General features: G+C 36.5%; 5 protein-coding genes, 1 long non-coding RNA gene and 1 other non-coding gene across 14 annotated transcripts; 6 read left to right on the forward strand and 1 right to left on the reverse strand.

Annotated features, from left to right (window-relative positions):
• The first annotated feature begins 1,391 nt into the window (after positions 1-1,391).
• Positions 1,392-141,391, forward strand: LOC132789183 (cyclin-dependent kinase 14). Of its 3 annotated transcripts, XM_060796995.1 has the most exons (12): positions 50,506-50,633; positions 53,633-53,982; positions 68,181-68,258; positions 104,887-105,078; positions 119,963-120,001; positions 128,633-128,850; positions 130,070-130,161; positions 134,696-134,870; positions 134,936-135,197; positions 136,801-137,013; positions 137,094-137,273; positions 140,203-141,391. In XM_060796995.1, exons 3-12 carry the CDS (start codon positions 68,189-68,191, stop codon positions 140,265-140,267), a joined length of 1,506 nt encoding a protein of 501 aa, XP_060652978.1. In that variant the 5' UTR covers positions 50,506-50,633; positions 53,633-53,982; positions 68,181-68,188; the 3' UTR covers positions 140,268-141,391. The 3 variants fall into 3 exon arrangements, with proteins under 3 accessions (XP_060652977.1, XP_060652976.1, XP_060652978.1); XM_060796993.1 differs by lacking the exons at positions 50,506-50,633; positions 53,633-53,982 and adding an exon at positions 1,393-2,722; XM_060796994.1 differs by lacking the exons at positions 50,506-50,633; positions 53,633-53,982; positions 119,963-120,001 and adding an exon at positions 1,392-2,722.
• On the reverse strand, positions 18,665-19,918 carry LOC132790961 (uncharacterized). The gene is made up of 3 exons (XR_009632844.1): positions 19,635-19,918; positions 19,514-19,575; positions 18,665-19,451 (listed from the first exon to the last, which is right to left on the reverse strand). It is a non-coding gene; the product is annotated as an uncharacterized LOC132790961 (long non-coding RNA).
• Positions 129,149-129,213, forward strand: LOC132794570 (U7 small nuclear RNA). The gene has a single exon (XR_009633243.1). It is a non-coding gene; the product is annotated as a U7 small nuclear RNA (small nuclear RNA).
• Positions 141,392-147,095: 5,704 nt separating the features above from the next.
• Positions 147,096-152,613, forward strand: LOC132792625 (angiopoietin-4). 2 transcript variants are annotated; one of them, XM_060802057.1, is made up of 5 exons: positions 147,096-147,367; positions 147,499-147,659; positions 149,592-149,803; positions 149,972-150,239; positions 151,535-152,613. In XM_060802057.1, the coding sequence occupies exons 1-5, from the start codon at positions 147,206-147,208 to the stop codon at positions 152,283-152,285; spliced, it is 1,554 nt and encodes a 517-aa protein (XP_060658040.1). In that variant the 5' UTR covers positions 147,096-147,205; the 3' UTR covers positions 152,286-152,613. The 2 variants fall into 2 exon arrangements, with proteins under 2 accessions (XP_060658040.1, XP_060658042.1); XM_060802059.1 differs by having other exon boundaries at positions 149,592-149,725; positions 151,535-152,610.
• A 74-nt stretch (positions 152,614-152,687) lies between these two features.
• LOC132793196 (lipase member H) lies at positions 152,688-154,049 on the forward strand. The gene is made up of 4 exons (XM_060802901.1): positions 152,688-152,922; positions 152,984-153,448; positions 153,501-153,720; positions 153,779-154,049. The coding sequence occupies exons 1-4, from the start codon at positions 152,694-152,696 to the stop codon at positions 153,852-153,854; spliced, it is 990 nt and encodes a 329-aa protein (XP_060658884.1). The 5' UTR covers positions 152,688-152,693; the 3' UTR covers positions 153,855-154,049.
• A 13,556-nt stretch (positions 154,050-167,605) lies between these two features.
• LOC132791902 (dendritic arbor reduction protein 1) lies at positions 167,606-206,447 on the forward strand. The gene is made up of 6 exons (XM_060801027.1): positions 167,606-168,373; positions 193,312-193,879; positions 194,950-195,767; positions 195,868-196,612; positions 199,815-199,874; positions 204,896-206,447. The coding sequence occupies exons 1-6, from the start codon at positions 168,311-168,313 to the stop codon at positions 205,081-205,083; spliced, it is 2,442 nt and encodes an 813-aa protein (XP_060657010.1). The 5' UTR covers positions 167,606-168,310; the 3' UTR covers positions 205,084-206,447.
• Positions 206,448-213,330: 6,883 nt separating this feature from the next.
• LOC132790152 (uncharacterized) lies at positions 213,331-214,360 on the forward strand. 5 transcript variants are annotated; one of them, XM_060798598.1, is made up of 4 exons: positions 213,331-213,438; positions 213,496-213,612; positions 213,672-213,996; positions 214,040-214,360. In XM_060798598.1, coding segments are annotated over exons 1-4 (477 nt in total). In that variant the 5' UTR covers positions 213,331-213,437; the 3' UTR covers positions 214,074-214,360. The 5 variants fall into 5 exon arrangements, with proteins under 5 accessions (XP_060654581.1, XP_060654579.1, XP_060654583.1 ...); XM_060798596.1 differs by having other exon boundaries at positions 214,051-214,360; XM_060798600.1 differs by having other exon boundaries at positions 213,672-213,989.
• The last annotated feature ends 73,998 nt before the right edge of the window (positions 214,361-288,358 follow it).

Genomic DNA, 288,358 nt, shown 5'->3' on the forward strand with positions numbered 1-288,358 from the left:
AGCAACAACAACAATACTGCGAGCAAACGGTGGCAACTTTCACTTAACGGAATCGTGCGGAATCGGAATAATAAACAACAACAACGAAAACAACAACGAAAAAAAAGTAAAGTGGGTATTACTCAAAGTAAGTAATAAGAGGAGAAGGCGTTGACAGCGATCTCGCCACAAATTACCGCACTTTAGTTTGCAATATACTTATATTTATTGTTGTTGCCGCAATATTTGTGTCATATTTTTTGTGCGTCAAGGTCAGAATGCGACACACAAAATACCAAGCAAAAAAAAAAAAAGAAATAGAAAAAATTAACAGCAAATTGAGCACAATTTGCGTGGATTGTTGTGTATTAATGGCAAACACACAAGAAATTGCTGGCAATCTCGCACCTCTCTTTCTTATTTTTGTTGTTGTTGTTGTTGTGCTTCTTAATACCTTAAATATTTGCACACAAAATTGTCGACTACTTTTTGTTTTCTTGTAATTTGAAATTCAAATTCAACTGGCCGTCGGTCATTGTATAGCATTTAGCTTTGCGCAATCCAATGTGCTCGCTGACAAAAGCTGGTAACTTTTTGCTTAATTCAAATTACATTGCTTTTCGTATTGTTTGACTAGCAACGTTTAAACATTCTTAACTCTCTATTTAAAGGGAGTTTGCTTAGGTTTTTGTAACAAACAATAAATTCCTCAGCAAATTACTATATTGGCTGGAAATCTATCCAATTGGATAACACTAGGGTGACCATGCATTTAATTTTACGCACCCTTAACAGACCATGAATAATTAACAGTAACGTACATTGCTTCACTCAAATTGGCGCTGTTATTAAGTTGGTAATGTTAAAGTTGCATTTATATAAGCTATGTACATAATTATATAATTGTGCAAATTTCTATATTAAAAAAACTGATTTATTATGTAAGTTATTAAAAGAAATCAAGAAACCTGATTCGCTGCCAGCATTTTTGAGTCGTGCAATGTTCATATAAAAACAAAGCGTATGGTCATCCATAACATTTCTATCGATATATAGCTAAACAGCACGTGTCACGATGTTAGCATACATAAGTATGACCGCTTATGTAAGTTTTGGTATGGATATACTAAAAAGTATATTAATGTTATTTTTAAATTTGACATACAAAGAGAAAAAGTGATTGGAACTTTAGCAATTCAGTTACATTTAAAAAAGATTTAATGTTGAAATTAATAGTTGATATGTGGTGCTTTCTTTATTTTCAGAAAATAATTAAAACATGTTTCAAACTGTCGCGCAATTTTTTTACCTCTCATGCATAAATTTGTTAGAAGTATATTTTTAACTGAGCGTCAGTATATTTTCGCATTGCGGTCACGCTGGGTACCATAACCAGCTGGCTCCATCCCGTTCTCTCTAGTGTATTTCATATCGATGGTAAAAACGCCGCGCGTTCGCGTTAATATTATTGTTAAATAAACAAAATTGTTCGTAAAAAAAACGTGTGCAATGTGTGAAAAAAATGTGCACGATAGGTGCATGTGCTTTATTAAAACACAAGCGTGATGCGCGCTGACGACAGCAGTAGCAGCAACAACAACAAATATCTCTAGCGCTGTTTGCGCCCACACCAACAACAACAACAACAACGGCAGCAGCAGTAACAACAACAACAGCTACAAGCAGACCAATTGAGTGTGAGGAGAAGAGCCAAGCAACAGAAGCAGCAGCAGCAGCAGCAAGCAACAAAGTGCCAATATAATAACAATGTTTAATTAGGCGCCACGGATACGCTTACAAGACACATATATAAATATATATATAAAAATATATTTTTGTGCTCTTACTCCTCATATATATTCCTTTAATAAGCGCAAACATAAAACAACAACAAACTAGCGTGCAAGTAGTTGTCTTCGTATGTGTATGTTCGTTCGTGTGTGTGTACGCGTGTATGTGTGACAGCAGCAGCAACGACAACAACAACAATCGGATCGTTTCGGTAACGGGAGCCGCGCAAAGAGGGAACACGTTACAAGTATGATAAAAAGAAATCAAGAAGAAGAAATACAAATAATCAATTAAATGCAACAGCGAGAGAGCGGGAGAAAAAAGAAAATATATATATAATCAAGAGTTGGCCTAATTGATGTGTGCGGAGCTCATTTTTCGGTTTTCGGTTTTTGTTCATTTCTTTTATGCAGCGAATGAACCGTGAAAATGAATATGAAAATAAATGTAAAATAATTTAACGAAAAAAAAAGAAACGTGAGGCAAAAAGAAATTATTATCTGTGTTGTGGTTGCCTTCTTCTTGCGTTTCGTTTAGCGTTGCGTTTGCGTTTTGCGTTACGTTGCCTTTGTTTGCGTTTTTTGTGTGTGGTGATTTGCTTACGTCGTCGTCGTTGTCGTCGTGCATTTATTTCCTGTTCTCCTCGTACTTGCATGTGTGCGAGTGTGTGTGTGTGCTTTCGCGACGTTTTCTTATCAGCAACAACAGTTACGGGTTCAAGTTCGTCGCCGTCAGCAACAACAACAACAACAACAACATCAACTGCTACTTCAGTTTGGACAACAATAACAACAATTAGAAACGTGACTAATGCACTGCTCGCGTAGCCTCTCAGCTGCTGCGGATACAACAACATTTTTTAGCGCAGCGGCAGCGGCATCATCGTCCTCTGCCAGCACAACGCCAACAATGGCTACAACAGCAACAACAACAACAACTTCAGCTAAAGATGGTAAGTCTGATCCAAAAATAATATATATATTACGTATTTATAGTACCGTCTGACCCATAAAACTAAATTGAGTCAAAGACAAGCACAAAATAAAACAACATACACAACGTCGTAATAAATAAAGACAAATGTAATTGTCGTTGACGCTGTTGCCTGAAAGTTCAAGGCAAGTGGTCGACAGTTTGGCAGTCATTTGTTACGGGCAGTGGTTGCTAAACTGTCAGGCAGCTTGAAGTAGAAATGTGTTGAAAGGGTTAAAAGAGCATTTAGGAAATAATTTAAGGAAATGATGATAATGAATATTTAGATGTATACCCTGTACTGTATTTAAATGCTTAAACTATAGTTACATATACCCTGTGCTTTAGTTAATGCCTACACTATATTTTCATGTACAGTTTTAAGTTTGCTAATTCCAATTAATAGTCAAGTGCGCTCCAGTTTGACAGCCTTAGTTTACAGGCAGTGGCTCATAAACTGTAAGGCAGATTGCAGTTGATATCTGTTGAGAGAGGGTTGTGAAAGCACTTTTAATTAGAGCTAAAGGTCTAATTAGGTGGTTCTCTTCTCTCAATCTCTGTTGTATTTTATTATTCTATTATGTCTTGGTTAATAATATAAATAAATACATTAATAAAATTTGTATTCCCTTTAATAACTTTGAGTAGAAGATGATGCTGGATAAAGTTGTTTTTATACTTTTTAGTTTAATGCTTAGCCTCTAATACAAACACTACAATTAGCACAATATTAACTTTGATGTTTTGCTAATTCCAATTATTAGCGAACTTAATGCGTTCCAAATGAACAGCGCGAAAATCAGGCAGCTTACGTAACTCTGATGGTCGGCTCGTAAAAATGTTAACTGAAACATTGTGTTTGGAAGTCGAAAGAATTCGCCAGAGAGAAGTAAGAAATTGGCTATGGAATTAATGATTAACAATGCCGGCCAGGGAAACACAAATACAAACATACATACATACATACATACATACATACATCACATGTGTGCGTTAAAGTTAAACAGAAATCGCACAAATCAAACCCCAAAAATCCGGCAGCATAAAAGCCACGCCAAAAGTAGCAAAAAAGAAGAAACAACAACAATAATTAAGCATTTTTGGCGTGCAAAATACGTTAAGAAATACACACACACATACGTTTAATTGACCGCAGTCTGCAAACTTGTCCAGAAGGCACTGAAAGAGCTTGAGGGCGAGAGGGGAGGGCAAAGCAGGGGCTAAAAGCGGGAGCTGCAGAAGGTCGCTAAAGTGCTCAACGACGCTGATGAAGGTCAGAGGCATTTCGACGTTGTCGTCACCTCTGAACCCGCTCGAATTTATTGATTTTACACGCAGAATATAAAAAAAGCAGCAACACAAAAAAGTACGAAAAGAAAGACAAACGTATAGTATGTATTGCGCTTGTTTGCATTATACCCTGCAAATAATTAAGTAAGTGGGGTGTGATGAATGCTTGAATTAGTATGTGGAACTTGGTTGGAAAATATAGCATTGAATCGAGGAAAGCAAAATAAAGATTTTTTGTGATATATTCATACATTTAAGTTTTGTTTTTGAAGCTTAAAGATTTTTCTAAAATAATCAATATCTAATAAGAATTAGTTAAGTTACAATATTTTAAAATCCACAATATTAGTATTGAAGAATAATATGCAAGTAATTTAAATTTGTTGTATTAAATTATTGAGTTTCGATTATTTATTTTTATTAAACATAAAAAACTAAATCTAGTGTCTTATTTTAACTAAAGTTTTTGCAAACTTTTAGACCTTTTAGGCAAGATCTTTTAAGATTGATTAGTTTATATTATGCATTTGAAGTAAAAAAGTGTGAAATTTTAAAATTCGTTTATTTACTTTTAATAAGTATAAAAAATTAAGCTATTGTTTTATTTTAACAAAAGTTTTGCCAATTTACAAACATTCCCGACAAGATCTTTCAAGTTTCATTATTTTATGGTATGTATTTAAAGTAAAAAGTGTGACCAGAAATTTAATTTTTTAAAAAATTTCGAATTAAGAGTAACTGCTGTAATTAAGAATTTGAGAGAACCAAAATTTGAAGTTAATAAATAAATTTCATTACTTAAGTTGCCCAAGAGAATTCATGTACAATATTGTTCCACACAATATAGGGTATCTCTAAGTCGACCCTTTCGGGTAATTATTACTTGCTTCATACTATTATTTTTTCATGTTCGGCCGTCAGAGCGACTTTTGTGCGGTTTGCCGGGCCATTCAAGCTGTTTCTGGGCCGGCTTTGGCTTTTGCGTTGGCTTATGCCAAAGGCCAATTGGAAAACCTGCTTTTTTTCATTGCTGCTGCTGTTACTGTGTGTGTGGCAGAAAGAAACCAAGAAACCCAGAAAGAGCAGAAAAGCAAATCTCATTTGATGGTCAGAGCTTTGGCAAAGCAAAATAATGAAATGATGCGAATTTTGTGTGGAAAAGTTTAATAAACTTGTGACCGAACAATATTCAATTAAATCAAAGCAAACGGTCAATGTTAATTGCCTAAATTAGCGTGGCTAATTTTTTCAGTTATTCAGTTATTTCTTACTTTTCAATACCACTTCATTAACAAACTTTCAAGTCACTTTTGTCGTGGCGATATTTTTGTTTTTTGCTTTTTGCAATTTCATGATAAGAACTCTCGATAAGTCGAAAGTTGAATCACAATTCGCAATTTAGTGAATGTGCGAAATTAATTTATGTTTGCGGTTGGCATTTCCACGATTGATAATTGATTATTTGTACAACTCTTTGAAAAGTTATATAAGACTCATAATTGAAGTACTATCAAAATAATTAATAATTTACTAGCACAATAGAAACTACATATATAAAAAGAGGAATTATTTTGATATGCATCTTTCTTATTTGTGCACTTAATTGATTTATAAATTTTAAATGGCATTAAAAATGTATGCTAATGTAAGATTTATGCATATGTTATTGCTTTGTTTAATAAAGAATTAAAATCAATTGAAGCAAATCGAAATGAAATTATGCACAGCTGTTTCATATTTGTTTTTAATTATTTCTTATTTTTGAATTGAATTTCATTCAACTGTATGTGGGAATATCTTCTTCACTTTGAGTGTTTTTTTTTATCCCCTTTTTTTTACATTCAGATATATTCTCACATTTATCACGACTAATTGTCGGGTTCAAGTTGAGTGCGTTTTATCAGCCATTAGCCGGGGGAAAGAACATGTGCCCCCTCCCCCCCATTCATATGTATTTACACTATATTATTGTATCTTGTTGTTATCAGTTTTGTGATTTCGTGCTTATCAGCAAATGCAACTTTACCCAGGGTAAATACGCGTAATACACGTACAGAATGAATTATTTATTCTTGTTGCCTTTTTCAATTAGTGCACAACAGCAAAAAGTCAACATCAGAGAACAACAACAAAAACAACAACACGAACAGTAGAAATAATAATAATAAGAAACACTTTATAATTTCATTTTAGCAAATGGCAGCAAAAAAAAAAATTCTTTTTATCGCAGATAGCTACACACAATATTTAATGAACATAAAATAGATAAGCGTGGATAGAGTGATGTACACGAAGATATCCTGTAAAGTATACAAAGAATCGTAAATTAAATATTGACAGAGGTCAAGATAGGGTTAAAGTACTTAAACTTCAATATTTTTTATTGTAAAAATCAACAATGATTTTCTTATCGTTCTTGTCAAGTTAATAACGATATTCTTTTACTTTCATAATATTAATAAATGTAGAAACCCTTTCTTTACTTTTTAAATTACGGGGTATGCAAATGCGAGCAATTTTCATGCAATTCCCAACTGAATTTCTCTGTTTGTTGATTATGTGATTACAAAAAAAAAACAACGGGTAAAACAATCGCTTTTTTCACCTAGAAAAAAATTTTGCAATTAGTGGTGCGAATAAAAAAATGTTGAGAATATTGCGTTTATATTACATAGTAATAATAATAACAAATATAATAACAAAGGTAGGCAGACTATGTAACAAACATATTGACTTTTTGGGGGGAGGAAGAGAGTTAAATAAAGTTTGAGTTCGAGTTTAGTTGAGTTGTTTCCACTGGGATCGGGTGCATTTTGTGTTTCCACTTCACGTGCTGAGCTCATTCGGCAAATGCATTTCCACCGGCTGGGCATCATTTTTCATTTGCCATGCCATTTGCCTCGCAAGTGGCGGCAGTTTGTCATGTGTCCTATATGCTATGTCCAAACTCCATCCATGCTCGATGCTCACAGCTCACCGCTTGATGGTCGATGCTCGGCAGGTGCTTCTCTCGTCTGAGGCTGAGGCTGAGTGTGTGCTCAGTCAGGGCTCAGCACTTTTGATTTGTGGCAAGTGCTGGTCGTCGGTCTGTTGATGCAACAACAGCACTTTTTTGTTGTTGTTATTCTTCTGCTACTGCAATTTGGCGTGAGACTGTTGCACTTTCAAATTGCTTTATTACAAATTCTGTCGCTTAACGTACTCCACAAACAAAACAAAAAAGAAGAAACAGCTGCCACTTTGCCTGACACTTAATTGAATTGTAAATTTTCAGCCGACATTGGACAGGATCAGTTATTGCCAAATGTGCTTCAAAGTGCTTCGATTGCTGTTTTTCTAGAAGTTTCAAAGTTGTCTTAAAGTATTCCAGAATTTGTTGTAGGATTCAGCTCTCCATTACAATTATTATTATATTTTAAAAAGATATCTTAAAGATAAGTTGCATTTATATTTATTTAAAATACAACATATTAAAAATTACTTATTTTTAAAGAAGATTTAAAGTTGAACTGAATTGACTTTTAGGTGTCATTTTGTTAAATATTTCCCAAATTTTAGAAGAAAAGTTCAATTGAGATTTAAGAATTTAAGAAGCTTTGCTTGGACTTTTGGGTGAAATATATTTCCAAAAATGTCCTAATTACTCTAGTTGCTCTTTTATTTTAAATTTTAAGTTTATAGGAATATTGAATTGTATATTTAGTTATAAAACTTCTCGATATTATCTTTAAATCCTTTTTTTTTTTTAATATTTTCCACATTGTTTTATACATAATAAGTTTAAAATTGCTCAAGGGAAGTTGGCGTTATAGTAATATTTATTTTATGCTTTTTAAAATATTCTCAAATGTGTGCTACTTTTGAACATTATCATAATCGTGGGATCTCAAAAATCTTGTATTCATTTCATAGTGAAACTAAATTAACTTTTGTATATAATACTTTATTACATTTGACAATTTTGTATATCTTAAAATGTTTCCAAATGTATTTTACATTTTAAAACATTTTCGCTATCGTATTCTCTCAGTTTTGTAAGTTGCTGTATTTGCATTTAGACTCCGTAAACTTCATTCCTTAATTTACCCCAACTCTTCCGTCATGTTTCCAACACTATCTTCTCAGCTTTAGAGTCGATCTACCCGCTTCACGCATTCACGTAGATTGCCTGCTAACTTTTCACCCACTGCCGACTGCAGACTGTGTGGACTAATTTGTCTTACATTTCACACTGCACCCCGCACCCCACACTCCCCTTAGTTGTACCTGGTTCGTTGTCTTGTCTTGCAGTTTGGCGCTTCCGCGCTAATTTGCTTAGCGTAATTTGCATTCTGCAAACGCCATTTGAGGCGTGTGAAACGAAATAACAATGCGAGAGGCAGCAAAAAACGTCATGTTAATTTCTACTTAGCGCTGTTGGAATACCCTTAATACAATTGAAGGTACGCTTACGCTTTAAGCTGGAATTTAAGGCTTACTACAAGCTATGCTCAATGTTAAATGGAAACTATGTAAAAATGGGGAAATCAATTAAATAAAAATTTGAGGCTATTAATAGTTTTAGATTCAAGTGGTTTATAATATCAGTGTAATTAAAAAAAATAAATTTTATGAAATTCATAAGTTTTTTAAAATATTTTTGTTGAATCAAAAGCTGCTATTTCAATGAACAGCCAAAACTTTGGGCTTTCGTGCCAAATAATAAAAAAAAAAACAGAAAAACAAACTAAATTTAAGGGTTTTTTTTGCTTGTTTCTTATCTCTTTGTTTCATTTTACAAAAACACAGTGCATACGATCAAATAACTAACTAACAATATGAAATATGAAAAAAAAACCGTTTATAGTTATGCTTTTGTTGCACTGCTATTTTAATGAACACAGCTGAATGTTGTGTAAAATTAGAAAGATAAGAAGAGATTATTTGGATATGTGTTAAAATATTAATATAATTAAATGATCTCTGCTTTCTGTTACACTTTTATATTGTGTTAATTTGTAAATAACTTTAATTATGTGCATTTGGCTCGCCCTGTAGTTAATTTAAAGCATTGAATTGCTGTTTTCTTGACCCTTTCGACCTCTGATTCTTTCTGTCGTCTCCTGTTCTGTTGTCGTTGTGTTGCCCCCCTTTTTGGTAATTGCCGCTAATTACGCGCATAAACTGCTTTGACGTTTGCCATGTCCCCATTCCCATTCCCATTCACACTCCCTTTTCCTTTTGCTGCTGTCCAGAGAAGAGAGGACAAAGTATGTATATATCCCTTTTGGCCCGCCTACTTCAATCCGGTTTCGCTTTTAATGTCCACTCTGGCGTTCTGTTTTATGTTGTGCGCTTCATTACAATTTTTTATTGCTCAAAAGAAATGCCTGGAAGTTGATTACACACACAAAATATATATATATATAAATATGCATTTGGTTCTCAAGCAAAAGGCGGCGCATAGACGTATCGGCATTTTTGCATCTCAACAACTTTGCAACAGGAAGAGGCGGAAGCGAAGGCGGACCAGTGTCGTCCAGTCTTGGAGGATGGAGAGATGGAATTGTGATTGGGGTTTGGGTTGGGGTTTGGGATTGATGCCCACCTGCTTTTTCCTCTTGGCATAAATCAAATGGTGCGTTGTCGTCGCATCAAAACTCGTTCAGTTTGCGGTTTCTTCTGCTTCTGCTTCTTCTTCTTGAGGGCATCTCTAATTCCTTCTACCACTTCCACTCGATTGCAGCGCTTTTCCTCTTTCCACTCTGGTGTTCAGCTGCGCTCATTAGTGTGCAATTTCCACGTGAATAACATTGAATGTTCTGTGACGTATCTCGGCGATTTGAGATTCATCGCCTGTGGATCTGAATGGACGGTTTTCTAGTTGTTTATTTTCTGTTTTTTTAATTGACGCTTCGCTCGTTTTACTGTCATCAAAAATTCCCTCGCACCTCAAATGGTCAGCACCAAAAAAAAAGAAAACAATTTTTGCGTCGGCTTTGTTTGAGTTTCTATCTTTTTTCTGGGTAACGTTTTGCGTTGAGTGGCTGTTGCATCTATGAGATACACAAACACACACACACACACACACACACAGCCAGCGTCTATATTCAGTTTTGCATTTTGCATATTTGACGCTGCGTTGTGGAGGCGTCTCACGTCTGCCAAATGGGCTGGAAGAGCTGCCCATTGCACTGCAATTATATTAACGATTGTTACGCATCGACAGTTTCCAGAATGTGAAGTGACTCTCTTCCTCTTCCTCGCCCTCTCCCTCCGTTGTTGTCACTGCTTTGGTTGAGTGTAATTTCCGTCTCAGCTTGCTTTAATCAGTAGCCTGTCATTGACAACCACAACACAGTTTCCAATTGCCAAATTCAACGTCATTTTCATCGAGCAGCTCAAACTAATTAAACTTGCATTTGAGATGCATTCCAACAGTTTCAACAGCAAACTGTAATCCAAGAGTCACAGTGGATTGGGCATTTGAGTATCTGCTCTGAATTTCAAATATTTATATTAATATTTTCTCTCTCTCGCTCTCTTACTGTCTGCAGACATTTGATATGCGGCAGTTTTATGAATCTTTTGATTGGCATTCGTTACGAGTCTGTAGTTGATTTTATTGAAGAGTTGCAGACAAATTGCATTTGATTTATAACCAAGTGGCTTTTATATGCTTGTAGAATATTGTAAGAAATTTAAAAAAAAGAAGAAATTTATTTAAATTATTTAGCAAAACGTGGCTTAAGTTCGAATAAATGTTGTAGTATTGCAGTTCAATAAATCATACAAAATTCTTAAATTATTTTGAACCCCAAAAATAAAAAATTTAATAAAGTTTGATAGGGGAACAAAATATAGTTTTTGTAAAGTTCTTAACTACTTCTTAACTCACTTTCTTGAGTGTATATACATTTTTAGATTCATTTAAAGGAAAAAATGAAATTGAAATCAAAATTGCAATTCGATTTTAATAAATGACATAGGTTCAGCTTACTGCCTTGTTTTTTTCTCGGTACATATCAAATTTCTAAGATAAGGCAAAAAGTTGTTTGAATAAAAAATAAGGCTACAAGTTAAGTGTGTCGAATTTTAAATTAAATTTAAAGCAAAATATAAATTTGAATTAAATTGATGTGTGTTAAACTCTCAATAACATTTTCATACATTTGTATGTTGCTTTGGGTAACAATATGGTATATTTTTACTCTATGGTATATTCTAAATGTATTAATTTACCAATAGACTAAATATAGTATTTGGCGGTATATTAATTTGGTATGTTTTAAGAACAATACTGCTCTGTTTTACTTTAATTTAAAATCGGAGACGGGTAGCTCAAAGTCGAGCATACTCGACAGTAGTTTTCTTTTGAAAGTATAATATGTTATTTCTATTTTACTATTAAAGGAATTGAAACTATTAAATGCTTAAATTGGAATTTTAAAATATTTGCAATTATTATAAAATATTAAAATAATTTAATACTGCCGTTTTCAAGAAGTTTTAAAAATAATTTTGTAATTTTAATTCTTAATTTCTCGAGTTTTTCCATCTCCAATTATTTCATACATGTATGTCGGTTAGTTGTGCTAACACGTTTATTGTCTAGACTCCACTGTGACGCCTCGTGGTGTGGATGTGAACAGTCCATTTGGCCTACAAGTGGCAACCGCAGCGGGAACACGCACCAAATCGGAACAAATTTGCACGCCTAGCACCGAATTCACCGCAAAATGCAATGTGAAATGGCAACAACATTAGACAGAGATAGATCGAGAATATGCGAGAGAGAGAGGGAGATGGCTTTGCCGTTGATGGTTCATCCACTCAAATATGTGGAGCAAACAATTGCCGTTCGTTCAACGTCATCTTCATTCTCATCTCACGTCTCGCGGTTGCATTTGCCACTGTGTGGGTGTCGTTTCTCCTCCCCCTCTCTCTCTCTTCCCCTCGGTGTGGTAATTTAATGCAATTTGTAAATATTTAATGTACATTAATTAAATGCAAATGTAAATGCGAATGCGACTCCGAGTGCGAATTGCAAATGGTTTTGTGCGCCCTCAGTTCAAATTGCTGCCTCACATCCTATTCCACATATATATACATATATCCAAAATGCGTGTATATATTTTTATTTATATGCGTACGTTTGTGTGTTGCTTTTTTTTTTTTGCATATGGTTGGCAAACAATTTTCATTTAATTTTACTGCCAGTTGCAGGAAAAAAAGCGAGTGCAAAAATTGTAATACTTAAATTTGTCTTGGTTTTCTTTTTGCCCGCGTTCCCTTTTCCTTTTTTTTTCAATTTGCGCCCACATTGGGCCGCAGCAGCTGTGTCCTGTCGACGACGACGTTGCTGTTGTCCTTGGGCCTTAGCAGGTGGTCGATTGAGCAACGTGGGGGGGAAGGACATGGGGTATCCTTTTGGTCGCCTTTGGCACACACGCGCGCCTCGCCTTCGTTTCCTTTCCTTTCCTTTTTCCGTTTGCTCAATGTGCGTAAAAATTTTTATGAGTATTGCGTTTTGTTCCTCTTCTTGTTGCTGTCTGCTACAATTGGAGCGCCCCCCCGTTTTGCCACGCCTCCTTCATTCAAGCATTTTATGATTTTTTACCTTTTTTTGTTGCTATCGTTGCTGTTGTTGCTGTTGTTGTTGTGTGTTAGGGGCAGCTGTTTGTGCCATTCGTAGTTTTTTGCATGCGTTGTGTAGTTGAAAAATTCCGAAAAAAAAACTACGCTTGATTGCTCTCTTCACTGCCACGCCTCTCCCTCCATCCGTTGACGCCCACAAGCCACATAACCTTTAACAATGCTGTTGTGTTTGTTATTGTTGCCTCATGCAACATCTCTCTCCACTTTTCCCCCTCTATTCCCCTACAAGCTTGGCTTATTTTTAGCATTCCTATGCAAAACCATCCTTTGTATAACCAAAATTCTAAGCCTCTTTCCATTTACCATCCCCTCCCTCGCTCGCTGCCTTTGTTAGTCGTGTGTAGTTGTACCCTATAATTTTGGGGCGTGTCTGTTCAGGTGCCCAAGTTGCTTGGGGTAGAGGCTGTGCACAACAGTTAACAATGATATTGCGAATGCTTTAAGTATCACAAGGTTTTCCACGAACGCTATTTGAATAGGCTTTGCTCGAAAAGCAGCCAACCAATTGTGGAAATTTCGTCATATTCATTAAATTTCCGGGAATCGCATCGATTTTTATCATCACTTAAAGTAATTTATTATCGTGTTTTTTTGCTTTATGATTTACTGTTGCAGCGCACATTATTAAAAGTTAATTTTGGACTTGAGACGCTTAAAAATAAATCAATTTTAGATTAATCAGCAAATGATTAAAACTGTTTATTCGAAATGTATTAAGATTAATGACGAGTTTATATTCATATGCATTTGTATTTCTTCTTTGTATTATTAATATCGCTTTTATAAATGTCACGCCCATATGAAAATTGATTCTGAACAAATGAATAATTGTTTAAATTGTGTAATTCTAAAGAAATATTCAGTCATCAGTAGATCTCGCACTTAGTATGTTTTTATACTAAAGATCATTCATACTAAATATCTTTAAAATAAGAGTAGATACATTAAAAATATACTAAATTAAATACTAGTTTCGAAAAAATACTGCATTTGGTATTTACTTTATGATAAATATGAGTTGAAAAAGCTACATATAAAAATATTCAAAATTAAATACTAATTTCGTCAAAATACTGCATTTGGTATAAATTGCTATTAACTTTATACTAAAGTTCATTTTATGGAAATATGAGTTGAAAAAAAAAAAAACATTTTGAAATATACTAAATTAAATATTAAATAGTGCATTAATAATAAATATTGTATTAACTAGTATAAATTTTATACTAAAGTTCTCTTCATGGAAATGCGTTGCAAGCATATATATTAAAGAATATACTAAGTTAAATACTGATTTGGTGTAATTACAGTCTTTGGTATTAGCTTGTAAACGTATAAGCTTGTATAAGAATTTTAAAAATTCGCGATCTCCCAATCAGACCTATCTATAATAACTATTTTTGACTGTATTATATTCATTCTACTAATTGTTTATATAGTCTCATGGAAACCAATTCTGACAAGCAAAACTTCAAAAGACGAGTGCATATACTATGTGTATATAATATTTTCTGTAATGACTTCTTGGCTGAAGTCAATTACAATTAGAGAAAGCCATTTGCTCACTATATGTATATATCCAAAATGTGAGGGGTATTCATTAGTCGCTTTAATATGGCAATATTTATTTATTTTTATTGCGCTTTGTTGTGTTTTTTTCTCTTCATTTTGGCTAGGCAAAAGTGTTATTGTGCTCGTCGTTGTCATTGTTCTTATGTGTTTGGTCTTCAGCTGTCACTTGGAGGCTGTAATTTGTTTGCGTCTCTCTCTCAGTCTGATGTACACTATTTTCCCCCGTGGTGCTATCTCTCTGCCTCATTCATTGGCTCTTTATCTCTGTGTGCGTCTGAGTGTGTGTGTGTGCGTGGCAACAAGAACTTTTGCTTTCAGCGGCTGCTTGAGCATTTCCATTTGTTTGTCAGGCGAAACGCAAGAGGCGGAACGAATGAACAACAAAAGCAGGAAAGCACTTGCCGCTGTCGTCGCACAAGATGCACTACACATCTTTCAGATACTTTTGATATTATTGGTATCTTCTAGAGCTATTTTTAAAATACCCCCCAAAATAAGAATCTTTTGTTTTCCAAACAAACAGCGAAACGAGAGAAAATCCAAGCAACTTTTGTGGGGAGACCAAAAATGTTTAATTGCCGTGCGGGACTTATCAGCTTGCCAGAGAGCGAGAAGCGAACAGTAGATAAAGTTTTAACTTGCTGGCAGTTTGAGGCTTTTAATTAGCCATCAGCATTTTTTTCGGGCAACTCGCTGGTCAAGTGCTAGAAATGAGAGAAGAGGGGAAAAAATTACAAATTGTTGTCAAAATTAGCGTCAATTTTGCGAGGTTGTATTTTTTTTTTATTTTTCGTTTTGAAAGAGTTGAAGCTATGTTATTTTGTTTTCGTTGCGGATGCGGTTTTTAAGTTAAAACATTATGATGACCATTTGGTATTATTGTCGTTATTTTTGTTTGCCCGATTGCTTCAGCTGGCATTTGTCAACGCAAAGATAGCGAAAATTACACAGCGAATAAAAAAAATGAAGCCAACGTCCAAAAAACAGTTGAACAAAAAAAACTTTGTCACTTTTGTGTCAGAAAAGTTTGTGATTTTTTTTGTGCCTTCTTTTTGTAGCTGGCAACTTTATAGAAAATGTTTTCGCCAATTTCTTTAGCTTCCCCCTTCAAATGGCTGTCGTATCTCTTCCGCTTCCACATTTAGCTCATTTATTTTCGTTGCTAATTTTTGACATTTTTCTTTGGACAGCATTTTGTGTGTGTGTTTATTTTCATGTTGCCAGTCACTGAAAATACTTTATAAGATTTTAGCTTTTCTTTCTTTTTTTCGACTTATTTTTTTTAGACTTTTATTAGCGTGTTTTTTATGGGCTCGACACGCGTTTGCCGTTTTCACACAGTAGCTTAATATGAACTATTTTATTTTATACTCGCATTCGATGCGATGCGATTCGCTTCGATTTGTGTTGCTAGTTTTCGCTTTGGCCTGTGCCTGTGACTGTGACTGGGCCATAAATTTGCTATGTGCCGCTAATTGGCAGTCTCATGAGTGCGCTCAATTAATTTCCCCGGCAATTGACGCACGTCTGTAGGCCGCGCAGGTGGCGTATACTTGATAATTGTTGACACTTGCCATGCCATGGCAATTAAATTGAAATCATGGCACACACAACACAAAGAAAAAACACAGAAGACATAAAGCCAAACGTGTGTCAATTGTCCAGCGATAAAAGATTGGCTAAAACGCGGAAACAAACTTGAACGAAATAAAACGATTTGGCAACAAATAATTGAACAGATGATAGACATCAGCTTTGGGAAATAAAAGGAAGGTAATATTTATTTGATGTCTACCTCAATTTGTTAATGATTTGTTATTGGAAATATGAAATAGACTTCTAAAAGGAATAATTATTTTATATATACTTTAATTTGTTGATGATTTGTGATCTGAATTGATATGAAAATCAGTAACAATATAATATATATTGATTTGAATTTGTTTATGATTTGTTATCTAAAATATGAAATTAAGCAAATACAATTTGTTAACAAATATATATTTGATATCTACTTCAATTTCTTAATGTTTTGTTATCTGATATATGAAATTAACAAATAGATTTTTTGTAATACAAAGTATTATATATTCAGTTGAATGAGTTAATGATTTGTCATGAAAAATATGAAATTAGGCCAATTAAATTTTTCAATAAACAGCTTTTTGTTACTTAAATTTGTTAATGATTTATTATCTGAATTAAGACATAGATCAATAACTATTTTATACTACAATGTATTATATTTCTTGTTCAATTTCTCAATGATTTGTTAGCAAAAATATTAAATGAAGCAAATAAAATCTTTTAATGAAATACATATTTGATATATACTTCAATTTATTAATTTTTTGTTATTTAAGATGTGACATTAATAAATGAATTCTATTTATATTTGATATGTACTTCAATTTGTTAATGATTTGTTATCTGAATATATATAATATGCAATATAATTCCATATCTACTTTAATGTGTTAATGAATTGTTATCGAATACATATCAAATTGATTAGCAAATATTAGCTCCAACTTGTGGTAAAGTAGTTCAACGAGTTGCTGTCAAACTTGACTAAGTAAATCTTCTTTTATGCTTAAACATATTCATGTTCGATGCAGACTCGACATGTTTCTGAAGTTTTTGGCATTTGCTTATCAATTGTCTGGCGTTCCGTTCACTTAAGTGTAGCTTTTATCTTGCATTGCATTTGCCTTTATTTCCACCATTCCATCCCGCCATTCATCTTGCCACTCTTTCGATTACATAACCCAGTTATTAATGGCTTCTCAGTTGCCTCCAACTCCTTCTCGTCGACCAAACGTTACCTGTCAGGGTGAAGCCATTCCCGTCGACTACGACGACGACGTGACGTTGCGACTTTGTGACATGCGGCGTGGAGTGAAAATGTGGAGCATGTAAAAGGAGTGTGTATCTCTCTCCATGTTTGTGTGTGTGTTGCCTTTCGGTTTATGTTTGCTTTTCCCACTTGATGTCCAAGTTCATTTACGTCATGGTCAGGTGGAGCTGTCTTTGGGGAGCAGCGGCGGCCTGACACTGCCAATTGCCACATAAATTGTCGACTGTCATGTTCCTTTATACACACACAACTCGCACACGCAGTTTAGGCAATTTGTTAATGAGTTTTTCACAGCAGCAATCTTTACCCAGGGCGTATGAGTAATGCGGCAACACAGTTTGACATGCACTGATTGGAGTTCATAAAGTTCATGGAACTTTGGCAGGCAGCCCAAAAGGCATTTCAGTGACCTGTACTCCACACAATGCTTTGACGCCGGCCTAAATAAAACGCTACCCAATCACTGTCAAACTGTGCGCACACAAACACAATTGTGGGTTAGTTTTAAAGTCATAGTTGCCGCAAGTTTATGTGCAACGCTTTTCAATGCAGTTGCCCACAACAATTGCGGCGTAAAAGCGTGAAATGGCTTCAACACACACACAAAAAATAACGTCAAATGGCAGCGGGGGCTAAGTGTGAGGAGGGGAGAGGAGAGGAGAGAAACTACTACGGTTCCTGCCATAGAAATTGTCACAGTGCGAACCCGAGTTCAGAGACTGCACAGGTTTGTTTTTGAACTGAAAAGAAGTTGGGGAGTTGACAACACTGCGAAAATATGAAGTGCATTAATAAAAAAGTGCATGGGAAAAACAATGCTTACATAATGATGTTAGGGCAATAAATGACTGGAAAAACTAATGTAAAAATGGACAAAAAAAAACGCAGTTCGTTTTAAGCGTAAGTATTGGAAATATTTCAACTATACGCGAAGGAGTTGCATATTTGTTTTAACGAGACAGTTTAATAATTAGTGATGATGAGAATAATGGGAAAATTCGTATATATATTAAAAAGCATCTAAGAATTTCTTTTAAAGATATAGATGTTTTATATTTGTAATATGATAAATATAGACTCACAAGAAAATTAAAATTTTAGTTATAGGTGTAGATGTTTTGTATTTAAAATGTGTTAAGTATAAGCTCTCAAAAATATGGTTTGATAATTATTAATATTAAATTTTATTTCTGCCAAATTAACAAGTAATCGTAATTACTTATTTATAGATACATATGTATGTTTTAATGCTTATAATGTGGGAAAGAAATGCTCATAAAATATAGCTAAATATTTATGAATACTCAATTTAATTTCTAAAAGAATTAGCAATGTATTGTAGATAATACAAATATAAATCCGAAAAACAGCTTTTTAAAAATATCTTCTATAATAAAAAGTAGAAACGATTTTATTTATAGATACGAATTATTAGCATTAGGAAAGTGATTAAAATATGCTAACAAACACACATAGAAAATAATTTATGATTAATCAAGATCTATGCTGGATGCTGAATGTTGATATAAAGATTGTTTTAATATTTGCTCTAAAAATATAGTTCATTGGTTTTTAATAACTTATATATAATGGAATAATATATAATTTCATTTCTTTTTTTGACACATTTTTGTAGCAAATCAATTTTAATTACCTCTAACATTTTGCAACTCTAGTTTAGTGTTGCTTTAAATTTCTGCAAGTGTAGTTGCCGGTTTTACGTTTATGAAACGGATGTTGCCGCTTGCATTTAGTGCACTTGAGCCTTGAGCGTCATCCTCCTCTTCGTCCTGTCGGCTGCCAGAGTTTCCTGGCATTGTGAGCTGCTTGCTGCCAGAGCTGCCTGCCGCCTTTGCTGCCCACATGTGTTGGAGCATGCGAATAGCTTCACGCGCTCTGCGACGCGTGTGCTGTGTACAAATTTGCCGAGTAGTCGTCCAGTGTCAGTGCCAGTGCCATAAAGAAGTGCGAGTGAAGGGGATTTGGAGTGCAGCTAAAGCTAAAAGTTGAAGCTTGGTCTACATTAGATTCCTTTTTGGGGCCTGGCCCCATGCTTTGTTTCGCTTTGCTGCTTCTTTCAAGCTGGCGCCACACAAACGCACACAAAGAAGAGTAGAGAAAGACAGAAAGCAAGCGAGTGAGAGGGCAAGGACCCGGTCTTTGCCTTTAGCTGCGCACCTTAACAAAGGACAGTCTCAGTTTGCCTTAGCTTCTCTCAGTTCCTGCTGCTGCTGCTGAAGTCAACTTGGCAATCAAAGGCTCTCCTCCTGCTGCTGCTGATGATGACGATGCGGCTGCTGCTCCGTTTGGCTTTTGTGTGGCGTTTTTATTGTGTTAATTGAATTAGTTGGCGCTGAGCGAAATATATGCAACAAATTTCATTTGAGTTCACTTTATTTTAGGTTTTCTACTTACTCCTTTCCTTACTCCCAAACTTCGTTGTGTTGTCTCCCACTTTTGGCTTTTCTATTTTAGTTCTATTTGATTTAATTATTTTTCTTTGCTGTTATTTAAATTGAGTTGTCAAGCAACTCACATTGTTGTTGTATTTTTCTCTTCTTCCTTTGATTGGATTTGTTTTGTCTGTTTTTGCATGCAAAAATTATGCAGATACTTTTAACTTGGTTTTACGAATTTTTCTATAAAAATAATTTATGCATTTTAATACGACTTTTTTTTGGGTGAAAGGCAGAAGCTGTGCGATAAGAGACAGGCGTGAATTTATGCATATCTAAGAGTGTTCACATTCACATGTCAAATTTGATGAGGCAAAACTTCTAAACGAAATTATACAACAAAATTCTATAGTCGTTGGTCATTGAACTGTTCACATGACTGAGCTTGTTATGAGATAAATGTTGTTAAATATTTAAACGCTGCTTAGACTAGACTAAGAAACGAACAACAAGATGTTGAAGCGTACACATAAATTGTTAAACCTGAAAATTGCTGAGAAAATTTGCATTTAATTTGCAAATTTAGTGTGTTTAGAGATGCTAAATGGGTTGATTGATGTCGCTCGATTTTGGTTTACTCCTTTTGATATTAAATATATTTTCTTTTGTATCACACTGATAATACACACAATAAAATATTTGTATGAATGTTTTATTATTTGTCATAAAATTTATTTTATGTGAATTTCGTTTTCTATCACTTCGCTAATTAAATATTTGAATGCATGTATATTTTATAATTTATCATTTCAAGTAATAAAATTTTATGAATTATTATTTATTTTTGTGATTATGAAATATATGCAAATTTGTATTATATTTCCATAATGATGAATGAAGTGCTAACAACTTCTCTTCTGAGAATATGCTTTATTCAAATATCATTATTAACCAACGAACTGATTTATTTATTTAATATTCTAAACACTTACTCCAATTGCATGCATAATGTTTGCTTTTATGTCTTTAAATTTCCAATTCAATTACTCATTTTTGTGGTATTCACTGATTTGATGGCATATCGAATAAATTCAATGCATTCATTATCTGATCTGTTTACTTAAAATGCATTGTGCAACATTGTAGAAACATCAACAAAAACTCGAGACAGTCGAGACGAGACGAAAGTCACACACAGACGCATCTGTTTAGCATATCAATGTAAAATATTTGCATTTAAAGCCACTTCATAGACATTAGTAGACACCGCACACTCACACACACTCACATCGTAATCTATGGCACACACACACACCCTCCGTAATTTTACTGAGCATCAAAGTCTTAGGTGTTATGCTGTCTGTTATTTATGCGTCTGTTTGCACTAATTCCACCTCGGAAAGTTTCAGCCATGGCTTTGCGAGGGAGTGAGAAACAACTGCGACAGTTGTTTTTCGGCGATTGACGGGCAGCAGCTTTAATGCGTGGCTTATCAGAAATTCTAATTGTCGCCTGCCACACACACACACAGACACCATAGAAAAATGTATAAATTGAATTACATATTTTATGCAAACAGCACAGACACGAAACCAACTCCAAACAGCAACTTTACTGCTTCCATTTCTCTCAATTTTCGTTTTCTCTTTTGTCTTTTTGGGGACAAAAGTTTTCCCTGTGTCCATCAGTGACAACAACAACAAAAACAAACGCAAACGGTGGACGACGCCCCACGGTGTCCACATGCGACATGTCGCATGCTACAAATCGCTGCATTTTGGGGCCAGCGTGTCGCCAGCTCAAAAGTCAAAGGGTTTCGCTTCCTGCTTTCCTTTCCTCTCTGGCTGTCTTCTGTATATATTTATTAAATAGTTTTCGTGCAAATCCCTTTCAAGTGCGCTCGACGCCTTGTTATCCTTTGACTTCTCCCTCGCTGCTGGCCAGTTGTATCAATTAGCAGTTGCCTCGACTACCATATTTGACGGGATACATGAGTCGCAGACAAATCCTTATGTGTAAGTACCTTGTCTGGATCTCTGCTGACGAGCTTAACAATGTGGTTCACGCTACTAAAAACTTCTCTGTCTAAGCTGTAACTTTGCTCAGTTAACAGCTGGAAAATGTGGCATTGTGGTGTTGCAGAGCATGAACTTGTCTTTATGCATCTTAATTAAATACATGTGAGGTCAAAAACTAAACATAATTTAACAAATTAAAACTTAGTCAGACTAAAATTTGTTGCCCCAATATTTAAGTGTCTCTGCATTTATTTTTATTAAATTTATCTAGCGTATAAAGTGAGCTTTATTTGGTTAGAGTTACTCACTATTTTAGAGAAACACATTTGTAAATAATTTAAGTAAGGATGTGAAGTACATAAATAAATGGTTTTAAACGAAGCTGAACTAAGATATACTACAATTAGTTGCAGCAATACTTGAGTGTCTCTAAATTTATTGTTATTTTATTTATTAATAATTTTTATTTTAATAAGTACAGTAACGAAAAGTGAAGAAACAATTATTTGTTGAAACATAACATATTAATGTTATTATACGCATAACAAATAATAAAATATGCCGAAAACTATATTTGGTATGGTATATCGCAATAAAACTAATTATACATTATACCAGATTTTCTGACATATACCGAAAGCTATATATCGGTTTAAACACATTTACAAAATATACTAAGATTGTAAACTTATATGTATACCAAAAAACTCTTGATATACCAAAAGCTATACTTGGTATATCGATATTAAACTCCTTATAAAATATATCAGATTGTCAACTTATGTACTAAAATATACCGAAAGATTTATTTGGTATTTTGATATATAACCTTTAAAATATACCAAATTGTCAACAAAAGCATATGAAACTATTTTTGGAATAACTTCTACAACTTTTATCTGATTGTGTGTATAAAAAGTAAAGCTTCGAAAATAAGCATAATAATTATTTTTTGTTTTGCTCGTACAATGAAGTAAAAATAAAAATCAATAATTATTTAACAAAAAAAAACTGAATTTAGGGATCTCTAGATATTTGACTGTAAGATATGCACATCATATCTTGGACTAAATTTCTGTGATATGCACCGAATTTATTTTTAGAGAATTTTATAAAAAAGAAGTAAAGCTTATAAAAGGTACTACAATTATTTCCGTATATTCTGTATACTTATACATTATATTATACTTATAATCTTTTATCATAATGTTCAAAGTTGTCAGTCACTCTCTACTTCAATATTTTATTTAATGGCATTTCATAGAAAAGAAGCCTGAGAAATATGCTTGTCGTAAAGTGTTGTCCAATGTGGTAACTGACCTCTCTTATGGCTGGAGTAATAACTACATGCTTTTTATATCGATGTTGTTTTTTTTATGGACAGAGAGTCGAGCACAGACAACTTGTCGCTTACACTTGATGTTTTATGCAATTGTTTATTAAGCAATGACAATCATGTCATAAGTACTTGACGGCTTGAAGACCTTACAGTTTTAACGACTTCAGCTGAACTTGGAACTGGGTGACTTAATGGCGATTTAAGGCATTAAGACAAGTTACTTTTGCTTGAACTTGAGCAGTTGCTGTTTTTGTTTTTATTTTCTGTTGTTTTGTTGAACTTGTGCTACTGCTCTATAAAACAGAAAACTAGAGTAGATATTATTATTGTTTATAATTGCGCATAATGAATATGAAAAAAATGATGTGTGTGTTTGCCTTTTGCTTTCGATTTTGTTTTTTTTTTTTTTGGGTTGTTCGCATTGCAAGCGCGTTACTCATACGCCGCGTGTGTCCACAGACTGTGGCACACAGAACATTCTTGGTGATGTGTCTCGCGCTGTCTGCCACGCAAACAGACCGCATGATAATATTATTATTATTATTATTCTTACTATTATTTTGTTCTGCGCGGATTTCCCGCACTTTGCTCGAAGAAAACTTTAGCACACTTGAGCAGAAAAAAATGCAAACAAAAAATATACATAGAGGATGATATTCATATAGATAGTTAGATGTATCCGCTGGCTATATTTCTTGGATTTGGGCCAACGAGTGTGTGAAAATAGAAAATTTTGCTTACCATTGGAATGTGCCATGTTCTTTTTCGATGTGTCGCCTGTTGTTGTTGTTGTTATTGTGGTTGTTGTTGTGGTGGTTGTTGTTACTTTGTTTGGTTTGTTTGTTGGCATTTTGCACTTTGTATTTTTAAACATTTTGCAAAATGCTCCCAACCTAAAGTTTGATAGCTGCAATTTGTGGCATGCACTCTCGAAAATAGTGTGCGCGCACACCACATGGAATGGGGAAGTGGCAAGCCCACTTTGTAGTACTCCGGTGGGGGGTAGTCAAGTGGGTAGTGCAGCCAAATATCGATGTGCGGCGGCGCTCTGTGGGGCGTGGCTGGCTAACAGTATTGTTGCCGCCTTGTTGCCAATCTGAAGTCAAAGTGTTTTTTTTTGTATGCGGTTCGTTTGTTCGTTCGTGCAAGTTTCGCCATTTAGCTGAGGCACACTTGCAAAACTTTTGGAACAACATCTGATATGACCCATATATATATATATATATACACAAAATTTTGTATATACATCTATATTTACTTGTGTGCTTATGGCAGGCAGCTCACAAATGTTTGCTCAATTGAATTTAATCGGATTAAAGCGACAGCAGCAGCAGCGAGCAGCTTTTAATAGTCGCGCGCAATTGAATTAAATTGTGTTGCGTTGCGTTTTGCAATAAAAATTCAATGGTCAGCAAAAGTTTTTCGGCGCATTTTGAATGAAAATCAATTGATAGACCATTAAATATTCAGGATAGGCAATAGCGAATTTCATTCATTCATGGTCAGCTGAGTGCTAAACATTGTACTCGCTAATCGCCAATTCGAATCATTTAAGATGCTTAAATTTGATAGCATCCAATTTGGTGATCAGTTGCGAGAAATTAACAACGCACACTCAAATTTTGAATATGTATCGCATGAGTCATGAATCATAAGATATTTGACATGGTATTGATGTATTTTTATTATTTTTTCTTATGCTTAGAGGCTCGACTGTTATATTAAAGATATGATGAAGAATGTTTCCTTTGCTCAGACTGAAAATTTGTCCTCTAAAAGTCAAGAACAATATTATTGAACTTTCTTCGCTCTGACAACAAGACTTTTTAAACTCAAAACGATGTATGAAGATGAATATCATCTTACAAGAACTTTTTTATACCCGCTACCCATAGTTTAGAAGGGTATTATAACTTTGTGCCGGCAGGAAATGTATGTAACAGGTAGAAGGAGGCACCTCCGACCTTACAAAGTATATATATTCTTGATCAGCGTCAACAGCCGAGACGATATAGCCATGTCCGTCTGTCCGTCTGTGTGTCTGTCCGTCTGTCCGTCCGTCCGTATGAAACATTGGATCTCAGAGACTATAAAAGATAGAGCTATAATTTTTTTCGACAGCATTTGTTATGTTTGCACGCAGATCAAGTTTGTTTCAAATTTTTGCCATGCCCACTTCCGCCCCCGCAAATGAAAAAAATCGAATAACAAGCGTAATTTTAAAGCTAGAGTTACGAATTTTGGTATATACAATAATTACTGTAGTAGTTATGATTCCTTAAAATTTGGTTGCGATCAGATAAAAATTGTGGAACTTATTAAATAAATACTTTTGTATGGGAAAAAACGCCTACTTACTAGGGGTCTTAGTTGCTTTGGCCAACAATCTGGCACATTGTGCCGTCTATGGTATATTTTGAATGGCGTACTATATCGATATACCAAACATACTATTCGGTATATTTTTAGTATTTTTTAGTATTTTCGGTATATTTTGAAAATGATACCGCAATATTTTGCCTTTATTAAATGTGGGTAGCGGGTATCTCACAGTCGAGCACACTCGACTGTAACTTTCTTACTTGTTTCTAGGAATAACTAGTTCTAAAAGTCGCATTATAGACATAATACATTATTTTTTTTACATATAATTGAATGTTCAAATTATTAAAGAATTTTCAACCAATTGTTTGATGTTCTCATTTGTTTTATGTTAGATATGATATGATATAATTGAAATGGTTATTTGAAGAGTTCTCAAAAAGTTTTATAATTCTGCAACCATAAATATATCATTCTTTTATTAACTAATTGCTCAATTTATTTACAAATTCTTTTATTTTTAAGTAAATAAGTTAAATTAGAGTTTTCCAATAATTTCTTTATTCTGCATCCTTCATTTGTGACATTTTTCATTTGATAATAATATTTTGTATATTATTATTTATAAATGGGTTTATATTCATAAAGTCAACATTTTGTAATAGAATTTTTATTTGCTACCAACTCAAAGCTGCAACTTTCATTACTATAATATTTATTCCCCACTGTCCATTTATTTTTTATAATCGCGTCCTTTGCTTGTCCTCCATGTTTCGCATTAAACTAAAGCAGCTCATGAGTATCCATTTAACCCTCTTGGAAATGTGCGCTTCAACAACTAAACAGAACATAATTTTGGTGCTGATAGAATAAATTTGCATAAATTATTGTAATTTGCAAATTAGAGATGAAATTAGTTTTGTCGAAAAGGCAAACAAAAGGTTAAACAGGAAGTTGAAGGCACTTTCATTGTATAAAGAGTAGTTTATCTTCTGGGCCCCAACCCAAGGGCTTTCTCTCTCTCTCAGTCACTCCTCTCCACTCCTGGTTAATCCACACCGCACATCATTACAAACTGCCCACCACCTGTCCAACAAAAGTATCAAAGTATCCCTCGAGGCGCATCCTACATACATACATAGCTACATACAACCTGCCCACCCAACGACAAGGAGAACGTGAACGACAAAGGCAATTATTAATTTTAATAAACTTGGAATGGAGAATCGCGCAATGTCGCGTTGCCAGCATAAAGAAGCAGCTGCCCACAGGGCGCCCAAAGAGCTGAGGAAGGAGCTGCTCCATTCTGTGGAGTTTTCCTTTGCCTCTCCGCCTGCTTTTTTGCAGCTAATGATATAATTTTTCTCAGTTAACTAATTGAATACATTTGCACCAAGAAGAAGCTGAGCTGAGCTGAGAGGAAGAGGAGCATGCCTGAAACACATGGCGTGCTCACAAAAGCGCCCAACAAAGATTGTTAATAATGGCAAACAAGCGAAACGAGCAAACGAATAGAAAGGGAATGGGGGGTAGGATTGGGGGAAGGGGAGAAGTGGGAGTAAGAACTCTTCGTCTTCGATGCGCTGCCACTTGACTGGGAGCCATTGACAGCCAGAACAGAGAGTGAAGAACTTACTTGATGGTGGAGGGCAGCCCACGAGGAAGTTAATTGTGCTGGCTGGCTGGCGAAAATGTAGAAGGGGGCAGCAAGGAAAGGGGTAGGGGTGGAAGAAGGGTAGGAGAAGGAGAATGTAACCAAGACAGAGAGACGAGCACACAAAACGACATTCCGCGGCAAGAAGTTTTTGGGGACGAGAGTTGGTTGAGAGTTCAGGTTAGGAACGGAAAACGCATTACAAATTCCATTACTTTGAGCAGCGAACATGACCTGATTTTTATGTAGATGTGTGTGTGTGTGAGAGAGGGTGGTGTGTGTGTGTGTGTTGAGTTGAAGATGCTACTGAGAGAAGGAAATTAGGCAGCCAGCAGACAGGAGAGATAGAATATGCCACTGTAACAAGCAGACATGCTCTAGCAATCTGTAAGCAGAGCAAGTGTGTGTCTGTCTGTGTGGGTGTGCGTGTGTGTGCGTGCGCGAGTATTGAGCCACGTATTGGGCTAAATGTTGCACGCCCCCCTTTCGCCCCACACACTTGTCGAGTCACGTAGCACAAAGTTTTAAGCATTGCCACTTGCGACGTGCAATGGTCGTCCCCAGCAGCCCCCAACTTCAACCTCCACCTCCACCTCCTCCTCCCATCGCTTGCCACTCGCTGTCTTGGCTATAAATTAACAAAAATGAATGGGGCAAAGCACTGAGAGAGAGAAAGGAAAGCTACCCGCAGCTTCAAGGCAACATCACTCTATAGTCGCCTCTTCTTTTTTTTATGTGTCTTAAGTAAAGTAGGCCTCCATGAGATGAGATCTAACGTGGCAAAGTGAGGTTCACTTTTCGGGGTTATAAAGTGCAGTGGGTTATTGGCGCACTTTTACGAGCAGTCTCTCAAACTACTCGCCTCACATTTCACATTGAAAGTGTGACAAGTTGTGTCACACAAACCAGATGGGGATGGGGCGCAAAGTGCACTTTATTCAATTAAAATTGTGGACAGAGAGACACAGCAGGCAGAGAGACAGGACACCGAGGACAACGAGGTTTGGACATGTAAAATATTGTAAATGTAGCCCAAAAGGCAAATGCTGTGACAGCTGCAAAAATGAAACTAATTATGAGTAGCCAAATGGCAAATGGGACGATGGAACAATGGATGGAGAATTGTGGTTGGAGAAAAGGGTTTTGGCTTGTGTTATGAACAAGAACAAGAGAAATGACCAGGTTAATGTCAAAGGTTGATTGGGTTGATTGAAACCACTGGCACAGTTTGTTGTTTCAAGGCAAATTAAAGTTGTTCCAACTATGCAGAAATATGCAAAGCAGTTTATTTTTGCACCAGCAAAAAAATCGACTGAAGCACTCAGCTAAATGAATAGCTAAGTGAAATAACAAAAGAGTGAAAGAGGATAATGGAAACCTGGACCAATTTATAAATATGTTAAGCACAAATATGTAATTGCTGAAATTTAAGTCGAGGAAACCAACAATTAAGTAAGAAAAATACAATGGAGTGTGACCAAACTTTAAAATCCTGCTTCCCAATTTCAATAAAAGGAAATCAAAAACTGGTATTATCTTTTAAACAAATCACATAAATATATTAAAAAAATTAATTAAATATACAAAAAAAAATACTAAATACACCAAACACGGTATTATCGTTTTAATTCACCGCATAAATATATCTAAAAACTTAAATATATAAATATAATATACCAAAAAATTAAAAATATAGCAAGCGCTATATTTTGTTTGTTGATTACTACTACAAATATGCTCAATATATACTGTGGAATACAAAATATTTCACATTGAAATATTTTCTTTGGAGATTTTTTTATTGGATTCCTAGATGCCTAGGAATCATAAAGACTTTCATTAGATCTTAGATTTTTTTCTTCTTAAATTTTTTATTTATTTTAATTCAATTTATCACCGAATACTTACAATTTTTTAAAATTTAAATCAATCAATTACCAACAAATTTGAATAAAAATAATTGATATTTTAATGTTAAAATTTCAATCTATTTTATTTACTATTTTGTAATATTTTGCACTCGTAATCATTACACATTCATATTTGAAGCATTCAATTGCTTTTCTATGACTAGCTATTAAAGCATTCTATTACATTTAATAGCCACTTTGTGAAATCGTTTTGTCTATGAATATTCAAGACTGTGTGCCTTGGCCTTTTGCACTTGGATCAAAGGAGCTTATCATGCTGTTATGCATCTAAAGATTTGTCAGTGTCTTGTAATTGCATGTGTGATTATTACACGTTTAAACACAATCTATCAAAAGTGCAGTTTATAAGCAGCTTGCAGCTGTGCATTTTGGGTTGTTGCTGGGTTATTGGATACCCTTGAGATGCATTCAAAATTCAAATTTCCGCAGGTGCCAAGCGTTATGAGTGAGTTACGAGTGACAGCAGCAGCATCAACGACAGCCGGCAATGAAAATCACTCGATCTATTACAGCAATTTGCAGTTATTAATCAAAGAGCAATGTGCACTTCATGTGTGCAGTCGCTGTCCATCAAATATGCAATAGCAACAAGAACAAGAACACGGAACGAAGACGTCAGAGGAAGAGGAAGAGCGGCGGTGTTGAAGATTTACGACCTACTTTCATATGCATGACAGCTGGGGAAGCAGCCAACTGACTAACTAACCAAGCACAAACAGGAAGCGAGTCAGGCGCAATCAGCAGCCGACTTCGAGACTTCTACTTCGACTCCAACTCCGATTCCTTTTCTGCTTCTTGTTCTGCTTCTGCTTGGCCTCCAAATCCTTGCTGAGCTGTAGCAAGAACAGTCGTAAACAACGACAGCAACAAAGACAACAACTCACACTCAGGCGCCCAAATTGCGTGTCATAATAAAGTAAAGCCTCGTAGTTAAAGTTTCTTCGCCATATGACAGCGAACGATTGACAACACTGAGAGAAAAAGCCTAGCAGTAAATTATAAAATGCTTGGCATAATATGATATTTATTAAATGAAGCGACACATAGAGTATACATTGAAAAAAATTCATTAAAAAAGCCCGATATTAAAATATACTTATTTTTCAATCCTTAAAATATTGATTTCCTAAATTCGGTGTAGAAATTTTCATCTTTTTCATCTATTGATTAAAGAAATTCAAGCCTAAAGCAAGTATCTTAAGAAAATCTTTTTTTTAAACTTATTTTTGAATGCTTACTTTAAATGTCAAGCATTTTTTTCGGTGTAGGCAACACTAAGAAGCACTTTAAAATTTTCTAGTTTTTGTTGGAAAAATATGAATAATTTAAAACCCATATTTTACTTACTTACTTAAAAAGCGATTGACAATAACGTTTTTTTTAAATTAATACAATTTTAATTAAGAGTAAAAATAAGAAATTTGTAAAGTTTTATTATACATAACTATCTATTGCTTAACTTATTTTAAAATATTTTTAAAAATCCGGTTTCTATGAATATAAAAAGCTAGTCTGGAAATAAGTTGAGTTAATTAAAAGCGTCATATTTTGAGGGCAACTTTATTAAAAAAAAATGTAAAAGTACTACTTTAACAGAAACTGATTTTTTAAAACAAGATTGTCAGTTAAATATTTCTCTCAGTGCATAAGTAGCTGCTCCAGGCTTCTTATGACTGCGCTTCCGACTGTTTTGCATTACTCATTTGACACTTTGTCTATACGTACATAGTATATATGAGAAGTAGACAGCACCTGCTGCTGGTCGCAAAAACCTCAAACCGAAACCAAGACCAAGTTGAAGTTGAAGTTGCAGCTAAACTTGAAGACGAAGACGAAAGATGAGCAAGATGGAGATGGGAGTTGAAGATGAAGCCGCAGACGAAACTTTGAGGCAAGAGGCGGTGCAAGACGTTGATGAACGACTGGTAACAGACTGTATGTGTGTGAGCTAACGCGGCATACAATTTAATCCTGCACCAGTGGCAGCATCAGACATGCAACTCAAGAAGAAGAAGACGGAGAAGGGATAAGGGAGCAGGGGAGCAGGGGGCATGCTCTACATATGGCTGATATAAATCTCAAGAGCTGGCTGCCATGCACAACATGAAACCACTAATTGAAGTGAAAGAAAAGGCAGACTCAGACCCCAACAAATGACGTTAGATGACGTTGAAGAACAAGAAGTTGCCGTTGAGTTAAAGCTGCACACTGATAACCAGAAGAATGCCACACACTTTGTTCCCTGTGTGTGCGAGTGTGAGTGTTTGTGTTCAGTTTTAATTAACATGTGGCATGCCACAGAGAAAAAGAGAGTTTCAGTTGCAAGAGTTACTGACTGACTGCAGTTGGAAGTTGCAGTTTCAGTTGCCTCACTTCGACACTGGCATTCGGCAAAAAAAAAGAAAAAGAAATTGTTGGTAACACAAATGCATACTAATTGGGGTTAACAAGCCATGGATATCATGCCACACACACTATCTGACACTCACTGCATTCATCCGATCCAGAAATCGACTCTCTCTCTCTCTTTCTCTCTCTCTCTCTTCATGCAACTCGGACCTTGCCGCAAGATAATTTCGTTCTTAACCCTGCCTGTCGACTGCCTGCCCGTATAGTTTTTGTTGTTTGCATAAAACTTTGCCTAGTGGACATGTTTAATGCTCCAAATGAACCAATTGTGTGCTCAGCAGTTTGTTAAACTTTAGTGCTTGCTTTTTTTCTTCTTCTTGTTCCCCTGCTTCTACTTCTTCTGATGCATCTTTGGGTAATTTGATTTTTATGCAATTCTTTATTCACTTATTTACTGAATTAACCCTTATGTTATGCTATTTTCAATTATCTTAATTTGATATTTTTATGAGTAATGAATAAATTGAATTTAAAAAATGATTGCCCTTAAACAATTCAATTCTTAAAAACACTTTTTTCATTTAATTATGCATTCCTCTTACTTCGTTTGAGTTGTATTCCTTTCTGTTTTCTTTGAAATTATTTCTTTTCATACACATTATCATAAGATCTGAAATAACCCTTATGTGTCACCCCCTCAACGAGTTGTCTTTAATCCCTTTATATAGTTTTCTTTGAAGTTGAGATACAGTAACAACAAGTTTGTTATTCCAAATGCTTACCTCAATTTCCTGCCTGCACTTTTTTTTGGGGTATAAAACAACCCATTGGCTGGACAGTGGGTTAAGGCTAGATTGTAACGGCAGCTCAACTCAATTATAATCCATTTCGAATGCAACACAAATCCAAGCGGATGCCGCAGGCCTCGACAGGCTGCGACAGCTGAGTCAACCTTGACATTAGCCTTGCCGCAGGGCAAACAAAGCCAACTGAGAGGAGAAGACGAGGAAGATTCGAGAAGGGGGGAAATCTCATCTAAACGAACGAGACTGAATGACTGACTGACTGACTGAGTGACTGCGAATGTGACTCTGTGACTGTGACTCAGTGACTCACTGTGGCAGTTTCTCTGTCTCTCACTCTGTCTCTGTTGGTATATGATGCGCGGGGGCACGTAAATAAAATGCCAATGATAAAAGCGAGAAGAGGCGTGCCGAGAGCCGTCAACGTCAGACAACGAGCTGATTGAATGCGGCACACAAAGAGCGAGAGGCAGGCGAGAGACTGCAACAAAGCAGATGAGAGAGATGCATGTTGTAGGATAGGCCAACAATTCACAATTATGATATGCAAATTTGCTGGCAAAATATTCATATAAATTGTATGTGCACGTCTCAGTGCACTCTCTCTCTCTCTCTCTCTCTCTTTGTCGACCGCTGTGGAAAATTTATTATGAGCCGCTCGGACGTCTGCTCGGTTCATTCTTGAAATACGTGAAATAAGATATGCATTCATATTTATGTATTTCTTGTTGTTCCTCCCATAAAATATAGCAGCCTAATTGATAGCTTGAAAAATATATTCTCAATATTTCACAGACTCTCTCTGCATTGCAATAGAACTTTGCAATTGCGTCATAAAGTTGTTGAGCTGCAAACTTATTTGAAATTGATATCTGATATCTGAAAGTTGCATCAAAATTAAGTGTGGGTTCTCTTACATAAGCATTCGAAGCTTGGTTTATGCAAACGGTCTTTGATTAAAGCGAATTAAAATATTGCATAAATTGATTTATGCTGTCGATGACATTTGAAAAGTCTTCAAAGCAACGAAAGGATGTGCTTAAAGTTAACAATTTTCTTGAACTAATGGAGTGGAAAATTTATTGCCAGTTGAAGTTAAAGCCTAAGTTTTACTTCTAATTGCTCAAATGATGAAGTGCATCTTATGCATTTTCTAAGATTTTACAATTTTGATTTATTTACTAAGCTGGCAAAGCAGACACAAAAACTGTTGCATTTAAGTAATATGAATGAATTATTATTAAAGTTTTAAAGAATTGTTAGAAGTACTTTACAATGTTTGAAAATCATATTAAAGTAGCTACTTTATTCATACGAAAACATCAAAGGATTTAGGTATCAAGATGATTTTAATTGGCACTCCGAAATTATGTAAATTAATTTTTTAAATGTTAAGAATTATTTGAAAGTATTTTTGCAATATCTGAAAACTACTTTTGTAATTGTAGTTGTCAATTTTTTTGTATGAAGTATTTGAAAGGAGTTCTCATTTTATTTGTAAGAAGTATTTAAAAGGCTGAGGTGAAGCAGATGAAAATGTGTTAGCATGAGAAATTAAAGTATAATTTAAAATGCTCTTGAAAGAAGAAGAAGAATTTAAATAGAGAAATTAAAAACTGCTTAAAGTTTTTAGTGCCAGCAGAGATAAAGGCTTGATTTATGCCAACTTTACTTATTTTTCAATTCTAAAAACTCTTAAAAACTTATTCTTTTCAAAATTAGTACCCCCTATATAGGAATCATGTGGATTACTCTATTATATAATTCTAAATCCATGCTAAAGCAAGACATTTATTGTTTTCTATTTATATAAAGTACTCGACATCTTTAACTTGTTCTTAGTCTACATCAAATAAGGAATAATAAAATTATATTAAGCCATTCGCAACGATGTCATTTTTTATATTTCGTACTACATATATTTTCTTTCATTCTTTTTATTGCAGGTAAGTGACATTCCAAAACCACGGATGAACGGATGACAAAAAAAAGCAGTTCCAATTTCAAACAGAAGCCACACATATGGTTGACGTTCACGGTTTTCAGCCGCTCCCTGCCCCCGCAGGCAACATAGTACAGATGTTAGTATGGTAAGGCTGTAGAAATGTGACAATTTCGCAGCATTTTCAAGGACATACATATGCATTCATCATGCTGTTGTTGAGTGAAAAAGTGCTTCAAAACAGCCATAAAGCTACGGTCCTTAACAAGCCATAACCAAACCGTAGCGAACTGCGGACTCGTTGCCAAATAGACCGAAGGGGAGGAAAGGCAGACAGACAGAGTGGAGAGAGGGAGGAGGAGCACGCATAGCGACCAGTCAACAAACCCATTAAACACCATTTATAACTCTGTCCAGGATGAGAACAGGCTCAGACTCAAACTCAGGCTCGTTGTTCGTCATTCTTCAATGGCTGCAAAACTTTCATTACGGCATTTTATTGTCCTGGCGACCATTTTGGCCTGCATTGTTGTTGTTGTTGTCATATAGAAAATGGCAGCATCGGGCATCGCAATGTCAAACGCGCATTTGCCGCTCACTGTCAACCATGTGTGTGTGTGTTTGTGTTAGTGTGTGTGGGAGTTGCCAGATGACAGCACAGTGAGAAACAGCTGTAGGCAATAGCCGGACTAGTGCCAATGGGGTGAGTGCGGGGACAGCAGCCTCTGTTCAGCAGTCAAAACAACACGGAAAACAATAACAGAACATCAACGTCGAAAGTTTTTTTTTTTCCCCCGTTTGTTCTTGTTCTCTCTTCAGCTGTCGCTCACAGCAGCAGCAGCTGCCTCTTCTCTCTTCCACTCTTTTGCTTGTTCTATGTTTTGGTTTTCGGTTTTGGTTTCCTTTTTGCCAGCGAGAGGGGGGAGGAAGCTGCCTTGACAATGGCGTTGATAATTATTATTAGTTTTATTATGTAACTTTACAGCTTTCGCCTTGTGTTGTTATTGTCGTCGCTTTGTGCGGCTTCTGTTTACATGCGCTTTGTGTCACTTTTCGGATCAGAGTGAGCATTTCTGCTCAGCGAGAGCGTCCTCTCTCTCTCTTTCTCTCTGCCTCGCTTTATCTCTTTCTACTCTCTACGCTCTTTCTGTTTGCTTTGTGTGCAAATTATAAAGTTTATTGTTGGCAGATTTTGATATAACGAGCGAATGATTTGTGCACTAATTAGACGTGTGCTTTGTGCTTAAAAGGGAGATAAACATGATGAAGTCATTTTCATTTCATGCAGAGAGGGGGAAATGAGAAAGAGGAAGTTTATTAAAGACTTAATTTAGTTCAAGTTGTAACTAGATAATTATCGCGAATCCATAGCAGGGAGTATTGTTATGCAATTTAAATATATTTATTTCTTTACAATTTCAGCAGTTGTTTAACAAGTTGTTCTGTCAATGTTGAGCGTTTTTATCTTACAACTTCTTATCGCTTCACTATTGTTTATTTCATCTCTGCTGCAAATTTATGGGTCACTGACAATGACAGACAGTTTTCAGGCTATGTTTTTGTTCCCTTACGAAGCTTTTTCTAATTACTTAACCTCTGTTTAGAATTTATCAATAAGCGACAGCATTTTTTGTAGCTGAATGTATTTTTTAGGTTCACGTATACCTACTTTACGGGGTATATTAAATTGAGCATAATAATCAACATAAATATCTTTTTTTATATATGTATATTCTAAAATAAATCTTTAAATCTATATTTTTATTTCATAAATCCTTTTTTTAGATAACTTTTTTATTACTTGAATAATTTGTATAATACTGAGTTATTGATAATAATAATGATTAATAATAAGTTTACAACTTCCAGAAGATTCTTATTTATCTTCATTTTCATTGATTTTCATTGCATTGTTTTCTAAAATATTTATTATTTAAATTTTTTTATGTTTAATATCTTTTATTGGACTTGTAGAATTTAATTAAATTCTTTTTTTCATTTTTTTTTCTTTTTAGAAAGGAATATTTAAGATCAGCCAAAGAATTATTAAAGAAAATACTTTTTATTGCAAGTTCTTAAATAATTACTTAAGAGAAATCTTTCTTTTTAATAAATATATATATATTTTTTTTTGGTTAATGGAACATACAATTCTCAAACATTCTTCACTTTTTACACGTTTGGAATTATTTAAGTATCAGAATGAGAATGTTTTGTCATTTATCTGGTTAGTTGAACTTGGAATTCTAAAATTCCAAATTTAATTTGAGCGTAATTTTCTCTTTTAAAATTATTTCTTTTCTCCTTTTCAATCCTTGTCGCTGGCTAGTTGTCGCCCTGCATTTTATGGTCATATTATATTTCTTCTTTTATTGCTTTCGCAAGAGAATGCAATTAATGTGGCAAGTTCTATGACTCGTCGCTTGTTGCACATACATTTTCTCGACAATTTCTTCTATGCTGTGCTGTGCCACACATTTACTGTGCTGTGTTGCACACTTTGATTGGGCTAAACCCTTTTTGCTGCCAACACAGTCAACTCATTAATTTTGCGTCCTGCCTCGGCCCTTCTACAAACTGATGTTGTAAATTGCGACAGCTCAATTATGTCAGAAATTTACTGAAGCTGAGCCGTTGCCATAAATGGCACAAAACTGCAGCGCGGGGAATGTGCTGAGAATGGAGAATCGAGAACTGAGGAGAGCGGAGAGAAGAGAGTTGGCCTAGAAGCTGCTGCTGCGGCGAAGAAAATTAAAAGGCATCGCAATTGAGAGAATACACAAAGGGTTAAATAGCTTAAACGATAAATGGGGGAGGGGCGGTGGTAATGGGCGTGGCAAGTGGCCAATAAAAAAACGTGAGTAATGCGAGGCGAGGGAGGAGCGCAAAACGAGCGCTGAGCAATAAATTGATTGTGCCACAGAGTGAAAACAAAACAAAGAAAAAACAAGAAAAGAAATGCGAGCGCAGCGTGCAACATGCAACGTGCAACATGCAAAAGGGAAGAAAATAATTGAAAATGCGCGCAAGTAAATCCCAAAAGCAAAAACCAAAGGCGAAATCCCAAATCTCGGTTTGTAATGCGGCCCACGTGGCGTATGATTGACGCGAATTTATGTTTGCTGTCCGAGACTTGCTTGCCACACGTTCTAATCTAGCGAATGCAACTTGCCTCGCTCTGAACTGTGAGTGGAGTGAATGGGAGTTGAATGAGTGTGTGAGTGTTGTGAGTGTATTCAGAGTGTGAGTGAGCAACTGGTTAGAACCACATTGTTTTGTGCTGAGCCGGGAAAGTGTAAATGTGTGTGTGTGTGTATACCAGTTGCAACTGCAACTGCATTGCAAGTTGTTCACCTTCAACGTCCTTTAAGCGGGGCTGTGGCAGCAACAGCAGCCAAACCCAAAGCACTCGAAGTAAATGCCACACAAAAGCCCAAGAATGCATTGGAAATGCAAGCACGAGTGAGGAGTGAAGAGCGAGGTGTGTACAGTGTGTGTGTGGGGAGTGTGTGTTGTGTGGGGACTGAGTGTGTAGTGTATGTGTGTGTTGTGTGTGTGGTTTAGCGTAGTATGCGCTGTGGTTGCTCTGCTGTAGCTAAACCAGTTGAAACACTCGACGCGACTTCGTCTCCGACTTCTTCTGCTGCTTCTTCGTCGGCAATTACAATTCAATTAATGCGCTTAGTGCAATTTTTTACAGTGTAGTAAACACGTGATAAGCACAGCACACACACACACATACACACACGTACAACTCGAGCAATGGCAATGGAAATGGAGAGTCCAAGAATTCTCGCTGCGTTTAATCGCCCCGACTCAAAAGTTAAACGACCGCGCAAGTTGCTCATAATGAAGACGATGACGACAACGTTCATGATGATGTGATGATGATGATAAGAGTGGCTACAGTTGGGAGCGGGGGGAGGTGGGTTCGCCCCCTTGTAATCAGCTCATGTGTGAGCCTTAAGACGACGCAGTAAAGCCAAAGAAAATGGCAGCGTCAGGCCCTTAACTTCCACTTCACATGCATCCTTATAGCTGCTGCTTCTTGTTGTTGTTGTTGTTGTTGTTGCAGCATTTTGTTGTAGTTGCTGTTATATATTTATTGTTGTTGTTGCTGCACACTCACGTCATGGGTGTCGTTTTTCAGCCTCTAGATAAGCAGCAAAAACGCGGGAGGTTGAGGGTTAAGGTTAGGAGGTAGTTGTGGGTGTTGCATGATAAAGGAAAGAGGGGGAGGGAGGAAGGAGGAAAGAGCAACGTAGCCAACTGCAAGTAATGCGAAAGCAACGACAATGAACGGTGTTGAATTGCATGGCATTTAATTAAACCCGAAAGCAAATATGAAACAAGTGCGCGAATTGTTTTTTAAAAAGAAACCACAAAAAAAAAAACGCATAAATTTAAATGCTTTTAAATAAACACTAAAAGTGGCGAATCGTGTTGAATGCTTTTAATATTTAATTCGATTTTACATTTTGTTGTTCTATGCAGATTTGTAATTTGATTCAACGTGTAAAATAAATATGCGGGATTTGAATATTTTTGCATAGCTAGTTAGTGCAATTTAAAGCTGGAGTAGCTTAAATTGTACATGGAAAGTTTTGAGAAATTAGCATTTGTATGCAGAGATATTTTAAAGTACTATATACATTGAAAATTGTTGAACTGATTTGTGTATTAAGAACTGATAATTTCAATAAAGTTAAGTTGTAAAATTTTATTATGTTGCTTTTTGAGAATTTGTAATTAAGTTATATATGAACAATAAATTAGTTAGCTTATCCAAGTCATGTGAAGTTATATGAATGAAGTTTAAAAAATGTTCGAGAAACAAATGAAATAATTGTGAGACTTTATTGAAAAGTCTTTTAGAATATAAAGTGGCTTATAAACTTAGATTTCTTCAACTAAAAATAGTTTATTTTGAATAAGTAAAACATAAAAAATGTAATACATAATTTAATTTTATATTTTGTTGCGTTATGCCAAATTTTAATATGATTTACCGCGAAAAATATAAAGATTAGTTGTACTGCATAATATACTTAGTTGGTGCAAATTAGGAGAGTCTAGTCTAGCTTTATGTCAAATGTCATAAAGCTGGAGAAATGGGTCAGAAAGTTGTGAGATATTTTGTTATGTTAGACTATAAAAAGTATCTCGAAAAATACTATTTTGTCATGAGTTACTTACTAGCAACCATGTGAATGTATTAAAGAAGTTTATAGAATTATTATATAAATTCGAGTTACGGATATGAGTTCTTCGAACTATAGAATTTCTTCAAATACAAATATTGAATTTTAACTTTATTCATTAGCAAACTTAATATGATAGAATTTCTATTCTTATAGAGATTTAACAAACTACAATTTATCTTACTTTTTTATTCTCTGATCGTATTAACCTCAGACCTTTTTTTACCGCAAGTGTTTCTATTTATTATTAGTATTTAGTTTTATAATAATTTCAACAACTTTTGCTGTGGTTGCCTTTGCAAATAATTTCACTAAAAATAAAGTTTCTCTCGGCTCGGATTTCAAGTCACGCTTTTATTGATTTAAATTTGCGATGCTTTAGATTCCACTTCCACTTGCAATTGCGTTTGCTGTTGCACTTTTAGGTTTAACACAGCCAAGGTGGAAAGGAAAGGTCAATTCTAAGAGCAATTGCACTAAAACTATGACAGCATCCTTTAGAGGAGTATTTTTTTTTTTATTTTCTTTCGTTCGCTTTTGATTCACTCAACCTGAGAGGAGCTTTTTATTAGTTTATTTCCATTTTATTAGCTGAGGTTTGAAAAATATCGCACTACTTTCAATTGGCCATGAACTGTTGCCACAGCAACCGCAACAGCAACAGCAATAGCAACAGCATCAAATCGCATGGTGACGAGTGTTGAGTCCCGTTGAAACGTGTTGAATTGGACGCCCACTCACAATTCGAATCACCGTTTAGAATCACAGAGAGAGGGAGAGAGAAAAAGAAGCTTCCGGTTTCGGTTTCAGTTTCAGTTTCATTCAATTTGCTGCACTTCATAGAGAAATTGAAAAGCACATAGAAGGGAGAACAAAACAAAAAATATAAAAAAACAGCGCATAAAATGCAAAATTGCTATCGCCTGCTCCGACAAAGTCTATAAACATATATTTGAGTCATCAAACGGATCGTGAGAACGAAAAATAAACGAAAATCACGCACAACTTTTGAAAGGAGGGGAGAAGAAACATGTGTGTGTAAAGTAGCTCGCAATGAGAGTGAAACGGAAATCATTTGCATACTTTGAACTGCAATTGGAACTGGAACTGGAACTAGAACTATTATTGGAGGGGGACGATTTCCGCTTTCTACAGTCAAGTGTCAAATGGTGTCTCAAGTGTTTTAATTGGGTTTGGTATATTTTGTACTCTAAGGTATATTTTATATGTAATAGTATATCGATATGCCTAACATAGTTTGGTATTTTTTGTATATCGATATACTTTTACATATAAGATATACCTTGAGAGTACAAAATATACCAAACTATATATATTCGAAATATACCATGAACTTAATAGTATACCAAATATAGTTTGGTATATTTTGTACTCTAGGGTATATTTTATATGTAAAAGTACATATATCGATATGCCAAGTATATTTTTATATATTCTGTGCTTTATGGTATATTTCGAATGAAATGGTATATCTATGTATCAAATATGTCAATAGGTATATTGTTTTATTTTTGGTATATCAATTCAGTATATTTTTAGAATAAGATGTAATGCATAATTTTACATTTCATATATTTTAACATTTTGATAATATATCATTGTAGTATATTTCAAGAATATTATTAATAATGTGTAGCGGGTATTTCACAGTCGAGCACACTCAACTTTAGCTTTCTTACTTGTTATTTTCCATTTCGCCAAGGGCTCCACACAAAATGGAATTTGACTAAAACTCATTTTGGGCAGCGCTCAACACCAAATTCAATATACTGAAAACTTTTGCCTCGATCCTTTCTTCCTTCATAAAAGCCAGACAATTTTTGCATAATTAGACAATTAGCCAGGCCAAAATTCAGCTGTTGATAAACGAACTTTGATGCTCCACAAAAATGGAGTCTCACTTCACTGCATTGCATTTTACTTCTTTTCGTTTTCCTTTTTCTCTTACTCCTTTTTTTGCACTTGTTTATTTTGCACTCGGTTTGCAACTTTGCGGCTCATAAAAAATGCATCTTCCCTTCCCTTCTTTCCAGTTTGCCCTTAAAACAAACCACAAATCTTTTTGTGCATCTTGTTTTCGGGGTGAAACTGTTTTAGAACTGAGCTTGTAACTTTGCTTTTGTCCTCGTTTCTTTTCTTGTGCTTGTCGACACTCTAATACGCTGTAAATAAATGGCAAAAATGGAGTTCGCAAAAGAGAAGAAAACATTTTTGTTACACAACTCCACTAGCTTACACATTCGCAAGGATTAAGGACACGAATGAAACATCTGGAAAAGAATACGCTTTTAAAATTGGCGAGTATTAGAATTTCAAGCAAAGGTTGTGAGAACTTTAAAGAAGTGAAAAAATAATTGAAATGAAATTGTTTTTCAATTAAAAAGAATGACAACATTTTTAGATACTTTATGGAATATAAATTTTGAGGAAATGGATATTTATATTTTTTTTATTATATTTTTGTTGATGAACCAACTTAATGTAATAGTATACAAATGATTGACATAAAGAGATTTTAAATGACGTTTTGAGAATCATTCTGCAATATTTACTTTTCATATTTTTAAAGTTTTAAATGAAAACTCATTTTCAATGCTATTTTATATTTTATAGTGTCAAGTTTTGAGCTAAATATCTAGCATATTTTATACTAAATCTTGTTATTATTTTTAATAATGATTCATTTTCTTTTTCTATTATCTCAGACTAAGAGAAATATTAAATTTATGTGATGAAACTTATATTGTAGTTCATATGGAATTTATATTGTATGGAGATCTTAATTCATATGCTTTATATTTAAATCCAATTATTTTGAGTAATAAAATATTTTATTTTTCTTGACAAATGTTAAATTTACATAATGAAGCTTTTATTGTAGTTCATATGGAATTTATATTGAATGCTGTTCTTAATTTCTTTGTCTTAAATATATTCAACCACATTCTCGTTAATCAAATTATTTTGAATAATAAAATATTTTATTTCTCTTGTCTCTGGACAAATACAAATATTCAATTTTAATAATTAAACTTTTATTGTAGTTCAAACATAATTCAAATTTAATGCAGTTCTCAATTCATTCCTTATATTAAAATATGGTACATTCAACCTCACACTCTTCAATCAAATTCTAGGGTATTTTATTGTCTGGTACACTTTGTCGCTTGCTGCAATTGTTTGCAGCAGTTGTCTTCGAGCTGCACTCTTAGGCAAAGTACATGAAAATAAATATCTCTGAGTTTCGAGTTATGAAATTTATTAGCTGCAAATGCTATTTGTTGTTCTTATTCGTGTTCTTATTGTGCACTTGTTGTTGTTTTAATTGTATTTCTCATTGCTTTTGTTGTTGTTCTTGTTGTTAGTTATCACTGCCTTGGGTCAGCTGCTCAGTTTTCTCAGTTTGTGAACGGGAAGTGTTGCACATTAAAATTTTATTGTATACATAAGAATTTCTGAGAATTTGTTGCCATTTGCCTTTGCTTTGCTTTGCTCTCTGCTCAGTCGTTTGCTTGATTAATGAAGTTGTTGTTTAAAGTTGTGTACGTTTCTATCGAGGAAAGGAGGAGAAGAGAATGAAGAGGTTTCATCGAATGTTGCTTAGGTATCAATTCAATTCATTTGATTGGATTTGCAAGTTTATGAACTTCATTATAAAGGCATTAAGAGCACTGTCTTTTGGGGCAGCTTAATTTTAATTGCAACATCGATTCGATGTTGCGGATGTTTCAACCCTTTAGGGTAAAAACGCGAAGGTGTTGCTTTAATTCTATTCTTCATCTGAATTATAATTGAGTGAAAAGAGAAGAGTTGAGTTGTTATGTGGAACTTAAAGGTGTGTCATTACTATACATTATTAAAAAGTCGTTGCAATCATGCAAATGATTCATTTTTGAATTAATCAAAATAGAGTAAATAAACCACAATAAACCACATTGCTGAAAGTTTATCACAATACTGACGATTTAAATTATTGTATTTTAAAGTGCAAAAAATAAGTTTAAAGTTTCGTTGTCGGCAAATACATTTGACTATAAATAATTATACAAAAAAAATACATGAAAAATGTAATTTGAAAATTATAATTTGCATACAAAAATATTGTTTGTGCATTTAGATCCAGCCTGCTTTAAATTTACCACAGCTTTAAATTTACCACAGCAAAATATTGATATTAATTTGACGTAAAGTGTAAAATATTTTAAAGTAGTGCAGAGGCAAATTCATTTAATATTTCTAATACAAAAAGTTTCATACAATTTTTAATTTAATTACCTAAATTATGTTTCCATAATATAATGAAATAATTTGGAATTTTTGGTCATTGACCAATTGACAAAAAAACATGTTAAAATTTATTGAATTTTGTGGTTTCTATGCTGGCAATACATTTGATAAACATTCTTCAATACGTGAAAAAACTATTTAAATGTTCAAATTAAAAAGCTCTAATTTTGTATATTAATTGAACCAATGCCATTTAATTATTTATGGGTTATTGTTTTCCAAATAAACATGTAATATGAATTATTTGTGGTTTTCACTTATCTATTTTGAATAGTATTGCCAAATAATTTATGAAATTTTGTTAAACATGGCAATTGTATTAAAATGGTAATATATTACTAACTAAATTACTTTTAGTATGAAAAAACTGCTACTATTTAAATATTGTAATTAGAAAATTGTAAATTTCATGCAATTAAAACTTTAGTCATTAAATTATTTAAACTATTTCGCACTTAAAATAAACACCATTTGTCATTTAATGTTTTATGTATATTTTTATTTATATATATATATATTTTTAATTGAGCCGTTAAATTGGGACACGGCTGAATGTCGGTTATATGAAATAATTTCTGCATTGTCTAACCACAATTTTATGTGCAGCTAATTGCAGCACGCTGCACGCTGCAGATTTGTCATGCGAAATGCAATTGTTGTGCTGCAAGCAAAATAGTTTTTACTCATTTTACTCATTCGCATAATCTATTGTCGAACAAGAAGAAGAGCCATAATTGCAATTAGAGGATGCATCGCGCTCTCATGTTATCCATTTCAATGCTCAGTGGCTGCGTTCGCTGTGCTCGTAATTCGTTTAACCAGCTTTTCATTTGCAAGCGGAAAATCTCATTAGTTTTCCTCCCCTTCCCCTAGTCCAGTCCAGTGCTGCCCAAACTGCAGCCGCGTCGAGTTTTGCAGCCGTGCCACAAAAACCGCAAACACAGCAAAACACAACAGCAACACTCGCTGCGTTGGTCGCTGTTAAACATGAATTAAGCATATTGATTTAAGTGCATGAATTATGACTGTGGTTGGAGTAATTTTTGAACACCGAAAGAAAAAAAGTGCTAAAAGCGAGAATAAAATCTTGAATCAAGATGATGATGAAGTCAAAATTAAACCAAGAAAGTTTATTCTGCAATTAATATCAAACTTCTACAAAAAGTCTAGATTGCTCTATATTGAAATTCAAGATTTTAATCTTGTTTCTTGAATGGAAAAATCTTTAAGTTGAACCAAGAAAACAAAATCTTAAATTATGATTTGTTTCTGGAATAGAAAAATCTCAAAAATGAACTAAGAAAACTAAATCTTAAATCAAGATTTGTTTCTGGAATGGAAAAATCTCAAAAATGAACCAAGAAAATTAAATCTTAAATTAAGATTTGTTTCTAAAATGGGAAAAATCTCAAAAATAAATCAAGACACCAAATTCTTAAATAAATATCAAAAATTCTCAAATTTAGATTAAAAAAAAGGTTGTGTGTTTATTTTATATATATTTCTTATACATTTATGTATGTTATCTAATTTTTCAATAATATTAGTAACAATTATGACACTTACCACTTTTTTATAATGACCGAAAAATCGATGATCGAAAAAGTCTTAAATCAAGATTTAAAATCTACTTTTCAATCTAGTTTTTTTTCTCTCTGTGTGGTTTTGCCACCTGGGCGACTAAACGTGGAACGACTTCTTGCAACTTTTAGTGGCACAGTTGAGAGCACACTTAATCCACATCATTAGCAAAAACGAATGCAAAAGGGGCATGTGGCATGCGACTCAATTACGCCTTTATTGCAGCAGCAGCTTTGCTCCAATTTCAGTTATTTGTAGTTATTGATTTTATGGGCACACACAATTTTGTAAATGTTTTCATTATGCTCTCTCCCGCTCTCACTCATTGGAGGCAACTTTGATTACGGCCTTGCGAGATACATAAACTTTTGCCACATTTATTATTTAAATGCTTTTATCTCTCTAGCGTGTGTGTGTGTGTGTGTGTATATTGAGGGAATTTATCCCCAAATTTGGGGCAACTTTTTGGACCGAAGTCATCACTTCAAAAGTCAATTAAGTTGGACATCGTTGCCACACACACACACACACACACACACACATCCCTCGCTTCATCTATTCGCCTTTTGCTTCACTTGCTGCTTGCGTTTTCTAATCCATTTCGATTTGCAATAAATTCATTTTGTTTATTCACATTTCGTATGCTGAGCATTCGATGCCACAAAACTTGGAATATCCTGTAATGCAAACAGTTATACGAGGGTCTAATGACAGCTAAAGCAATCAGCATAAACGTTGACGAATGCGGGAGGTGAAGGAATTGAAAAAAAATAGACATTTACTATTCACTTTAAGGGTATAATACAGTTAAAATGTCACAGCTTGAAGATATATACATGAAAATTCATAAGTAACTGTCATAAATTCTATTCAAAATATTTATGAAAATAAATTAATTAACCTATTTGTCTTAAACTTTACAAATGTGCCACAAAATGAAGCACATTTTTTATTGAAATAAATTGTAATGTATTAAAAATACATCTACTTTTGACTTGATATCATAAATATCATAAGTTATTCTATTCATATTTGATATTCTATTGATGATACATATAAAAAAAATATTTAAAGAACTCGCTGAAACTATTTGTGTAACGTTTACGAATATATCAAAAAAGTAAATAAATTTTCTAGATGTTCTGTTTACACACAGAGAATACAAACAGAAATAAAGTCAGTTTGTGACATTACAAAACATGGAATATATGATACTTCTGACAGTGTCAAGGAACGTTAACGAATGCAACGCAAGGAAAAAGTGACAAGTCACGCTAAGAGCAAAAGAAGAAATATAAGCGAAGGCAAATGTGAGAGCAACAGCACAACTATTGAATATGCTTCTAAGAGGAATTTGTCAGAAACGTTTACGAATATAAATGAGAAAGAGAAATGGCAAATAATTGTAATTTAAAGCTTAGCATGTAATATAAATTATGTTAAGCTTTCATAATTCTTAAACAAGCAAACCGAAAACACATGAATTAACAGCTTTTAAAACGTTTGCGAATGCAGCGCAAAAAAGAGTTGAAAAAAATGCAAAAAGTACATAATTAATGATGTTAAAGAACAAATTAAGTAAGAGCAAAAGTGAGCTTAACCTAACATAGATTCTAAGAACACATAAACTAACAATATTTAAAACGTTTGTGAATGCAGCACAAAAGAGAATTGAAAAAGAGCGAATGTACAACAAAGAATAAATTAGGTTAACGGACAAATAAAGTAATATAATATAACATAGGTTTTTAGACGAAGACAAACTAGTAACATTGAAAACGTTTGCGAATGTGGCACACAAAAGAATAAAAAAAAGTTCATAAAATCTTTGACAACTTTTCGTTTGCATTTTCGTATTCGCTTGCTTAAATTCGCTTGCTTAAATCTCGCTCTTATTTGCCGCAGGGTATCATTGAATCAGTCACACATTGTGACCGCAACACTTTTACCTGTTTGCTTTGGCGTGGTAGGCGTGGCAAGTGTGGATTTCGACACACGTCGTTTTCCATTAAATTTGCCTGCAGATAAACGAAAAAAAACTGTCGAGCAAAAGTTGTTCGTTTCGTGCTCTGTCTCACCTACGTATCGCATTTTTGTGTTTTTTTTTTTTGCTTTCGGGTGAACCCAAAACTCACGTGAGATTTACTCCCCAAGCTGCGACTTATCGTAGTGCCGCAACTTGTGGCAGTTGGAAGATGGGAGGATGGAGGATGGTAGGAGGAGAGGGATCTCATGCTACTCTATGCATATTTAAATAGACTTATACACACGCACACGACGCAACACTGGACGGGACCACGTGGCGTATGCGTAATGTGGCGTGTCAAACCCAAAGGACTCAGCAATATTTTCGTTTTGCGTTTGGTCTCTCTCGTTTTTCGTGCTGTTGCACATTGAAGATAAAAAGCAAAAGTTAAAACCAATTCGCACGCAATTTTTACTCCACTCTGTTTACTGTTGTAGTTCTTCTTGCTCTTTGTTGCTCACCTGGGGGAGTTGCTTCAAGTCGAAGCCAGTTGAGTGCGTGTCTCCTTGCCACCTGAGCCTAAACAAATGCAACACTTTGTTTTAACAGGCAAGCCATGACTACTACACACAATTTATTTGTTTACCTCTCTGCTCTGCTCGTCGCACAATTTATTTAGTGCCCACTGTACAGTCAGCCCTTTGCCCAGGTGCGGTTTTGCGGTTGTGACATGACTTGGGCCCGCGGGGCGTTTAAAATGCAAAGTAGCCAACAAAAAAAGAAAACACCTAAAAAAAAAAACGACATAAAACAACAAGAGCAGTAAAAGGTTGCATAATTGAAAGAAAACTTTTGCTCTGACTGTGATTAGGGTGCTGATAATGGTATCACAGTCAGGTCAGGTCAGGTCAGTTGTTGGAAGGGGGAATCAAGGGTCGAAAATTGAGTTTTGCGGCTGACGAAAAGATTAATGACTTTTGAATAGTATGCGTGTGCTTAGTCTGTGTGTGTGTGTGTGTGTGTGTGTGTCTAAGAGTATGTGTGTGTAAGACCGGCGCCTTGGGCACTTGTTCTATTTGTGGTCGAAGCAAGTTTGTGGCTTAACACTTGGTTGATTAGATTCCCCCAGACTGCATATCCCGATTAATCTTCAATTAAGGTTTGATGGAGCCAAGAACCTTGAGGTTCAAATGAGCTATTTATTATGAAAAAGCGTCAGATTTCCAAACGAAAATGTTAATTACGAAATATCATATTCGTGATATCAAATTCAAGAAATTAATAGCTCAAAAATTTGTAAGATGAAACTAACTGTGCTTGAATTAAGAAAAAATTCGAACTTCATAGAAATTTAAATGATTATAACAAAAGAAATCGATCATTAAATTGTGATTACCAATTAAATGATGTCAAAATATTTGAATTGTTATAGATGTTAATGTTAATCCTCTAAAAATTATGTTTCTTTTTTTCAATTATTTAATAATTAATACTTCATTTTATTGCTCACTGATTATATATTAAATTATTAAAACCTTTTAAATTTTAAAGTTGTAGAACATTATGCCTAACCTCAACATATTATTGAAAGTGAAAAACAAATTTATGAACTAGTTCCAAAACATGTTCGTAATATTATTTTGTTTGATTTCTAATCAGTTTTCTTTTCGTTCTACGTTTTTAGTTGAAGTATTTCATTTAAATGCACAATTAGTTTACTTAAACTTGTTGAACTTAAGTTTAAGTCAAGAACTAATACAATAAGCATCCCTAAAACTAGTTCAACTCATCGTCAAAGTAATTTAATATTCTTCTGTTCCCTTTGAACTAGCTCAAATCATTTTCAATGTTATTTTTTAAATTGTGCTTCTCTTGAACTAGTTCAAATCATCAACAAAGTAGTTTTATAATAGTTTGTTCACTTGAACCAGTTCAAATCATCCTCAAACGAATTTTACAAACTTTTAACCAATTCAACTAATTCAAATACACAAACGAAACCTTAACGCGATGCCACAAAGGTTTTATGTACTTGTTTATTTTGATTTTATTTCAAATTTTAAGAGTGCACTTTCAATCGAAATAAAAAGGGAATCGAAAGCCCAATTAAAAACGCTCTTCTATTTGAACTAGTTCACTAAAAGCAAAAGCAGCCGCCTCATTGAGTTTTTATTTATTTTTATTTTTATGCTTTTGTGTATTTATTTGACAATTTTACGAGTGCACTTACAGTTGCAATAAAAGAGCGAAACCCTAACCTAACCTACGAGGGGAGGAACTGCATGTGTTGCTAGCCAAGTTTACTGCCTGGGTTTGGGGTCATATCATTTTATTGCCCAACCACAATCAAATGCCGATTGCCCAGCAAAAGCAGCAACAGCAGCAGCAACTGTAACAGCAGCAACAACAACAACAACTGCAACAATCAACCCAACAGGAGGTCGCCTAATCAAATTTGCGGAATTCGCTTCCTGCGGCGCCTCTGCTTTGCCTTTTGCCTCCCTCCCATTCCACCCACAACTCCATTTACAGTACTTCTACCTTTCTGTCTCTCTCTCTCTTGCTTGCACCTGGGAATTAACTGTGTGCACGTTTGGCCACTTTTTTGTTGTTCTCTTCTACTTTTTTTGTTGTTGTTGCGTTGTGTGTGCCTGTGTTGTTTTATTCCCAAGCTTTTAATAACTGAACAAGCCGCTCATTAATAATTTAAAATAGAGCAAAAATATGCGCGCTCTTCTTTTGGCAGTCTCTCGTTGTTGGTGTTGTTGCTGTTCTGGTTGCTGTTGCTCTGCTCTGCTTGTAGTCCCAACGGCGGCGTTGCCCCAGTGGCGCGTGGTTGTGGTGAATTTCGTTTCGTTTCGTTTGTGGTGTGTGTGTGTGTGTGTGTGTGCGTGTGGATGCCATTGTCAAGTGAAGAGAGCCAAGCTCGCATTGCTTGCGCTCTCTCAATCGTCCGCTCTCTCTTGCGCTCTTTTGGTCTTTGCATTGGCATTCGCAGCGCATTCCTTCACCAACACACAGGCACACGCATTGGATTCTGTTGTGGATGCTTTCGCAGACAGCTTCCTCTCAACTCGCCTGATGCCCTCCCTCCCACGCACATGCTGCGCTCAACTGATGATTCATGCTTACTGACTGCGATGCTGCTGCTGTTCTCAGTGTTGTAGTTGTTGCTATTGCCTGCAATGCTTAAGCAATTTATTTTGCCGACACTTCCTCATAAGCAGCTAAAGCAGCGCAGCAGCAGCAGCGTCAGCATTTGTTTTGTTTGTTGTTATTTTTTATTTGTTTACTTTCTGCTGCCGCTATCGACTGCGCTGCCAACGTTACTGCTGCTGTTGTGACGTAAGCGCACAAAGCTGTGCAGCTGTTTAAATAGCACAGCAACAACGCTTTGCCGGCTGCGCTTACTTGAATCTGAATGAAATACTTTTTGTACTACGTACGACGCAAAACTCACCACAGCAGCAGCAGCGACCCAATGCAGCAGCAGCAGCCGCGTAGCACATTGCTGACGTCGCAAGCGCGTCGCTGCTGCAACTGTTGTGCGCTGTCGCAGCGGTCGCTGCTTTCAGTTTTAGTTCGGATTCAGTTCACAATTGAACGTTCGCCGTGTCTGACGCGTCGCGCTCTTTGTCCAGCTCTCCGCCACACATTCGCTTCTCGTTTGTGACGTGAGCAGCAGCAGCAGCATTAGTTCGCAGTGACTCTCAAACCTTCGTATAGTACGTCACAATGTGTCTTTCTGTTGTTTCGCGAACGCTTCCGTTGACTTTTTTTGCCGCAGCATCATAAATCAACACTAAATAAAAGCAACAATGCACACAGCAACAACAACAACAACGACAAGCATATTTAATAATTTGGTGCTCTGTGTTTAGTTTCGCTCTGGTTTCGTCTTCTTCTTCTTCACTTTACGCTGTGCTTCATATTTGTTTTATTTATTTGCTTTGTGCTCGCGTGTGTTCCGCTCTCTCCATCTCTCTCTCGCTCGCTCTCGCTATTGTGTGTGCGTGCTTTGTTTGTATTTGAGTTTGTTTATTTGTGCAGCCGGCCAAAGCAGCAAGTTCCAATTAGAAACTACGCCAAAACTTGTAGTGCAAACTCCAGCTTTTAAGTTCATCCCTCTCGCTCTTTCCCCACCCTTTCTCTATCATTTATTCAGCTCAATTCGAAATGCGTTTGAAAACAAATTCACTTCCCGTTTCGCTCCCGCATTTTGAAGGCTACTCAAAAGTTTGTTTTGTTGAGCTTTTTTTCTTCTTATTTTTATTCGGCGTTATCTTTATGCTTCATTTTTTGCGGCAATTTGAATAAGTTGAACGTGCGTTCAATTTATTCAGCGGGTTACAAAAAAAATGAGTACGATAATAACGGCAGCTTTTAAAGCAAAGTCTCGAAAACAAAAACGCCAATTTATGCGGGAAGTGAGGGAAATATTTCAGGCAGTTAAATAAATTGAGTTCATATGAATAAAAGTCATCAATAAAATGTAGTTCGAGATATTTTTCAATTAGGCTGAAAATGATAAAAACTAAAAGAAATTGCAAGCGCGTTCTCGAAAACAAAAACTCCAATTTTTTGGGAAAGTGAGGAAAATAATTGAGCAAGTTGATAAATTTGAATTGTTTAGATGAAAAGTGATAAGATATTTTTGATCAGATCAGTTTTTGAAGATATTATCTGAAATCGCTAGAAATAGTTTTGTCTGTTCTTTAAAATAATATAAAACTTAAAAAGAACTGCAATCTACACATCAAATTTTAAAAAGACTCCAATATAAACAAATTTTACTAGTTCTTTTTAATAATTTTAAAATTATAGATATAAAGTAAAACGGTATAAATACTAAATTCCTAAAAATTATGTGGTATCGAAGTGTTGAAATCGTTCTTTCAAATTATAAAATATTGCTGACATCTGGTGAACTTATTAGGAGCCGCCTTTACTCAGTTTAACACAGTGATCTGATCAAAATGCCAAAAACAAGTTTGTCAAAAAAAAAAAAACATTAAAAAAAGCTGTCGAAAATCTAGCGGAATTTCCAACAAGTTACCGTGCAAAAAATAAAGGCAATCAAACTGTAACAATCTAAGCTTTTTGGCACAAAAGCAATATAATAATACACTGTGATGATTGTTATTAACATAAAGATTGCTCACGATCTTTTGTTGCCTGTTTGCCTGGGGAGAAGTTCAGTTATACTAAAAATATGCTTTGACCTAGATACGTTTTGCACACAAAACAACGTTCTAGAGGCGACTCCAACTTATCTCAGTTATTTGGTGCCAAAAAAAAAAAGAAAACTTGCCTTGTCAGCTGACTGCTGCTGAAAGTCGTTGTCGTAAATTGCAATTTGCATGCATCACATCACAGTTGTGAGACTGTGACGCAAATGCGGGCGCAGTGCTTGTCAAACTGTGCTGTAGATATGTTACAGCATATATAGAAGATGCAATTTCTGAAGTGCTTATCAATTGAGTTGCCGCCTGTGACCCAGAAGTGCATAGAACATGCCTCTCTTTTTCCCAACAACAACGATAACAACAACGGGAACAAGATGAGACACGACCTACTCACCTATCATGTAATCAACATTGCGTATACGTAATAAAGCCAAGCCAGTGTATTTTGATACCCGCCAAAAGACGCCACGCTTGCCCGGGCGTACCCCTTGACTCCCCTCTTCTAACGACGAAGTGAGTGAGAGAGAGAGAGGCAGAGCGACTGCGAGGTGGAATGTAGTACGTACGCACGCCAAGCCGGCTTGTGTGTGTTTTTGATGTGGAACTTAAGAGAGCATCGCAATGTTTGCTCTCTCTCTCTCGTAACGTGTGCGCTCTCTCGCTAGCTTGCTCGGGCTCTCGCTCACGCTCTCTCTGGCGTTTGCATGTGCAGGCACTCGCCACCCACCCCCAAAAACAAAAGCAGGTGGCGCCCTTGCGCTACTTTCATGTTGGGCTCTGTCTATGCTTTGGCTTTCAGAACGTCGCAACGTCGAAACGTAAAACGTAAAAGCGGCGTAACGTAAAACGTAACGTAGTGAGTATATCTCGTTGACCTCATTTCGTGTGCGAAACTCAACGCGGCAGGTTGTGTGCAGCGCTTCGCGTTCACCGGCAAAACGAAGCTTCTTCACATTGAAAACTCTCGTAACGTGCCAAACATAAATTCCTTTGTCTACGTCGACGTCAACGACGACGACGGCAGCGACGACGTCTCGTCTCATTTGATATCGTCGTTTTTTCAAGAGTATGTGTGCAAGTTAAATGTCAAAGTGTTTTACATTTTCAAGTTGAACTCTTAACCTCGCGTCAAGTTTTAAATTACATTTTGTATTTGTTTGTTTCTGATGAATTATGCGAGAACCAAGTTATAAAATATTGCTGTTGTTGTGCGTTGTGTTGTGTGTTGATCTATGGCCACGCAAATCGATTTGATGAGCTGCTAAAGCAAATCGAAAGATTATAACAGCAAAAACACCCTCGAAAAAAACAATAATAACAAACCAAACCACCCCAAAAACAAAAAGCGAAAGATTTCTTTCGTTTTTATATTTTTGACGTAGCAGATTTTCTTGTAGCTTTTCCTTTCGCATTTTCCTTTTTGAGGGTTGTTGTCATGGTTGTTGTTGTTGTTGTTATTGTTGTTGCTTTTGCTGTTGTGTTGTCTGTGGTCGTAGCTCAATATTTATACTCGTTGTTGTTGTTTCCACTGTCTGCAGATAAAATTTGACCTCGTTTACATGCGAGACGGTTTTTGCCATTATCCACCAATAGATAACAGAATACATTCGTTATATATATAGTGCAAAAAGTGTCATAAAAATAAATTCAAGTAACAACTTGAACTCTAACAAAATGGTTGCCATAAACAAAAGCTTTGCAATCGCTTGAAACGCAAAATTGTGTGAAAAATAAGCAAGTAAAACAATTAAAAAATAGCAGTTAAATATTTTTAACTGCATTAAATTATATTAATTCATCTCTACAACTGGAGCTACGGCGATAAACGGCCTCAAAATTGCCGAACTAATCAATCAACCCACAAAGTTGAACAACAACAATTTTGGTGGTGCGTATTTCAATTATTTTATAAAATACATTTATCCCAAAAGTTATTCTTAAGCAAGCAAAACTTTGCTTTGTTTGTTTTCCTAATTATATAAAATAAAAAAATGCGAGATAGAGATAGAAAGAAAAATAAGTGGAATGTCTAAAATAAACAATCATTAAATCCGATTTCTTGAGGCCCACGCAGTGAATTTGTTTATATAAGTATTAAATATAATTTGATATTTTTATTTATAAATTTCTTGGCTTTATTGAATCCATCAACGTTCAGCGCGTTTAATTTTTATTTCCATTTTGATTTGCGCTAAATTTATGCCTACAATAAACAAATTTCTTTGTTTATTTTCAACTTAAGCACCCAAATAGCTAAAAACGTGCGAAGTGCGTTTCCTTTGCCTTCTACAAATGGAAAAGTTTCAAAGTTAATATTGAAATTAATAGAAAAGGATAAAAAAGAATGCGCTACTTTAGAGAAAATAAAAAAGGGCTTGTAAAACAAATTTGTGTTTAATAAATGAGCTTCGCATTTACTCCATTAGTTGTTTGAAATACAAGTCTTGGAAACTATTCCAAAATAATTCCGAATATTAATAAAGAAATAATTCTAAAAAAAAGTTATTCAGTAGCTGATCGAAAATAATTGAAATTCTTTTTATAATATCAAAAAATTAGATAGAAATGCAATGAATTGCAACCTTTGAACTCTTCGTTGGAAAACTTAAAAGAACGCATATCATTTATATTATATGATGTCCTTAACTTATTTACAAACTTTTCTGTGACACAAAAATAATCGAGAAAAATTGATATAGAAAATCAGTTGAAATTCATTTAAATAAGTTAATTAAAGATGTGCATTTCAACTACTAATTTGAATGTATTGAAAACATCACAATAAAAACTATTGAAATTTCGAAAAATGTTTAACTTAACTAGGTTCGCAATTATCGATAGTAATGAATGAGTATTTTGTTTGTATTTTATACAGAAAATCAGTTGAAATTAATTATAATAATTAGTTGAAATAATGACATTTTTAATAATAATTTCAATGATTTGAATGTATACAAATCCAGTTAATGAAGAATATTCATTCAAATTTCGAGACATAGGGTGTGCTCTCAAATATCGATAGTAATAAACATGTATTTTATTTTTATAAGTTAAAAAAATTCCCAATAATTAATAAAATATTGGAAATAATAACTAAAATAATGTGAATGCTTTGAATACTATTCAATGAAAAATACTCATTAATAGTAAAAAACAATTAGCGATAGTAATAATCGCGTATATTTATATATACTATAATGAATCTTTACAGAAAATCAGTTATAATTACAATAATTGTTTAAAATATTTGTTGTATACGTTTTTTTGGTAAAATACAATAATTTTAATACATTTAAATCTAATGAATTGAAAATATTTATTGAAGTGTTCATAAACTTCTGCTCTCAATTATCGACTGTAATAGATAATGAAATCTCTTAGTTATCGATAGTAATAAACGTATATTTTAACAGAAACATTCTAATGGGAAAGTAATTCAATTTTAAACTAATTCATTAAATACATTTCAATGAAAAATATTTATTGAAATTTCAATACATGCACAATTTTTGGTCTGAATTATAGATAACACTAAATACTAAATTCTCTGATAACTAAATTCAATGGAATTTGCGAAAAATGCATAAACTAGCAGTTGATTTGTCAATTAGGGCAATTGATCTGATCCTTGAACTATGTTTGTGCATTTAGGCGTAGAAACACTATTAAATCGATGGCAATCTCTTTAGCTTAATAGTTTTGTGTTTTTAATTCGCCTGATGTGTCGGAATCGGAATCGGAGTCGGAATGTGTTCGTGTCGATTGGGAAAAATGCATTTTGCCGCCGATTTTCACGTGCAGCAGAGCAAAAAAATATTTCAGTGTGTGTGCATTTTGGGGAAAATAAATGCAAGCGCGCAGTCAAATAAATATTTTAAAATATGCGTAAAAGCCTATTTAAAATGCTGCACAAATATGGAAAAAGGTTGCAGCAGACAGCAGAGGGAAAAAGCAAACGTCGTGCATCAAAGTAAACTTTATTTAAATGAAGCGCAAATATTTTGACACGCCGCCAGTAAAAAATAAAACCAAATGAAATATATTTGGAAATAAACAAACGAAAAAAAAGGAAATAATAAAACTTGCATTTAATTGGAAAACTGTGCAACACTTGGAATACATATTTTATGTCCGAATTGGCAACAACAACAACAACAATGACAACAACGATTGCCCTAAATGGGAGTCATCGATTCTCCAATTCTCCAATTCGCTCCCATCATCATCATCAGCTTGATGCTCCTTTCAATGGAAACCGGCTTAAAGCAACACGCGGAAGACTTTGCTCGATTTTAATGGCAGTTGTTTCTGTTGTTGTTGTGATTGCTGGTGTGCAATTGAAATTAATTCAAGTTGAATTGAACTTTTTATTAGAACATTGACCCAAGCAACGCGAACGCTTTGCTTTGACGCTTGCTGACGTTCGCATCTCGGTCTCTTGCTCTCAGTCTCTCTCTCAAGGCCCGCAGGGGCAACTCCAAGGTCTAATCAGCTGTTAAATCACTTGTTTAATCAACTTTATATGCGAATGATAAGCTAAACACACACACACACATTTGCTTACACATTCACATTCACATTTGTATCTATATTGTATTCATACATTGCTGGGAAGCATAAAACCAAATACACTTCCGTTATCACACAGACGGCCGACAAACAACGCAATCAAAACTCATTACAATGCACAGAGCAGTTTACCGAGCAAGCTGCGCGAGGGTGGCTCAAGTAGTTACGGAACGATTATTAGTAGAAATAGTTTGATCATTATATTGTATTTTAAAATACCATAATTAGTTAACGCAGTTTATTGCAAGACAAATAAATTTGACTATTAATCAATTTAGTGACATACTTTTAGTATTTTAAAATACTATAGTTAGTATTTAATGCAGTTTATTGCAGAGTAAAGATATTTTTCCGCTTAATAATTTTTTAATTTAATTTTAATTTTAATTTTAAGAAATATTGAGAATTTTAAAATCCATACCATTTATAATACCAACACAATGAATTTAATCAGTGACACATTTATTCTGTATATTTTAAACAATATTTAGTATTTTATAATACCACAAATATTTAATGCAGTATTTAGCATGACAATTAGTTTCACCGCTTATCAATTCAGTTGCATTATTTTATTCTCCATATTTTGCCATGTTTAGTATTTTAAAATACCATAAATATGTAAAGGTGTCTTAATTCTATTGCAATGAAGCGAACTTTTTATTAATATCTTCGTAAAATGATAAAAAAAAAGGTAAAAAATTCACCAAAGATGAAATATATTATTTGATTTTTAAACTAAAGAGTTAATTATTAGATGTAACTAATACTATCATTTAAAAGTCAATAAAATGTTTTATATTAACTCAATATTTTCAAATAAAATAATTTATCAATTGTTAGTTTTCATATCTTCCAAAACTTTTGCTGTATATCTTTAATTTATATTCTCAAATTATATTTGTAAACTGTTAAAAAAAATCTTCAAAATAAAATTAAATATAAACAGATTTTTCATTAATGATTGTAGAAAACTACGATCCTTAACTAAATTACACAAAAAAGCAAAATAATTTTCAAGAAAAAATATTATAGGGTTGAAATAGTGTTTAGAAATATAAATAAAACTTTGAATAAAAAATTGATAAGGGATAAAATATTATTCCTAATTAATTATGGCACAATATTAAGAAATTTAAAAATAATTTTAAATAAAAATTGAAAGAGATAAAATATGGTTGCCAACTTAATTATGACAAACATGGTACTGGATTTACTTCAATATTTTCATTCATATATTTTTAAATGTTAAGTTTGCTCTCTTGTTATAATTACTCATAAATCGACCCTCGCGGATGCGATTTATCGATGAGTTATTGAGCATCGCGCAGGAACTCGTTTAGTTTGAATGGAATTTAATTAGAGAATCGACTTGGAGTAATTAGCCTAAAGCGCCTCTAGATAAATTACGCATAGTAAATAACAAACAAATGCGATTAGAGCTCTGTGGTTGACAATGTTGGCAAGTTTGATTAGTTCTAAATGTGATGTGATGTTAGATGTCGGGTTATGATGGCCATAAATTGATGGCTAAATCAATTAGAAAGTCCAGGTTAGGCTTAAAGTAATTAAGATTTTCCATTTGCTTGTCGTCACACACATACACACATACATATATATTTATTTTGTGTAAATTTTAATTAAGTTTCACATATATATGGCGATTTGGCAACTTGATAAACGGCCAGCAGGCACGCAAACTTGGCCAAAAAGCTGCTCGTTTGTCGTGTGCGCAAACTATTAAAACAGGTGGTCAGAGTATTAAAACCAGGGCTGGGTTAGGTTTGGCTTTTTTTTTTTTGGGGTTTGGGGTTGCCCCACAAGCAACTGGTTGACTAATAATTTTTATTTTTACTGCTTGTCGCTTTCTTTGCGAAACTTTTTCTCTGACGTCCGTCGCTGCTGCTGCGTTTTGCCTTATCGAACACGCCCCATCACTGCGGGGGCCACGCCCCTTTGTCTGTGTGTGTGTGTGTGTCGCCCCCTTTTAGTCGCCCTGACGATAATTTGCGATGCGATTTCTTGTTGGCGATAAAAAATAGTTCTATATGGTAATAAAACTTGTACTTTGTTTTGCATAAAAATCATTCAAGAAATATGCTAAATGAGGTGAGGTCGATGGGGTAGGGGAGGGGGTGGAAAAGAGGGGGAGGATGGGGGTGCTGTGACCCCCAACTGTGAGGCGCGTTGGTTATGCCTTTGTTTATCTCTGTCTCGGTTTTATTTTTGGATAATTTTATTTTGATGGTTTTTAAATTTTATGACTTGGCCAATAAATGTTTGTTTTCTGTCTGTGTGTGTGGGTATGCGGGTCTTTATGTACGTGTGTGTGTGTGTGTAGCAAATGCGTTGATTGATAAGATTGTGCTTTGGAGGGCAACGAAAACGCATGAAGAAAACTTCTTGTTAATATTATGGATTGCATACTTTTATCTTGAAGGGGACAACGCCCAAGTTGTGCTTGACATGCGATTTATGGATTTATCAAATGTTCCACGTCATTTAAGTCTTTTTGAGTGAATGGTTTTATTTCGAGTTCTGCATTTGGGTTGTGTTTTTGTCACAGTTAATGCGGAAAATATTATGCCTTAATTTGCCATTTGCTCTAGATAATAAATTGAAGTTTATTTCAAGAAATTCTTTTATGGGACATATAGTTTTTTTTTTTTTAAACCTTTTCTTTTTACTACACTAAATTTGGCTTTTATAGTTCACTCAGTTAATGCGTTAAGTAATATGATTTTTTTCAAAAAGTTCTTTTGTTTATTTATATCATGCCGCTAATTGTTCTAAGTAAATATTACTTTATTACAGGTAGTGTAAATGTGTTCAGAATTTTTGTTTTTGAAGTTTTAGTTTTTAATATGATATTGATAAAAACTATACCTCTACAAAATTTAGTATTTTATTTTATTCAACAATATTATATTTTAATTTCTATGCATTTTAAAGAATGACAAAAAAAAAAAAAAAAGTGTTTGCTTAATTTCATCAATCGATAATAAGCAATTTTTAGTTAATTTTTTCTCTACTTATCTTGTTAATGGAACTCTAATTATTTTCTCCATGAAATCCAGTTTCTAATGATTCTAATAAATTGTTAACTCATATATAATATTTAATTTTCCATTAATTTCAAACAATGTTTAATGTTCTCAAATTGTAGAAATCCATTTTATAATTGATAAACTTGACAATAAATTTATAAATAAATGATTAAAATGAATGGATAATAATAATGTGCTCATATCTACATATGTATTTTCATATTTATTTAACAGTTTTCTAAGCTAAATGTGTTAATGCTTGTATAAATAGCTTCTATGTATATTTTAATTTAAATTCATATAAAAATAAATGCATTTATAATTTCGATCGCTCAAAAAACTGTCGTGTTTTATTTAATTTGTCTGAGCTAATCGTGTTAATGCTTAAATGAATATTTTCCATATTCAGCAATGTAAAATGCTTGCAAATATTTCCAATTTTCATTTAATGAATTTTAATGAATATTGCATAAGTGAAAAAGAGCGACACAATCGACATCAAATGCAGAGCTAATCTGTGTCGTGTAACCAGCAAAAGGATTATGCGAAAAACTCCCCGTCATTAATTATTTGCATTAAATGCAATTTTAATGCGATTGTGTGTGCTCTCAAAGAGGATGAGGAAGAGAGAGAGAGGGGGACACTGAGGTTATACGCCACAGGTTTATCAATTATCCTTTTTTTCGCTTGTCCATTGACATCCAACTGACAGTTGAGCAAAAGTTCATGTGTCGATGCAGCCTCCAATCGATTTCTGGCAGCTCATCAACGCCTTCCTCAGCGCTGTTGTTGTTGGCGCCTCACGTGGCAGACAGCAGGCTGTGGCAGGCGGCGTTGCATTCAACCGATGTCAGGCGTCACAATTGCTATTTCGGTTGCGAGACGAGTTGGCAAATTGTTCACGTCATTTATAAGCCATTTAATCATCGGTTCCGTCAGCTGTCTTTTTGGCCTGCACTTTAAACCTTTAGCCAATTTCTGCTATTTTTAACGAGACAGAGACAGAGAGAGTGAGAGAGAAAAAACTCTTTTCTCTCCAGCATTTGCTTGGCACTCTCGCAATTAGTCAGTTGCTGTCGCCAAGTGTCAAAATGTTTCGTATGAAAATGCTCTAGAGTAAAATCTATTTTCTCATGCTTTTCTATTCTCTCTTGGCCATGCTCCCACAAATGTCAGACGCATCTCTAGTCATAGAGAAAAGAGTGAAGCAGAGTGAGGAGAGGGATAAGAGCCAAGTCAGCTGCTGTTGCATGAGCAATGAGCCAACGCGCTGCATGGCGTGCCCGAAAATGTCACGTATACGTCGTGTGGCACCGCATGGCGACATGTCGGTTGGTTCGCCTTTCGCATGTCACCAGTTGCCCTGTCCCATTCTTTGTTTCTGCTGGTAATTACGTCATTAACAAGAAATTTGAAAAGTGCTCATCATAGTATCATTTGTGTGTGTCTGTGCGAAAAACATGCAAAAAGGCGGAGCTCATTTCCCAGTTGATCTGTTTTCTGTCACACAAAAAAGAATGTCCCAAAACTGTGTCATTTCATTTTTGGTAGTTGGGGAACTTTTCCTAATGCCCTTTATCAAGTTTTGAGTCACGTTTAACATTAAAATGACGGTCACTTAATCATTTGTATTTAATTCTTATCGTAAATTAAACATAAACTTATCAGGCACTTCCTACTATCGTAAATCGCAGTATTATGGCTTATTAATGCGCATATTTCAAGTGTTTTTACTTATGATTAAGTGTTCACTACGGCACAAATAATCAAAATTCCTAAACAAATAAGTTTTCAACTATTTGTTGTTATTTATTTACTTTAACTAATGTTTATTTACATTGGAATTGATTTAGACATATTTGATTACAATTTGTTGTGTATTAAAGTTAAAAACAGATACACTAGTAATTATAAAATAAATATAATTAAATTTGATTGGATATAAACTTTGCTTAACAATTAAAAATATGAAACAATTTAGATATTAAATATTAACACATTTGCGAAATGAAGCAGACATTTTTACAAATATTTACAATTCTTGTTTAGCCTTTTATAATTGTACATTAAAAAAAAGATACAGTCAAGTGTGAGTTATCAGCAACCAATTTTGAATAGAAGCCAAAAAGTGTGATATAATTCTTAAAATATACCGAATTAATATACCACAAAATACTATAACATACCAAAGACTATATTTGGTATATTGATGAGTATTACATTTGAAATATATCAAAATAAAAGCCAAGTAGTGCGTTATTAATCTTGAAATATACCAAAATAATATACCATAAAATACTAAATTATACCGAAGTCTACATTTGGTATGTTGATGAGTATTACATTTTAAATAAACCAAAATAAAAGCCAAGGCGAGCGGTATTAATCTTAAAATATACTATATTAATATACTACAAAATACTAAAATATACCAAAGACTATATTTAGTATATTGATGAGTACTGCATTTTAAATATACCAAAATAAAGACCAATGCGTGTGATATTATTCTGAAAATATACCGAATTAATATACCACAAAATACTAAAATATACCGAAGACTATATTTGGTATATTGATGAGTATTACATTTGAAATATGCCAAAATAAAAGCCAAACAGGTCGCCATAATTCTTAAAATATGTCAAAGACTATATTTGGTATATTGATGTAGTACATCATTCAAAATATACCAAAGTGGAAAATGAATTTACAAAATCGTCATAAATATTAATTTTTATTATATTTGAAAACAGTAAATTATACATTTTTAACCCCTCCTCAAGTAATTGATAATTTGACATTCCATTGAAAGCTTCTTGCATTGTCTACACAATTGTAGACTGAGTAAAATGCTTTCAGTGGAAATTTCCCTTTCTTCTTCAGGCATATAATTAACCCCCAGTTAATGGGGCTGTTAATCATCTTTTGTACTGTTTTTTTTTTTTTGTTTTTTGTGAGTAGTGAGTAAAGTCGTGGAAATTAACACAGCACACGTAATTGTAATGCATTTAATTATGTCCAATTGGCAGTTTTGTGAAATGTTAATTGAGTGTCAAAAGCTAGACGAATTACTCCCCCTCTCGCTCACTCGCTCGCTCTCGCTGTGTGCGTCGATGTGTAAGTGTGTGTGTGTGTATTTGTGTGCTATTTCTGTGCACTCCACGGCTCAATGGACACGCCCCCTTAGACTGACGGAGGCTATTGAACTCGCTCGGTGCTGTCACCTGTCGTCGTGGCATGATTGCAATTTGTCTGCCGCTGACATTGATTTCAATTGCGAAAAAATAAACTTTTGATTTCTCATTCGCATCTCGCAATTTTGATTTGATGTTCGCATCGTATGCATCTCATTAATGCAACAAGCGGCAAACAACTGTACTCGTTGAAAGTTCTTACTCGGCAGCGCCTTTTTGCAGTCTTAATTAAATAAGTTTTTTGTGCAACTGAAGTTTGGCTGCAACTCCGCTAGTTGCAAGTTGCAACTCATTTTGTAGTCGTCGTCTTGTTTGCTTTTCCCATTTGCCAGCAAGAAAACTTTTTTCGCTCAGCATTTTGCAAACAACTTTAATGGGCTTTTAAAAACAACAACAATTGACTCGCTCTCTCTTTCGCTCTCGACTTATTTTGGCAGTCATCAAGTTTTGTTCTAATGTAATGCAATTGCAGCGTCATTTTGGCTTTTGCAAACCAATTTGTCTGTTGCACAAAACTATTAACTTGGCGCCATTTTGTGCATTTGCATATTGCAATTTAATGCGCCTCCAAAAACAGACTGCCAATGGGGCGTATACGTGATAGACTATTAAAGTACCACACAAAGTTCTAACTCACTTTCATGCCAAGCATATTAAGTATGTGATAATGTTCGTGAAGTATTCATAAAGTGCATTCTACATATGAGAATCTAGAAATTTGATTGCTAAACGTTGTGTGTGGTGCAGAGCGAATCTTTTCGATTCGAATAGGTTGCTATAGATAGAATTGTATACTCATCTTCGCACATAGATTAAAAGCGAAATTGTGAATCAGACAACTAAATGTAAACTTGCCTGGCGCACAATGTAAATGTGTATGCATAATTGGGATTCATTTGAGTGTGTTAATGTGACGCACAGTATTAAGATGTTTAGTCAGCTAAATTTGAAATATTCAAAGCGTTTCCCTCTTGTATTGTATGCATTACAATTTTACAATTTTTTTAATAAATATTTGGATATTTTCTGCATTTCAAAATCACATAAAATGTAATGGAATCTTTGCTTGAAAATGTTTACTTAGCTTTCGTGTCAAGATAAACTTAACTTTCAATTAGATCTTCAATGGCATTTTGTATAGTATTTAATGCATTTACATTTTATTAACATTTTGAATACGCCATTCATTTTAAGCTTATCTGAAATAGGGTTCTTAGTGAGCTTTTAAATAAAGCTAAACTACACCAAGTTTCAAATCTTTAATGGCTTTCTATATATGATAGTATTTTATGCAATTTTTGAATATTTCATTTGTTGAAGCTCATATAAAATATGGTTTGAAAGCTTTTAAATAAAGATAAACTACGATTCTTTGTACGTTTTTAACGGCTATCTATCTAATATTTAATGCATTGAAATTGTATTAAATTTTTTAATACCTCACTCATGTTTAACTCATCTAATTTTCACCAATTTATTGAATTAAGTGAATCATTTAATCCAATTATGTTATGTAGAAGCATAGCAAATGAACCTTGCAAATTAATCTTATTTTAAGCAATTAAATCTCTTGGTGTTTAACAAATATATTTTATGCATTCTTAACTCATCTAAAATGAGGTTTTTAATCTTTTTTTAAATGAAAACAAGCAACACTTTTTTCTAAACATTTAACGGCTTTCTCCCCAATATTTTATGCAGTTACATTTTGAAGTATTTCATTCATTTTAAACTCATCTAAAATGGTTTTACTAGTCAGTTTTTAAAACAAAGATTAACTGCATTTCCTTATACATCTTCAATGACATTCTATTCCGTATTTTATGCATTTAAATTTTATGAAATTCTTAAATATTTAATTTGCCTTAAGCTAAGCTACAATGGGGTCTTACGTCAACTTATTAATAATGATAAATTACACTTCCTTCTATACCTTAAAGAACGTTCTCTGTACAATATTATGCATTTAAATTTAATTAAATATTGAAAACTTTATTTATTCTAACCTCTCCTAAATTTCACCCTTCTTGCATTAACTATCTCAACTAATCCAATTACTTGATGTGCAGCTGTATAGCAAGTGAACTTTGCAAATGAAACGCATTGATTTACGTGGTCATTGTTGTCTATTCAGGCAGTCAGGCAGTCATGTTTCAGGATCATTATCAGTTTTAAAAGCAGCTTAAAATGCCATAGTTGGGTTGAGCTTATGATTCTGAATGCTTTCAAGTCAACAACAGCAGCAACAACAACCACGACGACAATAATAATGGCCAGCATTTGAGCTCACAGTTATGAGAGTGGGCCTGTAATTGAGTTGAAGTGTTGGCTTTCAATGTACATACAATATATGCATCTATCTGTCGCTTTCTATATATACATATATGTACATAGCACATATATAGACACTATAAATTGCTGTCTGCATTGTTGTTAAGCCAAATTGCTTTTGAACGCAACAACAACAAGTACAATAATAATAGTTACTGTGCTCTACAGATACGACGAGACACTCGCGAGAGACACTTATCAAATGATTTAGTGCTGTAAAAATAAAATATTCTCTAAAGAAAAACATATACAATATATGTACGTATTTCTTTTTATTTCTGTATATATATTTAATTGTGGGTGGGCAGCAGTCAAGGTGCCACTTTATGGAGAAGAAGAGAGAGGAGGGAGTGGCGTGGAGGTGAACATCTCCATCAGTGTCAGAGTTGCGTTGGCCAATGCTCAAAAGTGGAAGAGTTTGATAAATGACTTCTCAAGTGACATTTCATAAGCTGACTTTTGCTTGCATCGCAATGAAGAGATTCTTATTGATTTTAATGCGACGAAAGAAATGCTTTGTACAATCGTGCTGTCAATAGCTAATAGATGAAAACATTATACACAATCATTTCCTTGTTGAGATAAAACTTAAGTAGTCGTTAAAATGATGGGAAAATGTTTGCTTGTTATTATTTTGATTACTATGATGTCCATCATTTCATTTTTATTATTGGTTCTTATTTTGCTGACATTATCGTAAATTATTCAAAATTCTTTAAATATGTATTAAGTATTAAACGTATTTGGCATTTAAATATAATTAGTTTCAATTTCATTGTTATTTTATATTTTTGTGCTATTTAGTAATAATAATTGAAACTAGTTTTTAATAAATTTTCAATAAAATAAACTAAACTTACAAAAGTTATTGTCTTTATAGTATTTTATAGTATTATTTCAGTTTTATTTTTATTTATATTTTTTTATAAAAAATAAATTTTTCATTCCATTTGAAACTATTTATATTTAAATTTTTTTCAGTACTAAATATAAAAATAGTTTAACAAAGAAAACTTTAATGAATTTTTTGAATAATAATAACTCAACTGTAGCGTCCTTCTTTAAGTATCTCTGATTTCATCTGTGGTTGATTTTATTCAAGAATTTTAAATGAATGAATATTGTTCTTCTTAAAAAAATATGTAATTTAAAATTTAATAGAATTTAGCAAGAACAATTATATTAATATTTGCAGTTTGAAAAGAATTCCACGACCATGTTTTTGTTACTTGAACTTTTAGTGTGAATCAATATTTCCTTATTCTGCATTTTTATAATTTACTTGTATAATAATTTATATAATTTACACAATATTAAATTTTTAATCAACATTCCAAACCGTATTGTTATTGCAAAAATCGAATTTCATTTTCAACGATTGTAATTTGAAATATCTTTTGTAATGGCTAAAGCTTTGTTCTGATTGGTAATCGATAAGAAATGCCAGAAACAGCAGGTAGAAAACTATTCAAAGCGAGCACAAAAGGTAAAAGATAAGTTTGCAGATAGAAATGCATTTGGCCAGTCTGTTTAAAGACTGTCTGTGGATTGTTAAACAATCGTTTGATTACAAGCATATTACACAGCTATTTGCACAGTGCCAGTCAAATCATTATGCCAATCAACGAGCCACAAAAACCGACAACAACAAAAACAATGAGATAGTTTCAAAAAAGGGGGGAGCCCTCAAAAACAGCTGATACAACAACAACTAAACCCTATAAACGTTGTATGTGTTTGTGACGTAAAACTTTACACAATTTGCATGGCTCACTGGACGCTGAAATAACTTTGCTAAATGTTATTATTATACATACGAGTATTATGATGACTATCGGCAGCGAAAACAATAATATCAACAAAAGCACTGCAAGGGAATTATACAACTCAATTACGAATACATCGATTTATAGAGTTTCTACACGAATAGAAAGAGGGGGACAGGAGTTGAAGAGAGGGAGTGAGAGGCGCCCCTCTTAAATAACAACAGAATTAAATGCATTTTCTATTTTCGAGCGGTTTTTCATTTGAATTTTATCATGGAAATTGACTTTGTAGTATATTTGTGCGTGTCTCTTCGGCGAGTGTCTTTCCTCCCTCAGAGGGTCACAGTCGACATTCGTCCCCCCCACTTATGTATTTATTATTATGGCACACCACGCATCACTGATTTATGTTAATTTGTAATGTCAACTTTTTCGTTGTTCGTTTTGTGTGTTGTTATACCCGCAATGGGTAGGGTAGAAGGGCATTATAACTTTATGATGGCAGGTTGACAATCTGGTATATTTTGTAACCTATGGTATATTATGAACCTAATAGTATATCGGTATATTTATGAAAATACCGCATTTTGTATTAGATTAACAATCTGGTATATTTTGTAACATATGGTATATTAAGAACCTAATAGTATATTGGGATATTTATGAAAATACCGCATTTTGTTTCAGATTAACAATCTGGTATGCGTTTTACTGTGTGGTATATTTTAAACCCAAAGCAAAGTGTAATGGTATGGAATATTACCACATTTTGTTGTAGGTTGTCAATCTGGTACATTTTCTACCCTGTGGTATATTTTTAACGTATATGCTAATATATTTTTGTATTTTTGGTACCCACTTTGCTGCAGGTTGAAAATCTGGTATGTTTTGGACTCAATAGTATATTGATATACCAAATATAACCGTCGGTATATTTTGGTATGTAATACCGAACTGTTTTACTTTTATAAAAAATGGTTAGCGGGTATCTCGTAGTCGAGCACACCCAACTGTAGCTTTCCAACTTGTTTTCTAATTGTTGTCGGGGTTTTGTTGTGGCAACATAAATATTATATAATAAAATAACATAAAGCGACAGACAAACCATCAATCAAGCTATTATTTTATTTAAATTTAAATACTAAATTGTTATTCTCTTCCTGTTGTGTTTTTCAGGCGTCACAATGCGGGAGAAGAAAGGCGGCGCCCTGCAGAAGCTCAAAAAGAGGCTATCGCACAGCTTTGGCAGATTAAGTGAGTATCGATATACAAATTTAATAAACTTTAAACTTTGCCTCGCAATATATATTTGGTTATTAAAAAAAATGAGAAGTGGGAAACTTGCAACAAACTAGAAAACCAAAACAACAATAAATCAACAACAAAAGGTAACCATAAATTGGGGAGTGAAATAAAAAAGAGAACTCTGAAAATAGCTGACAACAGAAGCCAAAAGCGCAGATACCATAGATGTGTGGGTGCAGTTCGCAGCTCGCTCGACACAATAGATTTATGTACAACAAATATATATAGTACGTAGTATGTATGTATATAAACATAGATCTAACAATGGCCACATCAAGTTGTGTCTAGTCGGAGAAGTATTGGGCGTTTTGCTGTGGGAAAATGTTGTGCATGAATCATCCCAATAATAATTCTCAACTGCAAAGTACTTTAGGAAATGTTTACAATTAAGATGCAAAGATTCGCTTTGAGGTTAAACGCCTTTTGACTTGTTCTCCAGTTGACATTGGCATTTGACTAAACCGATTGTTGCAAGATGATTGTTGAAGCTGCACAATATTTTAATGACTTTGCTTTGTATGTAAATTTGAAGTTGAAGCGAGTATTTAAAATAATTGATAAATGTGTATTGAAGTAAAGAAACGTTTCGAGCTTTTTCAATACCATTTCAAATTGAATTTCATCTTGATCTGCATTTTATATTGCTTTAAATATGAATAAGTAAGGATTCTACATTTTTTAATCCCATATCTAGGTTATCATTCACATTTTTTCTGCAAAGACAAGCTTATTTTGACAATGCTACCACAGAAGTTTTATTTCTTACGCTGCTCCTCTCATTAGTAGACAACAAAGCACACTTCACAGACATTATAAATTTCGCTTTGCTGAACAATTTATGCCATAAAAAAACTTTAGAATAATAATAAAATATATTAAGTGCATTTCTAAGCGCAGGTCCTTAAAGTTTTTCGCCTAGTTGCCTCACTTCTTCTCTGGGCAATTGAGAAAATGTGCAAAACTCGAAAGCAATTTGGGCAACTTTATTAGCTTCGCCTCGAAAGCCATAAATGCGAAGCAAAAGTTATACCAAAGTTGTTGGGCGCATGAAATTTAAATCTAGTTTCTAAACTTATGCCACAAACGCACACTAAAAAGAAAAATAAAGTGTTGTTTTCGAAAATCCAATAGACGAAATTAGACACCTGAAGTGAGTTTTACTCGAAAATATCGCAATATGTATTTGATGTGGGTTCTCTCTGCCTATTCAGTGAACTGTCAGAGACCTGCCAACGTTGCGTCAAAACAATGCACAGCAGCATCAGCGTCGAGAACTACATTCATTTAAAATGAAAGAAAAATACCCGAAAACGAAAAACTGTCAATGTTGAGTCATTTGGCAAAGCATTTAATGGTCAAACATTTTGTTCCGGGGGGCGAGATGCAAAAGCAAACCCAAAAGCAAAAGCTGCCTGCCAGCTGTCCATGGTAATTGAATGCAGCAGCTGAAACTGACTGTGACTGACAGACAGAACCGAACGGCATGGAAGAGAGATGAAATAAATGAAAAATAATCCAAAAATGTGCTAGCTAATACCCCTCCAAAAAAAGCTCCCAACTGCATGTTTTGCCTGCATTTTTCCCCATATATATGAATTGCATAGTTTTCATGCATCGCTCACCAGAGGCGCCACCATATAGTGCTGCCCAAATAACGCTGTTGACTCACCAAAAACAACTACAACTGGTTAAAAAGAAAAAAACAACAACAAAAAATGGAAAAATAAAACCCGTTTCGGATTGCGGCATGCAGCTAATTGTCTCTCAACGCCCACAATCGTTGCTTGTTTTAGTGCCTCTCGATATATATTCGCGGTCTAAAACGAGTTTTGGCTTTTGTCTAGAAAGAAAACCCGCTTTTATGCGCAGAGCATTATGTGAGCGGACCACAAATCGTCAGTCAACCGACCAAACAAACCAGACAACAGCTGTTCCCCCCAAAGCAGAGAGATAAACAGATTCAGACATGTACACAACAAGAGAGCGAGTGAGAGAGAACTTTGGCTTAGTCAGTGTGACCATATTTGGTGTCGAATTGTGAATTTCGACCCAAAAGTGTGTGAGGGCCGCGGCGCCATGAACCAATTTCAAGTTTGATTTAACAATCAATGACAACAGCACAATGATTATAATGCTCGATAAGTCGCAATGTAAATAATGCCCTACCCCAAGCGGTGCGGCTTTATTGCACTCCGTGAGGTCGAGAACTTTTGCGGAATACTAAAGTTAGCAGTGAGTAATAATTATTATTCCAGAAAGCTGACAAAACGATAGGAAACTCTACAAATATTGAAAATCGAAAGGTTACACGAAATTTAGTATTTCCGTGCTGGAATTCAATAGTTTGTGGTATTTTATTTAGTATTGAAATAGTTTTCAGTATAGGTTGAAATATTTTCTAATTTTTTTTGGGTATTAATCTATTATGGAAAACATTAATTAAATTTTCTACTCAATGCAGAAATATACTACAGCGAAAATAGTAAATAAGGTTATTTTTCATCAAGAAAATACTAAATCTGGCACAGTCTCAACGAAATTTCTTATTTTTTTTAAATTTGTTTTAAAGTAAAATACATTTTTTTATTGAGAATATTCCATATTTAGTATTTACTTGATGAAAAATCTCCGTATCTAGTATTTTCTATGTAGAATTTGAAATACTTTTAGAATATGAAGAATCAATATTATCCAGAAAAGCTGTTAAGTAATTTCTTAAATAATTTTAGCGTAGTAGAAGGAAATCTTGAAATACTTCAAGAATATTAAAAATAATATAAAGAAAAAAAAGCTTTCGAGTAATTTCTTAAATAATTTTACAGTAGTAAAGGGAAAATGATACTTTTCGCAGTTAGAATGATAACTTCAGTTGTTGCTCAAAGAAATCTTTGACAATTTTAAAAGATAAATTTTGTATTAGCTATCAATTTAGCGAAAATAGTATTCTTTATGCCAATTTCAACTCCATTTACCATTGTAAATTCAAAGTGCTGGCTAAACTGCGTGCCAAAGTTAAAGTGATGTTATCCACAGCGTGGTGGCAAGTTTTCTTTTTGGAATTCAAAGAAAAAGTTGGCCAAAAACTGTGTTGCAACATGCTTCTCGTCGTCTGTCAGTCAGAAGAAAACCAACAATCTACCAAATTGCAATTTCTTTATGCTTTGACTCCCTCTCCCTCCCCCACTTTGACACCCCTTCTTTGCCATCAATTTGCTGCTGACTGCGTGACAACTCAGCCAGCTGAGTTTTTCTTTGCTTTTGGCAATTTTCATTGTTATTTTCCACACGATTTTGCCAGTGAATGCAGCTCATAAATTTTGCAATTGAGAAATAGTATTTCTCTCTCTCAATTTTTTATTTATTTATACTATTTTTTTCGGTTGCCATAAGGGGGGGGAGCGACGGGAAAGAAAACTGCAAAGCAAGTCGCAAAGTTGGCTGCAACTTAAATGTTTTCATTGCATTATTGAGCAGTTGCAACAGCTGCTGCTGCTGCTGTGGATGCAACTGCAGCTTCTTCTGTATTTGATGTATAGAGAAGCAAAGCAAAGTAAAGAATGTCACACACAAGTTGTTGCAACTTCCATTTGGCAACTTTGTTGTCGTTATTGTTGTTGTTGCACTGTTCTCAGTCTCGTTGTCAAGGCTATTACTGAAGCTTCATGTTGTTGTGTTTAACTATCGTTAATTGCTGTTAGTTGTTATTGTTGTCGCTGCTGCTGTTGTTGCTTTAATTTCAACGGGTTTTCTTTCCAATTATGTACATGCTCGACAAGCTCAACTGCTTCATTCGCTGGCAATAAAAGTTATGAAGTAATACGCAGACAGCCACGGGAAGTGAAGAATGTTCAACCAGATTGTGGCAGCCGCATCAAGTTGTAGTTGTTGCCTTTCAGGCATTAAGTAAATTGCATTTAACTGAGCTTCTCTCTCTCACTCTGTCTTGCTCTCTACATCTGTCGCTGTCCACTTGATGGGCGCATCAAGTGTCTTTCACGATTCCAGAAACAGCAACAGAACCTCAGCACACAACTGGTGACTGGTCTCTCAGTTCTCAGCTCTCGGTTCTCGAATCACGGGTCTGGTTCTTGACTTATGGCTTGTTTTCTTGTTTTCTTTCTCTTTTTCACTTTATGATAGCGTTGCACATTCCTTAGGCTTAAGTTCTTCCGCCTGCCGCTCTGACGGTGGGGGAAAGTGGTGTCATATTGAGAAATATGACTTTAGTAACTATAACTTTAAGTATCTAGCAGAAACTAGCTGGAAAAAAACAAAAGCAATTAAATATTACAACTAAACTTAATGTCTTTTCTTACGTTATCTTTAACAAGGAAAATAAAATTGAATAGAAAGACCAAGAAACAACAATAATAAAAAGAGAATATAAATTTTAATTGTTTAAGATTTTAGTTAAATACGAAGTTTCAAACAAATAAATATGAAGTGCCCACGGAAAGAAGAAAATAACTAAAATAAATAGTATTTAAAATACTAACAGTATTATCATATTATTTCTATTTATTAGTATTTATTACTGTATCTAATGGTATTCTTAAGATACGAAAACAACTAATACTAATTATACTACTAATACTAGTTGTTAGTATTCTTAGTAAATTCACTGATAAATTGCAATAAATAATATTAGTATTTTGAAAATACTATTGGTCTATTAAAAATACTAATTAATTGTATTATTTTAAGTATTAGTATATTAAAAATACCATTAAATGCAGTAATAAATACTAATTAAATACTAATTGGTATTTTAAAAATACTAATACTTTCTAAAAACATCTTAAAATTTATTTTAATATTTATTTAGAAAGTTGTATTGAATATATATTACATTCAAAACGAAATACTTTCTTGACAATGCTTTAAGATAAATTGCAATATTTGTTTACTTATAAACAAAGTTTGCTAAATATTAGAAAAAACATTTGGAGAGCTAAAAGTAAAAGCTAGGAATCTTCTCTTCACAAAATTTGGATATTAACTCCAAACTTTGCAGTACAAATTACTTCAATAAATTGCCTAATCTCCTTCCAACAAAATACCCAACAAATTTGAATTTCACAATAAAACCAAAATTAATGTTAAGCCATGATGCTTAAGCATAATTTTAAAAGACAAATCCTTTTAAATGCTGCTCAAACTGGGCGGTAATTCTTCGAAATGCTGTTACATATTTAAGCGAAAAGTGACAACAATCTGACACTTATCCAAGTCGCTGAGATGTTGTTTTTGTTGCTGTTTTTTTGTTTCTTTCATATTTTACAAGTTTTTCTCGCCATTTTGCCAGGCTCTTTCATAAGTTGTGTAAATATTTCATTGCATTCGTTACGGTTGTTTTTTGCTGTTGCTGCTGCTGTCGCTGCTTTTGTGGACTGTCAACGATATCAACGAGATATCATTGTAGTTCGCCTCTTTGTGCCACTGATACACTTGCTGCGCTGCTTTTACTTCACTCCTCCCCCGCTCCCTGCTTTTGGGTGTCTGTGCGCTTGTCATAATCCTTTTTGATAACATTTTATGTCACAAGCCAAAGCCAAACACTCGACGTTGTCTATGACTTTAACCCTTGACAGCAACGGCTGCTGTCCCAGGCAGCACTTGATAACTTTACACTTGAGTCGAGCCTCTGCACTCAATGCGCTGTCTGCTTCCCCTTCTCCTATTCCCTTGCTCTTGCCCTACTCCTCACTCTTCTGTGCGCTCTTTGATTGCGGCTTCTACTCACAGCGCGATAAGCAGCTAATGGCCTCCTCTACTTCCTGCTCTCTCCCAACTCCATTTCTCTATCTCTCTTCTCAATGACTGCAAACAAACTGCCCGCATATATCTCACTCGCTCTTTCTTTGCATCGTTCTCTCTCTTTCTATATCTGTCCAGGTCCATTCAAGTGTCTGTGCCTCATTGTAGGTTGCCACTATCAACATTCGCTCGCATCACATCATGTGTCGACTCCATTGTATTTGCGCTCTGATTTGTGAAGAGAAAAAGCAGTTTCCCCTCCTTCCTCCCTGCTCTCCTCGCTTTGGTAGATATGGCAAAAAATCCGCTTTACTGGTCGTTTAATATGCCATGCCATTGATAGGAGCCTCTTCAGCTATTGAAAGCACACACACGCACACACAGTCAGTTCTTTTTATCTCACATTTTGCTGTCAGATATCTCTCTAGGCATTTGGCCACACGGCGTATGAGTAATCACGCACATGACCTTTCGCGTGCTAGCAGCAAAAACCTTGCAATATCATTAAAACCCAAAATGTTTAGCACAAAAAAAAAATCATTAAACGAATAGGCTACACAAAAATAAAGAAGAAAATAAATACTTAACTTGAGGTGCCAGAGATGTTTTTATAACAAATTTGAGTAATTTATTGCGCGAACTTGAATCAAGTGCGTTGCTGTCTGTGTATACTTAGTAGGCAAAGAGTGTAGATAAATGTTTGAAACACAGCAACCAAAAGCAGATGTGAAGCTGTTGGAAACGCCGAAGAGATGATCGAGTAATTTTTTAGTCGGCAATTGTTTTTTGAATGTAAATAAATAGAATCGAAGGCTAAATGATTTTATTTCCATCAAATTACAGAGCTATTAAATGAATTATGTGTTTAAGAATTTAATGTGAAAAGATGTTAAAGAATATATAAAGAAGTATGTTATAGCTTCTTGTCTTAAGCTTGTAAGTTAAATCTGCAAGTTACAGAAAATATTAAAAAAAATATATTACACATATTTTAGTGTCAATGAAAGTGAAGACAAGAAACGCTTTCTTAATAACTTATCTAAATTTTATATTTACAATTATAATTAATATTTAATTGGAGATGAAATTCAGCTGCATTTCTTAGTTGTTATTAAATCTGAGAACAATTTATTCTCTTCTATTGAGCCCTGCATAATTTGTGTGGAATTCACTTAAATTGACACTAATTTAATTTAATTTGAATAAATATTTCATTCTTAAAGTAATCCAACTGCATATCTAATTTGTTATTAAATCTGCTAACTGTTTATTCCTTTCACACATTTTGAAATCTATTGATTGATACTTTGTATGCAATTCATTTAAATTGAGACCAACTTAATACAAGCTTTCATGCTAATGCTCTTTAGTGTTTACTACTGTTTTAGTTTAGAGTAATTTTCCATTGTGTTATTTCCCTGTGTTATTTCATTCTCTCACATGCTCCCTTGTTGTTTACCTAATTGACAGTCTTTTAGCTGTCGGCCTCCTATCGAGGAATTCGTTCGTTCGTTCGTATTATTTCTCTTAGGGCTCAACATTGTTTGTTGATTTTTGGTTGTGTTTTCCCAAGCATCCATCTATCGCTTGGCTTCCCACAGGGCATGTCAACAATTTTCCACTATCAACAACAGCCTATCATTGTCTCTCTCTCTGTTTCTCTCCTTGGCTTTACTCTTTTTTTACATTTAGTTATTATTTCAGTGGAAGTCCATGTCAATGACAGGCTGCGGCGTCTTGTGCATGTTCGATAATTTGTTTTTAAACGGTAGCTGCATCCCATTGTCGTTGTTGTTGTGACTGTTAAGCTGCTGTCGAACGGGTAACCATTACAGGTACACACACACACTCGTACACATAGACGTTCGACGTTTGATTGTGTGCGTGTTTGAGTAAAAAGCAAAGTTTTCTTCTGCCTCGCGCCCATTTGGCAAGCGAAGCGTCAACGTTGGCTGGAACGTGCCCTGAATGCGAGCATAGTCAACAGACCAGCACACCAACACACTCACACACACTCACTTACACATACACTCTTTTATTTTTTATGTATTTGCTGGCTGGCAGCTCACCATAATAAAAGCGTTTTAAGTGAAATTCACTGCCTCAACGTAAATCGTAAAATTCTGTTTTCAATGTTTTCAACTTTTGTTTTTATACCCTCTGCAAATGAGCTACAGCAGGGTGTGATGACTATAAGTTCGACTGGCAATGGAAAATTATAAATTTCTCTTTAGCAATAACTCGAATAAGATATTAAATAAATTAAACATGTTTTTTTAAACCATAAAATTCAGCTTAAATCTTATTAATCATTTTTAGTACTTTATGAATAATGGAAATGTTTTTTAGATTTCATTTTTTATATCTTAATTAGTAAAATAAAATTTAATCAAATTTGACACCATTGTTTCTTTCCCTACAACCTGTTGATCAACAGTGGCGCCATCTAACGTACGCTAGCAACGAAGCAGTTAGTTGCTAATTGTAACTCTAGCTCAGTCCCTTTCATTCGCATTCACCTCTTGAGCAACACTAGCGCCATCTAGCACATTCTAGCTACTAATTAAGTAGATATTGTGTATACGCATTCCAGCGTATTTCCTCGCTCATCACAAACAATTTTGTGTTTTATTTTTGTATTCTGTTTGGCTTTGGTTTTTTGTTGTTATTTTGTGTGTGTGTGTGTGTGTTTGGCTTTTACTGTTTGCTGTTTGGCTTTGCCTTGCTCTCTGCGCTGCACTACTCACTGTACTGTCTCCTCTGCTGCTGTCTACTGTCTGTTGTCCATTGTCCAAACTGTCTGTTGTCTGTTGTTAGCGGCGATATTTCTTGTGTTTTTTATTGCAACAAAACTACTTACAAATACATTTAAGCGCAAATCCGCAGCGGAACGCGTACAGAATTGAATTAGTAGACAGACAGACAGGCAGACAGAGACAGAGAGAGAGTCCCCCCTCAGTGGCTCTCCACCTTCGCAAACAGTTTGAGAGCAATTTTACAATTAGCTCTGGAGGCCCAAGCAACAATTTTAAAAATTTTCAGACGTCGCCAGCCTGTCTCGCATTTAGCTTTTGGCATCGCTCACTCACTCACTCACACACATATACAGTCACACTCATGTGCTGTGTATTGCTATCTCGCTTGCACGTTCAATGACTCTGTTCTCGTTTCGCGTTTTAATGCCCACTTGGCGCGTTCTCTCGTCCCTCCCTGCTCCTTCTTCTCTTCCACCTCCTGTGCAGCATTCGCTTATGCAGTTTTCAATTGCTTGCCTCTGTTTATTTATTGTTTATCTATGTCTCTTTCCATTTGCATTGTTTATTTTCGGTGGCTTATGCGGCGACTTCTCTCTCGCTCTCACGTTTGCCCGTCACATTGCTGATTATTATGTTTTTTGCATGCAAAGTGCAGTGCCAACAGCAGGGAACGACGATAAACAGAGTAACAGACAGACAGCGCATAAACAAGGCGCAAGGCACAACAACAACAACTGCACAGGCGTTGGATAAGGAGGCATCATAAAATATAGTGGGCAGAGAAGTAGGAAGTGGGAAGGCGAAAGGGATTCGAGCAAGCAAGCAGCAACAGCAGCAGCCAACAAAGAGTGTAAACAGCGACAACCGCAAAAGGCTTTTCGCATTTTAATAGAAATGTGATTCGTCTTGTCGCCGCTTCTTACGCCAAAAGAGGGAAAGAGATGCAGACTCTTTGTTGCTCTTCCTCTTAATCGTTGTGTAGCTCTCGCAACTTCTATTGTTATACTCTGTGTTATACATAGGGAGTATAACACAAGTGACGATCACTTTGTTGAAGATCATCAGCAGTTTGATATATGAACTGTTTTAGAATGAATATCAATGTTTAAGAATACTTTGAAAAAATCATATTGTATGACATAATTTAATATGTTTATTATTAGAATTATATTCATGTTTATTTCCATATTATAAATATATTCTTAGACTATGCGTGTATTATTGTGATCTATAAAAAGATATTTTAATAATAGTTTTGTGTAAAATATATATATAACACAAATAATTCCTACATAAGAAATATTCTATTCAGCATTCTTAAAATATTCCAAATGTTCCACAGACATTTAAACATCATTTATAAAATATGAAATCAGAATAAAAACAAATTTTATAAAAGGTTTTCATATATAACAAAAATAATTCCTAAAATATTATATTTAGAATTCTTAAAGTGATCCTCAGGCATTAATCAAAAATCTAAACACATTCAAAATATAACCGATTTCTGTGTTAGAAATATTATGTTCGGAATTTTCAAAATATTTTAAACGATCTGCAGTGTTTTCGAAACATATTTTATTTATTTTTAAAATACATACATATTTTAAATGATCTTCAGTAATGTTAATATTTTTTTCGCATTTTAGAACTAAAAAACTTCTTTAATAGAGTATTCGATATTTTCGGGTCAACTTTTTATCTTGTTAAGCGTATGCTTTATACATTTCTGCTGCTATAGTATATTTATTTCTTGGTTTATCTCCCACCATTGTCATCGATTGTCTATTTCCATGCCATGTGAGTGTGTCTGTGTGTGTTAGCGCGTGACTTTGAAAATCGTTTTCACATACATAAATAGAATGCACACAAACACACATACACACATACAAACGGAGTGGAAACATGAAAATGAATTTTCCTCCGCATTATTCGAGTATATATGTGTATTGGGAGAATTTGCAGGCTTTTGCGACTTTTGGCCCGAAGCAAATAACAAAATATTATGCTACGTGATTTGCTGCAGCATTTGGCGCTTCAATGAATGCTGATTGCATTCTGAATTTTGTGAGTGTTACGAGTGTTTTGTTCTTGTTCTTCTTCGCATTCGAATTCGTATTCGCGTTTTGAATAGATTTTGTTGGATTTTCTGTTCAGTTTGGCATTTTGTCGTTTTCGTCTGTTGTTGTTTGGGTGTATGTGTATGTATGTGGGGGCTTTATTGGTCTGACATTTGACTGTCGCCCACTTGCTGGCATAAAAGGCGTAAACATTTAATTTCCATGTGCCACATGAAGTGGCAGCAGGCAGCAAATGCAAAACAAATGCAAAATAAACCAAGTGTTAAATATTTGACATGACAACGACAGTGTCTAAAAAATGTCTTGGCCCTTGGGGCAACAACTCTGCTGCATTTCCTGACGCCAGCTCCATGTGGAGTGTCATACGTGGCAAGCAAGCAAGCAATGCAAAGGAGGCAGGCGCGTCTTCCGCTAATGACTTTTGCTTGCCTGCTCCGCTGTCTTTTCCATTGCACCACCCTGTGGCACTTCATTATTTTGAGTTGCTGTGATGAATTCTTGTTTGGGCCTCGCCTCGTGTGTGTGTCGACTGTCTGCCGGTCTGTTTAAATGGTTCAAGGTGTTGGGTGTTGACTTTGTAGCACAAAATAAGTGAGTTGCCTGCCTGCCTGCCTGCCAACGTCTTTATGCTGCATATACCGAGGCAGGCACCTTGGCCTCTCTTTCTGTACTTTTCTCTGTCTCTTGCTCAGCTGTGCTGTCCTGTTAATGGCTTCCGTCCGTCTTCTTGCTCGACTCGCTTATTGTCTGTCATGGCGTAAAATGATTTCCGTCATGCAATCACCTGTCTCACTCACACCCACCCACCTCTCACTCCCACACCCTCGCCCACTTCGATGCACATGTCGTCTTTGCACTTGACACTCTTCACTTGGGTGGCCCGCCTTTTGCAGTTCGCCTCGCACAGTTTTAACTGCACAGTTTTGATTACAGTTTTGCAAGCATCGCTGCTCTTGGCACCTATTGTTTTTCATATATTTCTTTTCTTTTTCTATTTTTTCGCCACCATGCGCTGCAGTGACTGTTGTCGCTGCTTTGTCTAGGCCTCAGATTTCAGCCTCCCTCTGCGGTGGCTACTTTTATTTAGCCTTTTCCACAATTTACAGCCTGTGGCCATTGTCTCGCTTGTTAGAGACGGCCCAGCATTTTATTTGTACCCTGCAATCGACCAGTGTTTGTAGTAGGGTATAATTAAGTTGTGCTCGAGTTGAGTGAGGAGTAAGAAGAAGTAGTTTGAGGCAGGAAGAATCAACGATTTAACGTATTGAAGCATGTCATTATAAATTGGAACATAACTTTCAAAATGCAACCGTCAGAAATTTTGTTAGTAATCTTGAAACAATCTTGTGAATCTATCGTAAATATGTCTTTTATACGGTTGTTAAACGAAAAATATAGAATGAAAAATAACCAAAAAAACTATAAATCGATTTACTTAAGGAAGATGTGTTTAAATATGAACAATATTTTAAGAGTCTTTACTATGCACGTTCATTTCTGCAAATTTAATTTCAAATACTTTCATTGAAGTTTGTTCTTAACAAGTTTTTATTGTAATTACTATCAAATACATTATTAATAAAAACGTATTGAATAACAAATCATTGCATATTTCTATAAAAGTTAAAAGCCCAGCCCATGTAAATAAATATAGATTTAATATAATAAATAAATAATATTTTTATACATTATTCTGAAATGTAATACAGAGTTATTCGTGGCCGACGTCAACTAAAATATTTTAAAAGTAGTAATGACAAAAAAAGAAATCTTAGCAAAATATTTAAAGCACATAACTAAACCAATTCAATTCGTAGTAGATAAACAACCTAATTCAATGCCCAAAGCATACAGCATAGTTTGAAGTCGAGCACGCTCGCCAATTTTAAAGTACTCGTGCTTTACTTTGTTTTGTTGCACAGTGTTGAGTTTGTATTGTGTTGTGCTCTGTTGTTGTGTGCTTCCTGCACTGTTGCCACTGTTTGCTTGGCTGCGTTGGCTTAAGAAGAGCAATGCCACGCCCACATTGAAGTACTACGTAGACAACAGACTGTGTGTGCTTTGGGTTTGGGGCCATCGTAAACCACAAGACGCGCATACCAAGAGTCTACAATTACCGTTGTCTATCTCCGCCGCTGCCACCACCAACAACAACAACAAATAACAAACCGAAAAAACAACGAAAAATTGAGAAAGAAGAAAATACTTGTACTCGGAAGCGTCTGCTTTTCGTCGGGGTCAAGAAAATGTAGTCGAAGTGTTGCTGCTTCCACCTGCAAATTGAAAATTATTTTCCATTTAGTTTTTATGGCAAAATATTCGAAATGCTTTTTTTGGGTCGTCTTTTGCTGCAAAGGGTCAGTAGCAAATTATGAAAATGGTTGAGGAAATGCTGCACGTGTATTTGGCCAAGAAAAAGGAAGTCGAAATAATGCTTATAAGAATTTAGATTGGCCATTATTTTGAATGGTTTTCTTACGGCTCGCTTGGCATTTAAAATGAAGTTACAATTTTGGCAATGAAGATTCAAGTTTTGTGGGTTTTCAGAAAAGGGCTTTTCAATTTATGATGTGGGTTTCTCTGAAGTGATAAATAATAGTCGAAATATTGTGTAGTTTCTACTATAAATTAAAAGTAGTTCATGGTGTGCCTAGCAGTGACTCTCAAACCTCATGGCGTATACGCCTTGGCTTAAAGTTTTTGCAAGCAATTTGTAAATAGCAAAATTCTTGTTGCCTCATCATTTCTATTTGCCACTTCTGAGTCAGCTGAGAGTTATCTTTGCTCTTCTTCATTAACACAACTTTGCGCCTAAGTTCGTTCGTGTTTTTTTGCTTGGACTGTTGTCGATTTATTTGCACGCGAATAAACAAATGATTGAATGAATGTGCGAATGCAAATGAGGAACTCAGATTGTGACCAAGAGATGGCAGGTTCCCTACTTCTTGTCTCTCTTTCTCTCTCTGCTCCCTCTGGAGCACACAAATTTTTCGGGTCGGAGATTGCGCTGCTGCATATCGATGAGCTTTTTTGTCGCCGTCTTTCACAGTCAAGCCCAAGTCATCAGCTTGATGGGCAGAAAACAAGCCACAAGGAAGAGAGGGGGATCCCAGGGGGAGGAGAGTGATGAGGGTCTGCGCTGATGTCGTTGATGGCGCTGGCAAATATTGACAGAGACAACAACAGGGAGCCCAACAGAAACTATGCAAACCGCAGCAAACCACTTGACTGACTTTTGTTGCAAATTATTATTATTTTTATTATTATTATTACTCCCACCGACTATTGCGCGTCGCATTTGCATAGAGCCAAAGGAGCCCAGGTGAGGCGTTCCCAGGACGCACAAACCACGGACACGAGCGCTGCATTTCAATGACAATATTGCCGAGGCGGAGTCAGAGTCGCAGTCGCAGTTGCGAGTCCATTGCTCTTGTCTCATCCTTGGTTTGTAGTTGCCTTGCATATTTGCCGAGTTGTCGGGTCGTTGTGATTTGATTTGATTACATTAGTTGGTCAGAGCATCTCTCCCTCCCTCCCTCTTCCTGCGTAGTATCCATTTTAAAGTTCATTTACTTGCCGCAGCTTCTTCTTGCCTTTTGCCGTGGTTACACTTCCGCTCCGTGTTATTTACTCAAGTGCGCGGATTTCTAGTTCGTTTGTCAACAGGCTAGATTCCCTCTTGCGTTGGATTCACACTCCCAACTTGATTTGTTTCTTCATTTCGAGAAGTTCTTGCAACAGCAGAGCCCTTCCCACTTCCTCTTCGTGTGTATCTCTGTATCTTGTATATTGTATCTCGTAGGTAGCTTCTCGCGCATTTCGGCATTTACAGCAAAATTTGCAAGTCATAAACAAGTTTTTTTTTTGTGCTTTTGCTTTACCTTGGCTTATTCTCTAGTTTTGTATTTTGCGCTGCCCCTCTTTATTTTATTTAACTTTCAAGAGTTGTTTTTTGCTTTTTGTGGCTTTTGCGGCAGTTGCATGATTTGTGCCTTTTTGTTTTTCTTCTTCTTTCAACCTGCAATGAAGTCATAAATTCTGAATTACTCGAACTCCCAAAAAAAGTTTTGTGGAAGTTTTTTTTTTTGCTGTTGCTGTTGGTTTTGTTTTTATTTATATTCAAGTTGGGCTCTGTGAAATGAGCTCATTAGAAGTGCGTTTCGCATTTGGCACAATGCCTCGCTTTTTACGAGACCTGCGAGATTATCGAACTGCTTGCGGATTAGCCGCATAAGGAAGTCGACGAAAAACTTGAGAAATCAACTTGAGTCAAGTGCGAAAAGTATTTGAGTAAAGGGAAGTCAAGCAAATTGTTGAGAAATGCCGAGCATGGTCAAGAATTTAAAATAGTTTTTCAAGAGCGTCTAGTTTGTGGCGGTGAATATCAAGAGAATCGAATTGAGAGCAGAGGAGGAATTTGAAAATGTATCAGTATTTTATTTTAAATTATATTAGTTGCTTTGGCTGACAAGCTGGTATATTTTGTACTCAATGGTATATTTTAAATTTACTTCAAAATCGATATACCAAAAGTAGCTTAAAAATTTTGCGGTATATTATTATACCTTAAGAACAATTTCAGTATTTTTATGGTATATTTGTGGAATATGGTTTTATTAAAAATGGGTAGCGTTTTTACTTGTTTTTTTTATGAAATTATACTTATTTTGTTTTAATTATTGAAAGTCTTATATTATGTTAAGAATTATTATCTACTCAAAGCGGACTTTCATTATAATTTATCAAATACTTTCCCATACTGTCGAAGCTTAACAGACACTTAAACTGATTGAAAAAGTGTATTAAATTCCCCTTGCTAGAATGTCTGATTTTTGAGCGAATTTTATTGTAATCACTTTCGAGTAGTAAATCTGGCAAACAACAACTGAGCGAAAACAAAAAATAGCATAGCGTGTAATCTATACATTTTTTATAGGCCGCTTTATCATTAGAATGGACAAGAAACACTGATTGGCACTTTCGTTGACAACTTTTGGGCGAGTTTTTGAAGAAGATACTGAAATGGGTCGGGTATGGCACCTACAAAAACATACCCTACTCTATATAGAAATATTTGTGTATGTTTGTATTATAGGTTCAGTTCGGTAGTGGGAGCCGTAACTCATTTGCCTGAGTGCTTTCCGTTGTTTTCCATTGAGTAATTTGCGCGCGCAAAACAGAAAAGAGAAAAAGTGAAAGAAAACAAAGCCACGACATCCTTGAACGTCGACAAATAAATGGCTCGAATATACAAAACACAGAAACTGGGCAGCCATCAATCAAACCGAAGCTGAGGCTAAAACTGCGGCTAGCCATGTTTTGAGGAGCAAAGAGACACACATCTTTTTGACAGCTGTTGTCTGCCTAGTCGATGTTTATACCCGGTACCCATAGGGTAGAAGGGTATTATAACTATGTGCTGGCATAAGGAAGTATCTCCAATTCATAAAAGTTATTTAAAAAATACTTTTGTATGGGCAAAAACGCCTACTTACTACGGGTCTGGTACATTTGGTGTATTTTGAACTACTTAATCGTTTTAACAAATATGAGCTTTGATATATTTTAGTATGTTTATGGTATTTTAGTATTTCGATATATTTGCCGGTATCTCACAGTCGAGCGCAGCCGACTGTAGCTTTCTTATATGTCTTTTTTGTTTTCTTTAGTTTTGACTACATAACTCTACCTGAATGAATGTACTTTAAGTATATTTTAAACGGTGTATGTAAACGGTATATTTCAGTATTCTTTTGGTATATTGTGAGAATAATACAACACTATTTTCTTTTATTCAAAATGGATAGCGGGTATCTCACAGTCGAGCACACTTTACTGTAGCTTTCTTACTTGTTGTTCTTCCAACTGAGCTGAGAATCGAGTCAGGTGTGTTTGCAATGTGCTGTGGCTAAATTAGCATATGACTCATGGCAGCAAAATGTCGCTGTGTCCTTCGTCGTTTGCTTAGCCATTAATAATGAAAAGCATACAAAACGGCGCATTAAAAAAAAAATGTTTTTGTGTTGTGTCGACAATTTTTGGCCGCTATGGCAATAGCACTTAAAAATAGCTGCAGAGCAAACAAATAGCCAAAGACTTATTGAAGTACTGTAGGCAATTAGGAGAGTGGAGGGGGGAAGGGAGAGCGGAGAAGAGTGCGGGAGGAAAGTGACAACTCTCTGGGAAACTGTAAATTGTGATTTGCAAACATTGCACATACGCTCAGTTGAACTTTACAGTTAGTTTCAACTACTACGAGTGCTTCTATCGTATCACTACTCGTCCACAACTAGTTGACAATTTGTATAAAAGGATGCAGTGCAGCATGCGTGTTGTATGTGCAACTGTTGCAAGTGCAACTCCAATTCCGACTCCAACTCGAGTGCCTCAAATTGTTCGACTGCTGACGATGATGATGCCTCGCCTCGCCTTGCTTCACTCTGATGATTGTGCAACATTAGTGCTCGTCTGATGCATTGTTGTGCGCTGCCAAGAGTGTAGTTATGGCAGTGAAAAAAAGGGAATGCGGACTAAGCAAAGCAACTTGTAGATAAACTGCAGAAGAAACGAAGGAACAAATCTTAAACATTTGGTAAAGTTATTATTAAATTATGACATTCGAAAATTGGCATGTGAAGCAAACAAATTTTGTTCAATCGCAGTTAAGATAATCTAAGGAAAACTTTCGACAACATAAATAAACAACATAAAAAACAAATATAAAAGGTACACTCTATGAAAGGTACTATGAACATTCGAAGTATTCCATAGATGTCAACTATTATAGCAAACATCTTTATTGATCACGAAAAATAAGGTTGAAACTATCTTATATAACACTACATATATAACATATTTATAAAAAATGAGTATAAAATACAAATATATATGAAACTTATAAGATGTAGACAAGAAAATGATTAATAGAACATTGCAATATAAAGAAATAGCTTTAAGCGTTACTTTTTTATAGATTTTAAATATTATATATGTAATTATATTTGTTGCGAAATTCGTTTGGTCTATGAATAAATTTTCCAAAGTTATGTTGAAAGAAATATTCTTTCCTTAAAAGAGCATCAACTCTTCATGCTTTTAACAATCTTCTCCACATTCCTGTTTTCATTTTCATTGTTGAGTTATTTTGCAAATGCGAACAAAACTTGTATGCAGCTCATTTTTGCTGTCGTTATGCAACAACTTGATTTCCAGCCATCACCCACGCTGCATGTGATCCACCTTAAATCCCTGACCTCCCCCGACATTTTTGCCTTTTTGCCAGCATATGCCATAGGATAATGCAATATCTATGTACGTACATGTGTTTGTATCCAGAGTTATGTCTTAAACCAACAATGTCAGCAGACTGAGAACAAAAAAAAAAGAAGAAAAATAAAAAATACCCCTTCGACATTTTTCTGTCGTTATCTTATAACTTGGCTCTCTGCTTTTTTGGCCTTGGTAATTTAATATTATTTTGTTTTTTTTTTTGTGCTGCGCTCGAAGCTAATAAACTATGTAGCTGGCCTGTCTCTTTCAGTTGACATATTTTGCGAGTGTGTGCAGCTTGGAAAATGCCAGCGTGGGAATTTCAATTTGCTGTGGCACGTGGTTGTCTTCACTCTATAATTGACTTTGCATGCGAAGGTTACACAGTTGCAGACATATAGTATATATATATATATGCAGTGAAATGTTGTGTCTATATGGCCATATCGATTGAACTGTCTGTATAATGTGATAGTTGCTAGCGAAAACTTTTGCTTCGAGTGCAGTTTTTTCCTTCCACTTTTTTTTTTGTGACGCAATCTCTTTGACCATCTCTTGTATGTACAACCCGCATGTAGACACAACTGTCAACCAAAGTTTTCAGAAAAGGTTTTGGCCTTGGCAAAAGAGACCTCTTCAAATCCCAAACGAACGCACCTTACAAAAACTTTTAGTCTTTGAGCGTGGGTTCAAAGCGTATGCATTTTTAATGCAACAGACAAGCAGAAAGTTGCAGCAAAAAACAGTTTGGAAAACTAGCAAGTGCGGGAGGGGAAGGCGGGAGGCGGTCATGTGAAACGTGGCAGGCGGCATTTCGTTTTGTTTCGTGTTGTGCCGCGTGTCTAAACTAAACTCTGACGCAATGCGACAGTTTTAGTTTAACGGAAACCTTTTTGACCAACTCCCCTCCCCCAAAAAAGTATGCCACACAAATTGAATTGCTTTTGACAGCACACACACACACACATACACGTGGGCAATCACACACACACACACTTTACTTTGCTGCTGGAAGTAATCGCTTCCGCTTGACTTTGCGCCAATTATGTCAAATAAAATGCTGTTAAAGGTCCGCCAGGACCCCAAAGAAATCAAATTGAATGACAACCCTGGCAAAAAACGCGCTGAGCTGTGCGAAATGTGCGATGTGTTAACCCTTTTTTCCAGTGAAATCAAAACGAATCAAAATCAAAAGCATCAGACGCCTCCCAGCGGGAATCGCTTTATTTTGTGCTTCTTATAGCAAGAAATTTTCTATTGTTTTTTGTTTGCCGCAAAAACAGAAACTCATACGATTTAACTAATTGTGTGAGTCAAGCTGGAGGAGACCCTCGTTTAATTGAAACATTAACTGTTGATAAACGGCAGCAATTTTTGTTGCATAAAAGATTTAAATTCATTTCACAGGAAGCCAAAGCCGTAGCCAGGGGCCGCAGGGCATAGAGGGTATCATCGTATATGGTAAAGAGAACATGTTACGCTGTGCGAAACAGGAAGCTGGGGACATGAAGCAACTCTAAAGCAGCCCCCGACAGCCTCAAAGGAAGCACTCAATTTATGCAAATCTCATGTAAATCTGTCGAGAGTCGCGAGGCAAACTCGAAATTGCAAGCAGAATTGTCATTTCCAAAGGGAGTCGAGTCGACAGCGAGAGGGGAAAGGAGAGCTTAGAATGCTGGTAAATGTCAGCGAGTGACGACGACGATGTTACTCGTTGCTTGCTTGGGAATGCCAATTTGAATGTGCGTTAAATGCCACTTTACAGTTTGAGAGAAACTGGCATATGCAAAAGAAATAATGGCGCGACTATAAAAGATAATGAGGCGCACCAGAAGACGTGACCCATTCGACAAAATCACAGTCAGAGCAGACATATATAGAACATCTAGAAAGTAAGGGATATATTTTGGGTCTTCGGCGACAATTGAAACTGACAACTTTGGGCAGCTCAGCGAACTGTGAGTGTCAGCCCAAGAAGTTAAAGCTGTTGCTGCGTGTGCGGTGATTGAGTGTGTGTGTATGTGTTGAACAACTGCCTAAGAAGAGAGACAGAGAACGGGAGAGCGAGAGCAAAGTTGAAGCCGATTAAAAGTTGCCTTTCTAAGCGAGAGAGAGATGAACAAAAGTCTTGGCTGCAAGAAAGCCAAAAGTAAATTAAAAACGATATGTTGGAAACAAGTTCAAAGCAAATTCCTAGGATTAAGCCTAGAAAGTTAACTCTTGATAAGCTGATCAAATACTATATAGCTGTAGAATAGACTTTAACTGTGATTGAAAAGCGTGAAGCGTGTTGAATTAGAAACTTTTTTAAAGGTAAACCCAAATGCAGGAAATTAAATTTAGCATATTTATTTACTGAAAGTTACTGAACTGTTGTCTGTCAATCTGATTTTTATTTCAAATCAAATTTCATATAAAATTAAATTAGAAACTTTAAAAAGCTAAAACCACATATAAATAAAATTAAATTTAACAAATTTATTTATTTTATTAAAAAGACAAATGCATAAAATTAAATTAAATACATTTATTCAATTTACTTTATACTAAAGTGATTGAAGAGCTGTCTGTGAATGTGATTTTGATTTACAATCAAAAATTGCTGTTCACAAATTTATTCCTGGAATTCTGTCTGGTCTTGCCAAGCTTTGATAAGCATTTTATTCCAAGAAGCTAGTTCACTAACTTGCTTAAAATTGCAATTAATATGCAAATAAAAAGTGTTATAAATTCTAAGCAGCAGTTTATATATTTAAAATTATTGTTTTACAACCTTTTTCATATTTAAAAGGAAGAAAATGTAGTCCCTAAAATTCTCAGCAGTTAAAATTCTTGCCGTTGACACACTTTAAGGTTTTCAAATTTCGTTAGCAGAGATTTTTTTCTTGCTTTTCTTGTTCTTTCTGTTGTGAAGCATTTTGCAAGCTTTGCCTCATTGGCTGCTTCTCACGCATCGCTGGTTGCATTTGAAGTGCAGTAGGTAACCAAAAAAGAAAAAGGCAGCAAAACGAGGCAGAATAATGTAAAGGGCAACCCTACAAAACGCACAAACAACCAACAACAACAACAACACTTGTGGCTCAGGCCTCAGGTGAGTTGAGCAGCCAAAAAAAAAAATGAGCAGGATAGGAAGCTGAAGTTGAAGTTAAAGGGAAGCTGCAGGTTGTGAGAGGCTTCAGCGAGGGTTGCTTCATGCCTCTGGCTGCTAATGGAGTCGGAATCGTTGGAGTTTGAGTTGGCGTTAAAGTTAAAGTTGGAGCTGGAGCTGCTCAAAGTGCAGACACGTGCCGCACATTGGACGCAGCTCGGTGTAACGACAGTGGTGGCCAGAATATTGCACATACTATTTTGTGGCCGGTTGTCGTCGCTCTTTTTGGTGGCTGGCTGAGGTGGAGGAAGTGGTGAAAGATGACTGAAGGGTGGCGCAGTTCATTGTACGACAACGCACCGTGCCGAATTTGCATGACTGTCGAGCAACCACATCAACCACCCAGCAGCAACAGCAGCAACATCCCTCCCACCTCATACATCATTCAAAATATGCACAACAAACCACCCGAGTCTAGTTGTTGGACGCTATCACAAGCTGCCACACGTTGGCATTGCAACATTTTGTTGCCATGTTATGATGTTGTTTCTGTTGTTGTTGCTGTTGTTTCCTTAGCTGTTGCTGCTGCTACTCTGACTGCTGCTGCGGCTGTTGCTGCTTATCAGCGTACGTTGCCAAGCCCCTTGGGGGGTTGTTTAGCATTTTAGGGGATGGCCTCTGCAATCGATATGCGTCTGACTCTGACGAAAAGCGCGCAATGTTTTCAGCTTTGTCAGTGCTTTGCGGTAGGTACAATTCTTTGACCAGTCCAAGCCACATTAAACCCGCCTCCACCTACTCACAATATTGCTAAGACCCGCTCCAAAGTGCAGCGCTTAAGTTACCCCCGAGTTAAGCTCTCGATAAGCGAGCTTCTGTTTATTTTTATGTTTCATTTTTTTCTACTTTTGTTTTCTTTTGCTCCAAACAAATGTTGGTTGCCCTTGACAGCCATTGATGTTGTTGCTCGTTGTCGTTTTTTTATTTATTTATTTTATACTTGGCTTTATCCTTTCTGCCGCGCTCTGAAAAATTTGTCGCCCAGAAAAAATATATTTTTTTTTTTTGCCCCGGCGTATTTTGTTTCACACTTTTTGTTGCCGATGCCGAAGCTCAAGTTCCATTTGCATTTGTTTATTGGAGGCGCGCATAGCAGAAACACCCTCAACATTTTCTAATTTTAAACCAATTAAAGTTGTCAAAGTTGCAACTTTCTGGCTGACGAGCTAATCCAGGCCGGGGACCCTGAGCTCTCAGCTCTCTCTGAGCACATATTTATTTTCATTAAAGAAAATGCCAAAGTTTTAAATTTCATTTGCACAAAATTTGCGTGTGTTTATTTTGTGCTTCTTCTCTTCCCCCAGCATAAGAAAAAAAACTGGTATAAAAGTGTGGGAAAAGCGTTAGAAATTCAATTTTATTCCTGCCCCGTGGGTGGTCTGATTGATGCGAAATCTTTTTCGTTTCTCTCACTGAGTTTCCAATACGCAAAGTTTTCTTTTTTTTTGTCATACTCTGAGTTTGTCAGCTAATTTGAGCTCCGATGTATGTAGCAACAAGCTCGACTGCATTTGAAGTTTGTCGATAATATGTTTTGGAAAAAATTTATATATTATTTTCACAATTAACAAGGAGCTTTTTTATGGGCAAATTGGCGCAGCAGGTCGATTCAATATTGAATTTTGTGATTTATTTTAGCTGCTAATGAAATGAATTTTAAAAGCAAAGAAAAAATGAAATTTTTGAATTAAAAAATAAATATTAAAATCAATCATAATTAAACTTTTGAATTAAAAAATTAGAAGGATTTAAAATTTAAAATGTATTTAAAATGCTACTAAAATATACAAAAAAACAACAAATATTTTATACCATCTATTGAATGATAATTAAAAGAATTGTTTATCAAAACTTATTTCAACATTATAAATTTTAATAATTTGATACACTGTTTTTGTCAAATTTGTATTTAATAAATTTAATACATTTTAAAATGTATTATAGAATTTTTAAAATCAAAATTAACCTTTTTAAAAACAATAAAATTAATTGATCTCCAAATTTACTTCAAAATAAAATAATTTAATTATTTGCTGCATATTTTCTATAAAAATTGTGAAATGGTTATTAAAAATTGTAAAAAAATACATAAAATTTTATATATTTCAAAATATATTATCAAATTTCTTAAAAGAAAAATGCACCTTTTTATAGACCAACATTAGAAAGCAGTTTTTTGTTACTCCTTTCCAATTGCTGCTTAGTTGGCATCTCTGCTATGGTTTTTCAGCCGTAACTGTAAGGGAAGCCGAGTGTCTGCAGCTACAGTTACAATTGGCTTTTTGCTCGGCCATCTCGAGTTCCAGTCTGACACCTTTTGCTAGAGCAATCAGCAACGTACAAAGCGGCGTATACTTAACGTGGGTTTAGATTACGCGACAATTCTGGGCCAAAAGTTTTTCAACATTCACTTTCAAGTTGATCACGTGATTCACTTTGAATTGATTTGATTTGTTGCCGAATGTGTTAAATGCGCATAAAGCGAGAAATAATTTAGCTATTAACACATTTGTCAGGCAACGTTGTTGTCGTCATGATTATTATTATAATGATTGGCTGTTTTTTGTTTTGCTGTCACTTTGAATGCTCCATCACGTTTCTGGCAAAATTGACACGACAATTGTCGCATTTTGTCGTTGAATCAAATTTTGCGGCAGCCGCAGAAAATTCTGCGAAAAATGTCTACAAATTAAATGAAAACATCAAACGAGCTGCTCCGTGTGTGTGTGGAGTGTAAAACAACAAACAAAGCGACAACAATAAATTGTATTTTCACGTTAATAAACCGAAAATGTCGCCAAGTGATTAACACCCTATTTTCAAGTAACGCTTGCCATGTAACATGTGCACGAGTTTTATGATTGTGATTGTTATTATTATTATTATTCAATTTGCATGTTCGAGCTTAAGTTGCTGATTGCGTGATTGCCTTACAGTTTGAGAGGCTCATTAGCCGAATGTTTATGCAGCATAAACGTAACGATTTGATTGCTAACAATGAAAGTGTGACGTGTTTCTTTTTTTTTCTTTTGATATGCGTGCAAGTGAAGTGATTAATGAATGGGATGAGTTGCTGTATTGAGATAAACGATGTGAATAACCTTTGTATTTATGACGAAGAAGAATTTTGCATTTAATTGCTGATAAGGCAATAAATAAAGTTTTTGCTTATTAATAAATATATCAATTTATTTCAGATAAAAAAAGGGAACATGAATATTAATACTGGTTACTATTAAAACTCAACGAATGCTTTAGTTTATTTTTGCTATGACAATAAAGTGGCTAATAACAAGCTACGCTCAAGTGTGCTCGACTGTGAGATACCCGCTAGCCATTTTAAATAAAAGCAAAACAGTGTGGTATTAATTTTAAAATCGATTCATCATTTAATAAATGTGTATTACTATTATTTAATAAATAATACTATTACCATGTAAATTCTCTATTATTTCATTTTATATTGTGATATTTATAACATATATTTCTTGTTACTTTGCAATAGTAACTAATATCAAAATTACTTGGTTAAAGTTGTGTCTTCTTATATTTAATGTTGAAAATTAGTTTTGAATTTGTTTAAAAAAGCAATTAGAATGCTTTTCGCCATTTTCAAGCATATTCATTAGCCAAACATCAGTCATTAAAGATTGACCATGGAGGATGTGTGTAAAGTTTTATACGTGTTTTTTTAAAGCAGTTGTTGGCAACTTGCTGGCGTCATATTTACATGGGACGCAACTAGTCATCTCTAGTGTCAACATTGTATGCGTAATGAGGTTCAGCTGGTGTGGAAGGGGAGAGAGTGCGGGGGAAGTGAGGAGCTGCAATGGCAGTGGCAGCCTTTGTTATACACGTATAAGCCAACTCACCACAGCAACAGCTCGGCTGACTGGCTGGCTGGCTGGTTGACTGGCTGTTGCCTGGTTTGCCAGCTAGCTGCATGTGTAATCAACATTAAACTGTATTTTGTAATCAAGCCACACACACACACCCTCACATACGCACGCATAGAGCTCGAAAGTTGCCAACTCAGCACAGGCGGAAGTGAAAGCGTCGACAGTGTTTGAAAATGGCGTTCAGGTGTCGCCTTTCTTGGGCAACTTGCAACTCATGCACAGAGAAAGGAGTGAGAAAGAGCGAGTGCAAACACATTATAAAATCTATACACGCTCCAAGCGCACTTTTAACCCATTAACGCCCACAACGGCTCACAACGAAAAATGCAGAAACTTGCTTCCTGATGACGTGGCTCAAAAACACAAAAAAATACTCCACAAAGTTGTTGCAGTTGTTGTTGTTGTTGTTCTTTCCTGCAAGTTGTTGAAGAAATAGTGTCAACTTGTGTTGGCGACATTTTAATGCCTCCCACCACCACACTGGGCACCTTTAACACCTCGCTGCCCCCAAGGGTTGTCTATTGTTTCCGTTTTTTGCTTGTGTCCTCTTTTTTTCCACATTTTTTTTTCCTTGCTGCATTGCCTGTCTTACACACGCAACACACAACACACACTCGCACAGACAAAACGTTTTATCGTCTGTGCATAATAAATTTTGCTCGGCTTTTGTTGTTGCTGCTGCTCGCGAGGCCAAAAGATTTGAGCTGCTTGCAATCGCCTTATGAAGTTATTGACAGAAGAAGCGAGCAACATCAGCAGTAACAGCATCCTGTGCAGCTGGTTGAAGGACTCTTGGCCTGCAGCGGGTTATCCAAGGCGCATTAGACACACTTGCCTGCGTTTTTGGGTTCTCACATTTGGCTTTTATCAGCCGGTAACTGATGACATTATATCCACCACACACACACACATAGATATAATAACTCTGCCGCATGTGTGTGTAACTATGACATTGCCTTGTATAAGTACATACTTATGGACAATATGCTGACTGCTGTGTAACAGCTGCCAGTGCCTGTCAAACCCATTAAGCGGGCGCGCACGAAAGTATGCTACGATTTTTTTTATTTGTTCGCCAACCAACTGGGAATACAGCGAGGAACAAAATAGATGAAAAAAAAACTTCAACTGCTCTGCTGAGTGTCTATTTGGTGTCTTCTCGGTTTTGTAATTATTTTAAAAGCTCAACTTGTGCACGTAACGACATTTGCCGCAGTCGCGCAGCGATTGCCACTTTTTGGCAAGAACATAAACAAAGAACCACCAACTTGTGCAGCGCGTCGTGTAGCCAAGTAGTCACTGCGGAATTGCTAAGATGCGTGCCTGGGCGAGGCACAGTGGTTAAATGTAAGTAGGATTAGCGAGCAAATGTAAACTAATTAAACAATGGATGGTTTTATCAAATATCAAAGAATGTGGAAATAGCGAGAATATCTGTTAAAATATAAATTAATTTAAAAATTTCGTTTGAATATACTTTATTTAAAATCTAGAAAAACAGCTAAAAAAGGTTGTTAAAGTTTTTAAAAGTATTAACATTAATTATCATAGCACTAAACTATTTGTTGTTCAACTTTACATCACAAATTTATATATGGAAATTATATAATATATAATGTACCTTAAAGGTTGATCACTACTGCCTTCAAATGTCTAAGAATACGGAAAAAGCGAAAACATTTTTTTGAGAATTTGTGTTATTTTATTAAATAAAGAAATTATTAAAATTAAATTTCTTTTAAGTTTCATAACTTTTCCACTTCACTGGAACACTGAAGTGAAAATATAAACATAACAGAGAGAAATATTCGATTACAATTTTTTACTCGACCTAAATTTCATATCTTACAAATAATATATACAAATATCTCAAAATTTTCTTTTGATTTATCTCATGTCAAAATATAAACTTGTAACTACACACATTATTAAAGTTCTCCCAAATATAATATTTACATAAAATGTATAACACCAACCAATTTGCTGTGCAACTTTATGGCACAAAATTTACTTCTGCTGATTAAGCTGATTTTAAGTTTATTAACTTTTCCACTTCACTCAAATGTTAAGGGATAAATAACTTTTTGTAGGGCTGACTAACTAGCCAGCTTTACAAACTGCTTATCGCACAGCTCAGTGCACCGAGTCTCTGGCTGTCAGTTTGCATTTTGGGCAATTTCATCACACTGTACTCTATGTTCGATGTAATCCCAAAGGCATGCACTTTGTGCCCTTAGCCCGGCTGCAAAGTGTTTGCTGCCCATATTGGGGGGAAAGTTAAGCGGCTCTCTCTCATAAAAAACTGTGCCTGCAAAACTTTTTCGGCGACGTCTGCAACGTTGTCAAGAGTTCAACTGGTTGGCCAGGCTCACTTATCCGCCACCATCTAGAACTCCTTCCACTTCACTTCCGCTGCCACGACTTTGGCTTAATAATAATAAGCACAAACGCTCATTATTATGCATGCAACATGAAGGAACACGACGAAGCGCTGAGCACTAAGCGCTGCCAAATTAAATGCTGCAAAATGTTTGCCAACACTTGAACCAGCTTCGCACAAACATTGCATTAAAATATGCATAAATTAGAGAAAAGAAGAAGGTTGTGTGTGTGTGTGTGTAAGTTGTTTGCCACTCGACTTTCTCTGTGATGTTTAAAGTCGTCCTTTTTGTGTGTATGTGCTTGAATCACGCATTATAATTCGGCTGAAGGGGAATTCTTGTCTCCTCATCGCTCTCACTCTCTTTGTGCTGCTCCAAATCACTCTCGCAATAGTGTCTCAAGTAGTTTTGCCAGCAGACACGTGTCTGTCTGTCTGCGTCTTTGACTCTGCTGCCTAGGCTCAATTAGTTTGTCATTCCTCATTCACTTGTCTGCCATCTCTCACTCACTCATTGAATTGTCCTGCTTCTTTCTTTAGCTACGTGCTGTTGCTCATTTTTGTGCAATTTTCAATTTGCTATTCAGTGAAATGTCTCGTAAATGTCAACGGGCCACAAAAAGCGATTACAGCTCACTTTGCAACTCAGCTCAGATGAATATCCTGTAAAATATGCGAAAAGTGGATTAAAATAAGCAAGTATTTAATGCTATTGTGAGCTTATATTTTAAACAGTCTGAAATGAAGTTACATTTGCAAGTAAAATAAAGAGCAATATTACAAGAAAATTGAACTTAGTGCAACTAAGCAAAGTAAAACCTTTCCATCGAGAATTTGTTTTCGCAGTAAATAAATCACGATTGACTTACAAAAATGTATAATATGAGTAACAATGGATTGAAATAAACAATAATTTAATGTCATTTTAAGCTTATATCCCAGGCTGACTACTAAAATCAAGAAGCATATTCAAGTAGAAGAATCATAATAAAACGCAGTAGCTATACTAAAATATAATATAATTTAAGAAGAGTATTATATATTTTTTCATATTATTTTAACACAATCTCATCAATTTTGTAAAGTTCCCGAATTTAATTCGAAATAGTTAATAGAAATCTGCAATTTCAATAAATATGAGTTTAAAAAAGAATAAATAAAACAAGTGTGATAATCCGATAAACGTAAGCTAACTATAAAGAATTGATGAGATCATCAGCAACCTAACTTCTCATCGTGTATACCCTTTCAGAATCAAATACACAGTATAAGTGACTGCTGTGAAAGTTTCGCTGAAGTCAGCGCAAGTTCTCGAATCTTGCCAACTTGTCGCGTCTTCTCCACCATTTTGATTGTCATTATGGCTATAAATGCACTGTAAATGGTAAACATTTTCTTAATTATTTTGGCAACGTTTCGCAGACGACGCAACGTTTATCGCAGGGCAGAGAAAGTGCGAGAAGGATAGAGAGAGGGAGAGAGAGAGAGTAAATGACGGCGACTCCATGCAGACGCTTGACACTTCATTTCACTTGAGTTCATGGAACAACAGCACTTCAACACGCTCCAGTTGGCTCCACAAACTTCTATTGCAGCCGCTTTTTGGGCTGAAATTCTCCTCCCACCTCGTTTGAATTCGAGTCTAGTTTTGTGGCTGGCAAACCCATTTGACAGTCAATTGCACTTGAAATTTGAAATTTCAATAATTTTGCATTTTTCCCCTATTGCCATTTGCAATCGTTTGGAAGATTGTCAAAAAAGGAAACAGAACTTTGCTCGTCTGTCATTGACACACTGTAAAAATACGTTTGAAAATCGACTAGAAATATAAAATATAAAATAATTTTGTTTTTTCCTTTTTGCTTTTTATGCAATTATACAAATTGTTTTTTTGTGAGGAGAGAAAAAGTTGAAAAGTTGTTACATTCGAAATTCGAATTTCACGAATTTCAATTCCATTTTCATTGCTTGACTGCAAAAATCTCATTTGCAATTTTCCTCCACAGCTTTCATTTCTTTTCGAAGAACAAATTGTGTTCTCAAATTTTATTATGATTATCTGGCGGCGCATTTCGTATTTATGAGTTTTAAATTAAATGCGATTTTGGGCACCTCTGACAGCTGCCAAAAGAGTCCGCACACAAAACTGAATCTCAACATGTCTCCTGGGTGGCCTCCTTAAATATTTATCGATTTCCACCTAAAGCCTGCCTTTTTGCAACCCACCTCTTGATTTCATTGTGTACTTTTTCTTTTCTGTTTTCTTTATGGAAAAGGATAACTTTTCTCTTCTTTTTTTTTGGGACTGATAATTTTTGGCAAAACGTTTTAGTGGCTGTTTAGGCAAAGAGCACAAAAAAAAAAACAGGTTCCAATTGAACATGTCGCAATATAGCCTTAAATATTTTATGCCTTCTATTGGCATGTCCTTTTTTCCTTTTCGGTGTTTTCTTGAGGGGATCAAAGTATGTTAAAGTTTAACGTAAAATGATTTTAAAATAAGTCAGAAACCTTAATTTGCAAACTTATTTAGAGTCGCTGACTACTTGAGTTCCGCATTTTCTATGCATAGTTAATAGATTGATGTAAATGCATTAAAGGGATTTCAATTGAAAAATAAAGTTGTGAAAAAAATATTCAGCGAGGTACATATTAAAAGAAGAAGAATACACAAAAAGAAAAAAGGTGTTGATATTAAAGAAATGAATCTTGAATCAAGATTATATGATGTCAAAATTTAATTTATTTTTTTTCTCTCGGTGTAGTATTGTGATGACTCTTAACTTAATCTAGAGTTCTTATTGAAATAAAATAAAGAAATGTACAGAAATTATGAAAGTGGGTGATAAAAATGGTCAGTTGTCTTTAGCAAATTAGTAAATTACATTTATTTATTTTTCTGCCATCAAGAATTATGTTAAATGTTTAGAACACTTTACTGAAAATTGGATTATAAAAAACTCTTACTTTGTAACAATTTAAGTTTAACGAAACTTATGTACAACTAGCTTTCTACTTTACCAACAGTTTTTTCTTCTTCTGCTTTGCATTTTGCTCATAAATGAAACTCTTTGAAATGTTATCTAGCTCTTTTTTAAATTTACTTTGCCATAATTTAGTCAGCTCTCTCGCATTCAGGCTAAATGGATAAAGTTTCTTTCGTTCGCTGTTTTGTTCGTCGTTGTCAAGCTGTCTGTCTCCGCCCCATCTATGTCTATCTTAGAGTATCGCACTTTGTCGAATGCCTGCCGGGCCTGTCTGATTGTCTGTATGTCTGTCTCTCCATCTATCTACCTACCTATCTATCTATCTATCTGGCAGGATGAATACCTTGGCGGCGACTTGGTCGCCTGCAGAAGTGTTAACTTGTTTGGCCAAGATTTACAGCTGTCAAATGTCTGAGGATGTCGAACTCTCAGCCTCAGCCACGATGAATGACAAAGGCATAAATCGGGAGCGACAACGACGACTCCACAAACTGATTTACACTTGGCGTTTCTTTTGAAGTGACAACAAGGACAACAACAAAATAAAAAGTAAAAATGGAAGTAAAATCATGGCATAGCTTGAGGAGTTGAGAGTGAATCCGTTCCCGTCTGCCCCTCTGAGTGGCATTTGGCAACTAAATTGTTGTACTTTTCAATTTCAGTCAAAGACTTGCGACAGCACTTTGACAAGGGGACAAGGGGAGCAGCGATGACACCTTGGGAAAAACCACTTACCGCACACACAGAACACAGCACAACAGTCGCAGCTCTTTTACAGCCATTTAAGTTAATTGTCTGCCCTGTGAGCGATGAAATTGTCTACGAAATGAAAATGAAAATGAAAATGGACTTCTGCCTGGCTTTTCCACCTTCTCCTGGTCTGGTCTCCAGCACTTTGTTGTCACACCTGTCCCACGACAGCTTTGCTTCTGGCTTGCTGCGGCATCATTCTGCGGGCACATTCTGTGGGCCAACAAGTTAAGAACTATAATTTGGCAATTTGCTGCCACGTGCCGCATTCTTGCGGTTACAGTTGTGTTCCCAACAAATCTTTTGTCTCTGTTTCTCGCATTTAATGCTGCAAAATCCCCCCAAAGAATGCAAAGCTTCAATAAATATTCAGTACTCTCTCGCTACGTGCGATGCGACGTCGCAAAAATTATTTTTAATTAATCATAAGTTTGAAGAAGCCTTCGCTAAAAACACACACACACACATCTGGTACACACACACACACACACACACACCTAGCCCAGCTCATTTTCATTTTGAAACCCGTCCAAGTTACTTCTCCGTCCACTCCCTCAACTTCAACTCTCTCGCTCCATTCTGAACTGAACTTTGTGTAATTCAATGCCTTTGCTTGCTGTCTCTGGGTTTTGTGCTCGTTGCTGCGGCATCGTTGGCGTCTATTAATTAAATTAAAAAGTTCACAGCCAACCTCATACTACACAGTCTATGTACATACATCCATCTATCTACTACTCCCCATCGTTGATGTTGTCAGACCTCTAAAACTTCGTCGCCTGCTGCTTGCGCGCTTCTTAAAACTATGCGCAAACATGCAAAATTATCATGCGATGCGATGCGATGCGGCGGCTTATAAAGTTTGACAGCAATTACAATTCGAAGGCAGTTGATGAATGTTTGAGAGTGATTGCTTAGTTTATAGTTCAGCGAACTTGCAACTTAAATAATAGTTCTGCAGCTTATGTGAACTTAATGTAGTTTGTGAGTTATATTTAACACTTTCGAATATTTGTTAAAATAAATATTTAGTCAATTATTTAATTCTCATTAAAAATTGCAAATGACCCCAAGAATTATGAGAATAAATTACAATTTATTTTATAATTCGCCTTAAAAATTTCTGATGAAGTAATGCATTATGTGAGTAAATTAAAACAAGTTAATGAAATAGTATCTTCACTATTTTAAATGTAAATCTCTACCACTCAACTTCGAAGTTCTAACACAGTTTTACAGCTTTGTCATCACAGTTTTACATGCTCTCGCTGTTCGATTAATTTTCTTTGCAATTATGTAAATGGTTTTCACCAATTAAAACGCTGTCTGGCCAACAGATTCAATTGAACAACCACGACCCCAGACTTCTGATCCGTTCAGTTCATGGCTTGTTGCTTTTTACTTGTCCATCAGTTTGTAATACATTCGTGTTTTTATACCCGCTACCCATAAGGTAGAAGGGTATTATAACTTTGTGCCGACACACGCAGATCAAATTTCTTTCAAAGTTTGCCCAGCGATTTTTGCTATATGCAATAATAACTATAGTTTGTTATGATTTCTGAATTGGTGGCAATACGTTTAAAATTTTATGAGTTATTTATAAAATACTTTCTTTCATATGCGAAAACAATCTTAATTGCTTTGACTGGTATATTTTGCACTTGGTATATTTTGAATGTAGTTCTTTATAATTATACTAAATATATTATTGGTATATTTTTCAAAAGGTTGCGGGTATCTCACAGTCGAGTACACTCGAATGCAGCTTTCTTACTTGGTTTTTTTTTTGTTGTATGTGCATTTTGTTTGTTGGTATTGTTTAATTTTTGCTGTTCTCGCAACAATTATGCATATTTACAAATGTTAATTGCCAGCGGGCATAACACTGTTGTTACGTAGTACGTCTGTCGTACGTCACGGGCAGCTAAAGAAGCCACGCCCATGTCAAGCGTGTGCCGCCGCCCCCTTCAGCTGCCAATTAACAACATTATTGACTCTGTCGAACACAAGCTATACGGGATACGGGGCAACCGCTTGGTCGACCGCCGGTCGCCACTTTGAAATGCTAATGAAATTGGCTTTTTAAAGTCAGTCGAAGTCGAGTGCTGCAACGTGCACAAAAATAAATTTCAGTGATGAGTTACATCAAAAAGTCCTGGCCAGAAGAAGAGGTCCTCACAGTTCTCTGTACTGTGTTCGGCTGCTTAATTGATAAATTGATTAAATTGCATGGCTTAATTGCATGACAGTCTCATTGTCTTTCATCACAATGACAACCACACGACATCAGCAGCAGAGCAGCGGCAACAACAAATGAATTTTAACATTTAATTTTGCTGCTTCTCCCTCTTTCAGTTTCTGCTTTTTACGGAAATTGCATTTACTTTGTTCGCCTTCATTTTGGTCAAATGCTCGTTAATGCGACTTATTTGTCAGCATTTCAAGTGTCGCCTCAGCTTTTTGGGCATCCGAAACCGAACCAAACCGTAGCGATCCGTTGCGATTGGATTAAATTGCTTTGTCTGGACAAATTCAAACTCAACGTTACATTACCCTCGACTCTTACCGCCTGCGGCTTTTCAGCAATTCAACTGATTTTGCCCATTGTCTTTCCAACTGACATTAGCTGAGCATGTGTGCACTTCGTCTATTTGCGATGGCATCGTAGGATTAGCAGGGCAACAAATTGAACGCTTAATCCTACAACGGTTTCTGCACTTTACTTTGGCAGACAAACAACTAACAAAAAAAGTCAAGCGTATACTTGATTTTTTATTGTTTGTTCAAGGCAGTGAAAGTGTTTAACGAATTGTATCAAATTTAAAGCAGAAAATATTTTATTTACTTTCACTTAAAATCAGTGACGTGCAGTCTAAGTTAATCAATATAAATTATAGTACATTTCCTTCATTTTCTTGAAGAACTTAAAACAATTTAATATAGCACATTTACGTTTTAAAAATTTCACTAATTATTTTGATCGATATACATTCTAGTACATTTCTTTCTTTAAAAATGTTATCTGATTAAGTGATATCTTTTAAATGTACTAAATTTATATTTAAAATATTTTAGATGGTTTTAGTTACTTTTTTAAGCAGATGAAACAATTTATAATACAATATGTTTAATATGCATTCAAGTAAACTTTAAGCTTTGCAACGTAAATTCGCGTTGTTTTATTTTATTGTTTTCTAAGAACATTGCACACACAAAAAAATAAAATACTTGCTTTTGGAGCTCCTGGGAATAATCTAAGTATCTTTTGTTGTCACCACCTTATCTAAAGCACTTAGCGCAGCGTTGCAGAGAAGAACCCAAATAAGCTCTGCAAGCTGCCTTCTTAATATTTCTATCCCTTTTGCTTGTCCCCATTCTATTAACACAATTGCAGACAGCCAGCTTCTATGGTCAGTTGTGTGTTTCTATTTTTCTTCTTCGGTTTCAATGCCATCCATAAAAGTGCTGCTCACACACTCGACGTTGTTTGGTTGTCTTACGTTTAACTACCCGATAAGTCCAAAGGATTCTCGAACCGAAATACGAACAATAAAAACTTTAGCCTGTGACTAAAGCGCATTAAACTGCCTCTCTGAATGTTGACTGTTTGCTGTCTTTTTTTCGGGTTGGTCTCTCGCAGTTACATAGATTGCAATTTTCCCATTTTTTCTCCTATTTTATTTTACAATTTTTGTGTTTTTTTGCTGGTGCGGTTTTGCTTTGATTTAATTTTGCTTTTACTGTTTGCTTGTTTGTCATTGTTGCCCATCTGCCATTGTCTGGCACCACCAATTTGTGAGCTTTGTTCAATTGGCTTTTGGGGCCGGTAACAATTGCCCAACTCTTTACAATTTACACTGGCTGCTGTCAGTCATGCGTCAGCATCAATAATCAAATCAAAGCTTTTTGGCAGGCGAAACTTTAAAGGAATTTGCATAGCCCACAAAAGTAGGCAATACTTTAATGCATAAAAGTTGCTGCTACAAAATTGGTTTAGTTTAATACACTTAATTCCAATTACAGTTTTGAGGGCATTATATTGAAGTAGCACTCTAATATTGGAGGAGTAAGAAGAGAGTCAAGCATTCCAGCAACTTCAGTCACATTCCTAGTTGTAGTTTCATGGCGCACATATTTTATTGATTACATTTGCTGCTCCCACAGCTCATTCTCTCCTTCCTCCTTCGATCTGAGTTTTGTGCTGCGTGTTTTTGCACAACTTTATGAGATTTTCGTTCGTTTTGGCAACCCCAAAAATCAACTGAAGTTTTCGAGGGGGAACCACATTTAGTGGAATTGCATTGCTCGAATGTGGCCAGCATATGTGTGTGTCTACATGAGTTATATAAGCAAATAAATTGCTTATTTGTAGCGACAATTTGCGGTAATTTTGTGATTTGTGATTTGCGATTTGTGCTTTGCTTTTCATTCACCAAATGTTGTGCTGACATCATCTGTGTGTCTTCTTCATCGAGGGTTGTTCTCTCTCATTCCCTTGGGTGATTCCTTATGGCTATTAATTAAACATATTTGCTCTACCCTCGCGTTTGGCATATATTTCCCTTTGCATTCGCTTTTGCTGCTAAACTTGATCACAGTTTATTGACTGCCTTTTCGCTGAGCTCCACACTAAACGTGTAATCCTTTTTTGGCGCAGCCATTTGCATACAAGAGACACAGCACAACAGCGTTTGCTCCCCTCTTGTATGCATATCGTTAGCAAATTGCAGGCTCAAAAAGCGACCGCGTTTTTAGCCCAAAAAAAGAACGACCAAAAGGCATTCCATGTGTGTTTTGTGTCTGTGTGTGTTTCTCAGCAAGCTAATACCCAGCCAATTTCCGTTACGTTTCAGGTAACATGGCCAACTCTTGGGGTTTTTTCTTCATTCTCTTTATTTTTTTGGGGCTCGCTGTTTGCCTGGGGCGTTTGTTATTCATGCCTTTTGTATTTCCGGTTTGGAAATTAGAAGGCGCACCTTGTTGTCCCCCGTCGTCGTCGTCGTTGCTATACAAATTTGTACAAAAGCTTAGCTGGCGTATACATTTTTTCGCTGATCTCATTTGCATATTCGACATATCCGTGAATTGCCCAGCCCGGTCATTTGACTCTCGTATTTTTTTGGGGGAATTTAAGCCTTTCGTAAGCTGCGCATTTTGTAAAATAATTTTAAAATTGACATGGCAAGCAACTTGGGCTCGAGGTGACTAAATGAAGCCATTAGCAGTCAAAGCCATGGGCCACAAAACCCCAATCAATTGGGACGAGGACGAGGCAGCAGCCACAGCCTTGCGGCCAGTCGACAAGCCAGCCAAAAGACAAAGGCGTTGATTGGCTGCCTCCCTGAGGGATACACTCAACTCATTTGAAACGTGGTCAAGCTCGAAATAAATTTGGAAGTTGACTCTAAGACAAATTTAAAGTGTGCCACGGCCATTGACTTTGCATAAAAGCCTAGCATAATAATAAATATAATAATAGTAATAGTAATAGTAATAAGCAATAATGCTTAAATTTAATATTAATATGTATTACGTCTTCTTCTTTTGCAGCAATTTCCCGCGAGGATGGCGACGACTCGACACATCATCATCACCATCATCATAATCATCATCGCGGCGGTGGCGCTCATCATAATCACGGTAATAAAGTTCCATACAATGGTTACAATTCGGAGGAGTATCTGGATCGCCTGGAACCCAATGGCAATATACCCGCTGACAAAACAAATTGCAGATATGGCGGTAAGTTTCATCTCCCACTCACTCTCTTTATGCTGAATCGTAGCATACTTTTTGGCGCTAAACTTAAGAGCTCACTTTAAATGAAACACATTCATAAAGATTTGTCGTTATTTATTGCCTCCACTTGCGCGCTATAATCTCTCATTTAAGCTGCAGCAAACTAATTTAATGATATTTGGCAAACGTCTCTCAAACTCCCCACTGAATTTGGCTTGACTTGAGTAATTTATGCCGCATGTCTAACTAATATTGTTTCGCTCTCTCTCACTCTGCTTCAAGGCGTGCCTAATTATGGAGAGGGTCATTTGCTCCCCAGTGGCATAGATAAACAATTCAGCACAATTCTACCCCAAAAAAATGCCCCAACACTAGATTTTCTCTTTCCTTTCCTTTTTCCGTGTTTTGTTTGGGGCAATTTATCAAATTTTTGTCTCATTTAGCAGCGTTTACATTTTCTTCGTCCATTTTTGTGTATTTTATCTGCGCGCATTTTGTCTGTAATTTTGTCATTTAAACGCGTCCTTAAATGGTTTATCATATCGTGAGTTTAATCCGCCCGCATTCCAATGCGCATTCTCTCTGTTTCTGTCTCGTTTTTCTGTTTCTCTTTTCTCTGTTTTATTGTCATAATTGTAAATTGCAATTTTATGCAAACAATGAACAGAGGCTGTCTCGAGACAGACTCCAGACTCTAGACTACTCGTTGACATTCTCGATAAGGCGCATCATCATCTGATGATGATGATGATGAGAGACTCTGGGGGGAGCAGGACTTGTAATAGCCTCATTTGTTGTTGTTGTCGCTTCAATTGTACTTGAAGCTGTTGCTCTTGTTATTGTCCTTGTAAAGCGGGGCACTCAACTCGCTTTCTCTCTCTTTCTCTGTCACCGTTGTCTCTAGCGGCGTCTCTAGGCGTTACGGAATCGGCTCATAAAGCAACGGAAATGAAAATATTAACAAGCACAAATGCACAGCAACAACAATAAGCAGAATTATTCATAGTTAAATGGAAACTGTGTGCATGCCTCATATACTATAGCTGTGTATATTGTATCTACTGCCGCTTGAACTCAAAAGGGCCACCGACATTTTCTCATTGTCTTTGCACTTGCAACGCTTCTTGCCCCCGGGCTCCACTTTGCTGCCTGCCTGCTTTCTGGCTGCATTGCCAAGGTCTTTGCCTGCCCCCGAGTTATGCCATTTGCCATGTATCACTGCTGCTGTTGTTGTTGTCGGGCACTCAACGCTAGGTGGCGTGTTTGTGCATCGCATTTGCGAGGGTCGTTTGGGGGTTTAGTCGAAAGGCTTAAAACTCTTTGCCACTTAACTTACTGCAAATGCAACTGCAACTGAAAGTGTAAATAACATGACTACAACTTTTTCCTGCATGACAAGTTCAATTTGCATTTATGAACATTCCAATTGTGCAGCTGGTTGATATCTTTATTCTGCAAACATGGCTGAAAATAAGTGAAATGAAAATTATTAAATACTAGGATAAACAGATATAACTCAGAGGTTCTAAGCTTATTACAAACAATATAATTTATAGAAATGACAATAAATGATTGAGCTTAAGGTATTTAATACAATTTTGTATGCCATCAAAATATGGAAATGAAAAATGAATGTGTCAAAGCTAATTTAAATTAATTGTGAAAATATTGGCATTTAGATATTTGGTATTTTTTTCCTTTTCAATACAATATAACACAAAATGAAGTATCAAATTGCAATTGGAATTTCCAAAAAGGGCTTAAAAAATGTTCATAATTTTCTATGCTAATTCTATGCTTTAGACTATTTAAAAGAGAAATAAGTTAATTTGCAAAGCGATTTTAATTTAATTGTGAACATTTAGTTGTTGTTATTAGCATTTAGATAGTTACTATTACTTTCCTTTCAATCAAATGTTAAACTAAGTTTAATAGTAATGGAAATACAATTTCAAATACAAATTTAAACGAATCAAACAAAGTATGTAATTTAATTCTACAAGATTACAGCTATAAAAATGAAAAACACATTTGAAGAAATTAATCTTTTTAAATAAATACTCAAAATTGCCAAGCAATAAAAATGCTAAGAATCTTTTGGGTGATGAAAGTAATTTAAAGTATATATTTTATTACCCAACTATTACACAAATTGTTAGTTTATCTAGCACGCCATTCGTGATTGATAGTTTGTGCATAGTTTTTTTGCGTTTTATTTTCATCTTATTTCGAGAATTTAATTCTTGTGTTTTATTGTGTTGGCATCAATAAAGTATCTCGAGCTACCCAAGTCAAGGCGAGTCGAGTCGAGGCCAAGCCAGTTATCATAAAGTTATGTAACGCACAATAAATTACACACTTTGAAAGCACATTCACCCACTCAGCTAGTCTCTCCTCCCCTCTTTTGCCTCAGAGTCTAGGCCAACGACTCTCGCTCTTGCTTCCAGCCAAAAGCAATTTCAGTTTTTCATGCTGTTGTTGTTTTCTCTCTCCGCTCTTGTTGTTGTTGTTCTTATTGTTGTTGTGCCTGTTCTGATTACATGATTTATAAGTTATCTTCAACTCAACAACGTCGTTGTTTGCCATTGGAACAGAGTAGAAAGAGAGTGAGCGAGTCGGAGGTGGGGTAAAAACAAGGATATGCGCAATTTATTCTGAAAGCCTTCACTCCAACAAAGATTATGGTTTATATGTGCAAATTATGCGCTGCCAAAAACCTTTACGTTGCTCCCATCTCCGCTCCTCCTTCCCCTCTCTTTCCCTCTCTCGTTCAGCCCCATTTATTAGGCCATTACAAAAGTTGCGCGTTGTTAAAATTTGCGAGATGCGTTCTAAAGTAGAAACTGGGAGTAAAAAAACATATTTGCTAAATTCGCATAAAAACATTTGACAAATTGCGGATACAAGCAGTTGCACGACCCACAAATTGTAAATCATTTTTAACAATTATGCGCGATTCGTAAAAATTATTTGAATTTCAAGTTGGGGAGGAGTGTTCTTGGTTTTCTTTTGTCAGCAAAGTTTTTTGGAGTTGTTACAGTTGTATATATAGTACATATTTTTCATCATTTTCGGCCCCCAACTCACTTATCTTTACTTCCCTCTTTTTTATAAGGTGTCCTCAAGTGTCTTAAGTTATCACTCCCAAGTTTATAAACACGCGCGAATAAATCCTTTTAGCGCTTTATTTGGCTTTTGATGCGCCATTGCTTGGCCTCCAGGTTATTTTTGTGGCAATTTTGAGGAGGGTATTTTGATTATGTTAGGCAAAATGTAACATGATACTTCAGTTAAATAATTACAGGTTTTTTGAAAATGTTGTTGTAAGAAGTTGAAAATTAAAAATTGTTCAATAACCAACATTTAAGTAATACGTATTTGTTCTTTAAAAAATGTTATCTGTTTAACAAAACGTAAATTGAGAAAAAATATAAAATATATAAAAATATAAAACAGAAAATTTTAAATGGAAATGTATACAATATGATCTGCTTTACTAAAAGTTAAAATAGAAAAAAAAAATATGTTCGATTATAGTTAGCAATTTTCAAACAATTTTGGAATGATCTTAGAAAACAGATCATACAAATTTCCCAAAATAAAATAATAATTCCTTTTTAAAAGTAAATTGAGAGAAAATATAAATGCTATAGCATAAATAAATAAATAATAAAGAAGAAATGAGAATGAAAGCTAATACTTATATACAATACGAACAAATATGTATTTCTTGATAATAATGATGTTATCTAATAAAATTATAATACATATTTGATATTATTTTTTAAATGTTAACAGGCTTAAGATATATATTTTTTCTTCAATTATTTTCTTTTGTATATTATATTATAATCTTTTCTTAGTCACCGAAAGTGTAATAAAATGTCGGCAATTTCAGAAGCATTTCAACTTCATCTTCAGGGCGTTTTCATTGTTTGTTTTTATTCGTTTTTTTTTTTTTGTTTTGGGCCTACGCGAGCAGCTTTCCCACTTTTGCAGCCAGGCCTCGTCCTCGTTGTCTATTGTTTTGGCAAGCTTCTTACGCTCCCTTGCCTCCATTCTGTGACTGTGATTTAAATTTATTGGCAAAATACTTTAAGTGATTTTTTCTTTGGTTTGTTTTTTTTTTTTGTTATCTTAAGGTTCTTTTTTTTTCTGGGGGTTGTCTTGGTGAGGGAGTTGGGGCATTTGTCTTTGGCTGCGTGAAACCCTTTGACAGTTTGGCTGGTTTTTCTTGTACCTTGCAACCATTAGACGGCGACAGGACTCGAGCTGAATCTTGTCGCCTTGCGGTTAGACAGCCCTTCTTTTGTGGCTTACTTGCCTCCGAACCGCTGTCAAATTCGTTGCAGTTTATTAACGAAGCAAAAACATGTCGCCTTTCCGTTTTTTACTTTTCCTTCCTTTATTTGTTTTGTTTCGCTTTGAGCTCTGGCATTTCTTTTTTCGCCTCTTTCTTTATGCTTCGCATTTTTAATGATTTAGTTGAGGGAAGTGTTGTGTATTTTACTTTGGCTTTTTCCTGTAGATTTTTGTTTGATGTCATCTCGCGTGAAACAATTTTTTTTTTGGGGTTTTGGCTAATGAAGCGACTTATGCATTGACATGGAAAATTTGCGGTCTATTTTTTTGTGACGTGAATCGTTTTTTGGGTGTTTTTACGCTTATCGCTACGCATTTGCATAAAGATTTTTACAACTGAGATGTAGATTTCACAAAAAATGCTTAAGCTGAAGAAAAGGTCGAATACAAAGTGGGAAAGAAAAAACTTTTGCCAATTAGGCGGGAGAAATGTGAAATGTTTAGCCCTCAAGGAGTTATCTGTGATGGCAAATTAAAAAGCGAGTTATGCTAAAAATATATTTTAAGTGGGGTTATAAATGTTCATTTTATTTAAATTTAGGGAACTTCCATTTTTTACAGAGTATTTTAAATTTCGAGTATGAATTAAGAATCTTTAATGCTCTGTTCAATTTTCAACAAACTTCCATTTAACGATAGTTCGATAGCAAGCCAAAATATTTTCTTAAATGAATGTGCATTTTATTTTTATGGCTTCCATAATTTTGAGACAATTTTTATCGTTGTTTTCCCCCACACCAGCCAAAAAAAACATATTTAATAGCTGTCGTTTTTTAGCACTCTAAAAAAAAAAGAAAACATCGCCAAAGTCGCGTAATTCGTTTATTATCGATTTTTGTGCTGTGGCAAATGCTGATAACTATGAGTAATGCCAAAGGAACTAGTACACAGAGCGAGCAGCTCATAACATAAAATGTGAGACATAATAAGATCATTTTCCCTAGTTGCCCGAGCTAATGTAATCAATTTTCCTTTGAAAACTTTGTCCACACACAGAAACAAGCTGAATTACTTCGCTTCGCCCCCCCACGCAAACTTTAAAGCAGCCAATTTTTTGGGGTATTGTCCTCATCATTTTGAGCAGCAGCAGCAGAAAGAAAATAACTGTAAAACTGTCCGAAAATGAATCTTTTTGATTCTTTCTTCGTCTGTGTCCCCCTCAGTCTGCTCTTTTGCATACTAAGCTCATTATGAAGCCACTGCAAAACGCACAAAAGACAGACAACTCGTTGTTCATTTTTTTTCTATACTTTTTTGCTTTCTGGAATTCTTTTCTTCGTCTTCGGAGGGTGGTAAACTTTTTAATAGTGTGTTGGCAACCCTGGCAAGACAATTTTTATTGCAACTGGCGAGACCTAACAATGCCCCCTGGGCAGTGCCACACCCCTAGACCCTAGCTCCATTCCTCAACTGGCTATATGAAAATTCACGCTTGTCATTATAAATTCCTGTAGAAGCATTTCTATTTCCCCCCCGCCCATCTCAGACATAATAAAAAGCTTGCTTGAAGCTTAAAGTGAAATATCTTTAAGTCCTTCGTCGTCGTTTGCAATCAACGCGCGCTACTCGAACACATTTTGAGTGACAGCTGAAGTATCCATAACGTCATCAAGAAGGGGGAGAAGATGGAATGTGGGAAGCCTCAGGTCACGGCCTCGAACGGAATTAGGATTCATAATATGACAAAGTGGCGGTTGGGCCATGTTACTAACGCTTGTCCCTGTCTATGTAGATTGCGAGTGTGTGGAATGTGTTACAAGGATACTCGCAGCACACACACACACCCAGCACACACACACACTCTTAGATAGGCGTAATGCACACACGTGTGTGCTTAGATTATAAGCAGCTTCAGCTGCGGTTGCCTTACAGTGTATTTGTATTGGTCTATGGGGAGTTCTATGATGGGGAGACTTCTGCTCTCCTTTTTCGACGAGCTGCCACTGCAGATAACGCCCATTATATGTGTTGACTCTGACAGCCTTGGGGCATGTGTGTCTCTGTATAAGTGTGTGTGTGTGTGCACACGCATTTGATTTGGTCAGTTCGACACATTGCAGACTCAGGACATAGGCCGCTGCTTGTCCTGCTTCCTTTCTGCCAGCTTTCCTTTGCCTTCCACTCTCTCTCTATCTCTCTCGCTGCTCAGCTCAAATTTTGATTGTCATTTACGTGACTGGGCTTATATGTATGCACATGTGTGTGTGTGTGTGCCTGTAAGAGGCTTTTTGAATGAAATTGCTGCAAATTATTCCCATTACGATTTTGGGGGTAGCTGCTTTTCAACTTGATTGTCGTTTACATACGAACAAAGCACTGTGGGCTTTTCTCCCTCTGCTTAGGCGCCTGATTGGACCTTCAAGAGGCCCATGGACAAGTTGATGGCCGGCTGTTCAACTTAGCTCCTGGTATTGAACACACAGTTATATTGGGCAATCCTATGGTCAATCAGTCAAAAACACAGACGATCAACTTGAAAGAAACATTGGAAGGAAAATTCAGAGGAAAAATCTACTAGTAAATGGGAAAGGTGAATTTAAAAAGTTTTTATTTTTGAAAAACATTTCTCTAAATAAATTTTAGCTTCAAGATTAAATCATTGATTTTCATATATTTAAATAAAAAAAGAAATTAAAAGCATATTTTTAAAGACTTAAGAAAAACTTAATAATTGATATAAATAAATTAATAATGAAAATACCTGAGCAAATTTTAATTATTGATATATGTAAATGCGATCATTTACTTAAACTATAATTGACGATTATAAAATCAGAATAAATTAAAATTTATCAAGACAATAAGCAAAACATTTGTGTTCATAGAATTGATTCTAAATATGATTTCTAATTTTAGTAAAATACAGTTAAGATTGCAATGAAGTTATTCAATCTTAATTTAAAGTCTTTTTTGAATATCAATGATCTATAAAAAATTTTTACTTTCTTAAACATATTATATTTTAGTTAGCAATAAGCTTTACTTACCAATGTTCTTTAACTCAATTGATTACTGAATTAGTAGCATAAAATCCTAAAGTATCTGATGGATTAAGAATTTAATTTAGCGTTGAATTGAAAACGCATTTAGTAGCCATGGGTTAATATAAATTATCCCTGAACTGAAGCCAAAAATGCTAAAGCAGCTATTAGATTTAAAATTAAATTCTTCAGCATCAGAATTAATGTGTTTCATACTTCAATCGATAACTCAATTAGTAACCATGAGATGACATCGAGTTTGCGACACTTTAGTTAAAGTTTATTACGTAAACGGAAATTGAGAGTAATATAGCCAAGGCATTTCCGCTGACCAATCAATGCGATAACCCCATGTGCACCACTGTGCGTTTTGCCCGCTTCTCAATTGTCAGTCTATTGACCAAGCAAATGTCTCTGTTGAGTGCGTGCAGTGAACGCGTTCCATGCTCCATGCTCGAAGCTCCTGGTGGTGTCCATTGATGTCCCTGCTGGCGTTCTATTGCGAGGTTGTTGTGAAATTGTCTACGTGCCTTTTGTTTCTTTCGCATCATCCTGTTTCCTGTCCGCCCTCCTGCTGCTGTTCCTGCTTCTGTTTGCTGCTGCCTCTTCTCATCCGCATACAAACAGAGGATAGTCCATGTGTTTGTTGCCTGAGGCAAACAGTTCTTCTCTTTCTCCAACTGCAGCTCGAATTGCTTTATGACGAACGCTTGACGGAAACGTGCAACGTTTCGTTTTATTTTTTGCTGCTGCAGATTGATGATACTTTTGCAGCAGCAGCAACTGTGGCAGCAACAGTGGCTGCAATTTAGCCACGCCCACGGCCTTTATTTGCCATTGCCACAAATCAGTGGCCAATAAACGAGAGCACAGCGAGACCGCCCGCGAGACCAAAGAGTCCATCTGCGGCGGATCCTCGCCCGGGGACCTTTTGAAGTTAATTAAAAAACTGCAGGCAAAAAGGGCGAACATTTTTCAATTACTTAAAGCATCATCATCATTGCTGCTGCTGCTCTTTTTTTCCCCGAGAACTTTCAATTCCATTTAACGCTTTTACGTTTGGGGTTGTAAAAATATTATTATTGATAAATTCGCCAACTGCAGCAACTGCAACAACAAATTTGATGGCATATTAATATTGCAGTCAGCCCAGCGTGAATATACATACGTTTTTATTATTATTAGTTGCGGTTGCAGTTGCTGTTGCAGTTGCAGCTGCCACATAAATTGGATTTTTCCTGTAGGTCCAGGCTTTATCCTCATCATCCGCTATTCATTTCAGCAACAATCCAATTGACTGTGAGTCCTGCTTCAGCTCTTGCAAGAAAGTTGTCCTGTATTGCTCCTGCTGCCTTCAATTTCTTTTGTCGTCTTAACAATTCGCATTAGAAATCAATTCATTTTGTGGCCATTGTGCAATTTCCGATTCGTCTAACAAATACACCGCAGCTATAAAGCAAATAATGAACGACAAATTGCAGTTCAGATTGATGTTTCTCCACTCGCAGTTGGTCATTTTGATAAATATTTTGCCAGCCAGAAAAAAAATGTGGATGAAATGTTGGAGCCAATATCTAAATGGCAATGGCAACTGTAGCAGAAATTTAATCAAGCTTCAAGCATACGTATAGATTAATGTGTTATTATGTCAAAATCACGTTTAAATGTGACAAATGATGACAGCAGTTGGATTAGAAGTACTTCCGATTTGGGAGTGGAAACTGGCAGAGGAAATAAGAGTTTCATTTTGTAAAAAGCAAACTTCAAATATAAATTTTAGTTAAATTAAAGCAACTAAACCCGCTGCAAATATACCAAATGCTGAATTTGGTATATCGAAATAGTACTACTATATTCAAAATATATTATACAGTACAAAATATGCCAGATTGTCAACCAAATAAGTAGGACCTGCCGATATTTTTAACATATAAAATTATGTCTTCAATACCTTTTACAATAAATAACTTCTACCCTTCAACCTTATGTGTAACGGGTAGAAAAACGATTTGCAATTAATAAACCTCAACATTTTAAACGTTTATTTGTATGCCTTGTATAATTGTGTAATCATCATTAAATGGCAATAAAACAGACTAAAACGTAAAAAAGGTTTGAGTAGCATAAAGTAATTTAATTAATAAAGCAATTCGCAATGGTGCATGAAAAAATATACGCAATATTTAATCACATTCTTCTGCGATTTTCAATGTACGTAATTTTAGTTAAATGTATAAAATGAGATAAAAATAGCTGTATAATAAAGATTATAAGCAGACTGCAACCAGCTGCTGTAATTTCATAATTAATTACAAACTTTTTTAATAACTTTGAAATAACAAAAAGCGCTTGTCCGTTAACTGGCGTATGTGGAATTTAATTGCAACCTAATTTCACAAAGGGAGTAACAACAATTGTTATCTTGACACAATTTAGCGACAGTTGAGAGACGTCTGCGAAATCTCTGAAAGTCTTGACATGAGCTTTGCGCTAAAACTCTTAAGTCCTTAGGCCTTTTTTCCTTCCTGTGTTGCCAAGACAAAGGTAACCGCAAAAGACAGTCAAAAACTAACGGATATGCAGTCTAACTTCAGTTTCCTGCTCCGTCTGTAAGCGTAGCCAGAGTCGTAACCCAAACCGTAACCGTAACTGTAACCGTATCCGTATCCGTTCCCATAACCATAGAAGCACTGCTATGTGCCACACCCGCAACAATGTTGCATAATGGCAACGTTTAGTGTGAAATTTTGCTGCGGTTTTTCGTGCTTTAGTTGCTGTCCTTCTGCTTCCCTTCCCTTTCTTCCCTTCTCTTGCTTTCCCTGTGGTGCCATCCCCCTTAACACTTCTTTTGAAATTGCGCACATAAACTAATTTCGCATGCATGAAATGACTTTCATAGAAGAAAGCTTGAAAAAATAACAGCAACAAAATGAGAAAATTTGCAGAAGAGCGATAGAGTGAGCAGCTGCCATTTGCTGTTGGAAATGCATCCATTAGGGTTAAGTTGCGACCCCCTCGACCTCTCCCTTTATGTCCTCAACACACACGTTCTCGGGGCTTGGCCCCGCTAATTGTGTCACAATGATGAGCATAATTTGCGCACATTTCAACATACTAAGTATACTATATATATACTAAGTATAAACGCCACACAAAAGCGCAGCACAAAACGAAATTGAGCATACGCCCCGTGTGTGCACAGCAGTCGACTTTTACTACGGCTATTATTATGCACAATGCCAGCACTAATTTTGCGTTAGTAATTGCATTTTGTTTTTGGCCACTCTGAAGACGAAGGTTTCGCAATGTTTCCCCTTTGACTCATTCGCTTTAGTTTTTGGCCATTTCATTAAATGTAACCGGAAGCAGTTTTTCCGCTCCTCCCCCTTTTCCGCCAGTCAACTTTTTCGGCGTATCCATTACGTGTGGCGTCATTTGATCCACAGCCAATCCTCTCTCTCTGTGTTTTTCTGTTTGTGCAGCAGACACCGCTTTTAATTAGCATCAACGTCATTTGTCTGTCGCTTCCCCTCACAGCCAGATTTGAGCTTGTAACATTTTGTGTGTTGCCAATTTAAATGTCGACACACTGTTACTGTTATGAAAGAAAGAGATCACATAAGAATCAATGTAATAAAAAGAGAGAAAGAGAGAAAGAGACGAACTCAAGCCTTTTCTATATGCTGTCATATGTTCGCATCCGTGATGAATGATGCCGCCAATTGTTTGGTTTTTGTTTTTGTTCGTTGTTTGTGCAACGAACACAACAGAAGCATAGCAACCCAAGCTCGAGTGAAGCCAACCCAACTTTCTCCCTCTCAGCAGAGCAGCAACCCCTTGCTTAGCCATTAGTCTACGGCTCTACACACATACTGATGACATGACAGCCAAGTACGCAACATATGACGTACACTGAGAAAAAAAACAGTATAATACTTAATACAAAATAAAAGATAGAACTGTGTTATTCATTCCTCAATTTTCTTACTTCTTACTTACTTACTTCTTAGACGAAGCGTTTTTAAAAGTGGAAACTATAATTTTACTTTAGAAAATATCGTTTATTCATACTAAGCATGGAATTTCAAAATCAAGAATACTGTATTTTAAATTATAAAAATTCGTTCTTTTATGCATACAAGCTCTGATCAAAATAAGTACGATTGATTCTTAGAGGAAGTTAAATTACTCCACATTCTTTAAACAAAAGAATGAAGCAACTGTATTCAGCATATTCGACAGAAATGTTTTTCTAGGCAAAAGTGAATGTTGTAACCTTCTTCCTATAAAATTTAGACAATCGAACATAAGCATACAAGTTCCTAATTAGAAGAGAATCTAGAATTCCGTGTTTAAATTAAGAATTATCAAGCTTTTTGGTTTAAGCGAAAAAGTACCGCATTTTTCTTTCAGTGTATTAGAGTTTTTTGCCCAAATATGCCGAGCACTCTGTGTTATATCTCGTGTTGCGTCCTTTTAGCTGTCAGTCACTCGGCGAAGTTGCTGTCTGAACTCTGTTTGTATTTCACTGTAATCGCTAAGCGATTTCTTGCATTCCCCCCACACTCGTTGTTTTCTCCCTTCTTTGTTTGCCTACGCTCGAACAAGAAAAGTAATTTTATGTAATTTGTTAAGTAATATCATCGTTCAGCTTGTTGTTGTGTCTGTTTGTCTGCATGTCTCGTCAGGATGTGGCAACGTGGTTTCTTCTATTCGGCATTTTGCAGGATTTACTTGCGAAGTTAATTAGAAAACGAAAACATCAAAGTGCTGTTGCTGGCTTTAAGCCTCGATAATGCCATACAAAACAATTTCCAAAGACAGCTGCAAGAGTTTTGTGCAGTCATAATTATTACATGTTTGCATTTAATTGATTTTTCTTTTATGCTCAACACATTTTGTATTTTAATTGATTTTGCTTTATGCTCAAAAATGTGTTGCGAAATATTTGAATTGATTTTACTTCTTTTATTTGGCAAGCTGTCAAATGTGATTGAGTGCGTGCTTTGTCTGATTTTGTTTTTGCCTGGCGGCTGCTTCACTTTATTTTTCTTGTCTGTCGTGCAACATGTGGCATGAGTAATTATGTGTTGTTGGCGCCACAATCAAATTGCTGTCAACAAAGGCAAACACCCCCCCGAAAAATCGAAATCGAAATCGAAATACAAATCCAAACTGGCAACTCAATTCGAGCAAATTATTTGGGGCCCCAAAAAGCGTTGGACCCGCAAATTGTTTTGTACGTGTTTTTCGCCTTAGCAATGTGAAGAACAACACGTGGGACAGCAACAACAACAACAATAAGAATACAGAGAATTGTTGCCCTTCTGGTGTTTTCTAATTGGAAACGCTTTTCATTACGACGCAAATGAAAATCAATGTTCGACGTTCTGTGTCGCTTTTGGTTTGAGTAATTAAACACAATCAACAGAGCAAAAGATTTTCTGTTGTTTTTCTCTCGTTTCTCTCTTCCCAACACACGTCTTAATAAATCCCCGGATAGGGTTTTATAGCTGAAGAAACAGCAACAGCAAAATTCTTACTCTTAATCCGCACCGACATTTGCTCACACGCACACAGAACAACGAAACAAATCAATTTGCTGTCCTGAGGCAAAGCTTTGGCCATTTTCCTCCTCCTCTTCTGCCCCTTGAGCAAAATGAAAATGAAGCAATAAATAAGCGGTAATTGGAAGTGATGAACGAAAGGATATGTTGTGCTCCTGGCCACGGTAAACCAAGAGAGAGCTAAGCTAACATTGCCAACAAATCTCTAATCAAATGTCAATTCTTTATTCAATAATATGGCAACATACGAGCTAAATTTTGGCCAAGAGCTGCCTTTGGCTTTGCTTTCTCCTTTTGACCACTCGAGTGTGTGCGGGCGTGCGAAAAGAAATATATAACCAAGGAGTAAATCTCTTAACGAGTCGCTGCAAAACGACATCGCTCTTTCCTCTGCCCCTTCTGCTCCTCCGCTTGCCACATTCCACTTTCAGCATTTCGCTCCTTTATGTCCTTGACGTTGTTGTAAGCCATTAAATGTGCTTTTTGGCCAATTATTACGCGCGATTTATGCTTTTATTTTGTCAACAAAGTTTTGCAATTGCGTGGGCAACGGGGGGAAGGCAAAGAACATAGCTCGTTGCTTGGTCAACAAGCGTATAATGGCCGAGGTCTGTGAATGACTCTGAGTGGATTACGTGTAGTATATATATAGAGAGAGCTTCCTCTATAGAGCTAACACTGTTGCCCAAATCGATATATAAACACACTGCTGGCAATCACACTCACACACACACACACACACACACACACACACACACACAGACGACTCTCTGGCTGTAATGTATATAAATAATTGATGCGTTGCACTGTTTTGAGATTTAGTTGCACATTGCACTAAGCAACATAAATTGTTCAATAAGAGCAGCGCTTTGCTGCAGGATTTTATTGCATTTCAAAGTGGCATTTACTAGCTTGCACTTTGCTGTGGCTGAGTTTAGGGTATGAGACTAAGGTGAAGTTAAGTGAAAGAGTGTGGGGTATGAAAGACTAAGCTTAGGTGGAGTGGACGAGTTGAAATTATGCTACTTAAAGTCACAACATAATGCAATACATTATTACGCTGATCATTTTGCGAAGTTTCTTCAGAGAAAAGCCAAACTTATTAGTTAAAATTTTCACATTATTAAATTAAACAACGCAACATTAACGCAAAGACATTCTGAATACGAATGATAGAGCCAATTTATTTACATTAAAAGAGTTGCCATCCTATTATACATTAATACATTGTCTTTATCTATGACTTTTTGTATGAGATATCACTTAAAGTCGTTGGATTTTATATATTTTTAATAAAATTATATCAAACATTTTGTTTAGAAAACTTTATAAAGTATATATCAATTTTAATAAAACAAACTTTGATTAGTGTCATCAAAATATCGTATACCATTTTTTTTAAATCTATAGTTATTTCAATGAATCAAACCTTTCCTATTTTCATCAAGGCTTCATCTAAGCATATTCTTAAAAAATATGGAAATATACAATTTCCAAGCTCTACTAATAATAAGTAGATTTAAAATTTTTCATACATTTTACAAATTTATAGAAAACGTTTTGTGCGGATGGTATAGTATTTTAAAGTATGCGCAATTTTTTTTCAATTTCATCAATTGACAACTAAATTTTATTCAAATTAATCCGTAAATCAAAAATAAAAAATAAATATAAATAAATCTGTGAAAATATGCAACATCCTAGGTCATCAAATAAGTATCAAATACCATATCAAATTCTTTAAACTATATCATATATATGCATCATAAGCTTGCAATGAAAATGCTTTAAATTTGATCATATTCTTAGACTCTTCTCAGCTTTTACCATTTTCTTACCCATTCATAACTCGCTTAGTTTTAAGTTGTTTTATTCAAAAAACTCTTGCTTAGCTTGAAATTTAATTTATTTAAACCAAAAAAAAAACAAATTTTAATTTGCATTTTGCATATTTTTTCTTCTACCTTTTATTTTTAGCACAAGAATCTGCGAAAAATGATAATAATAAATCACAAGGTAAAGCAACCCCAAAACAATTTCTATATAGTTTTAGATTTGATAGTAGTAGTAAAAAGTAGTATTAGTTATGCATGCCTGAGGAAACCGGAAATTACCCAGACTTTTTAATAGTTTTATATATTATCATTTACATATTGTGTGCTTCCTTTATTTAGCTTTTTTACAGCTGTCAGCTCGTTGTCTCTTTTATTTTGTTTTTTGTTTTTTGTGTGTTTGACAGCAATTTAAATGGTCATATTTTATGGGCAGCAAAGCTTTCAAAATGTCATTAAAATAGATGTCATTGTTGTTGGGCATAAGAAGTTTTTGTTGTTGTTGTTGCAGCCGCCTTTGTCATTGTCATCGTCATCGCCAAGATGTTTGTTGTCCTTGGTGGCACGAGTGCAGTTGACAGCCAAAAGTAATGACAAAACGCAGCGGGTTATCATTTTCATATTGAGACATTTTCATATTGTGCCGAACGAAGGAGACTAAAAATGGTCTCAAATGGTCTGTCTTAAGCTTCAGCTTATTTCGCAGGAAGAGGGTAACAAGATTCAAGGATGCAATATTGAAAATCCCTTTGGCATTGCCTGCTCTGCCTTCTGCTGCACTTTGTTTGCGTGTTTTGAGTCTAGTCTCTAGACTGTTGTCTCCAGTCTCCAGTCTGTGGCCTTGTCCTTTTTACCCAGTCCAAGCGGTCGCTTATCATCTCTGTAATTGAATTCAGCAACAACACAATAAATTTTAGGCACTAAACGGGCACAGGATGTGTATATTGTGGGAGGAAGTGGAAGGAAGTTGAACGAAGTGAAAGGGCTGCCAAAACATTCGAGAGAGACACTTGCAGCAGGGTAAAAAGAGAAAACAGAAAATTTAATTTCTTGCCTGAATAATAAATCACAAACATAACAGTGAAGAAGAACACAGGAGGGGGAGGGAGAGGCGGAGGATTGTGATGGGCATTTCGTGGCGGGGACAAACAAATAAAACAGCGCAAATGTTCAGCTGGAGGACACTTGATGTCGCCAGAGATAAAACCCCATTTTGTTGGCTGTTGGTATGTGTGTATGATGGGGGTGTTATTTCTCTGTGTGTGTATTCGTCTGGTTGCCCAATTTGAAATTCGTTGTCGATGGCCAACGTCCGCGTTGTGTCCCATTGCATTTATCAAAATGTTGTTTCCTGCCCCCCTTTTTTCGCCAATATGCCCAAGGAAGTGCAAAGGAAGCGTCCAACTTCAGCTCCCTTTCCATTTCCATTCCCCCTCCCCATTTAAACACACACACTCGCCGCCCACTTTGCATAAATACACATCCAGACACACACACACAAACACTCACAGATGTATATATTTTATTTATTTGTGGGAAGCTGCAACGGGAGCAGTTGCTACTTCTGGTTCGACGAGTTTGCCCAAATGTTTTGCTTTATTAAATTTTTACGCAAATGCGCGACACGCGCATATGAATAATAACAAACACTAGCAAAAGTGAACAGCAGAGGTGGAGTGAGAGGTAGAGATAGAGATGGAGTGATGGGCTAGCAGATACCCCATAATAAAGCAATGGAATTTGTAGAGTCATTGCGTTACACATATGTATGTTTAAAATAAACATGTTTAATATTAATCATAGAAAGTATAGTAAAAGATAATAATTGAAATTCCAAGTAGTTGACTGGAAAAATGTATTGTACCTTAAAAGGGCTAGTTAAGCATAGAAATATTTTCAAATGAAATCGATTATAGTCTCAAGAGTCATCAACCATAAGCTTCTCCTTAAGGACAATCAATGGCAATATCAATGCAATGATGGATTTTAAGATATTTTTCCATCTTTAATCTCTATTATTCTTTCTAAATAGCAATGAATACAATTTCTTTTGAACATGATTTCTATTACATTTTTTAAAAAAGGAAAAACTATAGACACTTGCGCATAGAAAACAATTGAAATTATTTTTTAGGGCATAAAAACTACAATTAGAATTGTAGAATATAATTTCAAATTTATTTATTCATTTCATTTACTTTATATATTAGTTATATATATAAAGGTTACTTTGTATTAAATGTAATAATACGATTATATAGCAAAAGAAACTTTTTGACATTTAAGTTTCAAAGACTCTCCTCAAATATCTCGACAAATCTTGTAGTCTATTCCATATTTAGTTCTCTCAGCTTCCATATAATATTTTCATATGATATCACCTACATTTGATATGCAGGGTATAAACAATGAAAGACAATGTGTGGCATAGTGCTGCTGCTGTGTTTGTGGAGCACTAAAAGCGGAATAAAGCATTACTTGGGACCGTTTCATACTTATGCAAATGAAAAGTAAAATTTTTTATGCGAAGCTCATTTTTTTATAGACGACACTCACTGATGACGGAGAGGGAGGAGAGTGACCCACTCAGCATACTGCTGTGATTTTTATGATAGTGTACCACAAAAAGGGAGAGTGGAAGGGGCGAGGCAATACACCCACACTCAAACACACACACACACTCACACGCATTGTCATAAATAATGCTGCAAAGCCAAAAACAAATACGGAGTAGTAAACAGAAATTGCGAATAATATGCAATAATGCAAAAGGCCAACAACAGCACTCAACTGTGGAAGGGAATGGGAAGGGGGAGAGTATTGGGGAAAAACGTGTATGCAAAGAAGTATTAAGAGGAGGAGAGACAAGAGGAAGGGGAACTCAAAGCTGCTGCGTGGTCGCATGTGTGTTGCTTGCTGCTTGCTGCAAGTGTTTGGCTGGCTTTAAGTCACAGCAGGACGTGACATCCTTGCATAGCATTTGCATAACTATGACCACCAAGAGGCAGCCAGAATCCTGTACCCCTCAGTCCCTCCACCCTTTTCCCTCTCTGCCACCTTCCTCTTGCTGTCTCTGCTCTAGCGCCCGCTATTTTTATCATTTCCGTTTTTTGTTTGACACATTTTTTTTCGCTCCCTTCCACTTTTTTGCTGTGACGTCGTCGTCGTAATGCGCTTGCATAATTTTCATTGTTTTCATTTTACACGCAAAATATTTCTGCACTCTGTTTTCTTTATCATTTGTATTTTTTGCGTTCCAGCTGCTGTTGCTCTTCTTCCTCTCTGTACTTTTGTGAGCATGGCAGCGTTTCCTGTTCTGATTTCTGTTTGCATTTCAAGTTAGTCGCTTGAGAGATTTTTACGCTGCAAAGTAATAAAACTTAAACATAAAGGCGTTAAAGGAGTTAGAGCTGTGCCAAGTTGCGTAACGACACACAAGCATCTCCTTGGTCCTTCGTCCTTCGTCCTGGTTGTGCTCCCTTTTGCAGTGTTCAGTGCTCACTTGAGTGCATCACTAAAACTGGCCATATAACTTTATGAATGCTGTAAAAGAAAGCAGCAACTGTAGCCAACAGCAGCAGCATCCCAAAGAAGTAACCAATTTTATGGACAAAACTGCAAAAATGTTACAAATGGGGCAGCGAAACTGAACTCAATAGTTACAGCATGAATCAGAGATAGCAAAATCTGAGATAGGGGAAACAAAATGTGATGAATACAAAGAGCAAAACATATTGCACTCAACTTGTAGATGATAAGAGTGAAGAATATTAAATTTAATAATTTATGAATAACACACAAATCATTACAAAATATTACAAATGAGACAGAGATGAGATCAAAATGAAATGTGCTGAAAACAAAGACAATATAACATGTGACTCTTAACTTGGGGTTGACAATTTATGAATAGCACAAAAATCATTACAAGATGTGACAAATGGGGAAGCGAAAATGAAATTGATAATTCCAAGATGAAGTAAAGATAGAAAAGCTGAGATCAGCAAGAAAATAGTCTGAGAAAACTTAAAACTTATTGGACTGAAAATCTAATACAATCATATGTAGTAATCGACGCCTTAACAGTCCAAGTATGGAATAGTCAGAAGTATTATAAACATTAAGCTTCATTATGAATGAATGTATTCAGTATAAAGTGTGAAATGAAATCTATCTTATAGATATAATTAAGCATATCTTATTTCTCTCCTCATATCTAGTAATCGACGCTTTAACAGTCCAAGAATGGAATAGTCAGAAGTATAAAATGAAATCTATCTTACCACTAACGTTATAGTCACAAGTATGTTAAGCATTCTGTATACTTAACATAATGTTAATAATTTTATTTAATATCTGTTCGATAACATCAAAAGTGTTGTTCAGTATTTCCTAGCTTAATTCACTTCTTTATTGGAATTGATATAATATGAAGTCTGTCCTTGGCACTCTCATCGATTGTTCCATTCGATTTCATCTTCAATTCACAATGAAATCAGTTGCAGTCTTAACTTAAGGCTTCCATGAATTTATTCAATGCTGCCAGATCGTTTGACAATGACTTGAGTGGCAATCTAAATACAAATTAAAGTCACAAATTTAATTAAAAGAGCCTCGAGCATCTCTTCTGCTTGTGCCTTTTGTGTGGCTCAACGGAAATCCCAATGCCCCAGTTAGCATTCATGAATGCGCACATGAAATCGATAACTACTTATACGTAGCCATCGTTAGACGAGGTTAGACTCAACAGACAGTCAGTCAGTCAGTCAGTCGGTTGGTTGGACATTATCATTTGCCGTCTTGGCCCATTCGGCATTTGGGAAGCATTATCATTGCCAAAATGATTATCGCTTTTGCCTCTGACAGCATCGCATTGCCAATGGCAATTGTTGGCACACTCCAGCGAATAATCACGAGTATTCGATTTTTAGAACTTTCTAATATACCAAAAAAATAAAGAGGAAATATAAAAATCAAAGAAGGAGCTTCTACTTATACAACATTTTCTCTCTTGGCTCTGACATTGCGAGTCGTTTTTCCAATTTTACAGCCACTTTGCCAATGCTCAGTCAATTTTTGCAAATCAAATGTTCCCCTTCGTTGTTGTTGTTGTTGTTGTTGTTGTCATCGGATTGTTGAGCAGAAGCCAAGAGGCAAAATCATATAGAGAAAAAGAGCGAGGCTGCCAGGACAACGTTGAGTTGCTGCTCTGCTCCGCTCCATTCCGATTGAAGGGTCTAGACTAGATAATACGAGTTTTAGACATGGATGAGTCTACATTTGAGCTGAATTTTTTTATTGAAGTTTGCTGTGCGCTTCTTTTTTCTTTTTTTTTGGCTCATTTATGGCGCATATTGCGCATTTAATCGCCGTCAACATTTGCGCTGTCTCTATCTCTCTAGAATTGTGTGTGCTTTACCTAATATCAAGTATCCCAAGTCCTTGTGCCAAACACACACACACACACACACTAGGATTAGCTTTCAACTGAGCTGAACATTCGCTAGCATATCCTTTTGCTTTTGCCATCCTGCGATGGCAAGTTTTGCCCCAAAAAGTTTTTTCTCGCCGCTTGCTTCGCGCACAATCAGCTGCTGTTGAATTTTTAATTTTTATGTTAGTAATTTCTCAACATTCTGTTCTGTCTGTGGAAGCGGAAGCGAACATCTTGTGCGCGCATATTAAATTTGTTTTATTTTATTTATTCTCTGTCTTTGCTGCTGACTTGTCTCTCGCTCTTGCTGACTCCTTTTATTTGTGTATCTTTTTATTCGCATTTTTCTGCGTTTTGGGAGGCGTGAAAAACACAAAAAAAATACAAAAATGGGGCCAGACAGTTCTTGAATGCGCGCTACGAGACTCGTAAGTGGAGTTTTTACTGTGGCCAGGCCAGGCCATTGACTGTTTTGCAGTTATGTGAGCACAGTTTTTAGTGTACAATCTTCCTGCATACCATAGTATATACTATATACCATATATACATAGTATTTTATATTGAGGGTTGCGGAATTGGGTTACAAAAATTTCGCAAGCAATGCAACGCCACAATTCGCAAAGGTTGCCCAAGTGTATAAACTGCGAGTTTTAAAGGTAAACTCCAAAGGGAGTTTCCCCCTTGTTAAACGTGAAAAAGAGAGGAAATAACAGCGAAATATTCTGCAATATGAGTTCAATAAAAAATGTGTGTACAAAGTGTACTGAGGCGGAACTAGAAGGAGTGCTGTTTATGCTTTAAAAAATGTTCTGCATTTTGTACACTTCAACGGAAGAACAGATTGCTTATTATTCAGATGTTTACTGTTTGTATATAGTAAGATTTTTATTGATTACTTTTTCGTACTTCACTTCAAAATAGCCAGAAGCGGTCTGTTGCTCTAGCTGCACTTTGTAATCTAAAATATAAATCCAAGTTACAAAAAGTTATAAAGAAATATAAAGAATACCTTAAAATAAGACAATCAATATTGAAAGTTTCTTATTCCAAAAATTGTAGATTACTAGTATTTTCTTTCAATCGTTTATTATTCTGCTACCTACAAGAATAAACTTGTACTCGTAAACTAACTACAAATTAAACATTATTATAACAATACAAAGTGAAAGATCCAGTTAATTAAATACTATTCGCATTTCCGTAAATATGCAGAAATAGTGCCAGAATGGTTCTAACAGATTGATCCTGTATACCTAAAATATTAATAGTAAACATTTTAAAAGAAAGTTGAAATAGGTTCACATTGCAAACAAGTTGAAATCAGTTACAAAGGTTGCTTATTTAAGACTGTGAGTCACCTCAGTTTAATTTGATTTCAATTCAATATTTTCGAATAATCTGATATACAAAAATGTCACTTATTGATGATTTTGTAAATTATGATCACAAATATTAAGCAAAAATACAGCATTGTATTATTTGGTTTATGGTCTAAAAAAATATACAAACCTGTTTTAAATGCCAAAAATACACAAATTGATTGCAAATCAACAAAGTTCAACCAAGCTACTTCTAAATTTATTAAAAATCTACAACAATGCAACACATTCAAATAGGTTATTCACTTTTTTTGTTTGTATTTACACGACAAATTCGCAATCAAAGCTGCAAAACTATTTACATACTTCATTTTATGTTTGTTGTATAAACGACACTTTTACAAGTAGGAAATCAATATGCATATTATGAGCAATAGTTTATTGTTTTTTTCGAAAACGGAATTTAAAGATTTATATCGCTCTCCGGTTAAATAATTGCAATAAATATTTGCATACGAAGGTGAACAGCAACACGAGTTTGTTGCCGCCTGCTAAAAGTGTGAGTGTGTGTGTTTGTTGTGCACACGTATTTCAAGCTCACACAGCTGCCAGGCAGTATATCATGAGTGTGTGAGTACGTCCCACTCCCCTCCTTCCCTTCCCTCGCTTACTTGATTCATGACGCATGGCTCGATTCTAAGCTGTAACAAAACCAATTTACGAGAAGTGCAACTGAAACTGTGAACTGGCGACAGTCGCCAGCCACAACTTTATTATATAAATATTTCAATAAAGCCGCATAGATACATTCGCATACACAGTGAGAGGGAGAGGGATGGAAGGGGAGACAGATGCCTGCAGGTGGCATATAGAGATGTAGCAAGAGTCAAGGGAGCAACTGCATCCAGCAGCAGCAGCAGCAGCAGCCAAAAGCAAACATAATTTAAAATGTAATTAGTGCTCAAATAGAAAGCCAAACAAACAGAGCGTGGCTTTGGCTAAGGGAAACACACACAGTCAGTCATCCAGCCAGGGGAAGTAGTGTAAAATGTAAAATGTAGCTCTGTGTTTGTGTGTGGTTGTGGGGGCGGACATGGGCGTGGCAGTGGCAATGCAAACAAATTGCAAAAGCAAATGAAAGCAGCGACAACGACAGCGACGACGACGACGCGGCTGCCGCTCCCAAGTCAATGAATATCACCAGGTTACTAGGTGACCCACTGCCAGAGTCAGCAGCACTCTGGACAGCGCCACGACCACGCCCCCCATCCGCCCCTGGGAAGGATGTCGACTCCGGTGCGAATGCATTCAATTACAACCAGCTGCAGCAAAAACTTTGCCCTAGACCAACTTTCAACTGCTGACTGTTGCCCCCCGCGCAGTTGTTGCCACCTGCTTTTGATTCTCTTGAAACATTTTTATTATTTGTTCTCTGTGCTATGCTGTGCGTTATTATTCAGAGTTTGTTTTGCCAGCGAATTCGATTCGTTTTGGTTTCAGTTTTTTTGGGTTACGGCTTCGGTTTTACAGTTTTTTTTTTTTGGGTAAACATGGCACACACAGTTTTTGCTCAGCAATTTGCTGGAACGCTTTCAAGGCTTGTTGCCCGGCTGCCACATTCATAATGCGCTTTGTGCTGCTTGATATTGATGATGACGATGACGATGACGAGGACGACAACGTAATGAGGAAACTTGCTAACAACTCGCAAGCGGATTTCGTTGCTCATTATGCAAAAGCCAACAATCCTTTTTTGCTCAGCTTTTCCAGTTTGTAGTACTACCAGCACTCGTCCTCAAGTAGTGTCGCTGTAGCTGCTGCTGCTGCTGCTGCTGCTGCTTCTGTTGGCCATTTGTCGGCTTTTGCTTTGTTTTCACAGTGCCACTTCTCCATCTGGCTGAGGACGAAGGACTGGTTCACTAATTTAGATTTTAAGTAGTCTCTCAGTTGGCTGCCTTTTGCAGCCAGCACTTGTTCAACTCATTAAGCCTGCCCGTTTTTTTTAGCTCTCACTCTTATATATTTTTTTTATATATTTTTTTCCTATTCCTTTTTTTTGCAGACTGGCGCAGCACGGATAGCACCGACCATCATGATCGCGTACAGCGGCAATTGTCGGTATCGTCGGACAGCAAACTGTTGGATGATGACATCAGGGAGGAGATGAAATACCATTCGCATGTTGTGATGCGACCCAAGAAGCCGCCCAGACCCAAGTCCGAGGTGTTTCTCAACAAACAGGATCCACATCCGCGACGAAAACGTTTCAGTGCATTTGGTGTAAGTACACTTTTTTCTTGCGCTATCAATTTTCATCAATTTCAATAAATTACACACACACACACACAAACGCATAAAGAATTGTTAACTGTAGTTTATAGCCTGGTCATTTGATAAATCTTTGTGGCCAGTCAAGCAGTTACTTTATTTATGTTGTGTGTGTGGTCTGTGCGTAAAAGTATTGCATACTTCTGTGCGTTACGCTCGTTTTTGCACATTTTTGCGCTTGCAATTCCCAAACGGTTTAAGCACGCAGTAAAAGAGACTCGCGTCAGTGCGTCGAATTTCTTTATATTGAAAATTTTAAATCTCTTTGAAATTTGTCCTGGTGGGACCCTTTGCCTTGGCATTGAGTGTTCCGAATAAGTAAATACATTTAAAAATCACCATAATTAAGGAGTGTATTGTTAATAACATTAACTCCGAAATGCTCTGCAAGCAAAAGGAGTGCCGGAGTGAAAAACTTCGATAGCCTCTATCACCACAAGCAACTACTGCATGATGGTGAAGCAGCGAGGCACTTTAAATTCATTATTGTAATTAATTTCGTTTCCTTTTTATTGATTTATTGCGTACAATACACAGACTCGGAATTAATTCTTACAACGTGCAAGAGTCCACCATTAATTTTAATTAATTTCACATTAATTTATTGTAATGCGATATTTTATTTATGCAAATTTCATTGATACAAACAAAACACAACATGCGTTATCGGTTTGAAATGTTGTCTCTCCATTTTATAATTAATACTTTTTAAATACATCAATTCGAATATTATCTAGTTACAATTATTCATTTATTAAACTTTTTGTTTTCTGGAAATTGTGGCAGAAATTCCGATACAAATTACCTTTGGCAACAAATTCAATTTTATTTTCATTTATCAAATATTTGCTATTACCACAAATATAATTTCAAATATGTCAAAACAATTCCACTCTTCATTAATATAAATAACGCAAAATAAGTTTATTGACATTGTTTGTTTTTACAAAATATTAAATTGACAAAAATCTCTTTTTCAATTGCAATGCATTTAAATCATCGAAGCAACTTCAAATTTCTATTGCATACTTTTGTGCAGTTCAATTAAACCGAATTTCATTGCATACTTGTAGGTGGCAGTTTAAAGTGCCTTCACACAGATTTTTAAGAGCTATCTCTGAATTGTTTTCGTTACCGTCTAACTAATTACAACGTTTTGTGTACAACACAGGGCGACTCACCATTCGGAAAGCAGGAAGCCTATGTCAAACTGGAACCGCTCGGTGAAGGCTCCTATGCGACAGTCTACAAAGGATTTAGCAAGTGAGTATAAATGTGTATGCACATCTTTTTTAGTGGAGTAACAGTGAAGGCAACCCGAGTACTATAAATCAACGACGCGCTCCGCTTTGTGGCCGTAAATTGGGTTGCCATGTCAGTGGGTTAAACAAAATTATTGCCGTCGACTTAACAGAGCGAGGGCGATGCCTCCCATGAATTTTGACGAGCATCCAAGACAGATGGACGAACTGATGTTGGGCGTTAGAGCTAAGAGTTGGAGCTCAGAAGTGAACGGGTTGCCTAAATCAAATGCCTTTTAAGCAAAAAATGTGTGACAATGCCGCCACCATTTTCTGTTGATTTATTTACAAATGTTTTTGCCTCGAATCTTTTGCTCCGGTTTTGCTCTGCATCCGTTCCGTATATATTTAGGACTGGCTGTGTGCTCATTTGCCATGCAGTCAACCAAGTTGCGTCCTATATTTATTTACATATATGGGAGAAGCTGCTGGCAGCAGGCTCATTACATACCCAGAGTGTAGAGTCCCAGTGCCAGACCAAGAGTTGCAGACTCAGTTTCAGTTTCAGTTGCCATGCAAATGCGGCTATCAATCAACAGGCCAAAGACGAAGGGGAGACGACGGAAAAAAATGGCACAAAATGACTAACAGAGGCAGTGCAACAACAATGGCCAACTAAAAAAAGGAAGAAAAAAGAATCCTGCAACCTCATCAGCATTGTTGTTGTAGTTGTTGCTGGTCCACAATTGTTGGCTTTTTTAGGTCCTTACGCACTTTTTCAAAGCAAGCAGCGCACCCCTTTTTTTTTTAGGTCGCACTGACACACAATTGAGTTTGTTCCCCAACTCTTTCCCCACTCCTCTATTTCCGCTTTGTCCGCTGCTTAACAAATGCTGCCTCATTTGCGCCTCCTCTCACAGATTTTTGGGGCTGCGACTGCGTCTCATAATTTGACAAATGAGCTGGGGACCCAAGCGCAAAACAACAACAAGCATCGTCACCTTTTGACAGCCCAACTTACATTTACTCAGCCACTGGGTGTGAATGGAAAGGTGGGAGAGAAGAAGCAGAGAGGGAGGGAGTGAAGAGGCTGCTGCTTATGATGGATTCCTTGGGCTGTCACTTGCATTGGTCACGACTTTGCCTTCAACTCAAACTCACTTTTAGCGCTGTTTTGCTTTCTGATTTATTTGACAATCATTTGCGCTGCCTTCTCCCAGGTTCCCGCTCCAACTCCCGCTGCCAAGTTATTCAACAATGGGCATTACGTGAAAAACAAGAAAAGTTGTTGTTCCTTGCTTCTTTAGTTGGAGGAGGAGCTTGCTCTCATTTGGCATGCAGAGCGGGCCACATGCGAAATGAGTTCCAATTAGCTTTGTTTATTCGGAATGCAATTAATTCGCTCTAATTTATCTGGCCAAAAAGGAAAATGCCAAAGTGGAAAATGGAATACCGAATGCCGACGACTACGAAACAGAGCACAGCAATAGAAATTGGGAATGGTAATGGAAATGCTAATGAAAACTGTGATGCATGACAACTTTTGAGCTCTCTACGTCGCTCTCCTTTATTATTTTGTGATTTGGGAAGACTTCTTGCGCTCTGCTTGGCTTTCTGATTAGCTTTTCATACGCAATACGCAAATTTAGGTCAGTGCTTTGCTTACTTTTCTTTTGCTACTCTTTAGTCTCTTCTGCTTTTTCCTGCCTTTTTCCCCATTTTTTCTCCAGCTAATTTGGCCAAGATTTATGCAGCCAGAGAGAACAAGAAAGAAGCTGCCTGCCGGCTTGTATGTGTGTGTGTGTGTCCCCAAAGTTTGTTTTTCCAGCAGTTTTGCCTTTGCCTGCTGCTTCGCTTGTGTCAATTGTAAAAGATTTCATGAATGATTTCACTTCTATTTGACTTTCTATTTTCTTTGCTTTTGCCTTTGCCTCTAAGCACATTTCCCCACTCCTTTCTTCTCGGGGTTTCTCTGCCAGCACTTGAACTTTGGCTGATTAGCATTTAGTAGGTCAGCAGCGCCATCTGTTGGCTAAGGGCAAAACTTTCCTGCCTGCGTGTCTTTACGAAGAAAGTTTTTCGACAGAGAGACGCGTTGCTCTGACTCTTAACTAAAATCGTATTATTTTTGCATTAACAGGCTAAAATCCTGCGACAATCTTCTCATAAGTACAACCTTCGACGCCTTATCGAGTGGTTGGGGGCGTGGCTGCTCACTGCTCCACTCGAATGTTGACCCAGTTAGAAATTATCAACCGCTGACGGCACTTTCAGCAGCAGCCAGCAGCTCATACATTTTTCATGGCACTTTGAGGTGGGCGAGAGAAGCTGAGAAGGAGGTGCTTCTCTCCCTCATCATTCTGTCGAAAAAACATCCTCGTATAGTCATGTCGTAGTCCTTGTTGCCGTAGCTGTTCTTGTTGTTGTTATCGTGTAATTTGCCTGAGACACTCGCAACCCAGACAGCAGCAACAGCAGCTACAGCAGCTGCTGGTTACATGGAAATTTCGCATGTCGCATGGCCCCGCATCGCATCGCATTGCTTTGCATTCCATTCCATTCGAAAAGGATGTTGTGTCCTCGTAGCACACAGGATGTGCAAAGACATAAGCTCTTTATGGCATCGTACTTGCTTCGTTTTTGGAGGTTATAAAAGTGTGTGTGTGTGTGTGTGTGTGTGTGTGTGTGTGTGTGTGTGTGTGTGTGTGTGTTGCGCGTGTTTCGTCACAGCATTTGCCATCAGCCAGCACATAAAAGGCTTAATTGATAAGGTTGCTGCGGCTTTTCCATGCATCCAAAACGTGCCCCCATTTTACAGCTTACAACACGCCTTCGAGAGCTATGCCACAGAAAGACATCAATCTAGAACTGCCTAACAGTTGATGATAATATAAAACAAGTCTTAAATTGTAACAACCAAAAAAAAAAAAAGAATGTTAGGCATACTTAATTCTGCATGAAAATGTTTTATGCTTCAATAAAGTCTTAGACGTTTAATGGGGCAAAAGTGCCGAAATAGCTCTCAACAAAACTAAATTCTACTTTTAGTGTATCCCTTTTAATATTAAATACAAATTTTTTAAAATTTACTTTGACCTTATATTGGTTTTACTTCTAAAAGAAGATTAGTAAAGTAAAAATGAAATATCTACATATACGCTGCAATTCTCTAGACTAAAATCCTAGAGAGTAAAATTAAATTCATATACTATGTATTTGCATTTTTGCTATTAATAATTTATTCTTTAAAAAAAAGCTTTAAATTTGCTATCTTATGATAAATATAATTTATATTGAATACACAATGAATTTAAATGCTTCTCAATTTACAATAATTTTTTCAATACAATGTCCAATTTTGAACGAAGATTAGTAAAATAAAAAATTGCATATCAATTAAAACCACAATTTTTTGACAATAAAGTGGTTATAAAATTCTGTTTAAATATCTGCAAAAACAAACTTTGGTTGGCAAATTGTATGCTAAAGCAAATCCCTTAATCCTAATTGTGTATTGAACAAAGTTTCGCACTTAATATTCCATTTGTACATATTCCCATTTTGTCTGCTCATTATGCCATGCATTATTTGCTCTTTAGTTGGCTAAAACTTGTGTTAGCCCAGTTAGCCTGGGAGCAGGAGCAGGAGTAATAGAGGAGCATCTATCAGCGGGCTGTTTGATGGCTTCATTTTAAGCACATTAAGAGTATCGTATCTATCACTCAGCGGCAGTAGCAGCTCATTAACGCATGTCATCATCATTAACCATCGCGTGGCACTCTTAAGTGAAACACTTTGCTTGGCTAACATCAACTGCCAATTAGCTCTGATATCGCGCGGCCCGAATTAACTCTCTAGCAGCCTCTCAGCCTTTGACAAACATTGGAGTGGACTACTAGACGAGAGGGAGAGTTGGGGAGAGAGAAAGTCGTGACAGGAGCCAAGCATTCTCAGGGCTGCTCTTGAGCCATAAAAACTTTTGCTCAATTTTTGCATGCACTTTGGCCAGCCAGCAAAAGGGAGTCAACAACGCTTAAAGCAACTACTTTATGACTGGGATTTGCTATTTTATGGAACCTGCCATACAACAAAAAAAAGTCTGGGGAGAAAAGAGCAACGCGGGCTTCCAATTAGAATTTCGCCAGGACCCAAAAGCAACGCATAAATTGTCAGCGTCTGTGGCGTGGTGTCAAATAATTTAACCTAATTTGACACTTCAAATGTGCGGCCTTGTAATGTTGAGGGATGTAAGGAGAGGGAGGGAGCACAGACTTGTGTGTGTGTGTGTTTTGCTTTATCCTAATTTAAGTGTTTGTGCGTATTTGTGTTGCCACATTATGTCTGTTTAATGTCCTGCTCCCTCAGCTCAGCTCCTACTACATGACTTTCGGCAAGGACACCCGAAACACAAAATAAGCCTGCGGCTGCGTTCCACAAAAATGTTACCAGTCTAATGCTCACATCGGACAGCTGTGGCACAGAGCATCTCATTGCTGTCTTGGCTTGTGTATTTATTTTATTAATTTCATGCCTCCCCCTCTCTTGACTCTTCGCAGATTAACCTACCAGCGTGTTGCACTGAAGGAGATTCGGCTGCAGGAGGAGGAAGGAGCACCGTTCACGGCCATCAGAGAGGCATCGCTGCTCAAAGAACTGAAACACAGCAACATTGTGACCCTGCACGACATTGTGCACACCCGCGAGACGCTGACCTTTGTCTTTGAATATGTGGTGAGTATCGAGAAGTATTGATTTCCTTAAATAATTTACTAATTTAATTCACTTGAATGTTTTAGAATACGGATCTATCGCAATATATGGAGAAGCATTCGGGCGGTCTGGACCATCGCAATGTGCGTCTGTTCCTCTTCCAGCTACTGCGCGGCCTCTCCTACTGCCACAAGCGTCGTGTTCTGCATCGCGATGTCAAGCCACAGAATCTGCTCATCAGCGACTGCGGCGAACTGAAGCTTGCCGACTTTGGACTGGCCCGTGCCAAGAGCGTTCCCAGCCACACGTATTCCCATGAAGTGGTCACGTTATGGTACCGTCCACCAGGTAAGCCAAATACGTATATAACAAATTCAAATGCTCTGAATAATATATTTTGGCAAGATGCGAGTTGACAGACGTGTTAGAAATTATTATAGAGTTGGAGTTGGAGAAAAACTTGTTTATGCATCTCATTTACAAATGCAACTTCGAGTTGCAGAGCAAGTTTTATTTAAGAAAATGTTTTGAAAGCTTCCAAATTTATATGCAGACTTAAAGTAGGAAAGCCACCAGAAAGAAAAGTAAATAAATAATTCGGTGAATTAAAAAAAATAAATATCTGTGTGCAATATGCATAAGTGAAAATTGCAAGGAAATATATGAATTTATAGGAAAAAGCTAATCAAATATAAATGAATGAATATGAATCACTTCATTTAATTTTTTACTTAAATTGTTAAACGAATGCTAACTAGAATTAAAAAGCTTCAATTCAATGCTTTGATTTAATTTTTTTAGGCCAATTCTAATAATTATGTAAATGCTTAGCATCTGTGCTACAACAAATACAAATGAAGAATTAAATGATGTTCAATTTTACCAAATTTGTAAGCAGCTTGTCCATAACACGATTTTAATGTAAAGTAATTTCTACATAATTCACATGCTGCATTTTACATTAATCTCTTGTTCAATAAGTTCATTTAATGACCAAACTTTTGTGCTACATAGAACATTAATGAACATTTAATAGACTGTCATCATCTCAAGTCAAAGCACAATATTTCAATAATTCTTCGAACTACTTCAATGCACAAAGCCAAAATACTATGTTTTGTATTATGATTAACTTTGTTTTTGAGCAATGAAAAAGCCATTAATTCTAAGCGAGAAGTGAAGAATTTTTCATTTATCTAAGAGCTGAGACGGAGACGAAGACAAAAAATTAATTTAATACCTTGCCATAGGTAAACAAAGCTGCCAACAATTTTGCTGGCCACTATTATTTTTTGTACTGCACACAAATTTCCTATCAATTTGCAGCGCTAAATTGAAAAATAGAAGCACAAGGGAGAAAGAGAGAATAAAGTTAATTTTTTAATATGCAATTCCCTGACATAAACAGTTCCGTGTTGTCTGCCTGCTCCCTAGACTAACCTCAACGGGGCAAGTCAAAGCATGTTAAACAAATTTAATCTGCACTTCTTAGCAGGCCAGACTATGCTGGACTCTTGACCAGCCAGCCAGTCAGGATAGGAAACAGGATAGGAGACTGCAGATAGTGTCCAAAGAGCATAGCGAAGCGGTCAAGAGAGAATTGAAAAGGGGCAAAGCACAACACAGCTTAGGACACCACCTGCTGTGTGTGTGTGTTGGTTGTGTGTATGTGTGCATAGGAAAAGTTTGTTAGCCGCTGGGCTTCGGGACTCTGAACTCTGGAAAGAGATAAGCGTTAACGTTAAGGCGACCTCTGCTGCATGTGGCTTGTCAGTCAGTGTGTCAGGCTGTCAGTCTGTTAGTCTGGGCATTTTAGCGTAGAGTCAGGTAGCCAAGAACATCTATGTTTATTTATTTAAAATTTGCAATTTATTTTCATACTATGTACAAAAAAAGAAAAAGAAAAGAAGTGCATTTACCTAACGAAGCAACTTTTGCACTATTTATTTAGATGTTTTGCTGGGCAGCACAGAGTATTCGACGTCGCTGGACATGTGGGGCGTGGGCTGCATATTTGTGGAGATGGTGACCGGAATGCCGACATTCCCCGGCATACGTGATACATACGATCAGCTGGATAAGATATTCAAATTGCTGGGCACGCCCACAGAGGATACGTGGCCGGGTTGCACACACTTTCCTGGCTACAAACCGCACAAGTTGGGTGAGTAAATTGGCCAAAGGAAGGAAGAAGGGAGAATGAAAACATTTGTAACGTTTTTTACTAATTTGCCAACAACATAGGTTTCTATCGACCACGGAAACTGGGTCACAATTTTCCACGGCTGTACGACATCATCGAGGGCGAAACGATAGCGAACGCGTTCCTGCAGCTCAATCCCGAGCAACGCATCGGCGCCGACGAGGCACTGCAGCATCCCTACTTTGCGCAATTGCCAAAGAAACTCTACGAATTGCCAGACGGTGAGTCACAAATTAATATATTAAACATTTATAAAGAGCATTGCGAAATGAAATGAATTTATCCCAAAGTCGCATTGTCTGGGCAGAAAATCCAATTAAATTGCAGTGTTTGTCTTAAGAACTTTACAACTTTTCACCAGAAGAACAATCGAGGCCTGTTCTCTACTTCATTTCATTTAAGTTTTGCGACAACTTTTCTGTATCTGTTTAACTAATGTTTGTCTAGCTAGACCAGTTAACTGTAATTACTTTATTTTTGCGTTTTAATTTGTATTTCTTTTGTAAACTTTCCTCTGGCAACAAGTTGCAAGTTGTCAGTTGCCAGCAGCAACAGTGAAAAGTAATTTCGCGGCAAGGTTCTCGAAAAATTCAACTAGTTAAGCAGCTACTACTATACAAAGTAAGCAGCTAAAAATCTAGTCAAAATCACTGATTAACACTGATGATAGTAAAGTGGGAGAGGATGGGAAGTGAGAGAGAGGGAAACAAAAGCAATCTCAGCGAAATTCTCTGTGCTCTACTTTGCCAAGGCAACTGTCAAACTCGATTGTTCAAATTCGACAGTTTATTGGGAAAACAAGTTGCGGTTAACACATTGAAATTCAGGGTTAACGCTGCTGTAAACTGAAACTATTTACATGATTTACAACACTTTATTGAACTTAAAATGTAACAGAAGACTAAAGCAAAAACTGGTTTAAACCTTTTTAATTTATATACTAGCAAAGTTTAATGCGTTTTAGTAGACAACACGAATTTAAAGCTTGCCATTTTTTTTCTTATAATTATCAATGTATAATTATCAATGTTTTATTTAAGCAACACAAATTGTTTAAAATGTAACAGAAGAATAAAGCGAAAATTAGTGTATGCCATTTGAATAAATAAGCAAAGTTTAAATTAATTTATATAGTCAAAATTTGATCAATTTGATTAAAGTTTTAGAGAAAACTAATATTAAATCTAGTTAAAGCTTGTCTGAATTTATAGGTTAGCAAAGTTTAAATGAATTTCAGTATAATTTTAACAATAACAAAACTGAAGCAAAAATTAGCTTATAACATTTAAATATATAAATTAGTTTAGTTACAATATTTTTGCGTAGACAACATCATTGAAAAGTCTACAAATATTCGTTTAAAATGTTTAACAAATTATTTTTGAAAGCTCTTCATCTGTAAGCATTTCAATTGAAAAGTCACTCTAAATAATCATGTTAAACATGAGTTGTAAAAAGTTTGCCCAGTCACTTCAATCAAGTGAACCAATTTGTGCAGACAAATGACTAAAAATGATTAGTAAGCTGCTTCAAACACTTCCTCAACGAGTAAAAAATGCAGCTTAGTATTTCACACACAAAAACAAACTATCGCATTTCATAGTCAAGTATAATTCGCTTATCAGTTGCTCGCAAATCATTTCATAGAATCTGTTTAAACCAGCTTAAAGCTTAATCTAGGGACATCATTAATTAGAAGCAGACGCAGAGTGCATGCAATTTGCATTTGTGAAAACGAAGTAAATGTTTTCTGTCTGGAGTGTGGAGTGTCTGGAGCAATTGGAATCGAACTCTGCAATTTGGCAAGTGCAATTTCAAATTGCGAATTGCATATTGAATGCAATGCCCTATGAATGAAAAGAGAGATACACAGACACAGCAAGAGATTCCCCTGGGGAGGATTTAAGTGTTGAATGAATGTGGAATACAAAGAGGGAAGAGAAGAACCCTCAAATGTGCCCACTTAATGACTGGGCAGCTTAATGTGTGCTTAAAATGTGATTAACGTTGATTTGTGTACACATCCATCTAACCATGGTCAGGGCAAACTTTTAGCACTGAGCACTGAGCGAACTCTCGTGACTATTTACCAAGTTGAAAATATGCTAATTTTGGTCAAAAATTGAAATCAAAGCGCACATAGCACAGGTGTAGCTCATTACGCTCGTTTGCTTTCCGCTTTCCCATTTCCCTTTTTTCCGACTATTTGCTGTATTTGTATATTTGTTCATTAAACATTTGCGTAGTTTGCAACGCAGCAGCAGCAGCAGCTTAAACATTTCCCAGATAAAATCAATTAAAACGCAACTAATGTGCAGCATTTATCATGTTCAACTGCGACTCGCAACTGCGGGAAAGGTCAACGCACACAGAGAGACCATAAAAACCACAGCAGCCTGATCCGGAAACACGGTTGAACCAACCGAATGTGGGTGGAAGTAGGGATTCGGATTGGGATTGGGGATATAAAATGAAATTTCCATTGCATTTTAATTGTCAGCGCCGACAGTCAATGAAATGAAATTATGGCCACTGGCTAAATGAAGTCATAATTTTATAACTTTAATTAAAAATTATGCTTATTTATAGAATTATTTGATTGTCAATATCCAATTCCAAATAAAATACGTCGATTTAGTTTTAAATATATAAGATATAATGAATATACAAAAAAGAAAGCAAGTAAAGCTACAGTCGAGTATGCTCGACTGTGAGATACACGTTACGAATTTTAAATAAATGCAAAACAGCGCGACATTATTCTTAAAATATACCAAAATAATATATCTCAAAAATACTAACATACATATTTGGTATATTGCCATATGCCATAGTGCCAAATATACCAGATTGTCATCCAAAGCAACTAAATCCCGTTGTAAGTAGGCGAATTCTTCCCAAATAAAAGTATTTCTTCAATAACTTCTATTTCTACAACCAAAATCAAGAATTATTAAGACTATAGCTATTATTTTACAGAAGAACAGTTAAGATATAGTGTGACCATACAACAAAGTGAATAATATTTAAAGCTAAATACACATTTGTTATGCTAATCATGATATAATTAATTTAGGAACTTTTACAACTAGAATAAACACATTTAAATAAATCTATTTATTTATCATCTCTTTCTCTCTTTTTTTGTAGAAACCTCAATTTTCACCGTGGAAGGCGTGCAGCTGTATACGGAACCAAATCGACAGAATAAATGAAAATTAAAGCAGGTCCTCTCAGTGGATGGCGTACGTTTCTATTGTTAGACCAAAACCCGATCAGCAGCCCATCAGCAAACCGACAACCAACAACCATCAACAGCAATTCTATCAAACAATCCACACAACAACCAACTACAACAAATCGGCAGCCATATAAAGGAAGAGTGTACTAACTAAAGTTATTCCAGGTTCGATTTTAGAACTTAGGAAAGGGGTTAAAAGAGGAAAGCAGCAGCATTTCTAATTCAGTCAAATTCGTGCCTGGGCGTGTGTTAATTATTGTAGTTTAGTTACTTAGGGTCGTCTTCGTTTAGAGCCTTGTCCAAAAAGGATACTCAGCTTAGTCAAATTTGCAGAAAGCAGAAGCACAGGCTTTTCTTTTCAACAAAAAAAAATATATTTTTTTAAATTAAATATAAATTTGTATTTAGTCGATAGGTTCAAAATGATTTTTGCAAAGTATTTTCTTCCTCCTTCCTTCATTTTCTGTTTACACAACCCAACAATTTGTACATTTTTCTCTCTGTGTGCGTGTAATTATTGTGTGTTTGGTTGTGTGTTTTTTTTTCCTGTGTGTTTGTCCAGCTATCTTCATTTCGCATGCAAACAACAACCCAGGGATTACTCCCTCAAGCTGGGGAGCATAATAAAATGTAATCGATAATCGATACTTTCAATACACTTTTCTTAAATTGTAAAAAGCAAAAGCAAAAGGAAAGAAAATAAACATACTATAATCTCCCTGTGTTTCCAATGACTAGCATATAGTTTTTTCTTCTTCTGGGTCAAAAGCGCCCGGGCCACCTAAGACAAGCATCTGCAAAATGCAAATACATAAGCTAAATAGTTCCGATATATCACAATTTTAAACAGCAAACTTAACTCAATTTCTCGCGTTGAACTATTTTTTAAATTTCGGATTTTAATTCGTAAAATTTCCTTTATTCGGAATTCATTTTGTGAGAATTGTAAAACGAATGTTTGCAAAAGGCATGCCGATAGGTAGTCCTCATTCTTGTTTCATATATCATTTTTATACATTTTATTATTATTTTTAAACGCTTCTTTAATATTTTAAACAAACAATACAAAAAAAAAGGAAAAACAATTTGCCGCGCTGTTTAAGTGATACAATTTTTTAATAATTAATGAGCATACAAATAATAAATGAATTTATGTATAAAGCAAACAAATAAATTTAAATCATTTATATCGTATAATTTTGTTTTCGTTTTTTTTATTATTTTATTATTTCAGCGTTATTGTTGTTGCTGCTTAATTAGAACCTCTGATTAGCAATTAGAAGTACACAATATTAAAACAAAAAAAATGTAGCTGATGTTGAATATTAAATAAACTATAATCATTGAACCACCAGAAAGCGAGACAGCGAGAGTGAAAAAAAAGAGAGGACGAAACGATTTAGAAGAATAGTTCATACAATAAACATTTTTGAAGACAATTTATGCGAATAGTTAAACAATTAAAAACTAGAATTGAAAAAAAGTAGTAACAAATTTTTAGAAAACAACAGCAAATAAATTCTAAATAAAATAGTCAACAAACAACAACATGATGAACAACTAAAGCTAACATTAAATTTAAACAAAAATAAACCTAACCAAGTATTTTACATAGCGTCGTAGAAAATGAAAACAAAAAAACCAATCAAATCCATTTCCATGTTTTAAGAAACGTTACCGAAACACTAAAGATGAGAGGACGATAAAAGAGAAGAGAGTATAAAGAAGAGAAGAGAAGAAAGAAAGTTGTAACAAATGTGCAAATTTGAAATCAAAGACACTTCAAAATGGTTTTGAAAAAGAAAATGAATCAAAATACTTGATGTGTAGGAGGGGAAAGATGCAACTATAAATAAACGTAGAACAAAAAAATATGTTAACAATTATTTACTTAAATCAATGAAATACTTAAAGTGGCGCCCAAAAAACTTTTATGGACGAAAAGCCAAAAATCAAATAAATGTATATCAAGAACAAAACATAAAACTAATCGAGTTTAGCATAAATTTCAATGGAATTCTATGACAGCGTCTAATGAGATAATAAACGTAACTAAATAAAGAATATTTTAACAAATGCCAGCAACGGGCAAACAACTTAGTGCAGACACTGTTCGACGCGGTTAACGTTTTTAAACGCGCGCATTTTAGCAGCGTTTAAAAACGCAACCAACGGAAAAAAAAACTTGATTATATTTTGTAGTAGAAAATAAAAATAAAACTAAAAGTGAACTTGAACATTAAACTTGAAAATTAACGAAAAGCAAAAAAAATACACACAATTTGATGAAAAAACTTTTTCTGTGATTTATGAAAAAAGTATGCAAAACTAAAAATAAAATTTATAAAACGAAACTGAAATAGAAACCCAAAAATGAAAAATGAAAATTTAAAAAGGAAGCGCACTTTATATAGAGAGAACCAAATTAGATGCTGAGCCAAAACGAAATTGTTTAGAATTATTTGCTAGCAGAAAAATGGTCGAAGCAACAAATTGCACGCACTAAAATTAACAAGAAATACAAAGTAAAGGTAAAAGAAAAGAAAAACATAATTGTGGGCGAAACAAAACACAAACACACTCACACACGCAGCTCGTATAAACATTTTTGCATTGTTTGTACTTAGTTTTTGGTTTATGCGAGTTTTCATTGGGTAAACACTTAGCCACAAAACACACACGAAAATATAAATTGAAAAGGAAATCGATGAAGGAAAAAACAATACACACAACTCACAATTGATTTTTTCCAAGAAGACGAAAATCTGTAACGAGCAATGGCAATGCACTTTTTGCACTTTTCCCATCCCAAGGTTACGTCCATAGTTATTAAGCCAAAGAGCCAAAAAAAAGTAAACAGAAATTTAAAAGAAAAGAAACAAAGATGATCGCTAACAAATTCGAAATTGTTTTCGCAAATTTATTTGCTCGATCGATTTGATTGATTTCTTGTGTTGAGTTCTGGAAGAGCATCAGTTATACATACAATTATTAATTGTTTTAATATGCACAATACAAACAAACAAACAAAAAAGTGGATGACATAACGATGATGAATTAAGCTAAACGTAAAGTATGAGTATAATAACTAAAGTAATCCCAACAAAAATAAGAAAAATGGTAATGGTAATCACTAAGAATGTTTTTAGCTGAACGTGTCTCTAGTTGTATTCTATAGTAGCTAAGCGGTAAGGGTTCCCGCTGTGAACCCGCAGGAACGAAAGGTAAAAATCAATCTGAGAAATGAAACTTGAATCTCGAAACTCGAAACTTCAAACTCAAAAACAAAACAAAAATGGAAACTCGAAAACAAAAGTCGAAGAGAGATGGAATAACTAAATTATTTTTAATGCATTGAATTTGTCGTAAATATTTAACGTACCTTTGTTAAAAACAAAACAAAACAAAAACAAAAACACAAATATTATATACATACAAGTAATAATATTAATAATGAATCTATTAACACAAACAAATAGAAACCTAAATAAATATATGAATTCTCTTGGAATTCTCTATAGACGCGTGTAGTTTTTATGTTTACACTGTAAGCATTTTTTGTATAGTTGAAAAGGCAAAGGGTTAAACTCGCCTCCTCTCGAGGCAGCATTCGAAGATTGATTGAGACGAAGACGAAGAGAAAAGATAAATGTCGATGCGATTAACGTAAACAATTTTTGTAAATATTCGTAGTTGATTTCTAAGTAGCGAAAACAGAAAAAGAAACCCAAAATTAAATGTTTATGATTTAATACAGACAACAAAATCAATGGCAACTAAATACAATTTGAATAAGTTCAACCTGTACAATAATTTAATATTAAATAAAAGGCAAATACCAAACAAAATGAAACCAGACCCACTTTTTTATTATCTCACTACTTTTATGGCTTTTTTTATTTATTCTTAGAACACTTTCGGCTTTGAACTACTTTCATGTAAAGTGTGAATGCGAATGATTCATGACATCGTTCGTTGCGGTTCGAGGTTGTCAACGGCAGAGAAGACTTGATGAATGTGTCGAGCAGCGTCTGAGCATCCAAAGACATAAATAACAATCAAAACTAATAACTTTTGATGACTTTAATAAAATAGTTTGGCATACTTGATAATTAACCCAACCACCATCTCAATTCGAGTCTGTCAATTGAAGTGTTTCAGCTCTTTCCTAAATTGGGACAGCTTTAATTTAATACACTACAATGACAACAAATTTCCACAGAGAGTTGTAATTATGCAAATGACAAGACTCTTTTTTTGGGCAGACATGACATCAAGTCAAGATACTTTTTCTATACATTTATTTCGCATGCCGTTTTATACCCGCTACCCATAGGGTAAAAGGGTATTATAATTTTGTGGCCCCAGGAAAATGTATCTAACAGACAGGGGGCATGTCCGATCCCATAAAGTATATATATTCTTCGATATAGCCTTGTTCATTTGTGAGTTTGTCCAACTTAGTTGCTTTGGCTGTCAATCTGGTATATTTTCCACTGTATGGTATATTTTGAATGCAGTATAATCCGGAATACTTTACAGTCTATGGTATATTCTGAATGTAGAACTATATTGATATACCATATGCAGCATTTTGTATATTTTCAGTATTTTTGGGGTATATTATTCGGTATATTTATCGAATAATACCACACTGTATTGCTTTTATTAAAAATGTGTATTGCAAGTATATTTTAAATGTAGTACAAAATGCTACATTTGGTATATTTTTATTATTTCTCGGTATATTAAGTTGGTATATCTGGTATATTTTACACGGTATGGTATATTTTGAAAGTAGTTCTGTATCACAGTACTATAGCGTATGGTATACATTTAGTATTTTTGCGGTATTCATTTGGTATATTTCGAAATTAATACCACACCATTTTCATTTTATTCGAAATGGGAGGCGGGTATTCCACAGTCGAGCCCACTCGTCTATAGCTTTCTTACTTGTTTTTGCTTGATCTTGCGTCATCGATTTGCTTGTTCATCCGGCTGAAGAGGCTGCCAATCATAGTTCATCATATTGCATTGACTAGGCATAGGTCTATCTCAGTCGGTGCATCTCTGCACGACTCTGGCAGCTGGCCAAGAGTTGCTAAAGGTAAAAGGTTTCCACGCTGCAACGATGACCGGAAAACCTTCAAAAAGCCATCTCAGACAACGCAGGCAAACAATTGCTTAGTAATTTAAAAACTACAACTACAACTGCGACTACAGCTAAGAGTGACATAATGCGGAAAACTAAAAACTACATCATCATCTAAAAGGTATCTCTACAAAAATAAAATAATCCCATGCTTATATTGAATATTAAAAACTCAATACTTTAACTACTTTTTGTTTAAGAGATTAGCAAAAGTAAATAAAGAATTGTTTAGAGAAGTTAAACGCTTGGCAATGAAATATTCCACACTTGGAAAATACTGTAATATTTTAAACTACCATAGAGGTGATGTTTATGAGACATTTACTAATGGCAAATTATTTTAGAATGAAAAAAGCCTAATTCCTTTGGGAAATTTCTCAAAAAAGGGGAATATTTTCAGATAAATTTTTATAATCAGCAGCGAATTTTTTAAGCGAAAAGTCGATTAATTCAAGATTATTCTTTATAAGCAAAGGCAAGAAAATAATTTCTTTGAATAACATTAGAGTTAAGTTCATTTATTTGGTGTTAAATTTGAAATGTTGAATTCAATAAATTGTTGTTTTCTATGCCTCCAAATTACGTCGAATTGAAATGATTACTGAAAAAGCCGCTTAACAACAGCGCATTTGTTTGTTTTATTATTTTATTTATAGTACTTATAATCGTGCATATGCAATTGATTAGCAGCACGTTCATTGATCACCGATTACGCTATATAGTAAATGCTGAAGCATTTGTATTACATTTTAACAATCTATTTTTCAGCGAAACCCTATCAGCGAAGATAGAAATGAGAACTGTAGTTTTACATGGCAAATGACAAGCTGATGACTAGTTTGACTTACTCTTCAGAAGAAGAATCAATCGCCCCGCCAAGGTTGTAAACAAATAGCAAATAAAAATGCAAGCAGAAGCAATAATGTCATTACAAATTCCAGCCACAACTGTTTTAATCGAGTGAGTAATCGACAACAGAGAGTACACCGCACTTTGTCTGACACTTTATTTGGTAAAGCCCAAGGGAAACTCAAAGCTAGGCAGAGCGAGTACTCGAACTCATATAAAGTATGAATGTTTGTATGTAGATCACTTTGCATGTGACGTAGATATTGAGGCAGGTTTTCGAATACCTTTAAATGAATCGTGCTTTAGGCGAGCTCAAGTGCGCATATCACTTATGATTCGAGACGATTTTGTGGCGGATTTGTAAACTGAGAATCGACTTGAAAAACTTGAAAATTTGAAATGAAATCATGCGTTTAGTAGCTAGTGATAATTAAATAAATGAACATAGAATTTAGTATTGAATCAAAGTTTGTTTTGTGGCTACAATTTTCAATAACTATTGGGTGTGTAATTATTTACTAAACATTTCGTTGATTATGTTTAATTATATGCATCTAAAATGATTCATTCACGAGCTCTCTTATCATCTTAAACCGTGTCGTGAGTGATTGACATCGTTGGCCAAAGCCCGGGGAATTTTTTCTCATTGACAAGGAAACGTGCCATGTAAACAAAAAATAAATAAAAGAGGCAAACCCAAACAGCACAAAAGACTGCGAGAGAAAGAGAGAGAGAGTGAGAAAGATTCCGTCGCTCTTTGGTTGTTGCTCATTCGCTGATCTCAGTTGGCGGCAAAGATCGATAGCTCAGTCGCTTGGTGGAAGTCGCGTCGAACGGTCGAACGGCAAAGATCGTTCTAAGAATTCGCAATCAATCGAGAATCGAGTATTGAGTATTGAGTATCGAGTATGGGGACAGCTTTAGTGCGTGTTTTGGGCGCATTTCTTTGTGCCTTGATCTGTGTGAATCAGTTGGGTGTTTGGGCTTTAACTCCGGATAAAGATTCCACAGCAGCAGACCATTCATCGACACCGCAACCATGGAGATTTTATACGCGCGGAAGTCAACGAGTGCGTTAAGTATACGTTAAGTGAATTATGCAAATATCGAAATGAAATGTGCTGAATGCGGTTTCTATTTATGGACTGTCTGTTATTTAGTTGCGTGTGTGTTTAATTGCTTGTCTCTTTCTTGTGTGCAGTACAACACAGTAGAGAGCGGCCGATCGGCGTCTGCCCCAACGATCAGCCCTCAGCTGCATAACGAGATCAAGGAGCTGATGACGAGTTTACACGATCGCATCGGCATCTTGGCGACCCTGGACGAGGACCAACGCCATCGTCTGGAAGTCATCGATAAGAAGTGAGTTGAAGACAGACGCTTTGTTTTGTCTGTGTGGTTTTTTTGTTTTTGGGCAAGGTGACGCCAGATCAGTTGAGATCAGAAGGCATAATGGAACTTTTGCCCATGACGAACAGGTTTTGCACGTACAGCAGCTAAAAGTATTTTGGAAAACCGGTAAAACAAACTACAACTAAAAGAGCAAAGAGATATCTTTAGGCTAAGCTTTTGTTTTCTGTTTGTGTTTGGCGATTACAATGCCAATTGATTACGTGAAGATGCGCAACGGGCAAGTCCAATTATACGGCAAGCAATGCCTCATTAGGTGGCGTGTAGTATAACAAAAGTATCTACAAGATACACACACGCAGCATCTCTTTGCGCTAAATTATGGCACCTGTCTGTATCTTTATTTATTCACATTATTTACTTTTTTGGCAAACAAATGTTGCACACCTTATTTCTTTTTCTTTTTTTTTTTTTGGGTCGAGTATATAGATTGCATAGCTGCTTTCGTTTTATGGATAACAATTCTGCAAAATTTATTTGCCAATTTATTTCACTTGTGTTTAGGCAAAGTTTAAACAATCTTCAAACAGGTTGAGAGCATATATACATAGAGTATAGAATACAAGTATAATTAATGATTCGCATAATGATTCTGAAATAAACACAGTTTGGTAGCTCAAATACTCTTCGCACATTTACGACTCGCGATTTTAATGGGTATTCAATGATATGCCAATTGACGCAGAAAATCTTTTTTTGTTATAAAATGTCATAATTTTATATGCATACATTGAGTCATTTTTTATGGTATATTCAAAGAGGTCAACATCTTCCTAAGTTAATGCGATGATATCACTTCATTTTACGCGAATCTCATTCTTCTCTTGGGGCTGCAAATATTTTCCAGCCTTCGCATTTCACGGCCTTAAAGTGGTTGCAGCTGAAACGATTCTTAAATTGATCTTGAATATGTTAACATTATTGCCTTAATTAATAACGAGTGTCTCATATGGGTTTGAAATGTGAAATAGAAAACTGCTGGCATTAACCCTGTTCAATTGTCAATTATATACGAAAAGTCAAACCAGATGGGAAGAATTTAAGCATAAGCGAGATATTTGTTCACATTTGATGAAGATTGAAGATAGATTGATAATGAATTAAAAATATAGTATAAAGCTTAGTATTTGAATTTAAATTTTCAATTGAATTTGAATAACGGTTCTTCAAAATTTCAATTCAAATTCTCAATTTAATTTATACTTTAGATTTTAATTTAAAACTCAATTTGCTTTAAATCTCATTACCGATTATTCTTTTTTGAAATAAATGTGTTAAACGGGAGACTTAAGTTCTTAATACCATCCAAAATTTAACTAAAGAATCTACTTAATATCTTGTACCACATTTTAGTGATAACAAATTTATGTATTTGTTTATTATAGATATTTAAGATTATTGTCTTCTGATATATATTATTTAAAATTGAATTTAAATATTCCGCAAAAGAATTTTAGAGAAATATTTAAATTGTTATATAAGCAAATGATTTTAAGAATAATATTTTATATTGTTTTTTAATGTTTGAAACTGAGGGTAAAAAAAGTATAGCCAGATTATCCGAGTCCCTCAAACTAAGTAAACTAATATTCCATCTATCAAATTTTATGCACTACATTTTACCTATAAACTATTCATTTATGATATACACAGTTTATCTTAATCAATACTTCACCAATTATTTCCCTAGAGTCTAAATCATTTTTCAAACAGTTGCAGCTGGGGACACTCTTCAAAGTTTATTTTAGCCATGACATTCTCACGCTGAGATTCCACTTTAATTCCTCAAATAACAATTGACAAAACGTTTGACAAAAAAAAACATTAGTAATTACCCGAAAGATGTCCATTGTGTTCAAACAAAAAATTTTTTACTTTTTATAGACTCGATCAGATGGTGGAGGCGAACATGGGACGCATGGAATCGTTGAAGGTGCAGCAGCTGAACTTCCAGCAGCGATTGGATAGCTTCGAACACATCCAGCGATTGACGCGCCACACACTCGATGAGCTGAAAGGTGAAACGGATTCGTACTTGGGATCACGTGTGGCAAGACAGTTGAGGCAAAAGCAAAAGAATCGTGCAAAGTTGACGGGTAAAAAAGCGAAGACAGAATTAAGTACTCGATGTTGTTGTCTCGCATATTTATTCGCATGATGTAATTGATGTTGTTTGCTTTAACTCGCTGCCTTTTTTTTTTTGCAATCAAAATAACACTTCAAAAGAATTCAACACTAAATGCAGCAATTTCTTCTATGCACAGATTTGTCTCGTCACCCGCGAGAAACGCCACAGCAATATCAACAGCAACAGCAACAGCAACAACAATTGCCACTGGGAACTGCGCGCGCAGTTCAACAAAATGTGGCCGACATTTTCAGCAATCAGTCTGTGGGACCTGCCATGAAATTCAACCACACTGATCTCGATGTGAATAGTCGCCTCGATGCCTTGGCCACATTCTTGGTTTCCTTAGCTTACAATGTGCAGGATACTCGCATGGGTGTCAACCGATTGATAAAGGATACCAAGTGAGTCAGAGCTACAATTCAGTTCATGAATATTCACTTCAATTAACTTAATCATTGTAAGATAAATCTCTATAGCTTAATAAGATGCAGATGTGAACTTTGAAATAGCAGTGCTCACAACTTACGCATTTAAATTGAAAAATTACTATTAGAAAAGCAACTTCGAGACAAAATTTAGTTTTAACAGCTTAATGTATTTATTTTTAAGTAGTTCAACAATTTTTTTATTTAGGTTAACTCCATATTTTAGCAAATATGAATAATGACATAAAAACTTAATACTACTAAATGAGGAGTTGAGAACGCAGTGATTCAGCTTACAGTAATTTCCTATAGAGTGAAACCCTTTTAGTTGAGTCATTTTTTGTCCGTCTTATTAAAATACTATCATTAACCATACCTTATTCGAAATGCAACTATATAGAATAGAAATAGTCTTATAAGATGGAAATATTAGATAGAACAACTATCAATTTTAGCTTATTGCAGATCAATTTGTTAATATAAGAAATACATTTGATTATTTACTTTTAATTAAAATTTAATTTGAATTTGTCGCAAAAGACTTTCAAAGAATGAGTGTCATAGGAAAAGAGGAATTTCCCAATATCTAATAGAGGTGGTGGCTAAACAAATTTTTACTATTTATTGCTTTATGGTTGATCACTTTGAACTTTTCTTTAATTTTAGTTTTAATAAATGTTTAAATCAATATAGTATGTCAGTTTGTGGTTGGTTTACGATAAACCTATGTTGTTGTGTACAAATTGCAACATTTTACTGCAGTTACCCTTAAGATTTTCTATAAGTCGTGCTACACTAACAATCGGAGTTTTAATGATCAATTCATTTGAAGAAGAATACGAACGTAAGCTCAAATCAGAGTTTTTTTTACTCAGTAAAGGCTTGTCATTGAAATGTTAAAGAGTGATTTTATTTAAGTAGTTAAAGAGGCGAATTTAAAAAACCTTGCCTTATAGCCTAATAAAGTAAACTTAACTATGTTGTATACAAATTACATGTACTTTAACTTTATAGCATTTAGAATATGAGTTAAGTATTGATAGTTAATGAATACAATATAAATAAACTCTTTGCTCTTTAAATGACTAAATCATTTACTATCTGCACTCATAAATATAAACTTGTCTTTGTGCCAAGTTAATATTTTTAATAATAATAAATACAACAACTTGCAAAATAAATAACTGAATTGTAGAATAAAATAAAAAAGTTAACACCACAAATCTGAATTATTAAATAAATAACTAAACAAATATAATATTTCTTTTCAGCAACATCAAGCGTCGCTTGATACATCGTGGCAAGGGGCAAAACGCACGCTTGCCACAGACATCAGCTGTGTTGCCTTCAGCCGATGAGACTGCAACGAGCTGTTTGCAATGGGATCTGGCAGTCAAGGGCATCATCAAGCTGCAGCTGACGCCCGAGAGCGAAGCCTTCTACGTTCCCTGCGACAACGAAGGCTGGACTGTGATCCTCAATCGCTCCTCTGATGACGTGAGCTTCCAACGCGGTTGGCTGGATTACAAAGAAGGCTTTGGCAATCTGGCTGGCGATTTCTTTATTGGTCTGGATAAGCTGCATGCCTTGACTTCTTCGGTGCTGCACGAACTGCGCATTGAACTGGAGGATTTCGATGGCAATGTTGCCCACGCTGGCTACGATGCCTTCGCCATCAGCGGCGAGCGCGAATTGTACTCACTACAGTTGCTGGGTCAGTTCATAACGGACCTCCAGCCCTCAGCAGGTGATTCACTCTCCTATCAGGCGGGTGCGAAGTTTAGCACCTTCGACAGCGACAACGATAATTGCCTCGAATGCAGTTGTGCCCAACGTCACAAGGCCGCAGGTTGGTTCAACTCCTGTGCCACCAGCAATCTCTTTGGCATCTATCACCAACAGAATCCTAATGAAGCCGGCGAGACGGGCATCTTTTGGGACACGTTCCAGGGCAAAGAGACGTCGCTGCGTCGTGTCAAATTGCTCATACGCCCCGTGGGCCAGGACGAGGCCAGACGTTAGAGCTGCCTGCGTCGGCGTCGACGTCGACGTCGGCTGCCAACTGCCATCAGTCAGGGAATAACATATGTGTACTTGTATCGTGTAAACCTCAAAAACAGAAATTTGCTAACCCCAAAAAAAGCGTGAGCTTTGCATTTTTTGAGAGAAACCCTGTAGCGTTAAGCAACTTTTCTATTACTTTTCCCCCAACACTGTAATATTTATGGAAAATTACCTAATACTCTTCTAGACGTTAATAAAGTGGCGCTGCATGTCGTGTATCGTTGTACAAATGCGTCAGTCTTCTAATGGTTGCCATTAAGGTAACGATTCATAGAACATCATGCAATCTTCCAGCTCGAGCTTTAACTATTTAAGTAGCTTGCTTCAAGTGCAGCTCAGTTTATTCGACTCTTACGACTCTCAAACATGGCTAAAATGTTTTACTGCTGGCTGCCTTTTCTGTGCCAACTCTGGACTCTACAAGCTTTGAGCCTAGACTCCTTAGTGGGTCAGAGCAGTATTTACTATCAGCAGGATGCATCGGAGCAGCTGCTGCAGCAAGTGGATCAGCTGAAGAACGTTGAATCACTGCAGCTGATTGTGCACGGATTTCTCGCCTCGCGTAGTCACAGTTCGATTATGCCGCTAAGAAATGGTGAGTTAAGGAGTGGAGAGATGAGAGCAGCAAACAGGAATCTTCCTCATCAATTGCTTAGCCTACACAGCTCAAGGATACGCTCATGTTTTGGTTGCCGACTGGTCGCCAGCTGCCAACTTGGATTATCCTAGCTCAAGGCGAGCTGTTTCCAAGGTTGCCTCAGTGCTGGCTAAGCAGCTACAGCAATTTCTGGCCAAGCACAGCGTGCCATTGGATCAAGTTCACGTTCTCGGCCACAGCTTGGGCGCACACATTGCCGGCTGCATTGGACAGCACTTTAATGGCTCGCTGGGACGCATAACGGGTTTGGATCCGGCACTGCCTTTGTTTACCTCACATTCGGATGACAGTCTGCAGTCGAGTGCCGCGCGCTTTGTGGATGTCATACACACCGATTATCCGGTCTTTGGGGATCTGACACCGCGTGGCCACGTTGACTTTTATCCCAACTTTGGGCATACTCCGCAACCGGGTTGCGAGGAAGTTGATCTGTTGACGGCCAGCAAACTGTTGCTGGAGGCTTGTAAGTGCTGCTTCAGTTGTATTTCTTATGCTTTAGGCTCTGCTTCTTGCAGACAGCTGCAGTCACAATCGTGCCGTTCTGCTTTACGCGGAGTCCATTGGGCTGCCGAAGAGTTTTCCCAGCATTCCCTGCAGCTGGAAGTCAATCAGAGGCAGCAGAAGCTGTGCCGAAAAGTTGTCGGAGTTTAATTTAAACAGAACGGAGCTGGAGGCTGCCATTGGCAGCATGGACGACACGCAAGTGGTGTACATGGGCGAGCAGGTGGCACGCAGGTAATTTAAATATTCAACTAAAGTAAACGTCTTGCGATTTAAATGATTCGTTTACTAGCGCCACCTCTTATTATTATTTGGAAACCAATGCAGCGCCACCTTTTGGTCAAGGTGTGCGTGCCAAGTTTGCTTAAAATGAAACTTGGCGTGCATATGACAGCTGATGTACTATAGATGGCGCTGTCATGGCAAGCAGCTTTGGCTTGACAACAACTGCGCGTGGGGTTGCGAATAAAAGCTGGTTGTTATGTGATTGCGGGCTGTTTGAAATAAGTAATTTTTAAAGCGGATGAATAAATATTAATACAAATTAATAATAAATAACATTATTTTAGATTTTAATGTAATCATGTGGATAAATAATTGTATTATAATATACTATATATGGTATTTAGACAAATACTAAAATAAAACTCTTATTCCTCTTACATTCTTCGTTGCCCTTGTTGCGGAGTTACACAATCTTTTAGCCAAGCAAATAAATTTACAGTTTACATGGCATTCGCTGTGTTGTGTTGACCGCAAGCTCAATTTCTTCGTAGATTTAATTTGGCATCGGCATTTCAGTCGTAAATCACAGGAATTTTATGAATGAAGTTCAGCTGCAGTCGAAGCCACAGACTCTCTGATTTCGACGCTGACTCTGAATCTGAAGAAGGAAATGCAAATAGAGTAGAAAAGAGGAAAAGAGGTGCAGAGCAGAGCAGAGCCTAAAGTTATTTATGAGCCAATAACTTAACAACAAAACGCTCATCTACATTTAATGGCGATAATTTTTGACGCAATTTGAGAAACAGACACAGCGGCGGTCTCATCGTCGATACTTGTCTCTCTTGTCTTCTCCTTGGTCTAAAAAAGAAAGCAAGAAGCTAACCGCAGAAGATAACACAAAACACTTGACACCTTGCTGAGCCTCCAGGCCGAGTCTGGCTTCATATGGAGTAGAGGTGAGGAGAGTAAGACGACGACGACGACACCTGAGGCACCTGAGCACAAATAAAAGGCAGCAGCAGAAAGAGAGAGAAACAAATAAACGCAGCGATCGTAAATTTACAATAAAAAAGATTCAAAGCGTGGCGAGAGGTAAAGGGGAAGCACTAAAAGGAGGGCAACATGCAGTAAATTTTAGGATTTCCAGATGGCAACAGCTGCTGAAGTTGGACTCGGAGTTGGCGTTGAAGACGGAGTTGAAGCTGCAGCTTCAATGGCATTCCTGCGATGCCTGTTGCATGTTGTGTGGGTGGCAGCGTGTTGTTGTTGTTGTTGTTGTGGCAGATAGATAACATTCATGGCTGCACTCGCTGAGTCGGCTCACTCGTTGCGTTCTAATTCATTGCCTCACTTGACTGCCAGCCAGCATTGTATGAGCGAGTGTAGCAAAAATACAAAGCTAACTCAACTCGTTCCACAAATCGATTTCAGGCTTCATTAGCTCCACATAGCGCACAGGAAACTCCCGCACTTTGCACTCTGCTTTGCTTTTTCATTCTTCTCCCTTTTCCCTTCTCCATGCTCCACTCTCCAATTCATTCTTTGGCGCATGGCTTACTTGGTAAACAGAAATGCGTAAAACTATCGCCCGCTGTCCTCTGCTGACCCTAACTATTCCCTTTCCCCTCTCCTATTGATGCGCCACGCTCGACCAAGCAGCCACTGAGTTGTTGTTGTTGTTGTTGTTTTTGCTCCCATACGCGTACGTTCTCATTTTCCCTCATTTCCCTTCATTCGATTTCATTTCCATGTTCAAATTTTGTCGCTTTGCGTTTTTGTTTTTCCACCTTTTGTGAATTTGTGTCATGCGTCGGTTTTTCCTCATCGTTGGCTCGCTTTCTGTGTTGTGTTTCTGTTGTTTTTGTAACTTGGCTTTAATTTCTGTTGACTGAGAAAGGAAAACACACACAAAAAAAACAATACAAAAAATGCTGTTGACTTTCTAGCATCATTGGAGCTGACGGGGAAGTTTGCTGCCTACCTTCAAAGTGTTCCGCTCCAATTCGCGTGATTTGGCCAAGGAATGCAAAGCAATTGCTTTGATAATAGAACGAGCGAAGAAGAAGTTTGCAATTTTTTTTTGAATATTTCTGTATATGGATTTAAGCTCAGATTACTATTGATTGCAGAAGAGTTAATATACGATATGCGGATAATTGTGTAAATATTTAACAAATAATGGTCTTTTTTTTATATCTATAAATATGATAGAATTCTAATAAACAAATCACTGCAGTTATTGAGTTAAATAATTGTAGCTTCGAATAAACGAAAATTGGAATAGAATAAAGTACATATGTATATTAAATATATTAAAATAAAATATTAAACAATTAAAAATATTCCAAATTAAAGATATTCCGCTATGGTATATTTTGCAGTCCAAATATAATCTTTGGTATATCTTTAGAATTTTTGCGGTAAATTTCTAATTGGTACATTTTAAAATTATTACCGCTCTATTTGGCTTTTATTCACAATGGGTAGCGGGTATCTCACTGTCGAGCACACTCGACTAACTCTTTCTTACATGTCCTTTTATAGTTATTGAACTAGATTTATGCTAACGAAATGATATGTTAGCCTAGCTTTATAGGGTTATAGCTTTATAAATTTGGTCAGAAAAACAGGAAGAAAATTGAGCAGAAATACACAATACTTTTATTTTTAAGTTACATAGTTCAGCCGATTTTTAATGAATTTTTTAAGAATTCCGTTAGTTAAGTTATGTCTACTATCTTGACCTTATATCTCGAAATTTCTCTTCTTACAAAAATATCATAATTATAGAGCTAGACTAACTAATAGTTTTTTAACTAAATTTCTAAATAGCAGAAAGCACACTCTTTTCGTTAAATTAAATTTAGCATTTATTGAATATAATAAAAAAAAATAAATAAATAAATAAAATATATACAAATTAAAATGAATTAAAATAAAATATATTTTATGTTAAGTGAATCAAAAAACATTTCATTAGTGGAGTGATTCCTCCAGCTACTTGACTGCATTCCAACATACCTCAAACTCTGAAGAATATTCAAATTCTTCTGCGAAATGTAACTTGAAATTCTTTCTCCTTTGTGTGTTGATGTTGATGTGGTAAATAAATGAATGAAGTTCGTTTCTACCTGCCGTATCCTTGTGGCCTCCACACTCGTGCCTTGTACAAAATTATATAATTCTTCAACTGTTTTGACACATTTCTTAATGGCACTTCACACACGCACAGTTATGTGTGTGTGTGTGTGTGTGTGTGTGTGGAGTGAAGCGAAGCATACGAAATGGAATGAATAAACGGTAAGGCAAAGCCAAGGAAGGAGACACACAAGCGACAGGCGAGAGAAGAGAAATGATATTGTAATTGGCAATCGCTGTCGAGCATAAATCACATGCATAAATTCAACCTACGGACATTTTGAAGCGACACCAACGCGTTGCCTTCTCCCTTCCTCTGCCCCTCTCTTCTCCCCTCCCCACCCTTTATTGCACTCACTCGCTTTGAACTCCCCCAACGTTGGTTGGTCGTTAGTTGAAGTCAATGTTGCTATCCAATTGGAAAATTTTTCATTAACTAATTGAACATTTTATGGCAGCGCAGGTCGCACAGTAATTCAGCCATGGACTCGACTCGGAGTCGACTCGAGTCTGACTTCTGGACGAGTTTCTAGTTGGCACCAAAGCCAACAAGACACCAAGAACAACACACGAACAACGGCGCCAATATTGATGACAAACATAGACCGCGAAGAGCTCTCACTCCTCGTTCCCTCAACCCTCGACAGTTGTGCCTAATCTGCGGCAGGCAACAAAAAAAAAAACACAAAGTCAGGACATGAAAGGACGTTGGCCCAAATGAATAAACACACACACACATACACACAGAACACATACTCAGAGTATGTGTGTGGCTTTAATAATTTACGAGGACACGCTGCGGTCTTCCCTGAATACACAAGTAATGCTGGAAATTTGCATAACTGTCTGACAGCGTGTCCGCCATGGCGGCGGATATTAAACATTAGCGCGTGCTGGACACAACAATAACTTTGGCTGGCTGGCTGGCGAGAAACCCCAAAAATAATTAAGGTGAAAATTGCTGTCGACACGCAAACTGTAAAGCCAAAAAAACAAACAAAAAAAAACAGAGCTCGGAACTCGGAATTCTTTATGAGAAATGACCAGAAGGAAAAGAGCAACAGAAGCAGCTGATAAAGAGCAGAGAGACATCGAGAGCAGAGACTGACTTGACCAACCGATTGCGATGACTAATGAAACCTATTAGCCCTGTGACAGATGAGAGTCTCTCTGTCTCAGTCTCAGTCGCCATCTGAGTTTGAGTCTCAGCCGCAGCTTGACTTGGATCCGATGATGGATAAGCTCATTAAGTTGAGCTCCAGACGAAGGCGACAAGATTGCGCGGCACTCGCCTTTGGATACGCTCGGAGGGAAGCTGTACAGTAGCTGCCCCCGATGAAGTTGACGAGGTCGCCTACGGCACCAAGCGGCACCATCTATGACAATTCTCTCCTTACCTTCTCCCCCACCTTCACATATCTTTGCTGACCCCTGGCCTGGCATTTAATTGAAGCTTGTTGGTGGCCCGCTTCGCTCTGTTGACATTTTGGGCTGCTGCTGCTTATCGTTAATAAAATATTTTCAACTATTTCGAGCAGCCGCGCAGCCAATTACTGCAACTGATATCCTTATCTTTTGGAGGAGGCACCCTTAATGCTCATTTGTTGCTTTCAAATGTCTTCGAATTCCATTTGTTTAGTCAAGCACTGATTCTTCACATATCTCAGAACTCAGAGCTTTAACATCTGACTCAAGTTAATTGAGCATAATCTGACGGATCATCCTAATAGTATTCAATCAATCATAGAAGCTTCATTTTGGCCAACTGACATCATTTTTTTAATGAGAAAAATTATGTTTGAACGAGTTTACACTTTTGATGTTTAGTGAAATTAGTTTTCGGCAACAAAAATATAGAAATTTTCATATTATTAATTAAAATATTATTATAACAAAATTATGATCAAATCTTATTAGCCATACACATGTTATTCAATTTATTTAGGTAAGAAAACCTTTTTAACACTTTTTTTTATTATGTAAATTTCCATTAAATAAATTCAATAAACAATTCCCACAGTTTTTGAATGGTACAATTAATTTAATCTTCGAAAAATATCAATTGTAATATAATATCAACCAGTGGAATCATTTTTATTACCAATAATAATTGAATTCGATAATAAATTAAATAATAAGTAAGTTTCCATTTAAAGATTCAAATAAGTTGAATAAAATTACAAAAATATTGGAAAAAAACAAATTTATTTATTATTTGTTTATCAGTAATATCAAGCTTATACCTCCTACCCATAGGGTAGAAGGGTCTTATAACTTTGTGCCGCCAGGAAATGTATATAACAGAAAAACTAGGCAATTCTGACCCTATAAAGTATATACATACATATGTATCAGAGTCTCTCCGTCCGTTCGTATGAACACCTAGATATCAGAAATTGAGCTATAATGTTTGAACATAAAATAAAATAAAAAATTGGGTTTCGATCAGATACAATTTGTATAAATTATTGGAGAAATACTTTTGTATAGAAATATTCCTATACTTGTTTACTTTGGTTGACAATCTGATATATCTTGTAGTACTCTGTCAATATACTAAATATTATTATATTAATTTTAGTATTTTTCCGTTATATTAATTCGGTATATTTAAAAACTAATTCCGGACAGTTTTGCTTTTATTCATACTCGCTAGCAGGTATTTCGCAGTCGATTACACTCGACTGTAGCTTTCCTATTTTTTATTACCAATATTAATTTTATGCGATTTCTGTAGATAGGCAAATGTAGTTTTATATCAAGGGAATAATTGTTATTGGCAATTATGTTCGACCTCCATAGATAAGCAAACCTTTTCAATAAGTTCAATCACTTCATAATTGTGCGTAAATTTCCTTTTGCAGATTACAAAACTTATAGAAACCCTTTGGAAACCTTTTTACACTAAAAGTTCAATTCTTATTTCAGTTAGTTTTAATACCGATAATGCTTAAATTTAAGTTGTGATGAAAAAGAGATAAAAGTTGAAATCATAACTTTAAACTTTTTAATTTTTACGTTAACTTTTATTCTGCCAAATTTTTAGCAACATTGAATTTCATTCAATATACAAAAGAATCAGTTACCAAATATAATGTATGAATATACATATATTATTAAATTCATTATTTTACTTTAATAAAATTCTATACAATAGTGTTCTATAATATAGTGTGTATATCATTTTCATATTTATACGAGTATAGTACATACATAAGTGATACATAGATTACGAATTATTCTAGAATTTTTAACGTAATTCGTTAGAAAATTGTTACAAAAGAAAACGAAATAATTTCCCATATTTGCAGTCATAAAAGAAGCTCACCCAAAATGTCGTATTTCGTATGAATCGTCGTCGTTTTTATCGTATCACTGTTGAGGATACCCCTTTAGTGAGTTGAGTGAGAGCGGAACTGCAGTCGTGATAAGGAGAGTGATGAAATGCTTTTGTCACCTTATAAGGAAATGCTGGTAAGCTTATCATATCAACGTGGGAATCTAATCTAAATTCAGAATTCAATCGAATTTGAAGTTGATTTCGCACGAGTTCTGCGTTGAGTTGAAACGCGTCACGTTTATCACGAATAAAGTTTTCCAACCTGCCATAAAATCGATAGACAATGGGAATGGAAATTTTTTTGTCCCATTCGAATTTCTAGTTAACTGAGCAACGCATAAATTGTTGTTCTTCTCGAATTAATAATTTTTTTTTTCGATTTTTTTTTTTTTTTGGTTTTTGGTGTCAGTGTCAACTGTTGTTTGATTTTGTGGGTTTGGCAAAGCGATTTCGTTATTATTTTTTGTTTCAGCCGTTTTATGATTTAATTACATGAAAAATCATATTATTATTATATGATACAAATGTATTGTTTAGTGCAATTATCGTCGTCAGAGTCTTTATAATGTGTCTTGCTTTTATGGCTGGAATCGCGTCAAGGAGATTTCACAAGCGTGTTAAAGCCTTATGGGGGGTTGTTAATCTAATTAATAACACACACATTCGATGGGTGTTGCTCTTGCTTTAAGTTGTAGGAAGATGGAAATAGTGATGATGATGATTATTATGATGGGGTGTAGGTGGCATTGGCTTTCTCCATGCGGCTGCCCACACAGTTGGCATTAATTAATTATGTAGCAACAAAAAATTAATTTCATTTCAATTGTGCGTCTCGCAGGCGCAATGCGCATCTATCTCAACATCATTAGCAGCTGCTCTGCGAAGAGACCCAAAAAAAACTGAGACAGAAAAAAAAACCCGCTGAGTAAGCAATGATTGCTTGATCGTTTTTTGCCCCGCATCCTCGAGCTTCAAACTTCGAGCTGCGAGCTCCAGCCGCCACGTCCACTCAAGTGTCATATTCGAGTGGGCTCGAAGGTGATTAACGCGATCATAGAAATGATGTTTTCAAAATGTATATTAAAGATGCGCGATCCAATGAGATGAGAGTATCAGTGTGTGTGTGTGTGTGCGTGTATGGCCAACAACCAACAACCAACAACAACAAAAAGCGAGTAAGTGTGTCGGATATTTTTCGTCTTCGCCTGCGGTTCACGATGCTAACAACACCTGAAGTGGCCCCTACAAACGATCGCGAACACAAACGCAAACGCGATCGCCCCGATGATGATCTACCAAAAACTGTGATCGCCTATATCTATGATCATGACTCTTTCTTTCTCCAATTGCGCACGCGCTAAATGTCAAAACTAGACTATTATGAGACACCGCAGTGTAAATACTCTTTAATTGGTCTAATTGAAGGTATGGAAAATAAAATTTATCCATGGATCTGTAATATTGTATTATAAAAGTAATTATATATAACATAAATAAATACTCTTTATCGAATAATCACAATATTAAAATTAAAAACTAAATATATATTTTAATAATGCGTTTGATCTTTTCTTTTTTTATTTGCAAAGTATTCAATGATTTGCAATATTCTTTTGTAAGATTCTACAAATAAAATCTTTTTGCTTAGTCTACTTTCATTTTGTAAATGTAATTTGTTTAGTGTTCTTCAATGCTTTAGTTTAAAAATAAATATGCATTCTTTTAGAAAATTCCGACATAGAATTCATCTAATGATTTTTTAATTTTCAAAGTATTATTAACAATTATAAATATGCGTTGCTTAGACAATTTTTTCAATATAAAATATGACAAATGAATAACTATTATATAGTATATTTTAGGTATATTAATAAATTACTACATTAAAAATATACCATAGAGTGAAAAATATACCAGGTAAAATTTACAAGTTATAAGCAATGTGCTTGTCGCTTTAAGTACTTTGGACTTTTATTCCTTATGGATTGCATATTTATCATTTTGTTTGTAGATTATAAAATTCATTTTGAAAAGTACGATATTCGACAATTGAATTTGTTTTGATATAAAAAATAATTGCACTATTCTTAATGTCATCATATTTGTTTAGTCACTTAGATTGCCTATAAAAGTGCTTCAACAAAAATTGATAAAACTTTATTTTCACATTCTCTTATTATCTATATTCTTCATTAAATAGTTTACTTTCTTTTCTTAGCCTTTATTGCAGTTTTTAAATTTCTTATCTGCAATCCTTAACAATGCTGTTGTGATTTCACGCGATATCCATAAATTCATTTATTTATTAAACTAGTTTTATTGGAGTATCTAACCGCATCGATGCGAATATCTTTTTGTTATCTTATCAACCAATTAATTTCTTTGATTCGCAAGCGAATATTTACTATGATTTATAGAGTATTTGAGATACTAAGGCCGCCTGTTGTTTTGGCTGTTGATGCTTGGTGTTTTGGTGTTTTGGTGTTTGATGTGTTTGGTTTGCTGCTGCTCTCGCTGTGACTTCGACTGCGATTGAGACTGGGGCATGGGCACGCCCTCAGCGGCATGCCGCCCACTGTAACATGTCGAATCATTCATTGCATTGCGCATAGAATGTGGGCTGTCTCTCTCTCCCTCTCTCTCACTCTGAGCAGCAGCAACAATCCGTAAGCCCAAAAGCCCGTAAGTCGTAAGTCGTAAGCTGGGCCGTCGAGGTGTTGAAAATAGCAGCCGAGACTTTTTGAGCGTTTTGTGTGCATTTGTAATTGTTAAAAGGCTCTGCCCGTTGCTCGCTGCTCGTTGCTTGTTGCTCTGTCGCTGTCATTATTTTCTGTAACATTTAGCAAAATCATTAATAATTGTTGTTGTTGTTGAGGCTGCGACACAGATACGCACTTAAAAATTGTCAGACGATGTCGAGACTGAGACATCGCAGTTTTTTAGTGTTAACTTGATTAGCATTCGCATAAATTTCGATTGTTGATTGTTGACTTTGCGCCGAGTTGCATCTTTGGCATTTGCATAGAATGCACATTTGACAGCAATTTGGGTTAATATTCAATGCAGCTACAATTTATCTAAAGATCTGGCTTAAGTTAAAAGAGATTCTCTTCGGTGTGGCCTCAACTCAACTAAATCCACAGAGAATTCAATTAAAAAGCGTTATGCAAACAAATGAATCGATTCGTTTCTGTTTCGATTTATTCCCTAGAAGATAAACAAACGATTCTAAGTAAAATCAGAGACAGATAAAGATGGAGCAGACAATACAAATTGCCGCGTAATCTTCAAGTGCGAGGGCGACAATAAAGCGACATTCAAAATCAAAAAGAGAAACAATTTTTGAATACGAAAATCTTGTCGTTGTCCTTTCGCTTTATCAACAAGTGTGCCGCCAAGTGGAATCAATCAAGTGGACCCAAACAGAGAGAGAGAGATTTTTGAGTATTCCTCAGAGAATCGGAGAATTTTCGGCAGCGTTTGTTGCCCACTCTCGAAGCGTGACAATATTTTGGCCACAGTTTCAACCGAAATTGGTTTAGGGAAGAGCAGAGAAGGGGAACGGAGATGGGAAGGGGGACAGGGAACAGGAGTCTCGGGACAGTCTCAACTGATGCGAGGTAATTAATCATGCGAGTTGAACGATAAGGTCGCAACTGCAACTCAGCTCAGTTGCAATACATTCAATCCATTCTTATAAAAGACAACAGGTACTTTGTCCCCTAAGGGGGTGAGAAACACACAGAGTATACACACATGTGTGTGTGTGTGTGCGTGTGTGGGGGATCAACAGGGACCAAAAGGGTAGCATCCATAAATCCAACACTGATATCGTAATGAGAAAATCACTGGACGGACAGTCGAGAGAGATGCTTGCGGGTGTGGATTACATGGAATTTAAATATTTATTGTGCGTTTGTATCAATTTGACATAAAAGCGCCAATATTGATACATTACAGATCGTCGGGGGGAGCAGGAAGAGTGCAACAGATTAAATCAAAATGAATAATGAAGCTGCAGATTTAAGCCAGGAGAGTTACTGTGTGCAGTAAGAGTGTATTCTAATATACTTTAAAATAATGTATATCTACAAAATTTACTTAATTTCTTCATTAGTTTAACTTTGTGAATGCAATAAGAATAGTATCGTATAATTTAAATAAATAAACTCTACTTTTTTATATCTATTATATTATATTTATTATTATTTTTGCTATTTTCTGTTTTATTTTTAATGTTACTTAATAAGTTTCTTTGTGTATATATGCATATTTTATACAATTTATAGAAATATACTCTACTTTAGTTAAATAAATCTACAACTTCAAGATTAAGTTCACATTTTATAATTTTCGTTTCTTTCTGTTTTCGAAAAGCTCTTAAATAAAAGTCTTCAGCAATTGCTTCATATCTTTGTTAGCTTTTTATGTATACTCTTACATTTTAATTTTCTATTTTATTACTTTTTTTATATGTATATATATTATGGGACTTTACGTGGAGAATATTTTAGAATATAATATTAAACGTCTTTATCTTTAGTAAATTAAATCTTTTACATTTAAATGACATATTTGTCGATGTAAATTGATTTTGCAAATGTATTTTTAGTTATTTTATTTTATTTTATACTCTTATGCAGCTTAATAATTGCAAAGTTCCTTTGGCTGATGAATATGCACTAAGATTTTTTCTGTAATGAAATGAGATATAACTGCTTACTTTAGTAAAACAAATCCTCAATATTTATATATCCTCTTTTATATTACAACACTTTACCTTAACTATGGTTTCACAATTAAACATCAAAGTTATTTTAGATGTACAAAGAAAGTAAATTAAAGAGATTTATACAATATTTACCTGATAGTTTTTTTATGTTCTTGTTTCTTCTTGAGTGCCATTATTTTTTTACACAAAGTTAGTATAGAAGTATCATTTTATATTAGAAACAATTCAAATTGTTTACTTTAGTAAAATAAAGTTACAAAATTTACTTGATTTCTTTAATATTCATTTTAAGCCTCAATTTATTGTTTTAAATCTGAATGTGTTCACTTGCATTTTCTCATTCAGTAATCATTTCGATTGTTCGCTTTTAAATCGATGCTTAAATATATCTAGATACTGCTTATTGCTTATTTTAACAAAAAACAATAGAATAGTTCCAACTGCAACCTTTTGTGGAAGCTTGACAAGCACGAAGGCAAAGTAACTGCAACTAGAAATATCGTAAAAAGTATGTAGTTGAGATAAAGATCGATAGATTGGCACACAAAGTACTGAGAACGTGTATCTGAGAGATACGGCGTAAGACAGGCAGCGCAATGCGATGGCAAACAAATCAACTGACGGTTAAACAACAACAACAACAGCAACAGCAAGAACAACAAAAAGTAAAGACACGCAACTGACAATGTCAAAAGCATAAGATACATTTGTATCTCTCAGAGGAGTGTGTGTGTGTAACGTCTGCTCTGGGTTTAATGGCAAATTTGCACGAGGTAAATACACAGAAATAAGCACACACAGAAGGACAGACAGCGCAGTGTTGAGAAAGAGACAGCACTACTTGGAGTGAGAGAGATGGAGAGCTTGAAGTGAAGTGAAGTGCTCACAACAGCAGTCAATTATCAATAGACAAGCGAGCTGTAGTTGTTGTTGTTGTTGTAGTTGTAGCTAGTAACTAACGTAGCAATGGTTGAGATACATTTGTATCTGCGCTGCTTCACCTGCGTGTTCGCTTTGCAGTTGCCTTCAATTTCATTTTGTTTTCTTTCGTTGTTGTTGTTTGTACTCATTGTTGTTGCTGTTGTTGTCTTTCGCTTTGCCACTGCACACGCAAAACTAACCGCAATATTTGCTCTCCCTCGCTCGCTCTCACTCTCGCGCTCGCTCTCTCTCTCACTCTCTGAGAGTGACGTTCGGCAAGCTGATTGGCCGACAACCGGCGACTGCGCCGCTGCCATTGAGGCCACACCTCTATTGACTGCCGACTTCTGCGGTCTCCGTCTGCCTTTGGGGTCTCCATGTTTAGACAAGCGTCGTCGTCGTCGCCGTCGCGTGTCGCCCCCTCTAATTCTGATTCCGTGTCCGTGTCCATGTCCGCATCTGAAATGGGAAACCCTCTGACCAAGCAACCCCCTCGAAACCCCCCGTCTAAAAGGGGTTGGGGTTCCGTTCTGGTCAAAATGAAAATGGCTTTTATGTTTGTGGCGTGCGTTGAGATAATTTCACTCCTGACGCCGCGGATTCAGGGAATTGCTTATGTACACAGCACTATGTATATACTATATACATATATAGTATTATATGCAGGTTGAGGGACTTGTTTAATGGCGAGTTTATCGATTTTGTTGTTGGACGGACACGGCTAAGGCGATTTTTGTCGATGTGTGTGGCAAAGTGAAATTATGCAGTGAATTTATGATTTTATTTTTATTACATTATGTTCCATATCAGATCTGCGGGTGGCCCATGAAACGACAGCCCACCAAATGGATAATTAAAAAGGCAAGCAAAGTGAAAATCCCTTTTTTTTTATTTTCGTACAACAAAATGAGGAAAATGTCACACGAAATTGTATATTTATTATGCTTTTTTACTATTTCCCAAATTCATATATCAAAATCATATTTTCGTATTAATTTTTACTCTTTTTCTTAGTCATATCAAAATTCATATTTGTTTTATGTTAAATATATTCACTACATATGTTGACCTTATTTTTTCACAGTTTCCAATATCCGCTTACAATTTATGAGCATAACGATATGTTGACAGTTGAGTTCATGTTTTCCATTAAATTCAACAAAAACCAATTTGTGTTCGAAACGTGTCTTGTAATATGTAAAGTTTATTGATATTTATGAGTAATATGCAAGTATTTCACTGCTTTGCATAATCCGCATAAATGTTTCAGACACGAAATGATCCGCTTTATATGCAGCCGACTGAAAACCGTCGTCTCAATGACGTTCCAATCTAAAATGGCGAATTGTAGCAGAAAATTCAGCTTAAAGTCGAATCTCTTCTACGGTGAGTCCAATAAGATCAGCTGAGCGGGAGTATAAGAGTGAGTTAGGTATAAGTGTGATCACACTGTGAGAGCGCGCGTTAAGTTACGCTCTGAGAGCAACCACCTGGTGGATGTTAAAAACAACAAACAACACAAGCGTAAAGTTAAGAAAGAGCGTATGAAGGGGGAAGAGAGCGCAAGGGCAGATCCGCTCAGTGAGACGACAAAGGTGTGCAGCAGAGCGAGAGAGTGACTTTTTTTCGTGTCTGTCTGGTTAGCCAGGTATAAGTGTGAACGTGTGTGCAAGTGTGTGTGTGTGCGTTGCTGGTGTCCGCTAGCTGACTGGCGAGGTTCGTCTGCGCGAAACCTTCGCTCGTCCAATCAGTACGAACTCGGTTCCCGCCAGCGAAGAGACAACACACAGCGACAGAGCGCTCGGCAGCTCGACTTCAAAACAACCAAAATATTTTACTTTCAATATATTTCTGAATTGTGTTTTCGAATACATTGCGCGTGCATCGAAAGCAAGAAAACAAAACTTGGCTCGCATATAAATATTAGAAATATATTCGAATTAGTTGACAACAGTTGCGCGAAACGTGGCGAATGCGGAAGTGATTGAAAAGCCGCCGGCAAAAGTCGCGTTAAGGATGTGCAAAAAAATAAAAGTATTCTGAAACAAAAGTAATTGTTGTTAACAAATTGTGCAAACAAAAGCGAGTCGCTTTTCAGTCCAGTGTGTATGTGTGAGTGCGAGTGTGTTTTGTACCTGTGCCTGAGTGCATAAATCATTTGCATATCCTTGCGAAATGAATCAAGTGCATATTCAATTAATCAGCAAAAATTAAAAAAATTGAAATAAAAAATCATTTTTAAATGAGCTGCAACAAGTGCCATGCAAATAATGCTGAAATAAATCAATTTTTAAATCATTTTGTGCCTTGAACTTGTCCCTGACTTGTGTGACCTACAACCAACAACAAAAGAGAAGAAAATTAAATATATAAATACAAAATTTAATTGAATTAATAAATTTGTAGCAAAAAGCATTTTTGCTCTCTTCGTTTTGTGAGTTTGCATTGATGCTAAAAATTCAGCTTAAATGCATACGGATATTATAATTGGTGATCAATTTGCCACCAACAACAATTTCTGGGTGATGCAGGTGAGAGAGCATAAAATACATTAAAATACAATAAACTAATTAATATCAATCACTTCCTCTGTGAGTCAGACCTCGAACTTAAGCAATTACTATCCATAATTATGGCAAATGTGCTAATTAAATTGCGTGTGTTTCTTTTTTTTCAAAAATGCTTCCGCTTATCAAAATGCAAACTTGCACTGAGGGATTTTCAACATTGAGGGCTATAAATAAAATGCGCACGCGGCGCAATCATATTAAGTCAAATTAACTTGATTATCGAGCAGCGGATACACAGCCAACGCAGCAGATACAGATACAGATACAAATGCAAGATACAAGCTACAAGATTAACACCTTTTGTGGTCGCTCAGGTGTTCAGGTGTCCAGTTGTTTGAGTATGTTTTTTTGGATATCCAGGTGTCTTCTTGAAGAGAGTCGCACTCATTTCGTATTTGAATACACTTGAGTGTTTGTCAAAGCGCCGTCGGCAATCGATTTGTAAATCTTGTTATCACTTGCAGCGCATATTTTAAGCCGTTCTTAAACATTCGCTCGGTCGGTCAACTCTTTTGAACTTGGCCAGACGAAGGCGACGATGTTGATCGCACTTTTGACGCACACCCCAAAAGGAAATTGTAGCGTGTCTTTATATACTCGTATTTTCTTTACCTCATGTTTTTCCCAATGTTTGTTGCCAGTTCCTGTTGCCTTCCTCAACTCTGTCTGTATCTTTGACTTCGTCTCGGTTTGTTTGTCCATTGTTTGAATCGCGCTTACTTGCGAAGCTCTGGGTCAATATTTGTCCACAACACTTTTGCCAATGCGCCAAGTGTTGTTGCCGCTTGTGGCTGCTGCTGCCTCGCGGTTCTTGCTTCTTGGTTGCAACTTCTCTCTCTCTTCGCCTTCTCCCTTATCTATGTCTCATCTGCTAGTTGAGTTAACTACAAATGTTTCATCGCTGGGTGGCATCAAACATTGGCTTACTAATAAGTCTGTTGTCTGTTTTCTGTTCTCTGTTGTTGGTAGCTCAGCAAGTGACTTGAACCGCAAACTCATTGCTCAACAAACACGCACTCAAACGCATATGAATAGCTGAATGAGTACTCGCATTAAGCAATCGATTGTCGATTGAATCTATTTGTGATATCATGAGATCATGTTCCGCTGTTTCCGCAATCGCTTCGTTGCTAATCTATAGCAATTTAAATGTTCTATTCAGTGTTCTAATGTTATAAATTGCATGCAATTTATTTCGTATTTTTAATTTCAACTAATGCATTTTGGCTTCGATGTTCAATATTATAAAGTGTATACAATTTATTTAGAATTATAAATTTGCCACCAGTACATGTTATAAATTGAATATAATTTATTTTGAATATTTACTTTTCAAAGTACAACACTTTTGTTTCTATATTTTAATATTATAATTAGTTTGCTTCTTTATTTAATTCAAAGCTAACACATTTTCTTCGAAGTTTTAATAATATATATAATATATATTATATAAATATAATAATGCATGCAATGCTATATTCAATATTGTAGCATAATTCATTTTTACATTTGATTTTGTATTTTTAATTTTAACTTCTGCATGTTTGTTACCAATTTATAATATTATAAATACTATGCAATTTTTTTTGAAGTCATTCATTTGCAACTAATGTATTTTTGTTTTCTAGTGATTTATTTTCTAATCTAGTGCATATCTTAGATTTTTCTATTATATTTGGGAGTCTTCCATAAATATTTTTTTAATTTAATATGATAGCTTCCTTTATTGATTTTTTATATGCATTATTCTATGTATTTTCATCCATTATTCAGTATTATTTATATTATATTTTGTTTGTTACTCATTCTAAAGGCTTTAGTTTCTCTTGCTTTCCACTCTGCAATCTGAACCCTAGAACTGAATTCTATGCCACAAACAATAGCAAATAAATACTTTTAGATTCCTGCATTGATTTCAAGTACGCTTTATTTATTTTGTCGATTTAGTTTGATTTATTTGCTTGAGGTTATAAAAGTGGTCTTTCTTATTAAACATAGAGATCCCCAATTGTTAGCAAAGTCGCTACTCTTTCTTCTTAGACTTCTTCCCTTATCTAATCTATCATATTCTAACTCCCCCACTCTTATCTACCCTTTGAATAATTTACATAGATTTATTTACATAATTTCTCCAATTTCTCCACTTCACTTTTATTTGCTCACCTGTCAATCACAACTATTGACACTTTGATTTGGCTTACAAGCCACCTAGTCTTACACACATTGTAGAACAAAAGTGCCTTACTCAATAACAGAAAGAAACCCTCTGAAGACCCTCCAACTTGGAGTAAAGATAAGAGACCCAACTAGACGAGACTGAGCTGAGAATTCTGGGGAAACGACATCGTAAAAGAGAACTCGTTGTCGTTGTCGTCGTCATTCCGTTCCGTTCCGTTCTCCATTCTTCATTCTCCCCATTCTCGATTCCCAATTCCAGTGCCGTTTCCGTACCTCCCCTTCTTCCCCCCTTCCTCTCACCCGCTAAACAAGTGTTCCGCTGTCACCATTAATAGCTGCACTAATTAGGCATGTGTTGTCAAATATTTACACGCGGTCGCAAAAGTACAAAGCGATGTTGACGCGTCTCTCTCCGTAACTGATAGCACAGGCAAATGGACTTGGTATATAAAGAAGGAGAGAAGGTGGTAAAGGGGGAGTCGCTTCTTCCGTTTCCAGTGATTTACCAATGACAATTCCCACGACTCACATTATGACGAAAAACTTTCATATTTTATGGGCAAAGCGAACGAACGAACGAACGAACGAATTAGTTTATGATCTCTTACACGGAATTAGCGAGCTAATGGTCCCATATCGGACCACAGATATGACTCGATATGTGGTGCTTACCATGACTCCAACTGTAAACTGCATGAATAATTGAGCTAATCAACCACGTAGGCACTTGGCTTGGGGTCTCGATCTTGGACTCCGAGCTGGGAGTCTAGTGCACTGATTAATGGCCCTGGCCATTGTGCTTCAATCACATATGCGCAAATAATTAAATATAGATAAAAATCAGATTACTCATACGTCATGTGGACCTGCAGAGCATAATCTGAATCTGTGCCCGATGCCGGGGCGTGGCTGTCAACGGCTGCCGTCGAACGATTGACGATTTATGCAAATTGCCCATAAAATGCAACAAAATCTTTTTGCAATTTGTCAATTTTTCGTGTGTTTGCAACTTCCACATTTAGTCCGTAGACAGAAATATAAAAATTCGCTAAATTATCAATAAAAAGCATTTAATATTTGCATTTACACACACATGGGAAAAGACAAAAGGCGGCCGCCTTCAAAGCTAAAAGTCTATCAAGAATTGCACTTTGATAGCTTCATTTTTTGGGCCATAAAATTGAAGATAATTAACTGCTCTACACACAACAATGGCTGCAAAAAGTATTGGGATGCCATGCGCCAAGCACACTTTCCATTTCAAATTTTTGCTTGATTGCGAAACGAGTTCAAGACTGGGTCAAATTTACCAAATAAATGCCAATTACAAAGCGCCAATGTTAAATAACAAGTAAAGTGGGCCAAAAACTAAAGCAGAGCACAAGGAAAAGATAGGCAAAAAGAGAGAGAGAGAGAGAGAGAGAGAGAAGGGGGCATCAAAACTCATTAAAGTGCCGCAGCGCACAGTTGGAGTTCAGAGAGCGCGCAGATCGATTCAATTCTATGCAAAATATTTTTACAATACAGATTTTTCTGATTTGGTTTTTTTCTTTTTCGACTTTGTTTTCGCTTAATCATGCCAATGAAAACGAAAACGAAAATGGCACACGGCACAGTTTGAAAATGTGAAATCAGAAAATCATTCACCAAACAAAAAAAAAACGGAAAAAAAGAGAGACTCAATCAGACTTGATTGATTTGCCGCCTAGACAGGCTGGAGGTCAAGTTTATTGGCTGAAAATTGGCAACGGAAATCAATCACTCTCAAGCCAATGAATCGGGAATGCAGCATTTCTGCACAGTGGGTCGAAATTCACATTCCAAATTCCAAATTCTCTAAAATGGAATCTTCCTTTTTTTATGGCACGTGTGATTATTTATATCGTTGCCTAACTCATCCACATTTCTTTGGGGATCCATAATTTTTGATGGATTGCGTGTGTCTCTTGGCAACGATCCCCATTTCGTAGAATGATTGCGGAAACTAGTTTGGCAAAAAAAAAAAACAAAAAGGAAAGAAACGAATGTATCTTTGAGGTGCTAAAACAACGCAACATTAGGCAACAACAAATCATAATAACCCCAAAGAAACTATTGTCAATTTTCGCTATCTTTTTGTTGTCGTTGTTGTTGTTTAAGCTTCAGCATTGAAGCGCAATTCGTTTCAAGTTTGATTGGATCAACAGACAAAGCTTGGCGCAGCTGACAGACACGTTTCGACTCAAATCAAATAAAATGAAATGAAATTTCAGCTGTGTTTTTTTTTTGAATGGGTTTCTTGGCGATGTTGTTGTTGTGGGGATCTCATTTGATGGCGCATTAAGATCAATTATTTGATTATGAAATCAAATCTGCATGAAATCTTCAAATAGTTGACCAGCTTATGGCGACCCCAAAAAGCTAAGATGTCAAACGTGGGCGCTGTAAATAACACACTCACTAACTCATTAACTGACTGTCCGACTGACTCACTCACTCACGAGTTCGAGTAACAACATTTAAAGTGTTTTTTTTTTCCTATTTTTTGGGAGGTGAGAAAAACCATGAAACAGCCGACATTTAGCGTTAGATCATGGGCCGTTGATAAAGCCATCATCACCATCGGCCATCAACGAAATCGCCATCGCCGTTGTCTCTGTCTTTGTCTTTGTCGCTTGTCGTAAAAGCCACTCAAAAGTTTTAAATAAATAAATAAGCAAGCCATAAATTCCAAAGTTGCAAATTTAAATTAAATATTTAAGCTAATGGCAAACCAATTAGCCGAATTTTAGTGCACAATTCGCTTTCATTCCAGTTTCTTTTTTAAGTCTTTTTCAAATACTCACTTTATTTTCAAGAAATCACCAAAATGTGTGCTTAAAAAATACAGTGCAGTCCTAACTGAAAGTTGTTAAGAAAATAATGACAAGCAAATTAAAGATTTACATTAGAAATGTTCTAAAAAGCTCTATTAATTTTCACAATTTACTTATGTTATTCACTTTAAGACTTTGATCAGATACATTTTGTAAAAAAAAAATAACTTAAGTTGCTTATGTCGGATAAAGAATACTTTAAAGAAATTAATTGTCAAAAAATTAGACTTCTACATTACAAATATTCTAAAAAAAAGCTCTTTAACTCTTCTCAATTTAAATTCTACCATTAAGGGTCGCTTTCTCAATCTACTTCAAAAACTTTATGAATAGTAAAAAAATACCTTAAGTTTATTATGTCGTAAAAATTAAGGAATACTTTAAAGAAATTAATTGGCAAAAAATTAAACTTTTACATTAAAAATTTTCTAAATGAGCGTAATAACTTTTTCAAATTTAAGAATATATCATTTAGGGTTACTCTTTTTCTAGAAAAACATAATTAAGTTAATTTCCTTGTAAAATTAAATGAGTACTTACTTTCATTATTCATTTTAAAAAATTTAAGTAATGTCTTAATTAATTATTTTCTACATAATTCCAAAGACAAATATTTATCTCAAGTACAACTTGAAAGTTTTACTAAAATTAACCAAATTTTTTCTGCATGACTTGAAGCATTTAATAACACATTACAAATTAGTCAAATATTTATTTTGCCTCGTCATTTCTTCCCATAAAAATAACATTCTACAAAGTGGTTATAACTAAAGAATTTTTAGTTATTTGATTTCTTTGTTTATGTATATACTTTTTAACTACATTAAAACTAGTATTTATGTTTGTTTAGATAAGACACTAACTAAGTTCGCATTTCACGTTTAACATTTAATTTTTTAGTAGTGGTAATACCATAAATCAGGCAAATTTAAGTCTACTCGGAAATATGTTGTCATTGTTCTAACTTGATTTCAATTTTATTTAATTTATTTTGCGATTCATTCATTCATAAAAAAGCAAACTAATTAAAGGTTGCTTAGTCGAAATCAAGTTGTGAAATATCTCAGATAAATATTATGCATTATTATGAATGAAGATCGATACAAAAAAAAGTGAGTGAATCTAGTTTTGAAGATCGAATAAACCATTTCAGTTAATCTAGTACTCGAATTATTGAATTCATTTGTTTGATCTATAAATAGTTCTTCTCAATTTATTTACTCGATTTAAAAATAGTTTTGATCAATTTATTTATTGGAATTCCTTAAATGTAGACAATATTCAATTAAAATTTTTATATTTCTCATATATAAGTTAGAAATTCTGAATATGAATACACTTGCTAAGGTGAAATTCATTCACAACAATCTCGAGAGCTGCTTGAGATCTGGCTCTTGACCAGATGATGCGACGAGGACGCTTCTCACATCTGTGATTCCGTATTTGCAGTCGTGTATTGACACACATGTGCCGTAAATTGTCGGCCTAAAATTACTTCAATTTTATTATTTGCTTACTTAACTTTTATCACCAATTAATGACGTCTTTTATGGTGTTGCTGTTGTTGCCATGGACGTATTGCTTTGCTGTATTTGATCGATCATTAACGCTAATTGCCAGAGTATGCAAAAAAAAGGCAACAAAATCCACAAATCAAACAACATAAAATGGACAACAAAATGAAAATGAAAAGTTTATTTTTTTGTATTGTGACCAGCCGATGGAGCAAAGCGCCGGTGCCAAGCTCCAATCTCGAAGCCAGAGCTCGCACTTGGCCTAAAAATAAGCACCGAAATCTTTTCTGGCAATTGACCCACTAATAGGCCCTGTCAATAAGAATGCTGTGCTGTGATCATGAATGACTTGCTTGGGCTCTCTATGTTGCTCTGTAGCTGACTTGACTGGTTTTTGGCTCTCTGTGTGTTAACTTGGCTTTGAATTGTGGCCGTTGAACTTTGTCCCTCTCTCTCCCTCTATCTCTCGATGGGGTTACATATCTCTCTTTTCTGTTTTTTAGTTGTTTCCTGTTGCTTGTGTGCACACAAATTAATTGCCCGCAAATCCTGTATCCCTTCCCTCTCCTCCCTTCCCCCACTCTCCACACATTTGTTGCCGCATTATTCAACAGTTTTCACTTCAAATTTTATTGATCAGCGCTGCAAACTTGGTAACGTGTTGCATCTAATTCCAACTCCCCCTTTTCTCGATGTCTCTCCCTCTCTCCCCCTCTTCGTTCGGGCTCAGTGAATCGCTGCCCTTTCGCTTATGCGCTTGATCGGAAATTGGTTTTATGCCTAGCTTCCAGAATGCCCTCAATTTAACCCCCTTCCTCTGCACTCTGTACGTTTCCTGTGTCTCCGTTGTCACCCCCGTCGTCGGAATCGGAATCGGCCTTTAATAGCTTCAGTGGACACCCTAAAAAATCGAGAGACACGTGAGTGTGCGTAGTGTGTGTATTTGCATTATGATTGCTCAGCGTGAAATTGTGAGAATATTTCCCAAAGTCTTTCTTTGGCCCTAAAAATTATGTTTAATTAAGGTTCTGTTTATCTTCGTCAAAGAGAACAAAAAAATAAAGAAAAGGATATTCAATATCCTTCATCGACTGCAATGCAATAGTTGTGCGAAGATTTTTATGCAAATCAAATGCAAATGGAATTTAATTGATGAATGTTTGGGAAGCTATTAAACCAAGAATTATTTGCGGTGTTTTTTATTATGTAAACTTGGTATGAAAATGGAATAATATTATTATGATATTATTATTGGTTAATATTAACTAATTATCCATCTATTAAATTAAAAAATAAACAATTTTTATAGTTAATTTAATATATATTTTTCAAATATTATTTTTGTAAATTTTTTCAAAATAATTTGTTTTTTATTTTTAATTTTTAATTAGGATATATTATGAAATTTAAAATTAATTTTATTTATTTATTTTATACTATGAAATTAAATTTTTGTTTAAGATTTAGAAAAAAAACCTTTTTTATAAACTGAGAAATAATATGAAATATTACATTAATTAAATTTTTTTTTTTAAAGATTTCAATTCAGGAAATATTTATGAAATATAAATTTAAAAAGGAAACATTTACACTTTTAATTGTAAAATAAAAACGATTCGAGTAATATACAAACTTTATGTACTGTAAATCTTATAGTTTTTTTTTTTATTAATGTAATATACTTTAATTGATAGAAATCAGTGCGCATTGACCAATTAATTTTCCTTTCAATACTTTATAGTTAGATCGGGATAATAAATCGCAGTCATAAACGATATATTGCCTTTTTTGTCAAGCACTTGGAATCGCATAAAATATATAAACAATTGCCCATATACCATAAACACAATTGAGGCACAAACAATCGATTTCCATTTCATTTTCATGGAAATATAACCAAACAGCAACAACAAGATTTTGAGTACGCGACTCAATCACAGAGTTGTCGTTAGAATAGCAAAGTAAACTCAATGGAAAATAAAAACAGCATTTAAAAGCAACCAATAATGACAATACACAAACACACACATATAAACACACATACACAGTAACAGAGACATCGATACGGACAAACGACAATAAATACTCAACAACATCAGTCAAAGATATGTAAACTAAAAAATAGTTAAAAGCAGCAACGCAACTGAGAGAATAATACGAAAAGAATACAACAAAAACTGTCGCAAATTGCGGTCATTCGTCATGCGCACATGAGCAGAACGGCAGCAGAGACGACAGCAGAGGCAGCGACAGAGGCAGAGAGCAGCCTCAACAGTAACAACAACAACAGCAAATGCTCGACAAATGGCGTCTTGGCAAATGAGGGCGATTTGTGTATGTAGTGAAGAGAGCAAGGGGGGCCAAAGCGTCACTATGTAAGAGTAGCAAAAAGCAACAACAATAACGGAGCAGCAGCAGCAGCAGAAATAGAAATAGCAAAAGCAAAAACAAACAGTGAGGGGAAAAGAGAGTAACGGGCAGCAGTGAGTAGCTTTTTTTTTTGCTTTTGTTATTATTGTTTTGCCATTGTTTTTGTTGTTATCGAGGGGCTGATGAGGCAGAAAAAATAAAATGAAATGAAAAAAAAAGCTTCGTTACTTTTGTCTTTGTTACTCCGTCGCACACACAAACACACACACACTTAAAAGCACACTGCCGAGCGCTTTACATACAGTTAGTTTTATGTATGTAAGCATGCGTTTATCTATGTGTATGTGTGTGTGTGTGTATGTACACTTGGCTGTTGTCATTGTTGTTGCTGTGGCTTTGGTTGTGGTGTTGTTTTCTAACTATGAAATGTGTTTTGATTTGCTGCGCTTGCAAAAAGCTTTTTGCTGCCCGCTGGTTGGGTGACAGCGACAGCGACAGCGACGCGGGTTGTTGTTGTGTTGTGTGGAGGGGGAGGGGTTGGGTAGGGGGACCCGTGTGGGGTGGTGTCACAGCTCAATATGGCGTCGGCAACAGCGACTGCTTAATGGTGCTTAACTGCGCTCAGTCGGCGGCCAGCGCTGCGTGAAGTGCGCATGTCGCCGAGAGCAATACATAGATACCATCACAAACACATACACACTCGTATATATGTATGTGTGTGTGTGTACATAGGAAGACAATTGCGCGTAGCTGAACTACAATTATGAGACCGAGAGCGAGATACACTTGGATAATTCAAATGGCGATGCGCCATTTTCAATTTAAATGAGAGTATGTTTGTTTGTACAAAAGTGTGTGTGCGTGAAATGCAAAGTAGAATTTCATGAAATATTGAATAACTTTTTCGCTGTGACATGCATAAATTAGCTGAATGATTTATAAACATATTTAGAGTGCTACAAATATAAAATCTAGCTTACGCAACAGAAAATTACTGAGGAAAGAAGCACATATTTCATGCGGAAAAGAGAAGCACATATCTAAAAATGTACTTTGTTTCATCTTCGATAATATTCTATACTAATAACTTATATATGTTTAACTTACATGCATATTTAATTTAATACGTTTTAAAAAGGCAGCCAATAGCTACACTTCGATCGATATCTACATTCGAATGAAAACTAATATCCACTTTACATTTTAAACGAAAAGAGGTTAGTCCCAAAAACCTAAATTAATAAATTCGACAATAGAAATTGAATATTGTATTTGCGTTAAATATTTCGGAAACTCTATACACAACACATCTGCTGATGGGAAGCATAAACAACACTGTTTATAGGCAAGAAACTGTTATTATAATCGGCAATTTCCGATATTGACTATTTAGGAGCTCTTTCAGTCTTATCATTTCCAAATGGCACAACACACTAAACACAATACTAATGTGAAGCCAAAAGCTCAGCGATTGCCTGGCAAGCTATATCAATTTCATTTAACAATTTGTTTTCCATTAGTTGACTCTGTGAGGCATATCACTGAGTTCACAATAGTTCCATTGTTTGGGCCATTTCAATGTATTCGAATTCGAGAAGAAAAGAGGGGAAGGGGAAAAGGGGAAGCCACCGTTGTTATTATGCCTATTAACGCTATTATTATGAAAATTTTCAGCATCATTGATTTTTGTTACCGATTTTCTAATTTAAGCAAATTATTCCCTCCGATCTTTGTCTCTCTCGCTCTCTCTCTCTCTTTTGCTCACTGGTTGATTTATTGTACTTATAGATAGTCATTCTATATGCATAGTATATATCTATTTTTTTGGTTTTTTTTGTTTTATATTCAGTTTGACTGGAGGCCGCCGACTGTTAACTGGTTGTGTCAATATATCCAGCCGAGTTTTGGGCACTCAATGAAATGCCCTCAGCTTGGCTTTTTCCTCAATGAAACTGAGCATTAGCATAATCCATGCGATGACCACAACAGACATGTGTTTGCTTATACATATAGAGAGTTTTGTAGATATTTATGAAAAGAGAGCTGCTCTTTTGGGTCGGCAAAAGTCGAAACCTGTTCGCATTTCGAAGCCAATATCTTGTCATACACGATGTTTCTTCGCTGTTGGCTGTTGGCTGTATTGCTGTTGCTGCTGCTGTGGTTATTTGTTAGCTGGTGTCAAAGCTGTCACATATATCACGGCAGAGTTCCATGGGGTCAGCGAGTGGCCCACACGCATCTGTCTCTGTCTTGCTCGCCTCTCGCACATTGCACATTCTATATGTATATATGACTGTATAGTTGACTGTGTATAGTTTTGCTGCCCCCTGCATTTGTTTGTCGCTTGCAAGTTGCAAGGTAATTGCTGTGCTGTCCCCTGGAGCCATCATGCCGCATTTGTCCACTCTGTGTGTGCGAGAGAGGTATGATTTTAACACACAACACCGAACACCGAACAGTGAACACTGAACACAACACAAATACTTTTCATAAGCGAGACTTTTGCTGTCGTGATTGCAATTGGCAGCAGCAGCCAGGCGAGTGGAGGAGGAGGATGGATTCCAGACATATGTTAGCCTTATAATTTATGTCTCGACTCGATGCGATTTTAATTTTTCGTTTATTAATTGCCCGACTTGATCAACGAATGTTGGTTGTATTTGCCCGCAGGTCTGTTGTCTGCTATGTCGCTTGTCTTCTGACTCGGTTGGGGAATTATATTATTATTTTTCCCTCCTTTTTTTTTGGTTTTTGCATTTGTTTGTTTAGCTGTGTAATTCGTTTAATTACATAGAATTTAAACGCCGCTCAAGGTTGATGCGAGCTGCTAATTTATATGTCACTGGCGAAATTAAGTGCATTTAGCACGTAACTTGACAAACGAACAACAACAACTTCTAGCACAAAATTATTCAGTTGATTTATAATTAAACTCATTCGGGAAGCTCATTAAATTTTAAACACGGACTCTCGACTCTCGAGTGGAAGCGGACGTGTGGCGGGAAAGCAGCTGCTAAATATGAGCTGATCAGCTAATTTAGCTAAATGAGCTATAAACAATCATCAAATGTGCGCTCGAGTTGAAGTAGAAGTGAGGCAAGAGCAAGAACTTCCAGACCGCGCACATTAAAAGAGAATGTGAAATAAAAAATGAGCTTGGCAATCAAACAATTTGTTTGCCCGATAATAAACAAGTTTCAGTTCCTACCAAATATCGAATTGATTAATGCAATTTATTCAAGAATTCTTTTACAAATGAAATTGTTAAATGAAATACTAAACTTGTGACTAAATGTAAACTCGAATTGTTTGACATTTTTGTGAATATTCTAAGAATAAATTCAATAAATTCCATTTTAATTTTATTATACTTAATAATATGGTTTGCTTGACTTAATATTAATTAAAATTTATATCATATCGCTTTGAATAAGATCTAATTAATTTACCTAAATATCTACAAGTTAATTTACTAGCACTTGTTGCTTGCTTTAACTTCTAAGCTGAATGAAATTCAATCTGCAAAATTATATTCGCTGCGATTTCTTGACGCTGCCAGTTTCGCGATCCGCTTTTTATCATACTAATTAAAGGCTAAAAACGTTTTAATTGGACAGCCGATAGACTTTTGAATGGCTCACTAACAAAAAATGCAGTCGCTGAGTCGCTCATATGAATGAGGCACGTCTCGGTCTCCGTCTCGGAGCTGAGTTGCTTGTGGCATTTTCTGTGACTTGCCAATCTGCATATGAACTGCGAGTCTGTGGCATGCATTTGATATTTAAGTATAGTTATTTTTTCTTCGAATGCACGTTAACTGAACAGATAGATGCCAAGAGATTTTGACAGGCGCGCAATCGAAGCGTCTACTAAGTCAAGTATCTGCATATTGAGTGTAGTTCTCTCTCTCTCTCTCTCTCTCTTTTGAATGCTTGACAGCCGCTCAGGGCTCAAATTGAAGCTAATTGAATTGTCGATAAGGCAGCAGCGGAACTTTTGACAAGCTGACAGCCCCAACGATAGAGAGCTGCCCCTAAAAAAAAAAAATATGCGACTGTCAACAGAAGAAGTTACTGCTTGGCCCACATTGCGTATACGTAACACGTTGACTCATTCGGCGGCGGCATTCTAAGCCAAATCGAAAACAAATGCCGCATATATGTTTTTTTTGTTTTGACCCAGTTTTGCAGACATCATGAGTCAGCTCGCGTGGCTCTATTTCTGGATGTCCCAGCTGTGCAACAATTGCAATTGTTTTGGTTGTTGTCGTTGTCGTTGTGGTTGCTGCCACAATTCTTGTGAGACTCCTTTGTAGCTTGTGCGAAATTTATGCACACAATATGCGAAATTTATTGTAATGACAAACGCTTAGCGCATAATTCGCTGTTGCCCCAGCCGGAAGCGGGTAATCATATTGTTATTGTCGTCATCATCATCATTGTTGTTGTTGCTGTTGTTGCAGCTGCTCCAAATTGTCGCCCACCTGTGTTGTGTGGTTGAGGCTGAAGATGCGAAAGCGGAAAGCTCGACTTTAGTGGGTTGACAACTTACGCCCATCTGCCGAACTCTTCAAAACCGGTCTCAAATGTTGTTCAATTCAAAGTAAACCAGTTGAAGGACTGCTTACAATGTAATGGCTATAAAACTAAAGTTCTCTCTCTCTCTCTGTGTCTGCTAGAAGGATCTTTGCAGTGGCCAAGTTTGCAGCTGTTTTTGCTTTCATTTTCATTGAACAATGTGCATCATTAACGCAACAATTGTTGTTGTTGTTGTTGTTGTCTCTGTTGCTGCTGCTGCCTTTTAAAGCTCGTTAACAAAGCGCAAATATTTTAGGATTAAAATGTTGTGTTTTTTCTCAATTTTTTTTTGCGCACATTTTGTTGCCGTTGCTTCGTTGTTGTTATTTTTATAACAAATACACACAACATTTTGTTTGTGCCTTTTTTTTACTTTGCATCTTAATGAAGTGCGATTCAGATTCACTTAACAAAAAGATACATATATACACTGTATATATATATTTAACGTTTTTAAGTTGCGAGCTGCACTCGCTAAATGAGGAAGTTGAATATTCAACAAGTGCCTCCTCCCCACCTCTCTTGCCCCTGCCCCGCCCACACGCCACAGCTGGAGTTCCATTTTTGGACCACGCTCACGTGTCGACGCTTCAACGTTTGCTTTTATTTCATTTTATTGGTTTTTGCTTTTTGGTTTTAGGATTTTGGGCTGGTCTTTAATTTGACCATTTTGGGCACTGCGTTAGTTGCTTTTTGGCCATTGATGTTGCATTGATTAACGCATTTTCTTAACTGCTATTTTTTCTGCTGCATGCGCTTAACTATTTCGCATTGTTTTTTGCTGACAATTGTCGTTTGCCATTGTTGGCTTTTTGGCTGCTGCCGTTTGTCAAGTGATTTATGCCGCCTCCTGAGACTTTTAATGACACACATCGAGAGCGGCACAAACACATTTGGCGGCTAATAAGTTGGTTGGCATAATGAGTGGCAGCTGAAAAGGATCAATTGAAGTGGAGTAAGTGGAGCATTGAAAGATCGCAGTATGAAGTGAGTCAAATAAAAGTAGCTAATGACGGTTGTAAAAAGATTTATAAAAGTGGTGAAAATGTTTTACAAGTTATAGGATAGATGACAACTAAATAGTTACGAAAATATATTAAACATATGCAATGAAATTAATAAATTGAAGATTTTATTGCTAGCACTCGAAGCTTCCAAGACTTTGTCCTCTTGTGTATTTAAAATAAATACAAATATAATAACGAGATGTAAGCTGTATGAGAAAAATAAGCAATAATCTCCATGACATAAATATACTTTTAGCATCTGAAATATTCGTTAAAGAAAAGTTATATTACTTAATTTAAATCTTGAGTTTCTGGAGAAAAGCCTTTTACATTTTTAAATTAGAGGTATTAAATAAAAGCAACCCTAACATTTCTATATTGCCAGTATTAAGTATTTGTATAGATTTGTAATATTAGTAGTATAAGTAAATATTTTTATATTTCCATATTTACTCTTTTAAGTATTTGCAGTTATTTGTAATCAAGTATAATCACTTTAATTTTATTTATACTCTTCTTTGCTATATTTAAGAGTCATTAAATTTTCATATTAACTAATCTAATTTATAGCCACAGTCCGACAATTTTCAGAGTTTATTACAGCTTTGTTCAGATTAAAATACAAGTAATCCCTCTTTAGTTGTTTATCAGCTTAGTTATCTAAATCAAATTAGAACTAAGCAGATGCATGTTCCCCAAATGTTCTCTTCGAGTTCTTCCCCCCTAAACCAACGTTAAGGGGAAAAGTAATAAGTCTGGCTTTGTTGAATATGTGCCGCATATTTAGTGGATTTTTAGTAGAACTCTAAAGACAATCGTAAACTCACTGGCAATCAGTTAGAGGCTTTTAAAGAGCCGCACGCGTCGAGGGCACACGACGAGAACTCGCAAGTCGACGACATCACAAGAAAAAGGTGTTAAAATGCCGGTCAGAAAAAAAAGGGCGCGACGAAGGACTGATGGACAGACAGACAGACGGACAGACAGATCCGTCTGTGAAGGGAAAACAAAGGCAACAAAATAGGTGGTTAATAACCTGAACGCTAATGAAAAAGACACTGACAAGGGGCAGCGCACAGCGAAATGTTGTATTGATGTCTGAACTACATGGAGGTTAAGCTGGGTGAGTTTAAGGACTAGGATGAGCAAGCGAAGCCAGAGGATGAAGGAGGAGGGGGAGAAGTTACGGGGGCGTCAACGCGAGGTTCGTTTAATTTATGAGACGTCTGGCAATTTGATGAATTGGTGGCATATGGCAACGTGCCACAATCTTTAGCAGCTGCTTGAGGCTTGCTGCTTGCTGAAGATCATCATCATAGTGATCAGCAGTGATCGTAATGATCGTAGCGTCGTTTTTTAATGGGTCAGCGAGAAAGCGCAAGATAAACGCTCCATGCTTTTCTTTTAACACCTTTTCGAGAGATTTGTGCGTGCGATTTGTTTCTTTATTCTCTTATTTTTTATGTTGTGGTTTCTGTTTGCGCCGCCACTTAGCGCCTCCTTTCAAACTTAACGATGATCGCTGCAACCGATTAGAAGAGAGAAGAGAGAGAGAGAGAAAGAAGAAGACAGCGAAGTTCGAGATCTAGTCTGTTCATTTAATTATGTAAACGACAAACGCTACGTCCAAAAAAAAAGGGCTATTTATGTCAAATTGACACCTTGGCTACGAAAATGCATTTTCAATGCATTTCCCTGCCACTTCAGTCCACTCCCCTCCCCTCCCCTACCGCCCAGCACATTAAATATTTATGAGCGTGCGCCGTCTCTTTGCCTAATTGATGAGTTCGGTTTGGTAGAAAGGGAGGAGGAGGAGAGCAGGTGTTAAGGCGGGGGCGGAGGAGGGTGATGGAGAAGGGGAAACTGTGAACATGCCAAGTTCTACAAAACTTGGCGTGCTACAAATTGTTGTTCATTGAATGATTGTTGTTCGCGTCGACTCAAGTCGCGTCTCGTTGCTGTTTGTTGTTGTTCTGTTTGGTTTTTTGGTTTTCCAATGTTGGCGTTTGCAGGTGCCAAAGGCGCATCCAGCTGTGCCGACAAATGAGGCTGGCGACAAGAGCAAATAAAACCAAAATCAACTCAGCGCCGCATGCACTGCAACTAGCCCACAATTCTCCCCCTCTCTTCCCCTCCTCTCTCCTTTTGCCGTTCCCTTCGCACTCTTCATTCCTTCTCTTGTCCACTTTGCCTCGCGTGTAAATGATTCTGGCCAACATGTCCACGTCTGCAACTTCAACTGCAGCTCTAGCTGTGTCAGCTTGTTGTTGCAACATGCACAGCGCACTCGTGCTACATGTGCTACACACTGCTGTGTTGCAGGTTGCCAATGCTGCTGCTGCTGCTGCTGCTTCTTGTGGTGCTGCAACAGGTAGCTGGCTGGCCTGTCAATACCTACACGCCTGCTTGAAAAACTGAATGCAATAGAGTCAGCAGAGCGCATTCAGCTAGCTGCTTGCTGTGGCAAGTGGCAAAGTGGCAAGCAAGTGTGGCATGTGGAAGCGACATGAGCAAAACGAGCATGTGAGCTTGTGACTGATAGACCCGTTGGCTACTCTTTCACGCTGCCAACGCAGATAAGATCTGAAATGAAATAAAAATAAATGCTGTAAATATTATTTAAACTATTTAAAAAATATTTGAAAAGTTTTGATATGTAATATACGTTTATTTTTATAATATATATTAATGTCAAACGTGTGTCTTAAATGAACAGAAATAAATAAAAATTTAAAGTGTATTTGTTTTATAACTTATTTATTTGATTTAATGTTAGTAGTAAAAGTTAAAGTACGAATATATCTATTTTATTATACATGAATTGCCAATAAGCGTTTTCAAAATAAGTAAAACGAATAATTATTTAAAGTACTTAATTCTTAAAGAGCATAGTTACATGTATAAAACTTTTTAATTCGACACATTATATTTACATACAATATGTTTGTAAACTTTGTTTACAAAATATATAGAATATAGTTTTAAAAAAAATACGCCCATAAAATATAGCTTGATTAGGAAAATATATTTTATTTTGGAGATTTGGAGAAGTTAAATAAATTTTAAGCTTCATTGAACATGCTTGGCATACATTTTCAATATTTTACAAATATTATATTTCAACACATAGTTTTAGTAAAAACTGAGAAAGTTGATAAAAAGAGCTACAAGAAATGTATTGTTATAGCTGGAAGCATAATATCAAATTTAAAGGAACTAATTGAAAAGTGTTTCATAACATATTAGCGCACAATACTTTAATAATAATAATTACAATTAAAAATTGTATGTTAATATATTTGAAATTTGTTACTTAAGAATCATTTTTGAAGCTATAGAAATGCATTACATATTATTTTATCGTGTTTATCTATTTCTAGGGTTTCATAAGTGCTTCTAAAATTATTGCCAACAATTATAAATATTTTAGCATCGATTTTTTAATGAATGAAACTAAGTTGCATATATGTTAAGCATTAAATCTAAGTCTATATTATTCCTTTGTAACAACAATTTTAATTTAAATTCAAAGCGCATTTCAAAGTCGTCTCTTTCCCATAGACAACCATTAGATATCCACGCCTAAGCCTAAGCCACATTACAACACATAAGAAAAACCGAAATGCTCCCGCTGCCTAAGCTGCTACTCCGCCTCCCCCTAAGCAGCGACTCCCCCCTCTTTCGCTCTCCTTCAGTCTCCCTGGCCAGCTGGGCACATGCAAAGTGGCCATGTAATCTCTCTTAGGCACAAATGGACACAAAATTCAATTCCAAGAAATTGACTGCAAAGTCCGCAAAAGTTTGGCTCGTTTTTGCCTCCTATTTTTCTGTATCTTATTTTTTTCGTTTTTCGTTGTACCCCAGTTGACATTTAAATACTGGACATGGTCCATGGCAAGGTGAGAGAGAGTGAAAAGGAAACGATGCCAAACGCATGTTCAGCATGCGCTGCACTTGTCTCAATCCTCTCTCTCTCTCTCTCTCTCTCTCTCCCCGAGAGTCAACAACTACTGTTCCAAATTTGATTTGCTATGCTGATTTGGGCAAAAGCTGGAGCCACAGTCTGAAGTCTTCGGCTTAAGAGTGTGTCCCTGGGGCGTATGCAAAAGAAGAAAATGCGGAAAACATATTTGGCATAGTTTTAGCTTGCTTTTTCAGTTTTTCTTTTTTTTCTGCTGACTTTTGTCAACTGTGTGGCCAGAGATTGGTTGTTGTTGTTGTTTCTCTTGCTTGATGCTTTGGCTGAGGTTGTGGCTCGACTCGTTGTCGGGAGATTTACGAGCGCTTGGTCCAATAAAATGATTGCCAGTGATTTTTTATGCAAATTGTTATGTTGTTGCTGTTGTTGTTGCTGTTGCTGTGTCATGAGTCATGCGCATATTTTTGTAAGTTTAACAATTTTTACGAGCTTCTACGCAAGCAGCATCAAATGTGTCTTTGATGCTGTTGTTGCTATGTTTTTTTTTATGATTCGCGTTTATAGCATTTGCTTTATAAACTGTTTTTGTTGTTGTTGTTAAAAGTTAACTGCATCTTTTTGTTGTATTGTGGGGTCAGCAAATTGAAATTTTTTTTATAGCGCGAGTATCTCTCACATTTCAGTTTTGTTTTTTTGCGCGCGCCAGGCTAAGCGAAACAAAAGACTTAGGCAACGAACTTGTTCTCTTACACACACACACACACACACATACAGAGTATTCGATCAAGTTCGTTGGCTGTCAAAAGCCTGAGCTGTGCAAACATTTCCTGTCGCATTTGAACGCTTTAACCTCAATCGAAACTTTCACTACGTCTCAATAGGAAAAAAAAAATACATTAACAGACATTTCATTAAACAAATTTCAGGAAATATTTTGCACCGTTTCGCTGGGTTTCGTGCCGCACAATTCACAATTGGCAACTACAGCGGCGCCCCGGGGCTGACAGAGTCAAACAATAAGCCACATTCAGCGGATTATTTAACGATTATCCACAAGAAACACCACAGAGAGAAAAAAATGGCCAAAATGTAGTTATTTCTTAACGCGATTTATCATCTTTTCGACTCTCTAGCAATTGCTTTGTTTCAAGGCGCGTGGCATTCCCCCCTCCTCCAATTATCTGTACAAAACTATCAGCTGAAAGTATGTTTCGCATGTTATCAGAGAAATGACTCGCTGCCTTCTCCTCCTCCTTCTCCTTTTCCGTTTATCTTCCCCTACTTCCCGATCAAATTGCGCAGATAAACAGGCACGTGCTTGGACTGAAGTTCGGGGGCGTCATAAACAATTATGTGCTATATAGAATGAAAATCAGTCAGTCTGCCACTAAATCGGTAAAGTTCAAAGCAAAACTTACTACAATTTGTGGGCCATTTCTAATAATGTTGCAGCTTTTTTATTTAGTGAATTTGTCATGGCCGATTCGGAATGCATTTTGCGGCTATTTAACAATTCGCTTTGCCGATTTCTCATAGACATTCTGTTTGACTTTTATGAGAGTTGACAGCTGTTGATGACTTGTGGCTGCTTCATTACTACTTACTAGCTGCTTGCGACTTGCCACTTGCAACAGGTTGTTGCATGCCGCTTTGGCATTTCACGAAACGTGAGCTGCAATCGTGGACAGAGACGTTGGGCGCATACAATATATTGAAATAAAGTTGTTAACTACTATTGTTAAACGCAATAAGACGGCGCAAATAACAATGTATATATTAATACCCAAACAACAGCAACAACAACTACAATCAGAGCTAACAAGAATATTTATATGAATAACAGCAACAACAAGAACGCGCAGAGAGCATAAAAAATAATGACAAACATAAATATCGACTTTACGATTGCAACGTGACTTCATTTAAAATCGAACAAAATATGCAAAATAATAACAGCAACAACAATAGCTACATATATACAACACACACACGTACAGCATGGGTCGCACATTTAGAGCCACACGTGCGTGGTCAAGCACCTCAAACCAAATTTGGCACTTGCCTGAGAAATTCAACAAAAAAGCATTAAAAGCCAAAATAACAAACAACTGAAAATAATGTCTATAAAAATTAATAAATTTGATGTACCATTATGATTGTTGTTGTTGTTGTCGTTTGTTGTTGTTGTTATTGTTGTTGCTGTAGTTGCTGTTACTTTTATTGTGCTGCCCTTTGGCGACGGTGGCAACCGCTTTGCATTTTAAAGAGCTTCTTTTTGGCCATCATTTCTTTTCAATTTGACCAACAGACGCGCGGCTCTATTAACAGCCATCAATATGCCAACAGAAGAGAAAAAAAAACACAACGACATCGAAAATTCATAAAGAAAAAAAAGATGTCAAATTGCCAACGCTATTCATTATTAATTTTTTACTACATCTCTGCTGTTACAATAGACAATGGGACAGTATCCAACTGGGAATGGGAATTGGGAATAGAGTCTTGGCAATGGCATATTGGAAATTGGTCTGTGAGTGAGCCATAAAATTGGCCATTTTGCGTTTGGCTTTTCGAATTTGGATTTCGAATTCGTTTTTGACAGCTGCGCATAAAGTCGCTCATAAATGTCAGACGGAGACTGAAGAGATCTTGAAAACAAGTCGCTCCATAAAACTCTAAACAGAAAACCACCTTTAGAACTGTGGCAAATACGCTGCAGAGTATAATAAATTAAATGGCTAAATGCTCTACGGGAATGTGGGAATAAATAATAGAAATGGGCGCCCACACAAAAAGAAAACCATCATAAATGAAATAGTGAAAAAGAATGCGTAAAACTTAAACTATTTATAGGGCAAATAAATGCGTATATTGGCTATAAATAACCTTTCATTCAAAATAAAAATGCAAAAAAAAAAATAAAAGAAAAGAAATTTAAAGGCCAACAACGAACTTAATTGTTAATTTACTACGCGACTATTAATATAAGTTAATATACTACGTGAACAACACTAATTTTATTGCTAAAAATATATTAGGCTTTAATATTAATTTCTCTTTTTGTTGTGATGCTCGAAGTAGCTTTTTTATTTGCAAATTTATGAGTTAATAAAACGTAACAAATAAATAGTGGAGTACAACAAATTATGAGATTATTAAACGTGTGTTTCCTGTAAATTATAATTATACTTAAATAGTCAAATATTGATTAGCAACCATTAAACTTTTTAATACTACTTAAATATTACTAACATATCAAATAATGAGAACATTTAAGGAAAAAATAACGTAAAATAAAGTAATTGAAAAACAATTCGAAACATTTTTGAATCTCTACTAATAGGGAAGTAGTACATCAATATACCAAAAATAGCATTCGGTATATTTTGCAGTATATTAATTTGGTATATTTTTATGGTGTCTCACAGTCGAGCATTCTTACTTGTTAATAGCTACATTAATATTTTTAAAGAAAAATCCATAAATTCTTAAAATGGAAAATTAACATTTATTCTATGATTTCACTTACAAACAGAAGACAACAATTAAGTAACAACTGACAACAATAGTAATGCTCTTTACTTTATTATTTTATGGTTATAACTAGGAAATATATTTCTTTATAGCTGCATTTATTTTATACTAGAAAAATCTATTAATTCTTTAAATAGTAAAATAAAATTTATTCTATGCATTTACTTCGAAACAAAAGACAACAATTAAATAACAACTGACAACAATGATAATGTTCTTTGCGTTATTGCTCACCTCAAAATGGGCCAAATCCATATCAATAACCATAACAATATCAAAAAGACATTAGCACGAAGAGAGCGAGAGAGAAAGGAATAGGCAAACTCTTTCGCTCAATTTATGCAAATGTGTTTTCTGTACTTAATGCCCATTTATCGACTGCCATTGTTGACAACGGCATTTTAATGCCTAAAAGCAAAGCAACAACAAATCACTTTTATAATAAATTGAAATTGAGAAAAAATAAAAATAACTTGGCGTACACACGTTTATTGAAAAGTATAAAATATGATAAGAGTTGAGGAAGAAAAAAACAGAATTACCTGTACATAATTTCTCTAAACAGAGAACTTGGCAAGCGAAAGCCCCCCGAAAAGAACAGGTTCATAATTGAAATTCATGTTATTTCTTATGGTTTGTTGTTGTCGTTGTTGTTGTTGTCAATGTGTCAGGCCTCCTCCTCAGCTTAAAGTACTTGTCGCTGCTAGTTGGAAGTTACCGTTGCGACTGTCGACCGTCGACTGTCGTCTGACGACTGGCAAAGTCCAACTGAACGATCGAACTAATGCCGTGGGGGCCACTTAAAGATTCCGCGACGCTCCAAGGCGACACGTTACGCATTTTTATGAGGTCATTTGCGTGTGACGCTCACTAAATGCGGCCCAACACACACTCACACACACGCTTCATGCTCAGTCTGGCCAAGCTGGAAAATCGAAATCAATTCGTGGAAATGCGCCAAGAAAAGTTGCAGTCTAAGATTGTTACTCATAAGTTTTTTTTTTGTTTCGTATATATTCGTGGGCCACAGGCAAATGGTAAAATCTATTAAAATTATCACACGCCATGTTGACCTCTGGGCCGAGCAAACATTTTTCAAGTACCGTTCCACAAAACTGCAAAAACCAAAAATGAAGTACACAAAAACAAAAACAACGAAAACAACGAAAAAAAATAAAACCACAGCCAATAAAATGAAAAATGCTGGCAAAAAATATTGCGGCAAAATCATTTGCCACGCTCGTAAATTTTCAGCTCATAAAAAGAAACGAACTACGTTGGTGGGTTTTATGTGTGTGTAAGTGTGTGTGTGAGTCAGTGTTGTGCATATCTCGAATTGAGTCAGCGCTTAGCTTTTGTTTTTTTATTTGTGGTCCAAAAAAATCCATTGGCGACCCTCTGATCGACACTCGACTCAAAGTTGTTATTTTTGGGTTGATATATTGCCCACCTTCTTGGCCGGGCCGAGGTTTGATTTGCATGTGAAAAGCCTGGAAAAAAAAGTTTCTCTAATTTGCCAAATGATTATTATGTGTGCCTAAACAACGTTAAGTGTTGTCATAAATTAGCTGCCAAACAATGTTGTTGTTTGTCACTAAAGTCTTGAGTCTAACAGACACCCCAAAAAACGAGTAAGAAAGCTACAGTCGAGTGTGCTCGACTCTGAGATACCTGTTACCCATTGTGCATAAAGGCAAAACTGTGCGATATTATTCTTGAAATATACCAAATTAATATGAAGCAAAAATACTAAAATATGGCATCATTTCAAATATACCTCAGAGTACTAAAATATACCAAGTAATTGGACCGCGAAAATACCAAAATATACTAGAGAATAAATTTAGTATATTGATGTACCGCATTAAAAATATACCATATAGTACTAAAATATACCAAGTTGGCACCCAAAGATCTTAGTTTTGCTTAGCTTTGCCCCTAATAAATAGGCGTTTTTATCCATACAAAAGAATTTCTAAAATAACTTATACAATTTTTATTTGATTCTATAATACCCTTCTTCCCTATGGGTAACGGGTATAAAATTTGCCTACAGCCAAAGGCGACAATACTTTCAAGCCCATGGATTAAATTTTTTGTTGGCAAATAAAATTTCGAGAGATGAGCAAGCAAAGTTAAGCAAATTAATAAAATAAAAAGAGTAAGAGATTCTAGAAATTTACATTTATATTACGGAAACGATTTGATTGAAAAGAGTGTGAGAGTGTTGAAGTTGATATAAAATTCCATCAGCCTTAGAATTGATTACATCAATCAGTAGTAAATAAATACTGAGTATGGAATTCCAAAAGGATTAGCAATCAATAGTAAATAAATGATGTTTGTAATGAAATCTCTGGGTTATATAAATGATACTTTATAATGACAATTTCGCAAATAAATAGCTATAGCTGATGTGATTAATAGATCAGTTATATTTAGAGAAATTACCAAGATATTGCACGCGCCAAGTACTTGAATGATAAGATCAATTGAGTTGAAGTGTTTTGTTTGTTTTTCAGTGGAATAAATTAAATGCAAAGAAAATTGACAGCTGCTTGAATATGGCAATAACATTTGTTGGCTAACAAATTGATTGGCATGCAATTAATTAACAATTTTCCAGGCGCCCCTTGAACAAAGTCGCTGTCTTAGCTTTAATGCTGACAGCGAACTTGCATGCGCATTAAGAAAGACAATAAAAGAATGTGTATGGGTATAAAATCAAAATCAGAGGACAAATCAACATAACAAATTTCGTTGCAAAAGAAACGAGAAACGAGAAAATTAAAGCGATGCTCGCCATAAAAATAAAGAAAAGAAAACGGGGCGAAATAAAGATAAGCGGAAAGTGGCAATGTCTCAGAGAGTGTTGGCCCAGCGATAAAAGTTTAATCAAAATTTATGAGAATTTACTAACGATTTTCTTGATCTCTTTTTTGCAGTCCCCGGAACTGGATTATCAGCTGATGGGACGTCTGCATAAGATTGAGCCGGCCGATGTTGAACTGGAAGTGTTGGCAGCGGCAGCTGCTGCCTCCAACAACAACAACAACAATAGTACGAATAACAACAATAACAACAACAGCAGCAGCAACGACAGCCAAACGGGGAACAACAACAACAACAATTCGGCAGCCTCACAACATCATCACCATCATCAGTTCCATCATCATCACCTGCATTCGCATCATCATTCGCATTCGCATGCGCATCATCATCAACATCATCATCAGCATTTGCATCACAGTCTCCAGAGCGGCGAGAGTGGAGCAGCTTTAGATGCTTGGCAGCTAGCTGCCTCCAGTTATGCCAGCGATCAGCAACAACAACAGCAGCAACAACAACAACCCGCCATCTCGCCCAATTCCAATTCAAATTCCGCCTATGGATGCGCGCCTCTCTACGATGGAGCGCCCTACGATGTGGCACTTGGGTATGCCGGGGCAGCGGGCAACGGCGCGGGGGGCAATCCAACAGCTGCCAACAGCGCCGAGAAGGAGTATCTATATGGTAAGTAGAAGATGGAGGGGAAGCTGGGCACACAAAATTACACGCATGGTGAAATCTCACAAGTCAATAGCAAAACGACTAAACGAAGACAAAGTCGCAGACGTCGTCGACGTTTGTTTCATAGCTGCGTTTCTCTCTGGCGAATGTGAAATTTGAGACACTATATGGCAGACAAGCGGGAGACTGAGTGTAAGGCGTGTAGATTGAGGTCTACCCGAACTTCAAATGCGCTGCAAATAGTTTTGGAGACTTTTCGAAATTAAAAGTTGAAAAAATTCAATTTCACATTGTTAAAGTTTACCCTGAACTAATTTAAGAATATTAGTCTTAAACAAAGGGTGATAAATTTAATTTGAATAGAGTCTATTCTCTATCTCTACGCTTAGCTCACAGAAAATTCACCTTTAAAAAAAATACTCAATTAAAAATAGAAGAAATTTAATCACAGATATAGTTGAGAGTAGGAAATAATGAATTTGAATATAAAACTTAAGATTAAGCTGTCTTTAGTATCCAGTCTTCTCTTTCAACTCTCATTAGATTTATTAGTCCTGAGACTTCAGTATCCACTCTCAACTTTCGTTAAATTAAATAGTCTTAAGACTTCAGTATCCACTATTTACTCTCCATACTCCAGTATAGCTTCAAATAAATCAATCGAACTTTAACTACCTTGAAACTTTAGGGAAAATAGTCTTTAGTCTTCAGTTTTCACTCTCAACTCTCCACTCTTAAATTGAGTTACAACAAAATGAATCAGAAATATAAGAAGTTTCACTAATGTGGTGAAAATAATATACTCAAACCTAAGATTACTTTAAAGTTTTGTCTCCACTCTCAACTCTCCACACACTAAAATTCTACACTATTCAGTCAGCTAAAAAATAGTCAAACAAATCGTTTGGCTGTTTATAAATTTCATGCATATGCGAGATTTCTTTGTTTACATTAATAATTCCACTGCGAGTATCTTTCGATGGATTTGCATAAGGCATTAGCAAGTTACAGTTGTTGTATACGTGTTGGTATTATTATAAACCGATTTCCTTTACCCCACACTTTAAATGTAGAAACCAAAAACAAAGAGGCTCTCTTCGGCGATCCCCTCGACGATCCATATCAACGGCCAGCGCTGTGGGATGATATTGCCACCTCAATACAGAATATTGATCCAGAGAATGCGCTGATGCTGAGTGCCAGCAATGCGGTGGCACACGGCAGCAACAGCAGCGACAATCCAGCGGCAGCGGCGGCAACACAACAACAGCAGCAACAGTTGCTGCCACAGGTCAAAATGGAAGCAATAGATGAAACTCTGCTCGAAACTTTCTCGACACCAATGCTCAGTCCCATGGAGATAAAAACTGAAAAGCAGCAGCGACAACAGCAACAGCAACACCAGCAGCAGCAACAACAACACCATCAGCAGCAGCAGCAACAGCAACAACAACATTACCATCAGCAGCAGCAGCAGCAGCAGCAACACTATCAGCAACATTATCAACAACAGCAGCAACACTTGTACCAGCATCATCCGAGTCTCTCGTTGCCTGGCCTGCCACCCGCTGCTGAAGTTGTTGAGCTGCAGCTGCATCAGCAACAGCAGCAGCAGCAGCAGCAACATCAGCACAGTGGCAGCAACAGCCCAAAGCAACCGCAAGCGGGCAACGACAGCAGCAACTCCTATCAGCAACAATACGCATCTCAGCTGAGCAGCGCATCAGCCGCTGGCTATCTGAACAGTAGCAGCAACAACAACAGCAGCAGCAGCAATAGCAATGTGTCTGGTGGCACCAGCAGCAACAGTAGCAACAACAACAGCAGCAACAGCATCGTCACCAGCAGCAGCAGCAGCAACAGCTATGGCTACAGCTGGCACAGCAGTCAGGTGAGAGAATCGTGCTCAACCTCTTGACAGCTCCCACAACAACAACAACAACAATCTCTAACTCTTTGTATGCTCTCTCTCTCTCTACTTTTCTCCTTAGACATTTCACACCAAATACCAAATACACCCGCCATCAGCAGCTGTCACAGCGTCACCAAACACTGCCACGCCCACAGCTCAACATCTACTACAACAGCAGCAACAACAACAACAGCAGCAACAACAGTTGCAGCTTTGTCCACCGGCTGCGCCCAGCACGCCCTCGGTTAGCTCTGCCTCCTCATCGGCAGGCAGCGCCTCCTCGAACTCGTCGAGCTCCAACTCGACGCGCCACATGTTCGTGCCCCCGCTGACGCCGCCCAGCTCAGATCCCGGCAGTCCAGGCGCCTCCATGGTGGCTGCTGCTGCTGCCGTTGCTCAGGCCCAGAGACGCAGCACGCCACCGCCGCCCTATCAGCAGGGACACGGATTGGTTGGCTTGTGTCCCAGTCTGGTCAATCCGGCGCCTACGTTGCAGCTGCTAGGCGCGACCACGCCCACTACGCTCACCACTCTCACGCCCGCCCATGCAGCAACTGCCGCCGCAGCAGCAGCAGCAGCTCAACAACAACAACAACAGCAGCAGCAACAGCAACAACAGACTGTGTCACAGCCACCACCACCTCCAAGCAGCGGAGGAGGAGGAGGAGGAAGCGGAGGAGGAGGACGACGTGGCAGGCACTCGCATCATCAGCCAGGGACGCCAGCTCACATCGCCAGTCTGATGAGCGTGCGCACTGTGCGCTATAATCGACGCAATAATCCTGAGCTGGAGAAGCGACGCATCCATCACTGTGATTTTGTGGGTGAGTGCAATCTTTAACTTCGTCAACTAGTTGTCCCACTTTCCCCTCGCCCCACTCTCGCACAGCTTCTGCTTGGGATGCGCTGCATGCTTAAGTCGTTTATCATTTCGCGCGCTTTGCGACACTTTCCAAGCAGCTCCTCTGTTCCCCTTCCCCGCTGGCATTACATCGTCTAGTACTCAACTTAGCCACAACAGATCTTGTTCTCATTGCGCATGCGTAGCGCGTTTTTCCAATCGGCATTTATTTATTCTCCATTTATCTATACATTTATTTATTATCTTTCCGTCCGTTTCATGCCATTTGCCATTGACAGCTGTTGTGGCGCTTTTTCTAATTTTGTTCCCCTCTTTTGTAATTCTAATTAGCTAGTGCCATACTTATGTAAGAGACTCTCTCATCTGTCTGTCTTTCTGTCTGTCTGACTGAGTCAAGCTGCGTTACACTTAAATTTTCAATGTCAGACTTGGCATTTTGTTAACTATGAGCTTAACGGCGAGTTGCAGTTAGTGTATGAAAGGGAAGTGTATCTTTCTTTTTAAAGACAATCAAGTGTAAATAAGAAAATAAACAAATGTGCTAAAGAAAGTAAAAGCAAATAGCGAATAGTACTAAAACAAAAGCAGAGATTTCACTGCTTGAAACATCATAGGAATATAAACAAATGTCAAATTGTTAGAGCTAAGAAGATAAGTAATCTATATTAAAAATTTGGTTAAATGAAAAAGTCTGCAGAGCATTTTAGCAAAAGTCCACTAAAACTTAATAAATAATGAAGCTAATGAAATATCTTTTATCCTTGACAAAAATTAAACAAGATTATATCAAAATCAAGTAAGAAAGATATTGTCGAGCAAAACAGTGCGGTATTATTTTAGAAATATACCGAAATTATATACCAGATATACCATGAATCGTGACTAGCTTATTCTGGAGCCACAAAGTTTTAGTAGTTTTCTACCCTTTGCATATCGGGTATAAAACAAACTTTTAATTACAATCAATTTTAATACAAAAGCCACAGTATATAATTATACTGAATTACACAAATGAAATTACCACGCTCAGTTGAAGTAACAGTTAAAGCAAATGAGAAAACCAATATCTTTACACAAATAAGTAAACTTTAATAACATATCAATGAACTCATCTGCTGTGTGAATCGACGATGTGAAATTCCACTTATAGTAATTTGAATGAAGCAACAACTGAATGGAAGCTTATGCCAAATAGAGACAAATCGCTTAAGTAGCGGCAAACTGAGGAGCTTCCAAAAATAGTTAATGCTATCAGCGTGGATCAATCAGAAACATTGAATCGAATCAAATACTTTACATACACGTGAATTCGTTTCGAAGTGTGTCTGTGTGTGTGTGTATCCATTAGCTTGGATGGAGAACCCAAAAAGCACTTAACCCGAAACTAAATGCCTGACGTTGTCTAGCCAAGCGATCGTCTGTCCATCTATTGAATGTCTGTCGGTGGCGTCTCTGGCTCTGTGGCTACGTGCGTTGCCACTAATAAATAATTGACAATTGTCTGACACGTTTGCCGTGGCCATTTTTAGACAAAACAAACAAAAATAAAAAAAAAAGACCACAAATATTGGAGCTGCTGCTGCTGCCCCCCTCGATCAAACGATTGCTGCCTTGGCCAAGCTACAAAAATGTTGTCCAAATGAAGTTATTATGCCATAAACGCACGCATCAGACTGCAAGACTTGCAACTTGCAACTCCAACTGTGAGTGCGACTGCAAGTTGCACACGACTCGCGACGAGATTGCAACTGCGTGGCAAGTGAGTTATGTCTCAGAAGTTGGCTGTGATCAGCAATCCTCGTAACTCGAAACACAGTCCAAGCCAATCACGCGTCTAACTGTCATCGTTGTCGTTGTTGCTGTTGTTGCTGTTGGTTTCTTTTGCTTGGCGTCGACGCAACATTCTTGACTCGCTTTTTAGCTATCAATTCGCTTTGGCCATGTTTGTCAGCTTGGTGCGAGTATTTTTAGCCGCCAACTTTTGGCATTGTCTTTTGTATGCGAGGCACGTTGTACTCAGCTTTCAATTAGAGCGGACGTGTTGGGATCTCTAAGCATCCTTTTATGCCTCAGACGTAGTAAATGTCTCATGCTGTGTCCGCAAGTGAATCTTGTGCAAAACTTTCACCCAACTTAGTTCCCAGCTACTCGACACAACATCAGTTGCAAGTTGCAACTCGAAGCTTGCAACTGGCATCTTGCAGCATCCATCTTACATCTCGCATTTCGCATCTCACTCGCATCTACCAGCTGCATGGGCTTAATTAAAGGCGATGACGCCCACTGACCCACTGCTGCTGCTGCTGCTGTTGCTCTTGCTGTTGCAACAACCACAGCTGCCTTTTGCAACCCAACTTCACTCTTTTCTCAACTGTTTTCTCATAGTCATCTTATCAAGATTTTCGGCTGTGCTTCAAATGTGTTTGCTCTGCGCCCCAAAATAAATTGTGCATTCAATTTTCAGCAACTGGTCAAGCAGATATCTACTTTAAATTACACCAAAATGCTGCATGCAACAGCTTAGCTAATGCCAGATTTTAAGTCTTTAGCAAATCGTTGCAATCAGTCAACAAGTCTTTTTTCTTCTTTTACTTGCTAAAATTGATTAGTGACTCAATTGGTATATTACTTACGAGTATTACTTTCATTTCAGCAATGAATTACAATCTTTTTTTTCAATATTTTGCTTTAGTCACTAAATAGCATTCAAAGTTTATTTGGGTACCAACTGCTTAAAGCATTCTTTCCTTTGAATTCATTATTTAGTCAACACATTCCAAAAATAAATAAGTAATTGATATCTTCCCAAATGCTCAATGAATTAACATTGATTTTTCATACTTTGCAAGTATTTTAAGAGCTCAAGCCAATCCTATATTTATATTTTATTTTTAATTATCATTCAATTTATTGTTTAGCTCTTCATTTCAAAATCGATGTGACTGTTTAGTCGTCTAAATTGTGTTGCCAGCGCATCTACAAAACTGCCAAAGAATTTCTTGAGCTGGGTTTGAAATATACCGAATAAATCTCTCTAATTTTGCCTCCCTCTTTCTTACTTTGCATACGTATATATTCGCTTTAATTGTGCATAAGTCTTTCCAGCTTTTCCTAACTATCGAACTATCGAATTTAACGACTTCTTTCTCCAATTCTCTTCTCAGGTTGTTCCAAGGTGTATACGAAGAGCTCACATTTGAAGGCGCATCAAAGGATACACACTGGTGAGTTGTTATTGATTGTTAACTGCACCACTGACCCACCCATCACCCACCTGGCTTCAGTTACAAAGTAGCCGCAAGCCACATACTTACATAGAGAGTTCAATGCTGGGACAGCAGCAACCAGAGCTTTGTAGGCGTGGGCTGGCTTATTACCACACCACAGATCGGCTGACGATGAGCTATAGCATGGAGTATATAGTACATTGCGCAGCTGCATTGGGCAACTGACTTGACTTGGCGAAGGCAACAACAACAACAACAACAAAAAAGAGACTTTTGATTAATTCGCGCGCTCATATTTGTAGTTGCCAGCACATAATTTGCCAAGAGCTTGCAGCGCCTTTTGCTTTTTTCAATTTCGTTGCAAAAATACAACCACAAAAATCGTGATTTCTACGGTTTGTTTTTGTTTCGGTTTTTCTTCTCGTTTCGAGTTGTTGTTGTTGTTGGTCGGAGTTTTTTTGTGGTCAGTTGCAACATCAACATCAACAACATCAACAATCGCCAACGCCATCAGCTGGGCGCACGTTTGGCCTGCATTTCCTTCTTGCTCAGATTACACTTGACGTTATTTTCAGTTGCTTCAGACGTCGTTCTGTCCTACACTCAGTCTCTTGGACTGAGTTGCCTCCCTGACTGCCTCCCGTTGTTGCCTGATGTTGTTGATCACCTGTCTTCGTTTTATGGGCCACACGTTTTATGCCCCTGATTCGACGACGTTGCGACTGCCAACTTGGCGACTTTCAACTCTCGACCCAGCCCCAAAAAGCAACCGCGATCTGCTGCTTTAGCCTTCTCAGTCTCCGCATCTCCTTGTTGTTTTTATTAATCGCACATGACCAGCTGATTTATGCGCAAACTTAAAACGCTGCATTAAAAAACATTTTATTATTATGATTTTGCGCTGTGCTGTGCTGATTTTCACTTAACTGATAAACTTAACGCCCCAGCTAAAGGAAAACGAGGCATTTGATGAACCCGACGACAAGTGCTCAATGCAAAAATAACAGATTCAAGGTGAAATTAGCGATGCTCTTTCATACTATGCGATTATTATGTAATTGTTTTGCTTGTACAAAATACTTGAAAATGAATTATTATTCAATTTTATAAATATAAATTTAAACACTCAATTGAAATATTTAAAATTTTTATTAAACTTCCATTCAAGTTCTTGAAGTTTTGCTGTTTTGCCTTCTCATTTTGCCGTCTTCCTTTTCTCCAGCACACTTTATCTAGGACACTTCAATGCTAACCCATAAATCTTCGTTTTAAGCGGTTTTAATTGCCTGCCTCCGCCCGCCCAGGGCCAACACGAACAACCACGCTGCATCTTGTGGCCTAATGCTCAAGTGCCTTAGTTCATATCTTTTGGCCAAACTATTTTGCAGTTGATTTTTTGAGTGGGGCTACCGTCTGATGGCTGTCCGTTTGTTTGGCTTTTGACTTAGTTAACGTCGCGTCGTCGCACGCCCAACCTAAACACACACACACACACTCTTACACTTGTGAACACACATTTTTCATGCAATTTTGAAGCTGCGGCATTTTGGTGGCGCCAGACAACAGCTGGAGTGTTGTCGCTGCTGATTAGCAGGCCAGGGCAATGTAGAAGAGCATAAGGTTTTTTTGTTGTTTTTCGTTATTTTGGTCTCTCAATATTTGCAGGAAAAACGCACAAAATCATTTCATGCATATCCCCTAGGCAAGTTCGTTGCCTAAGTCTTTTGTTTTTGGAGTCGTAAATTTGGCGTATTTATTTGAGCTTTTTGTTTTTTATCTGGACGCGACGATTAGAAAATCACTTGGTAACTAATCTTTATGCGGCAAACGAACGCATAAATTGTGCATATCAGCAGACAGACAGAGAGGACAGCCCGAGTCCCTCCCTAGGTGGAAAACTGAAAGACTGAATGTGTGGCTCGGGCTCTAGCTGTGGCTGTGCAGTGTAGATTGCCCACCGGGCTGGGCTTATTTTGTACTGATTTGTTTGCTAATATGTTTGCGTTGCCATAAATTAGTTTGATTTTTATGCCACGGCTGGAACTGGAGGAGGTCCAATCGGGACTTGGACTCGCGACTCGGACTCTGCGCCTGGGTTGAGTGTGAGGCCTGCGGCTAGACTTGTCTTCGAGCTCGTTTTGGGCACTCGAAGCCTTAATTTATATGTATGTAAATGTGTGTGTGTGTGTTTGTATTTATGAGTAGGTTGATTGTTAGTGCATGTTGCACTTATCGCGCGCTCTTGGTTCAAAAATTATGAAGTAATTCCGTTCGTTTTTATCGCATTGCGTTCATCGCACATTACAAAACAACAATTTACATAACTTTAATTTTTTGTTTGTTGTCTGATCCGATGCTGATGCTGATCTTTGTTTTGCTTAATTTTTTTTTTTTTGCGTTGCCAAATGATATTCCCACGAGTGTGGCGATAGCGTTGCTCTATGCTGTTTGTTCTATTTGGGCAGCTGGCTGTGGCCATCGATGACTCAACTCAGCATCAAAGCCCAGCCATTTATCAATGTTTTTTTGCCCTCAAACAAAAGCTTCTTACACACACACACACATAGACAGATATTGAGAAGAACTGGCTTGTAAGTGTCGATAGGTAAATTTTTTTTTGATTATGTTCAGTCATCTTCGAGGCACTTAAATTCATTAAAAGAGATCTAAATAAACCAATAAGTCACGCCACGAGTCGCCCGTATTGAGTTTCTAGACGAAAATCCTACAAAAGTGTCAGCTGAGTGCCACTCCAAGTGCCTCAACTTGAGCGAAGTATCTCCCTCTTCCTCTCTGAAGGGGAATTTCATTCGAAGAAAAAAACTAGACTTGTAAAATACAAATAACGACAACAACAAAAACAGCAACAACTTGTGAGTGATAAATGTTGTGAAAAGGGTTTCAGGGCTTAGATGAGCTTAGAAGTGCGACTTAATTCCGCTGTAGTGTCATCGAAGTGTGAAGAGATTTGACTGGCAAAATATTATCCATTATATTATTTACAGACATTTGAGAAAAAGACAATTGCAGAAGAGCATTATAAATGACACAAATAAATCAAATTATAAATCGAATAAAATTGCAAAGCTGCAGTATAATCGATAGAGTAAATCCCCAATATTTTCTCATCGGAAATCTACAACAATCATCGATATTCGCAGAGTTGCAATTACATATGTGGTATTATTTATATGTTAACTGTTTTACAAACATTTAAAATTAGCCCCAATTATAAAGACTTCTCATTATCAATAGATCTATCTATATATATAACTACAAGATATTATATATATTTTAAGCGCCCTACAGACATTTAAAATAAACTCTAGTAGATACAAAATCTAAATATGAATTAAATAAAGTTGCATTGTAAACACTATCGATAAATCTTTATCGATATTTTATTATATCCAAATCTAAAACAAGCATCGATATCTGCAGTGTTGCATTTACATAAAAGAGAACCCCTGAAAGCTTTGCTCTCTCAAATATTCATGTTTAAACATATATATTTATACAATTGAAAATAACTGAGAATCAGTCAAGGGTATTGATCCACAGCCAATTGAATTCGATGTGGACACCAAAGTGAACTATTCAATGTAGTACTTCGCTTGAGTGGGCTTCAGTTTGGAATGGAGCACGGAAAGACAATGGCTGGATAATGCCATAAAATGTCAAGTTCAGCAAAATTTAAAACCGCAATAATTATTTCATTCAATTTCAGTTTGAACACGAATGTTTATGCTTATGTTGATGTTGATGTGGATGTTGATGTCGCTGTTTATGCTTATGTGTTGTGTATAGCACAGCAATCGGGCTTGTAATGCCGAAAACACTTGGATACCTCAGAGATATACAAACATATGTATGCCGACAATTTGAGCGACCAGTTGGAGGGAATTAGTCATAGAGCAGCGGGGTAAAAAAACAGAAACAGTATTGGGCACCGGCCGGTCGCATTTCTGTTTTGTACCTCGACATGAGCTGAGCTGAGCAAAAGTCACTTGCAAATGTCGTCGTGTTTGTTTTGTTGTCGATGTCGTTGTGTTGTTGTTGAAGTTGCTGTTACCTTTTGCTGTGTTGCTGGTAATGGGCCATCGCCAGCCGCAAGAGTCGTGTGCCACAGCAAAAAACCGAAACCAAAAAACTGACTCCGTATCATAAAATACGAGAGACTGAGCGTAAGTCTGACTGCGAATTGACTTACCATTTGTTTGCTCCAGCTGCCGTTTGCTTGTCGTCATCGTCGTGTCGTTGTTCCCAAGTTACATGAAAATTCAATGAAAATGTTAATTTGTGAATACATGTTTAAAGCACATTGCTGCTGCACTCGTATGTCAATGCAAGACAAGTAGCTCTTTGATGACATACTCTACTCAACTCCACTCTGTTCCATGGCAGTTCAGCATCGTGCCTCACTAGTTAACCAAATTAAAGGAGAGTCATCGTCGCATACAAATAACATATCAATCCCTAAATCACAATATGACAAAGTCTTTGATTGCTTGCTGGTGTTTTGGCAGTTCACTCAAGCAACTTTTAGACACTGACTTTATAAGTACATGTCGTATAAAGAATATGAAATTCATTAAGAAAATAATTGGGAATACAATTCTTACAACTACATAAATTAATGTTAAATCGATAGTTATCTATATATTTTACAAAATGTGCGTGTATCTTGAGATCTAAAGCTTGAAATGTCAGAAATTCAACTTCGAAACATTGCAAATACTAATCACGAAGTTTTTGTAAAAATAATCTCTGGTGCTTTCGTTTGGTAGAGAATTTATATTAAAAACAAAAAGTGAGAAAATAAATGTAGTTTGGCCACTATAATGATTTAAAGTTGTCGGTTAGTTGTGGTTGAAATTTCTTTTCCAATTTTTAACTAAATAAAAATGAAAACACAAAATATTACAAGGCTTCAGCTATTTTTCTAGCTATACTTTTCTACTATAGAATTCAATTCTAAGAATCTTATTAAATAATAAATTTTTTTTATTTCCTTACAGGTGAAAAACCCTACACGTGCCAGTGGCCTGAATGCGAATGGCGCTTCGCTCGCTCCGATGAACTGACGCGACATTATCGCAAACACACTGGCGCCAAGCCCTTCAAGTGCATCGTCTGTGAGCGCAGCTTTGCGCGAAGCGATCATCTGGCACTCCACATGAAGCGCCACATGCCCAAGAATAAGTGAGGAGAGGCAGCAGCAGAAGGAAAATAAGTTGGAGGAGGAGTCGCTGCAGCAGCTTGCAGCTACAAATCAACTATATCACAATCCAAAGGACTTTAGTTAAGATAAATTTGAAAAATAAAAAAAAAGAATTGTTTAGTAAATGGTTACTACTACATATTAATAATAATAATAATAATATAAATAATCACAACCTGAATACTAATTAATGTAAGAACTAAAGTATAGAAGGCATTCGAGTTCAGCTTTACGCCAATTGTGCCTCAGCCTGATCCCAGCTCTCTAGATATTGGCTCGATCTAACGAAAAGAGAGCAAAGTATCTCTTTCGCTCGCTCTTTCTTGCAAAACTCAAGCGTACTTTAAGTAAATGAAATTTCCACCTGCTTAACTACTACATTTAAATGCAAATCTAAATCTAAGCACCAAAATCCTAACTAACGATAACTCATCACACACAAAAAAACAAACACACACACATCGTAGTTTATTAGGTCTAAGTGTTCAAAATCTTTTCTCCTCTATCTGCCACTCAATTAATGCGATGGCCCCGTGTATTAAAGTGCATATATTACATACTATACTAGATTATAGATCCTTGTATCATTTATCTAAATGTAGGACAACATTATCGCCATTTGTGTCATTTGTCGCCTAGTTTCTGTATAGTTTTTCCCCTTAGCCATAAATTTATGTTAGTCTGTATGTATGTGTATTGTATTGTATGTTAATCTATAATTTCAGATATATGTATGTTTATCTGGTAGAAGTTGATACCGAGTGCTCTACGTAGCTAGCGTATTAATGTATGTAATCTTATGTGTCTCTATATCGTTTCTAAACACCAAAAAGTGCTGGCACAAAATCATCAAATAATAAAATGTTTTTGAAAAACCAAATTGGCTTTTTTATTTCGTATAACAATTGGTCCACTCACTTGGCTATATATGTATGTATATATCGAGGTACATGATCATCAGGGAAATGAATAAGAAGAGCTGTCCCATTGAACAGACTTGCGACCATTTGTTCTCACAGACTCGAGTTATAGATTAAACCGTTGGCTCATCGAATGTGTAACTGATTGGAAGGAGAACTGGCAATATGAATTTGCCACCCTCATAGGGAGTATCTTTAGACCCATCGAAAGTCACTACCCACCTAAACAGATTGTCTTGAATCAGCTGAACTTTGCAGAGTTCGCTATGCAACGTCACATTTTGAAGTTATTATTTAAAAACATAAATATGGTAACTTACTTCACGACTCGTTGATGACACAATGATTAGACTCTCTGTCAGTGTATTTGCATAACTTACGTGACAGTTTTCTCAGTATTATAAATAAAATTTTTATCGATTACAAAAATCGAAAATGTAACTAAATTTTATAAAGCTTTTCCTTCATTCTGTGAAACTAAAAACTACTAGATGTTATCTTTTATTATACGGATATTTTGATATATTATTTACTCATTACTTAAATTGTGTTATCATCAAGTACACAACACTGGAATTAAGTAATTATCGGTAGGAAGAAATTAGGAAATCGATATAAAAAAGCGCAACTTTCGTGTGATCGAGGCTATTAGAAACATTGTGAAATATGTAGGGAAATAAATGGAATGTCATTCTTCTACAGTTTGTTGTATATATAATTATTATCAATTATTGAACTAAAATGAATAACAATTAAATTAATTAATGATTAATTAATGCTGAATCTTAAATATTTATTGAAATTTCTATAGTGAACAAAATCGATAATTTAACGACTAAAGAAGAGATCACATGTCAGCATTCACTCAGAAACCTTCAACGTTTTTTCAAAGTCAATTAAATCGGATATATGTAGATATATTTGTGTAAGTTATCAATATATAGAGGCCTAAGGCCCAAACGTCTAGTCTAATAACAGTTGAGACTGCGTTTTGCGTGGAAGTCGAAGTCGAAGTCAAACATAAATTGCCGTTTGCTGTCGATTTGTTGTCGTCTGAGTGAACCCCTATCAACAATTCAATGCCAGTGTCAGTTGAATGTGCAATGAAATTCCTGCATTGAAATGATATTTACTACTGCACTCGCATGAACTTCATACAATTATTAACATTTCCCAACTACGTGCCTGGCAATGCAATCGCGAGAGAAAGAGAAAGATTTCACTGGGCATTTTCAAAACAATTTTTTTGGCAGACGATTGACGTCTCTGTTTGGAAAACTCGACACGTCAGTTGAGTTAACAGTTAGGTTATTAGGGAATCAAATAAAATACAAATATACATAAAACCTATACAATATGTTGATGCATTTGTTTATAGGTTTATTAAAGGGAAAAAATCAACAGAAATTTATGAGCAACAAAAATAACTAAGAGACAATAATTTCATTTAGATGAGAATGCAAAGTGTGACCCGAAGTCGTTGTCTTTGTTGTTGTTGTTGTTGTGGTGGTTGCCGCTGTCGAAGTCTCTAACTCAATTGCTTTTTGTTGTTGTGATCACTATCAAAATATTTTGTACACGAAACCAGCATGTCAAGCAAATGTGCTTGAAAATTGTTAACAAAAAAAAAAAATCAAAATAATAACAATTTCAACTGCATTTTTTATTCGTTTTTTCTTTTTTTTGGACGCGTCATGTTGTTTTGATTGGGGCGATAAAATTGTTGTCGTTGAAAATTGTAAATCGTTTGATTTTGATGAGGCTCATTTATTTATGGAGTCAAAAAAGAGTGAAGTAAACCAGTTCGTTCATTTGTCAAACATTTCGTTGCACGATGATGTATCTAAAATGTTGTGCAGAATCATATCACAGAAGGGTCTCGCTCTCTCAATGGAGTACTTACTCCATATGCAGACAGCTTGGAAAGAAAGCCAAGTGAAGTCAACGCTTGCCACATGACTTTGCCTCTCGCATCCATCAAGAGCGCTCAACGTGGGCGTTGGGATTCAGTTCATCTCTCCCTCCCTCACACACTTCTCCCTCTCTCTCTCTCTCTCTCTGTCTCTGTGAAGTATCTTCAATTGTTATGCGTTGCGCTGATTAATCATGTTACCACTGACAGCTCAACTTTGCGTTCAAGCTGCTTATTAAATTGGCTTAAGATTGCTAGATAAACGTAATAAAAAATAAAAATAAACAACAACGTCTCAGATACAGATACATCGAGAGTACGTGTAGGTATGAGGACCCCACAAATTGATAAATACACAAATCGCATTGGCAGCCAGCCACAAGCACAACCACAGTCAGAGTCACAATCTCAGCTCCATTTAGTTTGGTGGTTGCCTCAATGCACCCACTTGAAAGTTAACTCTCGGAACAAAGCGCGTTTCATATGAAATTGATGCGATTTCAGTCACATCGCATCGCGTGTGTCGCCCCTCAGATACATATACATATACATATATTGTATACATTGATATATCTCGTTATTATTTTCAATTAATTTGTGCGCTTTTGTTGTGCTCATTTAAGAGGCAAATCAAAATGAAAATACGTACAAAAAAACAATGCCAAATTGTGCATACAAATACGAATTGAATCGCATTCAATTGAGTCCTCAAGTGGGTGTACTGTTTATTATGCCAATCTGGTTAATGTGCCAGTAGAGCTCTCTTGATATATGCACATACTTACACACATATAGGAAGTCAATACAAAACAATCATAATAATTAAATGAATTCATCAAAATGATAGCTAAAGCGAAATCTGTGCGATTCTCGAGCTAATTTCGCAGTTTGACTTGGATTTCCTTAATTATTCGATTAATGATTGAATCATCTTCCTTATGTAAGTCTAGAAACTCTTTATAGAATCTGAGCACAGTCAGTAAATGGCATAATTAATTAATTTAATTGAAAGCGTTTTATAGGTCTAATAAATATTTCATTAAAATAAAGCACACAAAATAAAAAAAAAAATATAAATTTTTGTGTTTTTTTCTTAAATACTAAACAAAATCCCATACTTCTATTTCATATTAATCATTTTTTTTTATACCCGCTACCCATAGGGTAGAAGGGTATTATAACTTTGTGCCGGCAGGAAATGTATGTAACAGGTAGAAGGAGGCATATCCGACGCTATAAAGTATATATATTCTTGATCAGCGTCAACAGCCGAGACGATCTAGCCATGTCCGTCTGTCCGTCTGTGTGTCTGTCCGTCTGTCCGTCCGTCCGTATGAACACCTAGATCTCAGAGACAATAAGAGATAGAGCTATAATTTTTTTTCGACAGCATTTGTTATGTTTGCACGCAGATCAAGTTTATTTCAAATTTTTGCCACGCCCACTTCCGCCCCCGTAAATAAAAAAAATCCAATAACAAGCGTAATTGTAAAGCTAGAATGCGAATTTTGGTATATACAATAATAACTATAGTATTTATGATTCCTGAAAATTTGGTTGCGATCAGATAAAAATTGTCGAAGTTATTAAAGAAATACTTTTGTATGGGCAAAAACGCCTACTTACTAGGGGTCTAATTTGCTTTGGCCGACAATCTGGTATATTGTGCGTCTATGGTATATTTTGAATGCGGTACTATATCGATATACCAAATATACCATTTGGTATATTTTTTAGTATTTTTTAGTATATTTGGTATATTTTTTATAATAATACCCCAAAATATATTTTTAGTATTTTTGTCGTATAATTGGTATGTTTTGAGAATAATACCGCAAAATATATTGCTTTTATTCAAAATGGGTAGCGGGTGTCTCACAGTCGAGCACACTCGACTGTAGCTTTCTTACTTGTTTAATTCTATTTTTTCGAATGCTTAAACGCGTTTATTCCGATTCGTTTCCCAAAGTTTGAATGACTTCATTAAAACTAGTTCCCACTTTTTTTTTGGCGCTGCCAATCGGTTTCGCTTCAGTCTTTAGTTACACTGTCGAGGGTGACAACTCTGGCGCAATATTTACAATAATGATGCACGCTGTTGGCATATCTTCATTTTATGTTTGTTGGTGAGTAGGAAGTTCCTACTAGGAACTTCAGAGTCGCCTCCAACTCTGTGGCCAACTTCTTAGGTTTCCGCAACAACTTTTACTTTCAGGCCAAAACTGAGGAAGAGACAGTGACAACGTCCAGCTGCACACCAGACACCCACAACAAGGCAAAGAGTCGTGGATATAACCCACACACGCCACACACCACACACCACAACAACGAGCACCGCAGACAAAACGAGGAGTGAGCGAGCGAGGTTCATCCATTTAAAGTCAACTCAAACATACAAAAGTGCCCATTAGCAAATGGGGGGGACGCACTCGTGTCGTGTTTTGCTCGTGTCGTATCGTGTTGTGTCCCCTTGTGTATGTATGTAGGTATGTGTGTGAGTTGTCTGACTGTCAGTCTGACAGAAGATAGAGGGGCGCAGCCGCAGGCGACGACACAAGCTCACAAGCCTGCCACCAAAAACTGTAAAACAGGAACTCCTCTCGCTAAATGTTAACTGGCCCAATGGTTGCCCAATGTTCGGTGCAGTGGCAGGAAAGGGAGGAGAAGGAGGAGACAGAGGCAGACACAGAGACAGAGGCGGGCAGGCAACGCGTGTTGCAGCAACTACTTTGCATACACGCTGCAACATAAACAACGCTGACTAAAAACGGCGACAACTATAATTAAGCTTAATTGCTGTTTAATGTGAGCCAGAGACAGCAATGCAGCAGTCTGCACTGGACTCCAACTCGAAGTTTGTTTTGGTTTTTTCTTTATTTTGGTTAGTGCACATTTCTGTTTAATTTATCAGCCGCCCACGCATTGACAGTGACTGCCAAACATTTGGCATACACTCGTGCCTGCATTTAATTTCAACTTAATTATATTTATAATGTTCAATAAACTGGAGTAAAGTGCAGCCAGGTGTTTGACTTTAATCAATGTGATTGCCGGGTAATTGATACTGTCGCTTATCTTGTGGCATTATTGTTTTTCGAGTGTCGGAGAAATTAATTAGCAATTAAAAATGCAGTCGGCCAGCGAGTTGCTCTAGCTTCTAGCAGCGAACGTTCCTCTTAATCGCGTTGCTGGTGGAAACACTCGTAATTCATATTTATAAATAGGCAAACATTATTCAAGGTGTCCAAGCCGAGTCGAGAACCGTAAATTAAATCAAAATCAAAATGAAAACGATATGCTTAGAATTTATAACAAAAAGAGGTAAGGAAAAATAATAATAAAAAGGAAAAATAAAGAACAAGAGCAACCAAAGATTATATGACGAAACTCAAATTCTCTTCCCTTTCGTAAAAGTAAAAATTATCCAATTGGAATTCTTTTTACACATAAATAGTTTTTCGCAAAAATCTATTATATATATATTCCTTAAATTGTTGTAATTGTAAAATGCTTAAATTTTTAAAATAGTATTCAAAAAATTCTAAAATTATTGTAAATTGTTTTGTATTTTACGTTTTTGTTCTTTAATTTAGTATGTTTTAGGTACACATTGTATAATTTTAATGAAAATCAGTAGAAAAATGTTTATATTTTTGTTGTGAAAGAACTATGAAATAAATATTATTTCTTGACTACATTTAATTTATCTATTAACTTTGATTAAACATTTATCCAAATTTATTTTGTATTATTATATATTATGTTTAAAACGTTTCTCTTTTTTAAAGAAAGAGAAATTTTGAAAAATTGTATAGTGCATGCATTATCGAAAACATAAATTAAATGCATTTCATCTATGTCCATTTAATATGCTCCATAGAATAATGCTGCTAATACTCTATTTTAATATTACCCATTAACATGATTTAATAGTGATATCAATTAATTCATAACTGACTATTATCTCTCTATTTTTGGTATTATAGAATTTTGTTTACAAAATTGTTTCAATAGTTCATGGGCCCAACGGCTTAGGGTATTTAGAAGAGAAAAAACCCATTTGGTCCGTGGCCGCCTACAAATTTGACGGCAAACTGTTTTCCAGGCCGGCCCCGACAGACAGACAGCAGCCGGCATTTGGAGGTTGGGGTTGTTGCAACTTGGCAATCGGCAATCGGCTGTTGCCAGTTCGATGTTGACTGCTTGGCTGAGTTGGCTGACTGGCTGGCTATTGACTATCGGCCAGGCAGGCCGGCGTGTGACTCAATACCCCAGCTGCAGCAGCGCAGTTGATCGACCGACGATTGGCGACCCAGTGGCGACGACTGATCCATTTGGCAATGAACTTTTCGATATCGAAATATGTATGCATGGGCTAAAAGGCAGATAGAGATAAATAAAGCTAGCAAGCAAACCAACCAACAAACCGAACGTGGCGCTGGCAATTTGACTTTGAACTCGGTCAAGTCGAGACACATTTGAAGCTGTTTGCATATTTAATTGAACACCTACAACTGCAACTACCACAGCAACAATAACAACTACAACAGCACAATTGACAACAAATGGTCTGCAGCTGTGTTGGCATAATAATAAGCATTATAATCAGGCGCAAAAGGCTCAATAGGCCAATTGGCTCCCGGCCATGTAAATGTACAGTTACTTTGTCAAAGCGTTAAGTCGTGCCTGACAATATAATGACCATTTATGCAAAAAACCTATGGCCTTTTAACCAAATCTCATTAAAACACCCAACAACAAATGCAACACATCAACTCCTACACATTGGTGTAATAATTCGCATAATTCCAAAGATTTCGTCTTGTACTTCTGGATTAACTTCGCCAAGCTCCACTAAATTGTTTGTTTTGTATTGCATAAACCATAAACCATATTACAATTCAATATAATTTTTTACTCATTTTGATTGTTTCCATTGTGTAGAATTGCTATCGTCGATAGTGGTCGATATTTTTTCAAATATGAATCTTTGTATACCCGCAATCTCCGTAGAATCGGAGAGGGTCTTCAGCAAAGCAGGACAAATTATTTAAAATAGGAGTACAAAATTATAGATTGAAATAAATATATAAATAGCAGTTAAGGTAAACCTAAAAAAAATTACAAAAATCATGTTATTCGAATATTAATTATTTATTATTTTTAGATAAAGATTGGAAAACCTATTTTATACTCTCATATTTTAATTAAATAAATTAATTATTTTCTTTTACTGCATTATCGACGAATGATTTTCCTTGCTATCGTCGAAAGCTTATGGAAACTATCAAGCACTATCGATAGTCTGCGTCCACCTAATACATACATACATATCTTATTGATTTTTAATTTGATTTATTTGCCAAAATAAAAAGGTAAATCGAAGCAACCATGTGGAAATGTCAAATTCCAAAGGGAAAACTTTACTTGCTCGACCGCTTTCATTGCTATTTCAGACAAGCTACAGTAAACTAGGAGACGTTGACAGAATTTGGAAAAAGTAAAAAAGTATAATTGAAAAAAGAAATTGAAAAACGAAAAAGCAATTTAACTAACTCTTTGCAGTGGGTAAAGTGAAGCAGCCACTGCGACGCAGCCAACGCCTTCGTCAAAAGCGTGTTAAGAAAGAAGAATCTGTTGCAACTGCTGCTGGGGTTCAGGTTGCAGGAGTTGCGACCAGAGGTGATGTTGCCGAAGCTGCTGTTATTGTTTTAAAGCCGAATTTAACCAACTCTTTGCAGTGGGTAAAGTGAAGCAGCCACGGCGACGGCGACGCAGCCAACGCCTTCGTCAAAAGCGTGTTAAAAAAGAAAAATCTACTGTTGAGAAAGCTGCCGATGCTGGGGTTCAGGTTGCAGGAGTTGCGACTAGAGGAGCTGTTGCAGAACCTGCCGGTATTGTTCAGCAAGCTGCTGCTGTTTCTAGGGAAGCTGATGCTACTTCTAGAGAAGCTATTGCTCCAGCTGCTGGAGGAGTTGGCATTCCTCATGGTCCTGTCGTGATCATTTCAGTGCTTAAACCTCGGCGTCGAGGTCAGGCAATATTTGCAGTAACCCCGAGTGAGCAGTAAGCAATTGGCCATATTGATTTGCTATTTTATTCACAATAGTTCGCTTACAGATTTAATGCTTTCTTCGGCTTGAGAAACGAGCCCGGTGTTAATGATGGTGTGCTTTACGAACAACAGACTGATATTCTTACGTATATAGTTGACGTTGTATTATCAATGTCACCCTCTCTGGTTGAGCTCAGTCAACTCAACTCACGCGAGTTCATCAGAAAGTTCTTTAGAATCTATCGCTTTTTAGACGAATTCGGAGAATTTTTTCTCTTTTCTTAAGATTGGTTTATTTTAGAAGAAATAATGTTTTGAATGTTTTTTCTAGCAACTATAATTTTTTCCATGTTTATTAAAATTTGTATTATGAAATCGGCCAACATCTTAATCCATTCTACAAACTAATGTGCTCTTTTATTTCTTTCGATCAAATATTATTTTGGTATATGTACATATCGCTGCGATATTTTAAAAGCTTGGCAACGCTGTAAAAGCGCGATATCTTGAGCATTTCTACCAACGAGTGGACAGTTCTTTTTCACTGGCGTGAAGAACATCAATTTGATTTATTTCTTAAAGTAAAAAGGTAAGTCGGAAGCGTGTAAAATTCCAATCGAAAAGCATTCTTTCAGTTGCTCAGCTCCTCTTATTGGCGACTTTTAAACGTTTACAGAAATCAAGGAAGAAAGTCATCATTAAACAAATTTGAAAACCAAAAATTCAAAACAAACTTTAAACCGACTATTTGCAGTAGGTAAAGGGATGCAGTCACTACAATACAGCCAACGTTTGGGTGTGAAGACAGAAAAAACTTTTGCAGCTTCTACAGTCGCTGCTGCTGATGTTGAAGAAGCTGTCGACGCCACTGGTGAGGCTGAAGGAATTATGGCTACAGGATCTACTGCAGAAGCCCTTAGTGTTGACCATGCTGATGCTGCTGACCAGGTTGCTACCGCTGAACAAACTGCTGCTACTGAGGAAGACGCTACTGCTGATGCTGCTGCACAAGCTACCGCTGCTGAAGGAGTAGGCTTAGCTTCGGAGCCTTACGTCATTATTTATCCGCGGCCTCGTAATAATCGCGTTGGCGAACAGCCAATAAATACCATAAGGATGTTCTACAGAATCCATCAGATCTAATACGATTAAGTACAGCAGCGAGCAGCGTTGTCTGGTTTGTGTAAAAGCGAAATCAGAAAGAATTAAAGATTTTAAGAGACGCACAAAGTTCATAGCGTCGAAAATGTATCATTGCTGTAAGTTCGTTTGTTTTGAACTTAGCTTGAGCTCTTGAATTCTTTAACTGCAATTCAGAAATCATTATTTCGTATGGCTGTATCCCTCATCTTGCTCTCTAGTAGCAGTAGCATCTCTGCTTGATTAATTGCCTGGCACGCGTTGCCTCTTCTTGTGCTGGTGGCGATGCCAATCGTCTGGCCAAGTGACAAAAATCAATGCGCTGCAAATGTGCGAGATGCGACAGCGTCCACATGTTGCATGATGCATGTTGTGCGACGTGTGAGTTACTCAGGAAATGCCACGGCTCATAAATCTTCAGTTTGGAGCGAGTGAGATCAAGCGATCTTCAGATGCCACAAGTTGCGCTGTGGCATCGCGTCCGTATGTCATTTGGTAACCTGTAGCCCACGCAGCAGACTGTGCAGTCTGGCTCTGGCTTCTGCTTATCTGCTGCCAACTATCGAGCGCTGGGCCAAGACAATTCTTCTTCGGAATGTAATGTGTAATGAAACGGAAGTTGGCGACTATCAATCTCAATTAAATTGATAGCTACCGAATCAGGCAGGCAGCAACATTTATTTAACACTAGTGCAAGGGAGTGTGGGATGTTGCCACAAATTTCTGATTATGTTGCAGTTCATCGGTACTTACAATGAAAATGAGCCACTAAGATGGATTTCAGGAATAATTTAATTCAATTCATATTGGCTAGATCCATTTGAATATCTTTATATGTGCGAATTCAAAAATCTCATGGATCATTTCGGAAAATTAAGTGTTTTAAATTATTAACCGTAACAGTTGTTATTGAAGCGCTACTTTGCGATTTTTTAGACTTTGCGTTATGGCCCCATGACACCACAAGTGCTGTAAATTTGAACATAGTGGTCGGAAAAAAATCTTACTCTAAGATCGGTATATCTGGAGAATGTCGTAGGGATTTCTGTCATTTTGGTGAACGTTTGAATAGAAAGGTCAACATTAAATGATGACTAAATATTAATAATAATTAATCATTAAATCATCATTAATTAATTCTTTTGACGGTCCTTTATTATGAAGAGTGATGTGAGTACCAACATATTGTTGGTTTGCCCCTAGCTGAATGTTAATTCCATTTGCAAATTTATTAAAACAATTTCTAGAAATTCAAAAATAACTCTTTTATATAAAATAATTTATACATATGTTTAACTAGGTTTTAGAGTGGAAAACATAGATTAATAAATGATCTTGCCTAATTCCGATATTGTTTTCTGTTTATTGTGTGTTTTATAATGAAACCAAAGTTTATATTTACCAGTTGTAAAAAGCTAAATACAATAAATTTGTGCAACTGCTAATTATTTTTTATAGAGCAAGTTGACAATTCAAGAGGTTTTGGTGTCTAAATTGCGCACATCCGTTGGATTGGTAAAAGGAACCGCAATAATTTGCAGCAGTATGGCTAAAATAAACGCAAAGTGTCGCTGTTGCTTTTGGTGTTGGTGTTATGGTTATGGGCTCTCGACCTGGCTGAGAAGTGGCAATAAACAAAAGGCAAGAGCACGCGTTTCGTTTCTTTTCCTTTTTGGTTGTACACATTTCCATGCAAATGTTGGCGGCAAATCAACGCAAATGAAAGAAGCAACAACAACAACAACAACAGCGAAAAGCAGCTGGCATGAGCAATTGCCAATTGCGTGTTGCACAATCATTGAGGAGCAGGAGAGGCAAAGCAGCAGCCTACACAGAACTGGAGACTCCGCGAAGAACATGACATCAAATGGCAAACAAAGAGCAATTACATGAAGCGGCGACAAAAAAAAAACCCAAATAGTAGAAGAGAACGCGATGTGCTACATGATGCAGCATCAGCATGTAGCATGTGGTGGCACATGGGCGGGCGAGTGGCAATAAAAAAGCCCACGATGCCAAAAAAAAAACTGACTCACATGCTAAAGATGCGTTGGACGCTCGCCTAGTCATTGCTATCGAGTTATCGATATTGCGCTATCAGGGGCAACAAACTACGTCTGTTGCATGCCACATAAACGTTGCTAAACTTGCCGTCGAGCTGCAGACATTTATCACACTGCGAGAACTCCGCCTAATGCCCCGTCTAATTAATGATAATGTTGCGACTTCTCTCTCTTTCTCTCTCTCTCTGGACTGCAGTTCCACATTCACCTTCCACTTCTCATTGCCACAGCTCATCAGTTAACGTTTTCATTAACCATATGTCACACGCACGTCCCTTTTTAGCCGCAATGAGTCCTTCGCCTCCTCCCACCTCCACTCGCTGGCAACCCTCAACGATCGGAACGCAGAACCCTTGAAAATTAAATTATGCGCTTGGTCGCGTGTCCTGAGTTCAGTTCACAGTCGGCGTGTGATGAGTCAAAATACATAAAAAAAAGAAGAGAAGATATACACATAAAAATGCATATAGTTCTTTCCTGCCCACACTCTTACCAATTCCATTCCCATTCCCATTCGCATTTCCCATAAATTTCAGAAGCTCTCTTGGCCAGTTGTGCAAACTGTTTGCAGTTGGCGCGTGTTTCGGACCAGAAAAAGGTGTTAAAACTGTGCCACAAAATTGTGCCCGGGGTTGTTTTTTTTTTGTTGTGTTCTCTGTTTTTATAGGCGTCTGACTTTTTAGCTCTATCTGACCCACGGCATAATTACGCATTTTGTCGACAATGAAGTTGAAGTTTATGTTCTTTTACGAGGCGCGTGCCCGGATACGTTTAGAGCATGGCAAAGGTGGTCAAGAGTGTTCTTTATAAAGCCCTGTCACGCAATGACCCCTTGAACTAGGGGTTAATATTCCTGATATTCTGGTTTTCCTTTTTTGCTTTTTATAAACTGCGAAGAGCTACATAATTACAGAAACACGCACTCAAATTGGAGCAAAGTTGATTATGATCAGCTTAGAGAAATATTTAGCTGAGATATCGTAATTGAAATTTTGTTTTGTGATATTTTCAAGAAGTGTGAATGACATTCTCTTCAATAAGTAAATACTAGAAAAAGTAGGTGTAAAGTATTTCTTGGAATTTCACAAATCATTGAAATTATAATTGCAGTTTTATCCTATGCACAATTTTTTGACAGTCGAGCATACTCGAAAGTAGCTTTCTTACTTGTTAAGAATTGCGACTGACATTCTCTTTAATCTTGCATAATGCGATGATAATACAAGATTGTGTAATCCATTTGGAATTGAAGTTTACCCAATTAACTATTAACCTAATTTACATACACAACACAAAATTCCACATCATGCTGTGAGTACTTCATATAATTAGCCAAGTCGGATACAAAAAAAAAAGAGAGACTCACGCATTTGATTTGCCAAAATGAACACAAACAAAAAAGAAACAAAAAATAGAAGGCAATGAAAATTGGCAGCCTCAGTTACATAATCACCATGTGGATGTGGATGTTAGCTCTGGCTGATTGATGGATTGGCAAAAGATCAAAGTGAGCCTGAGTCCGAGCTAGAGGAACCACTTGGTTATTCAAAGACTAATTCAATTGGTTTATAATTGAACTAAGGAGCCATAGACGAGGCCGCACTTCGGATTCAGTTTTGATATTTTTGAGTTGCTTTAATGAATTAACTTCGAGACGGACTCACATGTTGCACAGCAGGTTTACCCAGGCTTTGGTTTTGGCTTTGGCCAAGTTAATAATTTAATGGTCAACGTTGTAATTTCTGCTACAAAATTGATCAATAATCGCCAGAGTTGAGCTGAGCTTGCGCCGCGTCCAATTCAATTCAATTCAATTCACTTCAAAAAACTGAATTCAATTGAATGCAATTGCGTTTCAAAATGAAATTTAATGCCGAATTAATAGTGAAAAATCTGTTGTGGCATGCCGCACATGTGGCCGCATGCTGCGGCTGTGATGTGTTGAAATGATGATGCGATACATTTGCGCCCAGTTGATGAATAGCCAAGTCAAGCCATTTGGCCATTAGACAGTTTTGAAGGGGCGTGTCCGGCGCCCACGCTAATTAGCTACAGTCAAGGGGGGGGAAGACTTGACTGCCAGACAAATGCGAATTTATACGAGGTCTTAAACATTTCGAAAAAGCTTAAAATGTGGTGTCCTTTGTTTAATTAGTACGCTGAAAAATTAGCAAAACAGAATACGAACACACAAAATGCAGTGCAAAAAGCAGAGGGGGGAAAAATAAATAAATGTACAATAAAAATCGCATAAATATTTAAGCGGATTATGCGGCGATTTATCAAAAGCAATTAAAGAGCAAACGAAAATGAGTTATTTTTATGCGAGAATTACGCGAAATTTGCTGATTCGTGGAATGCCGCGCTTTGGATGACAAATAGTAGCAAAAATGTTGCGCCATAACTCTCGCTGAGGGAGCTTGTGGGGGCGGCAGAGCGGCTGACTTTGAAGGGGTGAAGGGAGGTGGGATAAAAAACAACGGCGAGACAAAATGTTTATAATGCTGCTAAAAGCATGTCAGTATGAGTATCTCGCAGATACAAATCAGAAAGCGGCTTGCAAGCAAAGTGGGCCACGATGCGGCAACCAAACGTTGTCCGTCAGTCTGTCCGTCCATTCGTCTGTCTGTCTGTCCGTTTGTAGAGCAGGCAGCCAGGCAGACCAGGCGGCTATCTGTGCAGATCAAAGCCGCTTGAGAAATATCTGTGAGATATACGAGTATATTTAGCAGCTCCCGTGGCAAGTGGAGGCCAAGTCTTTAGCTTAAATACTAATTACCCTATGGGGAGCTATGTGCCAGCTTATCGCTGCAGGAGCACAAGTCGTGAGTTGCAGGTTCCAATTGCACGTTGCAGTTGCTGCTGCTGCTGCTGCTGTTGTGGTTGCTATTGCACTTCCAGATCCAGTTCAAACTCCACACTCAGCTTGGTCTCCAGAGCTGTGGTGCGTTGTGGCGACGCGTCGTCAATATTTGTCAAACTGTCATTCGCTTTGACATTTACGTTTGATCAACACCAAGCAGGCGGCAACTGCAACTGCAACTGGCCAGTGGCTGTTCGCTCGATGCCTGTGCTGTGTCCCTGTCCCATTGCCACAGTTGCCACTGCTGTTGCTGTCGCTGCACGTTGAACGCTGAATGTTGCCCGTCGCCAGGAGCCGCTTACCGTCCAGCTTGGACGTCGTCGTCGTCGCCGTCGTCGTTGACATAGCCAGATAAAAAAGCTAAAGCGAAAACTAGCCCAACTCCGATTTTTCAATCTGCTGCAATTTAAAGGCGACACATTAACGACTTCAAGACAACGCCAAACACCGCCAAATGTGGTGAGTGTCTCGGCCTATGAGTGTGACTTCAAATCCGAATGCGACTGCGAAAGTGAATGCGAATGTGAGTGTCGCCTGTATTTGCCTTGACGCGTTTTTTTGTTAGACAATGTGCCCCATATAGGAAATGCCGCTACAATTGAATAACAAAATGTAGACAACTTGGCAAGCTGAAGATCTGCTGTGCAGAGCGAAGCTACAATTTGTTAAAATAATATATGCTTGGCTTAGGATGCTTGCAATTTTAAAAATATTACAAGTTATAAGTACACTTTTGTTCTATTCAATATCAGATGACAATATCGACACTATTGATAGCTCAAAATTGACTATTGTCGAATATCGACTGCGCCCACTATTGAAAGTTCTCTATTTCTAATTGGAATAGTACTTTTCGTCTATACAAAATTAATATGTATTATTTAAGTTCCAATCCCGTTGTACCACAAAGTTTGCTCTACGATACTTAATATTGTTAGTTTAAACTTTTTATCGATATAAGCTTTTCGATAGCGATCTTTACTTATGTCTCTTTTAACCATGCAATAAAGCCTTCATCCGATTATGAGGTGCAATCAGAATGATTAAGTATTTTAAAATAGTAAAAATAAAAAAAATAATAGTTACATAAAGTAATTGAATTATAAAACACTCCATTTCCAAATTGCACATGCTAATCAAAAATTTGTTTTTCTTGTAACAATATTGCCTTAATCATTTCACTAAATTTGTCGACTAAATTTTGATTGCTATCTGAGGTAATAAAGGAACAAAAATAGTAATCTGTTTATGACAAACTAGTTTAAGGTCACAAATAATATACAATTTTAATTTTACAAATTTCTTTAAGCACTCTTGAAGTTTCCTTCACTCATATTTTTTGGAGCTGCCATATCTCATCTAACGATCAGGCCGAAGATCAGAAGTCGCTGGCTCAATAAATTCTAAAGATTCTTGTATCTGGCATTACGAATCATATTGGCCACGTTTATCAACAATTGCTCACCTAATTGGCTACCAGTTTGCGCAGATTATCGTGACACAAACGCTTTACGATGATTTATTGTCAATGACTGGAAGTTCAAGAAGCATAAATCAAAAGTTGTTTTTTTTTTTCATTTCATTTTTGGTTTGATGCAAGACGATAAGACTTGTGGTTCTTGAGACAAGTGAAATTTTTGCAGGCAATTGACAGGAGTCTCTAGAGTTTCACATTGATCTCTGGCTGCTGGAATTGCGCTACCTTGGGCAGGTCTCACTTCTCCCTCTCTCTGTTCCTCTCGCTGTCTGCTCATTAAGCTTTAAGCGTTGATTGATTGAGGTTGCCAAAAGTGCACAACAACAAAAGTAAAAAAAATAAATATAAACACATGACCTTCATCTGAAAAAATGCGGGCAAATAAACTTCCGTTGACCAAGCCGCAGCCACTTGGCCAGTTGTGTGGAGTCTTGGCCACTTGGCACACTTTTACTTGGCTCATCTCCTGCAAGCCGCAAGCTGTGTCCAGTCAGTCAGTCATTCGGTGTCTGAGTCACTAAAAAGTTGGCCAAGTTCAGACGCAGCTGGAGACCATCGCAGCCTCGAGACTTGAGTTCAATTTTTGTGGTATAAGAATTTGTTAACGGGCATGTTTAGGAGCGCCCCAAAACTTGCGACTAAACACAGAAGAACACACAACGTTTATATTTTTGTGAATGAACTCAAGAGTTTCTCCGCAACGAGTTTGTTTTTTTTTTGTTTCTTTGGGGAGAGGGAGAGAACATGCGTGGCGTGTGGATTTTTATGTTCCATCAATGAAATGGCATTTAATTAACATAATTTTTATTGATCGAGACTCGGAAACAACAAGAGATACAAGTCGATAGGCGATCAGTGTGGCAAGTTCTTTCAACTTCGTTCGGGGCGATAATTTGCATAATGCGCACATTGAAATCTTTGGCATAGATTGGGTCTCTCTTTATTTCCATTTCCATCTCTTCCTCAGACAATAGCCTGACCGTGTTCCCCTCTCTCTCCACTCTACACAACAACAGATCGCGTGGGCTTTAATCGTGTTGTAGTGTATAAGTTAAGCATATACTATATATTTATATATGTATCTTAAATATGTTGGCATGTAAATGCCAAGTCAAGTGTTTTGGCCACAGCCAGCGAAATTATGATTGAAATTTAGATAATGCTTTTTTGGGGTCCAACAGGTGACATATACTAAATATATAAGAAGTATCTCTCGCAACGATCTTGCATAAGTTGTGTGTGTGCCGGCTTCACTGCATTATTCATGGCTGATGCTGTCGGCAGATTCCTAAGCCTATCGATCTATCTATCTAGCATTGATAGGCAGAGAGAGTGTTAAAATTGGTGCCAGCTCATAAAACCACTTACAGTTAGAACTCGTGAAATGCTGAATTTGATCTCCCCTGGGAAGCACATAAATTAGTGGACTAGTATTGGCTATACTTTTAGTAGATTTCTATAGACTTTATCCTAGTTTTATTGACTAGCAATCCAAGCAGTTGCAATTGTAATTGAGTTTATTGCAAGTTAACATGTATTTAATTTATAATAAATGCAATTTTTATACCCCTTACTCATAGAGTGCAAGAGTGTGTGTTATAAGTTAATGTTAAAGTCTAGCAAATGTATCTAACTGGCATCTCCGTCTCCTGGACCAAAAATAAAACAATTGAAATTGTGGTTTATTAATGAGCTTTGATTTTAATGATTTCTCGTGTTACACTAATGGAAATTCAATCGGTCAATTAAAGCATATTTAAGACTGAAATTAGTTGCTTAAGCAAACGCAAAGTGCAAGTGGTAATTTTTCAATCATAAAACAACGAGTTGTTCATAAAATGTGTAAATTAATCATGAGGCAATCTCGTGTTCCATCTCAACTATTTATACTAGCAATCGATTTGAGTTTTTTTTTTGCTTTTTTCTTTTTTGTGGTCATTTTAAGCACACTTTGATTTATTGTGTGTGTAAAGTGTCACGCGGGCGACAACAGCCACCGCTGTGAGTGTGACTGCGACTTTGACATGTCACACAATGCATTGGAACAGCCAGCAAACAGTTCGAGATACAGATACAGAAAGACGACTATCTGATAGTTGGCTGGCAAATGTCAGATTGCAATGCATATGAAATGTAAAACTAATAGAATCTAGCGCCTCGACACGAGCAGCAAATGACAGCGTTTACAATTATGACAGTTCGAAAGGTTGGCCCCAAAGCTTGCAAACTTGGCTTGAAGCGATTAAAATTGCAATCACAGTTGCAGTTGCAGTTGACTCTCCATTCTCTATGGGCCCAAGTGTTGGCGTCACTTTGTTGTGCGGGTGTGTGTTAAAGTTACACACACACACACACACATATATTGCTGCGACTGATTTCCCACGATTTGCAAACGCGCCGCTTGCCAAATTCGAAAATCTAAAATCCAAAATCCGAAAACCAATTCAACACAGCGAATGAGTCATTTTTCAAGACAATAAGAAATGTTCAAGTTGTTTCTTTCGGCAATAAAAGAGGCAGCTATGGACTCTAAATAGTTGTTTGTAAACTTGGAAGAAACTAAACCACAGAAATCAATAAAAAGCCGCGGATAAAAAGGAGCAGCAGCAGCAGCTCAACAATAACAAACAACAACTCAAGCACATTGCGCAGGCGTCTCGTCTCAGCTTTTGGACACCAGCCAGAGGGGCGAGGGGGCATCTGTAGCAGAGGAGGGGCGAAGGGGAAGCGGCAAGTCTACTCAAAGCTTTCAGCTGCAATTGAGCAATTGAATTCGCACGCTTGCGCGCCTTTTTTCGCCAGCTCTTCTAGTTGTAGTTGTTGCTGTTTTTTTTTTCGAAGTTGAAGCTGCGGCGGCGGATGTCGCAGACACATCTCGGAAGTTTGCCAACTTTGCTGTTGTTGCTGTTGTTTCGAAAAAAGGCAAACAACAAAAAGAGTTCCAGCTAAGATATTACAAAAATCAATTACCAACACCTCAAAAGTTGTTGTCCGTGTAGCTGTTGCTGTTGATGTTGCTGCCGTAAATGTTGCCACTAGAGACAACAGCAGCAAACATTAAACCAAAACGACAACAGCATCTCAACAGCAGAGTGCAACAAGCAAACAAGAAACCAAACACAACTTCAACTAAACCACAACTGAATGCTCTCTTCAGTTATTTGATTGGATATTGGAAGCAGATATTTTAGATTAAGAACCCACAAAGCCCGCTCTTTGTATATAAGATATTTGGAAGCTTATTTATTTAATATTTTTTATAAATTTATGCATCCAATCTATATCAACACTGAAACACATTTTAATGCAAAATGTGGATTTGTCTAAGGTATTATTATTATTATTATTATTATTATTATTATTATTATTATTATTATTATTATTATTATTATTATTATTATTATTATTATTATTATTATTATTATTATTATTATTATTATTATTATTATTATTATTATTATTATTATTATTATTATTATTATTATTATTATTATTATTATTATTATTATTATTATTATTATTATTAAATCATAAATTTACAAATTAAATTATAACCTATCGTAAATTTACTTGCCGTGACTGCTTAGTATTGCTTGGTATTTAAACTAATGCAATATGCATAAAATACTGAAATATTTGTATTATTGAAATAAATATAAAACAAATGTTTAAACTTGGTTAGTAAATTCATTAAAATATATGTTAATTTTATATGATATTTGATTTATTTAACCATACGTCTCATTGTAAATTGTTATTTGGATATAACAAAGTTCATGCTTTATTATTATTTAAGGCTCCTCTTAATCTCAGCTTTAATTTGTAAAAGACAGAACAGTTCATAGATTAGAAAGTCTCTTTACAGTTAGTGTATGCGAAAATAAGGCAAACGTGCGTGGTTGCTGGTAATAGACACAATCATAAAAATGAAATATATCTGAGAATCTCTCATGACGTTTGGGCTGGCGAGGCGAGACTTGCGCAACTTTGGCTGTCTTCGTCGTCTGCGACTGCGTCGTCGTCGTGGTCGACGTCGTCTGCTAAGCTGGGCTGCCTCATCAGTGGCAGAGCTGCAGCAGCAACAGCACCATCAGCAGCAGCAGCCACAGCAGATGTAGCAGGAGTGGTTCAACTGTGGCTCGGTTGGAGTTTGTAGTTTGTAGCTTTGGAGGCTGGAGGCTGGCCGCCAGCGCTCGTCGATGTCGATAGCCAAAAATGGTAAATGTGGTAAATGGGATAAGGCAGAGCCACGCGTGGGCTGTCAACTAGCAACCGGCAACTAGCAACTTCCAACTGGCAGCTGGCAAGGGGCAACTCACGTGTGCAACGGTTCAACTGATTCTGTGAAGAAGGCGTAAAGAGGGGAGAGCGAGGAGTGGGTGGAGTGAGGAAGGTGGCATCCCAATAGCGAGCAGTCATTGCATAAGACACGCTTGGGGGTGCACACAGCTCCAGCTCCTGCGGTTGCCTGCAAATATTTAAATTATTTCATCGCATAACCAAAATGACCAAAAGGCATGCAGCGAGATCCCCCGCTTGCAGCTTCGCTGCCGCAACCAAAGTTGCCGCGCGTTGTTCATAACTCATGTAAACGCCAAAAAGCCACCGACTCCGGCAGAAACACGGCACAAACCCGGCAGCTCGACAGCCCGACAGCCACCCAATAACCAACAGCAACAGCAACAACAGCAACCAAAGACTATTGCCGAGGTGCGCGATTTGCGTTTAACAATTATTATTGGTGATTAACACGGCATGTACAGAGCCAGCTTGAGCTTGGAGGGAGTCCAAGGAGTGTTCGGAGTATGTGTGAGTGTGGGGGCGAACAACCTTCGACACCTGCAGCCAAGTGGTGCTCAGTGGTTGGCAGCATGTGGAGTACCAGATTTGCCTGTGTTTTTTTTAATTAAAATATTAAACGAAAATGCAACTGCACAAAATCGTAACTGGAGCACGTTTTAGGAGTTGGGATCGCAACAGGTATGTGATGTTGCCAACATCGGAGGATGGAGGGGAGTTTTCACGACGTGATCGCAGCGCACGCTTCAGGTTCAGTGTTGTCTTATAACATGTCCAGAACAGAGGCAATTAGTGCAACATTGATGCAGCGCAAGAGATAAAAGTTCATACGATGTGGCCAACTACTATAAAGGTTAGACTTGGGGACTAAATTATTGGAGTGGGATAGTAAATGTTAGGAATGTAGCCGGTTAAAGTAAAATAAGTGAAGTTAAAGTTATATCACATAAATAATAGAAATGTAAAAAGGGTCAAGTACTTTTTGGAAGTTGCTATGCCGGCAAAGGTAAATTTATAAATTTGTGAGCGTGGCAAATATAAAATTTTTTTTTTTTTTTTTTTAACATGAATTCCACTCCAAAGTTTCTTATTAATGTTGCTTTATTATTGGAAATGCAACTTTCTTACATGCAAAATATTTTGATTGTCATTTTGAAAATTTGTATTGTGAAAATATCAATTGAGAAAATATAAATAAAATTTGAATACTGGTGTGAAATATAATACAATCCGAATCAAAATTATTATTATTAATTTGACCTCTAAAACATCTCTAAGTACAAACTTTTTTGTTTGGCGGAGATATGCAATTTGAAAATATCAATCGCGAAATATTGATTCATTGCGTCTCAAACATCAGCCAATTTTTGGCGCATTAAAAATGAAACCTAAAAAAAAAACACTTTGTAGAAAGTAGGATTGAGAAAGTGCAGCAATGAAATGCCTTGAATGCCCCATAAAAACGGAATTATACAATATAAATCATATGGTAAAAAGTCGAGTTGTACAGGGACAATAAAAATGTGGAAATCCATTCGACAATCACAACTCAAAGCGCAAATTTGATGTATATAAAAATATAAACATGGACAATACGCAAATCTCTGTTGCAATACTAATAAAAGAATCCCGCTGTGCGGATGCCTAAGAGTTAGGGGGGTGGCATGTGGCATGAGGCAGGCGGCAGGCGGCGTGAGGCATGTGAGTAACTGCTGTGTGCAACAAGGATGCTGTGTGAATAAAAAGACAATAAATTTCAAATGCCGACATTTAAGACGCACACTTTAATTATAGTCACTGCGGAAAGTATGCGCTCAGCTGCCGAGCTGCCTGACTGGCAATTTGTGTGCAACAGTGAGCTACAACTGTGCATGGACAGCGATCGTGCGGATCGAAACATGGCAAGAGTAAAAGATATACAAACAGACTGTCGCCGTAATTCAGAGCGGCAAAAGAGCAAACAGCAAACAGCAAAGAGCCAAACAGCGGCTGCTTCGTTTAGCGGCTCGTGGATTTATGGTTCGGATTGATCGATGGCTGCAGTTATCAGTCAACAATTATAAGGCACCGCGGATAATCGAGAGTTGCCCCATTATCATTGACTGACAAATTAACGAGACTCGTTGCGCACTTCATCTACTCAACAAAAAAACCAAAGGAAACAGAAAAAAGTAGGGAACTCGCTCGATTTGTGTCACCGAAATTATGTGTGTCAAGCACTTTGTGGAACGGTAGCTTACAATGCGCGTTTCGTATAAAAACGTTAATCAAAAATAATAAAAATAATAAAAATGAAATTAATTTTTATACTTTTGTGCGCCGTGCGCTATAAAAAAATAAAAAAAATACAGCTGTATAACAATAAAGGTAGCCAGAATTGTATAATGAAAAATCAACTGAAAGCTGATTTCCAAAGAGAGACAACAACAACAGCAGCAACAGCAGCAGCAGCAGCAGCAGCAGCAGCAGCAACCACAATAACCGAAAACCCAAAGAAATCCATGAATAATCTTGACAAAAATCAGTACAGCAACAATAACTGGGAAACGTCATAAAGCGTGCTGGAATTTTGATAATGAATAAGACTGTGATTGTGATTGTGATGTTGCTCGTTGCTGGTTGCTGGTGATTGTGATTGCGACTCTCACTGTGACTGCGATCAGTCACAACTGCGGACTGTGGCTTCTCTTTAATTGAAACAATAAACAATAATAAAAATGCTGTCATAAAGACATAAAAGTCTATGACATAAATGCTCAAGCTATATGTTAGCTTGTTGTTGCTTGTTGCACGTTGTCAGATTGGAAAATCACACGGTCCAAACACGGCTTTTGGCCAAACACATTCGCCCCGTTTACTCGCTCTATCTGTAAACAAGAATCTTGTTTGTTTTTCCCCGCCGGTGGCATATTGATTTTCATATTGAACAGGCAACCAACAAAAAAAATTTTCACTGCATTCATAAAGTTTCGATGCGATGCGATGCTCTTTAGTCGCTTTATTTGGAGCCCGCATATTCACAATTTAAGTCAGCCAGGGACTTCGTTAGACAAGTTGGTCAATAGCCACGGCAAGTGGTCAACAAGTTTGCCCGCCAAATGAAAACAAGTGTCACATCGAGAGCCCAAACAGCGGCAGCAGCAGCAGCAGCAACTCGTGAGTACTTCGTATATTTACTACTGGTAAAACGGTAAGCACAAATCTCAGCTAGTTACTAAGTAAGTAAAGTGTGTAAATATTTATTTAATTATGCTCATATTTATGCAAGCCATATTCAATCGCGGCCCATGTGGAATGTGAAATGTGCATACACACGCGGGGCTAAAGTCAATCGCCAAATCGAAATTGGAGACACATTCAGACTCTCGAGTGCAGCCCAACTACGAATTCGAGTTAATGCTGTTTTTTTTCTGTTTTCCTACAATTCACTTGGAAAAGTTGTTTCGGGTGAGAAAAAAATATAAATGAAATCAACACTGTAAAATGCAAATAAATAAATAATTCGTTAGATACTTAAATTGTAGCACTTTAACGGTTGCTAAATCAAGTTGTTCTTCAGTCGGTTTTACAGCTTCTTTCAGGTAAGTAAGAGCTTGAAAACTGGTCTCACGAAATTTCATTTATCTTTATTACCTAATGAGCATTGAATGAACAATGTAAAATGCAAATAAATAAATAATTCGTTAGATATTTATATTGTAATACTCTAACGGTTGCTAACTCAAGTTATTCTTCTGCAGAATCTTCAGCTTACTAAAATGAAAACTTAGCTAAGTGAGGAGTTAAAGAACTGCTCATACAAAACTTAATTTTTCTATATTATTGAACAAGTATTAAATGATGTAAGAAGCACATAAATAAATAAGTCATTAGACAGTTTTATGGTCGCTGGAAAATCGTTAGCCGCTTAAAGTCAAAACTTCACCAAGTGAAAAGCCTAAGAAGTGTTCTCGAAAAAGGTTATTTTTCTATATCTTTCAAGGAATATTGAAAAAACAATGTAACATGCAAATAAATATGTAAACAATTTATCATTAAAATAATTCGTTAGGTATTTTACGTTGCTCTTCTGCCATATCTTTAGTTTCTTAGAGTCGAAAAGTAATCACATAAAGAGCTAAACAACACTTCTTATAAAACTATATTTTCTATACTAATTAAACATTCTAAACATAATTTATTGGCCATAAGTGACCATACAATTATTTCTGTATTACAAAATATAATAGAAAAATAAATTTTCTTTTAATAAGTTTCTTTAACTTCTGCTTAACTATAAATTGGAATATTTCGAAAACATTTGTATGTGTTATCTTTTTATATTGCCTTCTCTCCGTCAACATCATAATAATGACAGATTAACAACATCGAATTTTAAGCATTAAAGACTTGCGAAACAAATTCGCGAGTCTCCCACGACTTGCGGCAAATTTTGAGCAATGAAAACTCTATTAACTGCAACAAGCGGCCAAGCAAACTTCAATTATAGTAAGCAAATACAAATGAAATATGGCTTTACATACAAACATACAATTATTGTGGTTATCACGTATACGCAGCATTGGTTTTTGTGTGTTTGGGGAGTAAATCCCCGAGAGAGGTAATAAATGTGTCGACCATTAGAAAACGCTTTGCACTAATGTGTTACAAATATTTCATCTGCAACCCGGCGAATGTGAATTTGGCAGCAAACAATGTTGACAACCACACGATTGGAGGAGAAGGAGAAGTTGGGGAAGCATTTGGATGGCGATTTGTTAGGCTCTTTGTGGTCGGCATATGGAAAGCACCGTTAATGGCCGATACATTGTTGTGGTAATATGTTTGGTAAATTGCCGAGGCATATTTCTGCTACCGACCGAGCGAGCAAGCAAGCGAACGATGGCGACAAGAAAACAACTTCATTTTGGGCTACCATAAATACGGCATTGTGGCCATAGCGAGTGCTTGTAATTATTCATATTTGTGGTTGGCTTTGTTGGCGATATTTGGGCTTCTTTGGCTTCGACTGCGGGATGCGTTGTGACCCACTCGAATCCGTATTTAGAGATCAGAGCACAGCTGCTGCTGTTGCTGTTGCTTTTCGGTCGCTCGCTTTTGCTTTATGTGCCACATCAAATTGTCAGTAACAACTATAGCAACAGCAACAACAACCACGACAGCCTGAGTATTAGCTGCAATGTATCTTGCAACACGAGTCAACTGTCGGTTTTTATTGTCGTCTGCTGGCAGGCCAAAACATTTCTTTGTTTCGTTTGGCATTTTTGCATTGCAAATTGCCACACAAAAAAAATCGCAGCAGCCACAACACACAAAAAAATGCTTTGCGGAAAAACTCATAAAAAAACTGCGGCCCGAAGCTCGCTTTGAGCTCATTTGAAAGTCAAATAACCTGGCCAACCAAAATCAGAGGCACAAACCAAAAACCAAAAACGTAAAAAAAAACTAAAATGAAAACTAAGTAAAAACTAAAACTATTACCGAGGGAGAAAAAAAAGTGCACTGCAAGTCACAGAAATTGCCTGTTTTGCATTCGAGTTGCAGTTATTCGGTTTGATTTCTTCAAAAGACTTTTGGCGAAAATTACTTGCGAAAATTATTTCGCTAAATGCTTGAGCTCACAGATCAGCGAAGTGGAGAGAAGTGAAGTGAGCTGAAGTGGAGGATAGGATTGAATTGCAGTCGGCTTGCCGCTATGCCAAAAAATGGGCAGACATCGAGTGGAAGTTAAGGCGAAAAATGTTTTAATTAATTTACAAAAGCATTTAAAGACTTGCTTTTTGCGCCAGCGGGCGCAAGACGAGAAACAACAAAACAACTCAATAATTCATAAGCATCGAAAATCTACAACGACGAGTTTCCTTTGATTCAATCTTTCTATCTCTCTCTCTCTCTTACACTTTGGTTCTGTCGGTTCTCTCGGGGGGTCCAAAAGTGTCACGTAGTCGGTGGCGGGCGGGCAACTAATGATTTCTGGGATTTCATAAACCCAATGCTACAGATCTTAGAGCTGGCGATATCAAGAACCGCAACGACAACGAAGACATTGCCATATGGAGTTGTGTCGCTCAATGGTTTTCGGTTCGGTTAATTGGCAGCAAAGATCCCAAACGATTTTTGTGGCGCTTCTCGCTTCTCACCGAGAAAACGAGTTCATAATGAATGGCCAACATGGCAAGCGCACGTTTTTCTAGTCTTCCTTTCCCTCTTCTCTCTCTCTCTCTCGCTCTTTGTGCAGCGAACCTATTTTGATTGTTGTTTGACGCATGTCAATGAAACTACAACAATTGTTGTTGTTGTTGTTTTGGCTGTTGTTGTTCTGGCGCCACAAAAATGTCAAAAATTGTGACTACACGACTGCGGCGTCGAGTACTGAGACCCAAAAACTGATCAAATGAAGTTGTTTCTCTTGTGCGGCACGTGCGTTTACTTTTCCAGTTTTCAGTTTTCAGCTGGAGTTTGAGCTTGAAATTGTTTCTTTAACTTTTAACTGTTTTATGATTTTTGTTGTTGTTTTTTTCGTTTTTCGTTTCATTTTCGCTGCAATAAAAAGCAAACATCTGACATGTCTACGCAGTTGGGTGCCTCCAACTAACAGCGTATTCGATTCGAGTCTAATGATTGGCATTTAAGCCAGATCAATCCTTTCCAATAGATTTAATCGCTCACTTAAGAGACCACAAACTTAAAGCATCATGTTGCCATCGTATCAATTTGTTTGATCAATTTGCAAGAAAAAAAACGTGTTGTAAATCTTCCAACTTGCAAATTGCCAAATCATTTTGTAGCAATCATTATTTGCACATACATATCATAAAGATATCTTTGAGCTAATTTGATAATGCATTTCTATTTATTAATAGCTTCCAAATACGACTGCTTCTTCAATTTACTTTGTTTATCTCTTGACTACGTCTCGTGACATCTTCGTGCTTGTATCTATGATGTACGATCTTATTGTTACATCATTTGAACGGCATCTGCTTCATTAGTCGAACAATTAATTTCAGTGCTTGCTCAGCTTATCCAGCCAGAAAGACATGTGTAGGCATTTGCCGTATAAGGACAGCAAACTCGAACAGAAACTATCTTCGAACTAACTTCTCCTTTGCTCCTCATGAGAAGCATTTGTGGCACAGATGGCACCGCGGGCTAAAATTGAGTAATAGCCCAGCTAACTGGCAACAACAGCCACAGCAACTGCAACGATAACAACAACAACAATACCCATAGCATGACCAATTGATTTATTTTATTTTCTATTTTACTTAGCTTTTTTTTATAAGCCGAATGCAAGTAAACAATTTGCAGCGCCTGGCGAAAAATAAAAATGAAACTAAAACTGAAACTGAAACTAGACAAATAGTTGAGCGGAAAGTAAGCTCCACACACTTCGTCATCGTTGGCAGTTGGATTAATATTGAAATATTGCCGGTCAGTCGACGTAGCTTATGCGCATGTAAAGCGAACAGACAGACGGACGGACGGAAAGACGGACAGACGGATTGCTAGCCAGGGCCACATGTGAGACGCCGTCAACGATACGGAGAGCTGGCTCTTTGATTTATGGCCGCAGCGCTAATAAAGACAACAAGCTGCAAGCCAATCCGCCAAACCAACAACCACAACAACAACAACAGCAACCACAGCAACAGCAATCTCAGACTCAGACTCCATAGACTGCAGACAGGATGTGCCGCTGGCGAATGACAATCATGGACTCATTGATGTACTCAAACGAGGTAGCCGAGTCTTCTTGATAAAGGAGATATCAAGAATTGCTGATGAGGCAACAAAAGAGTATGAGTTTAAACATGATTGATATATCGTTTCTAATAATAGAAGCCTTTACTAAATTAATCATACACAATCTATAATATATTGTTAAGTGTATGGAGTGTATATTAAATTAATCTTACATTATCCATTGTTAGACAAGTATCAATGTGATAAAGAATAACAATTCTATATTGAAGATTAGAATGCGAATATTGATTTGAAAAACTATTCTTAAAAAATAATAAATCTTGACATTTCTTTATTTTAGTATGTTGTTTCGCTGTGATACAACAAAATGTAAATTTCTAGATATTAGTTAATAGTTTCTTTCTAATACACGAAAAACTCTCTTCACGATACTTCCTTTATCACTCATGATATATTTGGTTTGATGGTATATAAACAATTCGAAACCTAGAGAGAAAATATGATATTACCTAAGTTGAGGTTACAACAAAATTTTTATAAATTAATATAACAACAGCAGTTGAAAAGCTATTAAAAGGCTCCTTTATGTAAATAAGAATTTAAACATCTCTACTTAAAGTTTAATTGATTCTAATAAAACCTCGGGTTCATTCATAATTCTTTGTAATAACAATAATTAAAATATTTTATTTATAAATATTTTTTAGAAATATTTGAATGGTTATTTTAATTAAAATAAAAGGCACATGAAATATGTATTTAACATTATTTCGCTTAGCGTCCTGTCTTTACAGTCAGCGTTGTGGCTGTTAAGCGAGATATGTGTGTTATTAATACGTTTAAGAGAAATACATTTCAAAATGAAGTAAATTTAGCAAGCAGCAATGATTCTTCTTATTAGAGTATGAACACTTCGTTGCCTTTTGTCTTCATCAAGTTTGTTGCCTAAGTCTTTTGTGTTAATTAGCCTTGTGGCTCCTGTGACTGCCGCTGCCTGCTGTCTGCCGTCTGACATCTGCAACGCTGCACTGCGCTGTCACAGTGACCCAGTTAAAGGACTGTGCCGGCAGCAACTTGTTTGGCAACATGTTCTATTCCAGCTAGCGCAACTGTGGCCCATAAAACTGGTCGGGTCAGCCAAAGTTTTAGCTTTGGCACTTGCTTAGCGCAGTTCAAGTGAACTGGACTGAACTGAACGAGGTTGCATCACCATGAGGAGCAGCAAGGAGCAGGTAAGGAGGAAGAGCTGTTGGTGGGGGAGGCGGAGGTGGAGGTGGAGTTGTGTACAACAAGCAAACGCGCGCCTGGCAGCAAATGATGCCATGTTATATATATTTTTGTTCGTATGGTCCATCCGTCCAACGTCGAAGTCCGTGCGTCTCTCCGTCTGTCCGTCTGTCTGTCGGTTTGTTCGTGCAGCTCAGATTACTGCGGGGCGATAAAAATGACTTGCCAACTTGCACATTCGGCCAAGACGGGCCAAACAGCCAACAGCCAAACAGCTCGCAATGCTGAAGCTACAGTTAAAGTTGGAGTCGAAGTCTTGGAGTCTTGGAGTTGGCCAGCTCGTTGCCTATGGCAAATATTTAGATAGATTTGACTTTTCATGTTAATGGCGCGCTTTCAGCTGTTCATAATTAATCGGGCATCCACATTGTACAAGTGAGGTATTTTTATTTGCCAACTGCGATAGCTGCGAATACCAAAAGACATTTTATGGCTAATTAAATGCATTGAAATCTCATGACTTGATAAGCAGAACCGAGACCGAGCAGAAAATAAGATATTACAACTTTCGAAGTAACACAAATTTGATAAATTAATAAACTACTGAAGCTAATGAATTACTTAATTCTTTCATTTGAAGACTGAAATAAATATTGGAAATATAATATTCTATAGAAATTTGTTGTTATTTTTACTTCTTAGAAAACTCTGAATTTGTTTTACATAACTTTTCATGATGTGTACATTTATTTGATATACCATACATTTAATGATATAAAATGAAAATTAATTAACCATATGAACAAAATTTATGGCACTCATTACAATAAGTTATTAACCTGTTGACTTAATTCATATATTAAGGTCCGTGTTAACAATGCATAATCTTGGCATATCAATAAATGCAAGTTAACAGATCTAGATCGTAAATCTTTTATGGCCACTTTATCTGTTCTTAGATTATTTAAAGACAAGTTGACAATTCAAATAGCCACAGCTATTAGCATGAGTATAAAACAAAGCCATTACACGACATGAGATATAATTTAATAATCTGTATACGACTTCCTAATATCGTGAGTAAACTTGAAGCTTAATTTTAAGCTGATTATAATTTTTAATTTTTTTATTATTGCTCATCCCCAAAGGCAAGTAAAATGTAATGATTCAATCGCTTCCTCGTCGAGTTCTTGAATCACTGTTAAATTGGTTGTAAAATCTAAGAGCTGTCATTAAATAATACCACGCAATAAAAGCAATAAAAATATGTGCATAAAATGCATATGAAAATGCAAAACGATTTTGCCCACACGGCAAACCCCAAAAAGAAAAACAAAACAAGCAACAACAACAGCTAAACATGGTGCAAAAAAGCAACAACAACAAAACGAAACGCAAAAAAATATTTTTACAATTTATTAAAAATTGATTGTATTGCCACGCAGCAACTACAACTGCAGCTACAAGTAGGCCTGGCTTACGACTTGCAACGGTCTCTGACCAGCCTGGGTTTGGGGCACTTGTCGAGCGAGCGTTTTGGCAAATGGCAACATGGAAAACAAACCAAAAACAGACATAGAAATAGAAAAAGAAACAAAATATCAAAAAATCCTGAAGACAAGCGGCAAACATGCAACATTCGCACACCCAAAGCGACAGCAATGTGAAAATTGCATTTTAATAAATTCAGAGCTGGTTTCTTTATCGCTATCGCTGTTTGAGAGTGTGTACAAGTGTGTGTGTTTGTCTGATCCATAAATGATTTTAATGCGTGAGTGTGTCAATAAATTTGCAATTGCAGCGGCCGCAGAAAAGGAAGGTTTCATCCAATCGCATTCGTGCCCCATTTGTTGTGGCTGCACTTTGATAAGCTCTAGTCGAACTCTGTCCATTTGGCTTGATAGCACAGAGATCGAGGCTTGCTTTTTAATTAAACTTGTGCACTTGAACCGCAAGTCAATTTATCAGCTTCGATTTATCAGCCCGCGGAGTTATGTGCGGCATTTTCTTGGACTTTTTTTTTTGCACCGTGTCTGTCGCTTGTCACTACAGAGTTTTGCACCTCCAGAGAGACCTGTCGACTGTCGAGATTACAGCGCCAATAATTTCTCACGTTGCCAACATAAAACTGTAATCTCTTTCGGTTGCAACAGAAAATTATGACAAAATATTAATAAACATTCAACATTGAGCTCAAAGGCTGCCGACGCCGTTTTTCCCGCTCTGGTCTTGAATTTTATTTATCTGCGCTCTATCGATTTGACCCGCTCTAGAAATGAGCTCCGACTTCAACATCAGCAGCAGTAACAACAAAACAGTCAGAGACCCAGACTTCAAGTCGAAGTCGAAGTCGGAGTCGGAGTCCGAGTTGTAGTCGAGTCTATGGCCAAATGTTGTTTGCATGTACGAATTTAATTAAAAATTTTGCTTGCGTGCATATTTCATAAATAATAAATAATTATTATCGTTGTCTTTGCACTGGGTTGTTTATATTATTTATGAGTTTGATTGTACAGCATGAGTCTTAATCTTATTTGGATGTTTGCCATTAATGAGAAACTCGCCATGTTGCGAAGGTGTAAACTGTAGTTCAACACACACAAACACAGACACACAGACACTCGCATAAATAAATAATCGTCGGCTGAGATTAAGATCGATGTGTGAAAAATAACAGCAAGCGTTTTAATACAACAATTTTAGGAAACTTTTTGCATTTTAATGAGATTAAACAACGCGTTGGTCAATGCATCAAATTCTCATGACTTCATCTAATGTGAGCTCACATTGTATTCTCTATAATTATTTCAATCTACGATCTCAACTCAACTTTTAATGCTTAGTTTTGTGCTTTAATTCCCATATGCAGTATAAGAATATTTAATACCATAACAATTAGCTTAATTTGCTAAGCATCTTACTTTACAAATCAAACTGTTTCTATCTGAAACCAGTTTGGAAAATAATAGTAAATGCTTTGAATATTGTTCAACCACAGTTTGCGACTTTTTCTCACACTTTTCTTAGGTGTCATGATTCGATCAATGAAAAATGTCATAAAAGCTTTAATGACTTATCCTTTAGAAAGTGCGATGCTTCTTTGTTGCAATCTACAAACACATCTCCGCTCCGCTCCGATTATTTGCAATTCAAGCACTTTTACCACAAAATTCACCTCATTATACATTTTATTGGGAAGATACAATTTGCCGCATATCAAATGCGTTGCGATTGCGTTCCTTGAATTGGCTTTTGGCCCCGACGAGACTTTCGAACGTTCATTAGGCCAATTGGTGTATTAATGACGCAGTTTACACCAAGCCAAGCTGTAGGCAAAAAGGAAAAAATAAACAGTAAAAATAATAGTTATCGAATATCTATCAAAACTCCATCAAAAGTCCATAAAAAACAATTTGATGGCTCATCACGCTTTGAGCTCTTGAAAGCTGCAACTGCATCTAAATCACCAGACAGCAGCAGCAGGCTGGCAAAATTGTCTATAAAAGTTGCAATTAAGCGGATTGAACGCATATCTAAGCATGTCGCGATCACAAATGGAATCGCATTCAGAGAGAAGGGGGAAGAGAGTGAGATACAAGAGAGTCAGAGAGACAGAGAGAGAGAGAGAGAGAGACAGAGAGGGAAGTTTGTTGTTTGTGCCAGACGTCGCGATGTCTGTGACAATTTTTGTGGCTTGAGTTTCAATTTTAGTTGCAGTTGAAGTTGAAGTCGTTGCAGCGGCGCGGCGGCAGCTCGTTAAAATCGAGCTTATTAAAGGCGCACGTCGTTTATGGCACATGAAAATCATTTAATCGATGGCCATATTTGGCGGGGGCTTACATTTTGGCAAAGACAGCTTATGTGGCTGGCTGAGCCGTGTGGCAGAGTGACGCCCACGACTTGCCACGCCACGGCAATAGACGAAGGCTCCTCCATATGACAGACAGACGTCTCCTCACTGAGCTGTTGACAGTAGCTTCAAATGATTATGAGCCACAAATCGCAGACAATTGAATGTTTATTAAATGCCAGTTCCCCTTTCGTCTCTCTTGGCTAATTATGAGTCTTGAGCTCGCAGCTAATTGCAGAAATAAATCTGCTCAACAATTTCAATTTGTTGCCTCGACGCAACTCGCTTCGACTTGCGAGTTGAGCTCATAAATATGCAAGAGACAAATGCTGTGACTGTGGCAGACTGTAAGAGAATTGTCTTTGGCAAATAATTTAGCACTAATTAAACAAGAATCGCAGTCTGGGAAAAAAAGGCGAACAAAAAAACTCGGGGCGAATTAGCTGATATTAATTTATTAGCGCGGCGCGTAGAAATTATCGCAAATGCTTATAATCCATTTATATTAATTATAATTAAACGATTTGCAGTAAGTACACGAATGTGTTTGCTATTTTCTGTTGTGGTGGGAATGCAAGTTGGCAGAACTTGTTTTCGCAGCGAGATCTTATCGCAACTTAGTGCAGCAAAGTACAGATACAAAGTGTTCTTAGTTCGTTTAGAGATACATAGTTATTATACATATATTGGCTTATAAATCGCTCATATAAATCATTATGCAAATTGAATGAGACATTGATCATCGCATTCTTCAAGCGAGTTCTCATTAACTTGGGTCAAATATATATTTAACTCAGCTGGGCCTTTGCTTTGCCAAATGCCAAGCAAACAAATATGTATATAAATGTTGATTGCCAATACTCGCATTAATCTCTTCTATCCCCAACTACTCCTTCTCCACTTTTTCCCACAAGCAAATGCCGCGCACGCCACAATATTTAAGATGCCAAAGCGTTTTGCGTATTAATCGGCAGGCAACGAACGTGACGCAAATCGAGTGGCGCCACAGCAAACTGCAACTGCAACTGCAACTGAAACTGAAAGCTGCAGCATTTGTGTAATTTGTGGGCAAAGCCAAGAGATTTGCATTCGTATTTTAGAATCTGCAGTAAGAGTGAGAGAGAAAAATGTGTCGATCGATGCGAGGATTACAACTGGTCGCTGTGTTTTTTTGCTGGCTGCCCCATCTGGTGGCAGACAGTGTGACTTATGCGGGTGCCACGAAATGGGCAACAACACGAGCAGCGGCAGCCACAGAGGTAAACGAAAAAAAAAATTATACCAGTTGCGAGTCACCTTCATTGCGGCAACTGCAACTGCAACAGCAACAACATTTGCAACATGAATGACTCGTTACGCCTGACCTATGTTGGCCACTTTGTTGTTGTTGTTGTTGTTGCTGCTGGTTGCAGTTGCAATTGTTGTTGGGCTTTGGTCGCCGTCCTCAATTGCCTGGCTGAATGGCGTCCAATTCGATTATTCTAACATGAATTATAGTTCGTGTTCGCTGAATGGACAATTATGAATTTATCATGTTCAATTTGAACAGATATTTTGAGCTATATTTTTTTTTTTTGCTCTCTAGTTGAAAATTGCATTGGGCCATATTTCGTTGTTGCTGCTGTTGTTGTTGTGTGTTGGCCACGTTTGTTGTTCGGCTCGCTACATAATTAGTTTCTGACTCGATTTCGGTTCAACAAAATTGCTCTGAAGATTTATACGCTTTAGCATTGCATAATCGCAAAAGAAACTCTAATATCGTAATATGTCCATGCATGATTTACAAGCAAGAGAAGGAAGTACAACTCATGATAAGTGTATTCATGATAAGCTTCATAGTAGCTTGAACCTCGCATGCTCGACTTGCATTATTCACCCGAAAAAAAAAAACAAATCGAATGGACAAACACGACATAAATTTCGCAAAGCTGGCGCAATAATTTAGCAGAAATTGCAGTGCTCATAAAAATATATAAAATATTTATTGAATTTAAATAAAATGCAAAGAAAAAGAAACGCAAAAAAAGGAAAAATATACATATGTTTAACAAATACAAATTCCAAGTTGGCAATAAATGCGACACTGTTTTGTTTTTGTTATGGAATGGATATAGATATGACTATATATACTTTTCAGGTATATAGTGTGTGTCGTAAATTGAGCTGGCGAATTAGTCATGGTGCGTGATAAATTCAGCTTTTATTTGTCTTTCGTGTGAGAATGTTTTTCCCTTATGAATGTGTTCTTTGTTGCCAACGAAATGCAATCATATTCGGTTTTTACTTTTATTTTATGTACGTCGTTTTTTTTTAGCAACATTTAACTGGTCATTGACGCCTCCGCCTCGGAGGCGATCATTCGTTCATTCGATCAATCGATCGTGCCTGCCGCCTCAATGTCAAATTTCACTTTTTTTCTCTTGTTGTTTTTTTGTTAGCCTGTGAATCAGCAGCAGCTGCAACACCAGAGGGGCAACTTGTCTTAGTCTGACTGAAAGGGAGAGGGAGTCACATCTGAGTGCAACCTGTTGCCAGATTATGCAATTATATTGGCAATCACTTTCATGCTCGTTTAGAGCAGCGGGCGGCCACTTTTTGGCCACTCTTTTTCGGGGTGCTTGGGCACTTGGCTCACTGACTTTGTTGCCTCTTGCCTCTTTGTCTTCAAAGAAAAGGGAAATTACATAAAAGTGAGCAACTAAATTTTTACTGGATTTCTGCACGTTCGACACACAAAAAAAAAAAACAGCGCAAATATTCCGAGACGCTAAGGCTCGAAATCGCCACGAATTGATCGCAAATGAGGGTTAGAGTTCAGCGACAACTTCAACTCTAACTTTAGCTGCAAACTGCAAACTCCAATTCGTGTAGCTCTAGCTCTAATGGCGTTGCTTTGCCATTATTGTTAGCAAATATTTGTGTTATAATGGCGCGAGCATTTGGTCGGGGGGCTAATGATATGAATGAACTCGTTAGCGAGCGCCCCAAAGCCAACTTCGCATAACCAACTATGTTGAGCTCAGCTCAGCTCAGCTATGTTAACTATCCCGCCGTCAGCCAGAAAGCCAGCGAGAGAACCACGCAGATAGATAGCCAAGTGTCAGCTCGAGAGCCAACTGAAAACTGAAAATGAATAAAATAAAACTGATCAAAATTTCTGCTTAGCATAGATATCGCATTATTTCGCAAGTAAATACCAGCTCATGCGCACACATCTAATACACATTTATATAATGTGTTAATAGCATAGATATTTGCATATATCGGAGGTTATTTTGCTTGTTATTTTATTATGTGGGAATATTTTCATTATTTTTAAAGATTTTGGTAATTAAAATATATTTTATATGAGTTAGTTTTATATCAAGTTTTATAAACACTATTACGAAAATATATAAAAGTTTTGATGAAATCAGTTTCAATCTTAAAATCGATTTATGATATGAGTATTAGGTTAGAGCTGAATGAGTTTTCCTTCAATTTATTATTATGTTAATTTATTGGTTTGCATGATTTTCTGAGTTAAATATTTTATGATTTTACATACTTATTTTGCTAACCGCATTTGATGAGCATTGACTTTGAAAAAAGACCAATTTTTAAAATCAGAAACATTAATCTTGAAAATTTGGTTTCTTAAAATAAAATAGATCTGTCGCGAACCATTCTGCGACAGGAAGACCTGGGAATACACATTTACTGAATAAAAAAATGTATCAGATTTTTGATATATTGGGGAAAAATGAATAAAAAGTTAGTACAAATTGGTTGATTGTTAGATCAATACCATCATTTAGTTATAAACAATTTCAGTGATATGTAAAATAAGTAAATGAGTAAATGACTTATCATAGAATTTAATAATATATGTTGTTTTGTAAATTTTAGCTATAAAATTAATAAAGTCTGTGTAAAATAAAAAAAAAAAAAACCCTGCAGACTTGTAAATATTGTTTTACTTTTTTTTCTTACATAATAAATGGGTTAGCTTGAAAATTATGTTATAAGTGAACATAGCTGTTGGCTGTTTACTCTAAAGCTTTTGCTGTTTGGCCTGGGCTGCGAAATGATCGCAATCTGAGTATTGGCACGCATGCGTTAATTGTTGGCATGGGTCTCCCCAAATGCGGCAAATGCAACAAAAGCCAAAGCAAGAGCTACAGCTAGAGCTAGAGCAAAAGCAAGACAACATCCTGCGCGTGCCCCCAAAACATACAATATATCAAATCTAACACTGTACTCGATATCGCGACCGGCTGATTGCGTTGCCTATAAATCACTCGGAATCGGAACCGTCTAAGCGAGTAGATGTGTGTGTGTGTGTGAGAGTAGACTTTTGGGACTAAGTGTGAGTCTGGTATTTTGTCGATTGCAATCATCCGAGCAGACAGCACGCACGCGCGTATAGCAAATAAGTTGAGGGGGGGAAAATGAGGTTGGGGAAATGAGGACTATGGTAAGTAGGCGGCATTGGGAATGGAGATCGTGTTGCTGTACAACTTCATTAGCGCAACAATGTGTTTTGCGCAGAGCGATAGAGATACGAACCCCGAACTCGCAGCTCACAGATCGCAGCTCGCAACCCGAACCCGACGATGCCTATTCGAATATGTGGTATGTATATTCGAAATGATTTACACGAGGCGACAGGCGAACAAGTTTTTGCACTCATTTCAGCAATTTGACAATTAATCAACTGCAACAACAACAACAACAACGAGAACAACAACAACAATTGAACAATCGATCCACAATCGAGCATTAGTCAGCAATCAAAAAGGCAATGAAAAGCCTCTGCACAAATGTTCAGAGTTTGGTGTCAAGTTTTGAGGTCAAACGAGCTCGAGTTCAGAACTGGAAAAAAGGAGAAAAAAAATCTATCTACATATCTATCGATTGTATTGGCCAATGGATTCGGTCGTGCTAAGTGACATGTGACATATTGTCAACGCAATGCCTGGCGATCATTTGCATAAATTCCAATTGTTGCCAGCATACACAGAGAGAGACACGCAGCAATGCTCAACAATTGTGTTGACAAACATTGTTGCTACACACGAATCTGAGTAGACAACAACAACAACAACAATTACAATTACAAGAACAACAGCACAACTGAAACAACTCCAATAACAACAACCTTATGTCGAGTGACAAAAATGTTGCTGCTACAAAATGGCTAATTGGTATTGGTTAGCAATCAGCGGAGTTCGCTGCGATCTGCGTTGTTACTGTTACTGCTGTTGTTGTTGTCATTTAGTTATTGCTGCCAGCTGCCAGATAGAAAGAGAAGGTAAATTGCATACGAGTATGATATGTCCACCCGGGTTACTCACCTCTGGCAATTGCGCAAGTTTAAACAGACACAAATCAAGCAATATCACTCAGCATTGAAGTTCGACTGGCGGAGGGAATCATATACGTATACTTATAAAATATTAAGAATGTTGCAAGTGTAAAATTTGAACTCTTATCCATATACACTGTCCAGATTTACTGCATTGAATATACGACTTTAAAATATCAATTCAAACAAATTAAATGTAACGTTAAAAAAGCTCGAGAATTGAAATAAATGTCTTTGGCACGAATAGTGCAAAACTGTAACATTTGACTTTTTTTTATCAAAAAAATAAGACTTCGATTTTTAGCACAAGAACAGAAGAAGTTGGAGTATTGAACTCATATCACAGTTTTGCTCCACAGTCTACTTATAAGTAATAAAACACAGGATGCTGCAAGTGACAAACTAGAACTCCAATCCATATGACAAATAGACGTATACATAATATAACACAGGGTGCAACAAGTCAAGCTTAAGCTCTGATCGACAGACATGTGCAAATTCAATAACAGGATGCTGCCAACTTAAACTCTAAACCATATCCGCATATACTTACATATAATAAAGCACAAGATGATGCAACTGCCAAGCTTGAACTCTTAACAAGTCATTTGATTTATTGCACATCATATACTTCAATTGATGAATGAAATGTTTTTATGCTTAAAACAAATCTAATTACATGAATGAAATGAAAGTGATAAATTTTAATACATGAATTCGTAATGTTGAATGTTCCTCAAAATGTTTAATGGGCTGTACATAATGCGGAAAATAAATTTAATTTTATTACCTACACAATTTAAAATTATATGATTAACAACTCATTGGATTCTTCCTTTTCAAATTCAGAGAAGAGGAAGTTTGTATTTGATTTACGAGAGGCGGTTTTCATTATCACAAAATAGATTTGTTCACACATTGAAGTTAAAACATAAAAATGAATGCAATCTAAAATACGATATTTGTGTAACGTACATGATATATGTTATATCCTCGACAGGTTGCACTTAAATAATCAAATACAAGAATTACAAGTTTAATGGTTGTTCCAGATAAAATCTAACAATCTAAAACAAACATAAATTGTCTTTATCGTTCTGATAAAATATTCTAAACAAACTGTGTTTGTAGAATTCAATTTCAATGCACAGTTTAGTTTAGCAAACGAGATTAAATTGAGTTCAATGTTTGGTATTAAAAGTATTTATTTTATAGCTAATTTCTAGCGGTAATAAATAAAACGAAAAATATTTAAATATTTGTATTTTTAATTTTCTAAAAAAAATACTTAAAACTACCAATTAATAATATTTATGTGAAAGGAAAAATGAGGTTGGTATTATTTCTAGCAGTAATAAATTAAAAAATTAATAACAAAAAATACTTAAATTTTTGTATTTTACTAAAAATACAACATTTTTTGTATTACTTTTTTATTTATATCTACTAGAAATAACCAACTAATAATATATATGTGTTTGTTGTCAAAAACAACATGAACAGTTAATTTTTATTTTGTAAATTTCAAGGTAGTTCAGCGGAAAATCTTCACCTCACAACAAATCGTAAAAAAGAGTTTAATGTGTATCGTCGATCTTATATGAATGTGTTGTGGGGCGAATGGTCAAAATGTTTTATATTAAATTTGTCGAAATTTGTTGGCCATTGTCGATGCAATGGCAACGTCTCCTACGGCAACTTGGCTAGAGAGCTTGCTAATAAATTGCGACTATTTATGTGTTGAGCATAAATTGATGCACTCATTCACGAGTGAGTATATGTGTGTGTGTGTGTGTGTGTGATCAGGTATAGATGTGTGTTTGTGTGCTGTATGTGAGAGTGCTTAATTTCAATGGGCAAAACGTGACCAATTTGGTTTATTTACACGTGGTGAACATAAATTGTAATTGTTTAATAAACATTTTAGCACAAATACTCGCAGCATTTGGTTGCAGTTGCAATGCTGTTGTTGTCGATGTTGCTTGCTGTTGTGGCATGTAGGCTGCTGAGTATAGAAGGATGCCTTTCCCAGGCTGCGAGGCTGCTGAAACAACTTTCGCTCAATTTGGTCTTGTGGGCAGCCCAATTTGCCGCCTTAGCCGGAATGGAGGCCATTTGAGACGTAGTCGACGCAGTCAGGCAGTCAGGCAGTCAAAGAGCCATTAGCCAAGCCGAAAAACAAGCCAAGCAGACGCACTTAAAGCCACACAGTCACAGTCACAGTCACAGCGAACTGAGCCAACTTCGGGTGCTTAAAGTCAGTTTTATGTCTTCATCTGTGTAAACATGTTGCCGCGACCAATTGTGTTGGCAACAAATTACGAGCAATAGCAACACCGGAGCCACCTTCAGCAGTTGTTGTTGCTGCTGCTCTCGTTGAGAAGGTTGCTGTTAGCTGTTGTTGTAGTTGTTGCTGCTGCTGCTGCTTTGGGTGGTGTTACTTTTGGTGTTCCCTGGGCACCACACGTGCGGCAAATAGCAACTGCAAAACAGCAAACAGCAAACTGCAAACTAAAACAGAAATTTGCATTTTAAGTGAATTCTCTCTTCATTTGTATTGGTTTTCTGCCTGCGACTTTGTACGCGTGCCAATTAGCCAAAGCAATTTGGCCAAATTGCAATTTGTTGTTAGCTGTTTGCTGTCGACGTATTTGGAGCTGTTTATGAACTTGTCGGGAGGTACGAGTACTCGTACTTGCCGCGATTTATGGGCCTTTTCCTCCACTGCAACATTAGGTTGTTGCCTCCATTTTTGTGTGTAGAGTGCGCTAAAGTGTTTCAGCCGCTTGGAATTCTTGTCTCTCTCTCAAAGTGCATAGAATTACTTAAAAGTACTATGTGATTATGTAATTGCAGTCTACTCGCATGTGAAGGCGTTTATTGAGCACCAAACGAGTAGATAGAACTGTAAATGTATTTTCGAAATAAAGAAAAAGGCGCATTAAGTGACTCATAAATCTGCAATTGATCTCAAGTAAAATTATGTCCAGCATTATTATGTTGACATTAAACAAGCATTTCTTACTTCTGAAATATTCCAAAATTTTCTAATCAACTTTCCTACTATTTGCCATTTAGACAAAACTAAAGTTCTATTGCATCAGATCAATTTTAATTTCCTAGAATAATTTATATGGAAAGTGTCTCATGAAGTGACAATTGATCTCAGTAACATTCTGTTCTGCAATTTGACAAAACTTAACCGGAATTCCTTGCCTTAAGAACACTTTAATTAATTATAACCAGAAGTAGGTGTAAAAAACTTTCAAATCTTCAATTTATTTTAAAATTATTCTTATTATTAAAAAATTTCAAATTTAAAGATATTTTATAAAATTCTTTTGCCGTTTATTCAAACATTTTCTTAGCAACTTCCCTCTTATTTATATTCAATGTAAAATAAATCAATATTGTACTGCAATATTAACATTTAAACTGCCTAAAACTGTCTAGAAATTTAATAATATTTAACAAGAAATTGCTGCAGAGAGCATAAGAAAACATTATCTTCTAAACAAAATCCCCAACAACCGTCTTCAATTTGTAGCAATGAGACTAAGCTCTGATTTCTATAGTGACTTTTATTTGAATACCTATTTGCATGCCCATTTAATGAGCAATTATTAACATCTTAAAACCGTTCTCACAGCAGCTGAAAAATATACATATTACCAGTAAACACAATTGTCGTTAGTGTCGTGTTGCCTTTTGATCTTTGATCTAATGTTATAATCCGAATTAAAATAATTATGCAACTAAAATCAATAAAGTTTAATGTGCGGCGAAGGAGAAGACGAAGGCGAAGGAGAAGGAGTAAGAGGTAAGTAAGAGTATTGCATCGCATCGTATTTCAATATTTTTGTGCAATTTGCACCCGAGTCGAAAGGCAACGCGATCGAACGATCGATCGCCGAGAGACCCAAAGCCCAAGACCCAGTGAACCACACTGTGAGCCACCCACTGCAGGCAGTGTGTTGGCTGTTGTGTTCGTTGGGTGCTGGTGCTGATGCTGTTGGGTTCAGTGGGTCAGCAACGTCACGTTGCACACAGCCCAGGAACCAGTTGCAGTTGCAAGTTACAAGTTGCAAGCATGCTTGCATCTTTCGGCTTTCGTCTCGTCTGCGCGCGCACCAATTTCAGTTTCATTTGCAATTTTACTCTCGATGACTGGAGACGGCAGTCAGCAAAACAGTCAGCAGTCAGATTGAAGTGGTTATATCTTTGGCAATCAATCATTAGACGCAATCATTGGCCACATTAACTCTGCACTCAGCACACACTCAGTCTGCAGTCTGCAGTCCGCAGTCTGTAGTCCACAGTCGACAATCCAAAACTTGCATACGACTTTTCGGCTGCATATTGAAATCTAATGTGCCGCCCACTGGACAGCTCTTTTGATCGCATTGGAGCAGATTGAAGTCGACTTGGCTCGTTAGCGGGATTAGCAATTACCCAAAAGCGACTGCGAGTTTATTTGGATTGTCAGTCATTTTGTCATTCGTTTAATTGCAGCTGGCAATAAAGCAACAATTGCCAACAACTGGCAACAGTAGCAACAAACAATGACACTGAAACTGCCAACTTGCCAAACATACATATATGAGTCAGCCGAAGTTGCCAGTTGCCAGTTGGAGTTGCCCGTTGCCCGTTGCCAGTGGCAGTCTCAATGTGACAGCTTCAGGAAGCCAGCAACTGCAATAACAGCAGCAACAGCAGCAGCAACTGAAATCCTTGACATAATGACCCCTTTTAGCGCTGGCCAAGATAACAATGGCCAGCCAAAGTCTTGAGCTTTTCCAGCTGGATCAGCATTCGAGGGCATTCAACTGACCACAACGAAGAGAGCAGACAATGACGTCTAATTAGTAAAGCTAGACTCCGGAGTCTGTTGGCCAGGCTAACACACACGTGCAAGCTGACGATCTTAGCAGCAACAGCAGCAACAACCACAGCAAGAGCTACAACAGCAACAACAACGCCAGCAACAACAGCATCAGCAGCAACCACAGCAGCAACAACTGCAACACACACAATGTTGTCTGGCGTTGTTGTAGCTACCGTTGGCAACATTTGTTGGCTTGGCTTTTGTTGCCGCATGGCTTCTGCCCTGCTCCTTGCAACAGCTACTACAACAACTGCATGTTGCTGCTGTGCAAAATGTAATTCAATCATGTGCTGCATGTTGCTGCTGTTGCTGTTGCTGCTGTTGTTGCATTGGGCATGCTTTATTATGAAGCGTGCAAGCAACATGGAACCTTGCACAATCGATAGCTGCCAGCTGAGCAGCTAGAGTGAGCTAGCAGACGCACGTTGCTCACCTTTATAAGGTCAGCATCCAATTTACAGACAGTTTGGATAGCCAGAGCCTGATAGATGAAGTGGCCCCAAAGAAACACAATGGCAAAAGGCTGCAAAAAGGGAACTGCTGCCAATTGCGCTTTTAGTGTGCAAATTTAGTGTAAATATTTGCTGTGAGTCACTAACTCACTAATACTTTATATCTACTATTATTTATTTTGCTCTCAAGCAATGGTCGAAAAAATAGTTCGTGACATTGGCTGCGGAATCTATTTCAATTCCCGCTCTCTCGGCTAAATAGTTAATTGCAATCTCGGTGTAAAATATGCATTTCATTAAGCGCGGCTCATAAACTTGTTGCATGCCCCGAAAAAAATTAAATTAAATTGCTGCCACGGCAACAACAAGTTGTCAACGTTCAGCCGAACGAGCTTTTTGAGCCTGATTAACCTCATTAGCCAGGTATTTTGTTGGCCAATCAGAAAGTGGCCACCTTTCGCTTAGCTTATTAGAGTTGTTAAATTATGGCAGGCCGTTTGGCAATGCGATTTTGGATTTATCCCAAGACTCTATCTCTGTCTCTTTCTGAGTCTATCTATTGCTGTTTCTATCTCTTTCACTCACGCTGTGGCAATGCAACGCGGTGTTCACCCACGCAACTTGCAACTTGCAACTATGAAAACGAAAATGTTCATTAGCTTTGCAACGGTTTTCAGCGCAACATGTAATAAGTTTGGCTATACTCTGCTCTGGGGGAGATTAACTGTGTGGGACAGTTTGGGAATTTTCCTAATGTTTAAAATTATTTAGTTTATTTGAATCAAAAAGTTTGATTTATTCAAGAGATGAAAAACTGTTTTGTTTTTAAATTATAGTAAATAATAATTATTGTTATCCTTTTCTAATTTTACTTTATTTATGTAGTCAATATTATTAAATTTATTTGAAATACTTTGGCTATCGACACCTTAAATACATTTAACATATTTAATTACATTTGGAAGCTGTAAATTTTAAACTCAAATTGTATCAAAGTTGTAATATTGTGCTCCGAGCATAAAAAGTCCTTATAAATTTAATTTTCAGTGAATTGAGCTATTTAGAAACTTTATGACATTACATTATCACACATTGATGAGGCTTTGGGAAGTTATTTATAATTTTATTTGTTCTTTAGAAAGGAAATTGGGAATGTTGAAAATATTGATCTTTTTAAAGATACAAAGCTTGGCCCTACATTAAAGGACCTATAGTTTTATCATCTGTCTTTATATCATAAGTATAAAAAATATATTTTCCACTGCTTTTCAATGCCTTATACAAAATTTATTATTGAAATTCGGCTTAATACATTAGAGAGCATCGAGGACTCGTTGTGTTGGCTGCTTAGTTGTTATTCTCACCGTTTTCCGACCGCCAAACGCAAAACGCAGGCAAAGACAATGATTATGTGTCAATATGCAAAAAGGCGATTTACACGCAAGTTAAAGCAACTAAATTGTATAATAAAAAACATTTTATTATTGAGGCAGCAGCCGGCGGCCAAACAAATTGAGTGCCATGAAGGCAATAAATGGCTTGGCAATAAGCAGCCAGAAACAAGCAACCAACAACAACAACAGCAGCAGCCGGGCCCGGATTCAATGTAGTTATAGATAGAGTCACAGAGTCTCTCTTAGCTGAGGCCGGTTCTAGAAAAACGCACCTAAGTTGCAAATGCTGCAACGCACAATGCAAAAAAAGAGGGCGGCAATTGCTGAAGGGGCGCGGCAGCTGTTGCTGCTGCTGCTGCTGCGGTCAATGAGTCACAATGCGGATCGACTGTGGGCAGCAGAACAACAGCTCAAACAGCAACAACAACAGTTAAAGACAACTCAAGAACATCGAGTAACTAAACAATTGTCAAGTCGATTCAGTGAGTTTTATGGGTCAACGTGGCGTATAATTAATACACTTGGGCAACTTCCATTTGCCATTAGCCAACATCTTGCACTTGCATTTGCGGATGATGCTTACAATTATGATCGTCATTCTCCTCGTTGTCGTTGTTGTTACTTTTGTTTTGTTTTGAGTTTTTGCCCAGTCAACTGATAATTGTCATAACCTTGCCATCATTTCCTGACATTGATCGATTTGGCAACATCAATCAGTTTTCATATCGTGTTTTTTTGCCCAGCGCGAAATAATTGAAACTCTTTTTTTTTTGGTTTTTTGGAAAAGTCATGCTGAGTTTGCAGTACTAAAACAGATACTTGAGAACAATCTGCAGGTCTTGAGAAATAAATAAGAGAATCACTTTTAGCTGTGACTTATGCAAATTGGTCGGCCAAAAATGAGATTGTGTGGTACAACTACTCAAAGGCGATGTTGAAGTTCAGTTTAATGACACTGCTGAAGTGTCTAATATGTGCTGAGCTTTATAATAATTAGCATGTCTATGCAAACTATTTATTATTACCTTAAACTGAGGGTAGTAAATTAGGGAAACCTTCAGATTGGCTCAAGATGGAAAGATGGTAAGTGAACATTTTGAGTAAATAGATTCCAGTAGACTTACTCGAAATTAAAAAAATTATAAATTTACTTTGTTCTGCTTAATTAAAGCTAGTAATATTTATAAGCTTATATACAATTAAGAAAATTGTATTAATATATTTTTCTCATTTTTCAATTCTATTGACATTAATATTTTGTTATCATATTATTTACTCAGAAATGAACTAACTATTAAAATGAACTATACAATTAATGAATAAAGAGAACAAATTCAATATTTAATAAATATATTTTACTCTCAGTTGTCAAATTAAACGATTAACATAATAATTTTAATATTATTTGAGGCATATTTACAAAATGTAATGCAAATAGTAGATGAACAAACTTTCGTAAATATTTTTTACTTAAAGCTATAGCAACATAATCAGTAATCAATTAGAGCTTGTAAGATAATGTATATAATTTATAATACAAATAAAAAATATTAAATTAATTTGATCTTTACTCGATGTGATTAGGGCTGGGAAACTAATTTATTAAATGAATAATTAAATATAAAAAAGTGATAATCAAAATATAAATTATATATATAAGTTATTTGACATTTTCTTTCAGTTATCTAAGCAATAAGATAATTTAAAAGATGAATTACTACATATAAAAAAAGATAACAAAAATTTGCATTTATTATATAAATTAATTTGACATTTTCTTTTAGTTATCGAAATGATATTTACACCTAAGACAAATTTACTGAGCTAACAAATGCACATTTATGGTAAGATGTACAATAATTCTAATAAATTTGCATATTGGTGGCACACACACTCGCACACACACACATGCACACGCACACCTTATCCATTGACTGCAACTGGCTCCCACTCGCCATCGAAAAATTCCCATGGTGTTGACTCTTTAGCTATTTTTTTGTTGCAGCTTATGAATGACACTTCTGCAGATGGCATTGTTGTTGTCGTAGCTGTTGTTGAGGTTGTCGCTGTTGTTGGCTTCCGCTTGTTGCTGCCACACATTGGCCCGAGTCTGACCAAATTTGGCAATGGCAACTCAGCGATGACGATGACGATGGTTGGTGATGGTGATGGCGGCTTGTGGATGGCTTCAACTTGATGCCAGTTGTTGGCAGTTGATGATGGCGCCCGCGCATGCGTTCGCCAAAGTTGAGGTTGTCGGTTGTGGCTGCTGATGCATCATCATCATCATTTATTTTGTTTAATTGTAAATTTGGAATATTGTAGGTCTGTCTCTCTGTCTGCGTGTCTGGCAAGTTAAACATATTGTGCATGTTGCTTATGAGATTACAACAATCGAATAAAAACCAAAAAAAAATATATAAATCCCGCTGTCCGTTGCGCGTTGTTCTTATGCCATTTGCTTATTTGTTATAGTTGTTGTTGTTGCTGTGGTTGCTCAGTGGGCAAAATCTTTAATGAATCTTTGGCTGTGTTTGCGTGTGGGCCTCAAATCGTTTTTATTATTGTGCATGTCGTGTAATTTAATTTATGAATTTAAATGAACAAACGAGGCTGCCAGCGTGCAGACATTTGGCCAAAACTGGGGGGAAGCCGGGGGAAGGCGGGGGAAGCGCAGACCTGTGGGTCTCTAAACTCTTCGTTGTCGTTGTTGTTGTTGATTATTGTTGCAAAGCATTTATTGTAGTTGTTTGTACCATAGTTAGTTTAGTTCGTTTTTTTTCGGCTGCATAATTTTCTAATGCTGACAAATGGGATTTGGATTTATGACTTTTGTCGTTGTCGTTTGTGCTGCCAAAATGCTTGCGACGGTTTGTTGCACGTAGGTGTTGCACTGTTGTTGTGACTGCCACTGCCGTTTGATTGAAGATGTTGCAAGCTGACCTCGAAGCGAACATGAGAAACGGCTTCAACAATTGTGCCACGATTGTTTGTAAAAGTCCCCTTCAATGTGCAGCTATCGACTTGACAACAAGTTAGTCTTTGAGCGAAGGATAAGTTGGAGGGAGCTTTGTTTAAAAGAAATTTATTAGTATGCGTTGACAAGAAAGAGGTTTATATTAGATTAACTTATATTTTTTTTTTTTTAATAACTTCAACTATGTTAACTTAAGGTTTCTTATGTTCAACAGGAATTAATAAAAGGCTATCACAAAAAGGAGTTTTTCATATTTTATTATGTGATTTTTTTGATTTGAATTACTTTAATGAGACTAAGACATTAAAATATTTTCAAATTTTAGGTTTTAAGTTAAAACAAAAAGTGAGATAATTCTTCACATTCAACATTTTCCTTTCAAGAATACTTATTGCAATTTACAGTTAAGTTGTTTATGAAAAGTTAAATAAACTGTGAGCAATGGCAATTGTATGTAAAAATAATCCCAATTAACATACCAAAAATGCTAAAACAGTAAATATACATTCAGTATATTTTAATATTTTTGTTAAATGTATTCGGTATATATTTAGAATACAAAATATTTCTTATGAATTCTTTGTCATTCTAAAATATACTTGATATTGATCAACTATCACGTTCCAAATATACTAACGTAGTAGAATATATGTTAAATATTCAGTATATTTTCGAATATGAAATATTTTTATAAACATACTGCATTCTTCTGCTTACTATATATTGTGAATAGGTAGCGGATATCTCACAGTCAAGCTTATTCGACTGTATCTTTTTTACTTCTTAAAATGCGTTTTAATCACAGGAAGTAATTTTGGATTAAATTTATGCTCGCACATGTATTTTTATACATTTTACATATCTAACTCAACTCATTAGTATTTTTGCAACACTTACAAAATAAATGTTTCGGATTGCACTTTTAACACAAATTTCAAAACAAATCCTACTTGTGTTATTCTACCGACAAATATCCGTTCTAAACGACATTTAGCTGAATGTATGACATATAACATATAAGAATAAGTTAAAGTTAAGCTTAAAGTTAACGTTCTCAAGCTATTGATAATCTCTGCAGTCAAAAGAGAGAAACAGCAGAGAGTCGCAGTCAGACGGTCGATCGGTCGGTGGCTTTGTTTTGTGCCATTTGCCGACAGTTGGCGTTGCTCCCGTTAAAACGTTTCTAATCTCAACTCATTATAATTAAATAAGTCACGAGTTTTGAATTTTAATTCGCTTTTCTGACATTGCCCCAAACGGGGCAGACAAGCAGACAGTTAGACAGTCAGACAAAAGGCTGACAGACAAATTCCCCCTCCTCGAACTTTGAAGTCTCAGCTACCAGCTTTGCTGTCAATGGCAGTTGCTGTTGTTATTTTTCGGGTCAATTTTATCAAAATCGCGCTCGCAAAAAAAAAAGCCAAGGTCTGTGGCCACGAAACTTAATTATATTGCCCAGTCTGCAGCAACAACAACAACAACAACCACATCAATGGAATCTGGGCAGGTAAATAGAATCTTGTGAGGGCCATTAAAATTTGCACTTTAATGTTGCAGCCAAAAAAAAAACAGAAAAACAAAGGCAAAAACAAAAGGAGTGAAGTACAAATTACTTAAAAACAAAATGAGCCAAATTAGCAGACTCACTTGGTTGCTACTGATTTGGATTTCGATTTCGATTTCTATACAACAACACAGCAATCACAGCAACTCGGCAACTAGTCAAGTCAAGGTCTTTGCGAAGGTGTTGAAATGCTGGCGACGTCGCGGTTGAAGTTGAAGTTGAAATTGAAGCCGAAGTTGTGTATTTGATTTACGGGCTGATGCTTGGAAATTGCTTTGAAATTGGCCAACAAATAGAAGAAGGAAAACCAAGAAAACAAAAATAAAATGTATAAGGAATGAGGCAAAGAATTGGCCCAGGCCAAAGTTGTTGTTATTGTTGTTGCATGGTTACTTTGTGTGCTGTGCTGTGCTGTGTGATGCTGATGTCGATTTTGTGCGGCATTATGCAACTCACGACAATGACAATTCACGGCAGGACCTTTGACGACCTACAAGCGTGTCGGCAACCCTCTTGCACCAAAAAACGAATAACAAAAAAAAAAAAACCCAACTCGTTCTCCAAAGTGCTGCTCAAGTGCTGGCTGACACTTATTTGAAGATGCCAAAGCGGCAGTTGTTGGTTACTTAGTTTTACTTGCTGGGTTTGTCGCTCTTGCTGTTCGTATGACAAATCGACAAATCGATTTACATAGCCTCCGCTTGCTTCATTAGGTTTGGCTTTGCTTTTGGGATTCCAATTTGAATTTGTTTGGGCCAATTAGGTTTGCTGCCAGTTTCTCATTTACTACAATTCGCTGACTCGATATTAAAATGTCATTGCTGGCGCCTTGAGGGTAGCCGCCAAAAAAATAAAAACAAAACAAAAATAAAAACAGCATGAGATCAGATTACACGATTGAAAGATTTGAAATCTAGTCAAACTTCTGCTCGTTTGTGAAAGTTGTCATTGAAAAATTTTCATCGCAAAACTTTTAAAAATTGTCTAAAGATTATTTGTGTGTATTGCTTTATTTAGCTTTTGTTGCAACCAAAATTCAAACAGCATTTCATAGGCATGGCTAACGATGGCTTCTGCTCCAATAAGCAACTCTTTAAATTGGTTTGCAAACGCTACAAACACTTGGGAATTACCATCACTCCCTTCATGGTGTATCTGGAGGAATATATGGAATATTTGCAAGTACACGCATTGAAAGAGAATTTCGACAATAAGGAAATCTCTCAAATGGCACGTTTCAACTGGAAAATGTTAAAGAAAAGCGAAAAATCACGTTACCTAAACATTGCAATAGAAGCGGACACATCATAAAAGAATTAATGCGAAGAAAATCAAATATTTCAAGTATGAAAAAGACATGTTGAAGTTTCTTTGTTGAATTGCGCGTAGAACTGTGTGTCATTTATGAACAAATTTTGGAAAGACTTGTGGGTCCACAATACACAATACTTACGGAAAGAAGGGTTATTTTATTCATAAATTAAATTCTTATTGCAAATGTTTATTAGTTTTTGTAGTTTTCTTTCCGAAAAGTCCCTTTAACTCTTGGGTTCTATTCTCGTAAATTTATATTAAAAAAAATGATTATGCTGAAGGCTATATTTGGTATATAGATACCGATGGATACTTTTTGTAGTTGATATTCTAAGTATACCAGATTGTCCACCAAATTAACTAAGACAAAACTAACTAAGCATCGGGTATAAATATAAATTAAAATGTTAATAATGTTAAAAATAGATTCTAGAAAACTCATAAGAAATGTGCAAGTTTATTTATTGAATTGAGCGTAAAACAATTTGTAATTGCTCAAATAAAATTTTGTGGACACGAAATATCTGGAGCAATATATTTATTTTGCTACATATATTCAATTCCAATTACTCCAATTCTGTTGCTCATTATTTCTTGTAGTTCATAAATTGATTGTCAATTTCGCGATAAACCTTTTAGACTCCCTTTTCAACTCGGGGTCTCCATTCATGGCGTAAGTACAGCAGCTGTTACTGCTGCTGTAGTTGCAGATCCGTTGAGTTGAGTGTTTCTTGGCGAGACTTCGTGGACATGTTGACCATGTCTATGTCTTGTGTGTCCAAAGTGTCTGAGGTGTCTTGTGCCCTATTAAGAACATGGCATTTCAAATGATTTATATAATTTGTTGGCATTGTTTCAACGATCATAGACATGAGATATGGGTTTGTGTGGATATACAGTGTAGGTGTCTCTCTCTCTCTCTCTCTCTCTCTCTCTTACCCCGACTGGAAGCGAGTACATTGTCCAGTCAGGGGAACTTGAGACTTGGAGACTTGAGACTTTGGAGCTTGTGGTGCTCGCTGCTTGTCAGCAACAATTTGACATATTTGTTGTCACTTTTTGGTGTGCCTGACATTTTACACACAACATAAATTAAAATTTTGTTCGCAAAAACAGCAAATATAAATAAGAAATAAAAAACTTGTTGACCAGCTTGGACTCTCGAGTTTGGACTCAAGCAGAGAGGCACGTTGAAAGCAATTTGGAAAGAGGAAAATGGTCGAGTCAAGTCGATTGGTCAAACAATTAGCACATTGTACATCGGTAAATGGCGTTTAATTAATTGAATTCTTGGCATTTTCCAATGCATGTGCAACAATGTAAAACGCAATGCAAACAATTTTTATTATTTATGTAATTTTGCACGAAACGATTAAAAATAATTTGGAGCGCGCTGCTCTACAGCCGACGGCTGTGAATGCCTTAATCAAATGTTAATAGCTTAATCAATATGCCATAAATATAAAAAATATAAACAACAACAGCAGCAGCAGCAGCAACAACAGCCGCAGCAAAACAATATCAAAATGAAAAATCAAAGACTCTCTGTCCGGGGCACTCTCTCACACACATATGTATATATTTTATTATTACGGCTGCAACACTTTTGTATGCGAACAGGGAAAAAATTATAAAAATAAATTCTTAAAACTTGTTTGCCGCATGCGATTACGTCGCTGTTGTCGTCGTCGTCGTCGATCGCCTCGTCATCGTCATCGAGTATCGCATGAATTTCAAAATTGTCGACATCGCCGCAGCTGTGACGAATCTTGAAAACTTTGCCAGTTGTTGCTTCGTTGCCCCTTTGCCTGTTGAATGCTGGAGAGCAACGTGTGGGAGGGCGGGGCAACAGCAATACGCTCGGCACTTGGCTGTGGCACGGACTCGAGCTAGGGACACGTCTCAAGGAGACAGAAAGAGAGCGAACAAGAGATAGAAAGAGAGACAGTCACAAGTCGCTGCAAAACGCTTTTCACTTTTTATAGCCACGCCGCTAATTTGACAGGCGGGCGAGCAATCTCGATCACTAGACTGCAGCTCCAACTCTGACTCCGACTCCAACTCCGTCTCCGTCTTCAACTCCGACTCCATCTGCGTCTGCGACTCCAACTTCGACCAACTGACAAAGTGTCGTGTGTGCATAAATAGATCATATGCTCGTATAATGCTGAAGAGAAAGGGGATTGCTTTGTGCCGGCACACTGGGCTGCAGGTGACGACAATGGGTGAATGTGAATGGATAGCTGCAACTGTTGCAACAGTGGAACACGCACATTTAGTAAGAAATGAACTTGGCTAAAAAACAACATTTTATTAAATTGAACTGTGTGAACCAATATCGATTCTTCTTGTTCTAGAAATTTAAGGTTTTTAAATAAATCTATTCCGTTCCCATTGTTCATATACTCGTATTTTTTCTTAGTTACTTAGTTGCTAAACAATTGAATTAAATATGGTATCAAATAAGTCACTTAAGTTCTCTCTTAAACACTTGAGAATTTATTGGGATTTATGAGAAATATTTTAAAAAGATTTAAATATTTAATAACAAATGATTTGGTTAGAAATTTAAAACAATTAACTAAATCTATGTACGCTTTTTTTTATATTTTGTGTATAATTTTATAAGACGTAATACTTGTAGAATTGAAAAGATTCCTTTCTCAACAAAAATAAACAATAAGCTAATCATAATCATAAATGAATGAAAGAAGGAATGCTTTTCGATCTGTTGTAGAAATATTCATTTAAATAAAATATATTTTAAAAATGTTTTTGGCAGCTGTGATTATCATTTAAACAATCATTAAATAATACATTTTCTTAAAAATGTCATATTAAAATATGCAGGAAAAAACTGGTGAGCTAAAGCGAAAAAAGAAATCTATTAAGAAGCCACTTAATGAAATCAATCAATACATAAATCGCTTAAGGAAACTGCTAGCTCTCATCACTAAAATGCGCAATTAAATTTATAAATAAAAGCAGCCACACACTTTACAAGTCCACATTCGATTAGATTAGAAGCCATCAATCAGCAATTAATCAATGCGAGCAGCTTAAACAATCAGCGAATTTCGATCTAGAAGCGCTTAAATAGTAATTAATCAAATGCAACGAGAACTTTTGCGAGATTTAATGCAATAATTATATGAAAAATAAAATTGTTATTAGTTGAACAAACTCTAATGGTATATCATTTGTTAGCCAAGTCGATCGGTAATTAAATTATTTCTGCTTCAATTGCAGTCTGCGCACTTCTTGTCACAGTGCAGCCAAACACAACTCGGATTTCTCAGCGCAGCTTCGAGCTGAGATCTCAGATCAAACCAAGAGAGCTCAGAGCCAGTTGTCTAGCTATCTGGTATATTGGTCTCCCAAAGATAGACAGCTATCGATCAGCTGCACAGTTGGCAGCTCAGCGAGCTTAATGGAAGCCCGCCACTTAGCCGGCAGTTGACTTTATAGACTTTAATTTATGCACTCAGCTTGAGGCACAAGATCTGGCCCCGGACGCGACTCGGGCTCTCTTCTCTATCTGTCTCTGTCTGACTTTATCTTGGCCAATTCTTCGGCATCCAGCACTGTCCCTGAATGCGGCTTTGGCTCGTAGCTCTTGCGTTCGAGATGCGTGCCAGCGATAAAAGTAATTTGCTTGATTTAATTTTAGTCAGCTGCTCACGAGACAACTGAAACACACAGCCCCCGCAGCATGCCTTCCCCCTTAGTTCCACAGTTCCCTCTGCTGTCTCCCCGTTTACCAACGGTAGCATCCTGTTTGCCAGCTTTAGTCTCAGCCTCTTATTTTTAGTTTTTAGTCGATTTTTTTAATTAGGCAACCGCAACAAATTTTTAGCAACGTTTCATGTTGCAAAATGTTAGCGGCGCATGTAAGTGGAAAATGGCCTGGCCCAAAAAAAAAAGTATAAGGCTAAAAAAACTAAAGCTATAGACTAGCAACAACAACATTGGCAACAGCAGCAGCCAACTTCTAAAGTGGCTAATTGTGTTATGGCATAATTTACACGTTGTGTTTTCGGTTGCCACAAACAAGGCGCTGGACATGTGCCAAGCAGCAGCCACTTTAACAATTTTGTAGCACCTCCAAAAAGAGGTCTTTCCTACTTTTATTATTATTATTAAGTGGCACATACATAGGTTAAGCAATTAATGTATACGGTTCATAGCTGGTAGAACCTCAATTAATCTACAAATCTACCCTCATTTTTTCCGTTTTAATATTTCGCTTTTTTGTGTAGTTAGCTACTAAGTGAATAGATGATCAAGTGATATTTATTTGATTGAGCTGTAAATATGAATTACTATTTCTTAGGTAGAATTTAACACACTCTTGCATTTTAAATGTATTTAATTTTATTTTAGCTTATTTGAATATCAATAGGAAGGTATTTACTGGACCGAAAGTAAAGTCGATTAGGGATTATCTTCGCTTGCTGCCTCGTAATTCTAGAAAGTATTTCAAAGAACCCAAGGAAAAATCAACTATCTAGTAAAATATTTGCTCATAGTTTTCTTACAGGTAGATTTAAGTATTCAATATTTATGTACTGTATATTTTAAATTAAAATTAAGATGCTAGAAGCCACACTGCCAGCTGAAGACTGAGCTTACAGCTGAACTTCCTAGAGAGTAGATTAGCTTGCTGAAAAAACGAACTTCTTGTATGAAGTGGAGTCCTCTGATCAAATCACTTCAAATCAGCTTTCAGAGTGTGCCCCTGCATGCAAGTAGTGCATTGGCTTGAATAGATAAGGCAATTTTTTGGCATCGACTTTTTCCACACACGCTGAATACTAGCAGCTTACTCTGTTATCTCCTAACAGTTCTGTAATTGATGTTAAGTGATGGATGATTTGTGAAGCTCTCCTGCCTGACCATGCTTACTTAGCTATTCCGCCTACACTATAATCCTGCTCCGCGACCCTGCCGAACACATTCAATTACATATGGCACACAAAGAAGCAAATTTTTGGCATCGATTTTTTCGCACTTTAACATGAGCTGATTACCAACTGCTGGTAACTAACGCTATTCTGTTTATTGTACTTCGTAGCAGTTGATTAGAAGCACACAAACACACACTTATACGTCTAAGTTCTTCAATCTTTGTGAAGCTCTTCTGCTTGACCATGCCCACTTAAGTGATCCGCCCACTCTGATATCTTAGTCCGCCGCCTAGTTAAATATATCCACATGCATTTGGCAGACTTATTGACAAATTTTTGGCATCGACTTTTTTTTACACCTTTGACCGAATTTATTACTAGCAGCTTACTTTGCTATCTCCTTACAGCTCTGCAATTGTTCTTTAGTAGTTAATGATTTAACGTTCACACATACAGACTTTAACATAGGAAATATTTGTGAAGTTCTTCTGCTTGACCATGCCCACTTAGCCGTTCTGCCTACTCTAATATCTTGGTCCGACGCCTAGCCTAACACATTCAATTACATCTGACAGGCTTATTATCAAATTTTTGGCATCGACTTTTTTCACCCAATCCATTACCAGCACCTTAATTTTTCAGTGCCTTTGAGAACTTGTACATACTTAAATCATAATTTAATTATGCTATTATGCAAAATATTTCAATATTTCAATTACGATAAGGGAACAAAGTTCGTATGAATGATCATTGTCATATGCTCTCAAAATACTTGAGCATAACTCTGCGTATGCGTAATGTGTTCTTAACTTAAACAAGTATCTCTCATATCTGGGTTACAGTTTTGTAATACACACAGGTTATTTGCATCTTGATCAGCGTAAAGGGATTTTGATTGTGATTATTGCATTATAGTGTACAACGAGTGTTTATTTATCAGTGTCAACTGAATGTGATCTTCCCCCTCAGGCGCTGGTCGAGTCCATTATGTTGACTGATGTCTTCATAAGACGGGTATTCATAAACTGTATAATGCGAGTTATGCATGGGGAACTCTGTGTGTGAGAGAGTAAGTGAGTAGCTTCACGCACCTTTATGATTCAGTCACAGTCGCAGACGCAGTCGCAGTCGCTTTCTGATTGGCGATCGAGTAGCGTGGGAATTGAATCAGCGCTATCAAAAGGGGTCTGGGGTCTGAGGTCTGTGGGTCGGAGCACACAGCTGCGCTATTTGATTAAATGCCTCGTTTTATTTAATATTTAATATGTGAAATTATTGACAGTCGATTAAGCAATGCAAACGACACACAAAGAGACGGCGACTCGCATCGACAGAGACAGAGACACACACTCGACTGGTATTCAGCAGCAGCAGATTGTGGGGCATTAGCTGATATCTGCTGCTGCTGCCATACTATATACATATGTATGTATGTATGCATGTGCTGAGTGCCGGTCTGGTCAATATCAAAATTCAAATATCAATATTTACGCAGCAATTATGCAAATTAAGTTCAAGTCCAAAGCGACACGGCGACACAGTCGAACCCAGCAAACGAGTGTCGAGAGGTTGCTTTTGCCTCTGACGAAATGGCGCTGGCATCTCTAAGAGGGGGAAAGCAAAGAGTGGGGAGAGAATATATGAATATTCCTAACTCATGTTGAGTTTCTAATTTAATTGTTCTAATTACATGGCTATATGCATTCTGCAAACTATGTTTAATTGCCTGTGAGAAAACTGCGTAGGCAAATTTCAAACTCAACTTCGCTCGTAGCTTGGCGCATTGCCATATTTGTTCAGCTTTGTCTTTGGCCGTGTTTTGACCAACATTTTGGTGGCACACGCACAGCTTGACACCTGCCCAGCAGACGGCCAAATGGCGCCTGCCGGCCGGCAAGCCCGCTGTTAGCCACGACTCTGCAGCGCAGCAACTGCAGCTTATGTCAGCAACTCTCCTTGCTGTTGTTGTTGTTGTTGTTGCTGTTGCTGCTGGTGTTGTAGGCGCCAGTTGGCTTTGATAGTCAACATAGACCCATTTATGTCTATGTCTACAGTTTTTTCGGTTTGTCTGCAGGGACAACCCGCTGTTGCCGTCTGCGCTTTTCAAATGTCAACGCAGTCGAGGCGCTGCCTCCAGAGAGATTCACTCACAGATTTGTCATTGCAGCTTGGTGTGACATAACGAAGGAGAACAAAATATATTTTGCTACTGTTCGAAACAGATTAGTTTTGTTTTGCTTGCATTCATTTTGTCTGTCAGACATTTTTTGAATTTATTATTCAATTATTTGCATATTTCGCTTGTTGCGTAATTCTTTGTTTAACAAATGAATTTTTTTAAAATTGCATGACTTAAGTCATAACTTGTAAAGACTGTTCTTTGTTTGGCTTGCGGACACAATTGAAATTAGTATTGTAAAGCCACTTAAGCTAGATCTTAAATATATTATAGATTTAATTTGACTCTTTTCTTAAAACTAAATCATGCTAGTATAATAGAATTTTTTTAGAGATTTTGTGATATATTATGTTAGGAAAAAACTTAAAAGATCAATAAAATATTTATAGAAGTTTTGTATGCTATGTAAGTAACTTAAGCTAGGTTTAGACATAATTTGAAAGTTAAATAATAAGTGTTAATATAATATGAGATTTAAAAATATTGGAAAACATTTCACAGGTCAATTCAAAATATTCATAGAAGTTGTTTTGAAAGTTCATTTCATATGTATTTATTATTTTCTGTATTGAGTTCAATTGAATTTGAAAATAATGCAAATATGTATAGAATAAAATAAATACAATTCAATTAAAAATTTTATTACTATCTTTTATTTTTTTTGAGAGTTAATTTGGTTGGTTTATTTTCTTTTAAAGTTAAAACATCATTATTCGATAGAATTTAATTAAATTATAAAATTTGTTAAAATGTTGGGACTACATTTCACAAATCAATTAAAAACATTCACAAAATTTTTCTTTTAAATATATGCTAACATTTACTCTATGCTAATATAATATGCAACATTATTCTCGAAGAATACTTAATCCTCTCTCTGCCTCTCCATAAATATTCCACTTAGCTTGCAAAGATGCTGTTCAACATTAATACCCTCACCTCATTATATTAAGCATCCTTTAAAGAGGTGAGCAGCCTCCGCCTCCGATTCAGACTCATCCCGAGTCTCGATCTCGGCAGCCTCTCAATGCTCATACGCAGCATGAATAAGTGACAAATTTATGGCGCGTGTGTTGCAAACCACATAATTTGTCTGAATCTGACCCCAACAAGCTGCCTGTGACCCCGTCCTCCAACTCTTTACTCTCCCTTCCACCAAAAACTCTTTCATACTTAGTCGAAAATCAGCAAATTTATGCGCAACGCCCGCGCGCCAAATTAATGGATGCTTATTAATTTATTGCTATTTAAATGATCGCGAGGATCAGCGGCAGCAGGCAGCAGGCAGAAGGCAGGCGCTGAGTATGGTAGGAAAAGGATGAGCAGAGGAAGGAGGTGACTGCTGGCAGAGGAAATTACCAACATTCCAAGGCTGCTCAGACGTTATTAGAGTTGGCCAGAATATTTCGATAGTAATATTATATATTCAGTATATTTTAAGATGCTGTACAATAATTATAAAAAAATCCAAATTTAAAGCAAATTAATAATAATGATTAATAATAAGAAAAAATTAGTAACTGAAGAAATAAAGATAAATATATAAATAAAAATAAATTTATAGAAAATTTTTAAAAATCTGAATAATACTTATATGAAATTCAATTTGAAAAATAAAATGTTATTCAAATCAAATTTTGGAATAACAATAAATTTATAAAATAAAACAATAGCTCAAATGACTACAGATAACAAATGTTGATTGTTAAAGAAAATAGTTGCAATAGAACGAAAATCGAAGTACCCAACATTAATTTATAAATAAGTTATACTTTTTAAAATATGAAAGGATTTTTATAATTCTATTGAGAGTCGAAGGTCGAAGCAGGCAGTAATCTCTTTACAGTATAATTCAGTTAAGTATTTAAGCTAGACTTAATATAATAATAATTTTATAGAAATTTTAACCACTATATATTCATAGGTAGAAATGGTGAAATTGAAAATTAAAATATGTGGAATACTTAGATGCCAATTTTATTTCTCTTATTATTAGAACGAATGAATGAATGAATGAGATTGTTTGACTTTGCGATAAGTTCATTTATGTACAACTAACTTACTTCATAAATATATGAAGTTTATTTCTAAAGAAATTCATTCCTTTTCTTACTTCCGCTTGCTCATTGCGGACTCGTGAGTCTTTCGCGCTCATCTCTAGCAGATGTCCAAAGTTGGCTAATGAAGTCTGATCTGTCGCCTGGCCAATTTTGCTGGTGTGGTGTTGGTGCTTGTGCTGGTGTGCCGGAGTCGTATGTGTTGTGCCCCTGGGGGCTCCAAGTGTATTTAATTTACACCTGAGCCGCATCAGCGCGAAACCGAAAACCGAACTTGAACCTGAACTCGGCTTGACATCGACATCGACTTTGACTGTGACTGCGACATCGGTCGCAATGTCAGTTTTCGGTTTTTGAGATTCAGATTCGGTTTTCAGTTTTTGGTTTTTGCTGTTGGTTTTTGGACTTCAACTTTTCGGTTTCGGTTTTGGTTTTGGGTTGGGGCTGCATATAAATTAGCATCATGGGGTGAGGTCTGCTTCGCAAAAATTGAAACATTTTTCGCTTATTTTTTGCAGCTTTTTCAGCTTTTTGTTTGGCACATTTGAAAAATGAAAGTGTTCGCTTTGGTTTCTTTTTCTTTCTGTTGTATTGTTGAGCTTCGTGCAGCTTGTGGCATTGGCTGGCCATAAATTAGCGCAGCTCTTAACTGGACGCCACGCGGCTACAGCTAAAAAACAGTCAAAGTTAAAGCAACAATTTCAGCTACAATTTCAGCTCATCGCTGGAGCTGAATCGCGCTGTGTGGTCACATTGAGATCGAAGCTGGGGCCGGGCCAGGTCGATGTGGTTCGGGGTTTGGGGGCATCCTTTCTATGACTAAGCGCGCCGCACAGCTGGCCGATGGCCAAAGAGTCGAAGCTAAAGCCAAAGCCAAAGCCAGAGCGATTGCATCTCTACTCTTTCTCCATTTGAAAATTACTATTATAGTTTTATGTGCTATTATTTGGGCATAAAGAAAACGCCAGCAGCCCCGCAGCGTTGCGCCAGCTAAGACACACATGAAGTCCGATGAAGTCCGAGCTAAGCTCTATTCAGTTTTGGAGTCCATTCGAGCTTTTGCATAATCGACGACCAGTTCAAGTTGAAAAAAAAAACTGGCCAAAACTATTGCCAGTTGGCAGTCGATGGCGGCATCTTGATTACTCGCAGTCAAAGTTGCAGTCGACGTCGACATCGCTGCTGCCGCTGCTGCTGCAGTCGCCTGTAGGGTGGCAAGATTCTTTTTTGTTTGTGTGCAGCAAAGGCCAAGCCGGCGCCAAAGCGAAACCCCGCTTATCTTGCATCTGCTTCGCTCACCAAAACCAAAAAAAAAAAACAAAACGTATTTGCGCATGCGGCATGCCACGAACATTTTAGCCAGCCAACAAACATGTTGCGTATTCGCAGAGTCAGCGAATCGAACTAATCTCTTGATAAGCAAACATTTGGCTGGCCTCCAAAACTTGGTCATGGCTGCCACAAAAGTTCTCACAATTAAAATGCTCGCCTCTCGCAGCATTCCAGCCAGCTCAGAGACTCAGCAAAGAGTCATCGCATGGAATGTGGCGGCAAAAACTGTCAGGGCCATGCCCATGCCTGGATAGATAAATATATAGTAAAGTATATAGTGGAGACCCAGATCTAGTCTGCTTGGTTGGGTGTAGGCGTAGGCTGCGTAGCTCAGCAGCTTTGACGCTTTGTCGCTGGATGTCGTCTCGTGTAAATGTCACGGCAACGGCACAAATGCCACACGACAACGTGGGGCAGCTCAATCAAAAAACCAGTAGCCAATGCAGCCAATATCCAGCCAATGCACAGAGCAACCACAGCCAGAGCAGCCATAGCCAGGGCAGCCAACTGGAAATGTAACAACGCGAAAGCCAAAGGCCAACTCAGCTGGATGGCGACAGAGAATGCTGATAGCTGAGCACTCTTGTCAATCGATGATGGTAAGGGAGGAGAAGGAAGGCAGAGATGGAGCTAAGGATTGTCGAGTAGCAGATGAAGAAAATGAGAGTGAACGAGTTAAGGGCTGCCAATGAGAATGAGAAAAGGAAAGAGTAAGTCGAAGTTCATTAAGGATGAAAAAATAGGACGAAAAGCAACACAACACAATATAAATAATAGTAAACGCGGGGAACTCTGTGCGAAAGAGAAAAGAAACTGGGAATGAAACAAAGGACTGTAAAGGTGAAAAAAAAGCAAAGTTTGACTAAACGATAATTAAGGAGCAAATTATGAAAGCATAGAGGTGATACTTTACGACAAAAAAACAGTGAGGAATTCTAGACTAAATCTTTGAAAAATTACCCGGAGAGACAAAAGTATCTAAAATCTATTTTAAAATTAAATACAGGTCAGAAATTCTTAAATCAACATCAAATGTTAGAATTTTCAATTAAACATTGCAGAAATAAGATTGAAACCAAGACTCTTTAATCAACAAAAATTCTAATTGAAATATTGATTATTTCATTCTGATATAATTGAAATATTGGTTGAAATTGTATTTTTAATGCTGGTGTTGTAGACGTCATATATTCATACGAATTTCTGTAGTAAAATTAATTGAGGAACTTCCATATGCACCGGCTTGGAATAAAATTTTCCTCCTTCGAAGGTTTTTTCGTGGAAGCGAGTAAAACGAAGAAAACCAAAGCAAGTTAAAATAAGTTGGAAATCTAGGTAATATAGAAACAAGTGAAGCAAAAAATAAAAAAAGAACAAGGACAAATCTAAATAGTCGTAAGAACAGCATGTAATGCGCAGTGTGGATATGAAGTGATCACAGGCAATAGCTACACTCGCACACAGCTAAATATATACACTTTTACAAGTCCGCATGGCCACGCCCCAACAAAGAGCGCACGCCCACGCAACGACTCCGAATTGCAGCGACCAAAGGGGGAAGGGAAGGAGAAGCGGGCAACGAAAGCAGCGCAAATTATTTCTCACCATTTATCTGTAAAAATTCGCATATTAAATAAGCGTGCAACCCGAAATTATCACGGAGCTGGCATCAAGGCAGCTTCCTCCCCTCCTCTTCCACCTTCACTTCCAACTCCATCCAGAGACCATTCGAGATCATGTCTGAGACCGAGAGCAAGCGAAACAGTCGATCGTAATCTGTAAGTGTTTGCAGCGGCACACGTAGCCGATGAGGATGACGATGTGGATGTCGATGTCGATGTGGATGTGAATGTGGTTGGTATAGCCATTGACTGCATAGGATGAGAGGCACTTTAGCATTTATTTGTTTTTGCGCGTACGCAAAGGATATGCCGAGCAACGCCCACTCAAAGGGCAGCATCAGAGAGGAGAAGATGCGATGTGGCGATGCGAAAGATGATGATGATGATGAGGATGTGGATGTGGATGCGGATGATGTCGACAACGATTGCGATTGCGCGTTTGGATTACAATAATTTAACATCATCATAATAAAACAATCAACGTAAGCATTTAACTGAATTCCAGCTCCACAGAGAGCGAGATCTCTATAGATGAGAGTACAAAACAGTGTTGTGTGTGTGTGCTTAAGTCGATACAAATCGCATATGCCAAAAGGATAAAGGCTGCACAATAAATTGAGAGGTCATTCTTGCCACGACGAAGATACTGAGACGCTGGCACTTCGTCTTCGACCAGAATCGTCTTCAGAGTTGAACTGCGACTGCGATTGCGACTGCGACTGCGACTTGTGCCAAAGTAATTGATGTGCTCGCCTGACCTGTGGGAGTTTACGAATCACAGATTATCTGCCACAGACAATGGTGTGCCTCAACCTCATGTCGTCGCTCGTCGTGTGGTTCTCTTTGGTTCTCCCCCTCTTCTTTGGGCTCCATTGGGTCACGCCTACCACAACAGCAACAGCAACAACGACTTTGACTACGCTGAGATGCTCAAGTCGTGGCTCTGGCAAACTCTTTCAAGACTTGCATCGCGTCTCGATAACGCGTCGCATTCTCATTGATGTGCTGCTGATATGCAAACTATGCACCAAAAACAGGTGGCGGTCTGTTTGTTTTACTTTTGGTTGTTGCTCGTGGGCGACAACTGCGAGTAAATCGCAATCGGCAAGCGAAATATGCAAATCGCTGCCTGCTTTTGCAATCTGCACGCTCCCATGCTCCCAAACGCTTGACCTCCTCCACCAATGGACAGTCTTGGAGTCGAGCTGAGTGTGTGTGTTTGTGCCCCAAAATGTGTGAAAGGCTTTGATTTGCCAGTGCTACGTGAGGCAGCCAAATGCAGCCTGGCTAATTTGTCTGCCTCATGTGTTGTTTCTTCGTATTGTTGTTGTTACCATTGTTGCTGTTTATGTTTATGTTTGAGTTCCTTTTGCTGTGCGTAGGTCGTTAAATAAGTGCAGCAAATTATATGGAAACAAGTGTCATGACATGGCCGGAAACAGCAAGAGGAACTCTTACTTGCGTGGGTTGCATCTCTGAGATAATTGAAGGTGTTATCTTGCCGATTGTTAGCTAAACACAAATGCAATACATAAATCTTTTTGGAAGGCACTGTTGCCAGGGAAAATTTTCTAGTGTGGAACTGGCAATATTTTTATACCCGCTACCCATAGGGTAGAAGGGTATTATAACTTTGTGCCGGCAGGAAATGTATGTAACAGGTAGAAGGAGGCATCTCCGACCCTATAAAGTATATATATTCTTGATCAGCGTCAACAGCCGAGACGATATAGCCATGTCCGTCTGTCCGTCTGTCCGTCCGTCCGTCTGTCCGTCTGTCCGTCCGTCCGTCTGTCCGTATGAACACCTAGATCTCAGAGACTATAAAAGATAGAGCTATAATTTTTTTTCGACAGCATTTGTTATGTTTGCACGCAGATCAAGTTTGTTTCAAATTTTTGCCACGCCCACTTCCACCCCTGCAAATCAAAAAAATCGAATAACAAGCGTAATTTTAAAGCTAGAGTTACGAATTTTCGTATATACAGTAATAACTATAATAGTTATGATCCCTTTGGTTGCGATCAGAAAAAAATTGTGGAAGCTATTTAAGAAATACTTTTGTATGGGCAAAAACGCCTACTTACTAGGGTCTGAGTTGCTTTGGCTGACAATCTGGTATATTGTGCCGTCTATGGTATATTTTGAATGCGGTACTATATCGATATACACTATATACCATTTGGTATATTTTTAGTATTTTTGCGGTATATTTGGTATATTTTGAGAATAATACCGCAAAATATATTGCTTTTATTCAAAATGGGTAGCGGGTATCTCACAGTCGAGCACACTCGACTGTAGCTTTCTTACTTGTTTAATGAAGCTTTGTGCAATCGATTAAGTTGCAATAAGATAATACACACTTCATTTAATTTCATTGGAAGCTAGAGTTGCCATTTTTGGGACATACAATAATCATTTTTTAAAGACGTATTCCAGCTTAATTTAAATTAAATAAATTTTGGATGAATGTCATAAAAGGTTTGTGAGTTACATTGAAGTAAAATGCGGTTAAAATTCGTCATTTATTTTTTTCTATTCAATCATGCTTTAATTATTTATAATTATTTATAATTATTTATGTTACATTCTTATGATGTCTATATGTATATTATTATATTGAAATTTCACAAAACTAAGTGTTATGCATGATATTAATCCAAGAAAATATAGATTTATTAATATTTTATTTCGCGTATATTACAAAATTGATATATCAAAAATCTAAAAACTCTACAATATCGAAATATCTAGTTCAACAAATGTAGTATATGTTTTAGTCTTAATCACGATGCAGCTTTACATTTTATATTATTTTAAATTAGATACATGTGTGCATAATCAGTAGGTGTCTCGCTTTAACTTCCTTGAGTGATATCCACACTTGATCTTCGGACTGCAGGAATTTGCATTATTCAGCAGTGCAGTTTGCTTATTATTTACAGTCAAATGCTCAACGCTCTCTTCTATCCGAATTTTCATCTCGCACAATCGATTATTTATGCATAATCTAAGCATCTGCTGATGGGCTTGTCTTTTTTTTAGTTGTTGTTGTTGTTGGTCTTTTGGTCTAAACTTTTGGGGTTTTGTTTAATGTTGAAATTAACCTCAGGTCTACAGCAATTTTGAATGCGATTGTGTCCCGTGATACGCTGTGTGGACTTGCATATATGAGTTCGACTTCGAGTTCGAGTTCGGATTCGAGTGTATGACAGAGAAACTGAAAAGAGACTGAGGCAAGAAACCTGCCAAGATGGCGAGATGTGCCATTTATGAATCGCTGTTTGCATTTATGGTTTGCTGCTGCTGCTGTGCCACCCACAAATATTTGACTTCTCACCTACAATAAATAAAACAATAAACCAGAGTTGTTCGACTGCCCAGACAAATACAAATCCAAATCCAAAACCAAAAGCGAATGCGACTGCGAATGCAAAATACGTTGCATATTCAATAAATTTCTTGTTTGTTTTAACTATATTTGAGATCTTTATCGGTTGTATCGAAATGCAAGCCACCTAGACACGTATACACATCCACATGTACTCCTGTTCCTCGATCCATTGTTGTTGTTGTTGTTGTTGTTGGATTTGCATGCCAGTGGGTGAAACGAGAAAAAAAACAAACAAAAAAGAAAAAAGAAACCTGCAACAACAACATCGACAACAATAACAACAAACGCCTGTCACGCTTGGCTAAAAATGGTAAAAATGACAAATGTTTCACAGCGACCAAAAAACTGCAGCAGCAACAGCAGCAGTAACAACACAACACCAATAACAACAACAGCAGCAACAATAAAAAAGTTCAATTTCTAAGCACAGAACATGACAAGCATGAAACTATCGTAGCACCAGCAAAAAAAAATACAGTATGTAAAATAATAACAAAGCGACACACACATACACACACATACATGCAACACACTCTCGCGACATACAATGCAAACAAAAGACTTAGGCAACGAACTTGCAACGTTCGATGCTTGCACCGCAGCAGCAGCAGCATCAACATCAGCTCTGGCATCATTATTATCAGCAATTTGTGTCTTTTATTGCCCGAAATTGTTCAACGTCCAGTAATAATGTTCAAACTCTTATAATAATAATGCCCCAAAAAATATATTTATTTATTTAGCTTTGTTGTTGTTGTTGCTGCTGCTGTTGTTGTTGTTGTTGTAATTGTAGTTAGGCGGCCGCCAGCCTAAAGTGTATTATTGGAAAGCTCCGGAAAATTGTGAGAAAAACTGATAAATGCAAAATGTGAGCATGAGATACACTTTCTATTACCCTAAAATGAGAACAGGACTTAACTTATTGTTTTTTAATTAGGATACTTAAATATGAAAAGAATTGAATTTTCAAAAAATTGTTTAGTAGTTAATCAAATTTCAAAAAATTTTATATTTATAATTATATTATATATAACAGATTATATATATTTTCTATTTTTGTGATACCTTTAAAAAATACGAATATTAAGAAATGATAATGAGAATTGTGACGAGACATTTTAATTATGATCAAATTTCCATATTTTATTTAATCGATTAGTATAATTTTCATAAGCAAAATTTATTATTTTCAAACAATATAAAAATATTATTAACTTAAATCTTGATGCGTGCAAATTTGTATTTAGTTGAGTTCTTATTAATTATATTCTAAGAGTCAATAATAGGCAGCGCTCTGAATAAAGAAATAAATTAAAGAAGTACATTAAATAATAGTAAATAATTAAGTAATAAAAGGTTTTTTAATTCCAATTATAAGTCAATTTTTTTGCTATAATGTTTAGTTTATTTGCAATCTATGTAAACACAATGCAAACACAATTCTGTGGTGTCAGATTATGATGATAACAATAATTTGTTTATAGTACATAATTATGAATAAAAAGTTTGAAGAATTGACAGAAATAAAAATGCAACTTTATATAGAAACATAATTTTGAAGTATTTATTATATAATATTTATTTACTACTTCTTCACCTGGCTTTTGCTCCGCGTCATATTTCCTGCCACAATTGGTAAGAGTATTCAAACAGCGAAGACGACGCCTGATAATTTAGCATACTTACGGCTTTGCGATTGCCTGCAATTTGTTTTGGGCACCACCTACAACTCAGCTGTGCTGCGCTTTGGCTGCTCCACTCTTGCTCTGTTGCACTGTTGCTCTGCTCTGCACTAGCGGTAAGAGGTCGTACCTCCCATCTCATCTCCCATGCCACAACCGCTTGTCGTCTGCCATCTACCGCCTGCCCATCTACCATCTTCTTCATGTGTGCTGGCCATAAAATCAAAGTGGGCTGGCAGGCGATTTGCTCTGTTGTCAGTTTATTGTTGTTGCTGTGTTGTTGCTGTTGCTGTAGTTGATGTCTTCATTATAATTTCAACATGCAGCGCACATACATATGTGCACATTGTGGTAAGTATAAATTTAGTTGTAGCTCTTTTTTGTTTTTTGTTTTTTTGGCATCGATACCTTATTGCCATTTGTGAAATAATTTCGCTGGCCAAAGTGAGCTGCGTGGGCTGTGCTTTTTTTATACCCGCTACCCATAGTTTAGAAGGGTTTTATAAGTTGGTGTCTCAGGGAAATGTATGTAACAGGCAGAAGGAGACATATCTGACCCTATAAAGTATATATTTATGATCAGAGATTTGAACTACATACAATTATAACAACAGTACTTACATATGATTCTCAAAATTTCGATTGCGATCGGATAAAAATTGTAGAAGTTATTTAAGAAATTCTTTTGTATTGGAAAAATTATACTTACTACGAGTTTTTGTCGCTTTGGGTGACAATCTGGTATATTTTGTACTCTACGGTATATTGTGAATGCAGTACTGTGTCAATATACGATATATAGACCTTGGTATATTTTTGTATTTATGCGGTATATTTATTCAGTATATCTTTAAACTATCTTACTGGTATTCGGTAGCGGGTATCTCAATATACCAAATATAGCCGTTGACAATTTTTCAGTATACTTGCGGTATATTAATTATTAAGGTATTAATTAGGTATATTTTTTAAATGAATTCCGCTTTATTTAGCCTTTATTAATCGTAGATAGCGGGTATTTCACAGTTGAGGACACCCAACTGTAGTTTTCTTACTTAATATTTTTTTGGCTGGAAAAATTGGTTAAGCCCATGGCTCAATGAAAGAGCCCTTCTCTTGTGCTCCTTTTGGCTGTTGATTGCCTGCCTTTGTGCTCATTTGTTTTCTCTGACATTTTCCAAGAGCCAACGCTCGCATAATTGAGACATTTGCCAGAGTGTAAAATGTGACAGCTTGCTGAAGGTGTGAGCCAAAGAGTTGAGCAGCTATGAAAGTGCCAAGTGCTGTTTGAAAGGTGTTAGCTTCTACTCCTTCGTGGCTCATAATTAATTAACTCACAAATTGAATAGTCTAAATGGCATTCAACGTTTTGTTGTGACCTTTTCAGACACATTCGTAGCCACACTCCACTCCAATTCACTTCACTCGCTGCTAACAATCGGGCTTGTCAGTTGCACTCAACTCAACTCAACAACATAGTACAAGCAACTAATTTAATTTTCATTTATCATAACAACTAATTAATTTCCCGCTGCGCTTTTCATTTTTTTAGCCCGCCCGCCCGCAAGTAAATCGATCGACACAATCAGCTAAACAATTTGATTGTTGAAGTTGTTCGTGAAGTTGTTGCACTCGACAATTGGACATTTTAATTATTTAAATGCAGCCGAAGGCTAAAGTTCTACTCAAAATAAAAATAAAAAAAATAGCTCATAAATCCATCAAAAAAATTGGAGAGCAAAACAAACCAGCAAATCTATGTATATAAATATACTTTATACTCTTTTTGTGTTTTGTTGTGGCTAGCAAAAGGGGCAACAAAGTGCCATGCAAATGTTGTACAACATTAAAGCGTACAAGAACACAATCGAAACATGAATGCCTATTACTGTTTGCTGTTCTCTGTTGTTCTCGAGTAGAACAATTGTTTTAGTAGCAATTGTTGTAGTGGCGCAGTTGCAGTTGCAACTGTCCATGCTGCAGCTGCCGTTTACCACGCTTGCCACGATCAGAACAGCCAGCCAGCCAGCCAGCTAGCTAAACGCCGTGACCGTGAATTCCTTTTGAATAATCGTAATTTGCAATTGCCATAATATTTTTATGATTTATTAAACGCATTCAACGCTAAGCGACGCGATTCCATTCGATTCGACGCTTGTCTACCATAGGGCACTCGACCCCGACGTTGACTTCAGCTCCGGCTTGGACTCGTAGATTGTAGTCGCAATTAAATTGTAAAATCAAACGGTTAGCTTTGTCTCAACTTGGCCTGACTCGTTGGCAATTTATTAAAAATGCATTAAATAAATAAGTCGCAAGGCATTACAAATTTCATAAATTCTAAAACAAAAGACTTAGGCAACGAACTTGGCAATTTGCCTGTGACAGCATGAACGCAACATGAATTATGTTTATTCAGCGCTCTTTGACAGTTTACAGTTTTTAATTAGTTGCACGCAATGAGAACGACAAGTGGCAAATGCAAAAGAAATTGAGATGAGTTTTTTTTAAACTTTTTTTTGTGGTGATTTTTCTAACCACCTTGCTGCATATTGACTAATTACGGCGAAGCTGCCAGCACGCGATGTCAGGCAACAGTTTGTTGCAGCTGCAGTTGCTGCTGTTGCTGTGGCGACTAATTAAAAAAGTGTCATCAAAGTGTGGACAGCGCACGGTTGTGGACATTTGTGTCACTTGCGTGTCAAAAGGCGGCATAAAAACGCAAACTTTAGAGGCCAAAAACGTTGGCCAACAGTTGCCCCACTGGGTGGCATTTGCCACAGCACAAAAGCAACAGGTAGCAAGTAGTCAAGTAGCGAGTAGCGAGTGGTGTGTGGTTTGTTGGTATGCAAAATCTATTCCCATGAACATGAAAACCACTTGCTACAAATTGTCTTACAAGAGCAGCCACTAAAAGCGCAACATTTTAAACGGATGCAGATAACGATCGTCGAACACAAATGGTGCAGAAATAAACACGAGTGTAGATGCAAATCAGTTGATAAGCGAGCGGCGAGGAATCAGAGGGAAGCAGCTGCTTAACCCATGACTGCCCCGACTCGACTTAAGTTGACTTGAGTCGACTGCCGTTGTTGTTGTTGTTGTTGCCGTGTCCAGTTGTCCATCAACTGAGCATAAATTGGCACTATGCAAATTAAATTATCAACTGCAATTCGAAACGAGTTTGCCAGCAAATTACTGTCAACGGCGGCGGCCAAGACGCCAGCTCAACAAAATGCAATGAATGCGCCACTTATTACCCCAAAGAGCGCACCAGGAGCAGAGAGCTCAATTATGTGTAAGACAGGCAGCTAAAGCAAAAGCAACCACAGCTTCAGCTTCAGCTGCAACTTGAGCTACAGCTGGTCAGTTCGATCTGTTGGTCGCATCATTATAATCACGTGTTGATTGCTTTTTAAACTCTGCCAGCAAATGAGCAGTTTTGCCCGACTCTCCAACTAAGTGGTCAAGTGGTGCCAGCAGCCAGTTTTTTCTCCTCCTCCTGTTGCTGCTGCTGCTGGCCAATTTCCATGAGAACAACAGGCGCCGGCAATATAGAAGTAAATTTGTGTTATCGTTGCCGTCGTTCTTTTGCGTGCCGGCCTTGTTTTAGCCAATGTTGACAATTAGATGAGCGCACAAGGAAAAACTGGAAAAAAAAACGGCTGCAGCCTGTTGACACATTATCTTTGGCCATTGTAATTGAAGGCGCCAGCAGGCAAAACTCTGTTCTAGAAACTTTGCTTTGAGGAAGCGCACATTAACTGGGTGGAGTGTGGCCAGAAATAGAATTGAAGAAGTGATTTTAATGTAGCTGCTTTTGTTTGCTTATACCCTATTTAGACCAAGTGCATATGCTTCAATGATGCGGCAAGTGTTAACACCAAAGTCGCATCATGCGAACAGCTGAAAAAGTAAACAAACTTTATCAGGAAGAAAAAGAAAGGCAATAAAAGTAAATAAATCGAAAATCATAATTATGTGCTTATATAAATTTTATTTCATATTCATCAATTGACTTTAAGTATTTCCGTTTGACATTATTAGAAGCAACTCGCTCTGCAACAACCATATTTATATACAAAGTGGTTTAGGGGATTTTCTTTCTTATCTTTTATATCCTTTTGTTCATTTCCAATTCCATTTTTTTTCATTTTGTTTTTTTTCTTATTGAGAATTGAAAAGAAATTTGAATTAATTTCAAAGCATAATCACTCTCTTACACCAGCATCTCATAGGAATATGCTGCGGAAGATTCTACTTAACGGAAATGTTCAATGATGCAGCCCAGTCAAAACAGAGTATAAAATTCAAGAGAGTCTCAACTGGTCACTTGGCCAGTTGGTCATTCACTTGCCAGTTGCCAGTTGCGAGTTGCCAGTTACAAGTAATAATCAGATAAAGTTTAGCTGCATTTCATTTTGGCCACTGCCTGTCAACTTTTACACTTGTCAATGCAATGGCCAAGAGTTGGCAAGAGTGAAACTCCCCGCTGCACACCCCCGCTTTAAGCTGCAAACGAGCTGCGCTGCACTGCGCTGAGCTTGGGGCCAGCCAGTCAGTCCGTTTAAGGCATATCAAATTCATTTGAGTGTGTCTAACGAAGTCTGCAAATATTAGCGTTGAGTTTGTCAGATTTATGAGCAAATCTGCATGCTGACCGAGTCGAGTCCGAGAGTCCGAGAGCTGAGCTGAGCTGAGCTGCACTGGAGGCCATGGCGTTACCCATAAGTGGAACACACAACACTGTCTTAGTGTGTGTGCGTGTGTGTGTGTCAATGTGTGTGTTTGTCGCCCCCGCTATGGTTGCGCTTTTCAAGCCGCAAACATTTGTAAAAAGGCGTGAAAATAATTCAGCGTCAAGTGACAGAAATGCCACACACATGGGAAACGGGAAACGTGCAACAACACGGGGCAACACAGCCTAGAGAACGCAGCGTGTAAACATTTTGCTTTTGCAGCTAGCACAATTACTACAGGAGACGCAATTGGAAATGGCATTGGAAAAACTACAAAAATTATGCAAGATACGTGTTATTAAAAGTAGGAACTAAAATTATTGATAATATTATGCATATTTCTAATTGAAATGAATTTCTTATATATTAGGTGTCAAACACGCAGCGTATACGCAATATGAATATTGATATGAAGTGAGAGAAATCTAATTAGGAGAGTTGGCAAACTAATGAAAATTTAAGCGTTATAACGTATTTATCGTAGCGTCATACTTATATTAAGTAATATTTATTTGCTTAAATAAAATAAAATAAAAGTGAAATGCAAATTTTCGTTCATAAATAAAATACGATTAGGTTTTTGTAAATATTTTAATTAATGCTACTTGAATATTTTACTTTGATTTTTTTGAAGGTTTATCGAAAACTGAATTTGAAATGCTATATTCAACTAATATTCAAAATATGCATAGTAGAAAAGTGAATAAAGCTTAGATTAACATAATTGTAATGGGACTTAATAAAAGACAATTGTTTAATTATGAGACAATTTAAAATTAAATACAAAAATAGGTATACTAGAAAATACTTAAGTTTCCATCAATTAAGCATTTTCATTTAGTTTGTTAATTATTAATATTTAATTATTAATTAATATTTTCATTATAGTATATATTATTAATATTATTTTATTTTAATATTGAAACATGATTTTTTTAGTATTTGTGGGTTAAATTTTACTATAAATATATTTGCTTAAATGCCTTTTAAAAAAAATATGAATAACAAAAAAACACTTATAAATAATGTACATATTTTGTTTTAATATTTTGATCAAAGACACTTTAATATATAAATATTTCACTTTGACTTTTTTTTTTAATGTTAATAGAACAATTGAATGTTAATAAATTACCTGAGCAGAATTAAATAAAAAAGTATGTAATATGAAAGTGTATCTTTTTTTTCTTCATTTTCTAACTATATCCAACAAATTTATATAAAAGTGAATTTCTAAATATTACTATTATTTAGTCTTAGTGCTGATTCAGCATTTTGTCTTATCACGCTGCCATCTCTAGAGGAGACGCGTGCGAGATTTGTGGTTAGACTCGATGATTCATTGGCTAGACCGCAAAATTGCGGTCAGTGCGTGTGCGCAGCGAAATCGATTTGTGGAATGCCGCAGACTCAGAGTCAGAGTCGGAGACAGAGTCAGAGTGAGAAACAGAGCCAGACCGAGCGACGCAGTCAAAGTCGTAGTCGCAGTCGCAAGTCAGCTTCAACTTGACGCTAATAGCGGTCAGTTATATAAAGCGACGGACACCCACACACATACATATAAGCACACACAGATAGAAACAGAAACGCTTTCCCAGCTGACTGGGCAACATGTTGCCAGGCGTTTGTTGTCAACATGCCATGTTGATAGCGCTGTTTAATGATAGCCCGAGTCGACAACATGAGCAAAAAAAACACGGCAAAATGTCAACTGCTTACCAAATTTGGCCAGCGAATTGTGTCATAATTTGTTGGCAGCGCCACCTAGTGGCCAACAACAGCAACAGCAATAGTAAGAGAAAAAAAATGGGCATACTGAAATTATGCCTGCCATTGGCATGGAGCAAAGAGCGATCAAACGATCAGCGCGATCACTGATCATTGAGCAAATGGACAGTTTCAGCTGCAGCTTCAACTGCAACTTCAACTTCAACTTCAGTTTGAGTTGCTGTTTGAATTTGAGTTTGAGTTGCAGGCGTGCGCTTTTACATTTTCGGACAGTTCGCCTTGGGGCGGACCTGGCAATCGTGCAGCGGGTCGTGACAAATTTAACCTAATGATCCGAAATTATTGCACCTTAATTGCCTCGGCTATCGACTGCAAATGCGACGGCACACTAAATGGAAAATCGACTTGCAAATATTTAGAGAATTTTATTTATACTTTAAATAATTTTTACACCATTGCCCGCAGCTCGGCATTTTGCTTGACAGCGGACAGGAGCGCGCAGAGACTGGCGCTTGCCACCAGAAAAAGAAGAAAAAAAAAAAGAGCCTGCAACACTGCAGCAAATACAGCGAAAAGCCTCTGTCCGACTTCCAGTAAAAGTGATTTGTAGTTTGCCCAAATGTTGCCAGTGTTGTGGCTGATGTTGTTGCTGTTACTGTTGCTGTGTTGCCTGTTGGCTGTTGCGGCTGCTCTGAGTTATTTTGGCGGCATTTAACGGCCGTTGTCTTTCGGTAGTAACTGTTGACAGTTGAATGCTCGTCGAGAGTTGCATGTCAGATGCCGTCGACGTCGCCGACGTCGTCGTCGTCGTCGTCGAACAGTTGCAACAGTCGAACAATTGACGGCGAACTTTTTGGCCGGCGTGTAAAAATTTACACGACCAGCAACAAGCGGTAACACATTTTATGACCTTTTGCAGTTTGATTTCAGTTTTTTCTTCGCTTTTTTTTTGGTTTGATTCTGATAGCCAAAAACTGAGCAGAACATTTGTTGGCAATGCAACAGCAACAGAAACAACAACAGCAACAGCCTCTGCTGTCATGTTATGAAAACGCAAACGCAACCGCAAAACATAAAACACAAACAGCCAAAAAGCAAAGCTAAAAACTGCACAAATCTGCGGGCTGCTTTGGCTGTTTCCATTTGCAGTTGTTGTAAAGTTCAAAATGTTGGCCTGGGTTGGGTCAGCAGCCAAACCAATGTTGACCAGGTGCCTCGGTGGTTTGGTGCAACATCGATTCAATCTCGTCTCGCATTGGTAACTTGAGACTGCCTCAAATAAAACAAGCGGCCATGTAATCAGATCAATTAAAACTAATTGTGAATATGTTCTAAATGATTGCCGCGGGCGGAGGCAGAGGAGAGTTATGGTAAAAAGAGTTAGCAGGTTTTTGTTTTTATCGCCATTTTATTGGTAGTAAATTTGAGCCATGGGAAACAGTTTAGTCACTCTCAATATGTGTTTTCATATGGTCAAATTTAAAAGCAAATATTTTGCATTAAGATTTAATGCTCTTCCATCATCTTGGCATACGCAATCTAAAGCTATCTTAACTGCCCACTAGCTGCTAGGCATAAAAGTCCTCCTAAGCAACACAAATTATCTAAAACTATGGCTCAAGTTTATTATCTTTGTTTAGCTGCAGTCACGCTCTAGTTTTTTTTAAACTACTCTAAGCGGATCAACAACGAGTGAGAGAGAGAGAGAGAGAGAGGGAGAAAATGCGACCACAAATCATTGCATTACCCGATATATACCAAGACTAACGAGTCGCGAGCTAAGTCAGCTAAGCGAACTAACTAATAAGCTGTGGGTAAAATCATAAAGGCAACTTAAATAAAGCCACAAAATTAAATAAATTATGACAAATATTTGAATAAAACTTCAAAATCTCGGCAAGTAAAGCGCCACACTTACACACACACACACATTTACACACAATGCAACTGAAAGTGAAATTTATTGGTCGTAAATAGCTAGACAATATCGATTAGTTGCTTTGGTGGGTGTGGCCCGGGGAGGCCATAAAAACGGCAAATGGCAAACGGCAGCCCGACAATCTGGCCGTGGAGTTGTCTGTTGGCTGCTGTCTGTTTGGTTGTTGGTTGCTCGCTGTTGGCTGTTGGCGAATCAGCTGCAGGTGCATAAATTAAAGTGCGAAAATTCTAATATTAATGATATGGGGGCAGCATTTGTGACTCGATTGCCCGCGAAAAACGGGCTGCCATTGTGCCAGTCAACAGGAAGCCAAAAGTTGCTCAAACTAAATGCTAACTAACATGTAGTACACACAATACACACACACACACACACACACACACACACACTCATTTAAAGCTAGCTGCTGGTAATTGATTCAATGGGTACGACGGTGTGTGGGAAAGTTCATTTGCAACGCCCACAAATAAGTTGGAACAGTTCATAACAATACAATTCTATTGTTGTTGCTCTATGGTGTTGAGAGTTAATTGGCTAATAAGTTGAGGATTTTATGGCGAAAAATGGAAAAGCAAATAATTTAAAATAATTTTAAAATAATCCAAACAAAACTGCTTGTATATAAGCAATATTCAAAATATAACAATTTAAATATATTAACAAAAATATACATATAATTTATAATGCAAAATATATACTTGGGAATTTCATAATATCAATATAGAATAATTTACAAATATAGACAAAAATATACATATAATTTTTCAGTTGAGAAAACTTCATTTCAGGAAACAAATTCTTATAATAATGACAATAAATAAATTGCATTAATAAACTAAACTGTATTAAAAAAATTTACAAAATAAACGTAATATTTATCGATGAAAAAATTATGTTACAAATAAATTAGTATGTAAATGTTAAATCTATGTTAAAAGAATTTTGATTTTTTATTGGAAAAATTCTCATAGTTTTCTTTTTGTATTGTTTAAAGAAGATTTTAAAGAAATTAATTATTATTATTATTATTATATTATTTGTAATATTATTATTAAGATTTATATAATTTTTCTGCAAAGAACTTCGGTATCATAGTTTTTATTTTAATATGTGTCCTTTACGGCATTTCGTTGACGATTTCTTGATGGCAACATTTCTAAAATAAATTGAAAAAATAAATAATAAATATAGATATAAAAAAACAATAAAATAATACACAAATTAAATATACACTGACCCTGCTTTAGATTCTCCACTCGTCGATGTCTTTCGTGAATAATAACTGATCACTAACTGTTCCTGCTGATTGTATTTCATCTTCAGCATTAGCTACTTAATAAAAACTTCGTTATCATTCAATTAGTAAGAGTATTAAAAGTACTTAATATACTACAGAAAAAGGCTCCCAATATTATGAGGCCAGCGGCTAACGAGACAACTGCAGTAGTCGAGGCAGCCACCACAAAGCAATTGTTAAACGTTGTCAGCCATTTGCGAGCACATAGCAATTAATAGGCAAGCAAACACACAGACACACACATACAAAAGCAGAGATAGTAAATATGTACGTGTGTGTGTAGGTATTATTAGAGTTAATCAAATACATAAGTGTTTACGATATGTGTGGCATTTTCGATGTAGCAAGTTCGTTGCCTAAGTCTTTTGTTTTGCTCAATGCAGAAACAAAGCACAAAAACAATCAGTCATACGATTAGTTGATTTAATTTAGATTCTTTCTGAGGGCCCATTGACAGTTTATCAGCCCCAGCTAGGAAATGTTTTCTGCGCCTTTTTCTGCTGTCGTCGACGACGTCGTCGTTTTATTTTGGGGCTGCCTTGTCGATGCTGCGCAGCGATAAAGTTGTCAAAGCAATTTTTGGCTGGCTTTAAAAATTTTGTATGTACGCCTGCCAAGCCAGACCTGGGCCGAATGCCTGTTTGCCTGTTTTCAGTTTGCTTGCAGCCTGGCTAAATGCCTGAATGCCTCGCATAAGGCGACGTTGCCAATGTTGGTCGTCGTCGTCGTTTGCTCGTTTGTCTAATGTCTAATGTCTAATGTCGTGACTCGATTAATGAAATGTTGCACCGCGGCGTGGAAAATGCAACAAGAATTATAAAAAGTTATAATAAAAGCATTGACAGTCGGTTAATGGCCAAGCTAAACATTGTCAGGCTGGCAGGCGTTTCTAATAAGCCACTTTAATGGCCAGGCTAATTAGATAGACCCCCAGAAAAAGAAGAGTCACACTCCGAGATGAACGACAATTCAATCGCAGACATAGAGAAAGTCCAAACGAGTCAAGAGATGTTTGATAACTGTGTTCTCAGAGTTGAAGTTGAAAGGTCAGCAAAAGAGAGAGAGAGAGAGAGACAAAACACTTTGCCAGTTGACAAAACTGATCATCAATTTCAAATTAACGCACTTGATTGCCTTAGTAATATAGCCATAACAACAACAACAACATCAAAAATAGCTACATTCATTGTTTAGACAATTCGCTGGCAGCTCTATCAACATCTTCATAATAAAACAATCAACGCACAATCGACGCCAAGATCAAGTGACTTTCCATAGACAAAGCGCCGTCTCAGGTTCAGCTTCAGTCTCAGTCACAGTCTGCGACTCGTTCGCAGTCGCAGTCTAAGTCTCAGACTACGACTAAGTCAGAGTCTCATCCTCTCATCTTGGCATTTCCTGGCATTATGCGCGCTAAATTGAGAGGTCAACTGTGCGAGTGTGTTTCTGGCTTCGAGTGTGTGTGCTTTGCACTACAGTTTCCTGCCTGTCTGTCTGAATGTCTCTCCGTCTCTCTGTCTCTCTGGATGTCTGGATGTCTGCATGTCGGTGCCTGTGTTTCAGTCTTGTGGCTTTTGGGCCTGTGCCAAAGTAATTGATGTGCACGCTTGACCTGTGGGAGTGAACATATTGCAGATAATCTGCAACGCAGACAATTGCCTCAATGAATTTTTTATAAGTCGACGCAGCGCAAAAAATAAATATGTACACACAGTTTAAAAAAAAAAACTCTTTTCTGTTGCAGACTGTTGTTGTAATTCTTCTCCTCTTTTTATTTTTCATCATGCCCCATAGTTGTAAAATGTGGCCCATTGTTTTCCTCGACTTGCTTTGCATTTGATTAAGCGCCAGGCATCGCTTAAATATTTATTGCAGCATTTATTAAACGCTTTTCACCGCAGCTCATAAAATGCGTTGAATACAAAAATAACAAAAATGTTTTAAACTCGTTGTTGTCGTGTTGTCGTTGTTATCGTTGTTGTTATTGTCATATGTTAAACAATGAAATATAAAAGAAATTCCACTCACCGCAAATTAGCCCGTGTTGAGAGACAACGAGACAACACAGACTCAGGCCCCAAAAATAGATGCGAGTAACGTGGGCGTTAATAGATTTATGTTGTTTAACTTAAGAGAGAATTCTCAAAGATGATGGCAGCTGGCAACACGCGGTCGACAGCAAACATGACCAGCAACATGGATGAGACACGCATTGAATATCATTCATAACTGAAGCGGAGCTAAGATTTTAGATTGTATAGTCTTGAAGGCTATAATAATTTTGAAATAAAGGATAACCAATCTGTTATGCTTAAGAAAAATTGAATCAATAACCAAAATTATGAAATTAATAAATACTTAAATTAATTTGATATAGATATACATTAATAAAACATCTGCAACCAAAGAACTTCATACATTGTTTGTTTTCAAATATTAATAAAAACTTATGAAACTTATAGAGATAAAGATAGAAAATATAATTAATAATAAGTAATTATATAAATATTATGTAAAACTTATGAGGAGATAAAGATACAAATATTTAAATGATAAGTAATTATATAGTTAATTAATTTTTACATAAGAAATAAAACTTATTATAAAAATATCAAATTAAAAAATTTAAAAGGAAATAAATAAATTCTATATAGAAACAACAAAATAATAAAATAAGAACAAGAAATTTTTATATTAAAATTTAGTGCCACAAAAAAACAGTTTAGAAGATTGGAAAAAGTTGATACATATATGGTTGAAGGTTCTTAAAAATAAAAATATGTGGAAAAGCTATCGAAATAAGTTTTGACTCCCAAAAAATCTTAAAAATAAAGTAACCTAACAATAATTGATTTTGCCGCTTAATATATTAAAAACTAATATAGTATTTATAGTACTTTTGGGTACTGAAATAACATAGTTTACTTTTCTGTTTTGATGTTCTAAAATTAAAACTCAACTCATCTAAAAGTAAAGCTGCCGTGTGTGAATGATCTAACGAGCGCTCATAAATGTTTCATAAAAAATTCAAATAAAATTGATACGCATCATTTGAAAACTCATCACCAACTCGCTGCTCCGGCCAGAGTTCGGTTTAGTCAATCTGTCTGTTTGTCAGTCGCTCAATCAGTCAGTCAGTCAGCCAGCTCCACAGCCATTAGGTCTAAACGTTTCTTCTTGGCCAAACGCATGTTCGTTTTTTTCTCACTAGCTGCGTGTGTTTTTTTGTGTTTTTGTATATTTCTAATTAATTAGTCGAGGTTAATGAGTTGCTATTAATAATAAAAACGTTTATTTATGGTGCTAAAAGTAAAAAGCAACGAAAAAAAGAGCCACGCATATTGAAAACTTTCTCCCAAATATTATTGCATAATTCATAATATAGTAATATGTTGTTTTGGGCCTCTATTCGCCCGATCGATCGACCAATCAAACAAGCTGAGCTATCTTTCAATCGATATCTGCTTATTATGAATATATTTATGCACAACCGGTACAGTTGACACCATAAGCACTTAATTAACGCATACGTTTGAACCTCGTTTGGCTTTGGGCCAACTCGGTTCCTTTATGGTGGCCAAGCATTCACTTCGTTGCAACAAGCGACCCATTTAAGGCTATCGCAGCGCTGTTTTGCTTGGCCATAATATTACATATTAGAGTCAGACTCCTTTCTCAGTTTGCAGAGTTGATAATGATGAAGGCGCTGGCCATTTAGAAATGTGAATGTGGCGTCACAATGGAGCTGCCCCCGCTCACAGTGTCAGTGTTTCTATTTCTGTTTGTTGTTCCCACATGATAACTGTAACTGTCGCTGTTAGCAGACCAGCAATTGTCTTGCCAATTTGCCGCACAGAAAAAACAACCTGTCGACCACTGTTGCTGCTGCTGTTTGGCGTTGGCCAAAATGGTACTCAGATCGGTGCAGATATGAATGACTTCAGAATGCGACATTTCATTGTCTTCAAGGGGTTCAAGCCAATAAATTGGGCTTAGATTTTCAATGCAAGGCAATTTAATTAGCGATCGCTTATCATTGATTATGTCAGCAGAGAGCAAAGAGCATGAGGAGGCGGCGGAGGAGGAGGAGAGTGGGGAATACAACCCACGCATTCATATAGAGAAATAAAAATATATATAAAAATGCGTTGCGTGTTTAGTTTTCTAATTGGATTTTACAATTTTCACACCACAATCGCAGAAAATGGCTGGCAACATTGTTGTTGTCGACTGTTGTTGACTGTCTGTGCTGCCTGCGTCCGGCTTCAGCTTTTCAACTCCAGCTGGCTGTCAACCATTTCGAGACGCTTCAACGCCGCATGTGGGCAGATCATTACGTTCCTCCTCCTCCTCCTCCATCTCCTTCTGCTTGTTGGCTCGCTGACTGCCTTGTTGGCCAGCTGACTAGCTGACTAGCTCAATAGTTGTCTAGTTGGCTAGCTGGCTAGCTGGCTGTCGCTGGCTACCAACGGTAGCAGCCTCTCTTTGTCCAGCCATAATGGAGTGTGACTAATTAATAAATTAATTTCGGCGTTGTCTCATTTGTAATTTCAATTTGTCTAATAGGATTTCATGTTTTGACCATTTTTGTCTTGACAAACTCGTCGCCGTGTCGGCCATATTATACAGCCAGCTCAGTTTCTCAGTCACTGTGTTTCTCACCAGATGAAGTTATTTTCTCATTCCGTCTAATTAAGCGTGAAGTTGAGGCTTAAAAGGTGCCATTCAACCAGAAATCTTTATGTAGGCGTCGAGTGTTTAAATGTATACGACTCTTTAAACATACGACTAAATGTGTGAATGTCTTTTGAATCGCTTTAGTGTTTTCTTGTAATTACCCAAAGCTTGTCTGACACTGATATTAAATGCTAAGAGTGTGATCGGCTTACATAAATGCAGTATGCAAAACCATTAAGTTTAATGTATTCTATTTTC

The sequence above is a fragment of the Drosophila nasuta genome, chromosome 3, assembly GCF_023558535.2.
Source record: "Drosophila nasuta strain 15112-1781.00 chromosome 3, ASM2355853v1, whole genome shotgun sequence".
Taxonomy (NCBI): domain Eukaryota; kingdom Metazoa; phylum Arthropoda; class Insecta; order Diptera; family Drosophilidae; genus Drosophila; species Drosophila nasuta.

What these genes read in the sequence shown, in the direction of transcription:
- LOC132789183 (XM_060796993.1), top strand. Translation starts at nt 2,581, where the DNA reads ATGCACTGCTCGCGTAGCCTCTCAGCTGCTGCGGATACAACAACATTT. An exon ending in CCTTTGTCTTTGAATATGTG is followed by an intron (nt 134,871 to 134,935) that starts GTGAGTATCGAG and finishes TGAATGTTTTAG; the next exon opens with AATACGGATCTATCGCAATA. An exon ending in CTACAAACCGCACAAGTTGG is followed by an intron (nt 137,014 to 137,093) that starts GTGAGTAAATTG and finishes CCAACAACATAG; the next exon opens with GTTTCTATCGACCACGGAAA.
- LOC132792625 (XM_060802057.1), top strand. Translation starts at nt 147,206, where the DNA reads ATGGGGACAGCTTTAGTGCGTGTTTTGGGCGCATTTCTTTGTGCCTTG. An exon ending in ATACGCGCGGAAGTCAACGA is followed by an intron (nt 147,368 to 147,498) that starts GTGCGTTAAGTA and finishes TCTTGTGTGCAG; the next exon opens with TACAACACAGTAGAGAGCGG. An exon ending in CGATTGATAAAGGATACCAA is followed by an intron (nt 150,240 to 151,534) that starts GTGAGTCAGAGC and finishes ATTTCTTTTCAG; the next exon opens with CAACATCAAGCGTCGCTTGA.
- LOC132793196 (XM_060802901.1), top strand. Translation starts at nt 152,694, where the DNA reads ATGGCTAAAATGTTTTACTGCTGGCTGCCTTTTCTGTGCCAACTCTGG. An exon ending in CAAACTGTTGCTGGAGGCTT is followed by an intron (nt 153,449 to 153,500) that starts GTAAGTGCTGCT and finishes TGCTTCTTGCAG; the next exon opens with ACAGCTGCAGTCACAATCGT. An exon ending in GGCGAGCAGGTGGCACGCAG is followed by an intron (nt 153,721 to 153,778) that starts GTAATTTAAATA and finishes TTCGTTTACTAG; the next exon opens with CGCCACCTCTTATTATTATT.
- LOC132791902 (XM_060801027.1), top strand. Translation starts at nt 168,311, where the DNA reads ATGCATACGGATATTATAATTGGTGATCAATTTGCCACCAACAACAAT. An exon ending in ACAGCTGGCACAGCAGTCAG is followed by an intron (nt 195,768 to 195,867) that starts GTGAGAGAATCG and finishes TTTTCTCCTTAG; the next exon opens with ACATTTCACACCAAATACCA. An exon ending in GCATCAAAGGATACACACTG is followed by an intron (nt 199,875 to 204,895) that starts GTGAGTTGTTAT and finishes ATTTCCTTACAG; the next exon opens with GTGAAAAACCCTACACGTGC.
- LOC132790152 (XM_060798596.1), top strand. An exon ending in TGCAGGAGTTGCGACCAGAG is followed by an intron (nt 213,613 to 213,671) that starts GTGATGTTGCCG and finishes AACTCTTTGCAG; the next exon opens with TGGGTAAAGTGAAGCAGCCA. An exon ending in GCAGTAACCCCGAGTGAGCA is followed by an intron (nt 213,997 to 214,050) that starts GTAAGCAATTGG and finishes GTTCGCTTACAG; the next exon opens with ATTTAATGCTTTCTTCGGCT.